Raw genomic sequence first — 270,811 nt, forward strand, 5'->3', positions numbered from 1 at the left:
TGGAGGGAGCCACAAAAGCCAGGGCCCGTGGGCAGCCCTCCAGGGCAGGGGCAGCGCCGTTCCCCCTCCCTCTCCCGCCCCCGCAGCGAGGCGCGCGGTCGGCGGGAGGCGCAGGTGTCCAGTGACTCCCATGCGTCCCCATCCCTTGCGGCCTTGGCCGAGGGCCCGGCTCCCTTCTGCCGTCCGCCCCGCGTCCTCCCCTAACCTCGGGTCTGGACTGGCGAGCAGCGGGGCCGGGAAAGTTTGAGTCACAGTGAGGGGAGCGGAGGAGGCGGGGCCCGTGACCCTGAACGGGGTGGGCTCTAAGACCGCCTCGGTCTCCCAGCAGGGGGACCCCGCCGCAAACCCACGTCCCGCGCGCACCGGCCGCGGTCCGACGGAGCGAGGCGCCGCGCCGCGCTGCAGCCGTGCGTCGGGTGGCCGCTGGGCGCACCAGGGCGGTCGCGCTCTCAAGGCCCCGCGAGCCTCCACCGCGGCAGCCGCAGCCCCTCGGCCGCGCTCAGCAAGGATGCCCCGGGCGCCGCTCCTGCGGCTGCTGCTGGCGGTCTCGGCGGCAGCGGCGGTGGCCGGCGAGCCCGGGACGGCGCTGCCCCCTACCACGGGGGACGCCACCCTGGCCATCGTCTTAGACGTTACCGGCTCCATGTGGGACGACCTGATGCAGGTGATGCACGGCGCCTCGCGCATTCTGGAGCGCAGCCTGAGCCGTGGCAGCCAGGCCATCGGCAACTACGCGCTGGTGCCCTTCCGTGATCCAGGTAGCGTCCCCCCGCGCCCCCGGCGGCGTCCGCCGCGCCCTGGCCCGGCGCCCTGGCGCGGTGTGCTCTCCCGCCCGCATTGCGCCCCGGGCGCACTGGACGCCCGCAGGCTGCACCGCGGCCCGGCGGGGGCGCCTTCTCGACGCCTTCACTCTGCCCGAGCCCGGGCACCTGGGGCAGGCCTTGCAGCCGCCGGGTCCTTTCCCCGGGAACCTGCTCTCCCCTTCTCCCGCGCCTCCCGGCTTGCGTCGTCAGGCCAGTGACGGAGAGGCGGGGGCACTGCGTTCAAAGGCCGCGCAGCCACCTCCTGGCTCTGCGACTTGAGCAAGTGACCTCACCTTCCGGAGCCTCACCTTCCCCCTTTAGGAAACGGGGCGAGAACTGCCTCCCAAAGTTGCTGAGATGTTGAAATGGGTCCTTCGTGTCCAGGGCCTGGCACGCATGAGCCTCCGCAAGGTTTGCGGATTTGCCTTTGTTAATTCTTCAAATTCGCTCCCGTCGTGGGCTTCGGGGGCCAGAAGAGCCACCCAGGCAGGAGAACTTCGCGTCTTGTCCCTCACCTGTTCTCGCGAGAAAAACAGCAGCCAGGTCGCCTCTACCCGCAGTATTCTCACTGCCAGGTCCCCCCACCTAACCCCTTCTACCCTGCAGACAGCCCCACCTTCCCTGCAGCCCCCTGTCTTTCAGCTCGGTGTTAGGGGCATGCCCTAGAAAAGACCCCTGGGAGACCCCACTGTGGGGAGTTTCAGGGAAAACAGCTGTGGCGCGTGCTTAGACTCCCAACTTTCTGAGTGGCAGGACTGCTTTTTCTCCAACATTTTTAATGAAAAACTTCAGACTTACAGCAAAATGGGGGTGGGAAATACATAAACACCTGTCTGCCCACCGCCCAGATCCTGTGATTAATTTTACTCTGTTTTATCACGTTTCTCTCTATTAGTCACCTCTCTAGCAGGATAGCTTTATAAAGCCAAAAAATAAAATAAAAATGGCAGATTCCTTGCAGAATTGCTCTGCAAAGTGTTCTTGTGCTGAAAAAATACACAATGGCCCAAGGCTATATGAGCTAGTAAGCCCTTTCAGAAGAATTTTTCTTTATTAATCACAGCATCATTACAGATATTTGAAAAATGGGCCGCAGTCGGTGTACATAATCCCACGCAGCCCTCAGGCTGAGTGTGGAGTCCCTCTGCTTCCAGGAGTTCTGGGCTCTGCAGCTCAAGGCACAGAAGTCAGAGGTCTAGAAAAAGTTTCCTGGGAACATCAGAAGGACAGCTCCCACCTGGGGGTCAGGGGGCAGCAAGGTTGGTGGAATTGTGAAGACGTGGGGTGTGAGGTGTGTCCTGGGGGTTTCAGCTTTGACGCAGTTCACCCTCTACCCCCCTAACTTTCTCGCTCCCTTTCTGGGTCATTCTTGGGCTTCCAAAGATATTGCATTGAGAGAGCTTAGGGATCATTTAATCCAACGCTTCTCTTACAATTGGAGAAACTGAGGCTCAGGACACGGATGGGAATTATGCAAGGCCACCTGCCAGGCTGATGTAATTTCTGATTCATAACCCGTATTTGTCCCTAAAATGCTTGGCTGCAGTTGTAGGGCAGGAGAGCAGCCTGTTGGAACCAGACATAGTGTCCCGGGACCCATAGTGTCCTCACTGCCCCCTCTCTGGCCATCATCTTCATGAAGCCCTCGTGCCATCTCCAACCTCTCCTCCCTGGGTGCCGAGCGCGTGCCTGACTCTCCAGCCTTCACTCCATCTTCTATGAAACAAAAAATCCCATCCTTCTCCCCGCCCCTGCTCCCCAAACCATACTCCCTAGAGACACCCCAGGTCCAGTGGAGGGGGACCTCAGCGTTTATTGAGCCTCTGCTGTGTGCACAATCTTGTGAGGCTTCCAGTGTGAAGGGGGCAGGGTTCACACCAAGGAGCTGGCAGTCTGCTGGCGACAAGCCAGGCAGAGGGTGGAAGGTGTCACTCCTGACAGCTCCTGACTATCGGCTAGCAAGGGAAAGGACAAACCAAAGGCTCTCTGAGGAAGCATCATTGGAGCAGGACTTGAAGAAGATGAAGGGAAATTTATCAGCTTTGGACCATTTGGCAGTGCTAGCTGCCAGGGATGCAGTGGGACGGAGGTCTCCCTGAGCACATGAAACTCCCTGGGTGGTGGCGGACATGTAGGGGCAGGTGTGTGTGGGTGTGGAGCCAGGGCGTAGGAGGGGTGAAATGGGAAAGCGGGGAGAGGCGAGATTGGTCCTGGCTGTGACCGTGGAACTGAGGACTCGGAGCACTTAGATTTCCTTCTATGGGCTGTGAGCAGCCACTGAGGGCTTCTGAGCAGGGATTGGATCTGTGGTTTAGGTTAGGCTGTGTCTTTTGAATCAACCAATGGAATTCCCTTTGGTGGAAGAGGAGCTGAGAGTCAGGGGTTTTAGCTGACAGTTCAGGCCCCCCAGGGCTGCGTCCTGGGGGGGGCCTTCTTAAAGGAACCCCCTACCTTCCACCCCAAAGACCACGCTTTGCAGGGCAGGTTTCAGTGGTTCTGGACTGCACATGCTTGGAGATAAACCAGAACCTGTGCTTTGGAAATATTTTTTAAAGTTTTTAAATGAAAAAAAGTGGTATGTTCCCAAACTGCAAAGTTAGACTTTTGCTAATGGTTTTATTTTGGCTGAAATTTAGGTTGTTTTCAGGTTTTCTCTATTAAAATGTTGCAAAAAAGCACTCTGGTGTGTAAATCTTTGTCTGCATCTTTGATTGGTTTTTTCATTGGATTAAGTTTTTGGAAGTGGAATTCCTAGGTCGATATAAACACACTGAGTGGGTAGGCAACTCTTCAAATTGTTTTCCAATGTTTTGGGAGTTTAAACTTCTACCAGAGGCATTTGAGGGGACCGTTTCAGAGCAGCTGCCCCCAACCCTAGGGATTAGGGTAACATTTTTTTTCCTAATTCAAAAGATGGAAAATGATATCTTCTTATTTTAATTGCTAGTGAGGTTCAGTAAGTTCTCAAGTGTTAACTAGATGTTTTTGTGTGTGAATTTCTTCTTTTGTAAATTGTCAGTTCCTTTACTCATTTTTCCATTCCGGATTTTTAGTGGTTTTCTTATCAGTCAGTATGAGGACTTTATATTGATGATATTAGTTGTTTTTTGTTACGTGGTTAGCATTTTTCCTAGTCATTTGTCTTTTAATATTTGTGATTCCTGATGTTTTGAAGTTTTAGATGTTTATGTAGCAAGATCTATTGCCTTTTTCCCTTTGTAATTTCTTCACTTTCATTCTCAGAAAGATTTTTTTCTATCACAAAATCAGTTAGGTACATGTTCTAGGTTTTTTCATTTGTTTTCTTTTTTTTCTCTTCATATTTAATTTTTTAACCTGGAATTTAAAAAAAATTGGCACTGGTATTAAAAATAATTTGATGTAATTCTTCTTGAACAGGATAATTGATGGTACAGTTACATTTTATCAAATAATCCTTTTTCATTCATTTAGATCCTGCCTTTATCCAAAATTACTTTATATCCATTAATTTACCTGGGCTTTCCATTCTGTCCCATTGTATGACAGTTCTTGTGCCAGGAGCACCTTGTATTTGGCTTTATAATATTTGGCCTTATAGTAGGGTAAATCCTTCCTCCTATTCTTAAAAAAAAAATTTACCACCAGCCTTATTGAAATACAATGGACACATAATATTGGGTTAGTTTAAGATGTCCAATGTATTGATTTGATACATTTATATATTGCAAAATGATTACCACCATAGCAGTTAGCTAATGCCTCCATCATGTCACATAATTACCATTTCTTTTTTTGTGGTGAGAACATTTAGGATCTACTTTCTTGGCAATATTCAAGTACATAATACAGTATTATTAGTGATAATTACTATGCTGTACATTCGATTCCCAGAACTTATTCATCTTATAACTCTAAGTTTGTACCCTGTGACTAACATCTCCCCATTTCTCCCACTCCCTGATTCCTGGAAACCACCACTCTACTCTCTGTTTCTCTGAGTTTCACTTTTTTTTTTTTTTTAGATTCCACATATAAATGAGATCATACAGTGTTTGTCTTTCTCTGTCTGACTCATTTCACTTAGCATAATGCCCTCAAGGTCCATCCAAGTTGTCCCAAACAGCAGGATTTCCTTCTTTCTCATGGCTGACTAGTACTCCATTGTGTATATAAGCTGTATCTTCTTTATCTTTTCATTGGCTGACAGTTTTAAAATTTTAATAAACTTTTATTTTTAGAACAGTTTTTTTTTTTTTTTTTTAATAAATTTATCTTTGGCTGCTTTGGGTCTTCGCTGCTGTGTGCGGGCTTTCTCTAGTTGCAGCAAGCTGGGGCTACTCTTTGTTGTGGCGCGCGGGCTTCTCATTGCAGTGGCTTCTCTTGTTGCGGAGCATGGGCTCTAGGCGCGTGGGCTTCAGTAGTTGTGGCTCTTGGGCTCTGGAGTGCAGGCTGAGTAGTTGTGGCACACGGGCTTAGTTACTCCGTGGCATGTGGGATCTTCTCACACCAGGGCTCGAGCCCGTGTCCCCTGCATTGGCAGGCGGATTCTTAACCACTGTGCCACCAGGGAAGCCCTAAAACAGTTTTAAATTTACAGAATTATTGCAAAGAAGTTCCCATATACCCAACACCCAGTTTTCCCTTTTATTAACATCTTATATTACAATGGTACATTTATCACAATTAACAAACCGTACTGATATGTTATTTTTTTTTTAAGATTTTTTTTGATATGGACCAATTTTAAAGTCTTTATTGAATTTGTTACAATATTGCTTCTGTTTTATGTTTTGGTTTTTTGGCCTTGAGGCATGTGGGATCTTAGGGATCCCGACCAGGGATCGAACCCGCACCCCTGACATCGGAAGGTGAAGTCTTAACCACTGGACCGCCAGGGAAGTCCCCATATGTTATTATTAACTAAAGTCCGTTACTTTTTTTTTTTTGGCTGCATTCTGTCTTCGTTGCTGCGCACGGGCTTTGTCTCTAGTTGCGGTGAGCTGGGGCTACTCTTCGTTGTGGTGCGCAAGCTTCTAATTGCGGTGGCTGCTCTTGTTGCAGAGCGCGGGCTCTAAGCACACAGGCTTCAGTAGTTGTGTCGCGCAGGCTTCAGTAGTTGTGTCGCGCAGGCTTCAGTAGTTGTGGCTCACGGGCTCTAGAGTGCAGGCTCAGTAGTTGTGGCAGACGGGCTTAGTTGCTCCGCGACATGTGGGATCTTCCCAGACCAGGGCTTGAACCCATGTCCCCTGCATTGGCAGGTGGATTCTTAACCACTGCACCACCAGGGAAGTCCTAAAGTCCATTCTTTATTCAGATTTCCTCAATTTTCCCCTAACATTTGTTCCAGGAGCCCATCCAGGATCCCGTTTAGTTGTCATGTCCCTTAAGTCTTCTTTTGGTTGTGATGGTTTTTCAAACTTTGTTTTTGATGACCTTGACAGTTTTGACGAGTATTGCCCAGATGTTTTGTCCCTCAGTCATGATTTGCCTGATGTTTTTCTCCGGTTAGACCGGGTGATGGGAGGAAGACCACAGAGGAACAATGCCATTCTCATTATATCATGTCAAGGGTACATGCTATCATTATGACTTATCACTGTTGACGCTGACCTCGATCACCTGGTTGAGGTTGTCAGGTGTCTTCACTGTAAGTGTACTCTTTTCTTTCTCCTTTTCTGTACTGTCCTCTTTGGAAGAAAGTCACTTACACGCAGCCCACACTTAAGAAGTAGGGAGCTGTGATCCACCTTCTTGAACATGGGGTATTTACATAAATTGTTTGGAAATCTTCTGCGTGAGAGAGTTGATTCTTTTCCATTTATTTGTTTATTCAATCATTTATATATATCAGTATGGACTCATCATAGTTTTTTTTTTTTTTAATATTTATTTATTTATTTATTTATTTATTTATTTATTTATTTATGGCTGTGTTGGGTCTTCGTTTCTGTGCGAGGGCTTTCTCTAGTTGTGGCAAGTGGGGGCCATCATAGTTTTATACTTTGGGTTATAATCCAATTCTACTTTATTTTGTTGCTCAAATGTTTCCAACTTCAGTCATTGGGAGCTCTTTCATTTGGCCTCTGTGTGCCTTTGACATACCCCTATTGTTGTGAATTTTTTTAAAGCACTTTCTTACTTTCTGGCACTACAGGATATTTCAGACTCATCTTATGTATTTCCTTCCCCAGTCCTAGAATTAGTCATTTCTCCAAGGAGCCCTGGTTCCATTGATTAAAAAGTGGTATTAGACACCAGCATCTGAGTACTAGGTGTGCTTGTTGCTACTGGGGTGTCACCGCTTCTGCATCTTTAGCTGACAGAGCAAGGAGATACATGTTTTATAGGTAACCTTTGTGTATACCCATATCTATAAATATTTCTCTGTTTAACTGTTTGGATCTGTATTAAGCTGAACATGAGTTCATTCTGATGTCTCCAACTCTCATTGATTACCACATGGATCCTTCTAGCCTCCTATTCTTGCTTATCTATAACCTCCCACTCTGACAGTGACTAACCTGGCCCTCACCATTCACCACTCACTCGTCATTTACTTAATTTTCAGTTCCAGTCTACATTTATAGTGCTTTTAGCATTGCTAAATTGCACCCCGTGGAAAACAACTTTGTTAATAGAGTACAGTTCTTTTGCCTTTAGTCTTATAGATGCAACTCATTTCCAGAGTTACTTAGCCCTGCAGCTTCTTCATGTTCTTTTTATTCATCTTCTTCGTTTTCAAAATATTCTTGAACATGTTTTCTTTTCAGATGAAAAGTAGAAAACGTAGTCAACTTCCAAAAAAAATTCCTACTGTGAATTTGCTCAGAATTGTGTTAAATCTTGATTTGGGGAAGAATTATCATTTTAAAAAATTTAATTGTTTTCCTCTCGGAGACCTCTTCCTTTTTTTTTTTTTCTTTTTACGTATTTATTTCTTTTTCTAAAAAACTTACAGGTTTTTTTTTTCCTTATAGGTTCCACCCATTTCTTTTTAAGATAATTTCTAAATGTTTTGGGTTTTGTATGACTATTTTGACCAGGAATTTTTTTCATTACATTTTTTTTAAAAACCTTTATTTATTTATTTATTTATTTATTTATTTATGGCTGTGTTGGGTCTTCGTTTCTGCGCGAGAGCTTCCTCTAGTTGCAGCAAGTGGGGGCCACTCTTCATCGCGGTGTGCGGGCCTCTCACTATCGCAGCCTCTCTTGTTGAGGAGCACAGGCTCCAGACGCACAGGCTCAGTAGTTGTGGCTCACGGGCCTAGTCGCTCCGCGGCATGTGGGATCCTCCCAGACCAGGGCTCGAACCCGTGTCCCCCGCATTGGCAGGCAGATTCTCAACCACTGCGCCACCAGGGAAGCCCTCATTACATTTTTTGCAAATGAGTATTGCTAGTATGTTGGAAAGCAATTTATTTTCATATATTTATTTTGTTTCCAACTTTCTTACTGAAGACTTTGTAAAAAAAACTAGTTCTAATTTTTTGGGGGGTAATGTCTTGAGTTTTCTAGGTTGACAATCACAGCCTGTCCAAATTGTAATATTGTCTCCTCTTTTCCAATCAAATTTTTTGCTTGTTTGGAATGTTTTGTGGTATTTAGCACAGTGTTAAGTAATGGTGGTAGCTGAAGTCGGTCTTGTCTTGCTTCTGATTGTATAACATTGTATGATATTGGTTCTTGGTTTGAGGTTTTCTTCATCAGGTGAAGGAAGATACTTTCATTCTTAATTTTCTAAAGGTAGAAAAAAACACCCCTAAAACAAAAATTCCAAATGGAGATGGTGCTGAATTTTAGCCAGTGACTTTCTGGCTTTGTTGAGATATTTGTAAGATCTTTCTCCTGTTGACCTCTGGATGTGATTCCTTCATTTTAAACCATTTCCACATTCCTTGCATAAGCCCTGCTCAGTCATTGTGGATTATTCTTTAATATACAGCTGGATTCTGTTTGCCAGTGTCTTCTTTAGGAGTTTTCCATTTATTTCAATATGTATGATCAGTAAATGATATTCTTTCTTTGTGCTCTTCGTCAAGTTTGGCATCAGGGCTTAGCTCTTTCAGTGAATAACTGACATTATTAAGTTTCCTCAAAAAATTACAAATTTAATACGTGCTTGTTAAATGTTCTAATAACACAACTCTCAAGAGACGCAAACACTTTTAATCATTTTGTGTGCTTCCAGACCGTGTGTGCGTGTCATTCATTTGTATACATATATACACTTAGTTTTTTTATTATATAAAAAACGGGATTATACTATGCATACTGTTTTGCAACTTGCTTTTTCTCCCCCACATGCTATATCATGGATCTCTTTTTACGTTAGGAAATATCGATCCACCGCATTGTTTTAATGACTACAGAAGGTGTTACAGGAGGGATCTTAATTTATCTTACCTCGATTTATCCAACCATTCCGACATTATGAAAAATAGTTAGCTTTCAGTTTCCTTACAATATACACACACATTTGCAAAAACATGTCTATAGGAACGGGACTTCCCTGGTGTTCCCAGTGGGTAAGACTCTGTGCTCCCGATGCAGGGGGCCCGGGTTCGATCCCTGGTCGGGGAATTAGATCCTGCATGCATGCTGCAACTAAGATTTTGCATGCCGCAACTAAAGATCCCGCATGCCGCAACCAAGACCCGGTGCAGCCAAAATAAATAAATATTAAAAAACCACAACATATCTATAGGATAGATTCTCAGACCTGCAATTGGTTCGTTGTTAAAGCATATGAACATTTTTTAAAATTATAATTGGTATCAGCAAACCGTCCTCCAAAAATGCTCTACCATCTAACCCTCCTACCAAGAGAGTGTGAGACTGCTTTTTTCCCAAACCCTTGCTGGCATCTGGGGACGTCACTCTTCCCTTTTTTGCTAATTTGATAGGTGACAAATGGTGACCTGTTTTAATTTGCATTTGTCTGATAGAGAGTGAGTTTAAGCATCTTCTCTGGGTCGCCAGGTGTGCTGTCAGCTTTCCCCAGGGAAGAGGTGGTTTTAGGGACTTCCCTAGTGGCGCAGTGGTTAAGAATCTGCCTGCCAATGCAGGGGACACGGGTTCAAGCCCTGGTCTGGGAAGATCCCACATGCCGCGGAGCAACTAAGCCCATGCGCCACAACTGCTGAGCCTGTGCTCTAGAGCCCACGAGCCACAACTACTGAGCCCGTGCTCTGCAGCAAGAGAAGCCACTGCAGTGAGAAGCCCCCACACCGCAATGAAGAGTAGCCCCTGCTCGCTGCAGCTAGAGATAAAGCCTGTGCAGCAACAAAGACCCAAAGCAGCCCAAAATAAAAATAAATAAATAAATTTAAAAAAATAATAAAGTATGTTCTGTTATTAAAAAAATGTTTATAAAAAAGAAAAGAAAAGAAACGGGAAGACTGAGTCCTGGAGAGGGGACACAATTTGCCCACAATGGTGGCAGATGGTGAGACCCTGCTTGGGGCCCCTGCAGCGGGAGGAGGGGGTATGTGCACACCCAGAGTGGCCCCAGGGTTCAAGCCCTGCTTTCAAGGAGGTGGGAAAGGCAGGCTCGGGGACGAGTCCTGGACGTGAGGTCTTTCTGAGACTGGCTCTGTAGCGCCTGGCTGTGACCGTGACCTCTGGGACACACAGACTGGGGGAGGGACTGTAGGATCACCCACGTGAAGGGCTGGGTGGTTCTTCTCGTGCGTGATCCTCATGTGTCCTAGAGGCTCCACGCCCTCGTCTTATGGAGTGGAAAGTATTTCCCTATGGAGAGATGGTTCTGGGCCAAGCTTCTGGGGCTCATATGCTCAAGGGCAGCACAAGGGGAGACAAGGTCATGGGTTTAATCATCCCTGCACCTGGCAAGCCCTGCTCAGAGGGAACCCACGCCACATCTGTCCGGCTGTTTGGCAGGTGCCCACCTTCAGTCATGAACGTCCCGCCCCCTCCAGGAACAGGAACGAGGGGCTGGGGAACAAGTGCCATATGTCTGCAGCTTCATGCATGGTTGAGAGCTTGGACCTGGGGTCAGACGGACCCAGGTTTGAATCCTATCTCTGATGCTTCCTCATTGTAAGACCTTGGGCAGTTTGCTCTACCTCGCTAGCCCTCAAATTCTCACCTATACAATGGAGATAGTGAATAGGAGACTTCATAGGTTTCTGTAACGTTTTTCTGAGTGAATGTGTGTCAAGTGCATAGAACAGAATCTGGTGCTTAATAAATATTAAAACAATGGTAGCTGTCATCATCACCATCATCATCACCCTCATTTTTGGAGGCAGTATAGCCAGTGGCAAATAGAACAGGCTTTGGAGCCAAATATGTGGATTTGGACATTATTCTAGATTGAACAGTGTCGTCACAGAATTCCTGCCTTTCCTAGAACCTCAGAATGTGACCTTTTTTGGAAATAGGGTAATTGAAGATGTAATTAGTTAAGATGAAGTCATACTGAAGTAGAGTGAACCCTTAATCCAACGTGACTGGTGTCCTTATAAGGAGAGAAGAGACACAGGGAGAAGGATTGGAGTGATGATGTGTTTACAAGTCAAGGAATACCAAGGATTGCTAGTATCACGAGAAGTGAAGAGGAGGAAGGCATGGAGCAGATTCTCCCCAAGAGCCTTCAGAGAAAGCATGGGCTGCTGACACCTTGATTTTGGACTTCTAGCCTCCAGGACTGTGAGAGAATGTATTTCCATTGTTTAAAGCCACCGGGTTTGTGATATTTTATTACGGTGACCACAGGAAACTAGTACAATTATTGACTACCACTTGCTAGCTGTATATGACCTTCAGCAAGGTCTTGGCATCCTCAATTCTAACAGGGAGCTGTTAATAGGACTGAACTAAACTCTGTACAATAATAAGTACTCGATGCATTGAAGCTGCTGTTAGTATCGTCACCCACTTCTACCTCCACCACCACCATCATCATCATCACATCATCATCACCATCATCATCACCATCATCATCACCATCATCATCACCATCATTATCATCATCACATCATCATCACCATCATCATCACCATCATCATCATCATCACATCATCGTCACCATCATCATCACCATCATCATCATCATCACCATCATCATCACCATCATCATCACCATCACATCATCATCACCATCATCATCACCATCATCATCCACATCAACATCATGCTAAGAAGGGCTTTTTATCCAGATCCAGTCCTTCCTGGACCGGCTGAAGGAGGGAGATGGAGAGGGGCTCAAGCAACCCCTCTCAGTGGGCAAACTCACATGGGGACATGCCAGGTGTCCTGCCCTGTCCTGGTACCTCACTCTGTCCTGCTGGAAGACAGGTCTTGAAATGGTTACCCTGCTGAAAACACCCTGTCCTGGGGAGCTTTGGCATGATGAGTGATGATGGTGCGGTAGGTCCCAGGAATGACAAATGAAGCCGTGGACCAGCATTAATTAACGACAAGAAGGCATCTATCTCTGTCTCACTGCCTGGAGCTGTAGATGGATGGGTGGGCAGGTGGACAGTCGGGCAGCAAGGAAGACAGGTGGAGAGAAGACCTCCGTGCCTCCAGCCCCGTCTGGGCATCTTGAAAGCTGGTCCAGCCCTGGAATGATGGGACTGGTCAGTAGCAACCAGCGCCCAGAGCTGGTTTGGGGATTATCTGTTCAGTAAAAGGAAGAAATCAGACTAGTTTTTGCACATCAGTGCATCTGTGTATCTAAGTGTGCTCTCCCCTGAGAGACTTCTTTGTTCAGAGCTTGGGGCAGAGCTTTTAAAATGCCCTGCCCTCTAACTCAAGAGGAATCACAAACACTTTTGTCCATCTGGCCAGCTCTCCCTTAATATGGCCAACCCCTCTGCATGCCCCAAATGACCACATTTGGTTTCCTGCCTCATCTTGGATCTGTTTCTCTGAGTGATGGGCAGCAGCGTGCTGTGGTGGGAGGGCCTGGGGATCAGGCAGGCTTGGCATTCAGAAATATTTGCTGGGTGTTGATTGTATGCCTGGCATTGTGCTGGGCACAGGATATAAAGATAAAGGGTCCTGGACTTACCTGGTGGCGCAGTGGTTAAGAATCCTCCTGCCAATGCAGGGGACATGGGTTCGAGCCCCGGTCTGGGAAGATCCCACATGCTGCGGAGCAGCTAAGCCTGTGTGCCACAACTAGTGAAGTCCACGCACCTAGAGCCCATGCTCCGCAACAAGAGAAGCCACCATAGTGAGAAGCCCGTGTGCCACAATGAAGAGCAGCCCCGCTCACCACAACTAGAGAAAGCCCGCGCGCAGCAACAAAAGACCCCACGCAGCCAAAAACAAATAAATAAAAATTAAAAAAAAAAAAAAAGATAAAGGGTCCTGACTTGGAGCTGCTCAAACAGTATACTCAAACAGTATTTGTTATGAGTAAATGAATGTTATTCATTTACTCCTGTGAACAGTATTTATTAAGCACTTACCATGTGCCAGACGTTGAGGTTGGCAGGAGGTCTATGATGATGAACAAGAGAAGGGGTCACTGTTGGTGTGATGTAGCCAATCAACCCTAGTGCCAAATCTTCCCACCTGACCTTGAAGGACTCTCTTCCCCTCTCTGGCCTCAGTTTCCCCATCTTTTTAAAAGTGGGGGTCTTCGGATCTCTTCATTCTCCACATTGTTATATTTGGCACATAGGTTTGTAGTCAAATCATTTTTTTTCCCAAGCGCATTCCTTTTTTTTTTACCTTTTATTTTATATTGGAGTACAGTTGATTAACAATGTTGTGTTAGTTTCAGGTGTACAACAAAGTGATTCAGTTATACATATACATGTATCTATTCTTTTTCAAATTCTTTTCCCAATTAGGTTGTTACAGAATACTGAGCAGAGTTTACTGTGCTATGAAGTAGGTCCTTGCTGGTTATCCATTTAAAATATAACAGTGTGTACATATCAATCCCAATCTCCCTAACTATCCCTCCTTCCACCCTTCCCCCCTGGAAACCATAAGTTTGCTAAGTCTGTGAGTCTGTTTCTGTTTTGTAAATAAGCTCATTTGTATCATTTTTTTTTTTAGATTCCGTATATAAGCGAGATCATACGATATTTCTCTTTCTCTGTCTGACTTACTTCACTTAGTATGACAATGTCTAGGTCCATCCTGGTCAATTAATCTATGACAAAGGAGGCAAGACTATACGATGGAAGAAAGACCGCCTCTTCAATAAACGGTGCTGGGAAAACTGGACAGCTACATGTAAAAAAAAGGAAATTAGAACATTCTTTAACACCATACACAAAAATAAACTCAAAATGGATTAAATACCTAAATGTGAGACTGGACACTATAAAACTCTTAGAGGAAAACATAGGCAGAATACTCTCTGACATAATAAATCACAGCAGTATCTTTTTTGATCCGTCTCCCAGAGTAATGGAAATAAAAACAAAAATGAACAAATGGGACTTAACTAAACTCAAAAGCTTTTGCACAGCAAAGGGAACCATAAACAAAACAAAAAGACAACCCACAGAATGGGAGAAAATATTTACAAATGATGTGACTGACAAGGGATTAGTCTCCAAAATTTATAAACAGCTCATGCAGCTTAATATCAAAACAAACAACCCAATCACAAAATGGGCAGAAGACCTAAATAGACATTTCTCCAAAGAAGACATACAGGTGGCTAAGAGGCACATGAAAAGATGCCCATTCCTTTTTTAAAAATTTATTTTATGGAAGTATGGTTGATTTATGATGTTGTGTTAATTTCTTTGATACAGCAAAGTGATTCGTGTGTGTGTGTGTGTGTGTGTGTGTGTGTGTGTAGGACCTTGTTTTTTACCCACTCTGTATATAATAGTTTGCATCTGCTAATCCCAAACTCCCAGTCCTTCCCTCCCCCCTGCCCCCGGCAACCACAAGTCTGTTCTCTATGTCTGTGCGTCTGTTTCTGTTTCATGGATAAGTTCATTTGTGTTGTATTTTAGATTTCACATATAAGTATATCATATGGTATTTGTCTTTCTCTTTCTGACTTACTTCACTTAGTATGATAATCTCTAGGTCCATCCATGTTGCTGCAAATGGCATTATTTCATTCTTTTTTATGGCTGAGTAGTATTCCATTGTATATATGTACCACATCTTCTTTATCCATTCCTCTGTCGATGGACATTTAGGTTGTTTCCATGTCTTGGCTATTGTGAATAGTGCTGCTATGAACATAGGGATCTAAGCCCATTCTTGAAGGAGACAGGATGGTGGAGGCTATGATAGGCAGGAAAATGCCCCCCCCCACCCCTGCAGATGTCCATAGAACCTGTAAATCTCATACTTGACATGGCAAAAAGGACTTCGCAGAAGTGATTAAGTTAGGAATCTTGAGATGGAGAGATGATCCTGGATTGTCTAGTTGGGCCCATTGTGATCACAAGTGTCCTTTTAAGAGGGAGGCAGGAGGATCAGAGTCAGAGAAGGAGATGTGATGACAGAGGCGGAGAGAGAGGGCGATATTTAAAGATGCTACATTACTGGCTTTGAAGATGGAGGAAAAGGACCATGATCAAGGAATGAAGGAAGCTTCCAAAAGCTGGAAAAGACAAAGAAATGGATTCTCCCCTAGAGCCTCTGGAAGGAACGCAGCCCTGCCGACACCTTGATTTTAGGGCTTCTGACCTCCAGAAATGAATGTGTGTTGTCTTAAGACACTGAGTCTGTAGTAATCTGTCACAGCAGTAATAGGAAACTAAGACAGAGTCCTTAAAGTCCTTTCCAGGGATCTCCAGCCCAGGGGCTCCTCCAGGGCTTCTGGAATTTCCTGCGTCCTGTGTTTGCATACAATCCCTAGTCCTCAGGTGTGCTGGCCGAGTGCTTAGGATACCAGGAGGTTGCGTGAGGCGGTAACTGTTGAGGAGCATTGCTGAGAGGTGTGCGGGAGTTGGAATTGGGCAGTTTCCCAAAAGAATCTTCCTCCCTCTCAAAGCACAGAATATCTCAGAACGGCCTTGGCAATGGAAGGTCAGACCTTAGATGCTACGTCTGGCATTCTCCCCACATTCCACCACAGGGCTGCTCATTTTGGGTTTCTCAACCCAATAAAGTCATTTTTTTTAAAAGCTAAAAGAAAAGAAAAGGGGGGGCAAAAAGCCCAGAGGGAGCTGACATAGGTGACCAACATTTTAACACCATACACAAAAATTGTAACACCATACACATAACATTTTAACTTGTGAAGCCCGCTCTTCATAACTAGAGAAAGCCCGTAGAACCACGAAGAGAATCAACTCCCTTTGGCTATTATTGTTCTTCCATGAAAGAAGGAGTGATCGTCAACTCCCCAAGCAGGAAGCAGATGGACCGAAGAATAAAGGGTGGTCCTTCCAATTGGAGCACATTTAATTTGTGATAACCCACTTTACCAACTTAATTTTTCTCATGTTGCTGTGAATGGGAGAGAATGTGGTCAGCCTAGCGCTGGTCCAGCCTTGGGAACTGTTGGGTAGTCTGACACCTGTGATAGATTGTGATGGGAGAGGGCAGGGCCACCCAGATTCAGAACTGGCGCAGAGGCTTCTCTCAGTTTCCAGGCAAGGAGAAGTTGCTGTCGATTTTTGAGCAGGGGTGATGTGAGCAAAACTGGCCCCAAGGGCGGCTTCTCTGGCAACGACAGGTGGCTGGATCAGAGGCAGGAACGTCTGGGGATGAGAAGGGCAGTTATGAGGTTACTGAATTTGCATCCAAAGTCTTTACAAATGCCCTTACCTTTGGCCCAGCAATTCTGCTTACGGGCGTGTATCCCAAGGAAACAATGGAACTAGTGGTTGAATGTAGTGGATATAAAGATGTTCTTAAAAACATCGTTCATTATAAAAATTGGAAACAAAACAATATGGGCAAGACCATTATTGGACATTTATACAAAGGAAATACTTTGTAGCCATTAAAAATGATTTTGAACTGAGTATTTGACCTTCTGGAAGGATGCTTACAATATGTTGTTCAGTGAAAAGAGTCAAATTAAAAATAGTACATTATTTATACTTAAATAGAAATTCTGCTTCAAATAGTGTACACTTATATAAGATTTACAAATATGCATGAAAGTTTTGAAGGTTATATATAAAAATAAGAGTATCTCTGGTTGGTAGAATTCCCTTCTTTTTCTGCATGTCAGGAATTTCTATGTACAGTTCACAGTTGTCAAGAGCTCAGATTCTGGGACTTCCCTGGTGGCGCAGTGGTTAAGAATCCGCCTGCCAGTGCAGGGGACACAGGTTCGAGCCCTGGTTCGGGAAGATCCCACATGCCGCGGAACAACTAAGCCCGTGCACCACAACTACGTGCACCACAACTACTGAGCCCGTGTGCCACAATTACTGAAGCCTGCGTGCCTAGAGCGCATGCTCCACAACAAGAGAAACCACAACAATGAGAAGCCCGCTCTTTGCAACTAGAGAAAGCCCGTGTGCAGCAACAAAGACCCAGTGCAGCCAAAATTAATTAATTAATTAATTAAAAAAAGAAAAAGAAGAGCTCAGATTCTGGAGTTGTACAGACCTAAGCTAATATTCTAGCTCTGCTGCTTACTGACTGTGTGTCTTTGGGCAAGTTACTTAGCCTCTCTGAGCTTTCATTTCTCCTCTGTAATATGTGGGTAAGAGTTGGACTTACCAGGTAGGAGGGAGGATTCAGTGAGCTAATACGCAGGAAGCATCTCAACACATAGGCTGGTACATAGTAAGTGCTTAGGAAATGTCAGAATCATTAATGTCATATATTTTTTAATGAATGTATATTATTATGTAATAAAGAAATAACCAATGTTGAGTAAAATTATTACTCTCCTCAGTCAAACTAGAATTTGAGGACCTCATTGGAGCAAGACGGCCTTTGCCTGTCTGCCTCATGTGAGATTGCCCAGCAATTGTGTGTTCAACCAGCCAGAATGGCCATCATTGAAGTCTACAAATAACAAATGCTGGAGGGGGTGCGGAGAAAAGGGAACCCTCCTACACTGTTAGTGGGAATGTAAATTGGTGCAGCCACTATGGAAAACAGTATGGAGGTTCCTCAAAAAACTAAAAATAGAGTTGCCATATGATCCAGCAATCCCACTCCTGGGCATATATCCAGACAAAACTATAATTCAAAAAGATACATGCACCCCTGTGTTCATAGCAGCACTATTCATAATAGCCAAGATATGGAAACAACCTAAATGTCCATCAACAGACGAATGGATAAAGAAGATGTGATATATATATATATATATACACAGTGGAATACTACTCAGCCATAAAATAGAATGAAATAATACCATTTGTAGCAACATGGATGGACCTAGAGATTATCATACTAAGTGAAGTAAGTCAGAAAGAGAAAGACAAATACCGTGTAATATCACTTATATGTGGACTCTAAAATATGACACAAATGAACATATCTACGAAACAGAAACAGAATCACAGACATAGAGAACAGACTTGTAGTTGCCAAGGGGGAGGGGGGATGGGAGAGGGAAGGATTGGGAGTTTGGGATTAGCAGATGCAAACTAGTATATATTGGATGGATAAACAACAAGGACCTACTGTATAGCCCAGGGAACTATATTCAATATCCTGTGATAAACCATAATGGAAAAGAATATATATATGTATAACTGAATCACTTTGCTGTATAGCAGAAATTAACACAACATTGTAAATCAACTATACTTAAATGAAATTTAAAAATAGAAAAGAAAAAAAAAAGAATTGTATGTTCAGATCAGCAGGGCCAGCTCCTGTTTGCTGAGCCTTTGCTCTAACCCAAGCGAGGCGTTTATCTCCCTGCGTTTACTGGATTCTCACAATGATGGTTCTCAGCTAGGAGAAATGCATCATTTTACAGATGGGGAAACTGAGGCTTGGGACGGTGAAGTAAGCTCTGAGAAGCCGCAAGACTGATGAAGGGTGGAGCCAGGATTCCAGTCAGCTCTGCCTGAGGTCAAAGGTGAGGGTTCGGCTGAATTAGTCACTGCAGAGTTCAGGAGGAAGGCAGAGGAGAAGGCTTGGTGAAGGCCAGAGCAGGTGTGGAAGGGGCCGTTGGGTGTGGGAATAAATACAGAGCAGAAAGGCAGGGCCCTCCAGGTGGTGATTCTGAAAGTATACAGCAGAAGAGCTGGTGTCCAGACCCTTCCTTGGTAATGGTGGATGAATGCCAGATAATGCCATGTGCTTCCTTTTCTAAGAAGGACTAAGGTCTGTTGATGAGTTGCCAAGTATGGGAATTTTTTTTAGGGTGACTGGAATTAAGAATTTTTGAACTAAAAATTGTCACCAAGGACTCAAATGAAATATTTCCTGAAGAAATCTGATGTCCACATCATCTTGCAAAACCTGCACTGTGCACACGTCCACATGGCGAGTTGGAATTCTGGCCGTGTTCTCAGTGCACTGGTAGCCTTGTCTTATGTTAGCTGTGGCTTTCAATTACTGCTCTTTAATAAAAAACTATTTATTAGGGAAAATTTCAAGTATATACAAAGTAAGCAGAATAGTATAATGAATCCCTATATCCCTATCACCCAGCATCACCAAATATTCAAAAAAATCTGCCATTCTTGTTTCATCTATATCTCCTCCCACCCTCCACTCCCCCACTCAACGATGATCATTTTTTATGTTTCTTTTTTTGTGAGGTAAAATTAACATACATTGAAATGGGCAAATCTTCGCTTTACACTTTTGACAAACAGATACACCTGTGGAACCCACATTCCATCACAATATAGAGCGTTTCTGCCTGCCCAGACAGTTCCTTGGATCTCCCTATCCCACAGACAACCTCCGTTTTGACTTTTTTCACCTTTGATTAATTCTGCCAGTTCAGAGCTTTCTGTAAATGGAACCATATAGTAGGCACTCTTCTGTGTCTGGCTTCTTTCGTGCAGGATTATGTCTGCGAGATTCATCCATCTGGTTGCCTGTATTGGTAGCTCGTTCCGTTTTCTGGCTGAGTGGTATTTGATTATACGAATGTACCTCAGTTTGTTTATTCATTCACCAGTTGATGGACATCTGGCTTGTTTCCAGTTCTGGGCTATTGTGAAAACAGCTGCTATGAACATTTGAGTACAAGTCTTGGTGTGGACATATGTTTTCATTTGTCTTGGGTAAATACCTAGGAGTGGAAAGACTGGATCCTATGGTAGGTGCACGTTTAACTTTGTAGAAACTTCCATTTGTTTTCCAAAGCGGTTGAACCGTTTTTGCATTCCCACCAGCAGTGCGTGAAAGTTTCAGTTGCTCCATATCCTCTCCAACATTTGGGATCCGCCCTTGTAATTAATCCTGCTCTTTTCAAGTGAGCTAATATATGGATGGAGTTTCTGGAAGGTTTAGCTTTTGTTGGTCAGTCTGGTGTCGGCCAGTTGGTCTGTGGTCCAAAACTTTATTTGCTCAATTCTCTGTTTCTTTGTCTTCCCAGAATGCCCTTCCCGCTGATGCAGGGGGTGGGTGGGCTGGTAGAGGGGAGGTTTCTAGGGGAGTCATAGTCACAAAAGATCGGGAACTGTGGGTCTGGGGGCGGGACTGGAGTTTTGCCCCCTGCTCCATCTCTGTGCTCCCCTGGAACTCTGGGTCCAGTTTGGAGCAGGCAGGGGGCCAAGTGGCCTGACCTCCCTTCCAGATCTGACCCTGGCAGCCCTGGAGGCTGCTCCCCTACCACTTCCCCATTTGTGGAGGTCTCTGAGGTCCAGGCCTCAGCTCCTCTCCCCTCTGATGGTGGCACATCATGCAGTTGCTGCCCCAGCCCACGGGGGCTATGCGTCTGGGGGTCCAAGCCCACCTGGTCCTCTCTCTCTTCCCTGCAGATATTGGCCCGGTGACCCTCACGGCCGACCCAGCGGTGTTTCAGAGGGAGCTGAGAGAACTCTACGTGCAGGTAGGCTGCCCCGCCCCTGGCTGCTGGCCCTCTGTGTCCTTCTGCCCAGTCCATGCCAGAGGCCAAGGTCTTTGCCCCACCTGGGGGCCAAGGTGGTGCTTCCTGCAACCGCTATGACCTGCCTCCCAGCTCTGCCTGGGGCTGCCCCCCAGCTTGAGGGTCCTGAAGATTTTGTATTTTGGGCGTTTCCTTCCTTTATTCAGTGAACCAAGTACCTACAGGACTCCCTGTGCCTGGCATGTAGAAGGTGGTTATTATTTACTGCATGGATGCAGGCTTGGAAGGAGGGGGTATGTGGTAGCTGAGGGAGGATTCAAGAGGGGTCAGTTCAGACCCCCAAAACCTGGCCCGAGACTAGGTCAGACGTCCCATGGCCTCCTCGGCTTTTGGGCCACACTGAACACCCTGGTTCAGCATATGTCTCCCCGACCCAGCTTCCTGAAGGCAGGGATCCCACAGATCGGTCTAGCTCACCGCCAAGTCCCCCAGGGCCCAGAACAGGGCCCGGCACACGGAAGGGATGAGTGAACCAAAGAGAGAAGCGTTTACTGAAGTTACCACGTGCACACCCTGCTTCCGGTGCTGGGTGTGCGAACCTGGGGGGGCAGAGAGCTCCTGGCTGGTGGGCGGGGAGGGGAGGGCTGTGTGTTTATTCGGAATCGGTTCCAGGGCGGGTTACAGAGAGGATCTGAGGAGGCGGCTTTGAATGTTTTCCTCTGCCCATCCCTCACCTCTCCTTCTCCTGGCGACCCCTCTACCCCTCTATCCTCCAAGCCTTGGCTAACACGTGGCTCCTTTGGCGTATCTGTTAGATGTCCCGGTGGCTCCCATCCCTCCTATCCCACTGGTAGCACTCCTCACAATGGTAACTAAATGCTCGTGTTGTGCTTGTTAGTGTAAAGTCAGCCTCCCATCCAGACTCTGTAGGAGGGACTGTGTCGCTCGGGCATGGGTGAGTGAGTGAGTGAATGAATGAGTGAATGAATGAATGAAGGAATGAAGGAATGAGTGAGTGAATGAAGGAATGAAGGAATGAGTGAATAAATGAGAGATGAAGCGGATTGGATGCTACACTGTGTCTCAGGGAAGGGAGTGGCTGGGGCCCTGGCCTGACCCTGGACGGGCGGGACAGAGGCCACTGGAGGGGACCCCCACCTCCCTGGGTGGTCCCCACGGCGAGGAGGTGGGCGGCAGCTGCTGACCTGCCCTGTCCTGCAGGGAGGCGGGGACTGCCCAGAGATGAGCATGGGGGCCATCAAGGCTGCCATGGAGGTCGCCAACCCCGGCTCCTTCATCTACGTTTTCTCGGACGCCCGCGCCAAGGACTACCACAAGAAAGACGAGGTGCTGCAGCTGCTGCAGCTTAAACAGTCACAGGTGAGCCACCACGAGGGGGTGCTGGGGAAGCTGGGGTCTCCGAGGGCCGCCCCAAGCCCCCCACCCCGCGCCGGTGAGCTGAGCTGGTGCTTCTCTGGGTCCGGCCTCCGCCAGCAGTGCCGACCAGCCCGCTGACCGAGCTGGGCTGTGAAGTCCAAGTGTGTTCTCATGCTCCCGCCCCGTCCGCCAGGCCGCATGCCTCCCTGGCGAGACCCATTTTTGATAAAGACCACACCACCCTGCTCCCTTCACACCCCGCCAGAGTCTGGGCAATCCATCTTCCTCCTGGCGTTGCGCTCCCCGCCATTCTTCTTCCGTTGTCTAAGGGTCTGGAAGATGTGCTGGGGCTTTTGCTTCTTGCTTTCACAGAGAGAGGTTGGGAAGGAGATGTGTGCAGGGAAGGGAGGAGGGCCCGCCCGCTGGAATCCTTGGGAAAGACCTCACGGGCTGGGACGCCTCTCTGCTCTCCCCTCTAGAAGGAACTCGGGTTCTCCAAGGTTCTTCTAGCTCTGCGGCCTCCAGGGGCCACTTGGAGCAGAGTCGATTTCCATTCCCTTCCTCGTAGATTTGATAACGGCTCCCATTTATCGAGCACCTACTGTATTCCTGGCCCTGTGATGAACACGTGACCTGCATCAGTCCTGACCCCCACGGGGTGGGAACTCTTATCATTCCCATTTTACAGATGCATTGCCTGAGCCCAGAGAGAGGAAGGGGCTTTCTCCAGGTCACTCCTCCCTGGTTCTGGCCCTGCTACTCACACCTGTAGAAGGTGGCAGAGGAGCCATGAGCCATGAGGCTGCCTGTCTCTCCTCTAGGTGGTCTTCGTGCTGACGGGCGACTGTGGTGACCGTACTCATCCTGGCTACCTGGCCTACGAGGAGATTGCTGCCGCCAGCTCCGGGCAGGTGTTCCACTTGGACAGGGGGCGGGTGACCGAGGTGAGCTGGCCCTGACATGCTGCATCTCTGGGCGGCTCGGCCCATGGGTTGCTTGCCATCAGGGACGAGCAGTGCTGAGCGCTCACGCCACAGCAGGAAGCGCAGGAAGCCCGGTGCTCAGGGATTTTTGGCATCATCTGGCCCAACCCTCTCACTCACCCCAAAAGCAGGTGCTGCGGGTTTCTCAGTTTTGCCGGTAAAAAGATTGGGGCTTGAAGGAGCGCCCTGGGTTTTAGCCCGGGTCCCCCAGGAGGTCCAGGCTGGTAGGATAGATCTAACAAAGGTTGGCAGAGTGGGGGTGTAGGGGGAGCTTCTCCCCAGGGTCGAGGAGCCCAGGAGTGGATGGAGGAGCATGGGGGGTGGGCATCAGATACGGACTGTGTTGCTGAGACAGGAAGTCGAGCTTGGGGACTTGGCAGGGAGAGGCTTGCTTGGCCCTGAAGCCTGATGTGCAGGGCTGCTGATGCCCCAGCGCTGACCAGGTGTCTGCATCCTCATCTCGGTCTTGGACCAGGCGCCTGCCCTTCCTCCCCTCCAGGCTCCATCAGTGGCTCAGGTCTCTCCCCGCTTTCCCTCTGCCCAGCACGTCCATTCCTCCCCAGGAGCCAGAGGGATCCTTCCAGTGGCATGTTGGTAAATGTTTCACAACCATCTCTCTCTGGAAGGAACAAGAATGCCCGCTTCCATGGTGTAAATACTCCTACTTTGGCTGGTTTCAAGCTGCCGTCACGAAGTCGCAGAGCATGGGAAGTGACACTCATAATCGGCATTCTTGAGCCTGTATGAGCCGGCTCCTGCATCCCACTGGATCCTCTAAAACAAATCTGACCAACAGGTCCCACCCCATTGTCCCCTGGAACAGATCCAGACCCTTATCTGAGCTCCGCCTCTCTGAGCCTATCGCCTGTGTTCTCCCCCTTGCCCGCTGCTGCCGCCCTGCTGGCCTCTCTGCTCTTTCTTCAATGCCCCGTGTCTTTCCTCCCCCAGGGCCTTTGCTCGTGTGGCTTGTTTTTCCAGCTTCTCCTCCCCTGGCTCCTCATCTTCCCAGTCTTAGCTGAAATGCACCTTCCTCGATTTCGCATCAAGATTAAGTCTCCTTTCATACCCTCTCCCAGCTCTCTGTACTGCTTTATATAATCGTAATTTTGCAGCTGTGCGATTATTTAATGCCATTAGGCTGTGAGCTCCCTGAGGGCAGGGCCCTTAAGCTCCTGTTTGCTACTGTATCTCCAGCGCCTGGTACAGCCGCCAGCATGGAGCAGGTGTTTGGTAAGTAGCTGGTGAATGGATGACACGGAGTCCGTTGTGCGTGAGGAAGAGACAGATGAGAGGAACAGCACCTCTGAGGCCACCGTGGCCTCGAGCCAGCCCTCCTCTTGCCTCCGGGAGAGGGTATGGTATGTTGTATATTTATGATCTCCAGGGCCATGTTTAGGTTAGCGCCTTTGCTCCCTGTTTGAAAGATGGCGTTTGTGGTTCTCTGCTACACATTAGGATTTATTTCTGTTGGCATGTCAGCTTGCTCTGGCACTAAGCCGCCCAGGCAAGGGTGGGAGGCATTTCAGAGTGGAATGATGGCTTGGTCCTTGTTTTGGGGGTGTCGTATCTGGGAAGTTGCTCGGGAACTGGGTTCCTGCTGGGGCAAATCAGATGTCAGGCATCTGGGTGGGTCGGTGGAGGACCGCTTGCTCAGGCGTGGGGCTGGACTCTCCTAGCCTCTCCCTCGAGCCATGGAACCTGGGGCGAGCCCCTGGCTCCTGGCCGTGGTGCCAGCCTTCTGCCGTGGCAGCCTGGCCGGGCAGGACATGTCTGATGTGGTAGGACATCCGATGGCCAGGATTGGCTGCCCCTGGCTAGGGACCTGGATCTCTCTCCTCCCTGAATAGAGCTCTGTCATTCGTTAGCTTCATGCCTTGTACCTGGCCCCTTCCAGATGTCCCCAGACATTTGGCAAGCTTGGGAAAGTAGCCGGGGCAGCCAGGGCTGTGGTCATCCCCCCAGGAGAGGGAACAGTGCCTTTGCCCAAGCCAAGGGGGCTCCGGCTAGAAGAAGTTGCAAAAGTCCCCCAAACCCTGCCTGTGTAGTCAGTTTTTTGACCATTTCAAAGTATGTCCAGCATGGCAGGAACGACACATTTTGCGTTCTCTTTTCCCTTCATTTATCGAGCACCTACTCTGCGCTGGTGCAGCTTTAGGTGCTGGGCGCCGAGAGATAATCCATCAAGCTTAGGTCTCTGTGCTTTCGGGCGTTTAGCTTTTTCCACCTTTGAGATTCCAGAGTAACTAAAGGAAGGTGAAGATCCTCTCCCCCTGGGAGGGGTAATCTGTAGCTTTTGCCATCCTTCAACGGACAGGGGAGGCAGGCAGTGTGACCCCTTGGGCCTGTCCCAGAGGTGTGCATTTTTTTTTTTTTTGGCCATGCTGCGGAGCATGTGGGGTCTTAGTTCGACCTGGGATCGAAACCGTGCCCCCTGCATTGGAAGCATGGAGTCTTAACCCTTGGACCACCAGGAAGGTCCCCAGAGGTGTGCATTTTTAATTAGGACTTAGCTAGGTCAAGAGCCTCCTTGCCCTAGCACATCTTTCCCACAGGCTTCCCCCCAGCTCAGACCCAGCTCCGCGTCCTGTCCCCAGCTCCAACAGAATGGTCAGAATTTCTGGGAAAACCCATCATCCTGAAGCCCTCTGGGCTCCTGGGAAGTCCCATTCTGGGGGCTCGGACCCTTTCCCTGTCCAGCACCAGCAGGTACAAATATGACAAATTGCTCAGAATCTGGGCATTAACCAGGGGAAAGGTGAACTACCCTCTAAGACAGTAAGGGGGAGGGGAGGTCAGATAAACAGGTGGTTTGGATGAACAGATCAGGAGACACAGGCCCTGGAGATGACCTCATCCTGGACCCTTCCCAGGGGAGGTGGGGTGGTGGGGGGTTAAGGTCACATGCTGTCTTCAGACCCCAGCTCTGCCACCTGTCTGCTGTGTGACCTTGAGCACAGCACTTAACCTCTCTGGGCCTCTGTTTCCTCAGGTGCACAGTTGGGTTATGAGGGCTACTGCCTGGAGAGATGGTGACAAGGGTAGGAGGAAGACCTCTGCATGAGGCCAGGCACCAGGGAGCCCTGGGTGAGGGTTAGTGGTGGCCATACCTCCAGCCCCTGTGCTTCTGTGTGGAGCGCAGAATACACACACCCCAGCTCTAGCGAAGCCCCCTCAAGGGTAAGAGCTTTCTCTGGAAAACGGTCTCAGGAAGGTAGAGCCTGGGCCCAGGGCCCCGTGGTGCCCAGTTGTCAAAGGCCCTCAGTTTTCTGATCTGTGGTTCTTGAGGCCCATTTGGCGCCCCCGTCCCCAGCTTCCCCTCTCGGCTTCCTCACCCTGACTGTCAGATGCTTTGGGAGGAGCCTCGGGGAATGATTTATCTGCTGTGAACGGCTGAGCGGCAACCATCTGGCCGGGGTAGCAGCGCCAGATTCTCTCATTCCTTCCCCATCAGCCACAGAGATGAGCCCCAGTGCATCGCTGGCTCCCAGGCCCCCCCGTCCCGCTAGCATCTGGAAGCCATTACCTTCGCAAATAAACATTAAGCTTGCTTGATGAAGGCTCTCTGCTCAGAAGTTTCCCTCGATTCCTCTCTGAGTCCCCGGGCCATCGCCAGGTCCAGAAGGCTTTGCCCCCAGGCCTGGGCCTGCAGCCGTCTGGCCTTGCTGTGGGCAAGAGGGTCAGCACCCCCAGCTCCCGAGTGGTGATGTGCTTATAGGGCAGCCCTCATGGGCGGGCCGCCTCCTGATGGGGTCGCTGGCTTCCTGTCCCATCTCAGCCCTCTCCGTGCAGTAGCTTGAGCTCTTGGGCATCTTCTCTCCATCAAAAAATCCTAGAAAGAGCTTGTAATGACAGTTGCAACACAGTAGCGGGTGTGACTCGTCTGGGTAATTGTCAACTGGTGCTGCCACCACCTCCTGGCAGCTTTGCTCATTTCTGATTTCCTCCTGACCCCTGACAACGCCTGGCTCCGGGGGAGGAGGACAGTGGTCACAGAGCTGTTGCTTTGCTGTCGGGGAGCTGCCTCACTTACTTCGCCAGCTTCTGTCTGCCTTTCTAGCTGGGAGCCTTGGCTGCTGCTTCTGGTCTACCTCCGCGTGGACAAAGAGCCTTGTCCTCATTTCTTAACCAAAATAGGTGGGAGTTTTTCAAGAGAAACATCACTTAGAAAGTTAGGCAAAAACAGAAGAATGAAGTAGCTCCAAATATAAAAACAGAGGAGTTTTCAGAACACAGAATTCTTGTCCAGTGATAACTGAAATCTAGCTGTAAAATCTAGGCGCATATGTTCCAGCTCAGTCTGACCAAAATATATTCATTTTCCAAATCTCGAGCAATTCTTCCAATTCCCTTCTGTTCCCTTTCCCTTCCATGGAAGATCACATGGTAGGCAGAGCTGGAGGACTGTCATTTAGAGCGAGGATGGCCAATGTGTAGCACGCCAGACACCACGTTCTAATTCCAGATCCATGGCAGACATTGCTAATCAATCACAGACCTTTTCCTAATTGAGGCTGAATGTGGCTTCACATTTCTCCGAACAGTATTCCAGGAAGTCACTTCCTGTTGATTAGAACTGGGAAGCGACAGGATACCCCTATGGTTGCTCTGGTATATTCTAAAGTCATGCTTGTAAAGGCATACTTGTTCCTTTTAATTGATTTTTGCTTAAAAATTTTCTATGAGAAGTGTCAAAGATATAGAAAAGTAAAAACAGGGACTTCCCTGGTGGCGCGGTGGTTAAGAATCTGCCTGCCGATGCAGGGGACACGGCTTCGAGCCCTGGTCCGGGAAGATCCCACAAGCCACAGAGCAACTAAGCCCATGTGCCACAACTACTGAGCCTGCGCTCTAGAGCCCGTGAGCCACAACTGCTGAGCCCAAGTGCTACAACTACTGAAGCCCACTCGCCTAGAGCCCGTGCTCCGCAACAAGAGAAGCCACCGCAGTGAGAAGCCCTTACACTGCAACGAAGAGTAGCCCCTGCTCGCCGCAACTAGAGACAAAGCCCGCGCGCAGCAACGAAGACCCAATGCAGCCAAAAATAAATTAAAAAAAAAAAAGATAGACTTCAGCGTAACCCACAATATCACCTGATAAAATGACTAGTACTTTGCTAGTATCAGCTGATGCCAAGCCCATATTCAACTTTCCCTATTTGTCCTCAAAATGTCAAATCAGGATTTAATCAAGGGCTGTGCATTTCATTGGGTTCTTATGTCTGTTAAGTTTCCTTAAATCTGGAGTAGTACACCCTTTTTTCATGCCACTAACTTGTTGGAGAGGCATTGATTATACAATGTCCCGTGTTGCGGATTCACCTGATTGCTTCCTTGTTCAGGAGAATAAGTGGTATGGTATTTTGGAGAGAGAGTTACCTGTTTCCTGATTTTCAATGGGACCTGTCTGAAAGAGTAAGATTTTAGAATGAATAAGCAGTTGTAGAAACAAAGGATATAAGATTTCTCAGTGTTGTGATAAGGGTCAGGAGGAGACTATCTTTGCTGTCTGCTTAGAGACATGGTCCTGCTTAGAGAGCATGGTGTCCAGGTGAGGGTGTGGTCTGAGGCCCCTTGGGCAGGGGATGGTGAACCACATTGCTCTGGGAGAGATTCCGGATCTCCAGAGTTCATCAGTGTGTAGGAGGCATCAGGAGGGCTTCCTGGAGGAAGTGATGGGTGTCACAGAAGTTGGCCATGTGAAGAAGGAGGGAAGTCTTCCCAGCAGAGGGCACCCTTTGCTCCTTCTGTCCCAGCTGAGTCCTCTGGATGCCTTCATTCAGGTGTCACAGTCCTGAGCCCACAGGCCAAGAGGGTAGTGACGTGTGAATCGGGCCTAGTATAGGGCAGTGGGGAGTGGGGTGGCCTCAGGTGACTTGGAAAGCCTGTATGCTGCCTAAAACCCACTGGGGGACCAGATTTTGCACACAGCTGGCAGCGTGTTAGGGACCCACCTCCTGTGGGCCAGACACAAGCAAGACATCACGGGCACCTGCTAGTGTCAGCTTCTCATATCTGCCTTCCAGGTGCTGAAGTGGGTGGAGTCAGCAATCCAGGCCTCCAAGGTGCACCTGCTGTCCACGGACCACGAGGAAGGCGGCGAGCACACGTGGAAGATCCCCTTTGACCCCAGCCTGAAGGAGGTCACCATCTCCCTGAGTGGCCCGGGGCCCGAGATCGAAGTCCAAGACCCGCTGGGTACGTGCGACCCAGGGCTGGCCTCCACCTTGGCCCTGAGACTGAGCTGGGAGTCCAGAATGGGACAGAGAGAGAGGCCCTGGGGTGATGGGGGGTTTGGACACAAGGCTCCAGGAGCAAGGAGGGTAGGGGGGATGCCAAGTGAAGGGCAGAGAGGGTACCCGTGGTAGGTGAGGAAGCAGGAAGGCCATTAGCAGCCCAGCTAGGGGAATTAAAATAATGACAGTCCCTGGGCTTCAAGGATCACATGGCATCTTCCCCGTGTTCTCTCAGTGGAACTCTTCAGTGGCCTGGAGAGTCAGTGGGGGCAAGAATTAGTGGCACATCGTAGAGATGGGAAGCTGGGGCTCTGGGAGGTGGAGTGACTTGTCGGGTCTCCCAGGGTCAGTGTGATTTGGACCCGGTCTCCTGGCCCCATGGTGCTCTGAGGATGTCCTGAGTATTCAGGTCCAGAGGCCAGGGGTACAGCCGGCACCTGGGGAGGGATGAGGATGGAGATCAGGATAAGGTAGAGGCCCGGGTACCACCAAAGGCCTCTTGTCAGTTCCTCTAGGAAGCCCGGGGCTGGTGTTTGGAGCGCTGTGGGTTCCAGGGGACGGGCTGGGCCGCTGTCACCCCCAGGAAATGGTTGGGGACTAAGCAGTCCTTGGGGCTTCCACAGGGAGGATCCTGCAGAGGGACGAGGGCCTCAACGTGCTCCTCAACATCCCTGACTCGGCCAAGGTTGTGGCCTTTAAGCCTGAGCATCCTGGGCTGTGGTCCATCAAGGTAGGGGGCCTTGGGTTCCTGGGGTTGGGGAGACCAGCTTCACCGGCCTGAGATACCACTTCCCTCTTGCCTGGCCCCAGGGAGCCTGGGGCCCTGCGAAGCTGAGAGCTGGAGCGTGGATAGTGATGTGGGCATATCAATAGAAGTAAAGGGTCAAGAACAGAGGAGGAGTATTCTGCCTTGCATCAGTGAGAGGAAGTGGAGTGGTTTGGGGTTAGTTAGGGAACTTCTAAGAAGGGCTTATAGAAACCACTTGAGTGTCCGGAGGTGGGTGACTGAGCTGGCCCGTGGTTCAGAACCCTGTCCTGTGAAGAGTGCACAGAAACATCAAGGGTGACCTTGGGCTCAGAGGGGCAGGACTGGCAGGGGAGCAGGGTCTGCTCTGATCTGCAAGGCGCTGGGGGTGGGCTGGGCTCCTGACAAAGTACCCTGGGATGGGGCAGGCTGCTGCTTCAGGAGGATATGCCCCTTGCTGATCAGGCAAACATGCATGGAGCCCCTACTGGGCGCCAGGCACGGTGCTGTGTGCTGCAGGCACCGCTATCCTTCAAACTCAGCACCTTTGAGCCAAGAGCTCTCATGCCAGTGGGGAAGGCAAGGCAGGGGTTAGACGTGCAGGGGGACAGACCAGACCCGCGGGTGTTGGGGGCGGTGGTAGTGGGAAAGGCAGGGCAGCTTCGAAAGTGCCGCTCAGGACAGTGCTCTAGCTGGGTTTCTTCCACTTCATTTGGGGGGCATCGTGCTGGGCCCCCAGGGAGCAGGTAAGTTGCCCACCTGTATGCAACGGCGGGAGAATTCCAGCTGCCGATTCCAGGCCGGGTCAGGTCGCCCGCCTCCTGCCTGGAGCTGGGGTGCTGGGTTCGGATGCCCCGGTGACGTGGGCCTGGGCCTGTGCTAGGTCTATAGCAGCGGCCGCCATTCGGTCAGGATCACGGGCATCAGCAACATCGACTTCCGAGCTGGCTTCTCCACTCAGCCCTCCCTGGACCTCAACCACACCATCGAGTGGCCCCTGCAAGGTACGGTGCTCCTGGCCCCAGGGCGATTCAGGGCCGCCTTCCGCGGAGGTGGGGCTCGCCTTTGGGAAGTGGGGGGAGCTCTGGGGGGAGCCGTGAGTGTGTGACTATGGAACGGGCCTGCAGAGGCTGGGTCCAGCCTCTCTGTCACATCACAGTGAACTGCGCCCAGGGCCAGCACTCCCTCTGTCGGCTCCAGCCCAGGTGACTGTGGGACCATTTACCTTTAGAACTTCCTCCCTGCCCCCCGAGGCCTCCAGGACCTCACGCAGTCCCCCTTGCTACTCCTTCCCCTTGCTCTTTGTCGAGATTTGTCTGTCCAGAGCCCCACTTCTTCCAGTGAACATCAGGCTGGTGCAATACATTCAGAGGTGCTTGAGTGGACACCTTCCCCGAAAGGGGGACCAGTGTCTCACTCCAAGGGAACGAGTGTCCTGGTGGACATCCAGATGCCCCTGGAGGCTGATAGCCTTGGGGGGACGTTGGAGGCGCAGGATGAGTTTTCCACTGAGAAGCCGCCCACTGGGTTCTGAGGTTGCCTACATACCCCATCATGGCTCCACCTGGAGAAGGCTGGGCCCCCGAGCAGGCAGAGGCTTCTGGCTCAGGGTTCCAGAGCTTCATGCCAGAAAATGCCATCTGGTAGCCAGACCAGGGTCCCAATTATAGTTTGGAAAATATGGTGTCTTGCCACGGGTCCATCCAGAGGATTTTGCTAGGACCAGCTGAGCAGAGATGGGGGGGACTAGACCAGGTCAGGCTAACTTTGGACCACAGAATAGTGACCCAAAATGGTGTGTGCTAGATCCTTGGGGCTTTCTTTCTAGTCTGTATCTCCTCTAATGTCTGTCATTCTTGTCAGCCCTTGTAGGTTTCTTTGCCAGGACCAGCAGTAATATCTTCAAAATGAAAAGGGGTCTGTTTGCTCATGTCGTGTTTGTTTTTGCCAGTAGGAGGGAGGGCGCGAGGCAGAGAAACTTAGTTCCTATTCTAAAGCCAAGAGAGAAAAGAAATCCTACATGAAGTGCTACAGTGGGGATTGAAAACTGGCCAGTCTCCAGTGGAAGAGGGTGAAGGGGGCCATCTGTGACCCTCTTTGGTTTCTGCTTTTGATAAAGATGTAGGTCCCAGACATCCAAAAGGGACAGAGAAACAGCAGGGCAATTGCAAATGATAAATAGCGATTGGTCTCAGTGCCAGGGGCACCAGGGAGTGGGCGAGGCTGTGGCTAACTGGACAGTGGGGGTCTGGGCCACAGGAACAGCTGCTACACGCCGTTGGCTGCTTGTTGCAACGTGGGAATGGTGCCCAGCACTAACACGCTTGATTTTTCAAAGGAATCTGGACTTCTAGATTTGTATATGCCCCTTCCAGATTGTTTGATATTTTTTCAAAAATTTGAAGGCACTTCCTGGACCACATCCTCTGGTCCCCGGTTTATGATCAGTGAGAGGAGAAAAAACAATGAAGAGCCATCTGCAAAGGGAGCGACCTGACCGTTCCCACATCAACTTAGGAGACTGTAAAACCCAAGTCCAGTTCTGTCTGTCCTGGGATAGTGTGGAAAGTACATTTCAACAAGATAGAAAAGGAAACCAAAGGAAAGATGAGCATGGGGAAAGGATGGGCAGGAGTCAGCATTCCCAAACCAGGGCATGTGTCTCACCTCGGCCAGTCCCAGAGCCTGCCTGACGGCAGCCAGCACCAGAGTTAGTGGCGGGGCAGGGGTGGGGGTACCCGGGGTGGGGGTACCCCTTCCCAGTTCTGCTCAATGAGCACCCCAGTCTGCACAGTGGAGGGGATGTAGCCATGGGAAGCCGTGGGTTGGAGGGACACTGGTGTTTCAGGACCACGGACAGTAGCAAGCCCCCGCTTCTCTGCTTATCCCACCCAGCATTAGTTAGCCCAGGGAAGAGAAGGTGAGGGGGCCAGTGACGGCCGGCCAAGCAGGCTGGTCTCTGACTGTGGTCCTAGAGCCCCTGCTTGGGGAGGATCGTGGAGCCCAGCACAGATGGCAGCATCTCCTTCCTCGCCCTTCCCTCTGCAGGGGTGCCCATCTCCCTGGTGATCAACTCCACAGGCCTGCAGGCGCCCGGCCGCCTGGACTCGATGGAGCTCTCACACAGCTCAGGGCGGTCCCTCCTGACTTTGCCCACGCGGCTCCTCTCCAACGGATCCACGCACCAGCTGTGGGGCGGGCCGTCCTTCCGCACCCCCCAGGAGCGCTTCTACCTCAAGGTGAAGGGCAAGGACCATGAGGGAAACCCCCTCCTCCGTGTCTCTGGAGTTTCCTACGGTGGGGTGGCCCCAGGTGAGTCATTGGCTCTTACCACCCCCAGCTCCCTGGTTCCCTTGGAGGCTCATTTCTTTCCGGAAGGCTTTCCTGATTAGATTAGATTGGATTAGATTAGGAAATATGTTTTCATTAAACTTCTCTGGGCAGCAGGCTCTGCAAGGCATTATGCCAAATACTGAGATGCTTCAGATGTAGCTTTCAGCTGAAGGATTTGCTGCAAAGTCATCCATCCATCCATGCATCCATCCGTCTGTCTGTCCATCCATCCACCTGTGCATTCAACATTCATTTTGTGTCGGTCATGGTACTAGGCACTGTAGACACAGCAGTGGGCAGGGCAGTGGGTACGGGTATGCCCTTCCCTAATCATAATTACTATCATAGTCAAAATCATGGTAATACTAATCTAGTCACCATTTTGAACACTTTCCGTGGGACAGTCCTGGGCCAAGCACTTGCCATGCGTTAGCTCATTGAATGCTTACACCAGTTCTGAGATGTGTCCCCATTTTATAGCTGGGGAAGCCGAGGTCACCCATTTTATAGGGTTGCTCGAAGGGTTCCATAAGCTAATGCACATAACAAGACGGCTCTTGGGTACTCAAGAGGCTGCACACAGGACGTGGGAACCGTGGACCGGGGCCCTCCACACGGCTGCTGTTACTGTGACGTCATTGTAGGTCATGTTGTGTTGGTTCCCATGTGTGTGGCTTTTGCTGGTTTCCCGTGTGTCCCTGAGGTCTCACCATCCGGGTTGGAAGCTCCCAGAGGTCAGGGCAAAGTCTTTGGCTTTCCAGATCTGCCTCTGGTCCTGGGGTGGGGTGGGGTCTGAGTTCACTGGCCATCGGCCTCCTTATTGGGCTTCGTTCCCTCTTCCAGCCCACTCCCCCCTCCCCTGGCAGTGAGCGGGGAGGAGTTCAGAGGTGATGACACTGGCATTCCATCATCAACTTTGCTGGGGGTCATCCCACTTCATTTAAGGATGCAGGGAGGGTGCCAATGTGCTGGTGGCGAGGTGGAGGACTTGGAGGACCCGAGTGGGGCAGGGCAGGGTCGGGGGCCTTGGGACCCCTTCTTTCAGTCTCCTGGCCTCCACTCCCCTGCTGCGGCCCCTGGGCTTCTCCTCCCTTGGCCTTTACAGTTTTGAGGAGGAATTTTCAGGAAGCAATTTCAGCAGCCTCCGTTTCTCTCTCCTGTTCTTTCAGATGGCTCCCAGAGTTTTGAGTTTAGCGCTGGCTTTTGGTCTCCATGTCAGCTGTAGATTCAAGTGTGGAGGTGGGGTTGCGGGGGGGGATGTGCCTCCCCTACTTTCCGGGTCTGGGAGGCTGGGAGTTTGACTGAGAGCAGGAGGCTCTGGGTTTGGAGACATGGGGGTGGGGAGGGCGGGGCCTCAGGTCCCTGGGCTCTTTGAGCTCAAGAAAGAAGGAGCCGGAGCTGGCGCGGCAGAGGCTTCCAGTGCGTGGGGGTGAGTGGTGGTTGCTGTGCACGCAGCTGAGGACGTGGCTGGATGGCCCAACGCCCCTCTCCCCTGGGAGGTGGCAGGGAGCCTGTAGCATGATGTCACCCGCCGCCCTCCCACCTCCAGCTCTATGCTCAGAGGAGGTCTGGCACATTGCCTCAGCCTCGGAGCATTTCTGGTGGGGATGGGGGAAGAGGGCAGTGCGAGGGTTGAGCACACGTCCGTGATCGCCCAGTGAGGCACTGACAGTCCAAGACTGACCCTGGGGGACAGTTCTCAGACTTTTCCACTGAAGTAATTCCAAGAGCCAAGGAAAGAATATGTATCACCCCAAGGCCAGGGTCAGGCGAGGGGGGCAGTGGCATCTGATGGGGTTCCCAAGAGGCTCATCCCAAGCTGTGAGATTTCATGGAAGTCTCTTATTTTATCTCAAAAATGCGTGTGAATTTTGTATTCACAGCCATGCTCCAAGTATGCTTATTTTTCAATAAAAAAGGTTTCCCTCCCACAACTTTGGGTAAAACTGACCCTCCAGCCAGACAAGCAGACTCACAGCCCTACCCACACCCCTGGAGAGTCCTGTCTGGGTAGCACTTCGTCAGATTTCAGGGCTGGTTTGACTTCTCTGCCCCACAGAATTGCTAAAATGGTGGCACAGGCTGGTCCGTCCTGGCCAGGCTTCTCACAAACCATAAAAACCCCATGAGTTTTCATTGACGGAGCCGGTCCTGCCACGTGCATGTGCCAGGTGCTTTCCACACCCCATCTCTCACCAACTCCTCACAGCAACACGATGAGGTCAGTAACCCAATTAACCCCATTTTACAGAGGTGGAAACTGAGGCTTCAGGAGGCGACGCGACCTGCTCTTGGTGACCACTGGATGGTGGTGCCAGAGATTGTATCCCGGCCTTCTCTCCCCGGGCTCATCCCTGTGGGTCTCTGTGTCACTGGAGGAATCCTGAGTGCTGGTCCTTGCCCACAGGTGCCCCCCTGGTCAGCATGCCCCCCAGGATCCACGGCTACCTGCACCAGCCCCTGGTGATCTCCTGCTCTGTGCACAGCGCCCTCCCCTTCTGGCTACAGCTGCGGCGGGATGGAGCCAGACTGGGCGAGGAGAGGCACTTTCAGTGAGTGGCTGAGGGCCGCCCGTTGTTCCCAGCCCCAGGGCTCCTGGGGGCCTGATGCCCTGGAGGGATCTAAGGGGAGTGGGTGGCAGGAGTGGGACCTTGGTCTCAGTCATATTGTCCTCCTGGGCACCTCCCAGCTTGGCCAGGGATGGGGGAGGGTGGTTCCCTGAGGCTCCCACTGCTGCTGGGCCATCCTCATGGGATGGGCCTTCCTCAGCTTCTGAAGACTCAACCCATGCAGGCCAGCTCTGTGCTGGTCAGGGCAGGAAGGACCCTCTTGAGACCCTCCCCGCTATGGTTGGAAGTCCAGGGCTCAGAGAGGGGAAGGCACTTAGAGTCACATAGCATATCATGGGATTGGCATGTCCTTGGCCGTCTGCCTCTTCTTACCAAGTCTCCAGGAGGATATGTGACTTCCCTTCTGGGCAAGATTCAGGGGACCAAGCCCCCCAGTGTCTGGACGAGGCTGGGGGCCGTGCGACTGTGTGTCTCCAGCTGTTCTTTGTCCACAGGGGGTCAGGGAACAGCAGTTGGGAGATCCCACGGGCCTCCAAGGCTGAGGAAGGCACATATGAATGCACAGCGGTCAGCAGGGCTGGGGCCGGACGAGCAAAGGCCCAGATTGTCGTCACAGGTCTGTCTCTTTGGTCCTGTCCGCGTATCCCCTCCCCACCCCCTTCCTGATTTTTCCCTCTAGGATTTCCTCCCAGGGTTTCTCCATCTGTGGGCAAGCATGCCAGCCAGCTGCTGGGGCCTGTCCGTCATCCAGAGTCTGATGCCCACACTGCACCTGCTTGCTGGCTCCCCGCACCCCCTCCTCGTTTGGGCTGTTTCACCCATGAATGGCCTGTGAGTCTCAGCTGCAGCTCGGGCTGTGTCCCCCGCCACCAGCCTCAATCCCACCCCTGACCTCTTGGCCATCCCTCAGGCCCTCACAGGGGCCGCCGTCCATCCCGTCGTTCCCAACCCTTAATGCTTCCAGGTCCTGCCGCCATGGCACCATTGAGCTCAGGGAGGCTGGCAATGCCACAGACCCTCCTAAAATGAATGGGCTTTATTTTTAAAATAATGAACCTAAGCTGTCTTGAAGAGAAGAAAAGGGGCCCAAAGAACAGGGAGAGATCAGCCACTCTAAGTTGTCCTAAACTCACACAAAATCACGCATGCTCCCTGTAGGAAGACTGGAAAATATAAACCAGCAGAAAAGATCGGAATGACCTGTGATCCCTCTGTTCTATCAAAATGATAGCATTTTGATTTACTTTCTTTCAGACCTTTATCTATGTGTGCATTTTAACAAAAATGGGATAGTATTATACGTACTTAAAACAACCTGATTTGTTGTCATCTAACACTGTAGTGGGTCAGCAAATATTTTACTATAAATGGTAAGTACAGAAAAGTAGAACAGTATAAGGAAATTTGCACGTGCATTTATTAGACTTAATGATTGCTAATCTTTTGCCATATTTGCCTTTTCATTTTATGGCCAAACTATTTTATTTTAAATTTTAATTTTATTGGAATGTAGTAGATTTACAACGTTGAGTTAGTTTCAGGTGTACAGCAAAGTGATTCAGTTATACATATAACTGAATATATTCTTTATATACATATAACTGAATATATGTATATTCAGTTATACATATATTCATTCTTTTTTTAGATTCTTTTCTCCTGTAGGTTATCACAGATATGGCTAAACTATTTTAAACTAAATTGTAGGCATCCTGACATTTCAGTATGTATCTCTTTTAAAAACATAGATTTTCCCATATAATAAAGATTCTATGATTACACCTAATAAAATGAATAGTAAGTAATGCCTTAATACTACTTATATTTTGTCCGGAGTCAAATTTCCCCATTCGTATACTTGCACATCATGGTCATTGACATGTGGATCCAGCTTTTTTCCTGCAGGTCCTGCAGACTGTCCCTGGATAGACGGTCTCTGACCTGCCACTTCTTACGACCTTTTCTTGTTGAGAGTGTGGGTTTCTTAGCTCTTCCCTCCTTTGGGGCAGTGGCCTTCCTTAGTTCCACATTTGGCTGCTACTTGTACAGAGAATCGCTCTGTACTTGTTACTCTTTTCCTCTTGAGGGTGATTTCCGAGGCTTTATCCCCCAGGGTGGAATTATTGGCTCAAAGGGTGTGAAGAGTGGTGTAGCTCTTGCTAAATATCGCAGTTGGGTGTTGTGTGGAAGGTAGGCGTGCACGCGCATGCGCAGACGCACGCATGCGCACATGCACGCAGCCCCCTCGACGGGTGTGTGATGGCCGTGGGGTGGCGCCGTCCGGGCATGGTGAGCAGATGCTGGTGAACTGCTCTGCTGGCTGATGTGTTCTGAGGAGTGCGGTGGGCTCCGGGGTCTGGACACCACCAGGGCCTGCAGGATGGCCCCCTCCCTGTGTCAACCCCTCAGTGCCTCCTGTACTCCTGTTCCTGCAGACCCCCCGCCGCAGGTGGTCCCTGTCCCCAACGTGACCGTGTCCTCTGGAGAGACCGCCGTTCTGTCCTGCCGGGTCCTGGGCGAGGCCCCCTACAACCTGACGTGGGTCCGGGACTGGCGAGTCCTGTCGGCCTCGACGGGCAGAGTCACCCAGCTGGCCAACCTGTCTCTGGAGGTCAGGGACATAACCCCCAGTGACGACGGGCGGTACCAGTGCATGGCCAGCAACTCCAACGGGGTCACGAGGGCGTCCGTCTGGCTCCTGGTGCGAGGTGAGGCTGCTGTCCTCCCAATTCAACACAATACTTAGCATTTCCCTCCATAGTCCATCAATCCATCCCTCTGCCCAGACGTCACCTCTGGCAGGCAATGTCAGCCCTTTCAGTGTTTTCTCAACCTTCAGAGGAAGAGGATTCTGTAGCCTTCCAGCCTAAGTGTAGTGGTTCTCACTGTTGGGAAGTTCATCCTCATATCTGACCTAAATTTCTACTGCTGTAGGCCAAGCCAATTTCACTGAGTCCTGTCCTCTTCCCCTGCCATTGAACACCTCCATTACCTACCCTTCTCAATATGCAGGACAGAGATGGAACAGTGGAAACTTCCGAAAGCCCAGAGATCAGACGTCCTTGGTAGGGGTTGGGTAGCACCGACCAGATGGGGGTGGAGGAGGCAGTGGGAAGAACCCACGTCGGGAGTGTTGGTGCCTGGATTAGGTATAACCTAGGATTTAGGTCCACCGAGGATTTAGACAGATCCTCCTCCCTGGGGTGCTATCTCCCCAAGTGTAAAAGTGAGTGTGTTGGAACAAGTTTTCTCCCTTATGCTAGTGACTGTTGATTGCCTAGAGTGTGTTGAGAAGGATTCTGAGGCCATATCTAGGCCGCTGGTATGGGAGGGGCGTGTTTGCCGTGTCTAGATGAGATGGCCCACGATGTCTGTTTGAGCGTGACAAGTCCGCTGCACTGTGAGCTTTCCGAGGGCCAAGATAGAACCTACGTTTGCAGCAAATACTTGGGCAGACCTCCACTCAGGTCTCCAGCCCTGGCATCTCGACAGCTCCCTAAGCCTCTTCAGGGTGCTCAGCTCAGAGCAGAAATCCAGGGAGCTCAAGCCTCCCACTGGGGGTTATTGGGAATTCAGGTCCCCGTGTGGCCTGGGGATGTGCCTGGGAGGGTGCCTGGCAACATTCCCCAGTTCCCCAGCAAGCCGCTCCCAAGGATCCAGGCCCCCTGGGACCTTTGCTTCCTTTGTCTACACCGTCTGTGGCTGCCGGGAGGGGCCGGGGGCCCAGGGCTGGGTGCCTGGGACAGCACAACTGCTCTGACAAGCTCCTCCCCACCTGTCCACTCTCTGAACTACAGAGGCCCCACAGGTCAGCATCCACACCAGGTCACAGCGCTTTTCCCAGGGCATGGAGATGAGGGTCAGCTGCTCGGCCTCTGGATACCCTGCACCCCACATTTCCTGGAGCCATGAGGGTCATGCCCTGCAAGAGGACAGCAGGTGAGGGCTCAGGGCTTGGAGGTCTGGGACTGGGAACAGGTGGACTCCCAGGGGACCTCTCTGAGCCTCAGTCTTCTTAACTATTAATATAAATGGGGGAGTAGCATTTGCCCTGCCCTCTTCCTGGGATGATTTGAGGCTGAGGAGACAGATCACTTGGGAAACATAACAGTGTGAGCTCAGGGGTCAGGAGCTACAGCTGCAGAATCCAACAGACCTGTACTTGAATTCTGCCTCTGCCATTCAGGCTGTGTGACCTTGGGCAAGTCACCATACCTTTCTGAGCCCCATGAATGAAAAAAGAACATACGTAAAGTGCTGAACACACAGCCTGGCACAGAGCAAGCGGTCAGTGTAGAATGGTGTCACCAGTGATGTTGTTAGTTAATTTGTTATTAAAAATGACTGGGGCAACCCCATGTGACCCGACCTAACCAGCCCCTTGCTGTTGAACACGTTTCATGGCACGACTCCAGAGTCCGCGTGGATGCCCAGGGAACCCTGATCATTCAGGGAGTGGCCCCAGAGGATGCTGGGAATTACAGCTGCCAGGCTGCTAATGACGTTGGCACAGACGAGAAGACGGTCACCCTCTACTATGCAGGTACTGGGGTCAAGGGTATCTGCAGGAGAAGGATCTCCAGCCCACCCTCCCTCCCTCCCTCCCATCCCCAGATACTTATTGAGCATCTACCGTGTGGCAGGCACTGGGGCTACAGCAGTGAACACAGGGTCCCCATCCGGGTGGAGCTTATATTCTAATGGGGAGGCACAAAGCAAACATGCAAACAGATAAATAAGGTGCTTTCAGATGGTGAAGGTACTAGAACGAGCGCAGAGCAGGGTGGTGTGATGGAGTGACGTGCCCCGGGCAGAGAGGGAGACGGCTAGTACACACAGGACCAGACCCTTGCCGCAGATGGGAACGGGAGCAGCGTTCCAAGCAGAGGGATCGGGTGGGGCAAAAGCCTGGAGGTGGGAATGAGTCCGGGCTGCCCAAGGGGCTGCAAGGAGGCTGGCTGGAGTGAGGGGGCGGGGGAGGGGGCAGGCAGCCCCTGTAGGGCCTTTTAGAACCTTGTAGGATTTCGGCTTTTATCTCAAGATCAATGAGGAACAAAAGCGGGTTTGGTCCCGGGAGTAACTGGCTTTTTAGAAACCAGCCGAGGCTACATCTTTCTGGGGTGACTGTCCCGGTTGGTGGGGGATGGGGAGGAGGCAGGCGCTCAGCCCCACCTTGTCCCCGCCGCCCCTCCCCCAGCTGCATTCTCTCTCTAGAGAGTCTGCGGGTTGGTCCCCAATTCCCCATCTGCTCCCCACACAGACCCACCGTCCATCTCCGCCATGAATGCGGTGGTGCTGGCCGCCGTCGGGGAGGAAGTGGTGCTGGCGTGTGAGGCGTCCGGGGTGCCTCCGCCCCGGGTCATCTGGTATCGAGGTACACTGGGTGGGGGGAGGGGCCCTGGAGGGTCAGCTTTTCAGGACGGTCGTGGGGGGCACTCCGAATTGGGTGTCTGGAGAGAGAGGACCGTTTCTGGCAGCCCCACTCCCATCCCCAGGCCGGCGTCCACGCAGCTAATGCAGGTTGGCTCCGTGGTTAGGAGCAGGATGTAGAATAGACCTCGATTTGAATTCTGGCTCCCCTGGGTGACCTCAGGCAAGTGACTTGGTATCTCTGAGCCTGCTTCCTTAGCTGGAAAGTCAAAGATAGGTGGTTGTATGAGGATTAAATGAGTCCATATGTGCAAATTGTTTAGAACGAGCCTGGCACACGGGCAGGGCTCAGTGTTCTTAATGATGGTGACGATGGCGATGTGGTTATCTGAGAGCTAGCAGTAATGGTAAGAGGGCTGTTCTGAGGCTCTCCTGAGTTAACGAGTGTAGAGGGTTTTGTTTGTGCCAGACGCGGAGCTGGAGTTTGAATGACAGGAGCTGCTCTTGCGCCCGCACCAGTGGACCTGGGTCCTGGGGCTCCTGCCTCAGACTTCCCAGGGGCAGAACACTGGACTCCTTCTCAAGCACAGGCATCTCCCACCTGGATGCACTCCAGCCTTTGCAACACCTGTCTGTGATCTTGTCAGAGCCTCACCTTGACATTGACAGGCAGAGTTAGCTCAGAGTTTGAGCATTTTGTCCACAGTCACCAGCTAGTGGTGGCAGAGGCCTCAGGACTCCTTACTCTGTGCTCAGGTCACTGCCTGTGGTGGCTGAGAGCTCTACCAGCCCAGCCCGGGAGCCCCTTTATAAAGGGGGATCTCTCAATGGAATGTTGCTCAGCCTTAAAAAGGAATGAAATTCAAGTTGTACAATGATGAAAATACAGTTGCCACTTAAAAATGGTTACGATAATAAATTTTATGTTTTATTTAAAATTAAATTCAAATTCTTTCTTAATTTGACTCCTATGGCAAAGAAAAAAAAAGAATGAAAAAAAGCAAAAAAAAAAAGGAAAATAAATCAGGCTCATAGCAGCTGCTGTGTAGAAATTTCCCCCTACTTCTAATTTGCTGAATGGAGAAAAAAATCTTTTATTTATATTTTCAGAGACATTTGCTCTAGTATGGTGTATTTAAGTAGTAAAAAAGTAAAAGAAAAAAATTTTTTCTTAATTTGGAAAAAAGGAATGAAGTTTTGACACAACATAGATGAACCTTGAAAACATTATGCTAAGTGAAATAAACCAGACACAGAAGGACAAGTATTAAATGATTCCAGTTATTTGAGTGGAATCTCATATATGAGATGCCTAGAATATGCAAATTTATAGAGACCGAAAGGAGAATGGTGGTTGCCAGGGGCTGGGGGATGGGGAAATGGGGAGTTAGTGTTTAATAAGCAGGGTTTCAGTTTAAGAAGATGAAAAAGTTTTGTGGATGGGTGGTGGGAATGGTTGCGTGACAATGTGAATGAACTTAATGCCACTGAATTGGACACTCCAAATGCTTAAAATGGTAAAATTTTGTGTTATGTATATGTATGTACCACAATTTTAAGTGTAAAATATTAAGTTGTAAAAAGAGTTCAGAATCAGGGTGGTCCCTCAGGCCTCCGGAGGGGGAGGCCTGGAGTTGGGGTAGGGGAACAGTGCACAAGGGAAATGAGAATAAGGCCTCAAAGAGGCAGAACTGGGGGGAGAGTGATTGTCTCCGTGACCCTGGGCTCCTCCCAGAGCTGATCCAAGCCTCAGTCTGCACCTGAGCAGAGGGTGGGGAGCCAGGAGGGAGGCCCAGGCAAGGAGTTCTTGGGTGATGAACCTGCCGCATGCAAGGGAACAGGCTGAGACTCACTCGTGGTCAACAAAGGGGCTCAGGGAACTGGACCCAAGGGTGCTGACTTTAAAATTGTGACAAAATTCGCCTAACATAACATTTACCATCTTAACCATTTTTAGGTATACAGTTCAGTAGCATTAAGTATATTTACATTGTTGTACAACCATCACCACCATCCATCTCCAGAACCCTTTACATTTAGCAAAACTAAAAATCTGTACTCATTAAACAATAGGGGTCCTGATTCTGGGGGAAATCTTTCCCTCACCCACACCGCTCGAAAGTCCCTGCTTTGTGGAGTTGCAGGAACCCAGGGTCAGGAAGGCAGCCTGATCCCCTGGCCTCCTGTGGTAACCATGGATACCTCCCTGCCTGATGTTTTCTCATCTTTGGTCCAGAGGGTCTTGAAATGATTCTGACCTCTGAGGGCTCCAGCTCTGGGATGCTGCGAATCCCGGTGGCCCGGGAGAGGGATGCTGGCGTCTATACCTGCCGAGCTGTCAATGAGTTTGGCGATGCCTCTGCAGAAATCCGGCTGGAGGTTGGACGTGAGTGTACACCTTGTCCCCACTTGCCCTGCCCCTCCTGCCTTCCCCCTTCCCCGTCCCCCACCACCTGCCCTATTTCTGAGCAGGGAGGAGAGAGTGGTACCATGTAGCCTGCCAGTGGGGTATTTGCATCATTTGGATCCAGAGCACGTGGGATAGGGATTTTAGAGGGAGATGGTGTATGTGTTACCTCTTGCTGTGTAACAAATTGCCTTAAAACTATGTGGCTTAAAACAATAAGCATCTATTGTCTCATGGTTCTGTGATTCTGGGAGTGGCTTTGCTGGGTGGTTCTAGCTCCAGGTCTCTCATGGGATGGCAGTTAATACCTTGGCCGGGGATGTGGTCATCTGAAGGCTTGACTGGGGCTGGAGAATCCACCCTAAGTTCACTCATGTGGCTGTTGGCAGGAGGCCTCTGTCCCTTACCCAGATAGGCTTCTCCAGAAGGCTTCTTGGGACATGGGTTTTCCCAGAGAAAGTGAGTCAAGAGGGATAGAGATAGAGATAACATCCGAGATGGAAGCTGCAGTCTTTATAACCAGTCGCAGTCTTGGAAGTGACATACCATCACTTCTACTATATTCTATTGGTCACACAGACCAACACTGGTATGTGGTGAGTGGGAGGGACCACTCAAGTGTGAGAATCCCAAGAGGCAGGGGTCACTGCCCATCACAGAGATAGTTTGGTTCCAGCATGGGTGTCGTCATCCCTGAGACCTGAGTTCCAGTCTTGTCTTCATCACTTACCATCTATGTGCTTTGGTCAAATCATTGACCCTCAGTTTCCCCATCTGTAAAATGGAGCTGACCACACTACTTCCTTTGTTGGGTGGCTGTGAGGCTTCAATGAAATCAGACACACAATGCTTAGCACAGGGTTTGGCCCATTGTGAGTGCTTAATAAAGGGAGAAGCTATTATCCCCTTTTTACAGATGGGAAGTTTGAATTCTTCTGTGGCTGGTACATGGCCTTGGCTGTGATTGTCATGATGTCTAAGTCCCTGGCCTGGATCCTGGGCACTGGGAATTGCTCGGAAGTTGTGGGCACAGCTCCTTGGCGTGCTGAGCCGGAGCGGATTGTGCTCTGAGGGTTGACTGCGGCCATGATGGGAGAGACAGGTGCTGGGAGTTCTAGGGAAGTGCAGAGAATAGAGAATGGACTTGACTGGGCCGGGTGGGATGGCCAAGGGGCTCCCCAGTGAGGCTCAGTCAGGAGGGTCTGGCCCTGGGGGAGATAGTGCCAACTCAGGCTTGGGGATCCTCCCCATCTGTTCCATCATCTATTCCTCCAACATGTGGTCACCTGATAGCCAGGCCCTGTGCCCCAGACCCTGTGTTGGGGCTACAATGGCATCTGCCTTTGTGTTGTTCTTGGTGTCCAGAAGAGAGATGGTAAACAGACCATTAGAACACTCAGTGTACTGAGAATTTGGAAGTGGCATCCTTGGGTCCTGTGCCCAGAGAAGGGGGCTAAGCCAACACTGGAGGCCAGGAAGGCTTCTTGGAGGAGGTGATGTCTAAGCTGAACCCAGAAACAGTCAGGTGACGAGCTGGGGAACAGTGTTCCAGGCAGAGGGAACAGTGTTCCAGGCAGAGGGAACAGCATGTGCCGATCTCCCCATGGCAAGAGAAGCAAGGCAGCAAGTGAGGCATAGAGAGGGTGGGGAGGGGAGGCCGGGGCAGCTGCCCAGTTTTGGGTCACTCCCGGCCTTGGGCTAGGGAGCCTGGTGGAGTTTGGGCTTTGTTCTGTGGAGGCGGTGAGAGTTTTCTAAGGAGGAGATTGATGTGCTCAGACTTTCCCTATCGAGAGTGCAGTGTGTTGCTGAGCTCTTGGGTGGGGTGGGGTGGATATGGAAAGCCATAGGCCTAGAGCCTGATAATAAAAATATAATAAGGCTTCCATGGAATCTGCTACATGCCAGGGCCAGCTCTAAGCACATTTCATGTACTAACATATAATCCTCGTAACAACCTTTTGAGATGGGTTCTACATTATCCCTTTTATAGATGGAGAAAACGAGGCACAGAGAGGTTAAGTGCCTTGCCCAAAGTCACACAGCTGGTGAGTGGCAGAGCTGAGATCTGAACCCAGGGTCGGGGCCTTTAGCCCCTGGACTTGATCCTGATGCTCCCAGCAAGGTGGGCTTGGATGTTGCTTCCCTACTGTGAGCCTCGGGCTCCTCACCTGCAAGATATTTCTGGATGTTGTGTGAGTGAGAGATAAGAAAGGCCTCGGACACAATGGGCTCTGACAAATGTCACTGTCATTGTGATTAGTCGGTAGGTTCTGGGTGAGCAGAGAGGGTGCTCCAGGGAGGGCTGCCCTTGGCATGGTTACAAGCAGTCATCCTTTGCTCTGTGTCTAATTTCTGTCCAGCAAAACCTTATTTCTTTGGGGCCCAGGCTGACATGCCTGTTCCTTCACCTGTTAGCCATTGGTCTTGGGGCCATTTCCCCAGGTGAGAGGTGGGGGGGATGGCTGACATCCCAGAGGCAGGCTTCTGGGGCACGGGGCCACTGGTGGCCTCTGGCCTTGAGGTCAGGGACGGCATGGACAGTGGCCCAACACCTGTGTGTCTGGGGTGAGCTGGCCTGGCAGCAGTGGTGGGAAATTCAATTTCCTGCCCATCTGGGTGGCAGCTGTGGTGCAACCTTCCTGGCCAGGCTGGCAGAGCCTGTCAGGGCTGAGAACGGGTGGGCACTGTGCCCACTTCCTGCTGTTCAGCTGGGAACTGGCATCCTGGTGGTATTTGGGGCACAGGGAGGACGGCAGCCTCCTCCTGTATTGCCAGCAGGTGCCTGTATTTGTGTACCAAGCCTGCGAGGTGATTTTGCATCCCCTCTGGACCTGGCATTTGGCTGATAAGAGTCCTGGATCAATGTCCTGGTCCTGCTGCTTGTTTGGCCAAGTTATTTACCTTTCTGAGCCTCACTTTCGTCATCTGTAAAATGGGGATGATACTGATAGAGGCTGTTCACAAGGTCCTTGAGAGATTTAACGAGATAATGTGCTTCACTCAGGGCTTGAATAGGATACATAATCAATACACGGCCTGTGGGCTGGACCAGGCTGACAAGGGCCTGGTGAGGCAGAGTGAGGCGGAGTGATTATCACACAGCTGGTGACTGGTCTCCATGGTTGGCACCTGCTCCTGGAGCTCAGTGCTCTTTCTATTACTTTTGTTTGTTTTTTTTTTTTGGCCACGCCACTCGGCATTCGGGATCTTAGTTCCCTGACCAGGGATCGAACCCATGCCCCCTTCAGTGGAAGTACAGACTGAGTCGTAACCACTGGACCGCCAGGGAAGTCCCACTCTTTCTATTACTTTAACACTGCCCTGAGCTAAGTTCCCTTTGCCCTGCTGGATTTCTCTCTAAGTGGCTGTTCACTCAGCCCTCTTTCTATCCTCTCATTTTAGTCTCTGCTTCTTATTCCCAACTCGGAAGCCCCTGATTGCTGGGTGAGTGAGCAGGGGAGCAGGGGGTGTGCTTTTGTGGGAGCAAAGACCCCCTGGCCAGCCTGGGGGAGCAGGAGAGAAGCAGAGCTGGGCTCTGTGGCCAGTGTGGTCAGTATCTGGGTGGCTTCTCTATCAGGCACAACAGGCAAGGGCCCAGGGCCCGTGATACTTTTAGGGCTGCTGGACGGGGCTCTGATTTTATTGCCATCAGAAGAAAAAAGTGAAGAATAATAAATAGATTAAAAACGAGTCCGGATTGTGTTTGTCTTTATAAACAGTCATAAAATATCATTTAAAATATTTTTTTAGGGAGGAAAGTCATCCTGCAGCCCTGGCCAATGGGGCTGTGGCTCCAGGCTCGACTGAACGATCTTTCTATGGGGAAAGGAGTCTTCCCGGGAGGCGGATTCGGAGGCCATCCCCAGCATTGTCTCATTCACAGATGCCCTGGAATTCCCTCTAAGTGCAGGGCAGGGGCTGAGGCCAGCCTCTCCCGTGGCCACCCTGCCTGTCTAGACAGTCTTTGGGCCTGAGACCCCCTCCCTCTTCTGACCGAACTGAGTCAGGACTGATTGGAGCTCTCCTTCCTGAGCTGGTGCATCCCCACCAGCTCTGCCCCAGGGCTCTGAGCCACGGGAACTGGGGGGATGGTGGAGGAGGCTGGGGGGCTACAGGGTCTCCAGACAATGATAAAGAGTCCTGGAACTTTAAGGTACTGGAATCAGGGTAAAAATAGTTACCTCTTTCTGGATGGGGAACTGAGGCTCAGAGTGGTGAAGGGGTTCATCCACGGGTGTCCAGTGGGGCAGGGGCAGCAGGGGGGGCCCTGCCCAGGCTTCAGGCCTTCAGGCTGGTGTCCCTTGCCCTGGGGCCCAAGTAAGAGGAAGGGATCACCTCTGTCAATTTCACTTCGCTGGGAAGTCCCTGGGGGTGAAGGGAGTGGCCCAGCAGTGCTGTTAAAGGAAGTCTCAGCTTTGGCCACACACTCCTGTCCTGCCCCCTCCCAGCCTGGTGGCTGGCATCCTTGGTGGGGCTGTTCTGTCTTCTGTGGTGTTCCCGGTTCCCCCGCACAGAGCTGCGTCCCCGCAAAAGCGCCGCAGCTGTCAGGTGATGAGACCTGGGCCTCTCCAGGGAGCCCGGCAGCTGCTGTGATGTCTAGCTGTCTCTGGGCACTCGCAGCTCCTGACCCGGAAACCTGCCCAAGGTCAAGGCAGAAAGGGCTGTCCGTGGGGAAATCTGGTGGCTGTGGAGCCAGCTCACGATCCCTCCCTGCCGAAGGTCCCCTGAGAGTCTGTGAGGAGGGGTCTTCGAGCCTGAAAGCAGAGGTGGCTGAGCCTCGCGATGGGACCCTGGAAAGGGCATGGGGCTGGGAACCCGTCCCCACACCCGACATGCTGCAGGATCAGGGTGGGCCCCGCCCCGACATGCTGCAGGATCAGGGTGGGCCCCGCCCCGCCCCACCCCGCCCCGCCCCTCCCCTCCCTCGGACTTCAGTCTCCCATCTGCACAATGAGGAGACCAGAGGACCTGCAGCTCTGGTGTACAGGGTTCTGAGGTCCCGCCTTATTTGGGGGACTTCAATGAGGAGCAGGGGGATGGCTGCACAGGAGATAGAGTCACAGTTTTCTGGGCAGGATGTGAGTCGGGATTCACCTCTGAAAGAAGACGGAAGAGATGCCAGGTTACCCCTGAGTACTAGGGGGTACGGGGGTGTGGTGGCTGAGAGCCTGGGTCTTAGCAGCAGCCAGACCTGGGCTCTGATCCCAGCTCTGCCACTGACTTTGAGCTGCACCTGGGGCAGGTTCCTTAATCTCTCTGATCCTCAGTTTCCCCATCTGTAAAATGGGGTTGTGATAATACCCACTTCATCAGTTTATCGAGGCCACGAATGAACTCTAAAAGCACCATCACCATGCCTGTCACTTAGTAGGTTTTCCAAATGCTACCCTTTGTACATGTTATTTGCTTACTATTATAATTCAGCTGTCCTCTCTCAGGGGAGGAATTCAGGGCGAGGCCTGCCTGGAGGAGGGAGGTTTGAGCTGGGCCCTGTCGTGGGCTGGGCAGAGCCGGGCAGGCAGGCTCTGGGGGTACCTGGCCCTGGAGCTGAGCCACGGCTCTGCTCAGGATGGGAAGAGGGGAATAGCAAAGCTCTGCTCCCGGGGCCAAGGCTCTGCAGGACCCGTGACGCCATCTGAGGCACCTGGATGGAAGACTTTCTTGGATTCTGAGCCGAGGCAGCTGCCAGGCCCCAAATGAGGAAGAAAAGCAACGTGCGGGTGGTGTCTGAGGTTGGGTCCAAGACTGTCTTCCTCCTTGCAGTGATTTTCCAAGTTGTGCTTCTATCTCCTTGGAACTTCCCTACTCCCTGAGGCCAAGAGGGAAATTTGATGTCATGATTTGGATGGATGGGGGAGATTTCTGGAGAGAGACAGCAAGAACAAAAGAGGTGGAGGTTTTTCCACAATGCTGGACGCCATGGGTTCAAAAGAGGCCGAGGACCTTCCTGGTTGTGGGTCTGGGGACAGGGACCTGATGACAGTGCCCAGAAGCTGCAGGGAACAGGGCCTGGACCTGTCTGGCGTTGGACCTGCTTCTGGCCGCAGAAAGGTGGAAAGGATCATGAGCTTCTGTTTTGGGAAATAACTTATTTCCATGTGCACCCCCCCCCCCCCAATCATAAAAGTAAGACAATGCTTAGAAAAAAGTTTGGAAGAAGCACTACAAACCATTAACAGTGGTTACCTTGTGGAAGGGCATGGGATTTAGAGTGTGTGGAGCAAAAGTTAAGGAAATAAATCCTCGTGTGTTGCTTGGATGTTTTATAACTCAGGTGAGCAGGGCTGCCCTTGTTTGCATCTGTTATCCTGGTGTAATTATTAATATGGCTCTTTTCACTCTTAAGTGTCCCATTTGGACCATAAAGTATAAGGTCAAGTTATTAATAGGATTGTTTTGATTTTGTAGTAGAGATTTATGTGCTTATTACAAAACGTTCAACAGCAGAGAAGGATGAAGCAAGGTAAAGATGAGCTAGAATCTCCCCACGAAGTTGGCTGTTTGGGAAATGGTTGCCGGAGTCTAGGAGACCCGTGAAAGGAAGCTCCCGTGGCCCAGGAAGAGGGCAAGGGAGGTGACGCTCAGAGCTGGTGGGGCTCCTGTGGCTGAGGGTGACTTGCAGCCCCTCTGAGGTGGGCTTCCCAGGCAGTGTAACCAGCAGAAACAGGAATGTTGCTCCCCTGTCTGGCTGGGCAAAGCGGGGTCCCTGAGACCCCATGTAGGGTATGAGGACTTCACCCTGCCAAAGGGCACTTGCTCTGCCTCATCATCCTCAGGAGCTCTTCAGGGTGGACCCTGCCAAACTCAAGTTGGCCCCGGGAGCCCTGGATATGAGTCAGGTTCATGAGGGCGCGGCTGGAAGAGGGAAAAAACCCCCAGCGATGGGCGGGGAGGCAGTGCCCTGGGGGCTGGGCGGGTCCAGCCGCTGGGCGAGGCTGACTGCTCACCTCCCTGCAGATGCGCCCCAGCTGACCGAGCTGCCCCAGGATGTCACCGTGGAACTGGGGAGGAGCGCTCTCCTGGCGTGCCGGGCCACGGGCCACCCACCGCCTGCGGTCACCTGGCGCCGTGGAGATGGCCAGCCGCTGGGGCCCGGGCAGGGCAGCAGGAGTGGGCGGCCCGATTCAGGAGTGCTGTTCTTTGAAAGTAAGAGATTGGGGCTGAGGGAGGGTGGGCAGGGGAGACAGAATGGCTTCCGACACCCTCAGCCCCCAGACTGGGTGGCCGGGAGCAGGGCCCTGACCCCCAGTGCTGACCATAGGTCGGGCTGTTGCAGGGTCATATTTCAGTTGGGTGACTCTGGTCACGTCATCCCACTACTCTGAACTGGTCACAATAGTGATAATGACAATACCTACCACCTGGGTTTAGTAACAGGCCACCTTAAGGAGCTATTGCGTGAATAATACACGTAAATCCCTTAGCACAGTTCCTGACACATATTAAGTGTCATATGTGGTAACCATCATCATCATCATCACCATCCTCACCACCACCACCACCATCATCACCATCATCATCACCATCCTCACCATCACCACCACCACCACCATCATCACCATCCTCACCATCACCACCACCATCATCACCATCATCACCATCACCACCACCATCATCACCATCATCACCACCACCACCATCATCACCATCCTCACCATCACCACCATCATCACCATCCTCACCATCACCACCACCATCATCACCATCATCACCATCACCACCACCATCATCACCATCATCACCATCCTCACCATCACCACCACCATCATCACCATCATCACCACCACCACCATCACCATCATCACCATCCTCACCATCACCACCATCATCATCACCATCCTCACCATCCTCACCATCACCACCACCACCACCATCATCACCATCCTCACCATCACCACCACCATCATCACCATCATCACCATCACCACCACCATCATCACCATCATCACCACCACCACCATCATCACCATCCTCACCATCACCACCACCATCATCACCATCCTCACCATCACCACCACCATCATCACCATCACCACCACCATCATCACCATCATCACCATCCTCACCATCACCACCACCATCATCACCATCATCACCACCACCACCATCATCACCATCATCACCATCCTCACCATCACCACCATCATCATCACCATCATCATCACCATCACCACCATCATCCTCACCATCCTCACCATCCTCACCATCACCACCATCATTATCACCATCATCATCACCATCACCACCATCATCATCACCATCCTCACCATCCTCACCATCACCACCATCATTATCACCATCATCATCATCGTCACTACTACTGCTTCTATTTACTGTGTGCCAGGCCGGATGCTGAGCACTGTATTTGCATTATCTATTGACCCCTCCCAATCACACTACAGGGTGCAGTTATTGATAAATTATCCCCATGCTACACATGAACAAGCTGAGGCCGTCTCACCCTTCCAAGGCCTGGCTGTATCCCCCATCCCTCTCCTCCCTGCCATCCCAGCCCTCCTACCTAACCTCCGCAGGGCCAGACTGTGACAAGGGCGCGTCTGCACCTGGGGAGCTGGAGCCTGTGGGGGCTGGAGCCGTGATGTGCTCTGACAGTCAGGCCTGCCTCTTTCCTGCCCCTCAGGTGTGATTCCCGAAGACCAGGCCCCGTATGTCTGTGAAGCTCAAAACGTCTTCGGGAAGGTCCAGGCAGAGGCCCACCTCCTTGTGACTGGACATGGTTCGCTGGTGGATCTGGAGAGGAGGGTTTGGGGGGGACACCAGGCACCCCCAGAGACACCCCCCCATGACTGCCCATCCTTTGGGACAGGTGTGTCCACAGCTAGGTTCTCCAGGAGGAGCATCTGGACCCCTACTTCCTGGGCAGTGTGCCCCAAGAAGTGCGCCCTTTGACCCTTTAGGGTCCCCAGTCCTGATGCTTCCCCTGGTTCCCTGGGGAGGAGACAGTGGGGAGTGGGGCCCTCTGTCCCCCAGACGCCCACCCACAGGAGTCTCGTGTACCCACACTGTCTCCTCTCCCTATAGCACCTCCACAGATCGCCAGCAGCGCCTCCACCGTCCGGGTGCTGGAGAGGCAGCCCGTGTCCCTGCCCTGCATCATCCTGGCTGGGAGGCCCCGCCCCGAGAGGCGCTGGCTCAAGGCCGGCCGGCCCGTGAGTGCAGGGCCCCTCTGGGTGCAGGGGACGAGCGCGCTGTCACGTTCACACCTCGGTCTTTGCGGTTCCCCTGTTTTGGAACGTCCTCTTCCTTCCTGCTTCTTTCCAGAACCTTCTCTGATAACACACTGATAGCATCCTTCACCCTCTAGAGTCCTTGGCCGGAGGAGCTTGTGCATCATTAGTGCTGTGGGCGGGGGCACAGACGCAATGCATTCGTCACCCCCGTTCGGATGATTCCAGGGCAGAGACGTGACCCGAGCGGCTGAACATCTGCCCCAGCTGCCTGGCACACTGCTGGGTGCACAGGGGCTGCTTCGTCCGTTCCCATCCATTTGGTTTTCTTTATTCCCCTCTATCTCCTGTCTGCCATTCACTCCTTCTTTGCCTCTCCCTTTTCCTCCATCCTTCTGGCCTATCCTCAGACATCCCGCGGTCCTTGTGCCCTGGAAGCTATAAAAGAGGTGCCCTCGCCCCAGCAGACAGCAGACGCTGGACACCCAGAGAGGCAGTGACTGTGTGACCAGATGGCTGCCCTGGTCCCGGCCCCGTTGTTCCAGTCCCTGATGCAGTGCAGACAGGGTCCAGCTCCCGGAGCAGGGAGGCTTTGCCGAGGCTGCTCGAGTGGGTGGCTCCTTCCGCAGCCGGTGTAATTAGATGTGACCCCGAGGAGGACCCTGCCTGGGCGCGTAGGCTGGGGCGGTGAGGCGCCTTCCTCAGTAGAATCCGATGGGCATGCGGGGAGGGGTGGCCCTGGGCCTCGTCCACACCAGGATAGGAAGTGGCTCTAGACACAGAGCTTGTTTAGTTCAGCGGGGACGCTGGGTGGACCTGCGCCCCCCCAGCTGCCGAGTGCGAGGAGCAGAGCCCCCCGTCAAGCTCACTCAGCCTGAAAGGAGCCTCTCCCGGAACCGGCGTGCAGAATGTGCAATCTGGTCACGGGACAGGGACACAGACAGGGAGGCTGAAAGCGGGCTCAGGCCTGGTGGAAGCGGGCTCGGGCCCCTCACCAACGATGGACTGGCTGGACATCTTTTTTTTTTTTTTTTTTAAATAAATTTATTTATTTCTTTTTGGCTGCGTTAGGTCTTCGTTGCTGCTCACGGGCTTTCTCTAGTTGCGGCGAGCGGGGGCTACTCTTCGTTGCGGTGCGCGGGCTTCTCATGTGGCAGATCACGGGCTCTAGGCGCGTGGGCTTCAGTAGTTGTGGCACGCGGGCTCAGTAGTTGTGGCGCACGGGCTTAGTTGCTCCGCGGCATGTGGGATCTTCCCGGACCAGGGCTCGAACCCATATCCCCTGCGTTGGCAGGCGGATTCTTAACCACTGCACCACCAGGGAAGCCCCTGGACATCTTTATAGAGGTTGCCCCAGGCCCCATTCTGGACCAGCGCCACCTGCCCCACCCCGGTCCTGATGGGGACAGACCTGGGCAGCCGCCAGGAGTTGCTTCCTCTGCTTCTCTCTCTGGGGCCACACCTGATGCGGCCACACCTCTGCTCCGCTCTGCACGGCTCTTTTCTCTCCCCGCAGAGGGGCTGTCCCTCCTCTCTGTGGCCTCGGTGTGGACGGGCCTTGGAGCTTCAGCCCCGACTCAGTAAAGGCTCTGGCTCCAGCCCTGCACTCCTGGGACAGGCTCCCATCAGCCCCCTTGGGTCAGGTGTCTTGCCCTGGACCAGTTGGCCCTGGGAGAGTGGGGTCAGCGGCGGGCGGGGGGTCAGGCCCACCTGGCCCTCAGGGTCTGTGTGTGTGGGGGGGTGGATGGATATCAGGGAAGGGGTAGGAGCATCAAGCCCCCCCCAGATTCCCCCACCCTCTCCAAACCCCTGGCCTCTCTGTCCAGGCTGCTCTCTGCTGGCCTGGTGGGCAGTGAGGTTTCTGGAGTGCTCTCTCTTGGCTGGCTCTGAGCGGGGCCCTCGGCCCAAGCTGGTGCTTCCTCGCCCTCACCAGCTCCCACCGGGCAGCCAGCATTCCGTCCGAGCGGATGGCAGCCTCCACCTTGACCAGGCGCTGTTGGAGGACGCAGGGAGGTACACCTGTTTGGTCAGCAACTCGGCCGGCTCTCAGCACAGGGACGTGGAGCTGGTTGTCCAGGGTGAGTCCTGGGGTGGTGGGGGACACGATGCGATGGGGGAAGGCCCCCGGGGGCGAGCTTGATCTTGAACATCTTCGTTTAGACAAATTGCACAAATAGTACATATTCACTGTAGGAAATTTAGAGATTGGACAAACCACCCCCCCCCAAAAAAAACCCCCAAAAACCCAAAACCAAAACCAAACAAACAAAAAGAAACCTCCCTTAATACCAGTAGCTAAGAAGAACCAGAATAATTTTACATTTTGGTGTGTATCTTTCATACTTTATACACACATGAGTTTGCACATGACATACACACACACTGTATATATATATAATATATATACATTATATATATTCTTTAGATATGTTGTATATAAATTATTTTTGCATGATATATATCCTTTATATAAATTAGGTATAAATCCTTTGTGTACACATACATAGAAATATTTAGAAACCAACTGGAACCAGGTAATATTTCTGTCTTGCAACCTGAGTGTTTCTTGTGACAGTATTTTATGACTCTTTTCTGTCAGTAATACTCAGAAGCAGTGGTTTAAGACCGCATGTCCCCTGTTTGGATGAGCCAGGAGTACCTAACCTGTCCCCTCGTGTCCTGTTTCTCACCAGCGTGAACACCTGGGGATAAACATCCTCATGCCCCACCTTTGCCCATGTGACCAATTCTTTCCCTAGGATAAACTATTGTTGTGGAATTGAGTTTTGACTCACAGAGATTGCACATTTTTAGGGCTTTTCGTGTATTTTGCCCAATTACTTTCCCACCCACAGCGTTGGAGAGTCCCTGTTTCCCTTCACCCACCCAGCCGGGTACCACCGTTCTTTTTAACGTAAAACAAGAAGTTTAAACTAAGTCTGGTTATGTTTTGTCATTTACCGCATATGTTAATATCCTCTTTTTGTTTGTTTGTTTCACTTGCTTTATTAAAACCCCGAGGGATGAGCGGGAAGCACTCATCATTCCCCATTTTGTAGAGGAAAACTGAGGTTCAGAAGGAGGCTGGGTTTAGAACCCAGCTGTCCTGTCTCCTCATAATTCCAATTAAGAAGAGTGATCAAAGGTTGGGCATGTGTCATGTGCCAGACCTCTGAGAGGCTGTGTGCAGGTTTCACTTAATTTTCCGAACTGCTCCAAGAGGTGGGTTTAAAAGACTCCACGCTTCTTTGAAATTAAGGAAGCTGAGGTTCCGAGATGGAGGTAACTCACGAAGTCACAGGATCAGCAAAGGCTGCCTCTGTAGAAAGCCTCACCCCCCGACTTCCCACCCTGCCGAACAGCCTTCTCTGTGCGGTGGCGATCAAGCCCGTCTCTCTTGGCTAATTTCATTTCCATTCAACAAATGCTAATCGACTTGCTGGCTTTGGCCACCTGGGAAAATCCAGAAGGGCATTTCCCGCCCTAAAGTAACTGAGTGTTACCGTCAGAGCCCTTGGCTTCTGACTTTCCCTCCTGGTTCTGATTTTTCCATGCCCGTTTCCCCCTCCCCTGCTCCTCTTGGAGACATCCCCCCCTCCCGCCCTGTTTTAATGCCTGCAGATCTGGATGGTGCCCAGGACGGATTTTGCACTTGTTTTCAAGTTCACTGTGTCCTGTGAACACTATTTTCTGCCGTTTCTCATCCGTCCATCCCCAGAGAGTGAGCAGGGAATTAGGGTTAATTTAGCTTTTTAGCTGATCAAGGAATACGGGTACCAAAAGATTAAGTGGTTTATCCAAAGTCCCACAGTTAAGAAACGGCACAGCTGGTTCCTAAACACAGGCTGCCCTATGTGGGGGGCATGAATTTACAGCAGTGGTGGCTGTCTTCTTCTGTTAAAATTGTTTTTTTTTTTTTTAAATCATGATAAAATAGGGACTTCCCTGGCAGTCCAGTGGTTAAGACTCTGTGCTTCCACTGCAGGGGGCACGGGTTCGATCCCTGGTCGGGGAACTAAGATCCCACATGCCATGTGGCACGGCCAAAAAATAAAAAAATTTTAAAAACCATGATAAAATATACATAATATAAAACTTACCATTTTAACCATTTTAAAGCCTACAGTTTAGTGGCATAAATTAAGTGGCATAAGTGGCATTCACATTGTTGTGCCACCAGGTTCGTTTGCCCAATGCACAGCAAGCCAAAAGGCTTGCAGTGGAGAAAGGATGTATTCACAAGGCAGCCAAGCAAGGAGACAGGAGAACAAGCCTCAGGTCCACCTCCCCAAAGGCCAGGGGCTCGGAATATTTATGGGATAAGGAAGCAGGGTGGTCTTAGGCGTGGGGAAGGGTGATTGCAGGTAGGGAAAAGGTGAGGTAGTCAGTGTCCTGTGCAGGTGTATCTGGGTTACATGCTTCTTCATGGGATGCATGTTCAAAAATGGAGGCGCCTAGCATGATCTGACGGTGGGGTTTTTGGCCCTCTGGTGTCAAAAGGTCATTCACCAGATACCTGTGCAGGCCCAGTTTTAGGGTCCGTGGTCCCAACCAGTCTTAGCTGGCTTGAGCTCAAACTAGACACAGCTGACTCCAAGTTCCTGGAAAACAACTCAGACAAACATCTTATTGTTTAGGCTACATGAAGCTTGGAGGGTCTGCAATTTGCAACGAAACAATTAAGCGAGCTTGCTCAGTGAAGGCGGGCTCAAGCCAGAGGGGTTTTTAGCAAGCTGTAAGACAAGCCAAGAATTTCTGTTAACACAGTTTCAGGATGGGTTTTTTTAACCGTATGGGTTACAGTTTCACAACCATCACCACCATCCATCTCCAGAACTTTTTCACCTTCCCAAACTGAAACTCTGTACCCACCAATTCCCCATTTCCCCCTCCCCTAGCCACTGGCCAGCACCATTCTGCTTCCTGTCTCTATGAATTTGCCTGTTCTAGGTATCTCGTGTAAGTGGAATCATACAGTATTTGTCCTTCTGTGTCTGGTTTATTTCGCTTAGCATAATATTTTCAAGGTTCCTCCATGGTGTAACACGTATCACATGTTTATTCCTTTTTAAGGCTGGAAAATATTCCATATGTACACATCACATTCTGTTTATCCATCACCCTCTGTTTGGATTGTTTCCACCTTTTGGCTGTTGTGAATAATGCTGCTATGAACTTTGGTTTATGAAATTGGTTTGTTTTTAAAAGTGCCACCTAGAATCCAGCCCACTGCCACCCACCATATCACCAATGAAGGCGTTCCAGCCTCTCTCCCCTGTGTAGCCTCAGGAGTGCCCACCCCTACCGTCACCTGGACCAAGGTAGGTGAAGCCTGTTACCATAGAGGTAACCAGAGAGGTAGGCCCAGTGCATCATGGGGAGAGGAATGATGCAAATCGCCGTGGGGTGTGGGCTCTGCTGATGTCACCTGTGACTCTACCACAGGAAACCAATGCCCTGGCCTCCAGGGATCCCCACTACAATGTGAGCAAGGATGGTACCCTGGTCATCGCCCGGCCATCTGCCCAGGATGCAGGGGCCTATGTCTGCACAGCCACCAACGCCGTGGGCTTCTCCAGCCAGGAGATGCAGCTTTCTGTCAACAGTGAGTGATGGCCGCCCCTGTCCTGGGAGAGGGGCTTGGCAGGCTTCGAGGCAGGGGCATGGACAATTTGACCTCACCTGCATCTTCCTTGCATCTCGTCAACACTGCCTCTAGATTCCTCACGTCTGAAGGGCATGTACACCAAAGCTGTCCTCCAGAGCACTGTCCCCCGTAGTGTGGGCATGCTCTAAGAGTGGTTCCAACTCAGCCCTTTGTCACCGGATGGGGGGGGAAGTGTCACATTAACAAGCCTTGGAAAGACACAAGGCCCTACACTGGACCCCCTCCCATCATGGCAGCCCCTTCGCCCACCTTTCTCCCCAGCTCTTTGTGCCCAGACCCTTTGGCCTCCTTTCAATTTCTTAAATGATCCATCCTGCCTCAGGGCCTTTGCATGTGCAGTTCCTTCTGTTGGAATGCCCTTCCCTTACCTGGTCCAGCCTACTTCTCCTGTCAGTCAGATCTCAGTTATCTCTGATCTCTGAAGCTGAGTCCAATCACCTTGCTGTGAACTCTCTGGAATGTCCCTTTCTTAGTGCCCGTCACAACTGTGATTAAATAATTAACTGTGTGTTGAACTGTTTGGAACCAGTGTTTCCCTGGGGCCCTTGGCACAGAGGGAAACTGGGCATCATCTGATGGTTAATCCCATTTATTCCTGAGAATAAATGGGATAATCAAGGGCGAGAAGGGAGAGAGAGGAGAGGGAGGACAGAACCTGCCAGAATGTCCCCAGGGAAGGGAAGCAGGATGGAGAGAAGCAAGAGGAGGACACTGGGGCAGGAGGGACCATGTCAGGGTCATCAAAGCAAGACGAGCTTCCAGCGGGAGGATGGGGTAGACAGGTAGGATGGGGTATGACTGGGGGAAACCATGGGATCTGAGCCCACCCTGAAACCTACACTCTGCCATTATAATAGAGCCCACCCACCTTCTGCATCTCTGGGGTGGCAGTACCACCTGAGCTTCCTGGGGGAGCCGCGCTGGGCCCCTCTGGGCCGCAGCCCCTGGCTTCCTGCTCTGCTCACACTTGCTGCATGATTCTCCCAACAGCCAAGCCCAGGATCCTTGTGAATGGGTCATGTGACGCAGACAAGCCTCTGAGGGTCACAGCCAAGGCCAGTGATGAGGTGACCCTGGACTGCGAGGCCCAGGGCTCTCCGCCCCCACTGGTCACCTGGGCCAAGGACTCCCTCCCTGTGCCACCCGTCACCGACAGGTAACCCCAATCGCGGGGCCTTGGGTCTGGGGATGGACAGAGCTTGGGGTTTGAGGAAACCGACCTCCAGGTGCCCAGTGACCCGGCCAGTGTGTGGGACCCTGCGGACACCCCCAGGGGCATGCCGTCCGATGACACACACTGCACTTTTGGCCACTGGCCTCCGAGGGAGCGTGGACGCCCTTCAGAGGGGGAAGGCCTCCGACATGACACGCGCCCGGTGCTGCACGCACGGCCGAGGGGCGCTGCGTGCAGGATCGCCTTCAGTCCGCCCAGCAGAGCAGAACTGAGCGGAACTCAGTTTTCTGAGCGGAACTGAGGCTCAGCGAGGTGGGCTGAGCAGCTCGTGGTCACTCGGCGAGGAAAGAATAATGCCACGGTCGAGACAGCCTCCTGAACGAGACACGTGCTCCGCCCTTGCCTGCTCCGCGGGCCAGGTGTCTGGCAGCCGGGATTTCAGGGATCCTGAGAGTGGGCGGAGAGGGAGGTGGCGGCTTGGGCATCCTTCAAAGCCTGGCTGTACCTCCCCAGGCAGGGGTGTCGGGCGGGGTGGTTCCAGACAAGAAGGCCTCAAACTCCTGGGACCCTTGACCCTCGAGGAGTGGGGCTGTGGCGAGGGGGCAGCTCTGGCCGGTGACATCAGCCCTGGCGGGGCCTTTGAGAAGTTCCAGATGGAGGAGGTCTCGGAGCAGCCTTCTGTGCAAGCTCCCACTCCTGACCCCCACACATGGGTCTCTACCTCTCAGGACATGTGTTTGGTGCGCCCTCCCGTCCTTGAAGCCTGCACACCTGAACGCGGCTGGGGTCCTGGGGCCGGGCTGGCGCTGTGCTGCCCCCATCCGCGCGCCCTTTGGTGTCTCTGCAGCCCAGGTCGTAGGTGAGGGTGGGAGTGGTCGTCTGGGGAGCCTGCGTCTCTCCGCAGAAAGCCTGGTCCTGGCTCCTTGGCTGGGCAGCCGCCTGGCAGGTGCTTGTTTATTTATGGTTTGTTACTGAAATGGCACACCGCATTTCCCATTGGTTCACCCCTCCTTGTTGTGATGCGTTAATAGATCAGCCGGGAGCCATAAATCTGTGAGAGCTGCTTTTGCAATGCTGGAGTTTTGTTCTGTTCCTTCTCCCCTGGCCCCCTCCACTTCGTGCTGGCTTACGGCTTTCTCTTGAGATTTATGAGATTCCAGGAGTTCACCTACATGAGGTGGGAAAATATGCCTGGAGGGTGGGGCTGGGGTGAAGGACTCAGACCCTGGAGTTCATCAGACCTGAGTGCGGATCCCGGCTGGTTCTGTATTAGTCATGTGGCCTCAGGTGGCCACTGGCTCCTCTTGGACCGTTTCTCCATCTGTAAAGTAGACAAGGTTTAAACCCTCTTCTCGAGATACAGTGATGGATGTGCGATGCTTAGGACATTGTCAGTGGTGGAAAATCACTCCCTTTGATAGCATTTTCCTGCTGCTGCTATAAACTAAAGCATCATTTCCAGCTTTCAAAAATTATCATCATCCTATCTGTTATTTAATTCTCACCAGCTTTTTTCAATGGAAAAACTTTATTGAGATATAACTCACATGCTTTCCAATTCTGTGTTTTTTAGTAAATTCTGAGTTGTGCAACCATCACCACAATTAACTTTAGAACATTTCCAGCACCGTCCTCCACAAAAAAACCCCCACACTCACTGGCAGCCACTTCCCATCCCTGCCCGACCCCAGCCCAGCCCTCGGCAACCACTCATCTGCTTTCTGTCTTTGGATTGATCTCTTCGGGACGTCTCATGTAAATGGAATCATGCGCTATGTGGCTTTTTGTGTCTGGCTGCTTTCACTTAGCATCATGTTTTTGAGGTTCTTGCATGTTGTAGCAGGTGTCAGGACTTTGGTCCTCTTTATGGCTGAATAATATTCCGTTGCCTGGGTAGAGCACCTTTTGTCGATTTATTCACCAGTTGATGGACACTTGCGCTGTTTCCACTTGCTGGCGATTGTGAATGACCTCATAGACCTTTGATTGTATTGACACTTCATTTGCGGGCTCTGGGTCCCCGTGGTTCTTTGGGCCTCGCTGTGGCATCTGACAACTTCCCCACGCAGAACAAAGCTCCCTTTTCTGCCAGACACACAGTTCCCCTTAGTCCCACAGCCATTCAGACAGAAGATGCAGGTTTAAAAAAACCCATAGGAAACACACAGGGAGCAGTGGTGGTGCGGGGGGTGGCTTTGCTGTCGGTCTGCTCCCCTTCCCCTCTACCTCCTCCACCTCTTCCTCTTCCTTCTCCGAGGGACCCCCAAGGCTCAGCTTCAAAGCTGCCGTTCTGGAAGCTTGAGAACTTATTCTGATGAGTCATGGGTATTCGTCTACCTCCAGATTCTGTGCTCCTTCTGCCTGGCTGAGCTGCCCCATCTTCTGTGGTGGCCCCCTTCTCTGTCCTTGGATGGGGGAAGGCCTGAACCTACTCGGGTTGCCCGGGGCCTCTCTTTCCTGAACCTGTGCCAACCTTGGCCAAGGGCTGCGGTCAGGGTCACCAACAGACCTCCAGCGCTGGTGCTTCTTCAAAGCTCCTTGGTAACTCTGGTGCAATCAGTGTTGAGAACCACAACGTGGCCGAGCCTCTGAGGCCTCCTGCATCTCTGTTTGGGCGGGGCGGGGCCCTCTTCTCCGGCTGGCCATCCTGGAGGTGGGTGGGGTGAGCGCCATTATGCCCAGTGCCTTGAGGGGGAAACAAGCCATGGGGTGTGGGGAACTGGGATCCTGATCTTCCCACTTCCCGGGCTGGGCCCTAACGTGCACACCCACACACCCACAGACACACATAGACATGCACAGACATATACAGACATGCATGGACACATATAGACATGAATACACATGGACAGGCACACAGACAGACACAGACACACACAGACACACAGCCACGCAGACTGACACAAACACAGATACAAACACATGTGGACATGCACACAGACACACCAGAGATGCAGACATGAGAACACGTGGACACACACATATCAGGCTTCTGGGCCAAGGTCGGGCAGGCCACTGCTTTTTCTGGAGATTCTAGAGAATATTCTGAACTCAGGGAGCCTTGACCTCCTGCGTCAGAAAGTCCTAATGGAAAGAAAACATAGTAGGAGCTTGAGTACCCATGAAACTCTAGACCACCCACCCACCCACCTGTGTCCACGACCCCTTCCAGTGTGTTCTTGTAGATGCTTCTAGAGAATTAAATTTAGTGCATCTTCCATTCCGCCCTTATCATTGATATTTTTCCACATTTACCCATTTTCTAGATTCATCCTGGCCCACGTCATTGCTTTTCATTTAAAGGGCAAGATAACATTCCAGGGCGTTCAGCTCTCATCGTTGCTAAGCTCTTTCTCTGTTTGGGGCAGATGCTCCGTTGCCAGTTTTTGGCGGTAATAAATGGGGCTGTTGAAACATTTTTGCACAAATGCTTCTCTTTATCTCCTGGGTCATTTCCTTGGGGTATAGCCCTGAAAGCCAATGGCTGAGTCCAAGGCTGGGAATGGTTATCGGGTGCCTCTTACCCTGTGGGACTGCTGTTTGTGAAAAGACCATTTGAGTTGTGAATTCAGAATTGAAGTCCGCAGGATTTATTGAGCAGCTCATGTGCCCAGGACTGTGCCGAAACTGTCTAGGAGAGAGAAGACATGGGCTCCGGCTGTGTGTGACATCAGGTAGCAAAAGACCTAGGGTCCCATCCCAGCCTTGCCCCCAACTATCTGAATGAACCTGAGCAAGACCCTTCCCCTCTGTGGGCCTCAGTCTTCCCGTCTGAGAAATGAAAGGGTTGGACAGGCGATGGTGGCCAGAGAAGTGCCTAGTGGCTCTGGTCCCATGATTCAGCCCAGGGATGCTGGGGTGAGGTGGTGTTGCTAGGCAACAGTGTTTGTTTGTGGTTCTGATGTGTAGCTGGGACAGCTGCGAGTGCTCCTGGCTTCAGCACTGGCTCCCGGGGGCAGCCGGCCAGGGTCCCACACGGGGCCAAACCAGCCGCCTCCGGGGGAGGGGAGGGGACAGGGAGAGGATGGAGCCCCGAGGATGCCGCAGGGCAGTTGGCACGCCCAGTGCCTCTCATGGCCCAGTGGAGAGGTGGGGGGCTGCAGCTGGGGTCTGATGATCCAGGAGAAAAGCTGCTTCCTCCTTGGAGGCCGGTGGCGTGTCATGGACTGGCCAGGGGCCCCTCATGGGGTCTTTAACCTTGGTGGATCTTCAGAGCTCATCTGATTCCTGGCCTGGTGGCTGGGTGACCATGGACAGCGGGACTTCATCTCTCTGGGGCTCTGCAAAAGGGGTGATGAGAGTAGGATCTGCCGCCTGCCTTGCAAGTTTGGCTGTTGAGAGTTTCAGGTGACGGCGTGCGCGAAGTGCTTAGCTGTGCGGTGGCGCGTAGGAAGCGCTCAAGTGTAGACAGGCGTCACCTGTTAGCATCTCTGGGTTTCTGTTGCACGGGCCCAGAGGATGTGCATTCTCCCCCTCGCTCATATATTGTGCTTGGCCCTTTCGTTGGTATCAGGCCCCTCTTTCTAAACTGCTCCAACTTGGGGTTTCCGTTTGGGGCTTCCTTATAAGGGTCTACCGTGTGGGTCAGGGTCAGAGTGGCCACTGGTGGTTGAAGGTGCTGTCCAGGCTGACGGGTGCTGGTGGGGCGGGGGGGGGGGCACGGGCAATCCCTGCTGCAGGCTCAGACCCCACCCTGGCCCAGCAGACAAGCGCCCAGCATGTATTTGCATGTGGTGGGCGTCTGTTGAGCGCGGTTCGACTGCATGCTGTGGGTGAGGGTCAGCCCCTGGTGGGCTCGGTTCTGCAGGGGGTACTGTTCATTCATACGACAGCCTCCGCCCAGGAGGCTCTGCTCACACAGTGAGGTTGGACGGGCCCTTCAGAAACGGGGGCAGCAGGATGAGCGTGGGACACAGCAAGAGGGACTGGACGCAGGCCAACCACCCAGATTCTGAGCCGCCTGAGGGCGGGGAGCATGTCCTTCACCCCAGCGGCAGCCGGCCCACCTTGAACCCAGCGGCTCTTTGTCATACGAGTGAATGAATGAATGTACGAGAAACTGGCTGACCTCGGCTCCATGGGACTCAGAGCGGGGGAAGTGTAACCTGCCTGCACTCGTCAGGGAAGGGTTCACGGAGGAGCTAGAGGCTGTGCTGCCTTGAAGGGGGTCTGGGGGCAGGAGAGCAGCATCGAGACAGGGTGGGGTGTGGGAAACAGTGTGAGCGAAGGTGGGAAGGGGTGCGTGTGTGGACACGGACAGCTGGGATTTGCCATCAGATATTTATCGAGCACCTGTTGTGGGCCAGCACCTGTGCTAAGCGCTGGGAACACGGCAGGAACCACCTGGGCAACCTGGCCGCTCCCTTCACGGAGCCATCAGACAGCGACAGGTGATTACAGGTGTGTTAAATGCCATAAAGCCTCCAGGAGTGTGTAAGTGAGAACAGGGGTCCAGCAGGGGCAGTTTCCCTGAGCCACAGAGGAGCTGGAGAGGGGACCCCAAGCTGGGTTGCAGCGACGGTGTGGCCTGGGATTTGCACTTTCTATCAGATGCGCTTTGGTCTCTCCAGGCGGATACATCCCCCTTGGAGCTCATAGGACCAGGGGGACACGGCAGGGTAGGTGGATCTCCCTCCCCGTCCCCCATGATCTGCATGGCTGTGTGATCCTCACAGCCGACACCGAAGCCTCGAGCGCAGTGGATGTCATAAACAGGAAATTCCCCTCGAACCTCTCCACGTTTTCATCTGGGCGCCACACGGAGCCATCTGGCTGCTCTCGCCTTGGCGGGGAGGCTGCTGCTAATTACACCACAGGCACAGGGCACACGGCAGCGCTCTCCCCGCTTCCTCCCACCTCCCCCCTGCCCCTGACACCCCTCCCGGGGCTGCAGCCCCCAAACCCCAAGGAGCCTTGGGAATGTGGAGAGAGAGCGCCCGGGGCGTGGGGCGGGAGCGGTGCAGAAGGGCTGCCCTGGAACCCCTAGACCTCTAGGTCCTGTTTGGTCCACCCCAGGCCCGATACCTTTTTCCTATATCTGGTCCGAGTGGGGTTTGCTCTGTGCCAGGTCTGGGCTAGGTTCTGGGGATACAAAGGCAAATAAGATGGCTGGGGATGTGTCCTCTTAGGGCCCACAGGTGACAGGTGGTCACAAGCCGGTGCGGTGAGGGTTGTGATGGGGAGGGCTCTGCAGGCCTCAGCTTGACCATTTATAAGATGGAATTTCCATTCTTTCCATTTTCTCCTTTGTGGTATAGCGAGCAGCCTTCCCTTTCTAGGAAATGACCTGGGGGTCATCATGAGAAAGACAAGATGCCTACATTTATTGTTGAGAATTGTTTCCACTTTTGGAAGTTTCTTTCATTATTTTTTTTATCCCAGAAGCTCCCACTTCCTATCCTTTTAAGGGCTTGGTGAGGGAGGAAGCAACTTCTCTAAAGTTCTTAGAAGAACTAGAAGGCAACCTCTGAGATAAAGGAGTCTAAGATAAAGAGCAGCCTTTTCAAATATGAAGAAATTGGGGTTCAGAGACATTGTCTGCCCTGCCTGGGCTTGCTCAGCATGTCTATAGCAGAATTGGACCTCAGATCCAGAACTCTGGTGCTCAGCCTAGACCTCTTTTTGCAGACCCATGCGTCCCTGCTTGGCTAGTTGAGGTTTGCAGCAAAGTCCCCTGAAGGAACCGTGTCCCTGCACCAAGTGTGACTCAGTGTGTATGTTTCAGCCTCAAACTGATTTGGCTCGTGTTTGGTGGATGTCAACGTTATTTAACTTAAAAAAAAAAACTGTTGGTGAGAAAAGCCAAGCCAGGGGAGGGGAGCCACACAGGGGAAATGTTTACTTGTCACTGAGACAAAAAAAGCATCTGTGTTGTGTTTTTTCCTTTTTTCTTCCACTTTGGAAGATTAAGGGACCTACTTAGGGCTGCCCAGCTGATTGGGGGCTGGGGGACGAAGCACCAGACATGCTGAGGGGGGCGTGGTTTTTACTAGCAGCAGGGCTGTTTATCGAGCACTTACTATGTCCCAGGGACCATGGGCTTTATGTGCATCATGTCACTCCGTATGTGCCGTCTCCTGTGATCCCAGGTGAAGACACCGAGGCTCAGGGAGACGGAGTCCTTGGCCCAAGGTCAGCCTTCAAGAGGCCGAATGGTGGTGGACGCGGGGGCCACTTGCTGTCAAAGCCCTGTTCCCATCTACTCCACCGGGCTGCTTCTCAGGGCAGGGGCACTTCCCTGTGTCCTGGGGCAGTGCTCCCAAGGGGTGGTCCCCTCTGAGAACCTTGGTAAAACCCCGATTCCAGCCTCCCCCCACAGATCAGAGTCTCTGGGTGGGTCCTGGGAATCTGTATGTTTCACATATAGCTGGAAGATTCTGATAAGAAGCCCTGCTCTACAAGGGGGAATGATGGACTCTACCTGTGAGAGCTGATGGTGTGTGAGGCTGTGGCGCACGAGTCCTGCTCCTGTGCGTGGGGACACGTACATCAGTGTGCAGAGAACTCTGGTGGTGAAAGAAAGAAAGAACGAATGAAGGAAAGAAGAGAGGGAGGGAGGAAAGAAAAACCTAAATGTTTAAATGCCCACCAAAAGGAGAACAAATTAATCCAATTGTGGTACAATCACACAACAGGCTACTATACAACAGTGAAAAATGAATGAATTAGACCCACACACATACACGTGATGCCATTTATATAAGAGTTTTAAACGATGCAAAACTGCATTGCGTATTGTTATGGATGCACTGTCATCACCATGACAACAGCTGACCTTTGTTGAATACTCCTCTGTTCCAGGCACTGTGCTGTGAATTAGGTCTTTCAGTACTCTGGACAACCCTATGAGGGATAAGTACCACTGTTGTCTCTTTTTTCCAAAAGGAGACAACTGAGGCACAGAAAGGTTAAGTGACTTGCCCAGCCTCACACAGCAAGCACATGGCAGAACAGCGTCGGACCTAGTTGTCCCAGCCCAGTGCCTGGGCTCTAGAGACCACTGCCTGGTGTATCATTCACAACTGTCCTCAGAGAACTTGCCCCAGGTGCCTGCTGGTGGCTCAGGGCAAACTGGACAAAGGGTTTGCTGGGTAGGGGGATTACAAGCCCACTTTACAGATGGGGAGACAGAAGACCAGCAGGGAAAAGCTAGTCACCCGTGGTTGTCCAGAGAGTCAATTGCCAGCAATATTGACCTGTTTAATAAGTGCATGTCCAGCACTTGGCTTGCACCGGCTTGGGAGGTGGGGGCTATTGTCATCCCCGTTTGGCAGAGGAGGAATCTGAGACTCAGCAGAGAGGGGAGTGGAGACCAGGACTGGAGCCCAGCTGTACCCTGATGAGCATAGACGGGGGAGGGGCTGGCCCTTGGAGGTTACCACCCCCACTCCCCGCCCCCGTGCCAGCTGCTTGCACTTGGGGCCCTGCTGTGGCCAGTGGCCGCAGCTGCCCACCCAGTTCTATGGGGGCAGGGGCTGCACAGAGCCAGCACATGTGGGCTGGTGACATCATATCTGCAGGGGCCCCCTGGGGTCCAGCCCAGCTGCAGGAGCCTGGCTGGGGGTCCCAGATCCCTGTGGGATGGGGGCCAGGTGACTTCAGCAAGGTGGGCCAGGTTGGGGAACGCAGCGATGGGGGACCTCTACAGCTTCCTCCTGAGGGCCCAATACAGCGCCGGACAACAGGACACTGAAAAGCCCTGGATTCAGAGCCTGGCCAGACCTGGCACTTAGATGCAGAGGGCCTCTGGGCTGCAGCTTCTCCCTGGAAGCTGTGGGGGGGGCCTCCAAATGAGGCCTCATCCCCCCTCTCACGGCAGAGTCAAGAACGGTAGGCGTGTGCATTAGAGGAGGGGGAGTTATTGGCGACTAGGTACCAGGCCCTGGGCTGAGCCCACGTGGAATCTGTTCACCAGCCTCAGCCACAGAACTTCTTAATATGCCCATTTTACAGATGAGGAAATGGAGGCTCCGAGAGGTGAAGGGACTTGCTTCACCCAGCTGGGAAGGGTTCAAAGTTAAACCCAGCCAGCGGACTCCTAGCCTAGTGCTCTTTGTCTGCTATGCCAGTTGGAGGGGACCTGGCCTTGGCCTGGTGGTTTGGGGGAGGCAGGGCAGGGGGAGGAGTGAAGGGTGGGTGGCGGACACTGCCTCAGTCCTGGCAGGCTTCCTGGAGGAGGCAGCTGGTTCAAGTTGGGTCTTGAGGCCTTTCCAGCAGAGGTGGGGTCGGTTGGGGTCTTACCAGTGCCCCTCACTCCCACAGGCATCGCCTCCTCCCATCGGGCTCCCTGCATCTGGCCCAGGCCCAGGTGAGTGACAGCGGCCTCTACGAATGCACAGCCAGTAACCCTGCGGGTTCCGCTGCTCGGTACTACATCCTCAGGGTGCAAGGTAAGGCCCTGGCTGGCAGCCTCTGTGTCACACCGCTCCCCCAAACCCCCATCTTTCTTAGGCCTCTCGTGCCCCTCCCCTATCTCCACGCCAGGCTCTGTCACCTCTTCATGGCCCTCCAGTGTTTCTTCCATCAACTCTATTTCCTGTCTTTTTCAAGCCTTTATCTCTCCTTCTCCTCACCCCCCTTCTTCCCCTCTCCTGCACCCCTTGGTTGAGCCCGGAGAGGCTGTTCAGAGGCCCCCTGAGAGCAGAGGGCAGGGCCCTGTGGCGATGGGGACTTGGGCGTTGGGAGGGGGACCCACGGAGGGGGTTCTGGTTCCTGGCTCGGGTGGGGGCCCAGGAGTGCGTGTTCACCTGGGTGTCCAGGTTGCATTCACAGAAGCCACCCAGTGGAGTCACTCCACCAAAGAGGCGGGGACCTTGTCATCTGCAGGAGCGCGGGGATGAGTTGTCTGAGACAGGGGTCCTCTGACTGCAGCCCTCAGCCACTACTGACCTACGTGCCGTTTTCATGTGGCCCACGAGTGAAGAATGATGTCTACGTTTTTAAATGATTGGGGGAAGAAAGACAAATAATGTGACATATGAAAATTATATGGAATTCAGGTTTCAGTGTCCATAAATACAAACTTTATTGGAGTGCCACCACACGCGTTCAGTTACGTAGCGTCTGTGGCTGCTTTCATGCCGTGATGGCAGAGTTGAGTAGTTGAGACAGAGACCATCTGGTCTGCAAAGCCTTTTCAGAAAAAGCCCTTTCCAGAAAAAGCCAACCCCTGATCTAAGCTGACTCCCCATTTTACAGGTGGACAGGCTGAGGTTCAGAGAGGGAGGGGCTCAAAGCTTCGCTATGAGTTTGCATGAGCGTGGGAGAGAAACAGAGAAGCAGGAAGCAGGGCGATGAGCAGGGCCTCAGAGTCGGCAGAGCTGGGTTTGAATGCTGACTCTGCCACGGACTGGCTGTGTGACCTTAGGCCAGCTGCTTGGCTTCTCTGAGCCTTGGATTCTTCTTCTATAGAGTGGAGGCAATAATGCCTATCCCATAGTTGTCAGAAAGGGTATCGATGACATCAGGCACTCAGCACGGTGGAAACTGCTGTTGTTTTTAGCAAGTGTTTTTAGGGGGGTGGCGGGCAGGGCATGTACACCCTCGTGCTCCTGGACAGCAAGGCTCTGGGCTCCGGGTGGGGGAGCTGATCTCTGCCCAGGGGCCAGCTTCCATAGATGGTCTTATCTTCGGGCTCCTACTCTGAAGCTGGGAAGGGAGTGGGTGTCCTCAGCTTCCCCCGAGGGCCCAGGACACTTGTTCTCGTCTTCGAGAATTCTCCTGGGCTCAGCCTTGGGGCCGGTCCAGCTCCTATGAGCTGACGCAGTGGGTGACTCTGGTCAAGTCACACAACCTTTCTGAGCCTCAGTTTCTTCATCTGCAAAATGGACATAGCATCACCCACCCCGTAGGAGGGACCAGCTGGGATGGAGGATGGGAAAGTGGCTTGAAAAACACAAATGTGGAAGAAACAATACCCACTATCCTCCCCAAGCCAGGAAAGGGAAAGAGCGAGCCGGGAACCCTGAGAGTGAGTCTAGCCGCAATGTTTTAGGCCCCACTGTGGAGCAGGCTCTATGCTGGCTGCTCTAGTGCTGCATCTCATTTCATCCCAGGGCTTCTTTGCGAGGAGGGGAAACCGAGGCTCCAGCCAGTGCGGGGTCCTGTGGCCGAGAGGGGCAGGGCTGGGATTTGAACCTCCCCTTCTGTGCATGCTGCCCCCTGGGCTGAGTCAGTCCCGCCGCCCCCTGGGCCTCAATGTCCCCATCCGGCACTGAGCTGGTGTTTCCCAGCTGGTGGTTCTCAAATGGTGCTGGGTGCAAGCCTGGGGGTAGGGATGGGGGTGGGGGCGGGGGGAGTAAGCTGAGCACGGAGGAGCGAGTTTTTGATGGCAACACGTGTGTTCAAGGGAAAGGCTGATTCTACTCTTGCGGGGTGGGGGGGTCCACACGGGATGTCCTACTGTCAGTCGTCCCCCACAATGACGATTTCTGCTGGCTGGTGACGTCCAGGGGTGTGGGGAGCCCTGCAGCAGGCCAGGCCCTCTCTGTAAGTCTAGGCTCTGTGACTCCCTCCACCCGGGGCCCCTGCCTTGACACCCCTCCCCGTGGCCCTGTCAGTGCCCCCCCAGGTGCAGCAGGGCCCGCGGGTCCTGAAGGCACTGGTGGGAGAGGCTCTGGACCTGAACTGCGTGGCCGAGGGCAACCCGGAGCCCCAGCTGACCTGGTCCAAGGATGGGGTGGCCCTGCAGGGCGGGGGGCCCGAGGGCTCCGTCCACTTCATGGCCATCCGAACCTCGGACGCTGGGACGTACCGCTGTGAGGCCTCCAGCAGCGCTGGGCTGGATGCGTGGGAGCTGGAGCTCAGGGTGCTGGGTGAGTCTCCCCCGAACCCCCAGAGCTCACCTCCCCACTCCTTCCCCAGCAGCAGCCTGGGCTTCTGAGCTGCTGGAGCCCTTCCTTCCTCCCAGCCCCCGAAGCCGTGTCGGGCCGCTTTCACCAGCCCTGGGGGGGCTCCGTCCTCGGGGTGGGGTGCAGGCGCCGTGAGGTGGTGATTGAAGAGCAGCGGGCCAGCTTCTCCCGCTTTCCAGCTGGACAACCATCGGCCAGTCATTTGCACTGTCTGACCCTGTAACATGGGTCCAGTAACATGTGAGGGGTCAGTGAGAGAATGTGTGTGAAGTGCCTGGTGCATAGAAAGTCCTGGATCCCTGGTGCTAGCATTTTCACTATGATGAATTTGAAACACACTCAGAGGAGGCAGGGCAGGACGATCCTGAGCTCAGCCCCCTGAGCCCGCGGGGTCGTGCGTGGCACTGGGGGCTGTTCCAGGGACCACCCTGCAGGGGGTGAGCTGGAGCCATGGCCCTGACTCTCCCTGAGGCTGAGGGCTGGAACGCGGGGCTTGTACCCCCTTATTCCAGCTGGGGTTCTGGATGGGAATGCCCCCTCCACCAGCCCTGGGCTCCTGGTGGGGGGAGCATCAGGCTTTGGGTTTGGGCGTGTGAGTGTGGCCGCATTACCTTCCACCAGAGCCGCCATACTGGGGGGCCGATGAGACCAGTGGCCTGCTGGAGAGGGTAGCAGGAGAGAACGCCAGCTTGCCGTGCCCTGCCAGAGGTGAGGCTGGGCCCTGGGCGGGCTGGGAGGGGGAGAAAACCCACCCAAGTTTCAGCGCCCTGGGTCACTGTGGGCAGTGCGCGTGGGTATGGAGGCTTATGGGGTCCCCACTCCTGCCCAGGACCATGCCAGGCACTTCATCCCATCAACAGCCCTATAGGATGGGTATTAGCATTAGCCCTTTTTTTTTTTTTTTTAATTAGGGGCAATTTAAGCCCAGAGCGGTTAAGAGGGTTGCCTGAGGTCACAGCCAGAAGGTGACTCACGGAGTATAATCTGCTTTAACCCCAGCCCCGAGCAGTGCCCGTTAAACCCTGGGCCCCTCTGCGACTGGAGATTGTAACAGCTGGGGCTGAGGAAGGCCCCAGGGTCCTAGGATCGGTGCTGGTGGCCCCTGCCTCTCCCCGAGCCCCAGGCTTTCTCACAGGACGTGGATTCATGCCGTGCTGGGCAAACCAGTCCTTTGGGACCCCCTTTGGACTACAGCACAGTGTGGGGTCGAGATAGCCACCCCTGGGTCAATTGCCCGGTGCCGGGCAGTTCACACCTCCTTTCTGAGCCTCAGTTTTCTCAGCTGTCCAGTGGGGTCACACCTGTCCCTCCACACAGGGCTGCTGTGAAGGCCCAGTGGACAACAGAAAGTTTAGGTCCCAGCACCATGCCTGGCACACAGTAGGAGCTTGGGGAGATGTGTTGAATGGATTCTACTTTTCTGTAAAATCTCCCTGCGGCACCCAGTGGATCCCACTGGCTGCCAGAGTTGCTTCTGGCTTTGGGTCAAAATGGCCAAAATGTCTCCCCTGTGCATGAATGGTGCTGTCTAGAAGGGCAGGTGTCTGGGTGTCTAAGAAGCAAGTGGTAGCTTACAAAAAGCCTGGCAGGAGCCAGGAGAGCTGGTTCTAGTCTGCACTGCACCTCCTCATGCCACGGGACCCAGAAGGCCTTGGAATGGGACAGAGGGAGGGCCAGGTAGGAGGCAGGTGGGAGCAGACCACCTGGAGGGGCCATCGTCCCGCTCTTGACCAGGGCGCCACCTTGTGTCAGTATCTGGTAACAGCAAGGAACCTGTAGAGCCCTCCCGGGACATGGGAGGTGGGAGGTGGGACCACCAGCCCCGGCCTCCTGCCCTGATACCCCACAGTCACTCACAACCCCTGCATCATCCCTGGTCAGCTAGGGGCCTGTCCTCTGGGCCTGACTTCAGCCAAGTCAGCATAAGCCAAGTCCTCTCCATCAAAACTGCCTGTCCCCGCCCCGCGCCACACCCCACCCCCCTTGGCCTTCTCTCTTTCAAGCAGGTGGCTGCCCGGTGGGCAGTGTTGGGCGCTGGTATTCACCAGCCATGTGACCTTGGGCTCGGAGGGCTCTGAGGGAGAAAGGAGAAAGCCTGGAGCACCAGAGGGCGTGACCCATGGGAGCCCTGGTACCTGCAGTGGGTGGCACCATCCGCCTCCTCCTCGTGGGGTGGGACAGAGGCCAGGAGCCTGGCCACCAACTTGCTGGTGATTTTGGACATTGCTCCTCTCTTGGTCCCTGTAAAATGGGAGTGGAGGCAAGATGAGTGATTTTTCAGCGGCAGCCCTGAGTCCCTGGAGTCTTCCCGTCACAGAGCAGTGGTGCAGTTCTGTGTGGTTAGAGCTCGTTTAGGGGTTAGATGTTTGCATTTAAAAAAAAAAAAAAAAAAGCTTCCGGGGTTCAAAACTCAATACTCCTCAAGGCCGGCAGCTCTGAAGTCCTGGTCTCTGGGTGGTGGGAGGATGGGCTGGGGCCTTCGGGAAAAGATGAGGAGCTGGGAGGGGCATGTGTGTGTCTGTGGGGTGTATGTGTGTATGTTGTGTGTATGTGTTCACACATGTGTCTCCATGGTGGGGAGCAGCTGGGACACTCCAGCAGGCATCCTGGGCAGGCACAGAGGAAACGGCAGAGGGTTCTATGAGAAAACAGACACAGAGGATTAAGTAGCCCAAAGATCGCAGAGCATGGGTGGCCCTCCTTTTCCCTCAGGGCCAGCGGGCAGAGTCCCCAGCACTTAAGCAGGAGCAGTCAGTACCGGGTGGGGTGGGGCAGGGGCCCTCCCGATCGAGACGACACCCAGGATGCCTTGGAGGTGCCCCATCTTGATCGCAGCCCCATTCCCCCCAGATGGGGTGTCTCACCCGTCCCTCCGAAGGTGAGGATAAAAGAGCAAGTGAGGCAGAGAGAATGTGCTTCCAAAGAGCCCCGAGCTGCCAGGGGAGTCGGCAGATCAAGTGGGGGTGTGGTGCATGATAACTGGTATCTAGCAACGATTATGAGCCCGATGGGGGGTGACGGAGGGGCTGCAGGCTGCCCTCCTACTCGGTGCTAGCAGAGGTAGGAAGGCAGGTGAGGGCCCAGCAGGCAGGGCAGTGGGTAAGGGCTGCCCTTGTCCTGAGATCACTCAGCAAGTCTGCAGAGTTGGGGCTCACGTGACCCAGGCCCAGCTGCGACCACTGGGCGCCATGCCTCATGGGCACGTGTGCTGCTTGGAATGCTGGATCATTCCTTCAACACCGACCTGAGGACCTACCGTGTGCCCTGGCCCAGTGGGGCAGCCGTTCATCCCGCACCCACTGTGCGCCGGGCCGTGTGAGCCGACAGGCTGGTGGCAGAGCCAGACGCTGCACAGTCCGACGTGAGGAGTGTCGGAGAAGGGCCTCCAGGGGGACTGCGGCGCTCACGGTGGGGCTAGGGGTGTGTGGCCAGCGGTGCCCGCCTCGTGCCTGTGAGGGGAAGCACAGCCCGGTCCACCTGGGGCCTCCACCGTTTATGCGCGGATCCGATGGGACAATATGGGTACTGAGCACGGCGGGCTCATTCATTCATGTAGCACCTACTGTGTGCCAGGCGCTGGGCTTGCAGCTGGGGGTGCAGCAGGGAACAAAGCAAAGACTTCGGACCTTGTGGGGGGAGACAGACAATAGACCAAAAAAAAAAAAAAAAAAGGTCCAAAGAAGTGCATCTTATGTACGTTAGAAAGTTGGAGATGGCAGGCAAAAGGCGAAACACAGGGCGGGCGGGTGAGGGGGCTGGGAGTGCAGATGAGGTGGGGCCTCTGCGAAGGGAACCAGAAAAGGCTCTGGCCCCTGTGCCTGTGGCCCGCGGGCCGCTGGGAGGCCGTGTGGACGCCAGCACCGGGTGAGGAGGTGGCAGGTGTGTGAGCATCTGATTCTCCAGGGGCTGCTCCTCCAGCCTGGGGGGCAGGGAGGTACCTGAGACCCGCCCCCGGGAGGGTCAGCAACACGGGGGTGGGGGCAGCGTGGGTGTGGACAGGGTTTCGCGCTGATGACTCTGTGCCCTGCCAGGGACGCCCAAGCCGCAGGTCACGTGGCGGAGGGGCCCGTCCTCAGAGCCCCTGCGTGGCCGGCCGGGCCTGGCAGTGCTGGAGGAAGGCTCTCTGTTTCTGGCCTCCGTCTCTCCCACGGACGGTGGAGACTACGAGTGTCAGGCCACCAACGAGGCGGGCTCCGCATCCAGGAGAGCCAAGCTGGTAGTCCGTGGTGAGCAGGGGCCCCGGAGCTGGGGAACGGCTTGTACACACCTCCCGGTGGTACCCATGGATGCCGGGGTAGGGCAGCGCCAGCTCCCCAGCCCGAGCGCTCACCGCAGGGGCAGGGTCTTGCCCTCCCCCACCGCGTGCTTGTTGGGGAGGGCTTGGGGGTGTTAGGAAAGTGGCAGGTTGAATGGACATCCCCTTCCCCAGAGAGAGCCCCACGGAGACAGTGTAAGGAGAAGAACCTGAAACTCCATAAATGGCTTTAAAATGGTCTAGTAGTGAATTTATTTTAGAAGGCTCACTGATGGCAAAGGAGAGTCCCAAAGCCCACCTCCCGCTGAAGCTGCTGAAACTACCCAAGGCTCCTGTTCTTCCCTGCAGCAGGAAGAGCTTCCCACAGCTCCCGCCCCGTACCCCTCCCCCCGCCCCTGGTGCTGTGTGCAGGGGGAGGGGGGCCCGTCTCCTTCACACGGGCTCATGGAGGGGGTCTTATGGTTCCTAGGGAGCACCTTCCGCCTCCCTGGAACCAGCCACCCCAGCTTGCCGTGAAATGACCTGCCCGGGAAGTTTGTTTCAAAGACATACCTAGGCCCCATCTTCAGAGATTCTGACTCGGGGCGGGGAAGGGTACCCCCCTACGTGACCATGACAGCAGTTTGGGTGTAGAGCCAGATGGATCCCGGGGCTCCCGCATCTTACAAAGCTGAATGTCAGAGCCCGTAGACAGTTCCTGGGCACGACCAGCGCGAGGTCCCAGGGCGAGGCCGCTGTGGCCATTCCCAGGTCCACATGGCTCCTGATGGCCACATCAGGGGCTGGGGCGGGCATCCTGGAACCCCAGAATCTGGGGAAGGCCGGGAGTTGGGGCTGCCCGTCCAGGTGGGGAAGAATGGCCCATAAGGGGTCTGGGTGGCCGTGGCTGTCTTGGGGAGGGGGCAGCTCCTCTGCTTCTCCTTGCTCCAAGTGCCCCCCAGCATCCGGGAGAACGGGCACAGGGCCAACGTGTCAGGCATGGCCGGGCAGTCCCTGACGCTGGAGTGTGATGCAAATGGCTTTCCTGCCCCCGAGATCACGTGGCTCAAGGATGGGCAGCAGGTGGGTGTCCCCTGGGGTGGATGGGCTGTGGGTGGGATTTGGATAGGGTACAGACCTTCTGAACGGGTTCCTGCATGTGCCAGGTGTGGCGGGGAGGTGTGACAAGTGGCAGGTGTCTTTGGGGATGCACTGGGGCTCAGGGCCACGGAAGACCGTGGGCCCACGATGAAGCCTGAGGGGCTGCGTGGTGGAGAGGGCATGGCACCGTTCTGGGAATCAGAAGCCCTGGGTTGCGGTCACCAACCAGCTCCCTGGGCCTCAGTTTCCTCATTGCTGATGGGGGTTGGGGGTGGCCAGACCCCGCTCACCAGCTCCCTCTGGCCTCTTCTGCCCAGATCCCCGAGGTGGACGGGGCCCGGGCCCTCCACTTTCCCAGGATCCAGGAGGGCGATTCTGGCCTCTACTCCTGCAGGGCCGAGAACCAGGCTGGGACTGCGCAGAGGGACTTCGATCTCCTCGTGCTCAGTGAGTGAGGCTGAGCCCTCCCAGCTCCCAAGTGTGTCTGGCCCTGCAGCCCCTCCCCTTTTAGGTGGGGCGGGGGAGGGAAACTGCCTGCTGGGAGCGAGGGGCATAGAGGGGCGCATGGCAGACCTGGTCCCTGTCTTCACAGAGCTATGGGGGCAGACATTAGACAATCGCATCATTAGCCTTGTAATTACATTATGCGTCATGTATGTGCATTATGTGCTACGAAAGAGCAGTGCCGGCAGCTGAGGACGCACAGAGCAGGGGCCGATCCAGCCAGGGGTTTGGGGGAGCTTCCCATGAGGGCCGCGTAGGAGAAGGGAAGGGTGACCAGGCAGGGGTCCTGCACATGCAAAGGCCCTGCAGCAGGCGGGGCTTGCAGGGGTTAAGGATTTTTCTCCCCCCACCCTTTCTCGCCCCCAGTCCCACCTTCCGTGCTTGGAGCCGAGGCCGCTCAGGAGGTGCTGGGCCTGGCTGGTGTAGGGGTGGAGCTGGAGTGCCAGACCTCGGGGGTCCCCACGCCCCAGATGGAATGGACCAAGGATGGGCAGTGAGTGACCCCCGACGGGGAGTGTGAGGGTGGAGCCTCGGCCGGGGCTGGGGGAGAGGGCCTCTGGGGAGATGGAACTCTGCAGGGTTGGAGCTTGACAGGCATTGCCCGAGCCAGCCAGGGCCCAGGCAGAGGGCGGTGTGAGGCACACCTACCCCCCAGCCTGAGATCACCCAGGTGAGACCCCGCTTTCAAATGGCAGGGTTTTCTCATCACTTAGCCAGCCTTCCTTTCATTTTTTAAACTTTTTTTTTTTTTTTAAGCATGAAGTACCAAGATTCACAGCTCTTTTTAAAATATTTTATTTATTTATTTATTTATTTATTTATTTATTTATTTATTTATTTATTTATTTATTTTTGGCTGTGTTGGGTCTTCGTTTCTGTGTGAGGGCTTTCTCTAGTTGCGCAAGTGGGGGCCACTCTTCATCGCGGTGCGCGGGCCTCTCACTATCGTGGCCTCTCTTGTTGCGGAGCACAGGCTCCAGACGCGCAGGCTCAGCAATTGTGACTCACGGGCCTAATCGCTCTGCGGCATGTGGGGTCCTCCCAGACCAGGGCCCGAACCCGTGTACCCTGCATTGGCAGGCAGATTCTCAACCACTGCGCCACCAGGGAAGCCCCTAAACTTTTTAAAAGGTGTTTTTTAAGGTATTTTAAATTTTAAGGAATCAATATGATGTTTACCATTCCAAAGTGCACAATTCAGTACACTGTGTTCAGTACTAAATACAAGTACATCCACAGTGTTGCATATCCGTCAGCTCTGTCTGGTTCCAGAACATTTCATCACCCCCAAAGGAGGCCTTATACCCATTAGCAGTCACTGCCCTGTTCCTCCCCCGCCCCAGCCCCTGGCAACCACTAACCTCTGTCTCTGTGAATTTCCCTATATTTCATATAAATTTCATGCAGTCATACATATGTAGTCTTTCGTGTCTGGCTTCTTTCACCTAGCGCACAGTTTTCGAGGTTTTTTCATGTTGTAGCAGGTTTCAGCACTTCATTCCTTTTAATGGCTGAACAATATTCCATTGTAGGGATGGACCACTTTTTGCTTATCTGTATCCATTGGTGGGCACTTGGATTGTTGGTACCTTTCAGCGACTGTGAATCTTCCAGGCTTCCTTTTCCCAAGCAGCAAGCTCCCCTCTGTGTAGCCCGCCCCTGCCAGCTGGCCTTACTGACAGTCTTCTCTTGACCATCTTTCCAGACCTGTCCTTCCGGGGGACCCTCGCATCCAGCTGCAGGAGGAAGGCCAGGTTCTCAGAATCACCACCAGTCACCTGGGGGATGAAGGGCGGTACCAGTGCGTGGCCTTCAGCCCAGCCGGCCAGCAGGCCAAGGACTTTCAGCTCAGAATCCACTGTGAGCCCAGCCCCTTCCCGGCCCCCACCATGGGCTGCCCACTGCATGGAGGGAAGACAAGGGCAGAAACGGGGGCCTATGAGGAGGGAGCCCCCCATCCAGTAAAGCTGGGGGGGCGGGGGGGTGGGATGGACCGGGAAGAACAGAGGGACTCTGGCCCAATGTTTCCCAAATCCCACTGTCCCCATCTGAGCTTCACAAGTTTTCCTATTCCTGATACCACTCAGGATGATGGTTTGTTTAAATCAAGTCACTTTTCTTTACACTGAAACTCATTTATGTAAAAGGATGTTTAATACATCAAAGGGAAGTGGGAACCAGGGCTGCTTGGCCTTCGTGGGAGGAAGCTGTGACAACAAATGCAACCAAAGAGGGATTTTGGAAGCCCTTAGGCGTGAGCTGCCTGCATGTGGTAAAAAGGGCAGAGTAGAAAGTTCTAGAAAGGTTACCAACATAGTCGCACCAAACGGCCTTTTCCTTTGTCGTAATCAGGCAGGAAGGAGATTTGGGGAGGGTGTAGCTGTTCTGTTACGAGCTGCATGCCCACGTGCCCTGAGGATCAGCTTAGGTACCACCCAAGGTGTGTGACCTGCCCCATAGGAACCCTGGATCCAGTTCGGCCCCTCGTTTTACAGATGGGGAGACTGAGCCCCCAGAGAGGGGAAGTGACCTATGCGGGTCATACAGTGAGTCAGAGGCAAAGTGGGGTCCAGAGCCTGACCTGTGGCCCCTCCCCCGCTTTCTGTGCCTCTTGTGATGGCCGGGCTTGCCCCCCACATCAGCATGTCCCTGGCGGGTATCTCCTGTCTGTCCCCAGAGCCCCCCGCCCCTCCTCCCACCCCTGCAGTAGAAACCTGTGACATGTGCGGGGCTTGTGGCCCACAGACAGGTGCATGGGGCTGCAAGGGATGGGACACCAGCCACCTCGGTGCTGGGCAGGCTCCCTGTGATTGCCCCCCGCCCCCCCATTGTCCTCAGCACCTCCCACCATCTGGGGCTCCAACGAGACAAGTGAGGTGGCCGTCATGGAGGGCCACCCCATGCGGTTCCTGTGTGAAGCCCGAGGAGTGCCCACGCCTGACATCACCTGGTTCAAGGATGGGGACCCCCTGCTCCCTAGTGCCGGGGCCGTCTACACCAGGGGCGGCCGGCAGCTGCAGCTGGAGAGGGCCCAGGGCTCGGACACTGGCATCTACACCTGCAGGGCCAGCAACCCCGTGGGGGTCATGGAGAAGGCCACCCGGCTGGAGGTTTTCGGTGAGCGGCCCGGGGTCGCAGCAGGAGCAGTGGTCAGCTGGGGCGAGCGGTGGGAGGGACTCTGGGCCGGGGTGGCCTCCGTCTGGCTCTAAAGGTGGGTGAGGTGAGCAGCCAGAGGCCCAGGAAAATGAGAATGAGGGGTTACCCAGGGAGAAGGGTCATCTCAGCTCGTCCAGCCTTCCTCAGGCGGGTGAGGAAACCGACGCCAGGGGAAGGGCCTGTCTCGGGGCCCCAGCGGAGCCGAGTCGAGAATCCAGGTCTCCCCCTCGTGGTTTAGGGCTTCTCAGGAAATCGCGCCCACACCCCCATGACCACAGCTAATAACTGACTGCTCTTAACTAGCGTCTGTGGTCCAGACGCCCTGGGGCTCGTCACAGTGCTAGCTAATTTAATCACGGCACAGGGACTAGGGCCCTGGTCCCCCCACTCATGGGTGAGCGTGGTGGGCTATGGGGCTGGCCCAGGTCACCCCGCTGGGAGGTGAGAGGACCCGGTTCCTACCTCGAGGGTCTGACTTGTGCTCTGTTAACCTCAGCGTTGGCCTGCCTGGAGGGGCTTGGCTCTGAGGACATGTGAAGAACTCAGAGGACAGGGTGTGTGTAGGAGGGCAGGGATGGGTCTGAGCAGATGAAGTCTGAGAAGGCAGAATGCAGCCTGGTGGGGACATTCTGGTCCCTCTCGAGGAATCAGCTCCGGAGCTCTGGTCCCCAAAGATACAAAGGGCTTGGATGCTAGAGTCCTGGGGACCCCAAAGGGAAGTTGGGGTGTGTGGGGTCTACGGGCAGCCTCTGAGGTTGAGCCCAGCAGCCAACTCCGGGATTCTTATTCAGGGATCTGAGAACCTCCTGGAAATTGATGGAAAATGCACGTGTGTGTTTTCATTATATTTTCAGTGGGGCTAGTGACCCAGGCAATGTTGAGAAGCCCATCCCGTTCCCTCATCGCCCCATGTCTCCTGGCAACGACTCTGTGGGCTTAGCAACTTGGGGGCCCTCCCCAAGGGGAAGAGAGAAGCCCCCCTCTGGCTACCTGCTTGGCCATCACTGGCTGAGTTAGGAGCCCCCAGAGGCTGGGCCGTCTGGGCTAGGGGCTGCTCGCTTCCTCAGGCCAGGGAGGGGACCAGTAGGAGGAGCAGAGGCTCTGGTCTTGGGCCCTGGGGAGCCCATCACTTTGGGTTCGGCGGATCTTGAGACCTACTGTGTGCAGATACCGAAGACGCACAGAGACAAGTGTTGTTCTGCTCAGGCTGAGCTCACGGGGGTAGCAGGGTGTGGAGAGAGGATGCAGGCAGTGTAGGGGGTGTGGGGATGGCACCAAGGGGCAGAGGAGCCAGGGTGGGGGAGGCTTCCAGCCAGGGTGCTGGGGGAGGCTCCCCGGAGGAGGTGATGTCTGAACAGGGGTTCCAGCTAGCGGAGGGGAGGAGAAGGCATTTCACATGGGTTGGGGTCTGTGAGGGACTTAACCAGGCTGCTGGTCCCTGAGCACCCCCTGCCTCTTCCCTAGTCCCGCCCACCATCGAGGGCGCTGGCGGAGGGCCCCGTGTGGTGAAGGCCGTGGCCGGGAGGCCCTTGGCGCTGGAGTGTGTGGCCAGAGGCCACCCACCCCCGACCCTCTCCTGGCACCACGAGGGGCTGCCCGTGGCGGAGAGCAATGGGACGTGGCTGGAGGCGGGCGGCGGCGTGCTGAGCCTGGAGAGCCTGGGGGAGGCGTCTGGAGGCCTGTACAGCTGCGTGGCCAGCAGCCCCGCCGGGGAGGCCGTGCTGCAGTACTCCGTGGAGGTGCAGGGTGAGCCCAGGCCTGCCCCACCCGAGTCACCTGGGCCGTGGACCCCTCCTCCCACGCCTAGTGTGTGCAGAGGGAATAGAAGTGACCAGTGTCCTGGATTGCATGAGACAGATAAGGGGACAGATGAGGACACTGCGACCTGGGCTGGGGCCCCTCAGGGATACAGGGTGGGCAGGGTTGATTCCCGGGATCAAGGGTCCCTGCTCCTGCCCATGACCCTGGGCCAGGTCATCCAGGGTGAAGGACACCGCTCTGCCTTCCAGGAGATGCTCCCAGTCAATGGGATGGACATTTATACCCTGAGGCCCAAAGCTGGGTGGTGGGCGCTGGTCCCGGGGATGGGTGGGTGGACCCTTCGCCTGCTTCTTCCATTTCACAGACACTTCACAGCCATTAACTCTGGATAAGGCAGGGAACAGGCAGACGGGACTCCTGAGCCCTGGGTCTGGTGGGAAGACACTGAATAAACAGACCAATCCTGTGGGGAGGCTGAACTTGGGTGGTCCTAGAAGGCCTTCTGGACGAGGGGCCGTTTATGGGAGTGCTTGAAGGGTGAGGTGAGGCTTGGGCCTGGCTCTGGCGGCACTGGGCCTTGGGAGGGCTGTAGGCAGGGATTTCCTCAGCTCCAGACACCCAATGGTGGCTTCTGCCCACAGTGCCCCCGCAGCTCCTGTTGGCTGAAGGCTTGGGCCCGGTGACCACCCTCGTGGGACAGCCCCTGGACCTTCCCTGCCAGGCCTCAGGCTCCCCAGTGCCCACGATCCAGTGCGTATGGGGTGGTGGAGGCCAGAAGTGGGGGGCTGGGGGACAGGCAGAGAGCATGCTTTGGGGGTGGGTGGGGACGGGAGATGCTTCCCCCCGCAGGAGCATGAAAGAGGCCATGGAGCCAGGGACGTGGGAACGGGAGAGAGATGCTGCCTGGCCTCTTGGCCTGTCCTGTTGCCCCTACCTTCCCTAGCCTCAGGCTGACCTGTTCCCCTCCCCACACACCTTAGGTGGCTGCAGAATGGCCGCCCAGCCGAGGAGCTGGCCGGGGTGCAGCTGACCTCGCAGGGGACCACACTGCACATCGACCACGTGGAGCTGGACCACGCGGGCCTCTTCGCCTGCCAGGCCACCAATGAAGCGGGCACTGCAGGGGCTGAAGTGGAGTTGTCTGTGCACGGTGAGGGCGGCCTGGGGTTCTGGGGCAATGAGAGCCCAAGGATGCCGGGGTGGGTGAAGCAAGCCTGACAGACATGGGAAGGGCATGGAGCTGGCCTTCTCTGGACAGCATTTCTGGTCTGGACTTCCCAGTTCCCCAAGACACAGGTGTGAGAGGGTAGTCTCAGCTGCTCACCACACTTGTCTACAGGCTTTCGATCCCCTCCCCAGCCTCCCCCCGACCCCGGCTTGCTCTCTTTATGCTGACCACGCTGAACTTCATTCAACTGTACGTTGGCTTTCTTACCTCCAGTCCTGCAAATGCTGTTCCCTCTGCCTGGAACATTCTTCCTCTTTGCCTGATTAGCTCCTCCCTATCTTTCAGGTCTGTCCTAAAAAACACCCCTTCCTCCAGGAAGCCCTCCTTGATTCCACCATGGTTATAATCTGCACTGCCCAGCCTCTCGTGGCCATGGCCCCCCACCTACTGTATTGGGATTTCTTGTTTGGCTGTTCATCTCCACTGCCCAGCTTGGGAGCTCTGAGGGCAGCACAGAACTTTCTCTGCTGTGTTCCTGTGCATAGTGCAGTGTGGGACACAGAGTAGATGCTCAGTGCACATATGGATGGATAATGGGTGGATGAATGATGGATGGATGGATGATGGATGGATGGATGATGAATGGGAGAATTTTAAAGGGAAAGACTAGCTCTGCCAGCTCTCAGTCTGGTGCTCTTTCCCCTAAGGCCAGGTGTCTGGAGGGTTGAGTGGGGGGAAGCTAGAGGCCAGCCCTGCAAGGCCACTCCCTCCCTCCCCAGGCATTGAAGAGGTTTCTGGGTGCCCACTGCACCCCTCCTGACCCTGACTGAGCCTCCCTGCCTTTCCCTCTGTCCAGAGCTCCCATCGGTGGTCATAGTTGGGGGTGAGAACATCACAGCCCCTTTCCTGCAGCCTGTGACCCTCCAATGTGCAGGGACTGGGGTCCCTACCCCAAGCCTCCGCTGGTGGAAGGATGGTGTGGCCCTGGCAGCCTCGGGGGGGAACCTGCAGGTACGTGCAAGGGCCCCAGGGCTGGCAGGCCAACCTTGCACAGGTGGAGGGGCTGCTTTTTAGTGGCCCCGGGGAGCCCAAGCGGAGCTCTGGCAGCCTGGGGGCAGGACAAACAGAGTCCACTAACCCTAGAAATGCTCAGTGGACCTTGGGGTGCTGGGTCTGAAGAAGGAAGGGAGCCCTAAGCCTACTCCAGGTCCCTGGAGTTTGAGCTCCCAGAGGGAGAAAATGGGGGGAGGGGAGTATCCCCTTGACCAGAGGATCCCCTGGATTCCAAATGTGTGGCTCAGAGCTCCACCCGGAACCAAGCTTGTGCCCATGCCTCACGTCTCCTGCGCTGGGGTCAGCAGCAGCCTGGCCACTTGCCATGTCCCAGGGTTGCTCTGACCCCAGGCCCCACCCACATCCTGGCACACACCTGCCCTTCCTCCTCTCCACCAGATCGAGAAGGTGGACCTGAGGGACGAAGGCATCTACACTTGTGCTGCCACTAACCTGGCTGGGGAGAGCAGGAGGGACGTGGCGCTCAAGGTGTTGGGTGAGGATGTGGGTGGAGGCGGAGCCCGGGCCTGGGGTGGTGGGTGATTGAGGGCCCGCAGGGCTGCCGTGGGGGGTTGGGGACGGCTGGGGGTTCTAAAATTAATGTCACATACTTAACTTTAGAAGTAGAAAATCATTTGCTCCGGGGCCACTTTTGGTTGTTTTCTGCCGGATTTTCAGTGGACAGCCTTGTTCTCATTCATATTTATCTTTGTTTGTTCTATTCATTTGGGGGCTCATTTAGGTCCTTGTGTATATGGGCAAATCCTTGCCCTTGTCACTCCTCATGACTGCCTGGGGTCCACCTCCCCGGTGTGCCTGATGCTGGCTGTTCCTGGGGGGTCAGGCGCCAGGGTTGTCCTTGTTGCCCAGCCCACCTTGGGAAGGCTGGGTAGGGGCACTGAGTGACAAGGGGCACTTGTCACTCCTCGTGACTGCCTGGGGTCCACCTCCCCAGTGTGCCTGATGCTGGCTGTTCCTGGGGGGTCGGGCGCCAGGGTTGTCCTTGTTGCCCAGCCCACCTTGGGAAGGCTGGGGAGGGGCACTGGGGAGGCTGAGATGAGCCACCCAGAGCCTGTACCCCCGCCAAGCCAGGGCTCTCCTCGTCTCCCCTAGTGCCCCCCAGTATCGAGCCGGGCCTGGTCAAAAAGGCAGTGCTGGAAAATGCCTCCGTAAACTTGGAGTGTCTGGCTTCAGGCGTACCCCCTCCTGGTAAGTAAGACCCCTCCTCTTGGCTGAAAGCCACCTCCAGCCAACCCCAGTTCCCCATCCAAAGAGGTGGGGCAGTGCCGCAGGCACCACTCTGGCTGTGGACAAAGCAGGATGAGATCAGCAGGCCTTCCCCTTCCCTCCCCAGCGTTCCCCTCTTCCTTCTCAACAGCTGTTTATCCAATGCCCATTACATGCCAGTCACTGCCAGGGCCCAGAGCCTTTGCACTGGTGTCTGAAACAAACCTGCCGGGTTTCTGCTGAGTTTGTGGCTTCACGGGGCTGCCCCGGGGCTGGCGGTGAGAAACAGGACCTCCATCTGGGCCTCTTCTCTAGACCAGCAGTTGAGCAAAGGTCTGGGAGCTAGGGCTAGGTGTGGGTGCCCGGCAGACAGGATGGGCCCAGGAAGGGGGTCCGTTTCCTGTCCCCCATCTGAACCAGGTCAACCCTGCTTTGCCTGGGGTGGTGAGCCCTGGAGGTGTTTGCCCTCTGCCATGGGGAAACCCTCTTCTGGGATGGACCCTGGCAGGCGGTAAGGAAGTTGAAGATACAATCGGTCGTTACTAATTTATTTATTATCTCTTTATTAACTTTATTTTTTAAATATATTTTTAAATTGAAGTATATTGGTTTACAATGTTGTGTTAATTTCTGCTGTACAGCAAAGTGATTCAGTTATACATATATATATATACATTCTTTTTCTATATGCTTTTCCATTATGGTTTATCATAGGATATTGAATATAGTTCTCTGTGTTATACAGTAGGACCTTGTTGTTTATCCATTCTATATATGATAGCTTACATCTGCTGACCCCAACCTCCCACTCCATCCCTCCCCCAACCCCCTTTCCCTTGGCAGCCACCAGTCTGTTCTCTATGTCCATGAGTCTGTTTTGTAGATAGGTTCGTTTGTGTCATATTTTAGATTCCACATATAAGTGATATCATATGGTATTTGTCTTTCTCTTTCTTACTTCACTTAGTATGATAATCTCTGGTTCCATCCATGTTGCTGCAAATGGCATTATTTTGTTCTTTTTTTATGGCTGAGTAATATTCCATTGTATATATGTGCCACATCTTCTTTATCCATTCATCTGTTGATGGACATTTAGGTTGTTTCCATGTCTTGACTATTGTGAATAGTGCTGCTATGAACATGGGGGTGCATGTAGCTTTTTATAATTGGTCCATATTTATGAGGCTGCTGTTTTGGGGTATACCATGTTCTCCTCTAAAGATCTCCCTCATGGGTGGTCTCCTGGCAGAGGGGAGGACGTGAGGGGCTGGGCTGACTTTGACTCTCCTTGCTCCTGGCTGCCCCAGCCTGCATCCCTCTCTGCCTTCGGTTCCATCTCAGACAACGCTGCCCTGTTCTGCCCCGCCCCCCTTCCTGGAGAACACTGGCTTTCTCCAGTGCCTGAAATAAAGGCACACCATGTGGCCACCCAGGAAGCCTCTCCTGGATGCCCATGACACAGGGCACAGTCTGAAGGGCTGGCAGGGACCCTTTCATCTCTCTTCTCTTCACCAGATATCTCCTGGTTCAAGGGCCACCAGCCTGTCTCTGCCCAGAAGGGAGTGACGGTGTCAGCTGATGGGAGAGTTCTCCTCATTGAACGAGCCCAATTTTCTGATGCTGGGATCTACCGCTGTGTGGCATCCAATGTGGCAGGCAGCACAGAGCTGCAGTATGGCCTACGGGTCAATGGTGAGCTGCCCTGTGACTAAAGGGATCCTTGTCCCAAAAGTTGTCTTCCATCCATTTGTCCCTCAGTCTCTTCATCCATCTGTCATCCATCCATCCATCCTTCCATCCATCATCCATTCATCCATCCTTCCTTTCATTCATCTTTCCTTCCTTCCATCCATTTATAATGTATCCATCCATTCATTCATCTATCCATTCTTCTATCCATGCATGGAAACACCCAACTGTTCTTCCACTGATCCAACCATCCATCCAATCCTCTGCCTATCCGTCCATCCACCCATCTACCCATCCAGCTGTCCATCCCCCCAACCATCCATTTATTCAAACATCAATTCCTCCATCTATTGAGTACAGGCGAACCTCAGAGATACTGCAGTTTCATTCAGTTCCAGACCACCACAATAAAGCGAATATCAAAATAAAGCAAGTCACATGAATGTTTTGGTTTCCCATTGCATAGAAAAGTTCTGTTTACACTATACTGTAGTCTAGTAACTGTGCAGTAGCATTATGTCTAAAGAAAGTACAGACCTTAATTAAAAAGTACTTTATTGCTAAAAAATGCTAACCATCATCTGAGCCTTTGGTGAGTCGTAGTAGTAACATCAAAGGTCACTGTTCACAGATCGCTATAACAAATAGAACAGTAAGGGAAAAGTTTGAAATATTGCGAGGATTACCAAAATGTGACACAGAGACCAGAAGTGAGCCAATGCTGTTGGAAAAATGGCACCGATAGACTTGCTCAAGGCAGGGTTGCCACAAACCTTCAGTTTGTAAAAAACACAACATCTGCAAAGTGCAGTGAGGTGAAGCACAGTAAAACGAGGCGTGCCTGTACGTGCTCTGGGCAGACCCTGGGGCTGCAGCCCTGAACAAGACGGACCCAGGAGCTTTCAGTCTAGTGGAGGATATAGTAATTGGATACTTACCCAAAGTACTGTTTCATGACAATTGTGATAAGAGCTAGGAAAAGTGAGGTACAATTGAATGCCTGGAACTGGGGCGCTGACCTGGCCTGGGGGGTCCCAGGAGGCATCTTTGAGAGCTGGATGCCTAAACGGAGACCATGTGCCAAATGCTAAGGCTATAGAGAATTTGAGAAACTGAAAGGAGGCTGGGGGCTTGGAGCTTGCAGAACAGTGAGAGGAGGGGCCAGGGTGGTGCTGGGGACCAGATGGAGGCTGGAAACATTGGGTCTTTATCTTAAGAGCAGGGGGTAGGTAGCTGGACAGGAGGCTGGGACCCTGGGTGTCATGGCTCATGCCTCCCAGATACAACTGAATCTTCTGACCGCTTTCTGCCCACGAGGGGCTGTCTGTAGGCTGATACCTCTGAGCTGGAAAGCAAAACCTGCCCAGGGATTCTCAACCCGGGTTACCCCTATACCATCCCCATGATAATGACCTCATGCTGACCAGAAAGCCCAAGTTCAGGTGCTGCTTCTGCCACTTCCTAGCTGGTCAGCCTCGGGCAGGTGACCTCCCTCTCTGAGCCTCAGTTTCCCGTCTGTGGAAGCCGCGTGGTGGAGCTGGAGGGATGAGATGAGCCACCTCAAGGACTGTGCAGTGCTGCGCCCGTGTTGGGAGTGGCTGTCCCTAAGGTTTTGTTTGTGGCCGTGTGCTCCTGTGTGGGTACCCAGCCCGGGGCCCTGCCTGCTTCACCCCCAGCGGGGCTCAGCCGGTGCCCTGTGCCGCCCTCACCCCGCAGTGCCTCCGCACATCACTCTGCCACCCAGCCTGCCGGGCCCCGTGCTGCTTCACACCCCGGTTCGGCTGACCTGTAACGCCACGGGAGCCCCCAGCCCCATGCTGATGTGGCTGAAGGATGGAAACCCCGTGTCCACGGCAGGGACCTCTGGCCTCCAGGTCAGTGGGGCTGGGTGGCCCTGACTCACCTCCCGGGTGCCTCAGTAGGTGCTGGGAGCAGAGGTCAGGGCCTGGGAGTGCCGAGGGGAGAGGGAGACAATGATGGCCCAGGATGGTCGGCTGGAGGGAGGAAGGGGAGCTGCTGAACGGAGTCTAGAGCCAGGTGGTCTGCAGAAACAATGCGCACCACCAAGGTGAACCGAATATGTAATTTAAAAATTTCTAGTAGCTGCATTAGGATGAATAAAAAGAAACAGGTGAAACCAATTTTAATAATGCATTTTTAAGGAATTCCCTGGTGGTGCAGTGGTTAGGACTCCTTGCTTCCACTGCAGGGGCCACGGGTTCGATCCCTGGTCGGGGAACTAAGATCCCGAAAGCCTCACAGTGCGGCATAAATAAATAAAGTGTCCTTTGGCTACTTTATTTATTTATTTATAAATAAATAAAAAGTGAATATTAAAAAAAACCTGCTGTATAAAAAAATACATTTTAGTTTACCCAGTGTATCCAAAAAGTATCATTGCATCACGTGATCATTATAAAAAATCATTAACCAGACATTTTACATTCTCCTTTTTGTACAAACTCTTTGAAATCAGTTGTGCATCTTACACTTGGGGACCAGCCCTATTTCAAGGGCTCCCTAGCCATAGCCCTACTCCACGGGACTCTTTCTTAGGACCGATGTTATTCCCCACCAGCCAGCAGAGGTCCTGAGGTCTGGGTAGAGCTCGAGGTTCCTCTGCATTGTGGCGGGCCCCGGGGGTCTGGGGCAAGCTGCCCGCTGTGCCTGCCAGCAGGGCCTGACCTCATGTGGACTTCCTTCTGGGCCACAGGTCTTCCCTGGGGGCCGGGTCCTCACGCTGGCCAGTGCCCGGGCTTCCGACTCCGGCAGCTACTCCTGCGTGGCCGTGAATGCAGTGGGCGAGGACCGCCGGGACACCATCCTGCACGTCCACAGTGAGTGTCAGGCCCTGGACTCTGCCGGGGGCAGGCCGGCGGCTCAAGACGGCGGGGCTGGGGCATCCCCGGGGGTTGGATGTGGGAGGTCTGGCCTGAGACTGTGTCTGCCTTCACGTAGGGGTCAGTTGGACCCCCAGAGCCCTCTCCTAGAGTGTGAACTCCCCTGTTGTGGACAGGTGGCCGGGTGGGCCCTTTCCTCAGTGGTAACATCTGGTACAACTAAAGTACAAAATCATATTCAGGATATTGATGTTGTTATAATGCACCATCCTCTTCAGGTTTGGGGGCCTCCTCTAAAGGTCATCAAGGGGAGGGCAAGAGGGCTGCAGCTCAGGGGGTGGGCCCTCATGCTAATGGTGACTTCCCATCCCTGGTGTTTGCTCCTGGCTGCTGAGACAGCCCCTGCCCCGCCCCCTCCCGCAGTGCCCCCAAGCATCCTTGGAGAAGAGCTGAATGTGTCCGTCGTGGCCAACGAGTCAGTGGCCCTGGAGTGCCAGAGCCACGCTGTGCCCCCTCCCGTGCTGAGCTGGCGGAAGGACGGCCGCCCCCTGGAGCCCCGGCCTGGCATCCGCTTCTCCGCAGACAAGGCTTTGCTGGAGGTGTGCGGCCTCCCAGGCCACCAAGGGGACCCCCACTGTGAGCAGAGCTGAGCCCCGAACAGGGCGGGCTGAGGTGCCCCCGTGAGCATCAGTTCAGCTCACTGTGACCCGCAGGCCCCTCCAGTCCAAGGACCCATCAGAGCTGCTTCCAGCCAAACAGGGATGGAGAGCGAAGCCCCAGGACTGAGCCCTCAGTTGGTGGGGGGACTTCCCTCAGGACCCCCACGAGTTTTTCACTCCTTGTTCAAAAGCCTCCTTGCCTTTGGGCATTTAAGGCCCTTCATCTGGCCCAGCAAGGCAGGGGTTAGTTAAGGTCAGGGACTCTGGAGTCAGCCTGGATTTAAATTTTAGCTCCACCTCCTCCCGACTACTGCACCGTTGGGTGGGTCGTGTTCTGACCACACTGGCCTCCCGTCTCTCACCTGTGAGCACCTGGTGCCTTTCTTCTGGGGTGGCTGGGAGAGTTCTAGAGAATGCCTGTGAGGTCCCACCTGCCCCAGAGAAGAGCTCATCCATGTCAGCTGGGGGAGGGGAAGTACCTCTCCAAGGTGCTGGGAGAACGCTCCACTCCAGCCTGCCCCTCCTTCTCCCACCCCTCTACATCTTGTGATATGATCATTCCCAACTCTGAGCCCCCTTGTTTGGTTTCCTCTGCCTGGAATACCGCCCCCTCCTTCCCTTCATTCTGCAAAGCCACAGCCTAGCTCCATCACCCGCCTAGGTCAGGATCTGACCCCTGAGGACAGGGTCCCCTCCGCCTCCTCCTCAGAACAGGAAGTGGGGTGAGGCTGGCAGGGCCGCCATTTGTGCCCAGTCCGTGTCAGGCCACCAAGGCCCTGGCTTCCAGAAACTTCCCGGTACAAGAGGCGCAGCAGGTGCCACCACTGCTCCCTGGTTCCAGGTGGGAGGGGGGACTCAGCAACGTAAAGTGACATGCCCAAGGTCACACAGTCTGTCCGGGGGTAATCCCATCTGCGCTGCCCCCGCTGATGGGTTGTTTTTGCTCTCGGCCAGGTGGACAGAGCCGGGGTGGCGGACGCAGGCCGCTATACCTGCGAGGCGCTGAACCAGGCAGGCCGATCGGAGAAACACTACAACCTAAACGTCTGGGGTGAGGGTCTCCCGGGCTGGGCTGGGGTCCCTCCCCCTGCCCCTGTTAGGGCTGGCTCTCAAGCCCTGGGGTTGGGGCTGCCTTGAGTGCGTTCTAGGATACAGCCCTCCTCCACCCCACCCTCTCCCCCCCGGGTCCCTTTCTTATCCCAGCCCACAACTTCCTGCCCACCTCACCTCCTCTCTTTTACTCAGTCCCTCCAGTGTTCCCCTCACCAGAGCCTCGCACCCTGACTGTGACTGAGGGGCACCCCGCCAGGCTGTCCTGCGAATGTCGGGGCGTCCCCTTCCCCAAGATCTCCTGGAGGAAGGACGGTAGGATGGCTGACCTCGCCCAGCCCTACCCTCATTGCCCCACCCAAGGAGGCTGCTCCCTGCCCTCGCTGGGTGCCCCCACTCTAGCTGAGTTGGAGGTGGGTGGGCTTACAGCCCTAGGGGGTGTGGGTGCTGGTTACAGAAGGCCCTTCAGCCCCTTCTCAGCCAATGAGAGCTGGATTGATCCTCAGGCCTCACTTCAGATGTCTCTTCTTCCAGGAAGCCCTCCCTGACCTCCAGCCCAGTCTAGGCCTCCTTGACGCCACCCCTGTATGTTAGCTTGTCATATTACCCACCTTAGTCCTTCAATGTCTGCTCCTCTGTGAGCCCGTGAGCCCTGGGAGGCACTGTCTGGGAATTCAGCAGTGGCTAAGACAGTGCCCGGTACAAAACAGGTGCTCGATAAATATTTGGAATTCATTCATTTAACCAGTATTCGTTGAGAGCCTCTCGGTGGCAGGCCCCATTCTAGGTGCTGGACATACAGCAGTGGATTGACGCAGTCAGATAATAAATGCGAAGTTAGTACAGGCATACCTCGTTTTATTGTGCTTTGCTTTACTGAGTTTCGCAGATGTCTTGTTTTTCATAAATTGAAGGTTTATGGCAACCCTGCCTCCAGCAAGTCTATTGGTACCATTTTCCCAACATTTTCCAGCATTTGCTCACTTTGGGTCTCTGTCACATTTTGATAATTCTCCCAATATTTATAACTTTTTCATTATTATAATTATGTTTGTCATGGTGGTCTGTGATTAGTGATCTTTGATATTACTATTGAAAAAAGATTATGGCTTGCTGAAGGCTCAGATGATGGTTAGCATTTTAAAGTATTTTTCATTAAGTTATGTACATTGTTTTTTTAAACATAATAGTGCACACTTAATAGACTAAACATAATTTTTGTATGTACTGGGAAACCAAAAAAAATCACGTGACTCGCTTTATTTCGATATTTGCTTTTTGCGGTGGTCTGGAACTGAACCTATGATATCTCTGAGGTATGCCTGTAAATGACTTAATACCTGACATGATAAGTGCTATGGAGAGAAATAAAAGCCAGGAAAGGGGAGAAGTTGTGAGGGGGGAGGGAGGTGGGATTTGCAATTTTAAGTTGGGTGGCCAGGGACCTTTGACCAAGCAGATGTGAAGAAGGTGAGGGATGAGCATGAGGATATTGTAGGGAAAAGCATTCCAGGCAGAGGTGATGGCAGGTGCAAAGGCCCTGGGGCAGGGATGAGCCAGGCATGTTTGAAGAACAGCAAAGAGGCCAGTGGGGCTGGAGCAGATTCAGCAAGGGGACGGTAGCAGGAGATGGTCACCTGAGCGATGGGGGTGGATCAAAGGCTGTAAGGATCTCAACTTTTACCTTGAGTGAGATGGGGCTTCTGTAGGGGTCTGGTTTGTACTCTAGATGGTTCCTGCCAGCATGATGAGAATAGAGCATTGGGAGCAAGGGTGGGAGCAGGGTGGCCAGTGAGGGGGCTCCTGCAGGGACTCTGGGCAAGAGATGCTGCCACTTGGACTAGGTGGGTATCAATGAGGTGTTGGAAGGGGGCCATAGTCTGGATGCATTTCAAAGGTGGTGCTGGCCGGATTTTCTGACGGCTGGGATGGGGGCTAAGAAGAAGGAGGAGTCGGGGAATGACTTTTGACCTGGTAGTCGGGAGAGTGATTCTGCCATCACCGAGATGGAGAGGCTGCAAGGGCAGGTTTGGGGGAGCAGATAGGGAGTTTGGGGCATTTAATTTTGAGATCTGTTAGACACCCAACAAGTTGTCAAGTGGGCAGTCAGACATAGGTGTCTGGAGCTCAGAAGAGAGGTCTGGACTAAGAATAAATCCAAAAGTGACAAGACAAGTCGAGGTCACCGGGGGAGAGAGCATGGACAGAGAATAGAATGTAAGAGCGAGGAAGAATGTCATGTGGCCACCTAGTCTCCTCCCCCTGCTGGGACACATGCTGATGGATGGCCAGAGCCCAGAGGGCTGCTCTGCTGTGAACAGGTGCAGGATGTTGGAAGTTAGTGTTTAATTCAGTGCCTCTTGTTTTACAAAATCCTTCCCTGCATCGGGTCTCTTTGCTGCCAGGTGTGCCAGCTGCTTGGTCTCCCTCGCCCATCTCTGTAGCCAGCTGGATGGGTCATTCATTCGATAGCCTTCACTGAGCGCTATTATATGCCAGGCCCCAGAGAGCCTCTAAGGATCCCAGGGGGAAAGTGAGGCAGGGTCTGCCCTCCAGGACAGCCTACGCCAGGGCAGGATTCGGACGTGCCACCTGCAGGCTTATCTGTGTTGGGCAGAGGCTCAGTGTTATGGGAGATCAGAGTGGGTTCCGGGATCAGATTTGGTGCTCAGGGAAGGCTTCTTGGTGGAGGTGACATCTAAGTGGGCACCTGACGCCTGAGCAGGAGCTGGCCAGGATGGATGGGAGGACAAGTGTTCGAGGTGGAAGGACCAAGGACCAGGGGCTTCTTTCTCATGCCTTCAGGTCAGCCTCTGCCCATGGATGGGGCCGGCCTTGGGCAGGTGTCAGCTGTGGGGCGGCTGCTGTATCTAGCACAGGCCCAGCCAGCCCAGGAGGGAACGTACACCTGTGAGTGCAGCAACGTGGCCGGAAATAGCAGCCAGGACCAGCATCTGGAGGTGCATGGTGAGTCAGGCTGGGATGACCTGAACCAGGCAGAAGGGGCCAGAAGGGGCCCAAAGGGTGGGCAGCCAGGTGCCCTGGCAGGACAGACGTCACCCCAAAACCCAAGCAAAGACAAAACAGGGCTGATGAGAGCACTTTCCTGTTACCCCTTAGCTCTCTGGCATTTCAACTGCCCCCTACCCCCAGGCAGCTTCTTACAGCTCCTGACCTCAGCATGAGAGAGGGGGCAGCGTGATCCCAAGAAGCCCCCAGTGGTCCAGAGGGGGAAAAAAACACAGCTTGAAACAGTTGGAAACTAAAGAAATGTAAAATTGATATGAAGCTCCTATATGTGATGGAAACATAAGTCTCCATCTACTTGTCCTGCCGGGATGAAATTAAATATCTCAACCTTGTAAAAATCATTCTAGAAAATAAAACCAAGAAAAATGCTGTTCAGCATCTTGGGGAGAACCCCACCTGTGGAATAATCCCCCGCCCTCGGCCAGTCCTAACAGCTGTTTACGTTCTGGGAAGCCTCTGGTTTCTAAGGAAGAAAACCTCTCTCACAAATCTTCAGGGCTGTTCTGTGAGCTCATTGTCCAAACGGCAGGCCTTCCTGTGATTCACAGGGTGTGAGAGAGGGGGCCATGGGGTACTTTTCTAACCCCATTATAGAGATGCACAGTGGAGGCCCAGAGAGGCGAGGTCACCTGACTGAGGTCACACAGCCAGTGAGGGACATGGAGGAACACAGGCCAAATGGAGGCGAGCCCAGAGCCTGGCATGTGGCGCGTGTTTGGTGCCCGGCGGCCCACTTTCCCTGACGTGCTTTCTCCCCATGCCAGTTCCCCCTCAGATCGCGGGCCCCCGGGAGCCCCACACACAGGTGTCCGTGGTCCAGGACGAGGAGGCCACTCTGGAATGCAATGCCACAGGGAAACCTCCGCCCAGGGTGACGTGGGAGCGGGATGGCGAGCCGGCGGGGGCCGAGCCTGGCCTGCGGCTGCAGAGCCAGGGTCAGAGGCTGCACGTGCAGCGGGCTCGGGCTGTCCACGCCGGGCGCTACAGCTGCGTGGCCGAGAACGTGGCCGGGAGGGCCGAGAGGAGATTTTCGCTCTCTGTGCTGGGTGAGGACTGGCGGCCTGCTGGAGGAGGGCAGGAAGGGGACCAGACTGCAGAAGGCAAGGCTGCTTCTGTCCCCAAGCTGTGCTCCTGGGGCCACCCCCTTGTTCTGCCAGGAGTCAGACCCCTCTGGGTAGGGCTCCTGTTGGAAGAAGCTGCAAACGCTGCTCTCAAAATCAGGATTGGCTCCAAATAGCCCTCATTTCCCTCCTTCCCTGTCTCCCGTGTTTGCTGCTCCCCTTCTCTGTTTCGGGCATTCTTTATCCTGCATGACTCGTATGTGATGGGGGAATTCGGGGGTTCCCCGAGAGATCAGGAAGATCCTGACCGCTGTCCTGGGAAGTCAGGGCAGCTTCCTGTAGGAAGTGACCTTTTAGCTGAAATGCAAAGGCTGAGTAGCGGTTCATCGGGAGCCGGGGTGAGAGGAAGAGTGCCAGGCAGAGGGAACAGACTCTGCGGAGGGCTGGAGCATGTTCACGGTGGCTAGAAGAGCCTTGTGATTCCAGTCTCTTACTGAGCTCCTACTGCATGCCTCAGGGTGGAGGCGGGGAGTGGAGAGAGACAAGGAGGGAGAGGTGGGCAGGGGTCCTTTAGGGAGGACCCTCTCATGTCTCCATCATTGCTGGGATTCCCCAGCCTCGCCCACCTATCCCTGCCTGATAGAGTGTGGCTTTCTTTCTGAATGGAACTCTGCTCTGTGGATTTAGGGACCCATCTGGTGTTCCCCTTTGCTCTAATTCCCGTCTCGTTTGCTCAGTCTTTGCTCCTTGCCAGGCTCTGTGCTAAGCGCTCTACACACGTCCTTGTCGAATTCTCCTGGCATTCCAACGAGGGGTCGGGGAAACTGGGGCCCAAGCCTGATGCCAAAGCCCAGCCCGTGGCCATCACTCACGCCCTTCAGTGGGAGCAGCTCTGATCTTGTCGCTTCTGCTCCTCAGGCTGACCTAACTGGGGGACGGGGGTCCTCGGGGAGGGCATTGGTGGGGAGGCAAGCAGGAGCGTACAGCCCCCGTCTGCATCCTGAATGCGGCTTCTTCTCCGTGTCTAGTGCCCCCAGAGCTCATTGGAGACTTGGACCCACTGACCAACGTCACAGCTACCTTGCACAGCCCCTTGACGCTGCTCTGTCAAGCCACAGGTGTCCCACCTCCAGGGGTCCTCTGGTTCCGAGGGGAGGAACCCGTCAGCCCTGGGGAGGACACCTACCTCTTGGCAGGTAAGGTGCCAGTCAGCGGAGTATCTGGTTATCGGGTCTGGCCCTCCACCTCTGTCCATCACATGCCTGTGACCTCTGGTCCTGCACTGCCAGGCTTGGTTGGGATAACCGTTTTAGCTGTTGGTCCCCATGAACACTGGTCAGGTGAGGTGCTCCAGGAAAAAAAAATCAGATTTAAATAAGTTTGGAAGAGGCTTCCTGTTCTGCTCTCCTGGAGGCTCACAGTGACCATCTGTATAGTCAAGGTTCTGATAAGTCCTGCAGAAAAAAATTCTCACGGCACCTATGAAACAGCATGGAACCGTAACCAACTTTGGGAAATGCTCATCTAAGCACTTTCTCCTTTGAATATCCATCTTCCTCACAAAGTTGGTTTGTGATGGTTCTTGCTGGAGTACAAATGGGGTAACTGAGGCCCAAGAGGCAATATCCCATCAGAATCTTGCAGGGACTTCCAGGCCCCCTGAAGCTCAGCCTCAATGACCCCTCAGTTGTTCCATGCAGCCAAAGCTGGGATGGTAAATAAGTTTCCCCTTGTGCACCACTTCTGAGCACTTGGTGGAGGCCGCCAGATTCAGTGTGATGGTATGAATTCAGAGACTGCATCTGGGCCCAGCAGAAAGGAGAGTGGCGATCAATTAGTGATGTCTGCCCTGGGTGCAAGAATAGCAGTGATGATGTGTATCTGCCTTCCTTGGGCTGGTCTTAGGAGATCCTTGCATTCCTCTGAGAGGAGCTGGTTCACCTCTGAGAGGTCCTTGGGAGAAGGTGGCCTTTTACAAGGTCCATCAGAGTCGAATGAGGGTTCTGATCTGAGCCAGGACTACATAAACCATTGCTGTCCTTTTAGCCCCAGCCAACCCACAGAAGAGAGGGTAGCCAGGTGACAGATCCTTCTTACTAGAACAAGGTCCTCAAGTTTACCCTGGTGTAGGTCTAATGTCCAGGGGGCTCCATCTATCTGTTTACCCTCCTGGGCCTCAGTTTACCCGTCTGAGGAATGGAACACTGTGGGAGGCAGACACCTATACCTCTAAATATAATGCCTGGCATGCTCCTCTTCCTGGTGGGCAGCCTGAGCTCAGCTTGGGACAGAAGGCTACTCATAGCTGTGCTTGGAGCCCACTCCCCCCTTCCCCAGGTGGCTGGATGCTGAAGATGACCCGGGCCCAGGAGCGAGACAGAGGCTTCTACTCGTGCCTGGCAAGCAACGAGGCTGGGGAGGTGCGGAGGAACTTCAGCGTGGAGGTCCTGGGTGTGTCACCGCCCCATTCTCATGGGCACCCACCCATCCTTTCCCTCCGGCCTGGGAGCTTCTGGGGGTGGGGTCTGGCACCGGCAGGAGGGAGAAGCCAAGCCTTGTTTTCTTTGCCTCATCAGCAACCTCTTCTCTGAGGCTGCCATAGAACTTTCCAGAAACAGCTGGAACTAACCCCAGATGAAAGGGGGAAAAGATTTTCAATACCACCCAACTGCCTTCCTCTGATCAGGGCCTTCTCCCAGAGGCACTGGTACTTCCCTCAGCCGGCTGCTGAGGGTTAGGGTTGGGGTTAGGGTTAAGGTTTATTAAACTCACAGCCCCGTGGCGGCAGGCGTGAGGGGATGGGGAAATGGAAGAGAGGTGCCATGGGCTCTTAGCTTCCTGCTCCGTGGTTGTTCGGCATGGTCAGTTAGCATCTGTCTTCCCTGCTTCTCCCAGTTCCTCCCAGTATCGAGAACGAGGACCTGGAGGAGGCAATCAAGGTTCCCGAGGGGCAGACGGCTCACCTGACGTGCAATGTCACAGGTAAGGGACACACGCAGTGAGCTGGAAGAAGGGTGAGAGGCAGCTGCGAGAAGGAGGGGGTCCCCGGAGATCTGGGCTGCCTGCCCCCAGCCCTACTGCTCCCCACGGAGGGTCTCTCACCATCTTGGCCTTTGCACTCTCTGTGCCTCTGCCCCAAACACTCTTGCCTACTCCTCATCTGACTACAGAGCTCAGCTTCCAGGACCCTCCACAAGGAGTCCTTGGCTGACCCTTTGGGCCCATGGGCTCCTACAGGTCCCAGTGCTCCCCTATCCCAGCACTGACCACACTGGACCATAGTGGCCTTGTGACATCTGTGTACCCCAGCCAGGCTCTGAGCTCCATCTTGGCCTTTGCACTCTCTGTGCCTCTGCCCCAAACACTCTTGCCTACTCCTCATCTGACTACAGAGCTCAGCTTCCAGGACCCTCCACAAGGAGTCCTTGGCTGACCCTTTGGGCCCATGGGCTCCTACAGGTCCCAGTGTTCCCCTATCCCAGCACTGACCACACGGGGCCATAGTGGCCTTGTGACATCTGTGTACCCCAGCCAGGCTCTGAGCTCCTTGAGGACCAAGGGCTACCTTGTCACCATGATTCCCCCAGTGCCCAGCAGAGTAGGCTCCCATTAATGCTTGTGGGCTGGGAGAGATGGATGGATGGATGGATGGATGCATGGATGGATGGGTGGAAGGGATAACTTGCCTTTCTGTCCTGCCTGTCTGTACCAAGCCATTCCTGCCCACAACCTGGGTAAGGAAAAGGCAATCAAAGCACACAGGAAAGGGCCCAGGCCAGGCTTGGTGGCTGCTTCTGTGTCTTGCCCTGCTGCATGGGCCTCTGGACTAGGATGGAGAATTGACGTCCCCTGCCCCATCTTGCAGCAGCCTCTGACCTCTTGTTTGACCTGGTCGAAACCTGCTGAAGCATTTCACTTGCCTCTCCCCTCTGCATACAGGCCACCCACAGCCCAAGGTCACATGGTTCAAAGATGGCAGGCCCCTGGCTGGCGGAGGTGCCCACCGCATCTCTCCAGATGGAGCCCTCCTGCAGGTCCTCCAGGCCAACCTGTCTAGCGCAGGCCACTACTCCTGTATTGCGGCCAACGCCATAGGAGAGAAGACCAAACATTTCCAGCTTAGCGTCCTGGGTAAGTGCTAAGCATCTTCTGGCCACCCTAGGTGCCGGCATGAGGGAGACCAAGGTGACCAGCTCCTTACAGACAGCTTCCCACAAAGCACTTTACTATTTTTTCTTCCATGTCAACAACAACAAAAATAATAATAACAGCTCTATTGGCTGAACATCTACCATGGGCCAGGCATTTGGACAGGCCTGATTAGTTGAATCTTTTCAACAGCCCTAGGAGGTGGGAGATGTGCTTGTCCCCATGTCACCAATGAAGCCCTGAGGCTTAGAGAGGTGACAAGACTCCAGGCCCCAGGGTTGGGGCTCACACCCAGGCAGTCAGTCTTCCAAGGGCCGTCAGCATGAACTGTCTCGTTAGGAGAAACAGGGGTCTAGAAGTTGAGAGGAGCACAGATCTGTTTCTTAAAATGCTGTTGGTAAAAGGGAGGGTCCCCAGCGAGAGCTGAAAGAGAAAATTTGGGGACCAATGAAAGCAGAGCTATCCTACCCAGCAGGGAGTAAAACTCCATCCCCACCTCTGCTCAGAGAGTGGTAAAAATTGGAATCACAAACAGAATTGAGAAGGCTCTGGTTAAATTAGTAGATTCTGGATGTTAAGAGACTATTGGGGAAATTGAGGCACAACTGACCTATAGGATTGCTTAGTGATGGAGAGCCTGGGCTCTGGGTCACCCAGGCCTGAGTTCAAGTGTGGGCACATGGTGCGTGGTTCCTCTGAGCTTCAGTTTCCCCTCTGTGCGACGCCAGTAGCAAAAGCACCGAAGCCAAGCACCAGGGTCTGAGGCTTTTCTGGGTCCTTGGGCCCAGGGTGGGGGACCTCCGTTAACGAGCACGCTCCCTGCCCCACCGCAGTGGTTCCCACCATCCTGGGAATGAGCAAGGACAGTGCGGACGAGGAGGTGACCGTGACCATCAACAACCCCATCTCTCTGATCTGCGAGGCTCTGGCCTTTCCCTCCCCCACCATCACCTGGATGAAGGATGGGGCCCCGTTGGAGGGCTTGAACAACATCCAGCTGCTCCCAGGTGATGCCCTCGGGGCGGGGAGGAGGGAGAGAGGGGGCAGGTGACGCGGGCTGGGTCAGAGGAAGGGAGCCTAAGTGAATGCCTGGGGGTGACCCTGGCCGCTGCCCCCCGCCCCCCAAGCAGGCACCCACGGGCTGCAGATCCTGAATGCCCAGAAGGAAGACGCGGGCCAGTACACCTGCGTGGTCACCAATGAGCTTGGCGAGGCCATGAAGAACTACCACGTGGAAGTCCTCAGTGAGTCAGGGACCCTCCAGGGCACCAGTCGGGTGGGCAGGAGGCGGCCCGGGAACCCTAGGGCTGCTTTTGACACCCCAGATGCCTTCACATGGCTTGTCTCCTCTGATGGTCAGTGGCCAGCCAGGGCCGGCTCAGTCATTTTAGGGCCAAGGACCTAGGAGGAGGGAACCAGTGAGCTAGGACTTGGGCCACGTGGACGCCCAGAGCCACACCAGTCCTGGCTTCCTTCTGCCACTCACACTGTGGTGCAGCCAGAGACCCCACAACTTGAGACCTGGTACCCCCAAGAGGGCTCCCAGAGGTCACCCCAGGAATCCCCCCACCTCGGACCTGACCTGTCCTGTAACCATCTCTCCCCAGGAGCGGGTGGGTTTCCAGAGTCCCTGTTCCTCCACTCTCAGAGAGCCAACACCCCGTTTCTGGGACAGAGCCGGGACCAGGGGGAGCGCAGGGTCTCAGCATGTCTTCTGCTGACCGGCTCCTCAGACTGCTTTGTGGTTTTCAGTCCCCCCTTCCATCTCCAAAGCTGACCCCTCCCGGGAGGTCGGCGTGAAGGAAGTGAAGACCAAGGTCGATAGTACCTTGACCCTGGAGTGCGAGTGCTGGGCCATGCCCCCACCCACCATCAGCTGGTACAAAGACGGACAGGTGAGCCCGGGACCCCCTGGGGGCCTCAGGCTCTCAGTCTGGTCCCCCTCATCTGCTTGGAAGCTTCCAGAAAAGGCAGTCAAGGCATCAGGTCCCAGAGCTGGCCTGGGCCCTGCCCCGCCCTTTGTATTTTAATAAGAAATTCAACTCTTTATAGGAAACAAGTCTCACAAACATTAAACCCTATATGCACCCACTGAATTCTCTTCTAATTTTTTTTTTAATTAATTAATTTATTTTTATTTTATGGCTGTGTTGGGTCTTCGTTTCTGTGCAAGGGCCTTCTCCAGTTGTGGCGAGCGGGGGCCACTCTTCATCGCGGTGCGCGGGCCTCTCACTGTCGAGGAGCACAGGCTCCAGACGCGCAGGCTCAGTAGTTGTGGCTCACGGGCCCAGTTGCTCCGCGGCATGTGGGATCTTCCCAGACCAGGGCTCGAACCTGTGTCGCCTGCATTGGCAGGCAGATTCTCAACCACTGCGCCACCAGGGAAGCCCCTCTTCTAATTTTTAAGTTGTATGGATTTGGTGTTACAAAACTGTCGGGGTGTTCTTATCACTTTATGTTGTATTCTAAAAATTGTGTGAAAATAGAAGTACACTCGTCTGGGGGCTTTCTGCCCCGCATTTCTGATGTCTGTTTCCCCTCTTTCCACCCTCAGCCCGTGACCGCCAACCAGCGTGTCCACATCCTTGGTGAAGGGCAGCTACTCCAGATCCAGCCCACGCAGGTCTCAGATTCCGGGCGATACGTGTGCGTGGCCACCAATGTGGTTGGCGAGGATGACCAGGACTTCAACGTGCTCATCCAGGGTGTGTAGGGCCACAGGGAGGGGTGGAGCGTGGGCCAGTAGGACCGGAAGGCCGCATAGCTGGGGGTCGGGAGTATCAGTGCTTCTGGGGTGGTCTGGCGGGAGGGCTCTGGTCTCATCGCTGTCTGCATGTCTGGCCCCCACGCCCCTGGCCTGGGCTCTTTCATGAACTGACCTTGTGACAAGGCCATCGTTGCCCCCCAGGCCTTGGTTTTACCTTTGTAAAATGTGGGTGATCAAATCAGGTGACCTTGAGGGCCCCCCTAGTTCAAAAAGCCAGTGATGGGGGGCCTCCGTGCTTCAAGGCATACACTCTGGCTAACGCTTAGTATCTGGCATTCTCCTCTGAGAAATACCAGCGTGTCATAAGACTGAGTCCATTAGACACGAGCTCCAGAGAGAGGAAACTTATCCTAGTGCCCTGCATAGTAGTTGCTCAGTAAACACTGGTTGAAGGAGTGAGTGAATTTAAAAACTGCCTTGACTGAAGGGATTGGCTCAAACGGTGGAATTTCTGTGCCTGGGGGAGGCTGGGACGGGAATCTCTTTGAGAAGAGAATCTCTGTCCCTCGGCTGTGGGTCCTAATGTCTTTGTCCCCCACTCCCCAGTACCCCCTGTGTTCCAGAAGGTGGGAGATGCCAGTGCAGCCTTTGAGACCCTGTCCCGGGAGGAAGAGGCCCGGGGTGGGGTGACGGAATACCGGGAGATCGTGGAGAACAACCCCGCCTACCTGTACTGTGACACCAACGCGGTCCCATCCCCGGAGCTCACCTGGTACAGGGAAGACCAGCCCCTCTCGGCCACAGATGGGGTGTCTGTTCTGCAAGGTAGGCCAGGGCTGCACACAGAAGCAGGGCATTTGCAGGCAGGCACCAGGGTCACGCCCACATCCGAGCTGGTCTCCTCTGCCTTTCTGTAAGTCCTTGAGCTCTCCTGTGCGCTGCTTGCTGTGTGACCCCGGGCAGGGCACGTGACCACTCTGGACCTTAGCTGCCTTTTGTAAACTGGGGCTAGAAGTTCTTTACCGGTTTGAAGGCAAGAGTGGGGTCCCCTTCTGCCTCTGGTTTTTAGAACAGAGGTTCTCATCTCGGCCGTGCCCTCCTCTGGGCTTCAACATCTGTAATGTCCTGGCCCCTTTCTCTGGAGGTGTGGCCGGTTCCGTTATTAAGATCTCGTGACCCCAGATGCTGAAGAATCTCTCACTGGGCTCTGATGACCACCTAGAGTCCAAGTTCATGGCTTATGTGACCTTTTAAATTTCTTCTTACAACTTTAAATATTCCTTTAAGGTTATTTAATTTTTGTAAGCAACTGCTTTATTTCAGAATAGTTTTTTGTGGATGACTTTGAATTAAAAGGCTCCGGGGATGGGACTTAGAAATGCCTGGCTTCCCTAGGGTGGCCCAGAACTGGGAGGTATTTAAGACGCAGAGCCCGGATGGGGTCCTGCCGGGTCCTGCCAGGCTTGGGCCAGTTGTGGCGCTGTCCAGCAGAGGGGGATGACGTGGGCTGCAGGATGAACAGGGTCATTCCAGGGTTGGTACTTTGGTACTTGCAGAAGAAGGTGGCCCCTTGGAGATCTGGGAGAGGCAATGCTTACTGAAAGCTCGATTGACCTCTTAACCTGGCACTGCCCTCTGATCTGGGGACACAGTGAGCTCAGTCACATGCTGATTGGCCTCTGGCCCTGGCCACTGACCCCTAATCCTGGGTACACAGTGGTCACAGTCACAGCTGACTTTAATTCTGGCCGTGATCACAGATTACCCTCATGTATCGAGTGATCCCTCCCCCAGCCATGGCCACTGCCTCCCCAAATCCCGGGTACTGTCTCCTGGCTCCGCACATAATGAGCCCCTGGTTCTAACCCTGCTCACAGCCCACCACATCCTGGGTCAGAGATCCCCCAACCCAGAGTCCTGAGCACACAGCGACCCTAGCCCAGCTTCCACTAGAGACCAGCTCCAGCCCCACAGATGCCAGGGTCTGGCCCTGGCTGGCTCTTGTGCACAGAGGGTCCCAGGTGATGCCCCCCAATTGCCCCCACGCCCAACCACCACCGCCTCCTGAGAGCCTCTGCCGACATTTGCCAAGCTTTCTGCCCCTTCCCTCTGCCTTCAATGAGGAGCTGGGCTCAGCACTGCTGGGCACTCTTTGGGAGCCTCAGTTTTTCCATCTGTAAGATGGGAGTAGTAACAGCACACGGAGTCAGAGGCCAGGGAAATGCTCAGCCCAGGGCCTGGCACAGAGTAAGCTGCTACTGTGCTTCATTTGATCCCCTTGACCCGTGACCTGAGCAGAGCAGGCGATTCTCTGCGTTTCACACATGAGGTCGGGGAATGGGAGTGGCGGGGGTGGGGAAGTGATGTGTCCCAGGTCCCCTCCAGGGGGAAGAGCGGGTTTCCTTGCCCTGGCTCAGGCCTCTGTCTCCATGTCTCCGCAGGAGGCCGGGTCCTGCAGATCCCCCTAGTACGTGCGGAAGATGCTGGCAGGTACTCTTGCAAGGCCTCCAATGAGGTGGGCGAGGACTGGCTTCACTACCAGCTGCTGGTGCTGAGTGAGTGGCCCGGCCTTGGGGCGGGGGGGGGGGGGGGGCGTGGTCTCATGTCTACAGGTCCCATGAGAGGCCCCCTCCCGAAGTGGGTCCAAGTAGAGAGCATGTTCAGTCCTACTGTACTCAGAGGTTGGTGAGGTAGGGGTTACGAGCTTGGGCTCTAAAACCAGACAGGACTGGATTCAAATTGCAAGTGAGCTGCTTCCTAGCTGTGTGACCTTGAGCAAATCACAGCCCTCTCTGTGCCCCAGATTCCTTAGCTGCGGCAGGGCCTGGGAGGGCTTGGTGGGCAGGGTTCAAGGAGCCCCAGCCAGTGCCCGGCACCAAGTGGTGTTCTTGCCTCCACGCCCGCCTCCCCCCGGGACCTTTCCCAGGGGGGCTGCCCGCTCCTCACCCTCTTCTCCCCTCACCCAGCCCCACCTGTGATCCTGGGTGACACAGAGGAGCTGGTGGAGGAGGTGACTGTCAACGCCAGCAGCACCGTCAGCCTGCAGTGCCCAGCCCTGGGCAACCCTGTGCCCACCATCTTGTGGTTCCAGAACGGGCTGCCTCTCTCCCCAAGCCCGTGGCTGCAGGTCCTGGAGGACGGGCGAGTCTTGCAGGTCAGGGCGACCCCCTGCTCGGGCTGAAGGCAGCGACTGCTGTGACTCAGTGCTGCTTGTCTGAGGACCAATGAGCTAACCACTCTCTGTGCCAAATGAGGCTCTTTGCCTGAAGCCATGTTGGAGCCCCTGGGATTTAATTCAGCCCACCAGATAATCGTACGTGAGCAGACTTGCTGGGCTACGCATGGCATCAGAAAAGGACGCACAGGCATGCCACACTTGGAGCCTGGCACGGCACAAGGCAGCCTTCCTCGGGAATGCCGTTGGACGCTTACAGAGCTGTGCCCAGCACCTAGGACCTCAGGCAGCTCCTCGGCCACCCAGTGTCCAGACACAGCCCCACGGGACCCCTGGAGTCCAACACCGCACAGAGCACCCTCCTTAGGGCTGGGGGAGGGGACTGTTGTCACCATCTGGTTTGCTACAGGGAATCATCCCTCAGCTTCACATCCCCCCAGATGTCACAGAAAGCCCTAGATGGCTGTGGGGTGACCCCCTAAGCTCCATGTAGGCAAAGGTGGTCTTCTGAGGGAGCTCCTGCTGGTCCCTGCCGTGCCTGGAATGGGTGGGAGGGAACCCTCACACTAGTTCCTGGTGGGACCCAGAGCCATCCGGCCGGTGGCGTGCACCCACAGGTGTCCACGGCAGAGGTGTCTGACGCTGCCAGCTACACGTGTGTGGCCCAGAACCCGGCGGGCTCCGCGGAGAAGCTCTTCACCCTCAGGGTGCAAGGTGAGCTGGGCTGAGCAGGAAGCCCCCTGGGTTCCCCAGGTGAGGAGGGGCTGGTGCTCTGGGTCTGCCCCACACGCTCCGAGGACTCACCGTGCGGGCAGACACAGCGCCTCTGTCCTTCCAGTGTCCTGGGCTCTGGGCCTGTGCCAGCTGTACCCCAGGAGCGCAGCTGGGGGACCCTGATCACTAGATAATTTTAAGCAGCTTCGGAGGCTGCCGGAAGAATGGCTCTTCTGAGGCCTTACAGCACCATGATTGTGCATTTACTGTGTACCTGGCGTGGGGCTGAGTGCTTTCCCCGGACTCAAAGCTGAGCGGTTAGCCCAATTTTAGGGCTGTGGAAACAGACTCAGAGAAGTCACCCGGTGGGGGTCTCCCCGCCCTGGAGTCGGCCCTCTCAATCTCTGCATTCTTGTGACACATATACATCTCAGTGGCCATGAGCTCTGCCTCCAGATGTGGGGCAGCTGTGGCCTCAGGGGCGGAGGGATGTTGGTGTTACTCAAGGTCTAGGACTCAAACCTGAATTGATATTCTGGCTCTGCCACTGAGCAGCTGAGTGACCTTGGAAAAGTGACTCTCCCTCTCTGATCTCTAAGCCCCAGTGTTCGCAGCTGTAAGATGGTTATGACAAATAGGAGCTGCTGCACAGTGAGGTTTGAAGCGCCAACAGCTCGTGAAGGCCCTGTGTTTCACTCTGTGGCTGTCCGCTCCTTGCCGATATGCATTGTCATGTGTTTTCTTTATCCTGGTGGCCGCGGGGACAGTCCCACCACGAATCGCGGGTCTGAACTTGGAGCAGGTCACCGCCATCCTCGACAGCAGCGTCTCCTTACCATGCGAGGTCCACGCTCACCCAAGCCCCGAAGTCACGTGGTACAAGGACAGCCGGGCCCTCTCCCTGGGAGAAGAAGTCTTCCTCCTGCCTGGTGAGTAAACTGAGGCTGGGGACCCAGCTCTGAGGCTCTGTGGGAAAGCAGAGCTGCCTCCCCAAACCTGGCACCGGACTGGATGTCTGGGAGGGCTTTAGGACTGTGGGCGTGGGGACTGGGGGCTGGGGCCTGTTCGCTGGTGCCAGGGTCTATCTCCCCCACCCCTGGCAGGCACCCACACGCTGCAGCTGGCTCGGGCACAGCCATCGGACTCTGGAATGTACACGTGTGAGGCCCTCAATGCCGCCGGCCGAGACCAAAAGCTGGTGCAGCTTAGCGTGCTGGGTATGTCCTGTCTGTCCCCCAACCTGTGCTGCCCCGACTCCTTCACTCAGCCCTCACGCCCCCAGGCAGGAGAGGGGCAGCCGGCCCTGGGGGAGCCTGGGATGCCCTGTGCCCTCTGCTGCAGTGGTATCTGGGGGGCATGGTGGTTAAGATCCTAGTTTTTAGAGTTTGGACATGCTTGGGTTTGAAACTCAGCTGTGCACTTATTTGATCTGTGACCTTGGGTAAGTCACTTCCCCTCCCTGAGCCTTGGGTCTCTTATCTGTAAGGTGATGGTTGGTATAAGGGTAAGATGATGGTATGTGAGCCCTTAGCCCAGTGCCTGGTGCCCCGTGAGCTGTGAAGCTGAGGAGGGGACAGCAGGATAACAGCCAGAGCTGGCCCAGGAAGGGCCCTTCCCAAGCCTGATTGATCACGAAGTTCTCTGCATGGAACGTTTTTGGGGGCGTCTGGTCTTCAGAATCCTCTTGGGGAAAAGCTGGCCCAGGATGTCACAAGCCAGCACTCCCTGGAGGGTTCTTTCAAGCCCTGGGGCAAGTTCATTCGTTTGTGCCTGTTCACCTACTGTGCGCCCAGCACCGTGCCAGGTCTTGTGGGCTCACAGCTGGGGTGGGAGCTTCTACATTGGTTTGCTGGAGGGCCATGGGCCCGTGGACCCCCATGGAGGGCCCTCACCTAGCTGGGGCCTGTCCTGTATAGGAAAGAGCCTAGGAGGGTTGTCATAGCATCTCCCCCAACTGGGAGGCTGAACCCAGAGAGGGCAAGAGGCTTTTCCCAGGTCACCCAGCAGGCCCTTGGCATGCTGGCCTGGATTCTCTTCTTCCAGCTCCCTGGGTCTGTGCCATCCCCTGCGGCGGGGTCCACTGCATGACCTTGTCTCTCCATAGGCTGTTAGCCTACGGCTGGGGCCAGGGAGGACACGGGGAAGGCCACACCCCTCACTCAGCTCATCTCCTTCCCCAGTTCCCCCAACCTTCAGGCAGGCTCCCAGCGGCCCCCAGGATGTGGTCCTGGTGAAGGCGGGGGACAAGGCCGTCCTGAGCTGCGAGACAGACTCACTTCCCGAGCCAGCTGTGACCTGGCACAAGGACGGGCAGCCCCTGGTCCTGGCACAGAGGACTCAAGCTCTGCTGGGTGGGCAGAGGCTGGAGATCCAGGACACCCAGGTGAGATGTCTGGTGGTGCGGGCAGCCGTGGGCAGCCCTGGGAATGTCGCCTTCTGGTCCTGGTGAGCCGAGGGTGGGCGTGGGGGACAGCTGCGTGGCAAGATGGGGGGGGCTGCTGCCTCCTTGGCCTGCAGGACCCCAATCCAAGGTGATTAGCAGCGTCCGGGGTGGGAGACGTGGGAAGAGCACAGGGCCCCAGATCCGGCTCCACACTGACTCACAGAATGACTTTGAGCGGATCCGCCTGCCTGTTGCCCCAGAATCCAGAAGCCTTTCCAGGCCCCTCTGGTTATGACTCCCTGGGAGTCTGTTCCACCTGCCCACGCCTCTCCCTGGTATGGATTAGACACTCACAAGTGTTCTTTGGATGAACGTTTGCTGCTCCTCTGGAAACGCACCCGGGCTCCGTCTCCTGACTCAGCGCCATCCCCACAGTGAGGGAACTTTCTCCTCCAGGCTCCACTGACAGACATGCAGCCCCAGGGAAGGGTGGGGTCTGGATCCTGTGCACTCACCTTCCATCGGCCCTCCTGCATCTTAAGGCTCTTGGGAAAGGCCAGAGGGTCCCATCTCCCCTTTGGCTTCCCAGGCAGGACCAGCATATTTGGGGAGTCCCTGCTGTGGAAGGTTCTGGGACCTGGATGTTTTGGGGGAGCCGTAGGTATCCCCACTGCAGCCGCACACTGTCATCATGTGCTCTCTCTGTCCCAGGTGTCGGATAAAGGTTTATACAGCTGTAGAGTCAACAATACAGCCGGGGAGGCCGTGCGGGCCTTCATCCTCACGGTCCAGGGTAAGCTGGAGACCAGGCTGCGAGCGTCGCTGTGGTACCCGTAGCAGCACAGGGAGTTGCCAAGGATGGGAAGGGCCGTAGCTGGAAAGGGAAGGTGTGGCTGAGTGTTTAGGGCCCAAGATCTGGAATTGAAAAGACCAGGATCCGAATAGGACTCTGCCAATGACTTGCTCTGTGGGACTCAGTAGAGTGACTTTATCCCTTTGAACCTCAGATTTATCTTCGGTAAAAGGAGCTAAAAGTAGTACCTGCCTGTTTGGCACACAGGAAGTGCTCCATCTGTGGTCTGCCATGACTGTGTCTAGAAAGTGCTGGGCACGGGGCCCGGCGTGGAAGCACTGGGACAGGAGCCCTAAGAGATCAGACCCTCGGAGTGCAGGGGCCATGTCACCCCCGCCTGAGCCCTGAGGTGCCTGCCCCAGCAGCCCAAGAACGGAACACAGATGGCATTTCATTGGGTGTAGCTCAAGCTGGGGGTGAGGGAGAGCCTGTTGGAGCTGCCTAGGGAAGCAAGGGATGAAAGCTTGGCCAGATTTTCTCAGGATCAGCTATTGTGTGGGTTAGGGAATAGACTCAGCTGGGTAACAAAAAGACCCCAAAATACAGTGCATCAAGTAAGAGAGAAGTTTACCTCTCTCATCCAAAAGCCCAGAGGTGAGTGTCTAGGCTGGAGGGTAGATCTGTACCTACCAAGTGGTAATTTAGGGACCAGGATCCTTCCATCCTGTTGATCTCCCGTCCCCTGGGGGTTGTCCCTGTCCATGTCGCATCCTGTCCCAGCCCACGAAGCAGAAATGAGCAGACGTAGAGGGCAAGCATTTTTATTTTAAGTGGGTGATGCAGAAGTTGCATCTGTCCCCTGTGCTTGTATCCCATGAGTGAGAACTTTGACAGCTGGCCACAGCAGGCTGCAGGGGAGACTGGGAAATGTAGTTTCTACCTGAGTGACCCCGTGCAAGATGGGATGGACAGTCTGGGGGGACACCAGCTGTCTGCTGCACATGCCAAACCCTGTAGCCTCCCCAAAAGGGGGACAGTGGATGGATTCAACCCTGAGCCATATTGAGTACCAGTGTTGAAAATTATTGACACCCGGTCTGCTGCTCAAAGCTCATAGCTCCTTCTCCTGATGGCCACCTTATGAACAGTGGGAAGGGAGGAATGTCTGGTCCTTGAGGGAGAAGACGTTTCATCCTGAGCACAGCTATCTCTTTTCTACTGGTAGTGGCTACCTGGGATGCATGACTTCATGCTGGCTGAGCAGGGGAGAGTGTTGGGATCAATTAGTGATGTCTGCCCTGGCATAGGCTAAGGTCTGCTGGTGCAATAGCCATGTATTTACCATCCATGGGCTAAGTGGTCCCCGCCTGGGCTCTGCTTTGTAAATGTTTTGAAATAGCCAGCTGCTGGTTGTATTTACATTTGCGAATAAAACAACTCATATCACCATCAATGGCAAGGCATAAAATGTCAACTCCTAACCACAGGGAAGGGCTTCTTGGGCATCCCTGATCTGCCTGAGAGGAAGAAAGTAGGGGGCAGAGTCTTAGGATTCTGGGAATCTGGCTTCTCTCCTGCAGTGCCCCCAACGTTTGAGAACCCCAAGACGGAGACCGTGAGTCAGGTGGCTGGAAGTCCCCTGGTCCTGAGCTGTGACGTGACTGCGGTCCCTGCACCTAGTGTTACTTGGCTGAAAGACAGAATGCCTGTTGGTGAGTGCATTCGTCCTTATCTTTTTGGTGCCAAGTAGTCCTTTATTTAATGAAATGGCAATGAAAGCAGAAGGGGTAGTTGGTTGTTAACGGTTCTCACTCGGCAAAATCAAAAGCTGGCAGCGCCCTGTTGGTCCCATCCCCCCCAATTTGTCTTTCAACCCTGTTGGCCTTGAAATCCCAACACTGAGGACCATTTGAGTGGGGGCTCAGTGGCTCGTTGTGTTTGTATCCATAGTCAGCTCCCACGGGACAGAAATGCAGAGTGGGTGCTCAGGGTCTAGCTGGCCCGACCCTGGGCTTGGCATTGGCCCCCAAAGCTGCTCCTTCTCCAGTAACTCAGCTCCATTCGGCCCAGCTGTTGGTCACCCCCATCCAGGCCTTCAACCTTGCCTCGCTCTCTTCTTCTCCCCCGACCCACCCACCCATCAGTCAGTAGACACCTCGTCTTGTCAACATAAATGCCTCCGGTGCCAGCCCTGCCCTCTGTCCATAGCCTTTCCCGTTCCGGCCACCACTGTCCACACCCCTGGGTGACGGCAGCAGCCCCTACGCTCGTCTCTTGGGTCTACTCCATCCCTCCAATGCAGGCTCCACCGGGGCAGAAGGGATCACAAAGTGCAGCTCTGAGTGGGTCAGTTGTCTGCTGAAACTGAAAATCCTTTCGTGGCTGGAGTCCTCAGAACCACAGCCCGGGAGGCCCTTCGGGGCTGGGGCCAGCCCCCCTCTCCCTGCCCTGCTGCGTGCTCCAGACCGACCCAGCTGCTCTTGACTCCTTGCATATGCCTATGTCTGTCTGTCTGTCTGTTTGTCTCTATCTCTCTCTCAATAACAGCCTTATTGAGATGTAATTCACATACTCTACAATTTACTCAATGAAAGCATATAAATCAATTCTTTTCTGTATAATCACAGACCATCCCCACAATCAATTTTGGAGCATTTTTTGTCCAACTGTATATTTTATTTTTTTCTTTTTTAAAAAATTGAAATATAGTTGATTTACAATGTTGTGTTAATTTCTGCTGTACAGCAAAGTGATTCAGCTTTACATATATACATTCTTTTTATATTCTTTTCCATAATGGTTTATCATAGGATATTGAATATAGTTCCCTGTGCTATACAGTAGAACCTAATTTTGGGATATTTTTATCACCCCAAGGGAAATCCCTTACCCATCGCCTTCACTCCCAGCCGCCCCAGCCTTAGGCAGCCACTAACCTACTTTCTGTCTCCATAGACTTGCCTGTTGTGGACAATTCATGTAACACGTGGAATCATACAACACGTCACCTCTTGTGACTGGCTTCTTCCACTTAGCATCGTGTCTTCAAGGTTCATCCATGTTGTAGCATGTGTCAATTCTTCATTCCTTTTTTAAGTTAATTTTTTTCTTTCTTTTTTATGGCTGAACATTCCACTGTGTAGCTATATCATGTTCTGTTTATCCATCCACTAGTTGATGGACATTTGTGTTGTTTCCACCTTTTGGCTATGATGGATAGGGTGCTGTGAATGTTCGTGTACGAGTGTTTGTGTGGCATGTGCCGTCCTTCCTCTTTGATGTATACCTGGGAGTGGAATATGCTGTGGACCCTGTTCTCTCTTGGCTCCAGCTCTTGGCACGCGCTGTTTCCTCCCTGAAATACTCATCCCAGGCTCCCCGGACCACCTCCGCTTTCACCTGGCTGATTCAGACTCACCTTCAGGTCTCAGCTGAGACTCACCTCCTCCAGAAGTCTGGCCTGGTCTCTCCATGCTCCATCAGGGTGTCACAGGGCTGGGCCCACAGGATTGTACCTGCGTCACTGTCTCTGATGTATTTTGAACTCCTTGAGGACAGGGACCATGTTTCGTTCATCTTTGATTCCCGAGCTCTCTCGCTGTTGGACATGTAGTAGTTGCTCAATACATTTTGTGTTGAAAGACTGGCTGGACAGATGAGGATCTGGGGGAGGGCAGACCAGCCTGGACTGGTGCAGTTAGAGAAGGCTTTAGGGCAGAGGTGCTGCTGGAGAACATGAGGGGGAGGCATTCTAGGCTGGGGGAGGGGTGCAGCCTGAGCAGAGGCCCAGGGGAAGCCCCTCACTGGACTCATGTTGGAGTCAGTGAGTGGCTGGTCCACCTTGATCAGTGCAGGGAGGGAAAGGTTGGAAGGAGGGCGGGAGATGAGGACTGGGCCTGAGAGTCAACAGGAAGAGGAGCAAGTCCCGGACTCTAAAGGGATGGGAGGACTTCCCTGACTGTCCAGTGGTTAAGACACCGAGCTCCCAATGCAGGAAGCACGGGTTCGATCCCTGGTCGGGGAACTAGGATCCCGCCTGCCACACGGCGTGGCCAGAAAAATAAATAAAAATAAAAAAAATTGAGGGAGTGGGGTCCCTTGGGAAGAAATGTCCCCAGTGAAGGAAGTAGGGAGGGGTTGGTTGTAAGGACCAGAGCAATCAGAGGAGTCCAGGCTGGGGAAGGCCGTGACGTAAATGGCTAGAGGCCCTGCCCGTGTCTGGGCCTCAGTTTCCCTGTGAGCATAAGAAAGGGGTGGGTGATTCAAGGGTTCCCAGGGTCTTTCCAGCCTTGTGAGTGTGGGGGTCAGGCGCCCTCTGAGGGAGTCACGAGACTTCTCTGGGCCCAGTGGTGGCACCTGGGGCGCTGGGTCTGAGCAGGTGAAGTCCTGCCACACCCCTCCGTCCCACAGAAAGCAGCGTGGCACGTGGTGTGGTCTCCCGGGGGGGCCGCCTCCAGCTGAGTCACCTGCGGCCAGGCCAGGCTGGCACCTACACGTGTGTGGCCAAGAACGCCCAGGCGGAGGCCCGCAAGGACTTCGTGGTGGCCGTGCTGGGTACGTCTGCGCCCCGCGCCCCCCGCGCCCCCCCGTGCCGGCCGCAGCCACTGCCCCGGGCCTCACCACGCCCCCTCTGCCACAGTGGCCCCCCGGATCCGCAGCTCGGGCGCCACGCGGGAGCACAGCGTCCTGGAGGGGCAGGAGGCGCGGCTGGACTGCGGGGCTGATGGGCAGCCACTGCCCGACGTGGCCTGGCTGAAGGACGGTCGCCCGCTGGGCCAGGGCGCCGGCCCCCACCTCCGGTAAGACCCAGCCTGTGACATCCCCGCCCCAGGAGGCAAGCCTGCAGGCCCTCACGCGCCTGCTCCCGGCTCTCCCGCCCCGGGGCAGGTTCTACCTGGACGGCAGCTCCCTGGTGCTGAAGGGCCTGAGGGCCTCGGACTCGGGGGCCTACACCTGCGTGGCCCACAACGCGGCCGGTGAGGACGCCAGGCTGCACACCGTGAACGTGCTGGGTGAGCAGCTGAGGGGCGAGGAGAGCGAGGCCGCCCCACCGTCCCAGGGCGGCAGCAGCCTGGCCGCCGTGGGGCCTCCACTGGGGCACCTGGAGGGTGGTGCCAGGGCCCGGATACGGGAGCCCTGGTGAAGCCCCACTCCTCTGTGAGCCAGGCCAGTCTGACCTCTCCGGGCCTCTGCCCCGTCCTCAGACCAGGGGCACAACCGCTCCAGCCCAGGGGCGCAGTGGGGGGAGTCGGGATAAAGGAGAGACCCACGCCCCCAGGCAGCGGGCTTCATCCTCACCTGGGTTGGGCACGGGTCTAAGACCCACGTGATGATTGCCACACGGTGGCTGCACGTGGCAGAAGTCGAGGTGTCGGCGCCACCTCCGGGGACTTCCCTGAGAGGAGCCCACCTCCCCGCCCAGACCCCCTCACTGCCCCCCGTTTTTCCTCTCTGCCCACCCACCAGTGCCTCCCACCATCGAGCAGGGGGCAGAGGGCACGGGGACCCTGGTGAGCAGGCCTGGGGAGCTGGTGACCATGGCGTGCCCTGTCCGGGGCTCCCCGCGCATCCACGTGAGCTGGCTCAAGGATGGCCTGCCCCTTGCGCTCTCCCAGCGCACCCACCTCCACGGCTCGGGCCGCACCCTCAGGTAAGGGAGTGGCTCCTCTGCCCGCCAGCCAGCGGATGGCAGGCCCCAGATGCACTCCTCAGGCAGCTTGGGCTTAAAAGCACGTCTGAATGGTTTTAGACTAAAAATAACATAAACATACAGAGGTTTTTGATGGGGAGAGTGAGAGGACCCCCACCCCCGAAAGGGAACTTCAGAGATGAAAGGGGCTTCTGCCCTCAGGCTTTCACAGCCCAGTGGGGGAGGTACAGATCTGGGTGATGACATCTGGTGGCACCTGACTCAGCCTGGCCCCAGGTAGAAGAAATCTGGGAAGGCTTCCTGGAAGAAAGTGCCTGAGCAACGTCTTCATGCCTTCAGCAGCACTTAATGGAGTGCTTGCTGTTCCAGGTGTAGTTCCAGGTACTGGGATGGAGCAGTGAGCAAGATGAAGCCTTTGCTCCTGCAGCTTTGGGGAGGGAGGGGAATGGAAAATAAACAGATATAAAAGTGACATGTCACAAGGGATGTGTGCTCAGAAGAATAAAGTAGGGTGAGGGGATGGGAGGTGGCAGTGGAGGGTGCTGTTTTAGGGTGGCCAGCAGTAGGCACTCAGATGAGGTGACAGTTGAGCAGAGATGGAAGGCGATGAGAAGGGGAGGTGTGTGGATTCCATGGCAGGAAGAATTCCATTCCTTCCAGGCAGGAAGAGCAGGTTCAAAGGCCCTGCGGTGGGCGTGTGGCTGTGTGTTCTAGAAACAGAGTTGGAGGGTCGGTCATGAAGGGGGCAGTCAGGTGACATAGGGCCTCGTAAGTCCTTCAAAAGACTTGGGCTTTCCTAAGGAGAGAAGGGAAGCCCTGAGAGGGTTTTAAGCAGAGAAGCATCATGATGTGACTTAAATTTTGTGTATGTGGTAAAATACACATATTAGAAAATTTACCATTTTAACCATTTTTAAGTGTACTGTTCAGTGGCATTAAGTACATTCACATTGTTGTGCAACCATCACCACCATCCATCTCCAGACCTTTTCATCTCCCCAAACTGAAACTCTGCCCCATTAAACGCTAATTCCCCATCCCCCTCCCCAGCCCCTGGCACCCAGCACTGTACTTGCTGTCTATGAACCTGCCTTATTCTGAGCACCTCATATAAGTGGAATCATGCAATCGTTGTCCTTCTGTGACTGGTTTATTTCACTTAGCATCATGTTTTCATCCATGTTGTAGCACGTGTCAAATTTTCCATCCTAATTTTTAAGGCTGAATAATATCACCTGGTATGTGTAGAACACATTTTGTTTATCCATTCACCCATCCATGGACACTTGGATCGCTTCCACATTTTAGCAGTTGTGAATAATGCTGCTGTGAACATGGGTGTTCGCTTATCTGTTTGAGCTTCTACTTTCATCTCTTTGGGGTTGTGACTTAGGTTTTTAGACGATCCTTCTGGCCGCAGTGTGGACAGCAGACTGTAGGGCCAAGGGCAGAGTGGGAGGGCATTTTAGGGCTGCGGCCACAAGCCAGGTGAGACGTGGTGGGGCCTGGATCAGAGCCACGTGGTGGAGGTGGTGGAGGTGCTCCGGCTGGCGGTGTTTGCGGAGAGACGGGGAGGGGTTGAGCATGGCTCTGGGGTCTCTATCTGGGAACCCGGAAGGCTGAAGTCCCGTTTTCTGAGATGGGTCCACAGTGGGAGGGGCAAGCTGAGGGGCGAGACCGGTGTTCTGTTCCAACCTGTTGGTTGGAGAGGTTCTTGGACATACAGGGAAGATGGAAACCAGGCATTTGATACTCCTGTCGGGAGTTTAGGAGGTAGATGTTTGGGGATTGTCAGTGAACAGGTGGTGTTGGAAGCCAGGATGGGCTGCAGGCCCCGGGAAGCGAGGGTGGACTGAGCCTGGGCTGCCAGCGTTAGGGTGGGTATAACAGACGTTTCAGGGTCACTGGGGACGTTGACAAGGGCGGCTCGGGAGGAGTGGTCGGGGCAAAAGGGGGTTTGAGAGACAGTGAGGGTTCAGGCAGTGGAGACAGTGAGTGGAGACGAGTCTGGCGAGTCCTGAAGGCTGAGAGGAATTGTCTAGAAGAAAGGGGTGGGAGTAGCAGGCTGTCCGGGGGTGGGCCAGTGGAGCTTCCAGAATTTGGGAAGCAGTAAGTCTGGCTGTAGAGTGGGCAGAGAAGGCAGCAGGGGCGGGGGGTGAGGTGGGGAGTCTCCCTCTCCCTCTCTCTCCCTCCCTCTCTCCCACCCTCTCTCTCTCCCTCCCTCTCTCCCACCCTCTCTCTCTCTCTCTCTCCCTCTCTCTCTCTCTCCCTCTCTCTCCCTCTCTCTCTCTCTCTCATCCCCCCCTTTGCTCGTGGGCTTCAGGATTTCCCAGGTGCAGCTGGCAGATTCCGGCGTCTTCACCTGTGTGGCTTCGAGCCCAGCGGGCGTGGCCGACAGGAACTTTACCTTGCAGGTGCACGGTACGGAGCAGGGGAGTGGGTTAGCGGGTCCTTTGGCCTTAGGGGCGAGAATCAAGGCTCTTGTCCCCTCCCCTCTGCCCATCTGGGTGAAACCAAGGGTTGGCCCTCAGGAATGTCAAGGCAGGGCAAATACTCAGTCTCTGATTCATTCGGTCACTCATTCATTGATCTCACAAGTAGCTGTTGGACACTAGTGTGCCAGGGCCTTGCCAGGCACTGGAATATGGCAGTGAGCAGAGGTAGCCCTGACACCAGGAAGTCGGTGAGGGAAACAGCTGTGTAAAATTAAAATTCCACACAACTAGTGATACCAGGGTAAGGAGAGGGTGCCACAGGAGCACAGAGGAGGGCACCTCACCTGACCTCGGGGGTTCAGGGAAGGCTTCCTGGAGGAGGTGAGGTCTAAGCTGAGGACTGGAGATGAGAAGGAATAGTCCAGGAGAAGGGCATTCTGACCAATAGTTACAGTCTGTGCAAAGGTCCAGGGCCGAGGGCCACCTGGCGTTGAATAAATTGGCTCGTGCCCACTCTTTTGCCCTGTGCAGTTCCCCCTGTCCTGGAGCCGGTCGAGTTCCAGAATGACGTGGCGGTGGTCCGTGGCTCCCCGGTGGTCCTCCCCTGTGAAGCCCGGGGCAGCCCCCTGCCCCTCGTGTTGTGGATGAAGGATGGGGAACCCTTTTTGCCCCAGAGCCTGGAACAGGGGCCTGGCCTACAGCTGGAGACAGCGGGAGTTGGCGACTCAGGGACCTACTCCTGCGTGGCCGTGAGCGAGGCAGGGGAAGCGAGGAGGCATTTCCAGCTGACGGTGATGGGTGGGTCACCTGCCCCCAGCGCCAGCTTCTCTGGGCCAGGGACGGGACAGGGGCCCTCTGGGGGCAATGGAGGCGGTGAGAGAGGTGAGCACCCTGGAGGCTTGGGGCTTAGGGAACAGGCCTCGCTGACCTGGCTGCAGGGGCTGGGGGCCAGGACGCTTCATTCTCCTGGGGCTGTGCCCCTCTGTCTTGTCCTCGGAACCTTGTAAAGCAGGAACAAAGCCACCGAAATCTTGGGGCTCTGAGTCTCAAGCACAAGATTTTGCAAGTGTTGTGCCCTATTGGAAAGATGTGTTTCCCTCCATACTGTATCCTTGTTGGTTTTTAAGCGCAAATCATTGTCCCAGGCAGATGGGCCCATGGTCTGACGTTTTTAGGCCCCTCCAACACAATCACCACCCGCCTGTTTGCAGGCCCATGTGCTGTCGGCATCTGGATGGTGGGGGAGGGGGATGAACCCCAGCTCCTAGTGCTCTGGGCACGGCCCCCATGGCTGACCCAGGGCGGGGTGTCTTGCAGATCCCCCCCACATCGAGGACTCAGGCCAGCCTGCAGAGCTGTTGCTGACCCCCGGCACCCCCTTGGAGCTCCTCTGTGATGCCCGGGGCACTCCCCAACCCAACATCACCTGGCACAAGGATGGGCAGGCCCTGAACAGGCCGAAGGAGAGGAAGAGGGCCGGGAGGGTGCTCCGGGTGGAGGGTGTGCAGGTGCTGCTTCCCCGCCTGCTGTGGGATGAAGCTGGGGATGGGAGGGGAGGGACCCAGTGGCACTTGGCAAGGTTTGCCCAAGCTCCACTTTTATTTGGGGTGTAAGGATGTGAAGAGGACCCCCCACCCCGGCCCCGGGCCATGCCCTTGGGAGCTCCCAGTCAGGTCAGACCCAAGGCTGATGCAGAAACCAGATAAATCCCTAACCCCACCAGAAAAGAACTGGTACAGTCAAGGGGGACTTCCTGGAGGAGGCAGACTCTGCCCTGGCCCTAAAGCAAGGGTGAGACAGTAATAGGGAAGAAACATCCCAGAGAGGAGAAGGGGTTGGTGGGAAAGGCAGGATGGCTGACTCAGCAGGCCTGAGTCTAAATCCTGGGTCCTCAGCTGTGTAGGAGGGAAATCAGATCAGGAGGTGGGCAGGGCGGGGCCAGAGGTAGCTGCTCACCCTGCTCCATCCCCAGGTGAGTGATGCTGGGCTGTACACTTGCCTGGCCCACAGCCCTGCTGGTGAAATCGAGAAGAGCTTCCGGGTCAGAGTTCAAGGTAGGGGGGTGCCAGAGTGGGGGCAGGAGAGGGAGGCAGGATGGGACCTGCAGGGGTGGGTCCATTTCTCATGTCCTCTACCCACCTCACCAGCCCCCCCAAATGTCATTGGGCCCCAAGGCCCCCGCTTTGTGGTTGGCCTGGCCCCGGGACAGCTGGTTCTAGAGTGCTCGGTGGAGGCAGATCCAGCACCGGAGATTGAGTGGCACCGTGATGGCATCCTGCTGCAGGTGGGTGCCAGGCTGAGGACCCAGGGGCACCGCCTTCTGTCCCTCTCAGGCCCCAGACCCTGACCAGACTGGATACCAGGTGCCGAGGGCCTATTCTGTGCTGGCACTTTGCATACCTGCTCTCCTGATGTTTTCCACCCCTGTTACTATTGTCACCCCCATACTGTGGTTGGGGACACTGAGGAAGGCTAAGATTTGCACCCCAGGGCTTCTGATGCATATCTGTGCTGTACCTTTGAGCTATGCTTAGTGGCTGTGTGGCCTGGGGCCAGTTACTGAGGTTCTCTGTGCTCACCCCTGAAATGCGGTCAATTTGCTGCTGTGGACCCAAGGATTGTAGATCTGGTGGAAGCTCCAGCTCCTAGTGTGAGCATGAGTCCCCCCTGCAACATGCCCGACAGGCAGAGCTCCAGGGAAGATGCTCTTTCCCTCCCAAAGGAGCCTATTTCCCCAGAAAGTCCTCAGCTGGGCATCAGTTCAGGGGTTGCAGACGGGCCCAGAATGAATGGGGCAGAGACCACTGTCCGGTCCAGCTGGTTCCTTGGTCCTGGTGCGTGGGGGGCTGGCCTGGCCCAGCCCAGCACTGATGAGGGTCTCTCCACCCTGGGGGTCTCTACAGGCAGATGCCCACACCCAGTTCCCAGAGCAGGGCAGGTTCCTCCAGCTGCAGGCCCTGAGCACGGCCGACAGTGGCAACTACAGCTGCACAGCCCGCAATGCTGCAGGCAGCACCAGCGTGGCCTTCCACGTGGAGGTCCACAGTGAGTGGCCCCACCCCACCCGCCCTGCCCACCCCCCTGAGAGCGACAGGGTCCCAGCACCCGCTCCCTCTGTGCCTCTCCTCCAGCGGTGCCCACCATCCGGCCGGGACCACCTGCAGTGAACGCCTCCGTGAACCAGACGGCTCTGCTGCCCTGCAAGGCTGACGGTGCCCCCCCGCCCCTTGTGAACTGGCGGAAGGACGGCATCCCTCTGGATCCTGAGAGCCCCAGGTGGGAGCTGGTAGGGGAGGGCATCAGGGAGGGGCTCAGGTACCTCTTTACAGGTTGTAAACGGAGGCCCACCTGGGCAGTTGGAGCAGAAAGGACATGGGTCTTCTCAGAACCCAAGGACATACATGCCCATTCCTTAAGGGCGTGAGAACCCCTGGTGGCTGGCTGTCTGCCTGACTAGTTTTGACTCTTGGTTGCTAATCTCTGTTTCTGTGTGGGGGGGCTTCATGCCTCTCTCCCTCTCAGACCAATTTTCTACACCTTCTTTCTCTAAGAACATGGGAACATGGCAGAACGGCTCCCTCCACACACCTCCCCCCCGCCCCCCCACCCCCGGCCAAGTTATAGCTGCTCTGTTCACACAACCTGCAGACCCCAGTGAGCTTGTCTGTGAATCCCAGTTCCAAATTCCCAGGGCAGAGAATTCCATTGGCTCAGACTGCATGATGTGTTCATCCCCCGTCCAACCGGCTGTGGCCAGGGGCGGGGTCACACAGTACAGACATGGCCCCTGGGAAAGGGCAGTTTTCCGACCTTATCGAGGGGCTGTTCTCAGAAAGGGTTGGGATACCACTGCCCTCTGGCTCTTGGGGGGGGGGCTGGGCCCAGGTGGGAGCACGGGAGGCCCAAAGCAGCCCCTCTCACCCTTTCTGATGCTGGGTTGTGGTGCAGGTTGCTGCCCAAGGCTGTGGCCCCATGCCCCCACCCCCCCACCGACCTTGGCCTCACAGATGCAGGACTCCTGAGTTAGCATCCTCTTGCTCCGAAAGCCAGAGACCAAGGGGAGGGTCTTGCTGGAGACACCACCAGGGGTCCAGCTCCTCCGTAGGGACTTGCTGGTCTGCCGGTATCCATGGCAACCCCTCCCTGTGTTCCAGATTTCAGGTTCTGCCTGAGGGTTCCCTGAGGATCCAGCCAGTCCTCGCCCAGGATGCCGGCCACTACCTCTGCCTGGCGTCCAACCCTGCAGGTTCCGATCGGCAGGGCCGTGACCTCCGGGTCTTCGGTAGGTAGAGGAGGAAAGGTGTGTTTTTTTGCCTTCAGCATCCACCCCCTTGTCTGGGCCGGGTCCTGCTTAGTTTCTGGGTCATCTTAGCCGTCAGGAGCCAAGAACAACGATCTCCAAATGTTTTTGACCATGAATCCTATTAATAAAAAGTTTTGAGCATGTACACTCAAAGATGCATATTTATCTTTATGCATACATTATACACACTTACTACTATACTATTATATTCAATGACAAAACGTGCACAAGCTGTAAAACACTCAGAATCACTGAGCCAGGTGCTCTAATCTGCTCTTCAATCCCATTGATCACCTGGGTGGAGGCTGCGCTGCTGGGCCCTAGCCTCGGGTGGGGCCGCTGGGGAGTTGCGCCCTGGAGGCCCCATTCCAGGAGATGTAGTTACGGGGATGCCAGCCTCAGGGGTGGTGGTCAAAGGCCCCATCGCCCCAGCTTTGGGAGCCCGTTGGAAGATCCGCTCGGGGAGTTTCTCCTGCCTCCTCGCCCCTGCTTCCTCGGGGATGGGCTGAAGGTGGTTGGAGTGCCTCCTGCTCCTGGGCTTCCCCTTAGAGACCCCCGCCCTGCCCCATCCCGCAGCCCGTCTCCTGATCACTGTACTCTCCCCAGAGCCTCCAGCCATCACCCCCGGCCCCTCCAACCTGACCCTGACTGCTGACACCGCCGCCTCACTGCCCTGTGAGGCCAGAGGCTCACCCAAGCCCCGTGTGGTCTGGTGGAAGGATGGACAGAAGCTAGACTTCCGCCTGCAGCAGGGAACCTACCGGTACTGAGCTCGTCCTTCTGGGAACGCCATGAGATGCCCGGGGTGGGGAAGGGCGTGCCCGTCTCAGAGAAGGGGAGCCGGGTCAGAACCGAGGCAGGGGCGCGCTCGGGTCTCACCAAAGCCAGCACCAGAACTTGTGTCCTGACTTCAAGGGCCCAGGAGGGTCTTTACACTAAGATACCTGGTCGGAGGTGGGGGCATTGGGGACATACAGCCAAATGGAAAATGTGTGGCCTTTGCAAGCACTTTAGTCACTATTGAAGAACCCACGTAGAAGCCCAAGTTCATGCCGGTTGAGCCTGGACCCATGGCTCCTGCAGGAGCCTCGGTCTCCGCGTTTCTCAAAGGCAGCTGATCCTGAAATGATCCCTGGGAGTATTAAGGGGTCAGTTCACCAATTAATTCACCAAATATTTGTTGTGTTAGGTGCCAGATCATCGTGGAGCTTTGTGACTAAGCAGGTGTTCAGTGAACGCAAGCAGTTCTGATCAGGGCTTTGGATATGGTTACTATCACAGAAGTTATCATAGGTGGTGACTGTAGAAAATTTTTAGGATTATGGAGAAACCCGGAGGCAAACATTAAAATTGCCCACAAACTGAACAGGTAGATCTTGGGAGGTAGAAAATTCTAGGAGAAACTTCTAGAGTCGAGGCTGGGGGCCGGTTACAGGAAGGGAAAATAGTCATGAAACACATCCCTCGCCTCCAAATTCCCCGGGTAGGGAGGCCACGGCTGGCTGGTTTCAGGTCAGCCCGGCCAGTCACTTAGCAGACAACCGTCCGTCTGTCTGTCCAGGCTCCTGCCCTCCAACGCCTTGCTCCTCACAGCCCCCAGCCCCCAGGATTCAGCCCAGTTTGAGTGTGTGGCGAGCAATGAAGTGGGCGAGGCCCACAGGCTCTACTGGGTGACGGTTCACGGTGAGTTCACGGTCAGGAGTGACTGTTCACAGCGAGGGCATATGAGGAAGCCGGGATGGGGACAGTGCCTCCCTCTCCTGGGCACTCTCTCTGCCTCCAGGGACCTGCACGGGTTCCCTCTGAGCCTTTCTGTGCTTCCCGGGTCACCGCTTCCAGGAAGCCCTCTCTGATCCTGCCCTCCCACACTGACATAACCCAACTCCAGCACAGTTCCTGGCCTGTGGGAGCTTGTAGGCGAGGCCTCTCCCCAGTCCAGAATGTTCTGAACCCAAATCTGACCTTGTCATCACCCCAGTTAAAATCCCTCCCACCATGGCTGCCCACTGCCCTCAGGATAGAATGCATGGTGTCACCTGGGCCCAGAAGGTCAGCCCTGCTGACCCCCCAGGTTCAGCTCACCCCATGGCCTCCCTCACTCTGGGATGCAGTCACGTCTCTCAGCTTTTTGTTCCTTACCTCAGGGCCTTTGCATATGCTGTTCCCTCTGCTGAACACTTCTGCCTTCACCCAGGCAATATCTGCTCTTCCTTCAGATCTCAGGTTAAATACCGCATGCCCCAGAGGCCTTCTCTGGCCTCCCTCACTCTGTGCCCCCACCAAGCTCCCTTGTCTTGTGAAACGCTCCCTGAGATACCTGGCTGGTATCTATAGAAAGCAGTTCATAACTCTCCCACACGCCCAGCAAAACACATCTGAGTGAGGAAATGTGACTGCTGCACCTCCCTCCCTGGAGCTTCGTCACTGATGTCACCTTGTGTCTTAGTCTGTTTATCCTTCTCGTCCACCTGGCCCCATGGCTGTGTGTTCCCCAGGGGACCTCAGCAGGGCCTCAAGCCTTGACTTGCGTTTCAGTGCCTCCCACCATTGCCGACGACCAGACAGACTTCACCGTGACCATGATGGCGCCCGTGGTCCTCACGTGCCACAGCACAGGGGTGCCAGCCCCAGTTGTGTCCTGGAGCAAAGCAGGCACCCAGCTGGGGTTGCGGGGGAACGGCTACCGTGTGTCACCTTCGGGTAAGTAAGGGTGAGCCACGTGGACCTGCTGCTGAGGGGACACTAAGGGCCATTGGGCAGAGGCTGTGAAAGCAGCCCGTTGGGGCCTGGTGGTTGAGAAGATGGAAAGTCCTGGCCTGGCTCTGCCATTCCCTCACTGTGTGACCTGGGAGAACCCCCTCACCCCCCCGGGCCTCAGTATCCCCATCCACGCACTAGAGTATTGATATCCAGCAGTCAGTCCCTGATGCTAGTTGGTAAATTGGTGCTCCTTATGGCAGAATGAGAAAAATAATAGCTACATGAGAGTTTTCATAAAGCTAGTTTTAGCTCATTAGAAGGATTGTCCTTTATTCTGAAATAATGCTTTTCTTAATAATTTGGTGTTGAAAGTGCCTTTCTTTTATGAAATTAAGGTGATAGTACATGGTAATTTTTTAAGTGTCTCTGCTTATTAAAATAAAAAGCTGGCAACTTTATGGGGATTCTCTAAATTAAATGTATTTTTTAGTTGGTTGGTTAGTGAAATCCTAAAGTCTGTGAACCACTGGCCAGATCTGTGGTTTTCAAACTCTTCCAAAGCAATAGAACACTTCCTTCTGACAAGTGGTTATGGGGAAGCCCAACACGTGAGAGAAGCTAGGTTCTGGTTCCATTTGGGGCTGGGATGGGGGCTGTGGGGTGGTCCAGAGTCAGGTGGGCCTCGCTCCCTTTGCCCCCTCAGCAGGCCCTTAGGGGTCCACAGGGGATGGTTTAGAAACCACCTTACCTGACTGTTGCAGCCTGTGGTCTGGGAAGGTTAAAATGGTATTCATTGAGCAGCCAAGGCTGAGGGAGAGAGGGCAAAGGGAGGACAGAGGAGGCAGCAATCCGGGGAGGCTTCCTGGAAGAGGCAAGTTTTGCGCAGAGTGCAGCAAGGATAGCAGGGTGAGGGCCCATGGAACTAGGCGCGGGCGGTCCAGGGATTCCAGGCCGGGTAGTGGCAGATCCCGGCACATCACAGCCAGAAGGGTCTAGAGATCATCCTGTCTGATTCCTCATTGTACACCTGGCCCAGAGACTAGAAGTACCAGAGAGTAGAAGAGACTTGCCTACAGTAAAGGCCTGAGCAGGGAGCAGAGGCAGGCCCAGGTTCCCCCGAGCTGCTTACAAATGGGCAGGGAGGCAGACTGAGTGGCCTGTAACAGAGACACCAGCGTTGGGTGTTTAAGAGCCCTGCCGGCTCCACCCCTGGGACATCTGTCCCAGGCCCCCTCACCCCTCTCTGTGCCCTATTCCCGCCTACAGGTGCCCTGGAGATCGGGCAGGCCCTCCCCATCCATGCCAGCCGATACACCTGCACGGCCCGCAGCTCCGCGGGCGTGGCCCACAAGCACGTGGTCCTCACCGTGCAAGGTAAGCGTCCCCCAGGCCAGACAGCCATGGCTCTTGGGGCAGGGAAGCCGGTGGAGGGCCAGAGGATTCTTCGGGAGAAGAGAAATAGCCCGCCCGTGTCCTCCTTTCCGACGTTTCCGGAACCCCTTGTTCCCTTTAGCAGCCTCTCTCTCCGGTGCTCAGACGGCCCCTGGTTGGAGAGGCCTGGGTGTTAACGGTGTCCCCAGGGACCTCTGCAGCCCCGTTCCTTTGCAGCCTCCCCCGTGGTAAAGCCACTACCCAGTGTGGTCCGGGCGGTGGCAGAGGAGGAGGTGCTGCTGCCCTGCGAGGCCTCGGGCATCCCCCGGCCGAGCATCCGCTGGCAGAAGGAGGGGCTCAGCGTGCCTGCAGGTGAGTCTCCTTGGCAGCCAGCGTGGGTGGGAGGAAGACAGTACGAACCTGCGGTCCTCCTTCCTGCCCCCGCTTCACCTCCCGCCCTCCCGTCTCCCCTCACCACCCCAGAGCCCTGGATTCTGCCTGAGCACTCGGTGGCTGGGTTGGGAGGTTGGGTCCGGCTTCCGTGCTCGCTCTGCTCCCTCGTCACCCTGTGGCCACAGCAGGTCACTTGTCTGGTCAGACAGAACAGCCCAAGCAGCCTTCCTGCCCTCCTCGGGGGTCCTGTCGCCCCAGCGACCGGCCCCCAATTCCTTCCCGCCAAATCCAGGGGTGAGTACCCAGGTCCTAACCAGTGGACAGCTGCGGATTATCCATGTCAGCCCAGAGGATGCCGGGAACTATTTCTGCATCGCCCAGAACAGCGCAGGCAGTGCCCTGGGGAAGACTCGGCTGGTGGTGCAAGGTGGGCCCCGGGGGTGTGCGTGGGGCTGAAGTGGACCCCAATGAGCTAGGGCCTTTGAGGCTCCTGAGAGCCCCTCCCTTCTCTGCCCAGCCCTGGTCCCTGGCGGGGCATGTCCCCGCGTCCACCCCTACCCCAGCACGGCTTGTGGTTCTAGAAGGAATTCAAGAAAAAAACGGCTCCCATTTTGCACCCAAGGTCTGGCTCCAGACAGTAACTCCAGAGTCCCCTCTGCCTCCTCTGGCCCCTCCTGGGAAACTAGTCTGGTCATTCTTCGTTCATTTTGGCTTTCCAGTAGCAATAGCCATTTCTGTCCCTTTAGTCACTGTGTGTGCATGTGGGTGAATGGGTCACTCTGTCACAGCTTCACCAAACTCGAGAGAGTCCCCAGATTATCCAGACCACGGGGCCTATGACCAGGGGCCAGTGGGGGCAGCAGACAGGGGTGGAGGAAGGGGCTGAGGATGTGTCTAGTGCCAAGGGCACTGGGGCAGGTATGGCCCACCCCAGCCTACCCCAGCCCAGCCCCGTCACCGAGGGGACCTCCCTCTCCCCACAGTCCCGCCTGTGATCGAGACTGGCCTTCCGGACCTGTCCGCCACCGAAGGCTCCCACGCCCTCTTGCCCTGTATGGCCAGCGGCAGTCCTGAGCCCGACATCACCTGGGAAAAGGACGGCCAGCCTGTGTCTGGAGCTGAGGGGAAGTTCACCATCCAGCCTTCCGGGGAGCTGCTGGTGAAGAACTCAGAGGTGAGGGCCTGGCCCCAGGGAGCAGAGGGGAATAGTAGTAACAGCCGGAGCAGCAAACACCTGCTGAGCACCCCGCTGTGTGTCATGCTCTGTGCTGAATGCTGTGCAGTTTCTTAATCCTGGAACCTGGGGAAGTAGGTGTTATCACCCTAGCTACAGATGAGGAAACCGAGGTTCAGAGTGTACCCAGGTTTTGAAGACATGCTATTGCCAAGAGGCAGAACCAAGATTTGAATCAGGACCTCTATGGCTCGTCCCTGGGGGAGGGAAGGAGCCCTGGAAGAGAGGGAGGGGGGAGCGTGGCGATGACTTTGTGTCCCCAAACTGCCCCAGATGTTCTCATCTTGAGCTACAGGCGTGGGTGGGACCCCGGCTCCCTTCCCCCATCAGTACTCATCATGTCCTGTAATTACAAAAGAAGCCGCTGTCCAGATGGATGGGTGGGCACATCTCGAGGGGGCCGTGGGGGTGGGGATCCTGCCACACAGCGAGCCAGATGTGCAGGGGTGAGCCCACCAGCCCTGCTGGGATGCACCACAGAACTTCTCCTCTCGGAGAAGGCACCGAACGCAGGACCCGCCTCAGGGATGATGGATGAGGTGAGCACAGGTGAGCGGAGTGCAGGTTCCGTTCTGAGCACACAGGAGGTGCTTAGTAAATGGTGACTGTTACAAACGTGTGGTCAGGCTTAGATTATGAAGGCTGAAAATTCAATTAACAATCAAATTAAGAAGGAAAAAAAGGGAAGTTTTTGGAGCCAAACTGAGGATTATAACCGGGGAGACCTGTTAGAAGTAAAGGCACGGTCACGTACATTTTCAAGACGAAGAATCATACATCAGAATGACATACTCGTATTTTACATAAAGTTCGCCAAAGACACATAGTCCGGGTAAGCAGGTACAGAGTGAACAGCGAGTCACCATGAGCCCTTACAGAGCTGGGAAAGAACGCTATTCTTTTAAGAAGTTACATTGCTAGTGTCAGAGGAAAGGAAAAAAAAAATGATCTTTACAGCTGAGCAGGCACACCCATCCTTGAGGAGCTCTGGTTAATGTGTAATGCAGATACACACTGCACATTAGGGATGGAAGGAGGAGGCCCAAAAAGACAGAGAATTTTATGTTTAATTTTTCTTGTCCTGCCTTAAAATATAAATTGTATTTCATCAGAGCGCATAGCCATATGAAGGCTGCAGGGAGGTGCAGTGGTGAAGCCGAGCTGTTTGCTAGCTGTGTGACCTTGGGCAAGTCACTTTGCCTCTCTGGGCTGGATGGTCCATGGGAACCTGCCAGGGAGCAGGTCCCCGGGGGCATTCTGGCCCATGTTGGGGTGGGGGCAGTTCTCAGGCTGACCCCTCCCTTTGCCCACAGAGCCAGGACGCTGGCACCTACACCTGCACTGCCGAGAATGCCGTGGGCCGCGCCCGCCGCCGCGTGCACCTCGCCATCTTGGCACCGCCTGTCTTCACCACCCTGCCTGGGGACCACAGCCTGAACCTTGGGGACAGGCTGTGGCTTCGCTGTGTGGCCCGGGGCAGCCCTACACCCCGAATAGGCTGGACTGTCAACAACCAGCCAGTCACAGGTCTGGGCCTGCTGGGGGCGGGTGGGACAGGGACCCAGGACCCTGGGAGGTTGAAGAGGATGGGCGGGGGTGGGGATGACCCAACCTGGTGAAGAGGAAGAGGGTACCAGTCAGCCTGTGGGTTCTGGGTCTCCAGACTTGGCCCTGCATTGGGGCACAGGGCAAACACACATGTGGCCCTATGTGACCAGTCACATGTCAGACCCAGCAAGAAGCCAGCTGTGAAAAAGACTCAACCCTGGAGACCTCAGGGCCAGGAGAGGGGCCTGTGCTCCAGCCCAGCGCTGCTGCTCCCACTGTGGGCCCCTCAACAAACTCCATTCATGGGGGACTCTTTCCTCTCACCTGGGTCCCCGGTGATGTTTAGGGAGGTCCAAGGCCTGCGCAGGCCCTGTGGTGTATATAGTAGGTACTCAATAAATGTCTGCCGAATGGATGAATTGCTAAGTCTCCTCCACTGCAAAGTGATATTTTCATACCCTCCTATACCCAAGTCCAGGTGCTGGGAAACGTGTGTGGCTCACCTTTGCACACCTGTGCAGAAGGCTTTGCCTCAACCTCACTGCTTCCTGGGCGGAGAGATCAGGAGAGAGATTCAGCCTCTCTGAGCCCAGCTCTTTGTCTTGAAATAGAGATAACAGGCGTCCTGAGGGCGGAATGATTTAATGCAGGAGGCTCACTTGGCAGGGCCTCGCCCAGAGTAAATGCCCCATCCCTGTAGCACTTGTCCTTATTCCTGGTGTAGGGGCAGTGTCTAAGGATTACAGGGAAAACAAAGGCTGTTAATAGCATCCATCTAGGGACTTCCCTGGAGGTCCAGTGGTTAAGACTCTGCGCTTCCACTGCAGGGGGGCACGGGTTCGATTCCTGGTCAGGGAAATAAGATCCCACGTGCGGTGTGGTACAGCCCCCCCCAAAAAAATTAATTAAAAAAAATAGCATCCATCTATATGTAACTCATGACAATATCTCTATAAGTGGCACATGTTAATAGGCCCCCGAAGACCTACCCTTGGCCACTTATCATACTCGCGGTGTGGACTTGAAAATGAGAAAAGGCAGGTCTTCAACATCATCTTCATCATCCGATCCTGTGCCTGCCACGATCGGATCCCACTTGCTTAGGCTTCCAGCAGGGAGGGGACACTTTGTGCCTTTATGAAGCACCTGCTGGATACCGAGGCCTGAGTTAAGTGTTCAGGACAGGAGGTCCCTGGCACCCCGAGCTCAGAGCCCCCTGGGGCGTCTCTTTCTCTGCCACAGAGGGGGTGTCCGAGCAGGACGGGGGCAGCACACTGCAGCGGATGGCAGTCACCAGAGAGGACAGCGGGACCTACGTCTGCTGGGCCAAGAACAGAGTGGGCCGAGTGCAGGCGGTCAGCTTCGTCCACGTGAAGGGTAGGGAGTGACCACGTGCTCTTTCTCCAGACCTCTGCTGACCCAACCTAGTGGTTTTTCTAAGAAACTGGCCTCCTGATCTCTGAACTAGTACCTCTCCACCCTGGCTGGGCATAAGGATCTCCTGGGGGACTTTATAAAATACCAAGGCCCAGGTTCTACCCTCGACTCAGTAAAGGTGAGGCCTCGACATCAGTATTTTTTACCCTCCCCAGATGACCGGCTGTAGGCAGAACTGAGATCTGACTCATCAGCCTGAAGCACTACCCTCAGCTGGATGGTGTCAATGTGGGAGGGGGATGGGGGCCAAGGTACCCTGGCAAATGATGCGTGAATCTCGCCAGCCTGCCGGTTGCTCCCCACAGCCCTGCACAGTAACCCTCATGGCACTGTGACTTGTATGTCCAACTTTAGGATGGGAGGGTGGGGCTCGATGGAGGGGAATGAGCTGCCCAAGGCACCAGGATTCAACTGTACTGTTGGTAGATTCAACCTCAGGAAACCGGCAAGGATGAAAACCAGCACAGGGCATCCAAGAGCGGTTTAAGAGTTGCATGAAATGAGAATCAGGGACGTCTTAGTGTTGCTATGTCCAACAGAGGTGTCCTAATGATTGTGTAGTCCTTGTTTTCCAAAGTACCCTGCCGCTGGGCTAATCCATCTCTGAGCTCGAGTGTATGGCACTCATACACTTTCTCCCCTCCTGTGCCTGTCTCAGGCATCACTAATCAATCATAGCACTATTCCCACTCAACTTCAAATCCTTCTCAGCACAGTGTTCCTGGCAGCCACTGCCAGTCTAGTTCACTTGACCTGTGACACGGAAGCTGTATGCCATCCCAGATGTATTGACTCTACACAGCCGCGCTGAGCCAGCAGGAGCCTCCATAGGTTCCTGGGGTCTGTCTGGCAGGCTTTTGGGGATGGATTTATGGGAATTTTAGCCTGAAGGAAACCTCCTTTCTCTCTCCTTGTCCACTGTCACCTTGTGCAGAGGCTCCTGTCCTACAAGGGGAGGCTTTTTCCTACCTGGTGGAACCCGTTGGGGGCAGCGTCCGGCTGGACTGTGTGGTCCGTGGAGACCCAGCACCCAACATCCACTGGATCAAAGATGGCCTTCTGCTGCAGGACAGCCGGCTCCGGCACTGGCTGCAGAATGGCTCGTTGACCATCCGTAGGACCGAGGCAAGGCGGGGCCTGGGCTGGGGCCACCTGGGACAACCCTCCACTTTGTCTGATTATCCAAGACGGTTCTTTAGGTTGGCACCACCCTCTACAGCCTACAAAGCACTTTCCTGTCTGTACCCAGAGATTCTCGCCTGACTAGCTAGGGTGACCTCCAGCCAGTGGCTTAACTTCTCTGTGCCTCAATTACCTCATCCATTCAATGGGGCTAATAATTGTTCTACCTCATAGATTTATAGCGAGGAATCAGTGAGATGACCCACACCAGGTAGTTAAGAGTGACTGGTCCCTCAGTAATGCCAATATATGTTACTAATAACAACCCCATGGAGCAGAGTAAGCGGATAAGAATGCCTCATTTTACAGATGAAGACACTGAGGGTCAGAGAGGCCCACAGCCAGTACGCACCCGAGGCAGGACCCCAGCCCAGGCCTCCTGATTCCTACTCCACGCCATTTCCAAAGCCTTGAGCTCGGGGGCAGCCCCTGCTTACCTTCCCTTCTGTGTCCCAAGTCCCAGTGGTCCTGCAGAATTCCACAGTTCGATGATGTCAAGGACTCATCTTAGGGGTCCTTGATCTTGCCCATCTGGGAGCCTGTCTCAGACTGGTAAAGGCAGCAGCAGCAGCAGCAGCAGTAAGGGTTGCCGTGACCTGAGTATTTGCTGTGGACCAGGCACCGTGCCTCGCATTTAGGGAGCATGATTTCATTTGATGCTTACAACAATCTTATCGGTTATTATCCCCATTTTAGAGATGGGGAAACTGAGGCTCCAGAGACATGGTGAACAGTGGAGCCCGGATTCGGTCCCATGTTGGACTGATGCCCAAATCTATACTCTTAATTGCATGCCGTGCTGCCCGCTGACAGTCCCTTGGGAGTGGCCTCCGGGATATTATCTTCTGGGCGTGGACAGTGGCCTCAGGCTGCCCCAGCTCCATCTCATGGTGGTGCTGCCACTCGGAAGCGAATCTGAGCCAGCATTCTTCCTGAGTTGCATCACTGCCATGGTCGTGGATATCCCGGGAAGAAACTTCCCTATCACCAAGGCCAGGAAGTGGTGCAAACCCTCCCCCTCTGGAAGACTCGCAGTGCGCACAATAAAAGCCCCCGGGAGCCTGCAGTGCTGAAACCTCTTCTTGTCTAACTCAGTGTTTCCCAAACTTGCTCAAACACAAAACCCGTTTTTTAAGGAATTCCTAATAATGTGCCGTGGAGTCATAATACTTTAACGTGCACAATTTGGAAGAGGTGGATCTAAATCATGCTTCTGCAGCATATAGCTCCCCTTAGAGCAATGAGTTGTCACCACCCCAAGTTCCAGGGGTGAAAGGGGCTGGATTCTCTTTGGATTCTCTTGACAAGCAGCCATGGAAGCCCCCTTGGTGGAATCTGCGGGCCCCTGGCTGGTTGATGCTCTAAGCTCCTCCTGGTTAGATGGGTCTTGCTCCAGGTGCCCCTGTCTGTGCCCAGCTGTCCCCAGATGCTCCCCGCCCCCTCGTCCTCCTCTCCTGAATGCCACGCCCCCGCTCCCGTGCCCACCCACAGAAGGACGACGCGGGACAATACCAGTGCCTGGCGGAGAATGAGCTGGGCGCGGTGGAGAAAGTGGTGGTCCTCGTGCTGCAGAGTGAGTCTCAGCCCCACCTTCCCTGGGCCCTGGGTGGGGACCGGGTGAGGTGGGCACCCAGTGAGGTGGGCACCCAGGGGGCAGCTGTGCTGAGGCTGTGGCTGCCGCCGCCCGGGCTGTCTGATGGGAACGGAGGGCCATTCTGAATATTTATTCAGAACACACAGTTGAAGTCCCATGAACTGTCTCCCCAGTATGGAATGGGAATTAGGGGCTGGTGAGTACTGGGGACCCAACAGCCAGGCCTGGGGGACCTGTTTATTCAGAACTCAAAAACTGTCATTGAGATCATAGTGACAGCTCCTGTGTTTGCCAAGCAGGTTATAGCTAACAAAGCACTATGTGAGCCTCAAAGTAACCCTGTGAAATAGTCTAAATAGGGATTTTTAAAAAAAATTTTATTGGAGTATCATTGATTTACAATGTTGTTAGTTTCTGCTGTACAGCAAAGTGAATCAGTTATACATATATATATACATATCCACTCTTTTTTAGATTCTTTTCCCATATAGGTCATTCCAGAGTATTGAGTTCCCTGTGCTACACAGTAGGTCCTTATTAGTTATCTATTTTATATATAGTAGTGTGTATATGTCAGTCCCAGTCTCCCAATTTATCCCTCCCCCGCCAGAATGAAATAGTGCCATTTGCAGCAACATGGATGAACCTAGAGATTGTCATACTGAGTTAAGTAAGTTAGACAGAGAAAGACAAATATCATATGATATCGCTTATATGTGGAATCTAAAAAAAATGATACAAATGAACTTATTTACAAAACAGGAATAAATAAGGATTTTTAATGAAACTTTTCATTGAAGATTAACACACAAGGAGGAGGGCACGTGTCACAAGAGTACAGCTCAATGAATTTTCATAACATGAACCTACCCACGTAACCTGCACCCAGATCCAAAAATAGAACAGTAACGGTTCCCAGACCCGCCCCCCCCCATCATGCCCCCTTCCAGTCTCTACCCCCTCTCAAGGGAATCACCGTCCAGAATTTTGCCTTTTCAAAAAATAGCTTTATTGAGACATAATGTACATACCATAAAATTCACGCATTTGTATTATTCACCCTTAAAAAAGAAGGAAACTCTGTCACATGCTACAACATGGATGAACCTTGAGGACGTTATGTTAAGTGAAATTAGCCAGTCACAAAAAGACAAATACTGTATAATTCTAATTGTATGAGGTCCCTAGAGTAGTCGAATTCTCAGAGACAGGCAGCAGAATGCTGGTTGCCAGGGGCTGGGGGAAGGGGAATGGGAATTAGTGTTTAATGGATATAGTTTCAGTTTGGCAAGATGAAAAAGTTCTGGAGATGGATGGGGGTGATGGTTGCACAACAATGTGAATACATTTAACACTGCTGAACTGTACACTTAAAAACGAGTAAGATGGTAAATTTTATGTTATATGTTTTTTTACCACAATTTTTAAGTGAAAAAATCCATCCATTATAAGTATACAGTTTGGTGATTCTTAGTAAATGTATAGCATTGTACAACCCATTTTTAGAATATTTCCAAGTTCCCTCTGCCCATTCGTAGTCAATCTCCATTCCCACCTCCAGCCCCAGGCAACTGCTGATCTGCCTTCTGTCCCTATAGATGTACCTTTTCTGGTAATTTCACATACATGGAATCATATGCAGTTTTTCGTTCCGACTTCTCTCACTTATCGATGTTTTGGGGGTTCATCCATGTTATAGCATATGTCAGTACGTCATTCCCTTTTATTGCTTGATAGTATTCCATTGTCTGGATTGACCACATTATGTTTATCCATTCCCCAGTTACTAGACATTTAGATTGTTTCTAGTTTTTGGCTCTTATGAATAATGCTGCTGTGAACATCTGTGTATATGTCTTTGTGTGGATATATGTTCTTTCTCTTGAGATTCCTGGGAGTCTAATTGCTGGGTGACCTGATCACTGTATCGGTCACTTTTTAAGAAATCACCAAACTAGCTGTACTGTTTTACTTTCCTTCCAGTAGTGTATGAGGTTTTGGTTTCTCCACATCCTTGTCAACACTTGGTAATGTCAGTCTTTTAAATTTTAGCCGTCCTTGTGGTTACAAAGTAGTATCTCACTGTGGTTTTAATTTGCATTTCCCTAATAACTAATGATATTGAGCATCTTTTCATGTGTTTATTACTCTTTCGTATGACTTCTTTGGCTAAGTGTCTATTTAGGTCTTTTGCTCATTTTTAAATTGGATTGTCTTATTAATGAGTTCTAAGAGTCGTTTACATAGTCTGGATACAAGTCCTTTATCAGATAGATGATTTGCAAATATTTTCTCCCAGTCTGTGGCCTGTATTTGCATTTCCTGTATTTTGCCTTTGAAGAGCAAAAGTGTTAAAATTTGGTGAAGTCCAATAATATTTTATGGATTGTGTTATATTTTAAAAATCTTTGTTTAACCTAAGGTCACATTGTCTTCTGTAATTTTTACAGTTTTTGTTCTTATATTTAGGCCAAATCCATTTAAGTTAATGTTTGTGTGAGATAAGGATCTAAATTCCTTTTTTTTTTTTTTTTGGCATATGGATATCCAGTTGTTTTATACCATTTATTTAGATCTTTTCCATTTCTCTCAGTGATATTTTGAAGTTTTCGGGGTACAAGTCTTGTACTTTTGTTAAATTGATTACTAAGTTTTGCATGATTTTTGACGCTATTGTAAGTGGAATTCTTCTCTTAGTTTGATTTTTTGGATTTTTCATTGCTAATATATAGAAATACAATTGATTTTTGTTATCTCGATCTTAAATCCTGCAACCTTGCTAAATTAGTATTTGGTTCTAGTAATTTTTTGGCAGATTCCTTAGGATTTTCTACATGTCCTCTATGAGTAGAGTGGTTTTACCTCTTCCTTTCCCCTCTGGATACCTTTAATTTCTCTATGTTGCCTATGGCATTGATTAGACCCTCTGACACAAGGTTGAATAGGAGTGGCCAGAGCAGGTAGCCTAGCCTTGTTGCCAGCTTTAGGAAGAGAGCATTCAGTCTTACACTATTGAGTATGATGGGTTTTTATAGATGCCCTATGGGTTTTTATAGATGCTATGGGTTTTTATAGATGCCCTTTATCAGGTTGAGGAAATTCCCTTTTATACCTAGTTTGTTGAGAGTTTTTGTCGTGGATGGGGGTGAGGGAGGGAGGTTTCTGGTTCCAGACAAGATGGCATTAGAGGCACTTATGCTTATTCCTCTTGCTAAGGACAGCTTAAAAACTCTAGACTTTATACAGAAAACAAACACTGTAAGACTCTGAAAGGTAGAGAAAAGAAGGATGGGCCAAGGATCTTGGGACCTATGGGATGATATGGCAGCAAAATCCCTAGTTTTTCTTTTTGCCTCATATATCCTGGGCAGGATGCTTGAGAAGCCGGCAACCTGGAAATACCGATGGGCTCAGACAAAAAAAAAAAAAATGAGGGCCCCCCGCAAAAGTCTGCTGTCTCTTGCTAATGGACCAGAAAAAGGACAGCATATCAAGCTAGAAAACTTAGGTAATAACACCCTATTCCAGCCAAACACTATGAAAAACTGCAGCCTCACCCCAAACCCCATCAACAAAGACCAAGCGGGAAGCCTACACTTCTGCCTTTTCCTTGCTGTCCCGAGGCACCCCTCTCCCCACACCGCGGGGTGGGCAGGGGGTAATGGTTTCAGATGAGGCCAAGTGGGGGCAATAACCCTCCCAGCCAGGTCTGATATCCGTGGAGGCCTAGTGTGAACTCTGAACTCCGTGCCTGCCCAGTGATGGTAAAGCACCCCTTCTTGTTCTGGGGTGTCAGTGGAGGCCAGCTGGGGAAGCGGGGTTTCTACCTTCACCTGGAAATAATGAGGCCACACCTCCTTCCTGTGGCAGCGTCAGAGGCAGCCTGTTAAAATGAAAGAACTAGAACTAGAGTCTTTCAACTCAGAATGTTCAGTATACACTTGAAACTCATTCATCATACCAAGAACAAGGAAAATCTCAACTCAACAAGGACTTTAAAGTGGCCATGAGCAACTGTGAACATGCTTAAACGTGAAAAAGTAGATCTCAGCAAGGAAATTGATATAAAGAAGAACCAAATTAGCACTAAATTTATAATAAACAAAATTAAAAACTCAGTGGTTGGGTGTAATAGTACAAAGAGGACAGAGGAAAGAATTAGCAAATTTGAAGATATAACAGTAGAATTTAACTAGTCTGAGCAACAGAGAGAAAATAGACTGGGGAAAAAAATGAACAGGGCCTCAGCGATCTGTGGGACTACCCCCAAAAGATCTCACATTCGTTCATTAGAGCCTCAGAAGAAAAGGAGAAAGACAGGTGAGAAGTAGTCAAAGAAACAAGAGCTGAAATTCCCCAAAATTTCACCAGATACATAAACCTACAAATTCAAGGAGCTGAGGAAAACTCAAAACAGGATAAACTCAAAGATGTCTGCACTGAGACACATCGCTATCAAACCTCTGAAAATTAAAGGCAAACTTCTGAAAATTAAAATAAAACTCCCATCTTCCATCAATGAAGTGGAGCATGGTTGTGGAGTAATTCAAAGTTCAGGCAATTTTGAGGGTGATCAGGAAAGACCTCTTTTTAATTTTTTTTTTTATATTTTAAAATTTAATTTGAGATCTGAATGATGAGAAGGAGGCATCCATCCATGTGACAGTGTAGGAGAAATTGCTTTAAGCAGAAAGAATAGCAAGTGCAAGGGCCCTGAGGCAGGAATAGGTCATTCTTGCTTCAATCCTAGTGGTTGAGAGGGCAGGTTCTGGACTCAGTCCACTCGGAATTGTTATTGGTTCGCCCATCTGCTCTGTGACCTTAGGCAAATCATTTAATTTCTCTGTAGTTAAGTTTTCTTATCTTTAAAATAAGGATAATAATAGAACAGGTCTCATAAGTAGTGTGAAGTTTAAATGGAATAATGCATGTAAAGTGCTTAGAACAGTGCCTGGCACACAGTAAGTAATTAACAAATGCCACCTAGTATTACTATTGTTTTCAAACTTTTGATATTTATTGATTTGTTTTTCAAACCACTTTATTGAGATCTAATTGACATTAAAAAAAAAAAAGTTCAGGCAGCTTTCAAGTCAGCCCTGGCTCTGACTCTCCCCTGGCCCTTTTGGGTCCCCCTGCCTAGGTGCATATTTCCCACATCAGCCAGGGGTGTGTGGAGAGCAAATCCAGCGTCTCTGGGGCTCCCTTATTCCCAGGTTCTCCTTATTGTATTGCTGGCTGGTCCCTGGTTTCCTCAACCAGGGCCACGACTGCAGGCCAGCAGAGGTGCCAGGTCCCCACTTGCTTTCTAGAGTTCTGCTCCTGTCCCTGATGACACCCCCATTTCTCAGAGTCTGCCTCCATCCTCTGCTGCAAATCAAGTCAGCCCCTGGTTTCTCCGCCAGCCCTGCCCTCATAAAACTAGTGTGATGATGGGGTGGGTTGGGGCTGGGAGATGGGAGCAGCCCCAGGCAGGAAGGCCACACCCTTACCCTGTTTGTGCCCAGAGTTCTAGAAGCTTTTCAGAAGTAAACAATTCTCAATTTGTTGTTTGCCCTTAGTCGATTTCTAGAGCCCTGGAATATTTGGTTTTGACAATTTTGTCAAGTTTTGTACTTGTTTATTGGGGGACCAACTTGCTGACCGTTTTGCTCGGCCATAGCCAAAGTCCCGCTCTTGCTTGTTTTTGACCTTTGTTGAAGTGGAATCATGTCGCGTGTACTCTGTGTCAGGCTTCTTGCGCCTTCCCAGTGTGTGAGATTGCACACGGGATGAGTTTATTCCTTCTCATGGCTGTGTGGTTTCCACTCTGTGGCTACACCACAGTTGATTCATGCATTCGGCGTAGGTTAGTCTCCAGCTGGGGGCAAATGTCAACAGTGCCGCTGCGAAGTCCTTAGGCACGCCTTTCCGTGAACATAGGGGGATTCCAAGAGCGGAATTCCAAGAGCGGAATTCCAAGAGCGGAATTGCTGAGTCATACAGGACACACCCGGTTCAGCTTTAGGACATACTGGCTGTGGGAGGCTATAAAGGGCTCCCAAAGATATGACCATGTTCTAGTCTCCAGGACCTGTGAATTCTTTTTTTAATTTAATTTTTATTTTATATTGGAGTATAGTTGATTTACAATGTTGTGTTAGTTTCAGGTATACAGCAAAGTGATTCAGTTATACATATATCTATTCTTTTTTAGATTCTTTTCCCATATAATGTTATCTTACTTGGAAAAAGGATCCTTTTTTTTTTTAATAAATTTTTTTTTTAATTTTTGGCTGCGTTGGGTCTTTGTTGCGGTGTGCGGGCTTCTCATTGCGGTGGCTTCTCTTGTTAGGGAGCACAGGCTTTAGGCATGTGGACTCAGTAGTTGTGGCTCACGGGCCCAGTTGCTCCGTGGCATGTGGGATCTTCCCAGACCAGGGCTCGTACCCGTGTCCCCCGCATTGGCAGGCAAATTCTTAATCAGTGAGCCACCAGGGAAGTCCCGGAAAAAGGATCTTTGCAGATGCAATTAAGTTAAAGATCTTGAGAAAAGGAGGTTGTCTTGAATTGTCTTGGTGGGCTCTAAATGCTATCACAAGTGTTCTTTTGTTTGTTTGTTTGTTTTATTTTTTGGCTGCGCCTCGCAGCATGTGGGATCTTAGTTCCCTGACCAGTGATTGAACCCACTCTCCCTGCATTGGAAGCATGGAGTCTTAACCACTGGACCTCCAGGGAAGTCCCACAAGTGTTCTTATAAGAGAGAAGCAGAGGGAGATTAGAGAGAGACACAGAGACACAGAGAGAGGGAGAGAGAGGAGGGAAGACCATGTTAAGTTGAGGCAGAGAATGCAGTGATTCAACCACGGAATTCAAGCCGCAAAATGCTAGAAGCCACCAAAAGCCATAAGAGGCAAGGAACATCTCCTCCCGTGGAGCCTCTGGAAGGAGCACAGCACCTTGACTTTAGCCTTGAGAAATGATTGATCTTGGACTTCTGGCCTCCAGAACTGTGAGAGAAAAAATTTTTGCTGTTTTAAAACCACCAAGTTTGTGGCCGTTTGTTACAGCACCCATGGGAAACTGATACACTGGCAAACGTTTTCCACAGTGGTTGTACACTTCTGCCCGCAGCGTGAGAGTTCTGCTGGCCCTGCATCCTCACCAGCGCTGGGCATTTTCCATCCTTTTCATTTTAGCCATTCTGGAGGGTCCATAGTAGTAAGTGGGCAGGAAGTATCATCTTTCAGATGAGAAACCTGAGGATCAGGGAGTGACTTGAGAATCACTCACCAGTAAGTGACAGAGCCCAGGTCTGCCATGTCATCTGGCATCAAGTAGAGGCAATTCTGGCAAATGTCACCCCGTCACTGGAAACAAGCTAAATGTCCTATAATAGGGACCTGGTTAAGCAAATCATAACAGATCCAAACAATGGAATACCAAGTAGACACTAAAAACAAATATTTAATGCCATGAAAGGTAGTTATGATCTATTATAGAATTAAGGAAGAAGAAAGAGAGAGAGAGAAAGAAAGAAAGAAAGGGAGGGAGGGAGGAAGGAAGGAAGAAAGAAAGGGTAATATGTTCACATTCTCATAAGGAAACAGTGTCTAGAAGGAAATACTCAGGAATGGTAAGTGGGTGGGAGGATCATTTGCCTCTGTATTTTCTAATCTGTCTGAATGAATATGTACCACTTGAATAGAGGCACACCTCGTTTTATTGTGCTTCACTTTATTGCATTTTGCAAATATTGCATTTTTTATAGACTGAAGGTTTGTGGCAACCCTGCATCGGGCAAGTCTGCTGGCACCATTTTCCCAACAACATTGGCTCACTTTGTATCTCTGTGTCACATTTTGGTAATTCTCGAAATATTTCAAACCCTCCCAGCAAAAAGATTGTGACTCACTAAAGGCTCAGATGATGGTTAGCATTTTCTAGCAATCAGTTATTATTATTTTTTAAATGATTGATAGTTTCTTTTAAATTTATTTATTTATTTATTTATGGCTGTGTTGGGTCTTCGCTTCTGTGCGAGTGCTTTCTCTAGTTGCGGCAAGCGGGGGCCACTCTTCATCGCGGTGCACGGGCCTCTCACTATCGCGGCCTCTCGTTGCGGAGCACAGGCTCCAGACGCGCAGGCTCAGTAATTGTGGCTCACGGGCCCAGTTGCTCCGCGGCATGTGGGATCTTCCCAGACCAGGGCTCGAACCCGTGTCCCCTGCATTGGCAGGCAGATTCTCAACCACTGCGCCACCAGGGAAGCCCAGCAATCAGTTATTTTTAAATTAAGACATATAGGTTGTATTTTTAGACATAATGCTATTGCACACGTAATAGACTACAGTATAGTGTAAACATACTTTTTATATGCTCTAGGAAACCAAAAAATTCATGTGATTCACTTTATCGTGATATTTGCTCTATTGCGTTGGTCTGGAACTGAACGCACAGTATCTCCAAGGTGTGCCTGTATGCAAAAATAATAAGATGTTTCTAAAAGCTGCCCCGGGCCTCCCACAGGTGCCCCGGTGTTCCAGGTGAAGCCCCAAGATGTGACAGTGAGATCTGGGGATGCCGTGGCCCTGCGGTGCCAGGCCTCTGGAGAGCCGGTGCCCACGGTGGAGTGGCTGCGAGCGGGCCAGCCCTTGCGGGCCAGCCGGCGGCTCAGGACCCTAAAGGACGGGAGCCTGTGGCTGGAGCGAGTGGAGGCTGGGGATGCGGGCGCATATCAGTGCGTTGCTCACAACCTCCTGGGCTCTGCCGCAGCCCAGGCGTTCCTGACCGTGAGAGGTACGGAGCCTCCCTGCCCAGACCTTTGTGGACAGGGGTGGGATTCCCTGCCCAACAGGACCTAAAACAACAGAAGTGTATGATCTTGCAGTTCTGGAGGGTGAAAATCTAAGATCAAGGTGTCAGCAGGGTTGGTTGCTTCTGAGATATGTGATAGAGAATCTATTCCGGGCCCCTCCCTTAGCTTCTGGTAGTTTGCTGGAGTTCTTTGATTGTAGAAGCGTCACCCCTCTCTCTGCCTTCATGATCACGTGGCATCCTCCCTGCGCTCGTGTCTGTCTCTAAATTTCCCCTTTATATAAGGACACCAGTCATATTAGGTTAGGGCCCACCCTCATGACCTCATGCTAACATGGTTACCTCTGTACAGGCCCTACATTCAAATCAGGTCACGTGCTCAGGTCCCGAGGGTTAGGACTTCAGCACATCCTTTTAGGAGGACACAATTCAACCCATAACAGCATCCTTACTTTTTTAATGGAAACAACTAATTTGTACCTTGTATATGTTAACTGTAGAAAGGCCAGATAATTTTTTAAAAATGTGTGAAGAAAAAAGTCATGATCAGTTATCTCCCATAATTCACTTAGAAATAGCTCAGGTAATGATTTGGGGGTATATATTTCTACACTTTCTCTCTGAATGTAAAGAGATACACTTTTTTCTTTTTACAAATGAGGTCAAATGTACAAGCTGTGTTTACAACCTGCCATATTTTCTTACTCTATCATGGACAGTAGCCCACGACAATAAGCCTAGCCCACACCTTCTGTAATGATTTCATACCATTCCGTAGGAACATGTTTTAAACTTAATTGCTGTTGGCTTCATTAAATAAACAACAGGTTTGTGGGTTTTTTTTTTTCCAGTTTCCCCTCCAGAAACCATCCTGTGGTGCACATCTTTGTGCGCTGGACCGAATATCTCTATAGGATAAATTCCTTCAAGGGACGTTGCTATATAAAAGATATTTGAAGGCGTCGAGGCCCCCTAACTCTCTCCCTCCTTTCCCATAAGTCTGGGGAGGGGCACCCTGGCCTTGTGGGGGAACAAGAGGCTGCTGAGTCACCTCATGTCTGAGAAGGTTGCCAGCGGCTTGTCATTCCTGGTCTCCAATTTCCTGTCCCCTTCTAAAACTGCCAGGGTCATGCTGCTGCCTTCTTATCTGCCGTTCCCAGCTCCTCCTTACCCCCTTATTACAAGGCCAGGGGAAGGTTCATGGCCTTTTCCTGTCCCCCCCATAAATCCCAGAGCTGCGGATATTGACGAGAGACATCCCAGATGGGCATCAAATCTCATCAAACCCCAGCTAAGGGCTGCAGGAAATGGCATTGCTTCCTGGAATCCAAAATTAACCAGCCCCCTGATCTATCCACTTAGGATCTTGGCAGTTGAGTGTTGTATGTTATTTTTTTGACAGATCATTGGCAGTTTGTTGTCAATTTCCCCCGAGGGCTGATGAGTGGAGAGTCAGGCTAGCTTCTGTCTCTTGCCATCTGTCCAAATGAGACAGCTGGCCCATTAGCCAGAGGAAGCATCCCCCTGTGCCTGTACAATCCATTTGATTAGTGCTGAAGAGCATCTGCTAGCAGACTGCCTGACGGCTGCTAGAAATTCAGCCCACCCCAGCTGGGCCAGCGGCAGGGCAGCCGGAGCCAGGGCCACTGACGGAATGGGAGGTGTTCAGGTGGCAGCATTCATTTCCTGGCCCGGTGCCCTGCCTCTCCTCCCTGGCTCCTCCAGTGTGCCAGGCCCCCTGCCCCCATCACTTGGCATTTTAGAACCCAACAGGTCTTTGGTGCATCTGTGGTCCTACCTCCTCATTTTATAGATAAGCCAACTCAAGTGTGGCTTGGGGGCCGGACTTGCCCAGGTTTTCAAGAAGGTGATGGCAGAGCCAGAATTAGAAGCTTGCACCATCCCTGTGTGTGGGGCTCCTCTTAAATGTCTCCCTTCTCTCTCGAAGCCAGGATCTCCTGAGTGTTGAGTTCATCACCCATTAGCTGTGTGTCCTTGGGCAAGTTACTGCCCCTCTCTGAGCCTCAGTTTACGCCTTCATGAAATGGAAAACAGTACCTGCATATCCCTGAGGGCACAGAGGTGGATAGTGTCCCTCTTGTTCTCTTCCTTCCTCACAGGGGAGCCCCGGGGGAGCCGGGGCAGCATGATTGGGGTGATCAATGGGCAGAAATTTGGCATAGCTGTCCTCAACACCAGCGTGCAACAGGAGGCACGTTCTGGGGTCACCACCCTCTGCAGCAGCATCAGCCACATCCCTGCGAGTGTGGGTAAGTGGGGGCCAGAGCATCTCCTGCATCTGGGGACCCTCCGACCCAGCGTGCAACAGGAGGCACGTTCTGGGGTCACCACCCTCTGCAGCAGCATCAGCCACATCCCTGCGAGTGTGGGTAAGTGGGGGCCAGAGCATCTCCTGCATCTGGGGACCCTCCGACCTGAGCTGAGTCTGAGCCAACGTGGATCGAGGTGTAGGCCACTTCCTCTCCACCCCACAGCCCGCAACCAAACAAAAAAACTGCATTTAAGATCAGCCCGAGAGCGTGAAATTACCAGTATTATGTGAATGCAGGGTCAGATTGTGACTTTTGAAACCACTGATTGCTATGTGAGGTTTTTTTCCCACTGTTAAGGCAAGAGCTGCTACCGAAGTGAAGGGATCACTAGTAAGGAGTAAGGGATATGGGCTGCAGGGGACAGAAAAGGGGAAGGAAACGTGGAGAATAAAATTAGCTAGAAGGCCCAGAGAACCAAGAAATGTCCACTTTCAAACAGATTCATAAAATAGTGTGTCCTAAGCAAATGGAATGTTCTGGAGAGACATTACAGATGCTGCTGTAATGGACTCTGCCGTCTCACCCTGCCCAGGGGGTCCTGCATCCCCTCATGGGGGTCCAGGGCAGGGAGAGGGCAGTGTTGACAGGGCCTTTGCTAAAAGCCGCCCCTCCAGAGCTGCCCTTGACCACAGACTCTGTGAGCAGTGGGGGGTCAGGGGACTCTGGCTTGGGGGGGGTCACTCCGGGCTGGCTGTCGGCAGAGAGGGAGTGAAGTGAGACGCTGCCCAGGTGTGGCTGCTTCTTCCAGCTTCAGGAGCAGGAGCCATGGAGAAGCATCTGGCTCCAGGCCAGGCGTGCCTGGCTCTGTTTAGTGGAAGCAGAGGCACAGAGAGGCCGAGAAGTTTCTGCTCCCAGGGACAGGGACCCAGCTGGCTCCTGTGAACATCAGCCCTCTTGTACCTCTTCTGAGCCAGCAGTTTGGCTGAGAAGCTGGACCATCCCTGGCCCCAAGCAAACAGCGTTCCCCCTTCCCCAGTCCCAGACCCCACCTGCCCTGAGAGGAGGGCCGGGCATCGTGGGAAGGTCTGAGAATCCGTGTCCAGGGCACCTTTGGGCTCTTTTTTCCAAGTCAGTGGTTTAGAACGATCCTCCCTCTCCCAGGCTCTTCTGGAAGGTGTCTGCAAGTTAGGAGACAGTTGATTTTCTTCTTGGTCCGGCATGCATGTAGTGACGGTCGATGCAGTCCCATGCTGTGTGGTGACCCAGTAGCCCTCAATATTTATTGAATTCAGTTGAATATTAAAGGCACTTCTTTGTATAAATACATTTTGCTCATTTTCACAGCTACTCCACGAAGTAGTTTTCACCACTTCCCACCTTCTGATCTGATTACCGGCCCAGGCAATCACGGGCTAGGCCTGGGTAGGGAGGGAAGGGGCTGAGCTCTCCTGCGGGCAGTAGGGAGCTGCAGAGGGATCTTGAGCAGGAGAGCGGCTGCCCTCGGGGTCTGGCTCTAGCCTAGCCTCTGTGTCCACCCCGTCCAGGGCCTCTGATGCGCGTGCTTGTGGTCACCATCGCCCCCATCTACTGGGCTCTGGCCAGAGAGAGTGGCGATGCCCTGAACGGCCATTCCCTGACGGGCGGCCGCTTCCAGCAGGAGTCGCATGTGGAGTTTGCCACAGGTGAGCGGGGGTTTCCCCAAGGTGGGCCAGGTGGGGCTGAGGTCTGAGCCCAGGGCCTCTCCCTCGAGGTGACTCCAGGCTGGGTGGGGATGGATTGCAGGGGAACTGCTCACGATGACCCAGCTGGCCCGGGGCCTGGATCCCGATGGCCTCCTGCTCCTCGACGTGGTGGTCAATGGCATCGTCCCCGAGAGCCTGGCGGACGCAGATCTGCAAGTGCAGGTGGGGGGAGAGCCCTGGGGTGTGCAGATGGGGAGCGCGAGAGAGAGTGGCGTGTCCTGCCCCAACCCTCCCCGGGCAGCCGGGCCCACTTTCCTTCCTGACTCCCCAGCGGGGTCTGGGGCGTGGCCTGGCTGGGCCGCGGGGAGGACGAACCCCGCAGCAGGAGGAGGCTGTGGCCCAGCTTCGCAGACAGCTCGAGGGTGCCCAGCTGGTTGGAAGAAGAGCCGAAAGGCCCACCAGGCCCACACCCCAGCATCCGCACTGGGGGCTGAGGGCCCCTCGGCCCTTGCAAGTGGATATCGTGATGTCCTCCTCCCCACCCGCCTCTTCCAGGACTTCCAGGAGCAGTACGTGCAGACGGGGCCCGGCCGGCTCTTTGTGGGCTCCACGCAGAACTTCCGGCAGGAGAGCCTCCGCTCGTTCCTGCGCTGCAACCACAGTATCCGGTACGACGTGGCCCGGGGCCCCCAGCCCCAGCTGGTGCAGCACCTGCGGGCCTCCGCTATCAGCTCGGCCTTCGACCCCGAGGCCAAGGCCCTGCGCTTCCAGCTCTCCACGGCCCTGCAAGCTGGTGAGGCCCCCGTCCCGTCTCCACCCCCCACTGCCCCAGCCAGACCCTGCCAGGGCCCCCAGATGGGCCTGGGCTCTCTATCCCCGGGCACCTTGGGCACTGGGGCCCTCGTGTCCTCAGGGTCTGTCCCCTTTGCCTAGCAGAAGAGAATGAAGTCGGCTGCCCAGAGGGCTTTGAGCTGGACGCCCAGGGAGAGTTTTGCTTGGGTGAGCACGCCTCCCCACCCCGGCAGGGACGAGGGAGGCCTCCGCCTGGGAGGGACTGAGGGCTGGAGGGCCTGTGAGCGCAGACCACCGGACCTCTGCCCACCCTGCAGACAGGGACGAGTGCTCGGGCAGTCCCAGCCCCTGCGCCCACTCCTGCCGCAATGTGCCCGGCCGCTTCTCCTGCTCCTGCCCAGCTGGCTTCACCCTGGCCAGGGACGAAAGGACCTGCAGAGGTGAGTGGGCCCCAGGTGGAGAGGCTCGTCTTGGACCTGGCCCAGGTGTACTCAGGGAGATTCCGGGGCTGGGACCCTGGCCAGGGGGCACATCCCTCAGGGGATGTGAGCCCTGTTCCCACTGAGAACTTCTTATTTTGAGGGCCACAGAGGGGAGAGGCTCAAGTACTGAGGGGCGATGGGGCTCTCTAAAGACATGCATGTGGCCACCGCGTGCTCACGGCACGCACACCCGCTGAGCCTGGACATGGCCTCAGAAGCTTTCCCAGCCCTCGGCGGGCATCTCCAGTCCACCGGGCTTGGAAGTGAGCTGATACCATCTGGCCCTCTTGCCCTGCTTGCCCCCGTAACGAGGTTGCTGGACGATAAATCTGACCCTGAGCCGCTGTCTGGACTCTGATCCCGCACCTGTGTCCCTCCATCCCACCAGTGGGGCCTGGCGTGGCCAAGTCTCTTTGGGGCACCCAAAGGGCATTGTCTGCAGCCTCACTTCAGATGCTACAGGCCAGGCCCGCCGGGTCCCTCAGAGGAGGCTCTGTGTTTCTGGGGGTGCCGAGATGATGGACAGAGCTAGCAGGAGGGGTGGGGACCTTCCTGCCAGGGGCTTCTGGGCCTAAGGACAAAGCCTGTGTGGGTAGGCTGGGCCTGGGGACAAGTGTTCATGCAGCCCCTGCCCCCGTCCCCCCCACAGATGTGGACGAGTGTGCGTGGGAGGCCGATCCTTGCCGAGAGGGGCAGCGCTGCGTGAACCTGCTGGGGTCCTACCGCTGCCTCCCTAACTGCGGGCCTGGCTTCCGGGTGGCCACTGATGGAGCCGGTTGTGAAGGTGACGGGGGCATGGTGCCGGGCTGTCCCGACTCCTGGGAACCCAGTGGTTGCCAGGGTTCAGCAGAGGGCACGCTGTGTGTCACTGGGACGCTGGGCCTTCAGGGAAACCGGAACTCTCTTGGCAGAAGGAGTCGAGTGAGGCCGGGGAGAAAGCCTGAGCTGGGCTCAGGAGGTCTGAGTCCTGACCCAGCCTGGCTGCTGGTGACTTGAGTCCCTTTGGCAAGTGTCTTTTCCTTTCTGGGTCTCAGGTTTCTCATCTGTCTGATGAAGGGGGACCAGGTCAGGGATGCCAAACATATGCTACATCTACTGCCACTTCCCCTCTCTCCCCTCGTGGATCATGGTCCAGCCCACAGGCAGTCTCTGAATCCTTCTCAACACACCTTCTCCAGCTACAGTGGCTACTATGAATCAGTTGCAGTGGGCCTTTGAGACAAAACCTAGGTGCCACCCCTGGATGGGTGACCTCTAGGGTCCTTCCTGTTCTAGAATTCTAGGCTTTCATGACTGTGGGTCCTCCTGGTTTCCCCAAGAGAGGCCGTCAGTGGAGGGGGAGAGCGTGGTGAACTTGGACTCAGAAGAGGCAGTCATCCCATTTCATCCCATTTCTAGGACTCCTCCTGCCTTCCTCCCGCCCTCCCTCCCTTCCTTCTCACCAGTTTTTGAGCTCGGCCCATATACCAGGGTCCTAAGCCCTTCATGTGCATCATCCAGTTTTCTCCCCATGATCCCATGAAGGAGTCCTATCGTGACCCCTTTTTACAGATGAGGAAATTGAGGCTCAGAGAGGGAGAGTTACTGGCTCAAGGATCAAGAGGCATGGCAGAGCTGAGTCCAAACCCAGGACTCTGCCTCCAAAGCCCACCTTTTAAGCCCCTTCCTTCTTTTGAACCCAGAACCTTCTTACCCTCCAAAGCTGGTATAATTAGGAAGGGTGGTTGCAAACGCTGGCATTCCTCCTGGTGGCACTGAAGTTGGAGATGGGGACGGGGATGAGGCCCAGATGCAGAGACGCATGGTATGTCCTAGGGGGAGGGACTGTGGGCTCAGCGCCCCCCCGCCCTTGCCCCTGCCTTTCCAGATGTGGACGAGTGTCTGGAGCAGACGGACGAGTGTCACTACAACCAGATCTGTGAGAACACCCCAGGCGGGCACCGCTGTGGCTGCCCCAGGGGGTACCGGGTCCAGGGCCCCGGCCTGCCCTGCCTAGGTATGGGGAGAGCCACCCTGTCCCTGGGACCCGGGTCAGCGCTCACAGCTCACGGGCGGGGATCGGTTATGACAGGGGTGACACTGAGTCCTGTGAATAGCACAGCAGCCGACACCGATTGCGTGCCCACCATGTGCCTGATCCGTGCTTTGCCTGCTGTTTCCCACCGAAACCTCACCCCCTGCCCGGCAAGGTCGCCTTCCCTGGGAGCCCAGGAGGAGGAGGCGGGTGGAGAGAAGTGGGTGGGTCTCAGAGAGGCTTTGCAGGTGGAATGGACTTCACCAGGAGGCTGAAGGGAGGGGTGCTGAGGGACATTGGGGTCTGGAGCTCGGAGCTGGGGGAGGGTGGGGCCTCTCTGAGCAGTAGAGGCTGGAGCGGGAGAGGAGGCTGGGGGTGGTCCAGGAGCGGGAGGGCTTGGAGGCAGGCCTGTGTGCAGCGGGTGAGGCAGCTGGATTCTGGGAAGGGCCGGAGAGCAACAGAGGTGGCTGGAGCCCGGTGGGGCGGCTGCAGCGTGCCCTGAACCACCTTGGCACCTGCCTGGGCCTGCTCCTCTCCAGATATCGACGAGTGCCAGCAGCTGCCCCGGAGCTGTGCCTACCAGTGCCACAACCTCCAGGGCGGCTACCGCTGCCTGTGCCCGCCAGGCCAGACCCTCCTCCGAGACGGCAAGACTTGCACCCCGCTGGAGCGCAGTGGACCAAACGTGACCACCGTCAGCCACCGGGACCGCTTGGTGGCCTGGCTGCGACCCCGCGCCCCCATCCCCAGTGGGTCCTACCGCGCCTGGGTCTCCCTCCGACCGGGCCCCAGAGCCCTGAGCGTGGGCCGGGCCTGGTGCCCGCCTGGCTTCATCCGGCAGAACGGTGTCTGCACGGGTAAGACCGGGCCCCAGGCGTGCCCACCGGGGACACACCCCGCTATGTTGTCTTAGGCTCCTGGGCTGGGCGTGTGGGCACCGCGCCCGTGTTCAGAAACCCAGGGTTCACAGGGAGATCAGCTCTGTGCTTTGTGACCACCTAGAGGGGTGGGATAGGGAGGGTGGGAGGGAGGGAGATGCAAGAAGGAAGAGATATGGGAACATATGTATATGTATAACTGATTCACTTTATTATAAAGCAGAAACTAACACACCATTGTAAAGCAATTATACTCCAATAAAGATGTTAAAAAAAAAAAAAAAGAAACCCCGGGTTCACAGGCAAGCGGGGTAGGCGGCGCAGGCAGACAGAAGCCTCCTCGCTACAAGGTTTCTTGGAGTCCTGGCTGTGCTCACTGGCAAGGGGCTTCCAAAGCGGGTGGAGTCCTTTCCAAACCATTTGACTTCAGGACGCTTTACCCAGAGGGAGGGCAGATGTTCCCAGGAACCCACTTTGAGAACATTCCTCTTGGTGTGCAGAGGTGAAGCAGTCAGGGAGGGAAGAAGTATGTTCCAGGTTGACGTGAGAACGTGAACAGGGACTGGGGGTGCTACAGGGGCAGGGGGTGTCGAGGAGAGCCCCTGGGCCCCGCGGAGACTGGCGCCGGGCTGCAGAGAGGCGAAGGGGGAGGGTAGCCTGGAGGGCGGGTGTGCTTCAGCGTTGCCACCTGGGCAGCGGGGTCTGTCCTGGGAGCCCTGTCTCCACCCCCCATGCCTTGCTGCGCATCAAGCCCAGGGACTCTCCTGACCTCGCAATCCAGGGTTGGGTGGGGCAGGGCAGGGAGAAGGCCCGGGTGCCTAAGGCAGGGACTTCCCTGGCTTGTCCTGAGCCCTGCGGTTAGTCGTGTGGCCACCTGGGCACCTGTGACTCAGTGTTTCTCCGCCCCCATCCCCCCACCCCACCCCCATGCCCCGGGCCAGACCTGGACGAGTGCCGGGTGAGGAACCTGTGCCAGCACGCCTGCCGAAACACGGAGGGCAGCTACCAGTGCCTCTGCCCCGCTGGCTACCGCCTCCTCCCCAGCGGGAAGAACTGCCAGGGTGAGCAGGAAGGGGCTTCTCTCACCCAGTCTGCTCTCTCCAGCCCCTTCCCAACCATCTCATGTGAGGGAGGGGCAGGGAGGGGGTAAGTGCCACCCCCAGGTGGCCAGAGCCAGGCCGGGACCCATACTCCAAGCAGGAGCTAAGAAACTGCATGCGCAGGCTCTGAAACCAGCCCTGGGGGTCGACTGCTGCTCTGCTGTGTGTCACTGGGCAACTGACTTCACCTCTCTGTGCCTCAGTCTCCTGGTGAGATGGGGCTAACAGAGCCCTCCCCTAAATGTTGGGCAGAGACGTGTGGAGGGCGGGCACAGAGCCGGTGCTCGCAGCAAGGCAGCTGCTGCTGGGAGTAGCAGGGAACTCCTCCAACGCCCAGGCCAGTGCATTTTCCCTAACTAAGGTGCTCTGGGGTCCGGCCAGTCATGCTGCTTCTTCCCTGTAAAGCAGGAATCATGTCTGCCTTGCCAGTCTCCATCCCTCCCTCTCTGTCACGGGGGTCAGTGAATGTCCTCTGAGAGGGTGGGGCTCCTACAGGGAGCAGAGAAGGATCATGGGCAGTGGCTCCTCTGGGTCCGAGGGCAGCCCTCATCTTCCCCAGCCTCTCCACCCCAGCTCTAGGCTCAGGAGGTCCCCAGAGTGCCCTCCTGGGGAATGGGGAGGTGCTAGGAGACTGCCACCTGGGCTGTCATGGGTCAGGCTGGCTGGGGACTGGGGAAGGGGCCGTGCACCTCGCTGCCCTCTGAAGGCATCTCTCTCCCACTTAACCCTCCCCCCACGCCTTCCCTGGCTCTTCCTTGGGCCCCTCCCCCCTTTGCTCCATCTTTTCACCCCCCATCTCTTCACCTACCTCCCTGCCCAGACATCAACGAGTGTGAGGAGGACAGCATCGAGTGTGGGCCCAGCCAGATGTGCTTCAACACCCGCGGGAGCTACCAGTGTGTGAACACGCCATGTCCTGCCACCTTCCGGCAGGGCTCCAGCCCTGGGTAAGGGCTGAGTTGGCTGGGGGCTGAATGGGGAGGATTCCCTGCCAGGATCTGGGCAGCCAACTCTCTGGCTCCTGTATAGCCAGAAGGAGGAAGGAGGGCCTCCAGGAAGGCCCTGTCTCAGGCAGAGACCCTCTTAGGGTCAGTGGGTCAACCCTGCCAGGACTCCTGGGTGGGGCCCCTGAGCTCACGGGGCAGTGTGCCCTCAAGCACTTTCCTGCAGCCACTTGGGGTGTGAGCTCACCTGGACAGTATCATTTCCTGCACAGTGATGCTTGGGCCATGCATGGAGCACAGGGGGCTGGGAGACGCCGGAGTTGGGAGAGAACCGGAGGGAGGGGTGCTGGGAGATGGACACACAGGGACACATGGGAACACATGAATACATTCAGGAAACTCTGGACACAGGAACACACGTGCAGGTGCATAAACCCCACCCAGAATCCCACACAAAACCCCAGGGCTCAGACACGTGCAGCTACACAAACACAAAATACATTTCTCTCACTGTGGCTACAGACACTCCTAAACACGCACAGACATGGGGACCTTGGCTGGCACCAGCTGCAGCTGTTAGGGAAAGGATCCTGGGGTGGCGACTTGCCCCGGACTCTACTAACCAGGAAGCCTAGGCTGAGGTGGTGGGTGAGAGGGAGTGGGAGCCCTTGGCAAGGCTGAGCACGAGTCTTTGAGCACAACCCCACCCCCCCAAATCCAGAGCCCGTGACTCAGCTCTGGGGCTCCGGGGGACCTGGAGGGCTGTAAATTTTATCACCTATGGGGGACCTGCTCGGATGGGAAAGGGCACATCTCTGGCTTCCTGGGGCCTCAGTTTGCCGCTCTCTAAAATGGGCTAACAGTGGCGCTTGTAGAGAGGCACGGGGCGCGTGGGGTCGGGGGTCGGCGCATGGCTGAACTGCGGGGGTCGGGGGTGAGATCTGGTTTATGCGACCGGGCACGCTCAGATGGCAACCCAGAGTCCGTCGGTCTGTCCCGCCCGCAGGACGTGCTTCCGGCGCTGCTCGCAGGACTGCAGCGCGGGCGGCCCCTCCACGCTGCAGTACAAGCTGCTGCCGCTGCCCCTGGGTGTGCGCGCCCTCCAAGACGTGGCCCGCCTGGCCGCCCTCTCCGAGGCCGGCGTCCCCGCCAACCGCACGGAGCTCAGCGTGCTCGATCCCGACCCGCGCAGCCCCTTCGCCCTGCGCCCGCTGCGCGCCGGCCGCGGCGCGGTCTACACCCGCCGCGCGCTCACCCGCGCGGGCCTCTACCGGCTCACCGTGCACGCCGTGGCGCCGCGCCACCAAAGCGTCTTCGTTCTGCTCATCGCCGTGTCCCCCTACCCCTACTGAGGGCCGCGGTCATGGGCAGCGGCTTTGGGGCCAGCGACCTCCGGGGATGGGGGATGGAGAGGCCCCGGCCGCACCGCCCAGGTGGCCCTTGCCCACGCCACCTGCTGTGGCAAGCGACGTCATCTTCTCCCGTCCCCGTGCGTCAGCGAGACCTGCAGCAAACACGACCCTGCGCGCAGCCTTGACCCCGGGACAGCGAGAACCTGAGCTCCCCCTAGTCCCTCACCCCCCCGTGGGGGTGGAGCCCGGCAGGCAGGTGACAAAGGCTGCCCTTAGGTGGCAAAGGGCAAAGGGTTGGGGTGAAGCCTGACCAGCTTCTCCAGGCTTGCCCCAAGCCCCAGGGGAACCTGGGCCGGGACACAGGGCACCAAGACACCCGAGGGGAGGGGCAGACCCTACCCTGTGGGGATGGCAGCAACTGTCACCCGCCCATACCTGGCACTGTCATCCTGAACCCGGTGTGTGTATATATACTATAAAAACGTTTGTTTTTACCAATTCGATTTCTTCATCCAGTTATTTTGCTTTGGTAAGGAGGGGCTTTGGCTGGGAGGGAGACCACCACCCTTCTGGTCCAGGAGCACCAGAGGAGGAGTCCAGGAGCCTCTGCGCTTTATTCGTAGGGTGGCTCTGGCACCTTTCTGGGCTCAGTTTACTCATCCAAAAATGTGAAAATACGACAGTGTCCCCACCCCCAGGGCTGTGGGGACAATTAAATGAGAAGGAAATTGACCACACAGACAGCAGCTATCCATGGTAGCAAAAAGTAATGCTTAATTAAGAATAATTCCTAATTATATTTAATGAATTAATTAAAGTTAATCATTCCATCATCCACCAAAGATTCATTAGGTCCTACTCATGTGCCAGGCAGTGAACGTAAAAATCCCTGTGCTTGTGAGCTTACGTTCTTCGAGGCGAAGTGTTTATAAACAGCAAGGAAATGAAGAGTGAAGTGTGTACTTGTCCGTTAGTGAGGGTGCTGGGGAGAAAACCTAAGTTGGGAAGTGCGGGTTAGGGGGCAGTTTTTAATAGGCCGTCAGCGTGGGCCTCTCTGAGAAGGCGACATCAGAGCAGAGACCTGAGGAAGGTGAGGGAGACAGCCGTGCAGACATCTGCAGGAAGGGTGTTCTGGCAGAGGGAACAGCAAATACCAGGGCCCTCTGGCAGGAGGATGCTAGGGTTTGAAGGTCTGGCAAGGAGGTTGTGGGGGGGGTAGCTGGAGCTGGGGGTCAGTGGGGGGAAGGAAGAGGGAGGTGTGATTAGAAAGGTAAGCGGGTTGGGGCAGATCCCGGGAGCCTCTGGGCCTCTGTAGGGCTCTTGGCTTTGACAGGGTGAGCCGGGGAGGGACACGATTAGAATGTCTATGTATGTATGGACGTGTCTGCAGTGTGCTGGGACAGGACTCCTGAGAAGCCCAGCGTGGCTGCTCTTCTCACTCCCCCCGACCCTGTCCGTGCCCTCCCGCCTGGGCTGCCCGCAGCCCCTGCCGGCTGTCCCTCAACACAGCCTCTGGCAGAAAGAGGCTGTCTCTCTTGCACGTGGTTCCGGAGAGGAGGGATCCTTTCTTCCGGCTGCCTTTGGTCAGTGTGACTCTGTCACCTACCCATTAGCATCCCCAGTCTCTCCTCTGGGCAACAAGGAAAGCTGAGTTATTTCCCACTAAGGTATGAATGACCATCAGACTTCCTAAACGGAGCCTTCCAGCAATGCTGGGGTGAACAGAGAAGGAATCTCTGTGTGCATTTTACAGATGGAGAAAAGGACGCCCAGAGGGAACATGGCCCAGTCACTTGCTTGATAGGTGACGGGTTAATGGTTAGACGGGGACTCCTGACTCCCACCAACAGCCCCAGCTGAATCTTCCCCGGGGCACTCCCACTTTCAAAGCTGGTTTCTTTTGAATCAGAGGTCTGCAAACATCTTCTGTGAAGGACCAGATAGTGAATCTTTTTGGCTTTGGGGAACGTATTAAACGACTCCCCTGGCCATTGCAGCGCAAAAGCAGCCACAGTCGACACACAAAGGAGGAGCGTGGCTGAGATCCAGTAACGCTTTGTTTGTGAACTCTGACTTTGAATTCATATAATTTTCATGTGTCGTGGAAGTCTTTTTTTGATTTTTTTTTCAACCATTTACAAATGCAAAAACCATTCTTAGCTTGCAAGCTTTACAAAACCAGTTAGGGACCATAGTTTGCCAATCCCTGGTTTAAAGCACAGAAGTTACCAATGGTGAAATTTCAGGCTGGGTGGGGAGAGATTCCAGGAAGGAGGGAAGCAGGGAGGGAGGGAGGGCCTTCCCAGTTCCCCCTCATACTCCGTTTGTCCAGGGCCCACCTGTAGAGACTTGACTTGGACTGAACTACCCTCTTTGTGCAGCCCTAGGGGCCATGGGTCACAACTTGACCCCTGCCGTTTGCGGGGCTGTTAATATTTTTTGGAGCCAGGGACTTTGCAGCCCGTGAAAGTGTCAGCCCTGGGGCTGTGGCATTGAGCGCTGAGAACTGCTGCTCTCTCCTGCCTCCTGCACCCCAGACTCACCCTGGCCCTTCGTGTTTGTCAAAATACCATTTGTTGACTGTTCAATGCCCTATAGACCTGAGTTTATTGAATTCTTCCGGGAACTCCAGAGGCAAAGAATATTATGTCCATTTCACAGATGAGCAATGGGGGCTCAGAGAAGGTGAGCCACTTGTCCAAGCTCACACAGCATGGGGGGGAGGGGAAGAGAAGGACTCGATGCAGGCCCATCTGACTCTGCAGCCCAGGCCTCCAGCCTCCGGGCTCCCCTGCCTCCATTCTCTGAGGTAGGAAGATGGGGAGGAGAGGAAGGTCCAGGAGCGGGATGAAAAGGAGGGACATCAGCAACTCAAGACCGGAGGAGCTGCCGAGGGAGTGTGTGTTCTGTCGGCCTCCCTTCTCTCCCACCTTCTCTTAAATTTCCCATTTGAGGCTCTGAAACAGAGGCAAGTGAGAAGGAGTGATTGCTCAAAGTCCTACAGCAAGCCAGGCTGTGATTGCAAGTCTTGTGCTCCCCACTCCACCCACATCCACAGGATGGTTGCCGAGGAGAGGAGGTGCCTCCCAAGGGAGCTCAGCCGGCTCCAAAGGGGTGTTTTCCACTCTGCTTTTCCAGCTGCTGCCACCATTGGCCAGGGCCCCATCCAGCTGCCCGGCCTCCTGGTGCTGTCTGACCTCTGAGGCTGCTCTGAGCCATCAGGGGTGGAAAACAGCCCTGCAGGTCACTCATTAAACTCCCTGATGCAGCTTTTCCAAGAACCCACACTGGACTCTGTGTTCCCTCTGGGCGGGGACTGGTAACCTGGGGTCCAGCCCAGAGGACACTCTTTGTTCCTGGGGCCAGTGCCCAGGCCCGGACAGCAGCAAAGTGGCTTCTGGTGCCAACCATGAGATGGTTGCAGGGCGAGGTGCTTGGGGTCGCTACACACCCAGGCACCTCCACGACCTGCAAGTGCAGAGCCCTTGAGTGGCAGAGGAGAGAGGGAGGATAAGAGGGACCTACTCCACGGTTAGGTACACAGGCTGCATCTATGTTTTTAGGTCGCCAGGGGATTTAACAAGGTCACGTCCATTGAGTGTGCCCTTCAGTTCAGACAAGTTGACCCTACAGTCAGAGCTGACCCTTGGAAAAGGCACCCTGGCTGCAGTGTGGAGGGTGCATCATAGCAGACGGGAAGACAGGTGAGGTGTCTCCTGCGGAGGTGCGGGTGAGAGGTGATGGTGATCTAAGACCACAGCAGTGAGGGGAATTCCCTGGTGGTCCAGTGGTTAGGACTTGACACTTCCACTGCCGTAGGCCCAAGTTCAATCCCTGCTTGGGGAACTAGGATCCCGCAGGCTGCATGGCACAGCCAAAAATAAATAAATAAATAAATAAAATAAAAACGGGGAAAAAAAAAAGAAAGACAACAGCAGTGGGGAGAGGGGGGAAAAAAAAGAAATTTTGTCTAACAGCAGTGGGGAGAGGGGGAAGGGACCAGAGCCCTCATTTTCATCTGTTTTGTTGCCGGAGATTTCAGGCAGCTACTGTGTGCCAGCATGAGGGACAGCATATGACAAGGGACCAATCTGGTGGGAGGAGGAGAAGGGGTCAGAGAAGCATCCCCAAGGAATAGTATGTGCAAAGACCGTAAGACAAGGAAGAGGTTGGCACATTGAAGAAATTGCAAGCAGGCCAGTGCAGCTGGAGTGCAGTGGGTGAGGGCAGAAGAGGAAGTACAGGGTTCTAGATTTTATCCTAAGAATGATGGGGGACCATCAAAGTCTTCACAGAAATCATTTCAATTCATTAATATTTCAGAATATATCACTAAACTTTAAAAAATCTTTTAAAAAAAGATATCTACAATACCATTATCATACTTTAAAAAATCAACAATAATTCCTTGCTATCATCAAGCATCCTGTCAGTGTTCAAACTTCCAATTGCTCATAAAGATGGTATTTCTTTTTTGCTTAAAAAAAAAAAACCCAGGATCCAAATAAAGTCTACATGTTATGATTGATTACGTCCTCTGTGTGTCTTTTAACTCAAGTTCCCCTGTCTCTTTTTTTTTTTTCTTAAAAACAAACTTTATTGAGATAGAATTAGTCTGGGAACGCAAGGTTGGTTCAACACCTGAAAATCAAGCAATGTAATTTACCACATTTACAGAATAAAGAGAAAATCATATCATCTCAATAGATGCAGAAAAAAACATTTGACAAAATTCAGCCCCTACTCATGACAAAAACATAAAAGTGAACTTCTTCACCTGTGAAAAACATCTAATAAAAACCTACAACTAACATCATACTTAATGGTGAAAGACTGAATGAATGATCCTCTAACATCATGAACAAACCAAGGATATCCACTCTCACCAATTCTAGTCAACATTGTACTGGGGTCCTCACCATTGGAATAAGGCAAGAAAAAAGGCACAAAGATAATACAGGGAAAGAGTAAAACTGTCTCTATTCACAGTCAACGTTATTGTCTATATAGAAAACCCTAAGGTATTTACAAAAATCTACTAGAATTAATCAGCAAATTTAGCAAGTGCAGAAGACAAGGCCAGTAAACAAAAATCAGTTGTATTTCTATATATTAGCAACAAGTGATTGGAAAATAAAATTTAAAATATTGTTTACAATAGTATCAAAAAACTTAAAATACTTAGAAATAAATTTGATGAAAGATAAGCAAGACCTGTACACTGAAAACTATAAAACATTGCTTAGACATCTGAGTCAAGATGGATCTTTCGGCACTCCTATTGAAAATGAGGACATTTGTACCACCCATCAGAGATGCCCCACATGCCAGGTCTTCGTCTTCTCTAAATAAAAGACTTGGGCATTTGCCTGAGAATAGGCTTCCACCTGGCAAGTCATCCAAGGTGTCCAATAAAATATCCATCTCAAAGCTGGGCTCTGGAGCAGCCATACCTGTGACCCCAAGAAGCCCTATCTCTTCTAGCACAAGAGGTGACCTGTTCACACTGATGCCACAGATCCCAGCCCTTTCCCATAATAGCCACACATTCTTTCCCAAATAGAGCACGTCTACTCTCGCCTAGTCCATTTACAACCGCTGATCACCAGCAGGGACCTTTTTTTTTTTTTAATTAATTTTTATTGGAGTATAGTTGCTTTACAATGTTGTGTTAGTTTCTGCTGTGCAGCAAAGTGAATCAGCTATACATATACATACATCCACTCTTTCTTAGATTTCCTTCCCATTTAGGTCACCACAGAGCATTAAGTAGAGTTCCCCGTGCTATTCGGTAGGTTTTCATTAGTTACCTATTTTATACATAGTAGTGTATATATGTCAATCCCAATCTCCCAATTCATCCCACCTCTCCTTCCCCCCTTGGTAACCATAAGTTTCTTTCTCTACATCTGTGACTCTATTTCTGCTTTGCAAATAAGTTCATCTGTACCATTTTTCTAGATTCCACATATAAACGGTATTATGTGATATTTGTTTTTCTCTTTCTGACTTACTTCACTCTGAATGACAATCTCTAGATCCATCCATGTCTCTACAAATGCCATTATTTCATTCCTTTTTATGGTTGAGTAATATTCCATTGTATATATGTACCACATCTTTATCTATTCCTCTTCAATAGACATTTAGGTTGCTTCCGTGTCCTGGCTATTGTAAATAGTGCTGCAATGAACATCGGGGTGCATGCATACTTTCGAATTCCGGTTTTCTCCAGATATATGCCTAGAAGTGGAATTGCTGGGTCATATGGTAGCTCTGTTTTTAGTTTTTTTTAAGGACCCTCCATAATGTTCTCCATAGTGGCTGTACCAATTTACATTCCCGACAACAGTGTAGGAGGGTTCCCTTTTCTCCACACCCTCTCCAGCATTTATTGTTTGTAGGTTTTTTGACGATGGCCATTCTGACCGGTGTGAGGTGATACTTCATTGTAGTTTTGATTTACAGAAATGTAGATCAATGGAACAGGATAGAAAGTCCAGAGATAAACCCACGCACCTATGGCCAGCTAATCTATGACCAAGGAGGCAAGAATATACAATGGAGAAAAGACAGTCTCTTCAATAAGTGGTGCTGGGAAAACTGGATAGCCACATGTAAAAGAATGAAGTTAGAACACTCCCTGACACCATACACAAAAATAAACTCAAAATGGATTAAAGACCTAAATGTAAGGCCGGATACTATAAAACTCTTAGAGGAAAATAGAGGCAGAACACTCTTTGACATAAATCACAGCAAGATCTTTTTTGATCCACCACTACAGTAATGAAAATAAAAACAAAAATAAACAAATGGGACCTAATTAAACTTAAAAGCTTTTGCACAGCAAAGGAAACCATAAACAAAAGGAAAAGACAACCCTCAGAAGAGGAGAAAATATTTACAAATGAAGCAACTGACAAGGGACTGATTTCCAAAATATACAAACAGCTCATGCAGCTCAGTATCAAAAAAACAAACAACCTAATCAAAAAAAGGGGTGGAAGACCTAAATAGACATTTTCCTCAAGAAGACATACAGATGGCCAACAAACACATGAAAAGATGCTCAGCAGGGACCTTTTGGTTTTTTAAAAAATAAATTTATTTATTTTTATTTTTGGCTGCGTTGGGTCTCTGTTGCTGCGCGCAGGCTTTTCTGTAGTTGCGGCGAGCGGGGCTACTCTTCGTTGCGGTGCACAGGCTTCTCACTGGGTGGCTTCTCTTGTTGCAGTTGTGGCACTCGGGCTCAGTAGTTGTGACTCGCGGGCTCTAGAGCGCAGGCTCAGTAGTTGTGGAGCACGGGCTTAGTTGCTCTGCGGCATGTGGGATCTTCTCAGACCAGGGATCGAACCCATGTCCCCTGCATTGGCAGGCGGATTCTTAAGCACTGTGCCACCAGGGAAGCCCTCAGCAGGGACCTTTGAAACTCTAGCTCTTGTAGCTCTGGGTCCTGCTGGTCTATATCCTTAAAAGAGTCTCACCTGAGATTTCATGTCAAATAAAGAGCTGTTTTGTGACACTTGCTATATTTCAACATTCTCTCAGAGATACACTTCTGATCTAAAGCACAAATTGAATTCACCACAAATGAAGACCATCTCAAGATGTAGACTGACCTGAGTTTCTTTCTCATTGCTCATATAAACAGCAATTAATACTTTTGAATAAACAGTTTTAAGTTTTGGTATTTTTTAATGTTGGGAAATTTATGAAGATATAAATAAATGGAGAGATATACCATGATCATGGATTGAAAAACTCAATATTGTTAAGATGTCCATTCTCCCCTAGCTGATATATAGGTTTATTGCAATCCCCAATCAAAATCCCAGCAGGCTTTTTATATAAACAGACAAGCTGTTTCTACTATTTGTGTGGAAATGCAAAGGACCTGGAATAGCTAAAATAGTTTTGAAACAGAACAAAGTTGGAAGATCTATACCATCTGACTTTGAGCCTTACCGTAAAGCTATAGCAATCAAGATGGTGTGGTATTGGCATTGGGATAAATAAATAGTAGAACAGAAGAGGGAATCCAGAAATCGACCAACACTTACATGATCAATTAATTTTCAACAAAGGTGCCAACACAGCTCAATGGGGAGAGAAAAGTCTCCAACTAATGTTGCTAGAACAATGGGGAACCGATATGGGAAAAAAATGAACCATCCAAGTTCAGTCTCTTGTCACCTTGATCTGTGCCCCTGGGCAACTATCCACCCTGGTGCCCAGTGGGCAGGGCCCCTGCTGGCAGTTGGGCCTGTTTTCCTCTCAGGAGAGCTGTGACCTCACTGCTCCTCACGTACCCAGTGCCTATGCATCGGGAAGGGACAGTCCTCTGGGCTGGAGCCATTTCTGCAGCAGGGAGTAAAGGTCCCCACAGCCTGTGGCCCTGGGACTGAGGCTCTGGCTCCTCCACCAATTCAATTTAAGCCTGAGCTAGAGCAGAGGGTTTGGGCCAGAGCTCCAGACCCTGGGTTCTAGTCCTACTCTGCCACTTACATGCTGTATGGCCTTGGGGAAGATACACCCTCTCTCTGAGCTGCAGGTTCCTGTCTGTAAAATGGGGATGACAATAATAGCGACTTCATATAGGGTAGTCGTGAAAATCAAATGAACGGAAGCATAAAAGAATGTTTAGTGATAACCGTGAGGGTTGTGGTTATGGCCCAGATCCAACCAGACATCCTAGGGAATGCTGACCTTACCTCTTCTTCCACCCCATGCCCCCCACCCATCCATCCTAGACTGGAGGGGCTCAGCCCTCACCCTACCCTCTTCCTAAGGTCTGGGTAACGGGGATTCTCTCTGGGGCCACCATGACTTTGGGGAGCTTGGGAGAACATTAGGTCTTCCTGCCCCAGTTTCCCTCTCCACTTCCTCTGCAGTAAGTCCAAGGAGGTGGCCCCTCTCCATCCATGCCTTCTCCAACTTTCTCGAAGGGCAGTGACATCTTAGAGGAAGAAACGAGGACAGAGCACAAAGTCAGGGGATGGAGACTTAAAGACAGGGCAGAGGGGATTCCCTGGTGGTCCAGTGGTTAGGACTCCGGGCTTCCACTGCAGGGGGCATGGGCTCGATCCCTGGTCAGGGACCCTTGAGGGCGTGTTGTTTTGTGGCTGCACCTCACTCGCCCGCGGCTAGTGTGGAAGGCCAGGGGCGGCTCTGCGAGGCCCCGAGGTGGCCCAGTGAGGGGGCTAAGGGGGTTCAGCCATCATCCCAACCTCCTGCGGGAAAGTGACTCAAGTCACCACAGTCACCCAGCTCCACTGGGCTCACAGGGGCCCCCTTGCCATCACAGCCACTTCTGGGGCTTGGGTGCCAGAGGTTGGGGGGCTCACAGGAAGCTGTGGCTTTGCTTTTAAGTTGGTTTGATGCTTTCTCCCTCCTGAAGGACTCACAGCTACTCATCTGGCCGAGGTGCTTGAGTGACTGGACGGGAGTGTGGGGCAGTGGGACAGGGGACAGGGCAGCAGAAGGACTAAGAGTGACTAGACCAGCAGCCTTCACCCCTCTCTGCAGAGGCTCCCTTTCTCTGGCTGCTTCTTGGTTGCAGGAAGGGGCCTGGGACAGGGCTGCCTCCTTACCGTGACCTACACCCCTACGTCTTTTCCATGATGGCTGGATGGCTAACCTGGCAGGGCTGCCTCAGGGCTCCCACCTCCAGGGCGGGTTCAGGGCTGGGAGGATTTGGGAAGCTTCCCTCTGGGGGTCAGTCCTAACCAAGGCATTGCCTTGGATAGGTTGGGACCAGCTGTTTTACTGGGTTGTGGTTGCAGTGATTGGTGCTTTGGGGCCTATAAACCAGGCTGGAAAACTCCTGACACAGAAACTTCTGGAGGCCAGACTGGGGACACAACTCCCCGTTTATTTTGTAAACCTCAATTTTCCCTGCTGTTCAATGGGTTAGCAGTGGGCCAGTCTTCTATTCACTATTTACTGGGTGCCCTCGGGAGTTTGGTCAGGTGCCAGGCTCTGGGGAGACAGCCAGGAACCAGCCCTGGACTGAGGGATGAAACCCCGACCTTCTAGGGCCACCTCCACCTCAGTTTTCTCACCAATACAATGGGCTCCGGCTCACGGGGACTAGAGAGGGGGGAAGGGAGGGGCTTTGAGGTCTGTAGAAAGGCCACCACAAGACAAAAATGGACATGAAACTCACGAGCCTGAGGGACTTTTATTCCACTCCCACGGCGAAGTGCTTGAGCGTTCCCCACGGGCCAGGCGGCAAGTCTGGCAGGAGGGCTTGTCACCCTGTCAGTCGCGAGGATTCCAGCCACTACCGCGCCCAGGGGAGCCGCCAGACCCTGCGGCCAGGGCGGGGGACCGGCCGGGAGGGTGTGTCGGCAGCTGGGTGGGCAGGAGGGAAGGAGGGAAAGGGGAGGGGCGAGGAGGGAGGGAAAGGCCTGGCCCCGACGCCCCCGCCGGTGGCCGCGAACGCCGAGCCGCTCCGCGAGGGGGGCCGGGCCCGGGGGCGGGGTCTGCTGCTCTCTTCCTCCGACTTGTCCCCGGGCCCCGGCCCTGCCCTCTGCCCCGTGCTTATAACCCGGGATGCGCGCCGCCACCAGCCTTGCTCCGCCGCCTGCCGCCGCCGCCTGCCTCCCGGTAAGGCGTCCCCTTCCCACTCCCCGGCCTAGGTCGCCCTCTGCCCGGACCCCACCGCGAACGAGCCGAGGAGGCGGAGGGCACAGCGCGCCCCGGGCTCGGACCTGGACGGGCGGGCAGGGGGCCGACGCCCGGCCTCCTGTTGCTCAAACGCTTGGCGGCCGGATTCCTGGCTCCCTTGGGCCGCGGAGAGGGGCCGGGGTGCGAGGCCGGTGGTCTGAGGGATAGGTCGGGTTACTTGTCGCCTTTGCAGGCCGAGGTCCTTTCTGGATTTTCCTTCTCCGATCCAATTTCCCTTATGCCGCGAGCCCCACAGATGGAGACCTTGGGAACCCGGAGGGTGGGAGGATTCCCGATTCTCTCGGCCCCTCTCTGGCCCTGGCCTCTGTCTCCGCCTCTTTTCCTCTGCTCGCAACCAGAGGTCCAGCCTCACCGCTGCGCCTCGCGCGCCCCCGGGGCTTGGGCATCTCGGCCCCTCCCACAGCCCCAGCCTCAGTTTCCCCCGGGCGGGTCGCTCCGGGCTCCGGGCGGCCCACCCCGGTGCCTTGGGTGTGGCTGGGCTCCCTCCCCTGCAGGGGGCGTCAGTCGCGCGGCTCTGCCTTCTGGAAGGGCACTGCGTTCTCTGGCCGGTGGGGCGGGGGCCTCGCCTGGCCGCAGTGCCCGGTTTCCGGCTGGCACTGGCCTGGGGGAGGGACCGCTCGTCAGGAAATGTCAGCCGTCCTGATGCCTGTTGCCTTTGGCCCCTGGGGCGGCCTCGCCCTCCAGGGAAGGAGAGTCTCTGTGAAATGCAGGAAGCTCCTCTCCCATCCCGCCAGGGCTCTTCCTGAGGAGGTCCCGTGACCCGGCCGCCTCAGTGCTCCTCTCTGCGAAGTGGGGCGTCTCCTCCCGAGAGCAGTGCGGTCTGACTGCACATCCCGGGCAGGAGCAAACCTCTCCTTTCCCCAGGGATGGATCAAATCGGCCCTGGGCTTTGATCCCTCCCCGCCACGCCCAGGCTGGTGACAGAAGAGGGCAGACCCCAGCCCGGAAGGCAGGCACAAGTCCACAACTGGGTGAGCCTTCGGGCCAGCCTCCCAGAGTCCTAAGCCTCAGTTTCTCCATTCGTCATGGCTGGCACAGGCTCAGGGCTCAGGAAACAGTAAGGGGATGTATACTGTTGAGAAGGGTGCCTGGGTCCGTTCACTCCCTGTGTCTGGGGAGTGACTCACCGGGTGCTACCGTGCTGGGCGTTCGGAACAGGAGACGGGGTCCCTGCCCTCCTGACTTAGGTTCTGGCGGGGGAGGGAGACAGTAGAGGCAGAAACAGCCACAAAGGGCGTGGGAACTGGATAGGAGCTGGAGGAGTCTCCGTTCTACACTCCCTCCCCCCCGCCCATCCCCGGCTCAGAGCCAGGGCAGGGGGTCCGGTCCCGGTGGAGCCACCTGTGCGTTATGCTGAGAAGTAACTCTGGCTCTGCTGAGTGCTCGTGAATGAGTGGTGAATGCTTCCGGCTGAGCGCCTAGACCCCAGGCCAGGCACAGGATGGGGTGGAGGGAGGCCCCCACTCAGCACAGTCTGAGCCCCCCTGAGTACCCACAGGTGCCCCCATCAGCTGCCTGCCTCCCCTGGGCTTGTGTGGTCAGTTGGCTCTGATGGTAACCGTTTCCCTGGCCCAGGACCCAGGAGCCTGACTTTCGGGGGGCCAGGCCCAGACTCACCTGCTGTGCAAGCACTTTCCCATGCCCCATCTCGTCTTCGTCCCGTGGGTCCTGGGAGGCAAGCCAAGACAGCCAGTTGCCTTCATCCGAAAGCTGAGCGCACAGCCTCTGAAGCGAGCGCCTGGCCTGTGGGCATCCATGTGGAGAGAGATAACCTCTGGAATTCAAGGTCTAAGGCTCTGATTTCGGGCAAAGTTGATCCACCGGGCCTTGGCTCCTTCCTGTGGGGCAGACGCCCTCCCCAGACTTGGGATAGGCCAGGCATCCACAGGCATTTCAATGTAGTAAACAAATGAATGAACTCGTGCTTTCTTCCATAACCAAATGCTCTGGAAAGGGTTTAAGTGCCTGTCACTGGGGCGTGGTGAGGTCCACTTAGTCTTCCTACCTCCTACCTCGGGACATTCTCGTCGAAACTGGAGACCCAATCTTCCTAAGCCAAGGCACTCCCAAAGGACCCCTCCTACCCTGGGCAGAGGAAGTTTGCTGGAGTGCTGGTGTCCCCAAGAGAGCCTGGCATTCCTGATTTGAATCTCAGGCCCCAGGAATTTGCAGCGGAGAGCCAGCTCAGTATGTAGCCTAGAGCACCCCTACTGCCCTCAGCTTTCTCATCAGACGCAGAAATCCTTCCTCTGTGTCTCGCCAAGTATGCAGATGAAATGAGCTGAGTGTGTCAGGCAAACAAATGTTCAGGCTGAATCCTGACACTTTGACCTCCTGGTCAAAGTGTGGAATTGCAGCCTAGCTCTATCAGACACCAATGAGGGCAGCAAAAGGATAAGAGTTGCAGTCCTAAAATGAGCAAACCCCTAAGTCAGGGAGAATTCTATGGCCTTGGTGGAGCTAGGCTTTTTAGAAACTATAATGAACTCAGCTTGACTGAGTTAGAATGGGAGGGGAGGGGTTCCAGGGGAACATTCGTGTTGCTGCAGCACAGAGAAATAGCATACTGACTGGTGATGGTTCGTTGAGGATTTTGTCTTCTGGCAGACAAGTAATGGGAGGGGGAGACAGTCTGTGGTCTCCCAGAGACCAGAGAGTGTCGGGCAGAGAGCAGTAAAGAACAGGTGGTCTGCAGTCAGCCTGGGTTTCTATCCCAGCACTGCCATCCGCTTGCTTGAGACCTGGGCAAGTCACTAACTTTTCTGAGCCTCGGGTTCACCATCTGTAAATAGGTGGCAATAATAGTCCCCGCCTTGAAATGATGCACGTGTGGCACTAAACATAGCACCTGCTCTTGTCATCCTTCTAGCTTTGACGTTTTAGAGCCGCATGAATTTTCTTAGTGCTGAGCAACTGCCCAGGCTGGCCTGGCACGTTCACTGGGAGCTGGCCGGATGGCTCTGGCGGAGGCACTGGAGAATGCCCCCTGCCTTGCCAACTAAGGCCAGGCTGGCAGGCATCTTGGCATGAGGCCCTCTTCTTCCCTTCCCAGGTGTCCCTCTTCTGGAGCAGGATGTCTGGGCTGGCCCCGGGAGCTGGGGGCATGAATGTTCTTGGCAGTGGTCATGTGCCTGGGAGCTGGGGCACCTGCCCTGCGCCCTTCATGGAGGGTGGGGTGGCGGCCAGGCTGGGGCTGGGGGAGGCCGAGACTCAGGAGCCCCAGAGCCCCAGGAGTCCAGCCCCCCTGGGCTGGGGGAGGCCGAGTCCTCAGGCAGGAAGCCCAGTGTCCTGGGGTGTCAGAACCAGAAGGGCTTTCAGGCTTTCAGGTTCTTGTGCAGACAGCGATATTGAGGCCTAGAGAGTGAGGGGCTTGCCCAAGGCCAGCCAGGACCCAGTGGTAAGGAGAGTTTGGTGGGCACAGGTGTGGTACCCAGCTCTGGGCTCCTCCTGGAATCTCACGGAACCCACGGTCGCCCTGTGGAGGGATGGGCTTTTCTTGCTCGCGTTTTGCAGGTGAGCAGCTTAAGCTGCTTGAACCCAGGTCTGGAGGACCCAGCCACTGTGCTCTGCCCCTAGTCTCTTCCATTGTCCCTCCCTCTCCCCCAGATTGAGGCCTCAGCTTCCTTTAGTTTCTGCCCCACATAGTCTGCCAGGACCTCACTGGCAGGGACCTCACTGGCTGAGGGAGGAGGGAGCTTCGCCAGGAAGGGCGGAGCAATGCCAGTGTCAGATTATATCATTGTCTCAGCCCACCTGCCCAGCTAATCTCTGGACGTGCACATGCAGACTCAAACGCCACCCACCCACACACACACACACACACACGTATGTGTGTGTGTGTGTGTGTGTGTGTGGGTGTGCGCAGACACAGGTGAATGCATGCAGTCTCAGGTACATTCTCCCCAAGAAATGCAGGCACACATGTGCACGCGCGCACACACACACACACACACACACACACACCCCTGCGCTCAGGCACATTCTCCTGGGTGCACCCATTGCATCACGTGTCTCAGACCCAGAGGCTGAGGCCCTCTGTAGCCGTGCGTGCACATGGCCTGGCAAGCAGGAGGGGCTCACAAGTTTACGGATGGGAACGTGCATGGGATTCCAGACTTGGGGGGGATTGTAACCCTCTCTCTCTATAGGTGAGGAGCTGACCTCCAAGTCAGTTCCTTCCTCAGGCCGCAGAATCAGCAGCCTTGCTCTGAGTGCCTGCCATGTGCCAGGCGCTGAGAGATGGTCCTGTCCCCACAGAGCTCACAGTGGGCAGCGGGGGCAGTTAGAATACATTGTGACAGTGCTGTGATGGGCCATGCATCAGGCTCAGGGGGATCACTGAGGCAGAACAGGGCAGGCCCCGGAGGTCTGTTTCCATGGAGCTGCCCCTCCCCCACTCCGGTGCCCATCCTCTGGCTCCAGGGCCTTTGGGAGGTGGCACAGCAGGGGTGACTCTTGGGCCCGCATCATCTCTCCCTGTCACTCCAGGGTATCTGAGCCACCTGTGGCTTCCCAGACCACACCTTGTCCCAGGGATCCCCTTCCTTGCACCTCCCAGAGAGGGGAAGCCTTGTACTTATGAGTCTAGCTGATCTGGGTTTGAATCCTGGCTCTGCCACTCACCAGCCAAGCAAGGCCTTGAGCAAGTTCCTTAACCTGAGCCTCAGTTTCCCTGTCTCTAAACTGGGGATAACACAAATGGAGGACTCCGCTTATAATGGATACCTTCATTATCTTGATTGTGGTGATGATTTCCTGGCTGTAGACACATGTCGAAACTTACTAAATTGTACGCTTTAGATATATGCAGTTTATTGCGTGTCAATTATATCTCAATAGAGCTTCACAAATATGCAACATTACACCCCCCACCTGACCACACCACCAGCCCCTTCGCACAGGAACACACGGCTGGGAGCGCGCACACTGCAGCAGGGTGCTGGACGGGGCTCTGGGGCTCCTGAGTCTTCCCACCCAGCGAGGCTGCCCAAACGGGAGTCCAGGGGCTGGGTAGGCTGGGTTCACGGCCTCTGGTGTCACCCAGCTGCTGTGCCAGGCAGCCGAGTGGCCCTTGCATTTGCAGGGTGGTTCTCTGAGCCATCAAGACAGATTCTGGAAGCCGCAACCCACACCTTCAGCCCCAGGCACTTCCTACCTTGAGTGCTTCCTGCCTCCCTCCCACCTCCTCCCCTCCATCCTGGATGGCCTGTTGCCTGGCTGCGGTTGCCATGGGCATGTCTGCTGGCCCTGGCTGGCCTGGGACAGCCTGGCAGGTGGCCGAATGCCCACTGAAGGGGGGAATTGTGGACATCCGTCCCTCAGAACCGCCCCCAAACTCACTGTTCCATGAGGTGTTTCCCCTTCCAAGTCCAAAGGGCAGTAAAGACATGTGAGCCCTGGGATTGGCTGGCAGGTGTCCTGGTGAGATGCCGGGGACAGCACATAGGATGTGTTCTTGTCCCTCAGTTGGGCTGGGTGACCACTTTGCCTCTAAACCTCCAGGCACACGAGAAGCCTTCAGTATACAGGAGCCTGCGTCCTTGGGGAGAGGCCCTTCTGGATGAGGCCCACGTGGATCTGTGCAGTGATGCCCACAGCCTTTCCCCATAGATTCTATTAAGGACCCTGACTTCGGTCAGTCTCCAGTGCAAATGCTCCCGCCAGACACAAGCACACACCCAGGAAATGCAGGAGGCTGGGGCCATGTCCATGGAGGCTGGAGAGAGATGGACTGGATCCAAATCTGGCCCCGCCACCTGCTGACCATAGGACCTCAAGCAAGTGACCTCGCCTCTCTGACCCTCGGTCTCCTCTTCAGCAAAGAGGGCACATAACAGCATCTACTCTCAGGGCCATGTGGAGAGTGGGGGGGAGGCAGGGCCTGGTGCAGCCCGAGGGTTCAGGGAGAGCCTTCTGGGCAGAAGGAACAGTGGCTGCAAAGGCAAGGAGTGAGGAGGCCCTGGTGCCTTCTGGAAGCGTCAGTGTAGCTGAAGAGAGGGAGGGATAGCGTGGGACACATCTGTCCTGCTGCAGAAGGACGGATCTACCATCTGTACGTCCTGGCTACCTTCCTCCTCCGGGCCTCAGTTTCCCCCTCTGCACATAGGGAAGTTGGTCTCTGAGCTCCTCCCAACTAATCATTTTGGAGCTGAGTTCATTGAGGTGTTTGGGGTCTCTTGTGTTTCCCCTCTCAGAGGTACTTGCTTTTAAAAAGAGCCTAAAGTCCCATTGTGTGAAGGTTCACTGGGGCCCAGGGGGGAGAGGTCCAGGGAGGCATCCTATTACCTGTAGAGCTGGCAGGCAGCTCTGCATGCTGGGAAGAACCCAGGTTCTGGAGCCAGACAGACACAGGCACGTGCTCTGTGACCTCAAGCTGGCCACTGACCTCTCTGAGCCCCAGTCTCTGCTGCCCCGACATGCATGACAGCTCCTACCTCATGCGGTCATAGTCGGGGTGCAGGGTGATCTATACGAGGCCCCCAGGGCCATGCCTCACTCGCACTGGCCCAGCCTAGCAAGGAGCAGTTCTGACTGGAGATGTGTGGGCTGCCCGAGCCTCAGGGCCACGGCCTCTCCCAAGTCTCCTGATGCTGTGCACCCTTCGCGTCTTGACCTTGACCCTGTCGTCTTCTCTAGCTGGTGGGGAACTGGCTCTAAGACATGCCTCCACCTGCCAGGCCCCAGCGTGGTGTGTGTGGGTCCCCTGAGAGGGTGTCGGGGGTGGAAGGCGTGAGGCTGCAGGAAGGAGCAGCTCAGCTGGTCCTGATGACAGACGAACATCCTGTTTCACACCTCACGGTGGCGGCCTGTCCAGGGGATAAGACTGCCCAAGGCCGAGGTCGGGGCTGGGCGACAGGCCAGAAGGGAGCTGTCGGGAGGGGCTGGCAGATGGGGAGGGGGCAGGGCTGGCTCTGGGTCACTCACATTCTTCCTCGTCTCCTCCCTCCAGACGAGATGTCCGGCAAAGGCTCCGTGGTTCTGGCCTACAGCGGGGGCCTGGACACCTCCTGCATCCTTGTGTGGCTGAAGGAGCAGGGCTATGACGTCATTGCCTACCTGGTGAGGGGGCGCCTGGCATGTGTGTCTTTCTACTGCCGGCCTTGCTGTCCATGCAACCTGCCCACCTGCCCACTGTCGCTCATCCAAGCCCAGCTCCCCCTCTCTAAGCCTGTCTTGAACTGTAGGAAAATGCTTCTCACTTACTGCCTCTTTCTCTTCATCTGTCGAGTGAACACCTTGGAAGTCCCCCAGGTCTGAGATGCCCCCCCAGGTCACAGAGGAGGCCAAGTCTCCATGCGAGTAACTGGACGGGGGGCACAGGAGTGCGCCTGGCAGAGCTGCTGGGCCAGCCTGCCTGGAGAGGGACCAAGGGCTTGGATCTGCTGAAGGCCACGAGAAGGCATACAATCTTCCCCTTTCCCAAAGCCCTCAATAATTCAGCAAAGAGTGTAGGATCCTACACTGGCTAAACTAGACGAGCCCTTGGAGATCACCTAATTCTGGGATAGCAAATAGGTCACGGGCCATAGGTTATGTATGATGCCATCCCCCATCCAGGGTCCATAGCAGACATCCCTAATTAAACCAGCTCAACTTCTGATAAACCTGGACATAACCTCTGAATCTTTCTCCATATGACTGTGCAAATTCTAGAAACCCAGCTTAAGCCAAATAAAACCAAAAATAAACAAAGAAAACCAAAATAATACAGTTCTTCATGTAACTGAGAAGGCCAGGGGTATAATGGCTTCAGGCAAGGCTGGATCCAGGTGCTTATCCAGATCTGCCTCCATCTCTGCTTGGCTTCATTCTTGGCCTCTCCACAGGGCAGGCAAGGCTCACATCATCACACCCAAGTTTTCCCAGAGAAAGGAGAGCTTCCTGCAGAAGCTCTGACAGAAGGGCCAGGGGGGACTCTCATTGACTGGCCTGAGTCCCTGCCCACCATGCATTTGTCAGTATGGTTGTGTCTCGGAGGGCTCGTCCCTACAGTGAGCAGGTGACGTGATGTGCTGTCACCCATCCCTGTGGAAAGAGGTCCCAGGAGAGAAGGTTCTCTTTACAGAGGAAGTGAGGATGGCACTCTGGACAGGAAAAGTTCAGCTGTTGTCAAGAACCATTTGTTTGCAGTTGAAGTCAATCTACCGTCCTAACAGTGCTGACCCCGTGTCCCTCAGGTGGGGGAGGGGAAGTGCCTGGCTCACAGTTGCCTGCTGAGAGAGAGCCAGGGGTCTGAGCGGATGCAGAGAGCCTGGGGTGTGTGCACGCTGTCATCAGCAGCAGCGGTGGGCCGTCCAGATCCCGGGCTCCCCCCAGGCGGATTTAAAAGCTGAGTGACCTCAGAAAAGCACCTGCAGCTGGACTCTGGGAAGATTCCAGAGTCTGTTGAGCAGAAGCCAGGGCCAACGTCTAGGCAGGAGGCCAGAGTGCAGCCAGCAGAAAAAAATGCCCGTGTCTAGATGGGGATGTCGGAACCGGAGGCTGGGCTCCAGCAGGGGGACAGCTGGGTGCCCAGAGCCCAGGCCTCAGCCTCGAGCTGGCTCAGGCGCCCTGGGACAGTCAAGTTGCCGTACTTGGCTGGGGAAGTGAGCTGAGTCAGGCAGCTGCTGACTATTCAACCTTTGTACTGACTTTGGGGGAATTGGGGGAAGAAGAGTTCAAGGGAAGCCTTAGACCTTCAAGGCAGTGACAGCAAATGTTGCAACCTAGCAGCCTGGGTGCACAGGGCCAGGCTCGGCCCGTCCTTCAACCAAGTATTAGCTCTGGAGAGTGTTACAGCTTCTCCAGACCCTGGTTCGAGCCCTTTCTCCTTCTTACTTTGACCTCAGCGATCCAGTTGAAACTACCACCACCTGAGGGCGGTTGTGTGTGAAACGCACTTGCCCAGGGCTCACCCCAGGGGAGGGGAGGGGCCGGGGGGGACATTCTTCTCAGCTCTTCTTTCTGCCCCTGGGTTGATGGGTCCTCTCTGCTGCTCCTCAGGCCAACGTCGGCCAGAAGGAAGACTTTGAGGAAGCCAGGAAGAAGGCGCTGAAGCTTGGGGCTAAAAAGGTACCAAGCGGAAGGCAGGGTTTGGGGCTGGAAATGGGATTTGACCTGGTGGAGGCAGCTGTGGGGGGGTCCTGTCCCAAAGCTCCTTGTCTCCTCCACGCCTTCCAACGGGTCCTCTTGCTTCCAGGAGTATAAGGTCAATTCCTTCTGCTTTTGGTGTGCAAAGGGCATCATCTTCTGGTCTCCCCCAGCCACTCTTCTACCCAGTCACCTCCCCAGCCCACCTCCCCATCCATCTGTCTCTTCCTCATCCATCCATCCACCTGCCCATCCCTCTTTTATCTCACTGTCCATTCACACATCCACTCACTCATCCATCCCTCATCCATCTAACTGTCCATCCCTCCTAGCTCTCATCCACCCATCCTTCCATCCATTCAACAGAATCAGTGCATTGATTGTGCATCTAATCATGTGGTGAGCAGGCCCGTAAGGTGAACGTGGCCAGCCTGGTCCCTGCTCACATAGGCTAACAGTACAAAAGAAACGCAATATCTGCGAAGCACCATAAAACGCAATAAAACTCACATCAGAAGTATTAGGAAGCTGCCAAGTTCACGGTGTCAGATACAAGTTTTCCATAATTCTAACTTTTACTGGAAAGCTTGAGTTTTATCATTGGCAACAAATTCTCAGTTTTCCTTGAAGCGATAGGGTCACTTCATTCTTATGAAAATGTTGGCCAAAAACCCAAGTCTGCATTGACCCTGACTTGTCTGTCGGTCCTTTGTTCAAGAACAATGTTCTATGAGAAAAGGAGCTAGTTGAGCTAATAATTCACTTGTGAATGCAGCAGATATGCTTCGCGTATGTTTCACATTTTGTACTCAAGTCGAGATATAACAAAAGTTAATCATTTTTTACTGCATTTTCAAGACCACTCTTAAGAGAAATCTGCACTGCGAGAGCAAGGCGTGAGGAACGCCATGTCTCTGAGGAGTGTGGTGCCTCTGCCCTGATTTGTGCTAAGTGCCAGCCCCTTCCCCCATCATCACTTTTGCATATTCAATGTGAATGTCAACAGAGGGAAAAAGGCAAATATCAACTGAGTATCATAAAAAATGTTTTCAGTCTCCTTGAAAGGGTCTGGGGAACTCTAGGGGGTCTACATTTTGAGAATAATTCCTCTAGATTAGGGTTTCTCAACCTCGACACTGTTGACATGTGGCTGGCTGTCCTGTGTATTGTAGGATGTTTCGCAGCATCACTGGCCTTTACCCACTAGAGGCCAGAATGACCCCCACAACCCATCAGTTATGACAACCAAAAATACTTCCAGATATTGCCAGCTGCCACCTGCGGGACAAAATAATCCCTGGCTTTTGTGGATTACATCTAGATTTAGATCTTGGATTTAGATCTTGTTTCATCTCAGGCCCAGAATGCTATGTTGGGAGAGATTTAAGGACCACATCCAGTTTCACCTGGATGGTAGATCAGGATCGATTAGTAATGTCTGCCATGAGTGCTGGAGGGAGAGTAACTACAATGTATGCTGGATTGATTTATGATGTCTACTACAGATGCAGAAGGAAAAGTGGAGGTACAGCTTGCCCTGGGATCCATTAACAGCGTCTGCCTTAGATGCAGGCCACTTGAGGCCCCTGGGACTCTGCTTTCTGACTGCATCCCGTCCCTGCCGAGGCTCCCTCTCATGGGCTCCTCTCCCCATAGGTGTTCATCGAGGACGTCAGCAAGGAGTTTGTGGAGGAGTTCGTCTGGCCCGCCATCCAGTCCAGCGCACTGTATGAGGACCGCTACCTCCTGGGTACCTCTCTCGCCAGGCCCTGCATTGCCCGCAAACAGGTGGAGATCGCCCAGCAGGAGGGAGCCAAGTACGTGTCACACGGCGCCACAGGAAAGGTGAGGCCAGGATGGACGGCTGGGGACGGAGAAGGAGGCAGGGGGCCTGCGAGGGGCACACAGGCAGCCAGGCAATGGACGGTCCTCAAGCAGTTGTAGGTTCTCCCCCAGCACAGTCAGGTATGCAGTGGACGGACTGGCCCGTCCAGTCTGAATAAGAGGAATGTTTTTAGTAGCGAGTTAGGGACGGCTCTGCCCTGTACCCCGAGTGTGTGAGTCCCGTGTGCCTGTTCCACATGCGGTTTGAGCAGTGTCACCCCGTTTTGCAAACTTGCTGCTGAGGCGCAGGGACCAAGGTCACCGTGGGAGTCTCCGTGCAATGCAGTAGGCAGGGTCAGAGACCACGAGGTAGCAACGGGCTTGAATCCCAGCTGTGTGGCTTTGGGCGAGGCCCTTGCCCTTCCTGAGCTCAGCTTCTTCACTTGCAAAACGGGGATGAGGCCTCGTCTTAGTCTCCCGGGGCAACAACACCACAGACTGGGCGGCGTAAACACCAGGAACAGATTCTCTCACAGTTCTGGAGGTTTCGGAAGTCCAAAATCAAGGTGTTGGCTGCCATGCTCCCCCTGAAGGCGCTAGGGAAGGGCCGCTTCCGGGCTCTCCCCTGGCTTTGGATAACTCAGGTGTCCTTGGCTTGTGGGTGCATCACTCCAGGCCTCCATCTTCACGTGGCCGTCTCCTCGGGGCATCTTCACATTGCCTGCCCTCTGCACGTGTCTCGTTCTGTGTCCAAATTTCTCCTTTTTATCAGGACACCGGTCATACTGGATTAGGGCCTGCCCTAATGACCTCATCTTAACTTGTTTACTTCCGTAAAGGTTCTATCTCCAAATAAGGTCACATTCTGAAGTACGGGGGGGGGGGGGGGGTGGGTGGGTTAGAGCTTCAACTTATCTTTTGTGGGAGACACAGTTCAACCCATAACACACCCGCTACTTCTGGCCCTTGTGTGCAGGAGTGCAGACTGAAGGACGACCCTGGGGGTAGAAGGCAGGAAAGCCCTCAGCCCCTGTCCCGCAGGTGGCAGAGCTCAAGAAACAAGATTCCTAACGATGTAGGCGACTGTAGGCAGTGTTACTCTGGAGTCATGAGCTCGCAGTTAGCGGACACGCCGCCAACGGCTTGCTCCAGATGGGTGGGAAGGGGGCCTACCTCTCAGCACGTGTGTCCTGACCTGACCCAGGCCCGCCCCCCCGCAAGGCTGGTTGAGGCAGTCAGGAGTCGGGGAGCGGGCCCTGGCTCAGGGTGACGTAGGGACACTCACAGCTCAGACTGTGACGGAGGAGGTGTGATTTGGGGGTGGCCTTGCAGACAGTCGCCCCACCAGGTGGTAGTGGTGTCTTTGGAAGCTCACTCATTTGCTTGGTGCTCGGTCAGCCAGCTTGTACTGGCGTCTGTACAGGGCTGAGTGTGTGCTGGACACCGGAACAGTGTTGAACTTCGCGGGCCCTTTTTCCTGCCCTCAGGGGGCCTGTGTCCTAGCGAGGGAGAGAATGGATGCAGGAGAGGGTGGCCATGGGGTCGGTGCCAGGGGAGCCGAGGGGGAACCATGGGGGCAGCAGGCAGGGGCCGAGGGAAGGCCGTCCTGCAGAGCACGGCCCTGAGGGAGGAGGAATGGGCACAGGAAGAGTGCCAGGCGGAGGGAACAGCCTGAGCAAAAGCCTGGAGACGAGGGTCCTGAACACGTAGTGGGAGCTGTAGCCTTGGGAGAAGCAGCAGGGCCAGGGCTGGGCCGGGGCCACGCTGCGGGGTTTGGCGTCAAACCCCCAGGCTGGACGGGGGTGGCCAGTGACCCTCCCCGACCCCCATGGTATGTAGGGGATTGTTCTGGACTGAAACCATGGGCTCCTGTAAAAGAAGCGGACTGGTGAGCGTGGCCCTAGTTTTCACTAACACCCTAGTCGTGAGCACATTTTTTTTTTTTTTTTTAAACATCTTCACTGGAGCACAATTGCCCCATAATGGTGTGCTAGCCTCTGCTCTACAACAAAGTGAATCAGCCATACATATACACACGCTCCCACATCTCTTCCCTCTTGCATCTTCCCGCCTCCCACCCCTCTAGGTGGTCACAAAGCACCGAGCTGATCTCCCTGTGCTTTGCGGCTGGTTAGCACATTTTGAGCGGGGTGGTGGGAATCATAGGCGGAGCGGTGGGTGGACCGGGCCGTTTGGGCAGAGACCTGCGTGCTGCCTTCCACTCGGCGGTAGGAGAGAGTACAGAGGAACCCAGAGGTTCAGGACTTGGGACTTTGGGGCCAGTACAGCTGGGTTCAGATCCTGGCTCCCCTGCTTTCACACTGTGTGACTTCACCCCATGAGTCTCAGTTTCCTTATCTGTAAAATGGGAATAAAATAGAACCCGCTCATGGGGCAGTTGGGAGCAGTGAGTAGGATCATTCCAATAAAGAGCTCAGCCTAGACCTGGCACGTCGTAAACACTCAATGAGAGGGAAGTGCCCTGATCGCACGATCATCAGACCTGTACTGGGGCTTGGAGAACAAACATCAGTGCAGAATGAACCTCTGAGACATCTCACCTGTCCGTGATGAAATGAGCTGGGCAGTGAGATCCCTGTTCCAGGAGGTATTCAAGCTGAGGCCAGGAAGTGAGGATTATGGAAGGGCTCCTGCCTGGAGAAGGTCCCTCCAGAAGTACCATCAGGACTGAGGAAGGGTGGCTTTCAGGGCTAGTGGAGTGAATGTGTGTGTGGTGCGTCTGCCCCTGGCCTGGGAGGCTCTTGGGGTCCAGGGAGAGACCCCCACCCCCACCCCTCACTAGACTAGCTCACATGCAGCTGGGAATAGCTGCCAGCGGCTGTGTGCCCTGCTCCATTTGGCCACAAGAGGGCACCAGAGGTTTGGGTTTGAGGCCTCCAGAGGCTGACCCTGCAGGGAAGCGGCTGGAGGAGGTCCTGGCCACCCAGGGTCCTGTTTCCCACTCTGGTTCTTCGGGGCTTCGGTTCTGAGAAGAACACCCTCTGCGGCGGTTCTGTAGCCTCTTGAGATTCGGGGACATCCCTGCAGTTCATGCTCAGTGTCCACAATAGGGACAGTAAGACTTGAAACAGCACTGGGGGGCCTCCGAGACCAGCAGCGGGAAGGCCACAGGGGATGGTGGGGCCCGGTGCCCCCCCACCCCAAAATATCCCATCATTTCTGGGGGTTGATGGGCAAGGCGCACTCCTGTGCCTCAGTTTCCCCTTATTTAATAGGACCTGGGGAAGCCCCCAACAGCCTCTGCAGACAGTTTCCTAGAAGAGGGGGGTGTGAGTGAGGAGGGGCAGGAGGGCCTGGAGTGGGGCCCAGAGGGATGCCAGGCTTGAGGCGGGGGGTGGTGGGGAGGGAGGGGCCAGCTACCTGCAGGGGCTGGTGGTCTGCTTGGCTCGGGGGGGAGGGGGGCTGGGGGGGGGCGCATCAGTGACTTCACACGTCAGGAGATAGGTATCCAGAGTGAGTGAGTGTGGCCTGCAGGAGGCTGGCACCCAGAGGCAGATCTGGGCGGGACACTTGGCTGAACTTTCTGCAAGGGGTTCACAGTGAAGAGAAAGAGCTGGGTGTAAGCAGACTGCAGGGGGGCTTCCCCAGATGGGGAGATTCTAGCATGCACCGTCCTGAGCCCCCGGCCTCTCCCAGCTTCTGGCTCCCGAGTCGGGCGATGGAGAGACCCAGGGCCTCCAGGCCCTTGTTCCAGCCCCGCCGATGTCGCCTTCATGCATTGGCTCACTGAATCCCCCACTGAATACCTACCCATCCCTGGCTGTCCTCCACACACTGGGACACCCATACAGGGGACTTGGGAGCCCTGACCCAGCAGGGGGTAACGGTGATGCCGAGACATCCAGGGGAGCAAGAGTTAGCCAGTGACGCCAAGGAGGAAGGGCATCCCGGGCCGCAGGAACAGCTTGTGCAAAGGCCTGGAGGCCAGAGGCAGCTTCTCACCCAGGGCCCAGCCCAGGCGGCACCTGGTGCAGAGAGAGCTGGGGTCCACCCCTTCACACCCCTCGGAGACCCTGAATCCTCCCCACCAGAGAGCCGCACAGAAGCTGGGATGGCCCTTCGAGGGCCCCCTTCCTCCCCCCTGTTTTGGAAGAGGGGCCTGGAAATAGGAGCCTGAGACTCGGGAAGGGGTGTGGGCAGCAGGGGTTTTGTAAATGGCGCCATCTGTATGGCGAGGCCAGGAGCAGATGGGAGAGTCCCCGAGGGTGCGGCACCCGCACTTACACATGTATATCAGCACGTGGACACACACGGGGTGTGTGGGACCTGCTACACCTCCTCCCCGGCCCCCGGGGAACCTGACAGGGCCACCCTGGGGCTGGGGCTCCTGGGGTCAGGGAGGGAAGGACCGGACAGGCCTTGGCTCTTGTCTGGGACAGAGTTTCAACCTGGGGAGCCTGTTTGGCTTCTGCGAGGGTCTCTGGCTTGGGAACAGATGGGTGTCCCCATGGCGATCCTGATGGCAGACCCCAGCCCGGTATGCCCGTCCAAGGAGGCACAAGCTGCCATTGTGCTGGGGGAAACTTGAAGCCCTGGAGAAAAAAATCACCAGGATATGCAACAGTAGACCATATGCTTTACGAATCTAAAATAAGTCTGCTTTTTATTGTAGACACCATTGCTCCAGGAACTGTGCTGGTCACTGGCCCTTGGGCAAGTATTACCGCCTGTGCCTCAGTTTCCCCATCCATGAGATGGGGAGAATAATAGAACCCACCTCAGGGGCTGCCGTAAGGGTTCAATGAGTTATGCGTGGAGCTCAGACCCGTAACCTGACTGTGAGCTATTAGGATGGGAGTGGTGCCTGCTGGCTGTGTGTCCCTGGGCAAGTGACTCCACCTCTCTGAGCCTGAATTGCCTCATCTATAAAACAGGGTTAAAAATCCCACTGGTGCCAGGTGGCTCTCCCGTGTGACAACCAGCGCATGGTAGGCACTCACTGAAGGGATGGGATGGAGGGTGAGTGGGGTGGCTGGTCCGGCACAGCTTGTGGCCCCGGGAGATACCAAGAGAGGAGCGGCCTTGGCCCCTTAGCTTCTGGCTCCAAGCAGAGGGGCTGAAACCTGTATTTCCGCGTTGCCTGACAAGACTCTGGAAAATAACATGTTATTCCCGCCGCTGCCTCGCTGCGCCTGTGCAGTTTTCACAGTAGGCGAGAGGTCCCTCTGTTATTTCCACAGCGCTTAAGCCTCCCTCCAGGCTGCCGAGCTGATGGGAAGCGGGCGGGCGGCTGGCAGCCATTGTCTCTGAGGACAGGACGCAGGCACAGGGAGGCAGGGCCGCCTGCCCAAGGCTGGTGGGGGCCGTGGGGGCCCAGTGCCTGAGGCTTGGGCCAGGCTCCGTGCCCTTGGACTTGTCCCTGCTACCTCTGGGCCTGTTTCCCTCTCTGTGCAGAGGCGCTGAGGAGCCCTTGGTGGTCACCTGGATCCACCCCTCCCCCAGCCAGCCACTGTCTAGACAGGGAAACTGAGGCTCCCAGAGGAGACAGGATTCCCGGTTTTCTGGACAAAGCACTGTGGAACTATGGGAGTGGGGCAGTTGGGAGGCCCTCAGGAAGAGGCTGACGTGTGGGCAGCTCGGGGGCTGCCTGGAGTCTCAGCGGGGCCAGGCCTCCGGGCCTGCATGCGTGTGCACCCCCTGAAGTGCAGACACACGTGATGATCTGTGCACACGCCCCCTCACACGCCAGTGCGCACAAGGTCACGACCATCACAGCTCAGCACACAATGGGCACGTGGGCATCTTGCGGACGCATAGACACACGTCCTGCACACCTGAGTGCCCGCACAGCTCAGCTGTGTACTCGGGGAGTCCTGGGTTCAAGTCCAGAGCAGAAAGCCCTCTCCAGTCTTCATCTTTCAAACAGGCTCGTAGGATCCACCTCAGAAGGCTGTGAGGTTGGGAGTGAGCACATGCGGAGAAGGGAACCACCCTGGGGGTCCGCCCTGAGTGGCCCTCGGGTGCATCGTTGAAGGTCACGCGACATTGCCCCCCCCACCCCCGCAACTGGTCCCTGTCCTGTGGCTCCTGACCATCCCGTTCCACGTTTCAGGGGAACGACCAGATCCGGTTTGAGCTCACCTGCTACTCGCTGGCCCCCCAGATTAAGGTAAGACGTTGCTCCTCCCCCTAGAGGGTGGGCGCTGGGGGCTGAGGCCCCTGGGGGTGTGGGGCACGGGGTTCTGGGAGGTTCTCCAGACAGGGACCTTGTGGTGGGTGGCGCCCTTCTTTCCCACGGAGAGCTCCCTTCACTCACGCCAACTGCAGGGGGACAGCACTCTGTCCCTGACCATTTGTCCTTCCCGAGACACCGCCCAGGTGCCTGGGTGGGTCAGGCACTGGACGGAAAGATGAGGCGGCCCGTCCGCCAGGGTCCTCGCAATGCCGGGTCTGGCTTCCCGGCTGCAGATTGGAACCATTCTGAGACACGGTTGGCCAATATCTGGGCTGCTCACAGCCCTCTCGGCCCCAGTGGGGGCCACCCAGCTAAGGCCCTCCTCCTCCCGGCTGCCTGAGCCCTGACCCCCGGGGTCTTGGATTCTTTCCTGGGGTGGAATCAGCAGGGTCAGGCCTCTGGACATCCAGTGCACAAGGCCGAGCCATAGAAACACCCTAAATGCCACGAACACAAGGCCCACGGGTGATTTCAGTTTTTCTAGTGGCTACGTAAAAAAAAAAAAAAAAAAAAAAAAACAACCAAGATAAAAAGCAACAGGTGACATCATTTTACTATGGTTTATTGAACCCTATGTATCCAAAATGGTACCATTCAACATGTTATCGATGTAAAAAAATTATTGAGATGTTTTACGTTCTTTTGGTACTAACCCTTTGAGACCCACTGTGTGCTCTACACTTAGCTGGGACCGGCTACGATTCGGGCCTTGGTGGTCACACGTGGCACCCGGGTGCCATCTTGGACGGCACAGGCAGGCGTGGGTCCAGCTCCTTTGAGGCCACTTCGGGCTAAAGCTACAGAAAACGTGCCTCTCCCAAGCCCACAAGGGTCCCTAAGGGATTTCATTTTTTTTTCTTTTAAGTGGAACATCTTTCTCTGTCCCTTTAACCAGCCAGCAGCTGCTTGAGGGGTGAGAGTGGCCTGGAGGTGAGCGGTAATGAACTCTAATGATCTGTTTTGACCCCAAACACCAGGCGGCAGAGAAGCCCCCGGAAAGTAGCTGCCTGTTGATGCTGTAGGCGGGTGGGCGTGAGGCCCTCCCCCGACCCCCATTCTCTGTTCCCCCAGCAGCTTGGGGGGCCAGGGTGTCCGGTTTCTGGGTCTTTGTCTGCAGAGGCCAAGGCCAGGGGTGGGATGGGGCTGGGGACAGGGCCCCAGGCTGGTCTCCGGGAACTAGGATGAGGCCAGAGGGTGCTCCGCGCCCAGGCACTGCTCATTCCAGGCCTGGGGGACCCCACTCACGCCACTCTCATCAGCTTCCCAGCCCAGAAGTCACACCGGCTTCTCCGTCTAGATCACACCTCCACCCCAATTAGGCTGCTGTCGGCAGAGGCAGGGCCCTGGCTGGTTCCACAGCTGAGCGGTAGCTTTTGTTGGGGACTTGTCCCCGACCCCCCAGGCTGGTGGGATGAATTTGGTCCCTTCAGTCAGGCTCCAACTTCCCTCCTTTCCCCAGCCAGAGCAGCCCCGGGGGAGGGGGAAGGGAGGGAAGCAAGAGGAGTGGGTCAGGGGACGTTGCATGTCGTATGGCCCTCACTGCCCCACAGCAGGGCCAGGCTGGGCAGCTGCAGCAATGTGAACCCCTCCTTAGTCACCAGGGGTGCAGTGTCCTGGCCCTCTGGACAGGGGTGCCATCAAGAGACTTGAGGCCTATCTAGTTCAAACCCTCAAGTCTCAGTTGGAGAGGCTGAAGCCCAGAGGGGCAGGGACCCGCCTGGGGACGCACGGCCATTCTGCCACAGAGCTCGGGCCTCTCCAAAGCCACCCTCTAGGGCGGCAGGCCGTGTCATTCCCCTGCCCAACGGGGTCCCCCTGCCCACACCCCGTGTGCTACATAGAGCCCGCACCCAGGTGCCCAGTGGAGCCTCAGGCCCTTTACCAGAGCGGCCAGCTCTGCAGCTTAAAGCCAGGGGAGGCTGCCCGGGCCTGACGCCTTGCCCCGTGTCCAGGTCATCGCTCCTTGGAGGATGCCCGAGTTCTACAACCGGTTCCAGGGCCGCAACGATCTGATGGAGTACGCGAAGGTATGGCCAGACCCCACCATCACCCCGACCCTGGCCCAGTGCCCTCCAGGCACAGCCCTCCAAGGGGGTTGTCTGGGCCAGAGGCACGAGGCTGGGACTGATACCCACGCCTGGAGACTGAACCTCTGCCCTGGCTACTACCCTCCGCCCCGTAACACCTGTTCCCTGGGCCGGCTCCGCAGAGGTGTGGTCACTGCCAGGGGCAACTCCCAAGGGAGCCCCCAGTCCGCCAAGCAGGAGGGCGACGGGCCCCCTCTGCTTCCTGTTCCAGCTGCCACCTCTGCGGTGTGTGTCACTCAGGGGACGGGCGGACGGGGGGCTGGGCGCAGCTGTTCTGTGCCCCTCCGTTACCTAATTGTCCCCAGTGCTTTCCCAGGGACAGGTAGGTGCTCCGAGGGGCAGAGGCAGACAAAGACTTTTGTCGCACCAGCCCTTTTGAAGTACAAGTTGCAGTAAAACATATTAGAAGTTTTGCATCAAGATCCTTAGCCACTCTCCAGGGTACCTTTCTTTTTAGCGACTCGATGGCAGCCCTTGACAAACAGCCTCAATCAGTCAGACAGGGGAAAGCAACCCCGTGCATACACCAGAAAATTGCTCGGGGTTTTAAACAGCAGTCACCAGGGCTGCCTGTGAGCTCTTGCCGCGGCCAAGGGGCCGCGTGGTAGGGGACACGGCGGTGACGCAGCCCTGCCCCTACCGCCAGCATCCCATTAAGACCTGGAGAGCTCGGAGGAAAGATCTCCTCTACCATCTGTTGTTTTATTATTAAAAGGGGAGTTTACAAGAGCAAGCCCATATGTTGCCAAACAAATTTTCAAATAGCAGAGCTATTAAGAGAACAAGGTTAGAGGCTTTTTTCCCCTCCTTGGTCTCCTTGAGGATATAGAACACGAAGCACGTTTTATCTTTAAGAGCAATGAATTGAGACCCCTGCCCATCTACATTCTTACGCCTGCGGTTGTGGTTCAAGAGAGGGCTGACCCATACGCTGCCCTTCATTTCCGTGAAGCTCCCAAACAAAAGCGACTCCTGGTTTTTCCAGAAAAGATGAATTTCAGGAGTATTGTTGTCCCTCCTTCCCAGATTTTGGGGAGAAGGCCCTTGGCTCAGCTTCTGTCTCAAATAACCTTTTAAACAGGAAAGTTTGCCCCGGAGAAATGAGTCTGTGTCCCCGGCCACCGACCCTCCCTCGGAGGCTGGGGTCAGAATTGAGCTCTCGGCAATCTGACCACATTCTAGGATGGAGGCAGTGTCCCTGCACCCGGGGAGTGACCAGAATGACTGAGCAGCAAGCAGACTCTGTCCAAAATTCAGAGCCAGGCAGCTGCTTCGGCTGAGACGAAAATCAATGGGGCTTTGAAAAGCCCTGCTTTCAAGATGCGTAAGTCGCCAAGGCCACAAGGTGCTGTTAGGAGACTCATCAAAAACATGCATTTGCATCACTTTCCACCTCCCTGCAAATCCATCATCCAAGGAAAAACAAGGAAAAACACTCAGAATCACCCCATCCTTATCCCTGTCACCATAATTCTTTTAAAGCCAGGGTGCAAGGTCGGGGGCTGGAAAGCAGGGCAGTCTCCTGTGTACATGCTGAAGATGGTTTTGTTTTCTGTTCTCAACTGCATCCAGAATTTCCAGTGTGTGTGTGTTGGCGGGGAGCTCAGGATGGAGAGGGGAGGGGAAACAAATCTCTTTGGTTGAGGGACTACGTTTGGCATTTGTATATATCTCCCTGCCAAGGAAGGGCTGCCCATCCTGTTCTTCCTCCTCCGCCCCTTACCTCCCGTTCTCCTCTCCTCGCTCGGATGGAGCCCCAGTGGGAAAGAGGAAAGGCAAGAGTGTTTCCAAACCACCCCCCAGAAGAAAGGCTCCAGGGAATTCGCCTGCTGGTTTTCTCAGCCCCCAGCCCGGGGAGTCCTCTCTGAGGGGATTTCAGCCCATCCCCTGGTCCCCACACCTGGCCACTCTACCTGGAGACGGCACAGGGCAAGCGTGTGGATTTGACTCTGGGCAGCTTCATGGGGGACAAGGAGCCCCCTGACATTGATCAGCCTCTAAATGGGGTGTTCCGTTTGCCCATGTGGTTTACATTGAAGAGTATGCAAATTTTAGGGTGGGTGTGGGCTGTTTCTTTTAAAACAAGCCTCTGGGTAAAGCTTGACAAACATCAAGAGGGGATAACCTAATTTATTTTGAAATTTTAAGGTGCTGATGAAGGAAACAGCGGCTCCCTGGAGGGAAGCCTCTAGAATCTTAGTCGTGGGCATGAGCTGAGCCTGGGCGGAGAGAGCCATTAAGAGAGACAGGGCGATGCTGGTGGAGGCTGTGGGACCCTGGGCTGGCCAGGTTGGGGGACCCACCCAGGGGGCGAGGTGCCTGGGAGGCGGAGCGGACAGTCTTACTGACTTAAAGGGGGCCGGGCTGGACCACTCAGCTTTTGTGCCCGGTAAGCCAGGGAGGGGAAGCAGGATGTAATGCACGTGCTGGATCCAACCAGGTGTCAGCCAGGGCAGCACGGGGCAGCTCAGGAAGCCAGCCACATCTTTAATCCAAAAGGCCTTCCAAGTGTCACCAACAGCCTTTCAGGCCCAGGGTCTCTGGAGGGAAAACTTTTCTCCTTGGACCGAGGCATGAATCATCTGGGAAGCAAAGCATAATCAGAACCAACAGGGAGGATGGGGGCTATTCCTTTCCAGGGCTGCAGAGTGATGTGTGTGGTGCCTGCTGGGCAGTGGGGAGAAGGGGCCCCGGGAAGCGCCCGGCCACGCCCCGTAAACAAGCGTCCTGAACGAGCAGCTCTCATGGGCGCCTCTCGCTTCCTTGGGTGAACGGTAAGCACCCCTGTGGGTGCAGATGCCTTGGTTGAGATCCATATTGGAAGTTGGGTCCATCCCAGCTCCCGGCTCACAGGGCCACGATGGGGGTCAGCCGGTGGTGCTGGGAGACCCTCGGCACACTGCCTGGCACACTCTTAAGTGCTTCGGGGGGCACTTGAAGTATAGACTCAGAATCTTCTGGAAGAAACCTCCAAGGCCAGCATCCACTCCACAGCATCTCAGACACAGGGTCTTATAGTTCCTGCCTGGGCATGTCTGGAAATGGGGCCCTCGCTCCCTCCCTGAGCAGCCTGGGGGAGGGGAAGGAAACCAGGGGTGCGTCCAGGGCCTTGCCTACATGGGAGCCAGAGTTTGGGGATGTCTTTGACCTTGAAAGAAAACCAAGGCAGCTGGGCCTGACCTTTGTGTCTACTTCAAGCTGCCTCACGCCAACGCGGTGTTGCCTCTTCCCTGCAGCAACATGGAATTCCCGTCCCAGTCACCCCCAAGAACCCGTGGAGCATGGACGAGAACCTGATGCACATCAGGTAAGACGCCGCCCACCTGCCCGATGCTCTGCTCAGCGTCAGTGCACGCCTGTCTGCGTCGGGCCAGGACGTAGTGGTGGCCCACGCGACACATGGTCCCTGCCCTTACGGAGCCCGGGGGCCTCGAGGAGGACAGGCCACCTCATTCCCAGCTCTTGCTGCAGTTCTGCTGAGTGCCAGCCGTAGATAAAGGGCACCTGGCCTCGGCTGGGGTGTCAGGGAGGGCTTCTCTGAGCAAGTGGCATTTGAGGTTAAAACCTTAAGGATGAGGAGGGACCGGCTGGGGCTCAGGGAAGGGCATCGAAAGCAGAGGGAACAGCATCTGGGAACAGCCCTCTGAGAAGGCCCCCTGGATCTGGCGCCCTGAAGACTGAGGGAAGTGTCCCAGGCCCTTGCTTGTAGCCTGCAGCTCCCACGGCCAGCTGTGGTGGGCCCAGAATGTTCCAGGCGGGCTTGGCAGCAGTTGCTTTGGCAGAGATAAAAGGACAGACTGGACTTAACGTTGGGGGTAAGGGTGTCAAGGCTGTGTCCCTCTGCCCCCCTCCACTGACCCCCATCTTTCTTCTCCCCTACAGCTACGAGGCTGGAATCCTGGAGAACCCCAAGGTAAGTCCCCATTTCCCCAAGCCGGCTGTCTAGCAGTGGCTGCTCCGTGCCGACACTGTCTGGTGTGTTTGTAGCCTAATTTGAAATTTCACGGGGGGCCGGGCGTGGGGCTGGGGCCGAGTCCTGCCTGTGTTCCCCGACCCTCCCCACCGGGCGCCCCGCTGCCTGGCCACTCCACGCTGCGTTTTAAGATCCACCCCCCTCTCTGGTGCTCTTTTTCTAATTGCTGTCGGGATGAATAGGAGAAGGAAATATTTCAGGGCAGCACAGAGCCAGAGTGTGATTGTGAGACAATAAAGAAGCAATTAGGCAGATGAGACACTTGTGGGAGGGCCCAGCCTGTGCCCTCTCAGGCCGCGCTGCTGCCATCGGGGGAGGTGGCACAGATCAGAGCCTCAGGACCCATTCGTCTGGGCCTGTGCCCACCTGCGTCAGGCCGCCCTGATGCCCCTGTCCCCAGCCTCCCAGGCTGGGCCTCGGCTGTGTTTGAACTTTAGGATTTCTCTCCCTGGGGGGGGTTTTCCTTTGTATCTCCCCCCGCCCCCCGTGGGAGATGGGGCGAGATCTACCCTGGGAAGAGAAAAGTCTCTTTGTCCCTGAGGGACTGTGTCTCCATTGCCTGGCTCAGCGCCCCCACCACGCTGGGCGGGCGGCTGCTTTGGGGGTGCGGTGCTCGTCTGATGTTAGGGGAGAAGTGTGCTGGGGGGCCGGGCCTGGGGGGTCCAGGAAGACCAGCTGGAGTGGAGGAGGCCCCGGGTGGTTCCGGGGGGGCGTGGGGTGAGCTGGAGCCCTGCCCAGCCCCGGGGTGGTTCCCCGCAGGCACCAGGCCTCTTGGTCGGAGTTGGCAATAATATAACACGTACCAGTGACCATTTCTGGAGCCAGGCCTGGCATTCGCATTTTCCCGGCTCGCTTTCCTCGGCTCCTGCCTCTGAGCCTCCTGGTTGCGTGGGTGAGGAAACTTGAGGCCCAGAGAAGTGACTCGCCCCGGGGCACCAGCTGCCCAGCAAGGGAGCAGGCCCGGTGCCCGTGTCGCCCCGTCGCAGGAGTGGCCCTCCGGCCTCTGTGGTTCCCCAGTGACCCGCACCTCCCTTCCCCACCCAGCTCAGCCCAGCTGTGTCACTCAGGAGAGTCTGTGCCTTCGCCCCCTGGGGGCTGATGGCCCCACGGGGCTGCTGCCTGCCGGCCCAGGCTTTTCCAGCTCATGCTCTGCCCACCCCACAGCACTCAGGCCAGCCAGCCCTAATCAGCCAGTCAGCCAGCGCCCAGGGAGGCGGAGGGGGCTGAGCGCAGCAGCGCGGCTTCGAGGGGGTGTCCACCAGGCTCCAGGCCCCCTGGGCAACCATCCCACCCCTTCTGTAGCGGCCTGTGGCACTCTCACCTCAGGACTGGGGGAGCAGAGCCAAGGCCAGAGGGGAAATCGCCCCTCAGGCAGTGCTGGGCAGTGAAGGTCCCCTCCCCTCTCAGGCCTCCTTTCTAATGAGGGCAGTGGATGGGTAAGTAAGTGTTAAAGAGTGCATTTTTCAGGATTCTACCACCCTGTCAAGGTGGGAAAGTTAGTGCTTGGCTCGCAGAGATCTGAAACCTGGGTCTGAATCCTGACTCTGCTTCTATTGCTGTGCAACCTTGGGCAAGTTACCCAACCTCTCTGAACCTCTGACTCTTTATGCAAACAGTGGGAAATCACAACACCTCTCTCCTGGGGCATCGAAAGCACTTGGCCTGTTCCTAGCACATGGAGGCAGGGGTCCTGCCCTCCCTCCTCAGGCCGGCTAAGATTATTTGGGGAGGAAGGAGCCAAGGTTCTCTCAGGACCCCTCTCATCAGGCAGGAAAGGCTGGGCTGCGTGTGAGTCGAGGGGGAGACAACATTCCCGCTGAGAAGTGTAGGGCCAGGCCGAGGGACCCAGGGTCTGGCCACCCGGGCCCTGCTTTCCCAGGCAGCTCCGCTGCAGGGTGCGGGCCAGGGGAGCCTGTTGTCCTCCCATTGCCACCAGTAGATCCCCGGAACGAGGGGGCAGCCGCTAGGGGCCCGGGGGCACTACTCTCCACGGTGGAGGAACGCTGTGTGCCGGGCAGCCCCGGGCCCCTTGGGAGGCGCTGGGGAGACGGAGCTTCAGGGAACCGGTGCCCCCTCCCCCTCTCCAAAAAGAGCCCGAGACCTGCCGAGGGGAGGGTTTGAAGGCAGATGGCGGAGCCATTTTCTGCCTCTGTGAGGGCTGATTGAAGGGCAATGAGGCAGCTAATGCGAAGAAAGATAGAAATTTACTTGCTTTAACTTCATACGGCCCACAGTGAAAGAGTGCATTCAGTTGCCGGCCCGCCATATCTGATGGATGAATAAACCATTTGCAGCATCGATCATGCCTGTACATCATGGTTTAGTTCATGGGCCATTTGCTTTCAATTTCTCCTTCTCGGCCCTGTTTCATGCTTTCTTTCGCCCTCTCCCCATCACCCCCCCAACTCTCTCTCTCTCTTTTTTTTCTTCACTCTCTTCCCTCCCCCAACACCCCCCCACAAGATGACATTGGAAGTGAGCCCTCCCGCTGGGATGGATAAATAGATGTTATTGATACTCAGCAACAAACTATTTGTCATTTGAACTGGGCTTTTAGGAGGGAGAGTAAAAAGAAGGCAGGCGTGAGCCACCTTGGAATGCAAAGCAAATGTCACTTTATTTCTATTTAGTTATTTTATTTAATCGGTGCTGTCAGGGTGTCAGAAGCCTCCTACTTCCCACTGCAGAGAGCTGGGATGCTGGTCCCTCGAGGGCTTCCCACCTCCTCTCTCCTTCCAGTGCAGACATTCTCATCCTGTTTGTGGCTCCGTTAAGTGTTTGGGAACTGATGGGCCAGCAGGGGCAGAACAGGTGGAGGTGGGAGGGAGGCGGCCTCAGGTGGAGGCGCCGGGACTCTCAGCGCTAGTACCTGCTTTGAGTTCAGGCTGGGCTGGACAGCCAGTGAGTGGCCCTGGGCAGGTGGGAAAGGAGCTCTGGAGTCCTGTTGGTCACCCAGAGGTCCCAAGCCCTGGTTCACTTTGCCTTATGGGCAAGGATGGCCCTCGGGCCTGTCTGTTCCCAACAAATGTGGCAGTCGGCAGGACCCAGTAGGGCCTGGGGAGCTGGGCATTTCTCTGAAACCAGCCTGATGCCCGAGCTGTCTCTGGCCACATCCCTGGTGCTGTTTGGCCACATCCCTGGTACTGTTTGGCCACATCCCTGGTGCTGTTTCTCAGGAGAGCAGCTGGGAAACAGCATGGGGTGATGGAAAGAGCACAGGATAGGGATTCTAGGGTCCTCGGGGCTGACTCCCATGCCGATGGGGTGGGGTGGTATGATTTGGACAAGCAGCTTCTTTGGCTTTAGTTTTCCAACTGGTCCATGGAGGCATCAGGCTGGAGGTCCTTAAGGACCCTCCTCCTCCTTGGGTCTGTCTTGGAGGTCCGTTCTGGGTTCTTGTTCCTGCCCCACAAATGGAAACAGATGAAGGTATGCAGCTGGCCTCAAGCCACACAGCCCTTTGGAGGCGTGAGGGCTTCATCACCGGCCCCATCTGAGCTCAGAAGTAAAGCTAGAAGGATCAACTGTCCCTGTTTGCCCAGGACTGGGGGGTTTCTCAGGGTATGGGAACCAGCATGGTTGGTCACCCTGACATAGAGCCAACAAGCAAAGTGACCACAGATGAGGGATCTGAGACACTCCTGGTGGCCCCACCTCTCCTGGAGCAGCTTTTCTCGGAGGGTGGCATCACCAGGAGGCTGTTCCATCAGTCCTGTCGCCTGCAGGGCAGGTTACAGCTTGTACCAGGCCCTCTCTGGCATCTTCTTGGGTGATTTTCATGTCCAGTAAAAAAATATAAAAATTGTCTGTATATTTAAATTGTAAGGCAGTCAAAGGCAGGTATCGTTTCCCCCCATTTTACAGATGAGAAAACCGAGGCTCAAACTGATGAAGCAACTTGCCCAAGGCCCCACAGCCTGAGGTTTTGAATCCCGGCTTTGGGGGTATTTTCCACCACTCTGAAATCCAACACATCATTGTTGAGGGCCTCGTGGGCTTCCTGCCCTGGGCCATGTGGCCCCCACCTCCGCACAGCATACAGGGTTGCACCTACAGTCCCCCTCTGCCTCTAGTTCTTCCTCCATAGGTGGGGTAACAGTACTTGACCTTCTTACCAAACGGGGGGCTGCAGAGAACACAAAGGAAGCTGCAGATGCAAAGTGGCATGGGAATGTTTGCAAGGTTTTGAAAGGCAAGATTTAAGGGACTGCACTTCCCAGGATGTCAGCAGGTGGATAACAGCGCTGGGCCCTGGCATGCCCCCCCGGGGACGGACTTGAGCAGTCAGGCCCAAAGGGACCCCACTGTGGCAAGTGTCCAAGCCACAGCCTGGGGAGGGGGGTGGGGGCGGGGCGGGTCAGGGCCTCGGGAGTGGGAGGCAGGAGGGACCTGGAGAGTTCCAGGCAACCAGCGGCCCCTCCGAGCTGCATCAAGACGAGGGAGAGGCCCATTTTCCAACACGCCCAAGAAAAAAATATACATAAAGGTTGATGTGTTTTCAAATGGGTTTTTGCTTTGCTCTTCTCTTTTCTCCCTGTGAGTATTAACCTCGGGGACCCCGGGGACGGCTCTGCTCGCCAGAGCACCTGCTGGGGTCACGCGCAGTCATTAGCTTTGCGGTCAGTGCAGAATAAACCCCAATTCCCGGTGCCGGGGAGAGCGTGTGCGCCTGAGCCCGCTCCCGCTCCCGGGAAGCCCGCCTAGCGCCTCGCTCCCCCAAAGTCACGCTTTTCCTGCCTGACTGGCTCCTCCTGCTATATTCTACCTCCAGCTGCGGGGGCGTCAAAGAAAAAGATGAGATCAAGTTGAGGGGAAAAATTGTCTGATTTCTTGAGCCCTTTGTTTCCCAGGCCCCTGGCAAGCGGGGCTGGCTCCGGGTGGGGGGCTGGGAGGCCTGCTGGACTGGCCAGCCGATGGCAAGTGCCAGCAGCGCCCTGGTTCTGGAGAGGGGCGCAGGAGGCGGCATGCAGGGTGTCCAGGGACTGGCATGGCACGGTTTGGCTCTGGCACACCGCCCTCCAACCTCTTTCTGTCTTTTGTCAGAACCAAGCGCCTCCAGGCCTCTACACAAAGACCCAGGACCCGGCCAAAGCCCCCAACAGCCCAGACATCCTTGAGATCGAGTTCAAGAAAGGTAGGTGCTCGCCTGTCGGGACTCCAAGGCGTGGACTCTTGGGGCCCTGGCTCTTTTGCCCTCCTTGCCTGGGAGCCTGGGCACGAGCCCTCTGCATCCCTCCTGTGTTCCTGGAAGCCAGGGTCCAGGCTGGGGCTTCAGATGTTCCCAACTGCCCCCTCCCCAGATGGTGTGATCTGTGGAAGCCTCCAGGCTTGGGATGAAATCACCCTCTGCTGATGTCCATCAGTTCGTGGGCACCAGGTCTGGAGGGAGCGTTCTAGTCCCTGAGCAACCACTTGCCAACTGCTTTGGCCCTTTGGGGAAGTCACTCCACTTTCCTGGCCTCAGTTTCCTCATCTGTAAACTGGGGATAAAAGAGTATCCACTGCCTCGTGTTTTCATGGTGTAGAATAAGATCTGGACGAGGTGTATCCAGCGCAGGGCCCTGCACCACAGAGGTGCTCAGCCAGTATGAGTCTTACAGAGCCAGCCTCGGGGGCCCCCCTGACCCCATAGCTAGTCCTAAGTTAGCTGCTTGATGCGTCTCCCTACCCCCCATCCTGGGTTCAAAGCTGCTGCCACTCTTGCTTGTGTCCTGATCTCCTCATCTTGTCTGCTACCATCAAGAAGTGTTTGCTGGCCTGAACTGAGTGCCCAGCCTCGAGCCTGGCACCAGGGACAACCCCCTTGCCCTGAAAGATGGAGGGAAAGCAAGGCATGCTGGGTAATGGAAGGAGCAGGACCAGGTTCAAGGTGAGGGCTCAGAGTGTCCAAGGAGAGGACTTTTCCAGGAGGCTGCAGAAATCGGAGAGGCAGAGATGGAGGAACCAAGAGGGGGCGTGAGGGCATCCCAAGCCCAGGCAGGGAGGCTGGCCCTTCTGTGCACAAGGCAGCTGCAGGGAGGGAGCCGAGGGAGGGGGCTCTGCAGAGAGGCCTTTCCCAAGGCACCTCGGAGACGGAGGATGGGGAGGGGCAAGCAGGGGCCCAGATAGATGCCCTGCTCTCCTCTGCCAGTGTGACCTTGACAACCAGCTTCACCTTTCTGGGCCTCAGGCTCACTCGCCTATAAAATGGGCCACAGAAATGGATGCTCGCAGGTGCCAAGCACGGGGTATGGAGTGAGGCGCTGGGAAAAAAGCCTGTTGATACTTTAATAATCTGCCTCCTCCCGGCCTTTCCCAAGAGCCTGGCCAAGTCAATGGGCATTTTCATCGCTCCCCCCCAACCCCGCCCCGCCGCTATCAGTTCAAACCCTTGAATTTCATGCCCCCTGGGACCAAAAGGCCCTTAGTCTAAGGCCCCTAAAGGTAGCTGGAGCACTAAGTCCATCTTAGGCCCACTCTCTCTGACCCAGGGCTGTGCTGGCGTGGGGCCTCTTTGGGCATCATCTCTGAGAAGATGGTGAGATGAACCCAGGCAGCACACCCCACCCCAGGTCCCCCGGAAAACTGGGAGGGCGGTGAGCGTGGGAGGTGAGCAGGAGGCAGCAGAGGGTCCTGAACACAGGCTCTGACCCCCTTTCCTCCAGGAATAGGGCAGCTCTGAGGGCTGAGCCCGAGAAGAAACGTGATCCATTTTAATGATTTGCGGACTGTCTGGAAAAAAAAAAAAAAAAAAAGTAGACGGGAGGAACCCTCCTCGGCTACTTCCCATTCACTCTCTAGTTAATTTATTTGAAGTTTTAATCTAATTATTAACTATTTTAAAGGCTAAGAGGCTTTCTCTGGCAGCAGCACCAACAATGTCAGTTCCTCTCTGGGGCAGGCCCCATCCAAGGCCCCGCGAGGGCCATAATAGGACCGGGAGGGAGAGAAAGGGAGAGGGGAGAGGCGGGGGGTGGCGAGAGGGGCTTAAGGTTCATTATTGGGCAGACTTACATTTAATAGCAATTTACAACCAAGTTATAAAACCCCTGGAAATGGGGGTTAAGAATGGCGAGGCTGACAGCCCCTGAGCGAAGCCCCTCCAAGCGGCGCCTGGCTTAATAAAGACTCGAAAGCCGCTATTGAGGCCTGATTGGCACCCGATGGCTGACTACATGGTAATGAGCTGGGCAGATGGGTGGGGGATTAGCCGCCAACTTTGAACAGCTTTTCTTTGTCACTGTTACAGCTCTCTTGTTAGTCCTCTAATACATTTATTGCTCATTTCACACCGCTCGAGAAAGTGCCCCTTGCTATTCAAAGTCAACCCCGAACCCACACACTGCCCCCCTCCAGCCACCACCCCCCGCCCCGACTTGGCCCTTCCCTCCCCGAGCGGCTGCCTCCCTCCTGCCCTCCTGCCACCCCAGACCCAACTTCTCAGAATGCAGACGCCTCCAGCACCTCGCCTGCTGGCGCGGGCATCATTTCACCCCCATCAATCAGATGGCTGTGTGCGGGTCTGGGGTACAGGGTTGGGGCTCGGGGGTCCGCCTGACAGACGTGGCCGGGGGCCGTGTGTGTGTGTGCGTGTGTGTGTGTGTGTGTGTGTGTGTGTGTGTGTGAGCTCAGCCGCACCTCAGCCAGGCGCTCCCCCCGCCCCGTAACTGGTGGGACAGAAGGTAGTCCCGGTACTCCCTCCTAAGACAATGGTGGAGCGTGAAATTCAATTAGTTCAGGGCCTGGTTCCAATTTCACAGCCCCTAAATGCAAAAGGGGCAAAGAGAATGGGAAGGGTGGGGGAGAGGTTTTTATTGCATTTTCCCTTTCATTCTGGGGGGCTTTCTCGCCCCTTCTCTCTCCCCAGCAGGCCTCAACCTGCACAGGGCTTTTCAAGGAGTCATTTGGAGTCCATATCTGTCACATCCATTTAAGGCGTTTCGGGCGGAGGGAAGGGGCGGGGTTGCAGGCACAGGCTCGTCCGCTGAGCTCCAGCCACGGGCCCACTGCCCTCTCCTCCCGCCCTAGGGGTCCCTGTGAAGGTGACCAACGTCAGGGATGGCACCACCCACAGCACGGCCTTGGAGCTCTTCCTGCACCTGAATGAAGTCGCGTGAGTGCCCGCAGGCCTGCCCGGCCTCCTGGGAAACCACCATCTTGGGCAAGCACCAGCCCGGACCACTGGGGCTGATGGTCCCAGCCTGAGGCTGAGGGGCCAGGGAGGACAGGCCAGTGTCCTGCAGTCAGCCTCGGCACAGCCCCATAGCCATGGGGTCCTCTGGTTCCGTGGGAGAGTCCTGGTGGCCCTCAGCCTTGGAAGGTAACAACCCCAGGGGTCTACTGCCCCCTAGGGATGGTCCGGAACTTCCAAGCTCTCTACTGGATCTGAGACCAGGGTAGAAGGAAAGATGAGCAGTGGATAGGGCTGGGTGCCACGTGAGGCCCAGGACAGAGATAAAGGAAGTTGCACGTTGAACTCGCTGTGCGTCCTAGGATAGCCCTTCCCTCCTTGGGCCTCAGTTTCCCCACCTGTCCAATGGGTGGTTGGACCAGGGGGCCTGGCTCAGATGTCCTCTAAGTCTTGGATCCCGAGACGGTGCCTGACGCCCTGCCTGTGACCCCGAGTGACCGGTTCTCCCCCCAGGGGCAAGCATGGCGTGGGCCGCATCGACATCGTGGAGAACCGCTTCATCGGGATGAAGTCCCGGGGTAAGTCTGCTCGCCACCCTCAGGGGCATGCCTCGGCTCCTAGCGGCCCCTAACGCCCCAGTCACATGCGGGTGTTGCTCCTCCCAGGCTGACTTTGGGCGAGTCCTTTCACCCCGCCAGACTGTTTCCCTCCTGTGAAGGGGGGATGGGGGGCCCTTGGCCACTGATGTCTGAAGGCATCACGAGAAGAGCTGCCCCAGGAGCAGGGAGAGGCTCAGAGGACAGAGGAGACGCGGGCCAGGCCTGGAGGTCAGGCTCTCCTGTGGCCCTGGGGCGGGTCGGCCAGGCTTAGAGGCAAACCATGCAGGGCTGATTTCGTGGTCATTAAGGCTGCGTTGACGAGGCCAGCTGGCCTGGTGGGGTGGGAATCCCGCCAGGGGTGGGCGCTGTGAGCCAGCCAGGGCCTGAGGGCCTGTTCCAGGGTCTGGCATGGCATGGGGGCGGGGCTCTGCCTTGGTGCTGAGCGGCTGCCACCTTGGCTAAGCTGCCCGGCCCATATCCACCTCGGGCTGGGCCTGGAGGGAGGATAGGCTGGTCCCCAAGCAGGGGCTCTGTCTTCTCTTAGTAAGCAGAGCCCCATGGTTCCCTATCAGTCACTCATCGTGTTGTCTGGGCCACACCCTCCCCCCGTCCATATGAGGGGATCTCCTGTTCCCCGGTGGTAAAGCAACGCTGCGTGCTTCCGGACTTCAGGATGGGGGGGCAAGCTTTCAAGCAGTCAGAGTCCCTGGGTTGGGCACTCGAGTCTTTAAGCACCGGGGGTGGGGTTGAGGCCTCTTGTGTGGGCAGGTGTTTAACTCGCTTTGCTTAGGGTCAATTTAAAAGGATGACACAGCCAAATAAAACCAGGCCAGGGTATAGCCATTGCCCTTTGTCTTTCAGGGTGTTTTTACTAAGATTCTAAAATCCAAAGAGAGCCGACGGCTGGATTTCAGCGGTTAGAAAGGGCACTGGTCCAGAGGCAGGATGCTGGGGCTTTCATGCCAGGTTCGCCGTGCCTTGCTAGATGACCTTGGACTTGTTATCTCTGGGCCTCAGTTTCCCCAGGTGTAATGCGGTAGGCATGGGGATGGGAGTTGGATCATTCTGGCTCTGACCTGTTTGAATTTATCTCAAAAGGGGAGGAAGGAAGGAAAGTGGCTTTGCCTCTTTCGTGTGTTTTTTCCTCTTCGACACACATACACTCTGTGAGAAACAACCTAATTGAAACTCTCTCGGGAAGGCCTTGTGGAGAACAATATTACTATGGAGAACAATATTACTAATTAGCTGCTCCCTTTTATCCTCACTTACCTTTGTATCTTACCTATATTAACATCTGATTAAATGTCCCTTTGTCTCAGTCTGCCCTTGGGAGCCAGCACAACGCAAACTATCCAAGGCAGATCCCGGGGGGACCTTGGGGAGCCAGAGACCAGCACCCTCATCTTACAGGCAGGGAAACCAAGGCTCAAATTCACAGGCACCAGGACCAGGACTGATGTCCAGACACAGAGAGGCATGGAGTGGAGGGCTGAGAGCTTGAACTCTGCTAGATCCGGGTTCTAGCCCATGTGTAATAGCAGGAAGTGGCCCAGTGGAGGAACTTCATAAATGGCAGCAGCTCCACAGGGATGCTGAAAGGGCAAAGGCAGCCTATGCCCTCTGGGTACCGTCTGAGTGGCTCAGAGATGCCCACTCTGCATCTACTGTCACGTCCCTCCCATGCCCAAGGCAGGCATCACTAATTGATTGTGGATGTAGATCAGTGCTGCTGACAATGGAAAGATAAGTACTGGCCTGAGGTCACTCTGTGAAATGGCACGCAAGTGAACTTGAACGGAAGGAGGTAGTCATAAAGGCGCGAACTGGGCTAATCTGGGAAGACATCCTGAAAGAGGTGGCAGGAGAATAGGCTTCAACTGGTAGAATGTGGAATAGAGTGGAGTGGGAGCCTTCTGGCGGGAAAGGTAGAGAAGGTAGGAGGAGCCCCAAGTGGCCAGCTGGGTGGTGGGTTGGGTCTGAGGCTGACTGACCCCCTGGAGACCTTGGGGAGGCACACTGAAGGGCTGGTGTCAGGGGCCAGGCCCTGTTTACCACACTTGACTCCCCATCCTGCCTCTTGACTCCCCATCTTGGCTCCCCACACTTGACTCCCCACCGTTGGGAAAGCAACATAGCCTCTCTGAGCCTCAACTTCTTCATCTGTGAAATGGGTTGTGGTGCAGATCAGAGACCTGTTGACCCATAGCAGGAGCTGTGCCTGGATGGTAGACTTCCTACCTTTTCCCCAGAACTGGGGGCGTCATCACCACTGAAGGTGGGAGTCATGAGATTAGCACTCAGTTCCAACTCCCTTGGCTTCTGACCACCCACCTGAGGAAAAGATTCCTGGAACACAGCCCTCACTCTGCCCAGGTACTGTGTGTGTACCTGTGGGGGGCTGTCCCTAAAAGCATAGAATTTAGCCTGAGAGTGGTACAGTCTTTGGGGAAGACAACCAGGGTTCTAAGTCCCAAGAACTTGCTGTGTGACCTTAGGCAAGTTGCCTTCCCTCTCTACTACTCTCACCAACAAAGGTGGGCACACTAGGTGATCTCACCATCTCCCTCTGGAAGTTCTAACTTGCCTATTTTCTGACTTGGGTTGGGGGGGGTGAGAAAAGAAACTTGCTTCATAATTTTAGGGGGAGGTCTTGTTTTTTATTTCTCCACTCCCAATAATTCACTGTGAGAAAGAAAGGCAGGGGGTGGGGGCAATAAATGAGGACGATGTGGATTCACCCACAGGTCTATGTCAGGGGAGAAGCTGTTAATTGTCAATTATATTGAGGGCACAGCAGGAAAATGCTATTGTTTGTACCTTGGTATACAAGGGGAAAATGTCATTTGTATTGATTTTACAAAGCTCGCAATTGAAATTCGTTAAGGGCTTGGGGTTTTTTGGGGTGGGGGTGGGTGGCGGTGGATGGGTAGGAAGTTGGGCAGTGCTAGTGCCCTGGGTGTGGGGTGGCCGTGTCGGCAGCACTCGGCGCCACGGGGTCAGCGGGCCATGGGGTCAGCGGGCCGGGGGCTGGGGAAGCTGCAGATGGAGTAGCTTTTGCTGTATTGTGGCTGCTCACATCGTCATTATCACATTATCTTTTTAACTCTGGAGGGGGGCTAATTAAGTGAAGTAAATGTAATCAGTGGGGAGGAGAAGGGGGGCAAGGAAGGCAGGAGGGAAGCAGGGAAGGAGCCAGCACTGGTCCTTCCCTCACCTCCTCTCCGGCTGGTTCCTCTCCTCCCAGCCCTGCCCTGTGGGGCTCACCTCTGCCTGCTGCCACTGCTTCCTTCTGCCGACTCCCTCCGCCCCCTCCTCTCTGCCTGCTTTCTCTTCTTCCCTCCACTCCTCCTTTCCACTCCCTCCTTTCCTCCACCCTTCCCATCTCTCTCCCACTCTCCCGTCCTCCCTCACTTCCTCCTTACTCCTCCACTTTCTGGCTAAGAAGGAACAAGGGTTGCCACCCACCTGTCCAGGCCTCCCAGAGGCTCCACTCAGATGGAATGTTCCAGAGTGGAGGGAGACCTGTGAAGCAAAGGTGTTTGCATTCCCAGAAGCCTGGAATGGCCAGACTCAGAGGCCTGCCCTGATTCCCAGGATGGGGCCTGCGGGGTACCAGGAGCATAGAGGATAGCTAGAGCCCCACCAGGACTTGCCTCCTCCTCACCATGGCAACCGCCTCTATCCTTGGCCCTGGTACCCAAGAGGGGAGCCCTTGGGCTCCAGCCAAGCTCCCTGCCCCTGGCCTTTCCAAATCCCTCCCTCTGGATACTGCTTTCCCAAAGGATCAGAGGCTCTGGTCCAGGTGCCCTAGCCCCCAGCCCCACCCCCGCCCCCCAGCCGAGTTGGCGGGTCCCACTCCATTCTGCCAAATTGCTCAATCTGGGCTAACCTGGCAGCCTCAGGAACAGATGAGAAGGATTTAAGCGGCGGCAGCTGTTTTGGTCCCCTCCTCTTCCTCTTTGGTCCACTCTCCCCCAACCTCGGCCACCCCCCAGCTCTTCGCCCTTCTTCCCCACCCGCTCCTTGGCAGTAATTATGGTGTGATTGAAGCTGCTCCACGGAGAACCGCTGACACCTCTGTCTTTTTCCTGTAAACACGGAGAGATGAAAATAGACACTTGAATCCGCTGCGCATGTCACTCCGAAGATGTCTGCTGTCTCTTCCACAGCGACACCGAGACTCACCTGTCATTTCCTCCTTCTTTTTGCGCAGTGGTTTGTATGCCGACTGTCAGAAGCCCCAAATCCATCGTCTTTTAGCATCAGGTTTCTGTCACTGGTTTTTTTAAAGTCATTTTTTTTTTCCAGAAGAAATACACAGAAATCATCTGTACCCCCTACTCCCATGGAGAGGAGAGGGAAGATCTTTAAGAGACACACACACACACACACACACACACACACACACACACATGACAGCAGCAACCTGAAAACAAGCTTTTTGATCAGTCACAATTAACTTTAACACCTTCTAAGAAAAGGAACAGGAATATTAACTGTGCTGGTGTGTTTCACGGCTGCGGCTTTTCTTCTTGCCTATGACTCTTCCTGCGGCAGCCTTGGAGGGTTGACCGCTATGAGGCTGGTTCTAAGGGCTCAAGAATGGGTGACTCTGCCCGCCAGGCGCTCTCTGCTCTTTTCCTGGGGAGCCTCTAAGGTGGGGCGATAGCGGGGGGCCCTAGGGCAAGCATAGCTCTTCCTCGATGGAAAGCATGGGTGTCCTCTCGCCCTGCAAACCACCGGTGCTGTTCCCTCTCTGGACTGCGGGGAAGTGATGCTGGGAAATGGCTACAGTGTTCCAGAGACACACCCACCAGTACACACTGGGGGACCGTGTCTGCGTGCTCACCTTCAGGCAGGTCTCGGCGGAAGTTAGAAGGAAAAGCAGCAGACACTTGCCACCTTCTCCTTTTCCAGACAGGTGGCCGGGGCCTCAGAGGGGAATGAGGTGGGCCAAGGTCACATAGCTGTGCACTCTCCGTAAAAGTGTAAGTTGCGAGGGACTTCTGGTCTACAGCTCCGGCCCTACAAATACAGCTTGCACCCTGCCCACAGCTGGCCAGATGAGGACAGGAGAGCAGGGAGACAGCTAGGTTCTCCAGGAGCTGAAAATGAGGAGGGCCCCTGCTATTGGCCTGCCGTTGTGTGTGTGTGTGCCAGCATAAGGAAGGCTTTGGAAGTTTCTGAGTTTTTCCAAAATGCGGCAAAAGTAATAATGAGGAATCAGAAGGCCCATTTCTAGTCCAACATTTATTGAGTTCTTAGTATATACTAGGATGAGAAGACAAATAGGGCTTTGTTCTTGTCTTGCTTTTGGTGACTCTTGGTGATAAAGTTTATGGGATAATTGAAAACTTGCTCCTTTCACATTGCGGTCATTTCTGCCATTTTGGGGAGGCAGATATTTCCAAAAGTTCTGCACATCTCTATCTTTGGAAACAGACTGCTGAACCATCAGGCCTTTCTCAGTGACCTGGGGCCATTGGGAGCCACTTGTTTGTGGCACCATACTGTCCCCACAAGGAGCAGCCCCAAATCCTGCGCTGAATTCTTGTCTGCTTTTCATAGGTTTTTCTGTGTCCCCGCACCCCCCCTCTTATGCTGTCATTTTCTTGGCCACCCATCTGACTCCAACCCCATCAACCTTTCTAAGCCCTTTCTGGGTTGTGTCTCTGAGCCATTTTGCAGAAGTGGATGACGGAGCCCGTCTGAACCATGTTTATAAGGGTAACGACGAGGCCTAGTGAGGGCCTGAGGAACTCCCCAGAGAATCGAGGGCTTGGGCCTGGTGCATAAACTTGGGGATGTGGGTGTTTTCCTACTGGGGAGGCATTTACTCCCACAACTGATTCAGGACAGCAGAGGTGGCCCAAGAGCTGCGGCCACACAAGTGAAACAGGACAGGCACATTGTAATCACATCAGCTCCTGGTCTCTTTGATGTGCATGTCCCCCGAGACCAGGATATCAGGGGTTTGCAGATGAGAGACTCACCCCCGCCCCTGCCAAGAGGCTCTTTTCCACTAGGGAACACCTCGGAGCCTTGGGAACAGCCCAGGGTCTTCCTCGGCCACAGCACCTCAGACTTGGGTGTCCTTTTCATGCCTGGTGAGCACTGGATCACTTGGCAAAGGCCCTAAGAGGCAACCTGGAGCAGAGATGGAAAACCTAGATGCAGGTTCCATTCCCCCTGGGTAAGTCATGTCCCTCCCCCGGGCCTTTGTCTTCCCATCTGTGCAATTGGTGTGTTGGACCAGATCAGCGTTTTAAGGACTGCTTGGTGGAGCCCAGGGTTTGCAGAGGGGCCTCTGCCCCCCTCAGTGGGACATTGTTTTCGATTATATATGCTGAGCTTCCACCTAAGACTGTTCGAATTCAGCATTTGCAGCTAAGTTAGGAGAACACAGGTGATCCTCAAGGGCCCTGACATTCCTGTGGTTCCCAGACTTAAAGATTAAAGACTAGAGAAGTTCTCTAAGGCGAAAGTTTCTGGCTACTCACATCAGACACAGCCTTGCCCATGTCCCCTTTGGACTTCAGAGTTGAAACAATCTCCTTTCTGGTTTTGGGGGTTTTTAAAGCATTTTTCTAAATTGTGGTAAAACATAGAAAACATAAAGCTTACCATTGTAACTGTTTTGAGTGTACAGTTCAGTGGCCTTAAGTACAACATTCACGTTGCTGTGTAACCATCCCCACCCCCCATCTCCAGAACTTCTTCATCTTCCCAAAGTGAAGCCCTGTTAAGCACTAACTCCCCATTTCCCCTCCTCAGCCCCTGGCACCCAGCATCCTACTTAGTTCCTATGAACTGGACTCTTCTAGGAACCTCACGTAAGTGGGATCACACAGTATTTGTCTTTTGGTGACTGGTTTATTTCACTGAGCGTCCTGTCCTCAGGGTTCATCCATGGTGTAGCGTGTGTCAGAACGTCCTTCCTTTTTTTTTTTTTTTTTTTTAATTAATTTATTTATTTTTGGCTGTGTTGGGTCTTCGTTTCTGTGCGAGGGCTTTCTCTAGTTGCGGCGAGCGGGGGCCACTCCTCATCGCGGTGCGCGGGCCTCTCACTGTCGCGGTCTCTCTTGTTGCGGAGCACAGGCTCCAGACGTGCAGGCTCAGTAGTTGTGGCTCACGGGCCCAGTTGCTCCATGGCATGTGGGATCTTCCCAGACCAGGACTCGAACCCGTGTCCCCTGCATTGGCAGGCAGATTCTCAACCACTGCGCCACCAGGGAAGCCCCGACGTCCTTCCTTTTTAAGGCTGAACATTTCATTGTATGTAGTGATCTCACTTTGTTTATCCACTCATCTGTTGATGGGCATTTTGGTTGCTTCCACCTTTTGGCTCTTGTGAATAATGCTGCCATGAACCTGGGCGTACAAATCCTTTCTGTGGAAAGACGATGGCGGTAAATTTTGAGGAGAACTGAAAACTTGCCCCTTTAACGCTGTTAACGTTATGTGGTGGGAAGAAAGGGACTTTGGGGGGCGGCATTTGTGGGGATGGGGCGGTATTCCCCCTCCATCAGGACAGCGGACACGGGGCCGGTTTATCCAGGGTGCTCACCCGAACTTCATTCACGAGGCTGCACTGCTGGGAAGAGGGAGCCCGGCCATGTGCCCGGGGGCCATCCTGCCTCCTGGAACCTTAGTGCCCCCAAATCTGGGGTGGTGCTACTTATAAGACCTTCCTCTCAGGGCTACACTCAGCCAGGGCCAGGCGCCCCTTGTCACTTGGAGACCATGATGTTCAAGCAGATTGTTTAGCAAATGGAGGATTTGGGCCTGAGGTGATGGGGAGGGGACCTAGCAAGACCGTCTTCCCGTGACCTTTTGGGTTTGGCCCCCATCACCTGCTGGTCCACAGGGCAGCAGACAGCGCTGCTCAGGGGCCTAGATTCAGTTCCCAGCTCCACTTCAGCCAAGTCCCTTCTCCTCCGGAGCTCAGTTTCCCCGGCTGTACAGTGGGGTCAGCACAGGTGACCAAGGCGGTCAGGATTCCTCTGCAGAGACACAGCTGCAGGGGAGCCGCCGGCTGAAGGTGGCATGTGTGGGCACACGTCCACGCGCGTGCATGCGTGTGCACAGCCGTCCCCTCCCCTGGCTCCCTGGTGGAAGGCAGGAAGGGACATCCGGGGCCCTGGGCTCGACCAGACTCGGCTTAATTACAGGTTTTCAGCTGCGGGCCGGTGGGCACGAGTTGGGAAGGAGGGGGGGAGCAGCTCTGAAACCCTGTCATTTTCCAACGTCTGAGGGCCTCTTCAAAGGGGGGCATCTAGACATTTTCTCCACAAGCTGCAGAGTGGACTGTCGTGGCCCCAGCATGAATATAATGACGGATGCATTTTGCAGCAAGCTGGGAGTGAATGGGTCCGACTGGCTTGTCTCCTGTCAGACGAGTCATTATTATTTTTTTTCTTTTTGTCATTTGCTGACAGTTTGGGTTTCATGCGTTTCTCTCTTTTTTCTTCTTCTCCCCCTGCCTGGAAAAATGGCTAGGTATCTACGAGACCCCAGCGGGGACGATCCTTTACCACGCTCATTTAGACATCGAGGCCTTCACCATGGATCGGGAAGTGCGAAAAATCAAACAAGGCCTGGGCTTGAAATTCGCCGAGCTGGTGTACACGGGTGCGTAGACCCTGCAGCTGCTCCCCTCCCCTCCCTCACCCAGGGGCACCCTCCTCCCGTCCCGCCTTGCCCGCTGCCACTTGCTCGAGAGCCCGGAAGATGCAGGGTGAAGGGGGTGGAGAGAGGGCAGGGGACGAGGAAGCGAGGAGGGGACGTCGGGACCTGCCTTGTTCACACGGTGTGGAGGGAAATGCACCGGTTCCCCGGGCTGTCCCGCTGCCTCCGCCACCTGCGACCCGCATGACGGCCGCAGGGCCAGGCAAGCATCTTGTGTCATGCCTATGGCTGCCAAGTTCTATCCAGCACGTGCTGGGTACCTGGCGCTGTGTGGGAACACAAGTCATCCTAGGGGGCTTCCCAAGTTTCCTAAGAGAGCTGCGGCCAGAAACTGAGGCTCCGAGCAAAAGGAGCTTATATAAAGTTACACAACTGGACATGGCCTAGCTGGGTTTGAGCCCAGGTCAGCCTGTTTCCAGGCAGAACCCGGAGGTGCTACATGAACTGCCTCAAGCAAGGGAAAGCCTACCTTGACCGAGAACGGGGCCCCAGGCCTGGGCATTGCCTGGGCCAGATCCCCACTGGGAAGCCACCGGGACGGCCGAATGCCCAGCCCATGTGTGGAGTGTGGGCTGGGCTCCATTCTACGGGTGAGGAGACTGAGTTTCCGTGCCTTACCTGCTGTCACAGAGTAGAAATCCAGTCCTCCCGACTCCAAATCCATCCCACACGTTATAACAGGGGTGACCAAATCCAGCCCGTTGCCTGTTTTTGTTCAGCCCATGAGCTAAGACTAGTTTTTACATTCTTCAATGGTTGGGGAAATTTTTTAAAAAATTATACTATTTCATGGCATGTGAAAATTATAGGAAATTCAAATTTCAGTGTCCATAAGTAGTTTTTTGGGCACCGCCTTGCTCATTCGCGTCCATGTTGCCTGTGGCTACTTCAGAGCTACACTGGCAGAGCAGAGTAGTTGCTAGAGGGGCCACGTGGCCTGCAGAGCCTAAAATATTTACTATCTGGCCCTTTCCAGAAAGGGCTGACTCTATTCTATGACATTAACATCTCCCTAATTTGAGAAATCACATCAGACAGCCCCTCTGAGCTGTTGGGGGGGACAGGCTGCCGTCTATGGGGGCCTGGATGTCAGAGGGACCCCAGGAAAGTTCATAGTAATAGTAACTGCCTGGTAGAAGCCTCCACCGCCCTCACCTCTTCCCCTCGTCCCCCACTCGGAGGTTTTGTTTCCTCTGAAACCTTCTAATCGCTGAAACTCATCTCAGGATTTCAAGGGGACATGGTGGTTATTGGCTAGCATTATTTTTCCCTCCCATTGTTCCCAGGAGCTTTGAAGCCCAGTTCCCCCCTTCCCAGGTACAGACAGGTGTTTAAATAACATTGTCTCCTGCGGGCTCTCTTGCTCAGCGGGGTTTCCACACTGAAAGGTGGATTTTGGTTACAAAGTGGGAGAGTCATTGAGACGCTGCAGGCTGCGATGGGGGGGACAGCACCTGGCCAGGGGGCATCCGTGGAGGCCGAGCAGGGGCCGGGCCGCCAGCCTCCCTCCCCACACTAGATCAGCTGCCACCTCTCTTGCTGCCCAGCCCTGAGCTGGGCACTGACGGGTATTATCTAATCTTAGCTGCACAGAGGGGAGATGAAGACGCTTGCCCAAGGTTTCACAGCTGCTGAGCAGTGGCTTGGAGCCCAGGACAGGCCGGCTCAGAGGCCAAGTTCTCGGCCACTCCAGCAGATCCGAGGTGGGTAGGAAGCTGGGCTGGGGCCATTAGCAAGGGGTGATCAAGGGGCGCAGTGGTGTGTACAGGGCAGCCCTGGGTGTCAGGAGCACAGCTTGGCCCTTGGTGTGGGGCTGGCATCCCTGGACCAGGCTGCCTGGGTTGAGTCCTTGCTGTCACCCACCGAGCCCTCTAAATCCCCAAATGTTACAGTGATTAGGTTTAAAAGGAAATAAAATCTCAGAGTGGAGGCTCCTCCCAGGTAGTTGTTATTAACATGAACTTCGCCCAGGTGCCCCTGACGTCCAGGCCCCCCACAGGTGTGAAGGTCGGCCTCTGGCAGCAGCCTGTCCCCACCCCCCAACAGCTCAGAGGGTCTGTTTGAGGGGATTTCTCACATTTGGGATGCATAAAGGTTAGAGAGCAGGGATTAGCTTGAGCAACTTACTTGACCTCCCTGTGCCTTGCTTTCCTCATCTGAAGAATGGGGATAATTCTGCCTGTCTTACAGTGAGGACTCAATGCATGGATATTTGCAAAGCCTCCAGGACAGTGCCTGGCATGGTCTCTGAGCGTGGACGCAGGAGAATGGGGCCTTGCCTCTGGCTAGCTTTATGATCTTGAGTAGGTCTGTCTCCTCCCCGAGCCTCAGTTTCCCCTCCTGTAAAATAAAGGGCACGGGCCCAGGTCCCCTCTCCATTCTGCCTAGCTCCCCAGTTATAGAGCCACCACTGTGCTATGGCACTCAGCTTCCTCGGAGCCCCTGTGGTCTCGGGGCCAAGGGAGACTGAGGCCCGGGGAAGCCCTTCTGCCTCGGTCCCACTCCTAGCTGCCCTGACTACTGTGACCACTGTCTCCCCCTCCTCTCACGCCATGCCCAAATTTCCTGATCTGCCTGTATGAGGTTTATACAGACCCCCTCCCTCCAGGAGCACACTGGCCTCACCCCACAGGGTCATTCTGGCAGGACCCCAGCTTCAAGAGCCATCTCATTTAGGGGGTATAGCTCACTTCTCCCCTCACCTCAGTTTCTTCGGCAGGAAAATGGGTATAATGCACAGAGGGTTGTCGGCCTGATTAGTACAGAATTTGGCCCAGCTCCAGGCCCCACCCACTGTGCATCCCCCAGCCTGGGACACGCAGGCTCTCCCCAGTGCAGCACTCAGGACTCACTGCCCTCCACCCCAGATTGGGACTGCTGGGAAGAGAAATCTGAGCACAAGGCCCCCATGGCGGGAGGGGAGAGATCCTGAGATAAAGCCCAGGCCAGGCACTCCCACAGGGGTCTCTGCCCCCGTATCTCTGGCTCCATCTCCCACCTCTCTTCCCGCCTGGGAACCTAATGGTCTAATTATCCTGACTTAGAAAGATGGCTGAGCCACTGGGGCATGGTGGGGGGTGGCCATCAGTGTCCCCTCCCACGGGGCTCTGGGCTAGAGTCAGGAGCACTCTGGATCTCGCTGTGTGGCTTTGGAAAGGTTCTTTCCCTCTCTGGGTGTCTGTCTCCCTGTATACAGTGAGGGCTGGCAGAGGCCATGTTCAAATCTTGAAAGCAAAAACTCTCACTGAATCCACACAACCCCCCCCCCCCCCGGAGAATGGTTAGTATTACCTCCTTGTGCAAATGAGGAAACTGAGGCACAAAGAGATCACGTGGCTTGTCAAGGTGGAACCAGAGGTGAACTCAAAAGGCAGGACATCGGAGATTGAGGACGCAACCCCTTCTCTCCCTGCCCGTCCCTCCCCCACGTCTGGAAGCCACCAGACCCATCGTGGAGAAGGCCTGCTCCCCTTTCCCACGGAGGGCCTCAGCAGGTGCCTCTGGAGGCCAGGGCTTCCAACAATAGCCACAGAGCCGGGGCTGACCCAGCCCTTTATCAGGGCAGGAGATCGCGCACCATCTGGCCTCACAGCTGCCCAGGTGGGCTCACCTTCCCGGCTCCGGCTCCGTTTCAGAGAAACCCTACCCCTCTCGCTGTCCCTCCCCCAACCCTGGCCACGGCCCCCCTGCCCTCGGCAGAAACTGAGAGGAGCCACCGTCCAGACCCTGGGCAGACGGGGGACTGAGCACGCGGCCCTCTTTGGCCCGAGGGATCTGGGGGACAGATATGGGTAACGGGGGATGGGGGCAGCGCATTTCTCAGGCAGCTCGGGGATGTCGCAGCTGTAGACGGGAAAGCTTCAAAATGATCATATGAAGCACAGTTGTTAGAACTCGGGCCGACTGAGGTCAGGTCCAGGCCCCCCACTACAGCCTGTGTGATCGTGGAAGAGTCTCTCAAATTCCCTGAGCCTGACTTCCTCACGCAGAAAAGAAAGAGGCTAAGAGAGGTTTTTCTCCTGCGACTGGGAGGATTCAAAGAGCTGGTCCAGGTAAAGAATTAGCATGGTGCCTGTGCTTCATCTGCAGAAATCTTTGCGTGTGAAAATATTAGCAGTATTTTAAAGACAGGTCACTTGTTTCCAAGGGGTCTGCCCATCCTGAGGGGTGGGGCTCTTCCCAGCACCGTTCGCAGCAGCCCCTGAGCCCGGGGCCTCCACGCACAATAAGCCTGCTAGTCCTGGGAGGGCGAGGCTGTGTCATCCCCACTCAACAGATGGGGAAACAGAGGCACAGAGAGGTGAAGGCCCCACACACCTGGTCTTTCTGACCCCAAACCCACCACCCAGCTGGGCACCCCCATCGCTCGGCCCCGGTAACATATGTCTGAGTCTTGCTTGAGGTCTCCTGCCCAACTGTCTGCTGCCCTGATAAGGCTGAGCCCCCTGTGGGCAAAGGATGGGGTCCCTTCACCACTGAATGTCTGTGGTGTGAAGCAGCAGGTTAGATCCCCTCCTCCTGACCCTTAGGGGGTGACTGCATTGCAGGGTGTTGAGGATGCCTCCTTACCCCCAGGAGCCCTACAAGGTCACAGGACAGGGGCAGGCGGGCTTGGTCCTCACTGTTGCCATTTACAAGTGCATGTCGTGCCAGAACTCCACAGTGAACAAGGCAGATGCGGGACTGCCCTCCCAGGCTCACGTCTGCCATGACGGGGTGAGGCGCAGGGTGCCTTTCCTGGACCCCAGTCCTCCCCACGTCCTGGCCCGAGGCAGGCACACGGTGGGCCTCCCCAGCACCCTCGCTTCTTCCTCCCTGCAGGTTTCTGGCACAGCCCCGAGTGTGAATTTGTCCGCCACTGCATCGCCAAGTCCCAGGAGCACGTGGAAGGGAAAGTGCGGGTGTCCGTCTTCAAGGGCCAGGTGTACATCCTCGGCCGGGAGTCCCCACTGTCCCTCTACAACGAGGAGCTGGTGAGGTAGGCGCCCCACCCCTGCCCCCAGCTGGGCACAGACCCTCATGTCCAGTATCTCCTCCGACTGGCTTTCTCAGCAAAGATATGCCCAAGCACGTGTAGGGTATGGGGGAGACAGTCCTGAAGATTATCCGCACCACCTCTGCCCTCATGGAATGTACAGGCTAGATGGGGAGAAAGGCCCCAATCAAAGGATCACCCAAGTGCAGGATTAGGGAAGGAGGTGCCGGGCTGTGGGGAGATACAGGATACTTGGCCTGGGTATAATAACGGGGGTGTGGGGAAGTTTCCCCATAGAAGTCATTTCTGAGCTGGTCTCCAAAAGAAAGGAGTGAACCAGGTGGAGAGGGGGCAGGAGAGTTTCCGGAGAGACTGTCCTGTGTGAAGGTTCTGAGCCTTGGAAGAACCCAGAACATCCCAGGCACTACAAGAACTCCAGAGTGTGAGGGTCCTGGAGCCAGATCTTAAAAGGAAGGACACATCAGACCTGTGGGTTTTTGAGGCCCCTCTTGCTGCTCTGGATTTGAGGGAGGTGGGACCTGGCAAGGGTGGACACAAGGGCTCCCCGTGGGACACGCTGGTGGCTTGGACCAGGCTGCTGGTTCTGGGAATAGAGAGCAGCAGATGGCTTTGGCACATATTTAGGAGGTGGGATTGAAAGGGCTTGGATGGGGAGGGAGATGGAAAAGTTCAGAACCACCCTGGGTTTTCTGGCACGAGCCGCTGGGTACACTTTGGTGGCAATGACTGAGTTGAGGGAATGGGGGGCGGGGAAATCATGCATTTGGATTTGGACATCTGCAGGATGAGTTTTCTCTGAGATAGGCCAGGAGAACTATAGTCGGCCACTGGACACACAGGGCTAGAGTTGAGGAGAAACGTGGTCTGAGGACACTGGTTGATGGGGCCAAGAGGAGACAGCCCAGGGGAGCGGCAGAGTTGGATGAGAGGGAGCCAGGAGGGAACCTTGAGGAGCTGCCTCCCGATGGGCCAGGCTGAGCGCGCTGAAAGGACGCGGGAGAGGCTGGGGAGACCTGGCGGGCTAGGTCCAAGGTAGCAGTTGCCTATTAGCTGCACCTGTGTTTGCATCCTGAATGATAGACTGGCCTTGACCGCGGAGCAAGGTGTTCCCTCTGGAGTCCACCTGGCCAAACAAGAGGTGGGAACAGGCAGCCCCACCTGATACAAGTCCCAGGTCCAGCTTGGCTCAGGCTGAGGCCAGCTCACCCCTCCCGGAAGACGGTCAGGAATTACAGTACGAGTTTTGTTTAGCGGTCAATATTATTTTCCTCTCTCCCTTCTCTTTGCCGTGTTGCGTTTCTCTCCCCCCTTCAATCTTCCTAAACACTTTAGAAGCCATAAATATAACCGAATCAGTTTAGATCAGTCGGGGTAAATGTCAAATTATCTTCTCTCTTTCTCTCTCTGGCTCTTTCTTCCCTCCCCCTCCAAATCAACAGCCTCTAATAATCTGTCCAACCCTTCATTAAGCCTTACAGTCTCACTCAGGGAGATTAAATGAATAAAGTAAAAAGGGAAAGGGGAAAAAAAGAGAGAAAAGCAGGAGCATTTATTCTCACTGTGTCTCCGACCATTTCCCTTTTCTTTCTGATTTCTACATCGCTGACTTGAAAGCCCTTGAGTGACAGCGTCACAGGGACCAGCGAGGAAACCGCGAGAGGTAGCAGAACTGGAAATGCCGCGGCACAGTAGGTAGAAAGTACCGTAATTATAGAGCAGGTCAGAGCCACTCGAATGAACAAAAATAAAAGCACAGAGGTTTTCTGTAGACTGTCAGGGGAGGTAAAAAAAAAAAAAAAAATCATTGTAAACTCTTTTTCCACCGGTACCCCCTACCCCCCAAAACCACAGATTTTAAAAGAGGTTTTTTGGTTCCCGAGAAACACCTCTGGGAATACTTCAGCAGTCCCGTGGGACAAGTTTGTCCCTGGATGTGGGCCTCTCTTTGCAGGGGCTGCTGGGGTGGTCTGAAGGGCCTGTTTGGGGGCAAGGGGGTGGCAGAGTTTGTTTCGACTCGTGAGAGACGGAGGTGAAAGGACGGATGCACACGGGGGGCAGGAAGGGGATCCAAGCCCTGCTTTCTCCCTGGGCTGAGCGCAGGGGCCCTTCCAAAGGGGACGAGCGCCTCAGACAGCGGGAGCGAGGCCAGGTGTCCGAAGCCCGTGCGATGGTTTGGGATGGGGGTGTGGAGGCACAGGGCGGGGTCACGTGAAGCTTCGTTTATCACCCCAGCAAGGTCTGTAGAAGCTATTCGAGGAGGCTGACGCTTTAGGTGGGTCCAGCCTTTCCCCTGCCTGGTGAGGGGTGCCGAGCTCAGCCCCTCGGATGTCTGACATCTTCTCCCTTCACGGGGAGCTTGCTAGTCGATTCCTGGTGGCTTCAGCCACCTGAGCCCTGGAGGGACCAGTGGAGGTGAAAAGGAGGGAGCACTGAGAGCGTGGGAGTTCCCGCCTCAAGGTCCCCTGAAGGTCAGGGTGAGGGCGTGGCAGGGGGAGGCACAGAGCCCAAGTCCCGACAAGCTGCAGGGCAGCCGGGCGCAGAGACCCCGTTTGCTGTACAAAGCCCACAGCCCACAAAGAGCCAGTCAGAGGCACAGCCTCAGGGTCTCAGAAAAATGGCAGAACCCCTCTGCCCTCCTCCTCCCCGATCTCACCTCTCTGGAGAAGGCTCCTGAGGGGACAGGCCACCTCCTTGTCATCGAACCTTGAGACTGCTTTGTCCTGAGGCTGGAGTTCTGCAGACATGAAGACAAGGGGCTGATTCAGGGCAGGACGCAACAAGGGGCCCGTGGGAAACGGGAGGGACCCCCTTCCCCCAGGGGGCTCAGAGGGTGGCCTCGTGGAGTCAGATCTGAGACCACAGCGCCCTGAACTTGTCCTCAAAGAGCATATCACAGTCGTAATTGTCGAAGGCAGATGGATGATTGATTGCTGATGTCTGCACTCGCCGCCCCACCACCACCTGCCCCCCACGTGGGTGCTGTTCTTGTTTTGTTCTTGTTTCCTCAGCACCTGGCACAGTGCCTGGCAGGTAGTAGGTGCTTAATAAACACCTGAGTAAATGAATGAGTGACTGAATGATGTTAGTAAAACTGAGTGCTTACCTGGTGCCAGGTGGCAGCTACATCATTTCACGTGGAGCCAGTGATAAGGCTGAGAGCCCCATCTCACAAGTGAAAGACTGAAGCTCAAAGAGCAAGAATATTTGCCCTAAGGTCTATGGCAGGGGTGGAGACAGGATGTTCACCCAGGCGGCTGGACCTGACTGACTGGTTGGGAAGGGTTCCAAAGCGCAGCTAAGTGAGAACACCCAAAAGATGAAGGCTGTCGAATCTGGGAGATGGAAACTGCAGATGGGGGAAAAAAAAATCTGTTCCACTGAGTATAGCAGGGGTTGACTGGGCACTTTTCAGAGCCAGCTGGCATGGGGTGGGTGCCCATGTTTGAGGATGGATTAGACTCGGTCTCACTCAGTGGGCAAACAAGGTGAAAAAGACTTCGCGGACAGATCTTAACTGCTGGGGCCTCTCTGCAGCTTGAGGGATGCCGTCACGCATATCTGAGGCTGTTTGGTGTGTGTAACTCCTGGCCTCCCAGGCCTTCAGGCCACTGGGCATCACCAGCTGTTCCTGGGCACTCGTCGAAGCCCTCCACAGCCCGAGGGCAGAGCCGGCTCCAGTGCATGTCCTGAGGTTACAGATGCAGCGCTCTGGTTCGTGCGAGGAGTTCACTGGGCTGGCGCTGGCTGGACCAGGACCCAACCTGCCCATTTGCGTAGCAGGGATGTGGCTCCCTGCTCTCCAGCCCCGGCGTGATCCCCGGCCCAGGGTAGGGCTCCCTGAATTGGAAGGAATGGCATGAAAAGCCAAAGTGCAGGGAGTATTGGATCAACACTGAGGAAATGCCTGAGTGTCTGTGAGGCTGAGGTCCCTTGGATGCCAAGGCCAAGGCCCGGGGGATGCTGACGAGCTCCTACTCTTTTGCAGCATGAATGTGCAGGGAGATTACGAGCCAGTTGATGCCACTGGTTTCATCAACATCAACTCCCTCAGGTGAGAAGCTCTGGGCCCTGATGGGTCCTCAGACCCTCCAGGTGTGGGGAGCAGGCTCTGCTGGGACCTCAATGCTCTGACCACTGCTCTGCCCTAGACAAGCCCCACCCTCCTGTCCTCCACCCACCACATCCTCAGCGCCTGCTTTGGACCCAGCCTGCTCCCATCCTCTGCGGGGCCAGAAGGCACACTTGTGACAGCCAAGAGCAACAGAGGGTCCTGGGCACCTGAGTTCCGGGTTTCTGGGTTCTGCTCTCTGCCTCTGACACTCACTCCCACCCCCTCCAGCCACCAGGAGCCCCTTTCCTGGGCAGGTTAGCAAGGGAAATGGCCGAGGGGTAGAAAGAAGCCACAGAAGGTCACCTGGCTTGCTCCTGCCTTCATATCCACATACATGAGCTTCAGGTCTAACTGGAACCATGGATCTCCATGGCCCAGTGGGGTGATACACACCATCTGAAGCCACTCAGACCTGGGTTCGAATCCTGCCTCTGCAGTTTGGTCTCAGAACCCTTCTGAACTTCTGGAAATCATAGGATGTTAACCATACCTGCCTCACAGGTGCAGGGAAAGTTTGATCTGAGTCCGTGGAAATCAAGCACTCTGCCCAGACCCTGGCACCCAGGAAGGGCACAGTGCCTAGCAACAAGTGCTCAGTGGGGCTGAGTCCAGAAGGCCTGTCTGTCCAGCTCTGGGTTCTTAATCCCCAGCTTCCTTCTCCTGGGGCTTGGGGTCAGGAAGAAGGCATGAGTTTCTCTCCTCTCGCTGATAACATGCCCCCAGCACAAAACCATTTTCTCTGAGAGCCAGCCTCCTGTCCCTGGAACCGAAGACTGGGAGAGACATGGATTCCAGCCCGACAGTCACCTCCACCTCCCCGCCTCCTTCACCCTGTTTGTGTTTTATGACTCTATAAACCCTTTTAAATGGCTCCGAACACACCGGGTTTTCATAATGGCCTCTTCATTTCTCCCATTGCCAGTTTAACGCTTTGTCTTAAACAATGGCAAGCAGTGTTTTCCCCCTAAGATAAATTAATTACATTATCCTGATTGGAGGGCAGGAGGGGCCAGGGCAGGAGAGGGAGAGAGGGAGAAAAAAAGACAACTCCACACACATCTTAACAAACAGCTGCCCCGCCAGCGCAGCTCTGCCTGAATTAATTGAACTGAGTGCATGTTGTTATTGTTAATTTACATTTTTCTTTGTTTTGAATCTGGTTTACAGGCTGAAGGAATATCATCGCCTCCAGAGCAAGGTCACCGCCAAATAAACCGGCTGACAATGGGGAGCTGGGCCTCCTCGCTTTGCCCATCTCCCAAGTACGGCCGCTAATTGTTGTGATAATTTGTAGTTGTGACTTGTCCTCCAGGGCTGGCAGTGCAGTGCGGGTGCCAGGCCCCGGCTTTGTTCCCTGGTCCCCTGGAGCCTGCAGAAGTGGTCAGCAAACGGAAGGGGCGGGGGGCCGGCTGCAGTCAGGAGCTGTAAAATGATGATTAAAAAAAAAATGATACATTGGTCTTTTGTTTATTTCTGCAGAGAGAGGAGTAAGAGAGTGTGGGTGTGTGGGTGTGTGGGTGTGGTGAATCATGCTTTTCTTAGACCAACCTTTGTGTTGTCTGACTTATGCACTGCCGAAGGCCACCTTTTGCCAGAGAACCTGTTTATCTGGAAGAATCGACCCCTCTCTCCAGCAAAAAGCGTGGAATCCAGAAGCACCCCCCCGCGTCAGACCCTAGCCCAGCAGCCTGGCATTTTGTTACCAGCTGTGCCCCTGTGGCACGTGCCAGGGAAACCGAGGAGAGTTTAGGTGACAAACTTGGGAGCAGTCGTGCCCACAGCCTGCAGTGAACTCCCGGGAACGGTGGCCACGACTGACCACACCAGGCTTCCCCACCGTGGCTGGGTGGCCTTAAGTGTCCTCCATCAAGGAGGAGAAAGAACCCAAGTAAGAAGAGCAGCCTGAGCACAGAGGACAGAAGCACAGACATAATTTGGTGGTGGTGGCGGTGGTGGTGGGGAGTGTCTACCTGGCTTACAAGGGTCCCTCCATCCTTCCTCCACAAACCACGGCCCAAAGCCGCCATGTTTGTACTTGACTCCGCCCCTTTGGTCATATCTGATTGGACCACGGCTGGGCACCTGACTAGAGCTGGGCCAATCAGAATCTCAGTCCCAGCAATGGGGCCCAGGGAACCGGCCAGAAGCGAGGACAAGGGAATTTAGGCGTGGTGGGATGCCCTGTGGCTGGAAAAGCAGAGACGGAAAAGGGAGTGATGGGAAGAGTGTGTGTCCGGTTTAGAATCCCAGTTCCCATCCTGGTAGGCCTCATGGAAGCTGGCGGCATTTCTTAACGTGGATTCTCTGAGACACTGGTGTTCTCATAACCAATTACCATTTAGAGCTTGATTAAGCTGGTGAGAGAGTTTGTGGTATTTGCAGACAGAAGCACTGTTACCCGGAAGACTTGAGGCTGGTTGCTCTGGACCCTTCCCTGGTTCTGACCTCCACTCCATTGCCTTCGTTAATGAGGGTTTCTTTCAAAAGAAATTTTGTTTTTAAAACTTGTTTTCCTCTTATTGTGAAGGTTACAAGTAAATTATTCAGTGAATCTTAACTTTGTGCCAGACACTTTGCTACACACTTTATTCACATTATCTCTTTGAATCTTCAAAATGACACTGAGGTAGATGCTTTTATTTCCGTTTGGTGGAGGAGGCCACTGAGATGCAGAGGAATTGCTTTGCCAGCTTTCAGTCAGCTAGCAAGTGACAGAGCCAAGAACCAGACTCTGGCCTGGCTGACCCCCCAAATCTTGTGTGTTTATGTCCTTAACCATCATTGGGCTGCATCTTATTAAAAAACAAAACAAAACAAAACACAATCTTATAGAAATAACTATCACCCATCATCTCACCACCCAATTATAAACACTGCTTATACTTAGTGAATTTCTTCTCAGTCAAATATTTCTATGCTTATAAATATTTTTACAGAGTTATTTAGGATGAAGTATTCTTTTTTCTTTTTGGCCGTGCCACGTAGCATGCAGGATCTTAATTCCCCCACCAGGGATCGAACCCATGCCCCCTGTAGTGGAAGTGGGGAGCCTTAACCACGGGATGGCCAGGGAAGTCCCTAAAGTATTTTAAAAACAAGTGTTTTGCCCTGCTTTTAAATTAACATTACATCATAAACAGTTTTCTTCATCAAAAACTCTTAAACACTTTCAACAACTATGTAATATTCTATTATATTGATGGCTGTTAACCTTTCCCCATTTATAGATTTAGTTTTTCACTCTAAACTATTTTCCTGCCTTTTGTTGGATTTAATTGAGTATTCTGAGTAGTTGGTTTATTAGCTATGCTTTTTGTCTTTTCAGTGGTTTCTCTAGGGTCTACAGTATCCATATATCTTTAGTTTACAACGGGCTACGTTCATTAATGTTGTACCGTCTCATGTGTAATATAAGAATCTTACAACCATACAATCTTAGAACATTTCAGTTTGTGCTTTTGTTGTCATATATATTGCTTCTACAAAAACCCACAGTATGTTGCTATTTTTTCTTTAGGTAGTCAAATATCGTTTTTAAAAGATTAAAAATAAGAAAGGTATGTGTTTTATATTTATCCTGTGTAGGATTGGTAATGTTTCTTTCATAAGTATCTGATAGAATTCACTAGTGAAACCATCTGGGCCTAGAATTTTCTTGGCGGATGCTTTTAAGGTATAAATTCAGTTTCTTTTATTTATATTGGGTTATTCATGTTGTTCATTTCCTCTTGGGTCAACTTTGGGTAATTTGTGTCTTTTGAGGAATTTGCCCATTCCATTTAGATTGTCAATTTTATTGGCATAAAGCTTTTCATATTTTCTTATTATCCTTAACTGTTTGCAGGATTGATAGCAATGTCCCTGTTTCATTACTTACCTTGGTGATTTGTGTCCTCCCATATTCTCTTTTTTCCCCCCCCCCAGGGATTGCTGAGACATGCAGAGATTTTTTTTTTTGGCCATGCCACGTGGTTTGTGGGATCTTAGTTCCCCAACCAGGGATCGAACCCAGGCCCTAGGCAGTGAGAGCACAGAGTCCTAACCACTGGACTGCCAGGGAATTCTGAGAATTTATATTTATCACATATGTTACTACTTATTTTTACTTGTAGAACAGAGTCACAGATAGAAGAGCAGGCTGTTAATAGGTATTAGTAGAGCTCAGGGATCTAGCATAGCATCTAGTACATAGTAGGTTGTCCTCCCTTATTCTTTTTTTTTTTTTTTAACATCTTTATTGGAGTATAATTGCTTTACAATGGTGTGTTAGTTTCTGCTTTATAACAAAGTGAATCAGCTATACATCTACAAATGTCCCCATACCTCTTCCCTCTTGCATCTCCCTCCCTCCCACCCTCCCTGTCCCACCCCTCTAGGTGGTCACAAAGCACCAAGCTGATCTCCCTGTGCTATGCAGCTGCTTCCCACTAGCTATCGGTTTTACATTTGGTAGTGTATATATGTCCATGCCACTCTCTCACTTTGTCCCAGCTTACCCTTCCCCCTCCCCGTGTCCTCAAGTCCATTCTCTAGTAGGTCTGCGTCTTTATTCCCGCCCGTCCTGCCCCTAGGTTCTTCATGACCATTTTTTTTTTTTTTAGATTCCATATATACGTGTAAGCATACGGTATTTGTTTTTCTCTTTCTGACTTATTTCACTCTGTATGACAGACTCTAGGTCCATCCACCTCGCTACAAATAACTCAATTTCGTTTCTTTTTATGGCTGAGTAATATTCCATTGTATATATGTGCCACATCTTCTTTATCCATTCATCTGTCGATGGACACTTAGGTTGCTTCCATGTCCTGGCTATTGTAAATAGAGCTGCAATGAACATTGTGGTACATGACTCTTTTTGAATTATGGTTTTCTCAGGGTATATGCCCAGTAGTGGGATTGCTGGGTTGTATGGTAGTTCTATTTTTAGTTTTTTAAGGAACCTCCATACTGTTCTTCATAGTGGCTGTATCAATCTCCCTTATTCTTGATCAAAGTAACTAAAAGCTTTTGTTGTTGTTCCTCTATATGTAATGTGTCTTTTTTCTGCCTGCTTTTCAGACTTTCTCTTTATTGCTGATCTTCAGCAATCTGATTATGATGTGCCTTGTTATGGTTTTCTTATGTTTATTCTACTTGACATTCATTGAGCTTGAACCTGTGGATTTTTATCAAATTTGAACATTTGCGGGAATTTTTTCCTCAAATTTGTTTGTCTACCCTCCTCTCCTTTCTGGCACTCTAATTATACATATCATAGACCATTTGAATCGTTCCATAAGTCGCTGAGACTCAGTTCATTCTTCTTTGTTTAGTCTATTTTCTCTCTGAGCTTCATTTTTTAAATAGTTTTCTGGTACCTTTTTTTTAATATTTATTTATTTATTTTTGGCTGTGTCGGGTCTCAATTGCGGTGCTCGGACTTAGTTGCCCGGAGGCATGTGGGATCTTAGTTCCCCAGCCAGGGATTGAACCCTAGTCCCCTGCATTAGAAGGCAGATTCTTAACCACTAGACCACCAGGGAAGTTCCTGAGCTTCATTTTGTACAGTATCTGTTGCTATGTGTTCAACTTCATTGACCTTCGACACTATCAAATCTGCTATTAATCTCATCAAGTGTATTTTTCATTTCAGGTATTTTTTTCATCACTATATGAGTCATTTTTATATATCCAGTTACATGGTTATGTTTTCCTTTACATCCTTGAGCATATGGAACATATTCATAATGGCTGCTTTAATGTCCTTTTCTGTTAATTCTATCGTCCCCATTACTGCTTGGTCTGCTCCTATTGACTGATTTTTCTCTTAACTATGGGATTTTTTCCTACTTCTTTGTATAGCTCATAATTTAAAAACTTTGACCCTGGGCATTGTAACAATACATGGTTGGGTTTTCTTGTATTTCCTTAAAGAGTATTGGACTTCTTTAGAGAAGGTAGTTTAGTTACTTATAGATTAGTTTGATCCTTTAAAGATTTGTTTTTAAGCTCTTTTAGAGCAGCTCTAGTTTTTATTCTAGGGATAATTTAGCTCTACTTCTAAGGTGTAGCCTTTCTGGTGTTCTTACTTGATGACTTGTAGTCAATGAGGTCTCTCTCCTCTAGCTGGAGGACTCTTAAACAATTCCCAGTCCTGTATGAGATTCCTAGTAATTTTTCTTTCCTTGAAAATTGTTCTTGTGTATGCTCATGGAATTTTGCTTGAAGAGAGTGGCACCTGCCAAAGTCTCAACTGGACACTATGCAGATGACTGGAGTTCTTTCTCTTAGTAACTCCCTCCTCTCTGGTCATCAGTCCCATCAATTCCAGCTGCCTTGGTCTCCCCAAATCCCATCTGTCTTCTTAGCTCAGTAAGATCACTGGACTTTTTTGTCTTGCCTTTTCCATTCTGCATTTTGGGAACTATCTCCAGGCAGGAAGGTAGACAATAGTAGGACTCATCTTGTTTTTCTTTTTTCACAGTCCTGTGCTGCCTGTTGTTGAATGTCTGAAAATAGTTGTTCCTTGTGTTTTGTCCAGTTTCTATTGTTTACAATGGGAGTATAATTCTAGACCACCTTACTGCTTCGTGGACAGAAGTGGAAGTTGATTTTTTTTTTCAGTTTAACAATAATACAATGCAAATACCCATAGGCCACCCTGGCCTGGGGTCACATTTACTATTTCATTAACGTAAGTCACATAATTTCTCATCCTTGTTGAACCAACACCCACCCACCATGGCTTCTGTCTCACTCAGCATAAAACCCAAAGTCCTTACTGTAGCCAGCACCAACTCCCTGACATGGAAGTGAATGGGAACCTCCAGGCACAGGCAAGCCATAAGATGACAGTAGCTGCTTAAATGATCCCACATGAGACCAGCAGAAGAACCACCAGACTGACAACCTATAGGTACATGAGAATGAATAAATAAAGTACTGCTCTATTGCACTAAGTTTGCATTATTTATTTTGCTGCAACAGATAATTGATACACTTACTATGACCTTCAAATTCCTTCATGATCTGGCTCGCTACCCCCTCTCTTCCTCACCTCCCTTCACTCTCCCTCTCACTCTGCTCCAGCCCACTGTGTTACTTGCTGTTCCTCAAACAGGCCAAGCTCTGCCTGGAACCTCCTTCTCCCTCCCCCAGATAGCCACGAGGCTCACTTGTTATAGAGCCTAAACCTGGCATTTGCTATACCCTTTACCCTGCCTTTCTCTTCTCCATAGCACATATCAGCACCTGACATTATGCACTGATTTGCTTTGTGTGTCTAATAATTTTTTATTGGGTGCTGGGCATTGTTGAATATCTCTCCCACTAGACAGGAAACTCCATGTGGGAAGAGACTGGCTCTGTCTGGTTCACAGCTGTGTCTTAAGTGCCAAAACCATGTCTGGTCCATAACATTTACTCAATAAATATTTCTTGAATGAATGACTATCAATCCAACCTTTACTAGCTCAGAAGCCACATCCAAAGAACTTGAGGAACACACACTCCCTCCCCCCACTTCAGGGCTTTCTCTGTTCTAGAAGCCCAAGGAGTGGTGCGTAGGTGCTCAGGAACCATTCCAATCCAGTCCTCATGCCACAGCCCAGGACCTGCCCCTCCTGTCACTCCACTTCAGCCCCTCCCCATGCCACTCGCTGCTGCCCCAGCTCTCAAGACCATTAACCCCAGCTCCACTGAGAAGTGGGTAGGAAACCACCACTTTAGGGGATCTGGAGTAGGGTTGTTTGGACACCGAGATGTTAGAACTCTTACTTTTTCGTGTACACAGCCGCTCTCCACCTGAGCATGCAGGTGTCGCCAAATGGTTTGGATTGGCAGTAGTTTTAGTCAATACCCCCCAGCTGCCACTAGAACCACCTCATCCCCCAGCTAGCAGATCCTATCGCAGGGGTTAGCTGGTCTGGACTGATTCTGCCTTCTCAGGGTAGATTCTGCCCTTGGGAGACCCTAGATCTCCCCACCCCTGGCTATAAGGCTTTTATGGAGTTGCCCCCCAGACCATTACAGAAGGCTGAGTATGTCTGAATCAGGTCACTTCCAACGCTGGAGATCTTTTTCTAGGCATGTTCTTAGCTCGACTCAATCAGGAAATGCAAATAGATATTGGGGTATAGATGGGGGTGTTGGAATCTCACACCATTTTTTACCGGGTCTCAGCCAGAGTGTCCTAGTAGAATAATATCGAAAATTACAGAAACTAAGGGAAACCATTAGGAAAAAATTTCATTTCTGAATCCAACATGATAACCAAAACGTTTTGGTTAATATTTTTATGAGTTTCCTGCTAGTCATTTTGCACGTGCAAAATGTTTTCATGCAGGTAACGTAATTTGTTTACATTGTGTACCTGCACATTTGCTTCATTTTCTCCGTTTTTACCATAATAGTGCAATTAATTTTCCACATTGTTAATAGGCTTCTTAACAAGCTTAAATTGTATACTTAAAATGGGTGAATCTTGTATGAGATATAAATTGCATCTCAATAAAGCTGTTAAAAATAAATAAATTTTTAAAGATAAGGGGTAGGGGGAAGATGGCCAGTGTTAAAGAAAGGAATAGAAAAGAGGATGGGCCAGGAAAGCGCTGGGCTGGAGCAAACCTCTGAGAAGTACAGAGAAGGTGTTCGGCCAGAGTGGAGCACCGGATCCTCGAAAGGCAACTGTGGGCAAGCAGGTAGGGTGGCAGGGCAGTGGGGGGGATGGATCCCCAGCTCAGGGACCAGACTTAGGCTAGACTCACGCTAAATCCTGGCTACTCCCCTCCATTGTGAGAACTTGGGCAAGGACTTCACTCCCCCTGAGCCTCAGTTTCTCCGTTTGTAGGATGGGACCTTAAGGGGCCCTTCCTCCTGGGATATTGGAGGCCCCACTGAGGCACCCAGCGGGACATCAGAGACAGAGCCTGGTCTCAGTCACCACTCCACATACAGGCACAGAAGCATTACAAAATCTGGTCAAGGCAAATAAAAGCTGCCCTTCATGTGTGCCCTGGGTGGACAGTTCAGAAGATCCTTTCTTTCTTTTTTTTTTTTAAGATTTTATTTATTTATTTATTTATTTATTTATTTATTTATTTATTTATTTATTTATTTATTTATTTTATTGGCTGCGTTGGGTCTTCCGTTGCTGTGCGCTGGTGTTCTCTAGTTGCAGAGAGCGGGGGTTACTCTTCGTTGTGGTGCGAGGGCTTTTCATTGCAGTGGCTTCTCTTGTTGTGGAGCACAGGCTCTAGGCGCGCGGGCTTCAGTAGTTGTGGCTCACTGGCTCAAGAGCGCAGGCTCAGTAGTTGTGGCACACGGGCTTAGTTGCTCCGTGGCATGTGGGATCTTCCTGGACCAGGGCTCGAACCCGTGTTCCCTGCATTGGCAGGCGGATTCTTAACCACTGCGCCACCAGGGAAGCCCGTGAGAAGATCCTTTCTTTTTCTCCTTTATGCCATGGAAAACCATCATGGTGAGGGAAGCGGGGAGAGGAATCCCCACTTTACAGGCGAGGCCGCACAGACCTGAGTTCAAATCTTGCCTCTGCCACTTGCTAACTGGGGACCTGGGGTGACTCCTTCAATATTTCTGAGGGCCCTCAGTGTCCTTGGCTATAAAAACAGGATAACAATAGTGCCCACCCTGCAGGAGCACTTTTTTATTCAGCAGCTGTGGGTCTCAGGGCTCCTGGCTCCTAACCACGGTGTGCCAGCCCGTGCAGCACGCTTACAGGGAGCAGGAGCTGTCAGTGCGAGCTTGGCCTGTGTGACCATTCAATTTTTTGTTATAAAGTCACAACATGGCAGTTGGGTGCACTTTGTTTATTGGTGGCTGCTGCCTCTGAGCTGGTGAGCCTGGGCCCCGACAAGGGCGACCTTCTTGGCCTTTGAGGTTAAAAACCACATCTTCCAGCTTTCCTTAAATGCCCAGCCCTGGACATTCCTGGGATGGATTCCATTTCCTTGCAGGCTGCAGGCAACCCTGGGAGCAGTGACCATGTCTGCTGTGCCCACCACTGTATCACCTGGCACTCAGCACAGGGCTTAGCAGGTAAGAGGCTCTCAGTGAAATTGTATTGAATGAATGATGGGATTCTCCCATCCCCTCTTGGTTATCATTTTATTATTTTCTTTACTGTTTGTAAATCCCCCCACTCCTGCCTCTAGCTCCTGGCTGGGCAATGGGGGGTTTCTCATGTCTGGGGGAATCCTGAGAAGTCAGGTGCTGGGAGGCTGGGCTTCAGCAGGGTGGGTCAAGCAAGGACCCCAGGCCCCCTCACCTTCTGTGGCTGGGGAGCTGAGGAGGGGTCCAGGCCACCGGCCAGCCAAACCCACCTTCCAGGCCCCTCCTGCTTCCCTGGAAAAAGCAAAACATTCCTGTTCAGGGCTTCCCTGGTGGCGCAGTGGTTGAGAATCTGCCTGCCAATGCAGGGGACACGGGTTCGAGCCCTGGTCTGGGAAGATCCCACATGCCGCGGAGCAATTAGGCCCGTGAGCCACAACTACTGAGCCTGCGCATCTGGAGCCTGTGCTCCGCAACAAGAGAGGCCGCGACAGTGAGAGGCCCGCGCACCGCGATGAAGAGTGGCCCCCACTTGCCGCAACTAGAGAAAGCCCTCGCACAGAAACGAAGACCAAACACAGCCATAAATAAATAAATAAAATTTAAAAATAATAATAATTTAAAAATAAATAAATAAAATACAATAAAAAAACATTCCTGTTCAAAGGCGGAAGATAGAGTTGGTTTTTGTTGAGGTAAAATATACATACACAGACACGTGCATATAAACATGTACACATATACACATACACGTGTACACGTACACGTGCATACACTTGCATAGACACGTACACACACAGAAAAGTGCATACGTCTGAGGTGGACAGCTTGATACATTTTCCCTGTGTATCCACCTGTGTAACCACCACCCAGGTGAAGCTACGGAAACTTTCCAGTGCCCAGAAGGCTCCTTGGTGCCATGGTGAGACTGGTGGAAATCACAGGGTTAAAAAAAGAAAAGGAGAATGCCTTTCTTCTTTTAAAAAATGTACGGGGGTGTGCTGGGCAAATAAGAAAGCTTCAAGCCATCTGGGCTGCCGCCGTCACAGTGCCCATGGATGGCCCGGGCCAGCGACAGCATCTTGCTTGTGGGAGAAGAGCTCTGAGCTCTGATTGGTTCCTGCCCTGCAGGAGTCCACAGATGAGTGAATGGGTGAAGGAGGCTGCACCTGCCTCTGACGCTCAGCTGATTTCTACTAAGACATTCCACCTCTCACGTGGCCAATGCGCCCAGCCCCGTGCCATGGTGGGGGCGGTGTGGCGGGGTGGGCAGGGCGGGGCAGACACAGCCTCTGCCCTCAGGGAGCCTACCTCCAGGACCCAGGCCCGTGGGCATCCCCTTTCCATTTCCCGTGCTCCAGTGCCTGAACCGAGGGAGAAGGAACAGACCTTAGGAGCTGCCAGCAGGCCAGGCTGCCTGGAGAGGAGGCTGGATTCTCAAGGGGCAAAGGTGGAGTTGAGGTCGTGTCACCTCCTGTCCCAAAGTTTGCACTGCCCGCCCAAATGGTGGCATCAGGCCGTCCTCCCCCGCCTGCAGCCTGGCCTCCTGCTTCTCCCTCTCCCAGGGGCCCAGACAGACCTCACTCTCGAGGTTCTCCACTGACTGTCCTTTCCCACCTTCTCACCTTTGATCATGTGAACTGCCCCCTCCCCATCTCCCTCTTGAAAGCAAAGAACCTGCAGAGCCCAGGCCTTGGCCAACCCAGATCAGCGCACCTGGCGGGGCTGCTGTCAGCTTCCCCTGGATCCTGAGCACACGGGGGCGGGGAGCTGAGGATAGGGGGCGGGGGGCTGCGGATAGGAGTCGGCAGGGCCCCGGCAGCCTCCGGCCGGGTGCAGAGCTGATCTGCACGCCTCTCAGGCTGGGGAAAGGGCTCACCTGGGGTCAGTGCAATCGATATCTCATCTGCAGCTCTCCTAGCGGAAGTGATGGCTATTGGAACATGGTAATGGGTGTTGTCTAGTGGAAGAGACTAATCTTCCCAGCTGTGGCGGGCTCCGCAGGTGGCCCGCACCGCTAGCTGCTGCCACTGGGGCTGTCCAGGCACTTTTAAAGCCACAGCAGCCTCGCTGCATGCTGGTGTCCGTCCTGGTTTCCCGGCAGCTTCCTGGCACAGAGCCTCAGAGGTGACCATGACCCAGTCCTTCTGGGCATGGTTGAGGAGACTGAAGCCGGTGATTCACCCAGTGTCACTCAGTCAGCCAAGGACCAGAAATAAATTCTGGTCTTCAGACTCCTGATCCAGTACTACACAGCATGCTGGCCATGGCAAACCCATGGCCATGGGCCGTACTTGGCCTTTAGGTATGTCAGTGTTTTCCGTTGTCTGGCTCGATGCTTCTTGAAAAACACTAGGATTCAAAGGCCATCACTGTTGGCCGCAGTCCCTACCTCTCCCTAATGTCTCACACTCCACCTGCTTCATACATTAAGTTCCCTGTCTGACCTGGGATCAGTGAAACTGAGGTCTTGGCATAGAGGGGTGAGGAGAAGGAAGAGAATCAGCCTCCTCCCCTGGAAAAGAGGAGCCACTGCCTAATCTTCCTTACCCTGGCTCACAGGCCACGGAGGCCTGACTGGCTGTGAGCCCCGTAACAGCAAGGGCTGCGTCTGTTTTGCCCACTGCTGTGGATGATGTTCAGTGCATATTTCTAAAATATTAACTGAGCAATTTCTATATTCCAGGCCCCTTGCCAGGCTGGAACACATCAGCCCAGCTAACACAAAGCCCTTTATTTTAATGGCTTCATGTGCACCTGAGAGAACATGTCAGTAAGTACTAGCCCTCCAGGGATGGAACCCCAGACACCTGTTGCCCCAGGCAGCTTGACATCGTGGAAAATTGTTGAAATGACTCTACCACTAACGTGCTGTGTGGCCTTAGGTAGGTCCCTTAACTTTAGGGACCTTAGTTTCCCCAAATGTAAAACAAAGGGCTTAGATTTCACGACCTCTAGGTTCCCTTTCTTTTCAAATGTTCTTTTTACAGCTTGTGAGGCTGTGAAAGCCACTCCAGCATCCTCCCCGTGAATCTCCACAGTCCCAGCTGGTGACAGCCTGGAGAGCTCAGTGAGGACAAGTCAGAATTTTAGATGTGGTTCCAGCCCACTTGTCTGCGTTCTGGACAAGCTCAGGGAGGCCAATGAGACAGCACTCTGGGCTCATTTCCTTTGTGACTTCTGAAATGGTGGAGCTGTGTTTTGCCACTGGTGGTGCGATGTTTCTTGATAAACAGGCAGATTCCTGAGTTGGGCCCTTCTTGTCTGTTTAACAAGCTACCTGTGTGATTCTGATGCTCACTGAAACTTGAAAAACATAGGCCTGGAGAGATGGTGGCTGATTGCATCCACCGAGGGGGAGGCCTGATAAATGTGTTCTGTGATGGTTCCTCTTTACCCATCTCGCCTCCATAGGATCTAGGTGGGGCCAAATACCTGTGTGTTTAACCAGGACTGTGCAGACTCAGCCGGCACTGGCCATGTTCACCAGCCTCCCTGGGGAAGAGGGCCAGAGCTGCCAGGGCCTCTGAGGGCTCCCTGCAGAGCCACGGTAACAATGGAGAGCACAGTGGCTGCAAACTCCAGTTAGAACTCAGGTGGACCTGGATTTGGAGCCGATCACTTCATCTCTCTGAGTCTCAGTTTCCTCATCTGTAAAATGGGTCCAATAATAGTACTGACCTTTTGAGGCTGGCCTGAGGAATAAATAACGCACTTAAAGAGCTTAAACCAGGCCAGGCCCCCTGGTAACTGTCCAAGAAACGGGAACTGTTGTTCTATTATTATTAATGATCACAACTCCACCAGCACCCCACACACTTGCTTCTGCCCCCCCCGCCCCACACCCTGACCCTGAGGGTGGTCGCAGGCACCAACTGTGACTAATCACGACGTTAGTCACCTCCACTGGGGCTCCTAGGGACCCAGCCGGCCACTCAGTTAAGATGGTAATGAAGCGGCTGTGACACAGGATGCCTTCCCATCTGGGACCCCGGCTGACCCGACTCCTGCCTGAGGTTTGAGAAATCACCGTGTGGACTCCAAACCCCCCCAGCCCGGCTGTTTATGCCTGGTGTGATCATTTATTTACGTCCGTGTTACACAGGCACGGGCCCGGTTCCCACCTCCCATTTGTCTTTGCTGGTCTTCCCCTGGGCCTCGCCCTGCCCCTGCCAGGCCCCAATCATGAAGACAGATGTCCCGGCCATGGCTGTGGAGAGGCAGCCCCCAGCCCTTCAGCACCACTCAGAGGACGGGGTGGGTGATGAGACAGAGGTAGGGGTACAGGGACCTCTCCCCTTTCCTGGGGTGGGAGTGGCCCAAGGGCGACACTCTACAGCTGTGGGTGGGAGATTGTGAGGCCCTAGAAAAGCTTTGGGATAAACACGGGCAGGCTCCAGACCCTGGCCACTGCTTCCACTCGCTGGGTGACACCCCCTCGGGGAAGAGGACTGCTTCTTTTTTTCTTTTTTAATTTTTGTATTGAAGTATAGTTGATTTACAATGCTGCGTTAGTTTCTGCTGCACAGCAAAGTGACTCAGTTATACACATATATACATTCTTTTTTATATTCTTTTTCATGATGGTTTATCCCAGGGTGTTAAATATAGTTCCCTGTGCTCTACAGCAGGACCCTGCCGTTTATCCCTTCTATACGTAATAGTTTGCATCTACTAAACCCAAACTCTCAGTCCATCCCTCCCCCTTGGCAACCACAAGCGTTTTCTCCATGTCTGTGAGTCTGTTTCTGTTTCGTAGGTAGGTTCATTTGTGCCATATTTTAGATTCCACATATACGTGATGTCATATGGTAAGTGACGTAAGTCAGAAACGGGGCTGCTTCTTTTATTCGACAATTATGTACTGCCCATGTCCTAGGTGCTTGGCTGTTCTAGATTCTTCACTGTTGTAGGTGAAGAAAACAAGCTGCCCCGCCTCCACTGTGCCCTGGAGGGACGTTAGAGGGGGAATAAATGGGATCTGAGGTGGGGGCGGGGTTGGACAGGGGAGCCGGGGAGGCCTCCGAGGGCGCTGAGCAGGAGGCAGCCATGTGAGAAGGGCTGGGAAGGGCATTCCAGGCAGAGGGAACAGCACGTTCCAAGACCTGAGGTTCAAGCATCCGAAAGGACTGAGTGGGTTCAGGAGAGAGAGAGAATGAGGGCCTGAGGTGGTGGGCTCAGCCGGGTCACCCACAGCCTCATGGGCCTTGGGTTTGCTCTAAGAGCATCCAGGGTAACAGGTGGCTTATGTGGTTGAGAAGAGCACCCCCAAATCCAGGAGCCCTGCTCTCAGGGATCCAGGCCCCTTAGTCCCACCCTCTCTGCTCTCCTGCGCCCAGGACTCAGTGAGGCCGATGCCCTGCCCCTGGGAGCAGCTGGCCCCATGCACCCTGGAGAGACCCTAAGGGGAAGGGTCTCACCGGAGCGGTTGGCGGGGCGGGGGGGGGGGGTCCCTGCTCTCTCTGAACCCTCCCAACAAGGCGGCTTTGTCTGCCAGCTCCAAGGACCCCAGGACTCCTCCCCGGCCCCCTGCAGCGGCCTGAACGAAGCTCTGAAAGGCGGCTTTATGTGTTTATGTGTGTCTCGGGGCAGATCGCTGGGAAGCGGACGGCCGGGGCTGGCACATGGGCCAGGCGGCAGCCTCAGCCTTGACTCCTGAGGCCGCAGATGCAGAAAGAGGCTGGGGAAAAACGAGTGCCCTGGGGGGCAGCCTGTCAAAGCTGTCTCCCACCACAGAGGGGGAAAAGAGAACTACACAGGCACCCTCTTGCAATCTGGTCACTCCATCGCACTGGTCAGTGACATGGCCCTTTGTGCAGCCCCTGGCCTTTGGGAGAAGGGAGACAGGTGAGGCTGAGCCGCCTGTAACCAGATCTCCCGGGCCTGCTCCCCACTCCCTTTCTCTGGTCCTGGGAAGCGTCAGGGTGGGAACAACCGACAAGGAGGGCAGTCTTCCAAATGAAAAGGAGCCTCAAGAAAGACCTATGCCCTAAGCCACCATCAGGCAGTCTGGAGATGAGGACGGGAACCAGAAAGAGATGCCTTCCAGCTGTATCTGTCACCCCTGCTTAGCCCTGGTTAATGCTGACCATGGCAGCCGTCGTGTCCATGACGTGCCTCCTCGGAGATTACCTCTGAGGTCCACAAGACCCTCTGTGGCAGGGGATGGCAGCCCTGTTTCACAGGTGTGGATACAGCAGCCGAGAGGTTAGACCCTCTGCCTAAAGCCACCCAGCTGGGGAGAAGCAGAGTCAGTGTTCGAACCCAGGACTGTCAGAGGCCAGAGCCCAGGCCCTGAGCGCCGGGCCTCCTGACTGAGCTGGGTCTGCCCACCAGCCAACTTACTTCACTCCATACGACAACCTCTAGGTCCACCCATGTTGCTGTAAGTGGCATTATTTCATTCTTTTTAATGGCTGAGTAGTATTCCATTGTCTATATGTTTAGTGCCTGCTGCAGGTGTGTGCAGAAGCCCCACATCAGCTCCATCCGTGGACACAGCAGGTGTAAGAATTGGGAGGACACCTGGTCATCCTGCTGCAGGGGACCAACTTACTGCTATTATCTACTTACTTGCCCTTATTTCTTTAAGGGACTCTGCTCTCTCTGATAAAAGGTGAGATTATTAGCACTACAGAACTGTACACTTAATGGTTAAATGGTAAATTTTATGTTATGTGTATTTTACCACATTTTTAAAAACAATTTTTAATGTTCAAACATTTTTTTAATTTTTAATTTTAAAAAAATTATTATTTTTTTTAGGCTGTGTTGGGTCTTTGTTGCTGCGCGTGGGCTTTCTCTAGTTGTGGTGGGCGGGGGCTACTCTTCGTTGCGGTGCGCGGGCTTCTCATTGCGGTGGCTTCTCTTGTTGCAGAGCACGGGCTCTAGGCGCCTGGGCTTCAGGAGTTGTGACTCGCAGGCTCTGGAGCACAGGCTCAGTAGTTGTGGTGCACGGGCTTAGTTGCTCCAAGGCATGTGGGATCTTCCTGGACCAGGGCTCGAACCCGTGTCCCCTGCATTGGCAGGCGGATTCTTACCACTGCACCACCAGGGAAGCCCCAAACATTTTTTAAAAGTGAGATTAGCAAGGATTAAAAAGGCACTAAACAGGGGGCTTCCCTGGTGGCGCAGTGGTTGAGCATCTGCCTGCCAATGCCGGGGACACGGGTTCGAGCCCTGGTCTGGGAAGATCCCACATTCCGCAGAGCAGCTGGACCGGTGAGCCACAACTACTGAGTCTGCGCGTCTGGAGCCTGTGCTCCGCAATGGGAGAGGCCGCGGCAGTGAGAGGCCCGCGCACCGCGATGAAGAGTGGCCCCCGCTCGCCGCAACTAGAGAAAGCCCTCACACAGAAACGAAGACCCAACACAGCCAAAAATAAATAAATAAATAAATTTATTTAAAAAAAAAAAAAAAAAGGCACTAAACATATACACAATGGAATATTACTCAGCCATTAAAAAGAATGAAATAATGCCATTTGCAGCAACATGGATGGACCTAGAGGTTGTCATATGGAGTGAAGTAAGTCAGACAGAGAAAGAGAAATATGACCTCGTTTATGTGTGGAACCTAAAAGGAAATGATGCAAATGAACTTATTTACAGAACGGAAACAGACTCACAGACTTAGAGAACGAACTTATGGTTACCAGGGAGGAAGGGTAGAGGGAAGGGATGCTTAGGGGATTTGAGATTTCCATGTCCACACTGCTATCTTTAAAATGGATTACCAACAAGGACCTACTATATAGCACAGGGAACCCTGCTCAATATTATGTAACAACTGAAATTGGAAAAGAATTTGAAAAAGAATAGATACATGTATAACTGAATCACTTTGCTGTACACCTGAAACTAACACAACATTGTTAATCAACTACACTCCAATATAAAATTAAAAGTTTTTTTAAAAAGCCACTAAAGACAAATCAACACCAACCCAAGTCTCCCTGACATAATGAGAAGGGTTGGAAGAGAATTGAAAGGACAGTATATTTATCACAACAGGGTCCGATGTTATTACATGCAAAATCCTAGCTCAGCTTGTGGGCCGCCAGCTGTGCCTGTTGTTTTGGGGAAACACCAGTCATCATACAAATGGGGAGACTGAGGCCCAAAGAGAAGATGCAGTGCAGGGCCAGTTGTAGCAAAGTCTAGGCTGGAACCTGGGCCCACTGGCGTCTGGATGAACCTCACCCGGAGGGCTGGAGGGTCCAGCAAGGACAGTTAGTGCCCCCAGGAGGCAGATGCCCAGTCTTCTGCATTGCATCTGTGCCCTCAGCCCACCGTGTTGGGCACCAGGGACCTGCAGGTGTGATGTCTTTACCTCCGGAGGCCCCCTTGGAGGGCAGCTAGAGAAGTCCAAGGCCAGGAACATTGAGTCATCCGGGGGAGGGATGCTGAGGTCGAGGAAAGGGGAAATGGGATATAAAGACAGCAGCCATACTCACTTCTCCACCCCAGGCGCTGCTAAACCGTTCACACTCGTACAGGTAAGTTTGGGGAAACGGAGGCTCAGGAAGGCGAAGTCCCTTGCCCACATCCACGCAGCAAGTCGGGGGCAGAGATGGAACTCAGGTCTGTCCGGGAACTGTGGGGTGATTGCCTGGGAAGATGGTGGGGTCCAGGAGTGGTGCTGGGAGGGAAGTTTAAACCCCATCATCCATCAGCAGCCCCAGGATGCCCACGGGAGCCTTCGCCACACCCACGCCCTGCGAGCATTCCAGAGCAGTAATCTCATCATGCCGTGCCCCTCCCCACCCTGAGCTGGCATCCTCCTGTGGCTCCTTAAAGAGTGAAGCTGGTCTCTGGCCACCTCTGGGGCCTCACCCCCACTTGTCTGGACCTCCTTGTATTTTGTCCCCCAGCCAAAGTGGCCCTTTTGCAGTTCCTCAAAAGCTCTGCCACCAGCAAGCTGAGCCAAGTCTGTGCCCAGTTTCCCCACTGTCAGAGGAGGCCACGAACCCCACCCCCTCGGAGTCTGCTGCCACAAGGACAGGGCGTGGAGAGTTCCATGCAAACTGTAAAATGCTGTGACCCGGGCTTCCCTGGTGGCACAGTGGTTGAGAATCTGCCTGCCAATGCAGGGGACACGGGTTCGAGCCCTGGTCTGGGAGGATCCCACATGCCGCGGAGCAACTAGGCCCGTGAGCCACAACTACTGAGCCTGCGCGTCTGGAGCCTGTGCTCCGCAACAAGAGAGGCCGCGGCAGTGAGAGGCGCCCACGCAGTGTGATGAAGAGTGGCCCCCACTTGCCGCAACTAGAGAAAGCCCACGCACAGAAACGAAGACCCAACACAGCCATAAAATAAAAATAAATAAATAAATAAATAAGCAAATATGGTTAAGAAAAATATTTAAAAAATAATAATAATAAATGCTGTGACCCCATTCGATGATGACAAAGGAGAGCAGACAAACCCAGGCTACCCAGGGATGCTGGGCATCTAGCCACTTGGGCCATTGTCTGTCACTGCCCTGGCATCTCCTGCCTCACCTCCCCCTTGCCCCTGTCCCCACAGCCCCCACTGCCCCCAGGGGAGGTAGATCCACTCCCAGATTTACTAGGGCATGTTAAGAACATGGTTTGAAGCCATCTCTGAGGTCATGAGGTCATGGCAGTTTCCCATTGATCTATTTGTCCCTCCCTTGGCTGGAGCCCTTTGCCCCTGTCAGCCCCCAGAGCCATATCAAACTTCAGCAGCCTCGCTGCTCCCAAGCTAAGCCCCAAGGAGGCAAAACACAGGGCAGGGCTTTAAAACACTGCCCCTGGGCGATTTACCAGCTGGGCTGCCCAACCCCTGACCTCGGGAGGAGATGTAATGCATCTCCCTGGTTTAGCTGGGTCAGCGGTGCTGTGAAAAACAGCCCCAAGTCGGCCAGTTAGGACAGCAGAGAAGGACCCCTTCCCCCAGAAACCCCACTGTGGCGGCCACTGAGCTGAGGTCTGCGTGCGTGCGTGGGCGCAGGACGGCTCCAGGCTTGTCCACCAAAGTGTCTCAGGCACGAGCCCGCAAGAGCTGGAGATTACTGAGCCCAGACACCTGGGTTTCAGATGGGGAAACTGAGGCTGAGGGAGCTCCTCAAGGTCACAGAGCAAGTTCAAGGAGGTTTCTGGTTTTTCCTCTCCCTGCTCAGCACTTCTGCCTTTTCCTGTGGGCAAGGGTGGCAGTCCTGGTATTTGGGGTGTCACTGGCACCTTGGAAGGCCAAGCTTGTCTCTCCCACAGCCTTCAAATCGGACCTCAGTGGATCCAACGTGCCACCAGGATGGAGCTCCCTGCCCTTGACTCCACGTGTAGAAACCAGACCTCAGGACAGTCTTCTGTCTCAGCTGAAACATCCCACCGAGGGCAGAGGCCAGAGGCACCGAGCCTCCCTGTGTTCAGACCCTCTCAGTCCCCAGAGAGGACAGTGGCCTTTATTTAGGGAGGAAGTTTACCAAAAGCTGGAGGGCCTTGAGTCCAAATTTTCCTCAGTCATCATGTGACTTGCCACCCTCACCAGTGGGGCCAGCAGGAAGAGGGGGTGGTGCTCCGATCTCCTACACCAAGCAGGGTCCATGGACCAAAGGGGTCACTTGGAAACTTACTAGAAAAGCAGAATCAGGGGCCCATTTCCCTAGGATGTACTGATCAGAATCTGTATTTTAGCAAGGTCCTCAACTGATTCACATACATGTTAAGGAATGAGAGGTGCTGGTCTCATAAAGTTAAATAAGTAGGCGTGTGTGTGGAGGGGGCATGTGTACATATTAAGATCTTTACCCTAAAGAAAGAGCCTAAAGATGAAGAAAGAAAGAAGAGAGGGAAGAAGGGGGCTGGGGGGAGGATACTCTTTTGCGTCCAAAAGTATTTGATGTAACTTCAGAACAGTACATGGCAACTCACTTGAAGAAAAACAAAATAGGGAATTCCCTGGCTGTCCAGTGGTTAGGACTCGGTGCTTTCACTGCTGGGGCCCCAGGTTTGATCCCTGGTCGGGGAACTAAGATCGCATAAGCCGTGCGGTGTGGCCAAAGAAACAAAAAAGAAAAACAAAATAGATCCCACCTGAACAAAGCAGAGAGAGGTGGGGTGGCTGAGACAGGGGTGGTCCCAGATAGGCGGTAGTTTGGGCAGGACCCTAATCACTCAGAGTCTCGGGCCACTGGAGGATTTTGGATAGGGGTGACAGGTTTTGATTTAAATTTTTGGAAAGATGGTCACCTGAAAAGGGCTACCCCCTCTGCTCTCTAAGTGCTGCCCAAGTAAGTGAGATTTTCTGCAAGTGATGACTAATAGGGAAAGAGGAGAGAGGATGTCTGACACTTGGAGGGAGGCCTTGGTGGTCCTGAGGGCCTGGATAGATAAGAGAAGATGGTGGGTGGGAGAGGGAGGGAGGGATAGAAAACCAGGGCTGGCCATCCACTGTGTTCGCCAATGGAAAAAAACATTTTTTTAAAATTTAGGTATAAGTTACATACGATAAATTACACAAATCTTAAGTGTACTTGATGAATTTTTACTACTTAATACACCTACATAACCACCACCCAGATCCAGATATGAACATTTCCAGCATCCTGGAAGCCCCCTTATACCCTCTCCCAGTCAGTCTCCTTCCAAGGGTGTATTAGGTACCTATCACAGCACAACAAACGATCACAAACTTAGCAGCTTGAAACAACATCCATTTATGATCACAGTCTCCGTGGGTCAGGAGTCTGGGCACAGCTTTGTGGTCCTCCGCTCAGGATCTCCCACGGCTGCAGTCAAGGTGTCGGCCAGGCCACGTCCCTTTCTGGGGCCCAGAACTGTCTTCCGAGACCTCATGGCTGTTCGCCGCATCAAGGTCCTTGCAGCAGTAGGACTGAGGTCTCTGCTTTCCTGCTGGCTGTCAGCTGCAGCTGCTTTTGCCATGTGGCCCTCACACAGGCAGTTCCCACCACAGAAGCTTGCTTAAAAAGGAGAATCTCTCTTTTTAAGGCTTTTGCCTTATTAAGTCCAGCCCACCCTTTGGGTGAACTCAAAATCCAACTGATTTGGGACCTTAATGACATCCACAAAACTCCTTCCCCTTTGTCACAGTCTATTGGCTAAAAGCAAATCACTGGTCCCGCCCACAGTTAAGAGAAGAGGATTATACAGGATGTAGACACCAGGAATTATGGGGCTCATCGTAGGATCTGTCTCCCACAGATGGTGATGACTATCCTGACGTCTATCATCATCAATTTGAACTTCACATTAAAGGAATCAGTGTCTCTTTGTGTAAGGCTCCTTTCACTCAACATTGTGTCTATGGTATCTATCCATGTTGTTGCCTATATAGCAATTTGTTTCTTTTCACTGTTACATAGTATTTCATTACCTGAATGTACCATGATTTATTCACCCATCCTCTGTTGATGGATATTTCAGTTGTTCCTAGTTTCTGGCTAGTCAAATCGAGCTGCTAGCACTTGGGATTCTGGTTTGGATTCTAGAACAGTAAAAGGACATTAATGGAAAAACTGGTAAAATCAGATCTAAGTCTGATTTAATAATATTGGACCAATGTTAGTTTCTGAGTTTTGACAAATGTGCCATGGTTACATATGAGGTGTTAACTGCACGGGAAACTGGGTGAAGCATATGGAGACGCTCTCTGTACTATCTTTGCAACTTTTCTATAGAGCTAAAATTATCCCAAAATAAACATTTTACTTAAGAAGCAAATGAATAATGCTGCTAGCAACCATCTGCTACTGGCCATGGTGGAGTAATAGGTACCAACTAACTCTCCCACTATAAACATCCATAAAACTGGATCAAATATATGAGGCAGTTATTTTCAGGAAGTACAAGACTGCAGTCCCTGGGAGAAGGGAAACCTGTGAGGTGAGCTCCGCACTCACCTGGCCCTCTGCCTGGGGCCAGTGCCCCAACCACAGATCAGAGAGCTGGGGTCCAAGCTGAATACAGTCATCCCACTGAGCTGGGGAGGCAGAGGTCAGAGTTTGGAGCTGCTAAAACAGCTGGAATCTGTGGGGCTGGAGAAGAAGTTGCTGCACAGCAATGGGTTTCTAAGCAAGTCCTTGGTCCAGATCTGGGCTGTATGTGCTCAGGACAAGACCCCTTGGGTCTTCCCAGAGACCAGCTGCTATAGGGTGGGGAGTGGAACAGAGATACTGAAATCAAGCAATGCTGGGGGATGTTGGCATTCTGGTCCAGCCAGAGAGGAGAGACCTCATTAACCTCGTGGGCCTCCAGCTCTGATATCAGAAGAGTCTCCCCTTAGGAATGAGGACTGTGCCCTACAGTAAGGTCTACACGTCCTAATAACAAAAAAACAAGCCCTGACAAGATCCACAGGGGAAGCAAAATTAAGAGTTTCAGACCTGCCAAGTTAGAGGGATTTGAGAAATACCTTGGGCTCTCTACAGATCTGCTCTAACAAGGTACAAAACCAAGCATGCATGAGCCCAAGGTGATCAGCTAGCAATGAAACTGCCTGCTCCAATAAGACCCAATAGTCTTCCTAAGAAGATTACAGAATCCACAGTCTCTACAATGCATCATTACAATATCCAGTATAGAATCAAAAATTACTAGAGGCACAGGTGTAAAGCTCCTTTGAACATTCTTGTACATTAGTTTCATAGGCACTCATCTATTATTACTCAGAAGTGGAATTGCTGGGTCTCACTGTTGTTTTGCTAAAATTATTCATTCAGCTGCTTGAGAGGTTAAGAGGAAGGAACCCCAAACCCAGCCTGTCCCCTAGTCTTCAGACTATTTTAATGTGTCTACGAGGGGCCATCGGTACCCAACTCTGGGCTCCATAGCTTGTGAGTTTTTACCAGGAGAATGCTGGGCAGGGCCCTTGAAGGCCTCCATCTCCCTGACGTCTCTTGTCTCTCCCTCAGTGTGGGCTGGAGTTGGCGCCCTCAGATGAAACCCAACATTTTTGTCATTGTTGTTCTAAATCTCTCCTGCACCGCCAGAGTCAGGCCAAGGAGAAGGAAAATAAAATCACACCTGATTCATTTGGACAAACTATCCTTAGAAAAATAAAACCTGTGTTCCCTGACCCGCAAGCTCTGCAAGTGTCCATCCCCCTCTACCCACCGCCTTGCTTCCTTATCTCACTCACACTGGATGATAGCAAGGAACCCATCACAGCCAGGCTCATCTCAGAAGCCAGGGTGGCAGAGACCAACGGGAGGGAGTTCAGTTGTGGCACAAGGCACTGCACACAGTGGGTACTGATGGGCTGTGCGCCAGCTGTTGGGCTAACCCTGGGGGGAACCAGAAGGGACAGAAACGAACAAGATCTTGTCCTGATCCTAAAGGAGAGGACAACTGGGGCAGAGCAGGAGTTAATAAACATGCACTGAATAAATGAATGAAAGAACGAACGAACGAGGCTGGAGAAGCCACCCCCTTTCCTGCTCTGACGGCCAGGATGGAGAAGGAGGGAAAGGAAGGTGGTGGAAGGTCAGCGTTTGGTCCAGCCACAGTCATTCTGTGAACTTCCACTCCATCAGGCATTGAGGATGCCCTGGTTGGCAAACCAAGTTTTTATGCCCATGGGGCCCACACTCAAGGCGCAGGGGAGCAGATCACAGACTTGGAAACAAATAGCATAAAATGTCAGATGATGATGAGGGCTAGTAAGATACACAAGGCAGAGCAAAGAGGTGGAGAGTGATGGTAAGGGACTATTTTTTTTTCTTTCATTGAGACTTGCTCTATTATAATTAGCTCCATGGCAGTGAATGCTGGCATTGCTCTCTCCCTTAGAGCCATTACATTACTTGGTAATTGAAAATAGCATTTAAACCATCCATTTGTTTCCACGTTAGAGTCCCAAAGAATGAAAATATCTGCTCATAGGTTAGACGCTGCATTTCAGGTATTTATACCTCCTATGAGTTCTACCCATGGGAGTACCATCTGCTGTATTTGCATACCTGATTGAATTCTTATTTTTAATTGTGGTAAATACATATAATGTAAAATTTACCGTCTTAGCATCTTTAAGTGTACAGTTCAGTGGCATTAAATACATTCACGTTGTCATGCAGCCATCACCACCATCATCTCCAGAACAGTTTTCACCTTGTTAAACTGAAACTCTGTGCCCATTAAACAGTAACTCTCCATTTCCCTCTCCCCTCAGCCCGGGAAGGGGTTATTTTAAACAAGGCAGTGAGGGAAGCCTTTCTGAAGTGGTGACATTTGGGGAGCAACCTGAGCTAGCCCGCCAGATGGGGGGTGGGGGAGGGATGGTCAAAGTAGCAGGTGCAAAGGCCCTGAGGCGAGAGTGGGGTCATGGGTTTAAAGAGCAGCAAGGAAGCTGCTAGTGGGGAAGGGGGTGGGTAGAGGGCAGAAGGGGAGAAAGAATAGGGAGGAAGGCAGGGAGAGAAGAGGAGAGAGATGGAGGGCAGATCATATAGTGTCTTGTGGGTAGAAAAGAGGACTTTGACTTTTTTTTTTTTTTTTTTTTGGCTGCGTTGGGTCTTCGTTGCTGTGCGCGGGCTTCCTCTAGTTGGGGCGAGAGGGAGCTACTCTTCATTGCAGTGCACGGGCTTTTCACTGCAGTGGCTTCTCGTTGCGGAGCATGGGCTCTAGGCGTGCGGGCTTCAGTAGTTGTGACTCGCGGGCTCTAGAGCGCAGGCTCAGTAGTTGCAGCACACAGGCTTAGTTGCTCCGCGGCATGTGGGATCTTCCCAGACCAGGGCTCGAACCCGTGTCCTCTGCCTTGGCAGGCAGATTCTTAACCACTGTGCCACCAGGGAAGTCCCAGGACTTTGACTTTTGCTCTGAGTGAGACAAAAGGCACCAGAGGCTCTTAGGCAGAGATGTGTCATGGTCCCTTGCTGTTCCCCCGCCACAATGGCATGGTCTCCACTGGCTGCTGAGTGGAGAGCCTGAAGCAGGAGCTCAGTCTGGAGACCACTAGGAAGCTACTGCCAGGTCTAGAAGACCCATGATGGGGGCTTGGGCCAGGCGATAGGGTGGCAGTGGTAGAGCCAGGGTTGGAGTCAGGATTGATTCTGAAGGTGGAGCCAACAGGATTAGCTGATGGACTGGACATGGGGGTGGGAGAAAAGGGGGCCCCAAGGTTTCTGGTCTGTTGAGTTCTGTGACTTTTGACCTTTTCTTTCAGCAAATACCTGTTACTATTGTAATGAGAAAGAAAAAAGAAAGTACATCTTTTACTGAAGGGAGAAAAAAGCATCCTCTTCGTTGAAAGCAATCCTGAGGGGAGCGCATTACAGGAGGCGCCATCTTTCCCAGGTGCCCCTTGAAGATGGTTTATCCAACTTAGGGAACTTTGAGCAGGGCGGATCCGAACCTGCCTGCTACACACGTCGGTCTCTTATTGTCCTTGTTCATTCTATGCCCTTCCTGTCCTCCAGCCTCTGACCAAGGCCCGCAGGGATGCACAGAGCAGAGGAAGGTCCAGAACAGAGGACTGGGGGTGGGGTGAGGAACAGGGGCAGCGAGAAGGTTTTGGTGAGTTGAATGAAATTCTTGCTTTTGATAAAAAGAGCATCCTTCTCCTCCATTAGCTAGATTCCCAGCCCAGACTGGGTTCTCCTCCAAGGCCAGTTCCTCCTGGGCAAGGACTATCCTTGGCATCTCCCTTCATCCGCCCCTCTGTCACTGCCAGTGTTTACCATTGAAACTTGGAGAACAGAGACCCATCCTGGTCTCACCCCTGTGCCCAGGCTCACGTGGGCTCACTGGCCCTCAGTGTGTCCCCTCCCACTCCTCAGGGCTCTGTCCCTCCTCAGAGCCTTCTCACTACCCTTCTGCTGCCCAGATGTCTCCTTTCCTTCCCTCTCTGCCCACCTGAGGCTCTCAGTGTCCCCCATCCCCCTCCTCCTGCCCCACTTCCCAGCACCACCCCCCCCCCAAGGTCTCTTCCTCCAGGCAGTCTTCCTGACCCTCCACCAAGGTGCCCTACAGGTTTGTGCAGCTTCTCCACAGAGTACACATCACGACTATAATTAATGATTATCTCTGGGATTTCTAATTATCATCTGTCCCTCTGCTAGCCTGTGAGCTTCTCATTCACTCTGTATTCCCAGCCCCTAGCAGAATGCCTGGCCCATAATCCGGGCTCAAAAAATACTTATTAAATGATCTATAACTCAAATAGAGATGAGTGAATCTGAAAAAGAGCCACCCAGGAGCTAACATGCAAAATGGACTTTGAAAGTAGATAAAATGTCAATCAACAAAGGTGGAAAGATGGGGGTTTCCAGGGAGAGAGCTCACCATGAAAAAGGAATGATAGTAGGAAAGTGTATGTCAGCCTCAGTACTCAAAGCTGTATGTACAGCAAAATAAAATATTTTTAACCTTTATTGAACAATAGTGCTTGTTAAATGAATGACTGTCCATCTGGATGGATGAATAATTGAGTGGATGGATGGATGGACAATGGGTTAAATCAAGTCCTCTCCTCTTAAGAAACAAGACCTGGGAGAAAAGAAGATTAATAAAGATGGCTGCATTGAATTGAGGTTAAGGAAAACTGCTTTAACTCCAGACCATATCCCACTGTCTATGTACCCTTGTGTCAACTGCCTGTCTGCCACACTCCTTCCTGCTCCCAGGACCCCTGCCCCCGACTCCAGCATCCCCTCACAAGTAGCTACTTCCTTGCTCACTACTTCTTACCAAACCTAGAGCAGAAGCCCTGGGCATGAGGGTGGCCAGGAGATGGACCCTTTGTCCAAGCCTCAACCCAGGTAGGGGGGCTCCCTCCTTCCCACTCCCTCTGCCATCTCTCGGTGACTTTTGTCCTTGGATCGTCTGCGTGACCAGAAGAGGTTTCATTCTCTGGCAACTGGGCGGCCATTAGGAAGAGGCGGACGCATTACCCTCTCACTGCACAATGGTTGGCTAATTCAGTTATTCTGTTTCACCTGAAGACTGTCTTTGCTGCCTGAGCCTCTCCTTCGGAGCAGGGCAGGCCCCATCTGTCGGACAGTTCGCTCCAATGTCTCCGGCCATTATGCCTCCACTCGGAGGACGGGTGCGTGTGCAAGCGAGCGAGCGTGCCTGTCTGTCTGCACTCTCTCCCTCTTGTCTCTTTATCATTCTCCCAGGGCTAAAGAGAACTTGTTTCAAAGAGTGCTGTCAGATGTGTGCAAAACAGACCGATAAAACCTAATGCATTTGCTCGCCTTTGTCTGCCTGACTCTCCTACTGAACATTTCCCACTCAGAAAGCCACTTAAAACACATCAGCAGTAACTCCACAAAACAGCCACTTGTTGGCTAATTGTGCTAAGCAGCTGCTGGCAGGGCTGGGGGAGGGGTGAGGAGGGGACCTCTGCGAGAAGCCCCTTTGCTCCCAGCCCAGCTCCGAGGGAAGGGTCCCAGCCCAGGCATCGCCTCCCTCTCCTGCCTCTGCACTGGGAGGCTCTCGCTAGGTGAGAAGAGACAGGGTTCACTGGGTGGGGGGCAGAGAAGAATACAGGCCTGGGTGGGGGGGACAGGATTCTCTCCTAGCACCCCACCAACTTGCGACGGTACCCTGGGAGGGGGAGGGGTCACTGCCCAACTCTAGGACTCAGTTTCCGCTTACATCCCTGGAGGGTTTTGGACTGTGGCGTCTAAGGTCTCTCCCAGCTCCCAAAGCCTGCCTGGTGTAGTGCCCCAGAGCCTCGGACAGACCCGGGTTCAAATCTTCACTCTGCTCCAGACAGGCCATGTGACCTGTAGCCCCAGCCTCTCAGAGCGTCACTTTCCTGGTGGGGAAAACAGGATAGTTGCAATGTCAGCCCTCACGGATGCTACGAGGATTCACTGAGGTGGTGCCTGTTTGGATCTTGGAGCCGTGAGCACAGGCCCTCCCCAGCTCTCAAAGAATCACAGTCTGAAGGATGGGGGCTGCTGGGGACCATTATAGGGCACCCTGACCCAATCTCAGGAATCAGGCAGGTTAAGCTGAGACCTGAAGGTTAAGAGCTGAGCCTGCACACCGTGTGGGCAGAGGTGAAGTGGAGCAGGATCGCAGTTGGAAGGAACGGTATATGCAAAGGTCCTGAGGCAGGGCTGAACTGGAGGACCGGAAGGGAGCCCAGGGGAAAGGCTGGTGAAGTGACGAGAACCTGGCCAGAAGGACCCTGCAGGATACAGTAAGGAGCTTGGCTTTATCTTGAGGGCAATAGGGAGCCACGGAAGGGATGAGAACAGCAAGGTGTTCTCACGAAATTTCTCTTTTTCAAAGACCCCTACTGGCTTCCAGGTGGAGAAGGAGTTGGGAGGCAGGGGTTGAGAGCAGAGGCAGGAAGCTCTCCCTCCGCTGCTCCAACAGCCCAAGCAGGCGCTGGCTGGGTGGCAGAAGTGAAGGGTCCTCCCTGGGATGGGAAGAGGGAGGAGCCAATGTTCCCTGCTCTGGATCCGCAGGACCCCCAGCTCGCTGGCCCTGCTGGTGTGGCCGCTGCCCAGTCTGGAGAGGCAGGGGTTAAGCGCCGCAGCCTTGCAGAAATCAGAGGATTACAGGGTTGCGGGTGACCTGTCTCTTCTGTCAGACAGGTGCGACACACCCTGCTATCTCTGGGCTCAACTGTCACCGCTGTGCACTGTATCAGGACCCCATTTAGGGGGCCCAGGCGCTGGCTGGCAGCTGTCAGGCCAGGGGTCTTGAGGACGGCAAGTCCTTACCCCACTGCACCTGAATGTGAAGATAGCCCTGTCCGCTGGTCTACGCTGCAGCCTCCCCAGAGGCAGGAGAGCCATGGGTGCAGGCAGCACGTGTGGGCTTGGGTCTGAGCAGCCCCAGTTTGAAGCCTGCCTCTGCAGCCCCAGTTTGAAGCCTGCCTCTGCAGCTCCTGGACCTCGGATATGATGCTCAGTTCCGTTCCCTGAGCTTCGGCTCTCTCATCTGCAGGCGAAAATGGTGATGGCAGCCTCCCCAGGAGGCCACGGAGGGGTCTCAACAAGGCCCTAGGCTTCAAGGAAGTGCCCGGCACACCGGAGCTACTATCATATTCGTTACTTCTGTCGCCTGCCTTTCTACATTGCGAGGTGCTGGTTATTATTATCACCCGGTCTTTCGCTTCTGCCAGTTTCCCTTTTGGCCTTGTCTTTGGAAGCTCAAAGTCAAAGTGAACCGTTGGTCAAAATAACTCACTCTTCCCAGGTTCCTGGTATAATTATCACCCTCTTCATCATTGCTTCTGATGCCTCCTTTATTTTTGCTTTGCAAACTTTAACCGTCCTTGGTGCGTGTGATTTCAGAGGCACCACACACACACACACAAATCTTGCAAATGAGAATAGCTTAATTGCCTCCCTGCCCTTGACTGTGGGCGGTCACTTCCAATCCTGGGATGTGGGCCCTGGAGGCTGCCCAGGATGCCTGTGCTGGGGGCAGCATTAGGGGTCCTTCCTCTTGGCCTCCTGCTCTGCCTCTGGGGGTCCATCTTCTCTCACAGCAACTACAAGAGGAGCCCCAGTTCCATCCTCATCTCCCGCTGTAGAGTCACTCACACCGGCATCTACGGATTTTGTGGCCTTTCCTGGAGATGGTTGGGCTAGGGGGTCCCAGAGAGGCCCGTGCTCCCCCCACACCTCTGCTCCTCACCCCCAGCCCCAAAGACCCCCAATTCTTCTCCCTCTGCTCTGCAGGGCACCTCCCGACACCCCTGATGTCTTGGGCCCCTCCTGGAACTCTCATCCAGCCCCAGCTTGAGAAAGCTGCCGCGTGGTTTGGCACGGAGTTCCAGTAAGTCTGCCCCTGAGGCACATTGTTTTGCAACACTGATGCTGGATTAAGCTGCGCGGTAACCCACATGGGGTACCACGACTGGGGAAGTGTGCTCCCCTCTGGAGGAGCCTCTCTGCTTCTCAGCGCTGCCGCCTCTACAAAGTATGTCGTCGTGGGCGCTTTTATGGACTATTCTCTCCGCACAGGGAGCTCATTGATCTTTCCCAGGTTGTTCACATCTTTCTTTTTTAAGGGGAAAATAATTCTTTAAATGCTAGTAGAATGCTCATTTTCCTGTTCCCCAGATATGTCAAGTTTATATACAGTCAATAAGCCTGTTAACAACTGCCCATCTTCATTTCTCATAAAAAAATATCCCCTATGTTTATGTTACAGCTCACTTTTGCAGTACATGGGTGAGAAGAGGAGGCCAGGAGAGAGTGACTTCTGCAATTTTTCATTGATTCGTTAATTCGGCAAATATTGTCGAGTTCCTGTTGTGTGCCAGGCAGGCCCTGTGTTACGGTCTCAGGATATAACTTTGGAAAGGGCAAACAAAGGCCCTGACCTTGGGAACTCACAGGCTAGTAGAGGGATTAGCCAGTTAGTATAACAACCTCAGGGAAAGGAGGAGAGCATCCCTGAGGAGGTTAGGTCTGGCTGGGACCTGGAGGAGAAGGAATATTAACCAGACCAAGAGGAGGGGAAGGGTGTTCTGGGTAGAGGGAACAGCACTTGCAAAGGCTAGGAGGTCAGAGAGCCATAGACCTGTCTGGGGACCTGACAGATCCGTGTGGCTGGAGGGAAGTACCCAGCCAGGGTGAAGGGGCTCAAGGGGGACAGGAGAGACTTGAGGGAGAAGATGAAGGCAGGGGTCAGGTCTTGCTGGACCCTTGGGCCGAGTTCAGGAGTATGGAGGCCATAGAGGAGGATTATGCAAGGGAGTGGCCCAATCGGATGCATGATTAGTGGAAGAATGTTCAGGATCTGGCTTCAGAAGGGTTTGAATTCAAATCTCAATTCTGACACTAACCATTGACCTCAGACAAATTGCTCAAGCTCTGAGCCTCAGTTTCTCCAGCTATAAAATGGGGACAGTCATAGGTTCTACCACCAAGAGATGTGGAGAGGAGTCACGGAGACACTGTGTGAAGCCATCAGCCCAGGACCCACATGCAGTGGGCGCTCCATGGACGGTATCTTCTGTGGGCAGGCTTTTTGCTTGATTTGCTCACTGCTGCATCTTCACACCCGGAAATAATAGACATGCAGTAAATACATGTCAAGTGAATGGAGAAGTAGACAGTGGACTGGAGAGGCAAGCAGGGATCAACCAGGGATCCCTCTTGATTACGGAAGACAAGAGGATAAGAAAATAAGAAATAAAGCTAATTCAATAATTAAAATGCTATAAGCCGGCACAAAAGGTTAAGTAACTTACACACAATAGCATTTTCCCTGCCCATTTACAGGTGAGAGCACAGAGGCTCAATCAATTGCCCAAGGCCACCCAGAGAGAGAGAGAGCTCTGAGGCTGGAATTTGCATCCAGGCCCTTTGACCCTGAACCTTTGAAGAACAACTATGATGTCATGGGTCCTACCCATGTCCTGTTCCACTTGATTTACTTACCTTTTGGCTGCCCACACGTGGCTAAGCTACATGCAGGCATAAGAGGGGACCGGTGGACACAGAAATCAGTGGTCCCCAGAAAGAACCTTGTCCCAAAGGCCTTTCAGTCCATCAACAGCTTTTTTTTTTTTTTAATTTTAAAAAAATTTTTGACCATGCCGTGCGGCATGTGGGATCCTAGTTCCCCGACCAGGGATCGAACCCGCACCCCTGCGTTAGAAGGGTGGAGTCTTAACCACTGGACCGCCAGGGAAGTCCCCATCAACAGCTATTTATCCAGCACCTGTGCTGTGCACTGCCCTGTAGGTACAACAGGGAGCACGGTCCGTCCGCACGGGGTTTACAGCTCGTGGAGGTGATGGACATCAAACCAAGAATGACCAGTGGGTGGAGAGCCGCGTTGGACAGGGACAGGCAAGCTGATGTTCACTGGCAGGGACGGTGGTTGAACTACGGCGATGTGTCTGTGTCCATTTCCGTCCCCTGGGACCCACCGCACATGCCTCACCAGGCCCACTAACTAAAGAGTTAAAGCCTGCCCACCTGGGGGTCTCCAGGCCCCTGCTGCAGGGCTGCAGTCAGAGCCCATTGTGATTGGCTGTACCTGGTCCATGCAGCCATTCAGGATTTTGTGTGGTACCCCCAGGGGCAGAGGCTACAGAGAGCTTTAAGGGCCCGCCCTGACAGCGGAGAGGAGTGAGCTGGGAAGGCTGCTTGAGGAGGGGACATTTCAGGGATACCTGAGGCTGAGTGAGAGTTAGGTGGGTGAAGAGAGACAAGCAGAGGGAAAGCCAGGAGGAAGGAGACACAGCTGCAAAGGCCCAGGGTGGGAAGGTGCTGGGAGGGGATGGAGAGAGACTCCATGATGAAGCTGGAAGGAAGGAGGCCCTTGGGGGGTGGGAGTGGGGGGAGGTTTGGTTTTTATCCCAAAACCAGGCCAATGAAGGGTTTATCCCAAGGTCAAAGAACCAGAAGAGGTTCAAGGAAAGAGAGGGTCCTGGCTTGGTGGGAGGGGCCAGAAGGGGGCAGGGAGATGGGTGGAAGGGGAGGCTGGGGCCGTGGTGAGGATGGCCCGGAAGAAGGGCAGGAAAGTGGGCTGGAGAGGGAGGCACAGGCCCCAGTCAAGCGAGAGGTCAAATGAGAGGTAAAATCCCCCATATAGCCCACCCACCAGGGTCCTGGAGCTTGATGCTCAGACATCATTCCTTGGACCCCCAGAGCCCCAAAGGGAGCTTTCTGGAACCGGAGGCAGTTTCCAAGTCTCAGAGCAGGCAGGTGTGAGCGCTGCAGCGTCCAGGCCCGGCTCCCTGGAGCACCAATTCTGAAAATGACAAATGGAGACCCAGTAAGAAGGTTGGAAAATGGGCACCTTGGCGCCTCCCTGTGTCTATTGCAGGGTTTGGAAATAGCTGAGATGAAAAGAGAGCCACAAGGCGGGGGTGCCCACTGGGCAGCTGGGAGGCCACAGGGAACTGCTGCCACTGGTGCAGAGCAGGAGGCCGAGGAGGGAAAGGAGGCACAGGGAGGATAATGGAACAGCACGATCGGAAGATGGAAAGGACAAACGTCAAAATGGACACGCACACAAAGACCAGTTGTGGTGTGGCCTAAGATTGTGGTGTGTGTGTGTGTGTGTGTGTGTGTGTGTGCGCGTGCGACGCGGGCTTGGAGGAGCAATTTCAAAAGCCTCCAGCCCCTTAGCCCATCTGAGCACCCCCCTACTGTCTTCACTCCTGACCACAAAAAAAAAAAAAAAGCAGAGAGAGAGAGAGCACGAGAGAAAGAAGGAAAACAAAATATCTACAGTTGTCGAGACAAGAGGAGAAAAATAGAGGCAAACATCCGTAATTTTCTCTGTGGGGCTTTGAGGTAATTGAGCCATTTGGATAAAAATAAAGGCAGCAGGCCCCTTAGGTAAGAAGAGCTTTTGCAATCTAAGAAGCTTGAATTATGCGTCTTGTGTCACTTGAAATCCCCCCATCTCCCCCTTCCCCGGGCAGCCCAATCCACTTTCCCTTTTCTTATTATTTTTTTTAAGTACCCTGTCAAATGTCGTCTGCAGAGCAGAGAATTTCAGCTGTCACAACTAATTTCAATTTTTCCATGTGCTTTTCCCCCCTCGGTGTCCCGGGGGAGGGGCCGGGCTGAGCCCATGTTCCCTCCCTCTTGCATCCGCTCACTCTTTTTATTTATCATTATTGTTATTATTTCAAGACCAGATTTACATCATAAATGTGTTTGGGGAGTGTTTAAGGACGGTGGTTTGCTTCTTTGGGAAACTGGGCCTGGCCTTGTAGGTTTCCAGCTTCCCCCACCTCCCCCATGCACACCCCCAGGTCCACCACCTTGAGCCCTCAAGGACTCCCACCACTCTCTTCTCGCCACCCACCCCGACCCCAACCATCCACCAGAGAAAACCCAGACCCCAAACACAACACTGATGCTTGAGGTTCTATCAGAAGCGTGGGAACCACTCACGTCTCCCCTGGTAGAGGGAGGGCCAGCGGGCACAAGTGACATTGATTTGGCCCACTCTTCCCCATTTCTCTCATCTTTTCTCTCATCTTTCTTTCCTTCTTAATTTATGCATTAACTCAAGGGGCATTGAGCCAGGGCCGCCTCCTACGTGCCCATCCTGCCAGGGTGCTGGACACATGAAGGTCAGCAGGCACAATCCTTACCCTTGAGGAAATGACAATCTGGTAGAGTCAGGAGGGCAGACAGATTGGTACAAAGCATTTGGTGTGCTGGCCGGTGGCTGTGCAAGGACAGTGGGGTACAGTGGCGGCTAGGTCACAGTAGCTCAGCTTCTATGAAGACTTTGCCAAGGAGCGGTGCTTGAGCTGACATTTGGAAGCAAATGGAAGCTTGCCTGCCAGACAAGTAAGGGAAGGGAGTTCCACACAGAGGGAACAGCATGGGCAAAGCCTAGTGTTATGAGTTGAATTGTAACCCCCAAATTCATATGCCAAAGTCCTAACCCCCAGCACCTCAGAATATGACCTTTTTGGAAATAGGATCCTGACAGATGTAATTAGTTAAGATAAGGTCACACAGGAGTAGGAGGGGACCCTAATCCAACATGACACAGACAGACACACAGGGAGAGAAGGCCACGTGAAGATGAAGGCAGAGATTAGAATGACGCTTCTACAAGCCCAAGAGTACCAACGATAGCCAGCAAACCACCAGAAGCTGGGTTCTGCCTCACAGCCCTCAGAAGGAACCAACCCTGTGGACACCTTGATCTCAGACTTCTAGACTCCAGATCTGAGAGACAGTAAATGCTGCTGTTGAAGCCAAGCAGTTTGTGGTGCTTTATGACAGCAGCCCCAGTAAACTAATATGCCTGGAGTGCATGAAACAACATGTTCTGAGAAGTGCGTGTGATTCAGCAAGGTGGGTGCTGGGAGTTTGAAAAGGGTGGGGCTGGAATACAGCAGGGCCAGATCCTGCAAAATTGGAGACATTATCTGGAGAGCAGGGTGGGGGCGGGGGCATGCGGGGAGGGCATGAGAGCATTTTAAGCAGAAAGGGGGTGGGATGGGATGAACATTGTTTTCTTTCAATTTTTTTAATTGAAGTATAGTTGATTTACAGTGTTGTGTTAATTTCCGCTGTACAGCAAAGTGATTCAGTTATACATGTATATATACATATTCTTTTTTTTTTTAAGATTTTTAAAAAATTTATTATTTATTTTATTTTTGGCCGTGTCAGGTCTTCGTTGGGGTATGCGGGGTCTTCATTGAGACATGCTGGACCTTTCGTTGAGGCACGGGCTCTTCGTTGTGGCACGCGGGCTTCTCTCTAGTTGTGGTGTGTGGGTTTTCTCTCTGTAGTTGCGGTGCACAGGCTCCAGAGCGCACGGGCTCTGTACTTTGCATCACGTGGGCTCTAGTTGAGGCGCACGAGCTCAGTAGTTGTGGCGCATGGGCTCAGTTGCCCTGTGGTATGTGGGATCTTAGTTCCCTGACCAGGATCGAACCCACATCCCCTGCATTGTAGGGCAGATTTTTTACCACTGGACCACCAGGGAAGTCCCTCTTTTTTTAAAATATTCTTTTCCATTATGGTTTATCACAGGTATTGAATATAGTTCTCTGTGCTATACAGTAGGACTTTGTTGTTTATCCATTCTGTATATAAAAGCCTACATCTGCTGACCCCAACCTCTCACTCCCTCCCTCCCCCAACCCTCTCCCCCTTGGCAGCCACCAGTCTGTTCTCTATGTCCATGATTCTGTTTCTGTTTTGTAGATAGGTTCATTTGTGTCATATTTTAGGTTCCACATATAAGTGATATCATATGTTATTTGTCTTTCTCTTTCTGACTTACTTCACTTCGTTTGGTAATCTCTAGTTGCATCCATGTTGCTGCAAATGGCATTATTTCCTTTTTCGTGGCTGAGTAGTATTCCATTGTATATATGTACCACATCTTCTTTATCCATTCAACAGTCGATGGACATTTATGTTGTTTCCATGTCTTGGCTATTGTAAATAGTGCTACTATAAACATTGGGATGCATGTATCTCTTTGAATTATAGTTTTGTCAGATACGTGCCCAGAAGTGGGGATTGCTGGATCATACAGTAATTCTATTTTTAGTTTTCTGAGGAACCTCCATATTGTTTTCCACAGTGGCTGCACCAACTTACATTCCCGCTAACAGGGTAGAAGGTTTCCTTTTTCTCCACACCCTCTCCAGCATTTGTTATTTGTGGATTTTTTCATGGTGGCCATTCTGACTGTGTGAGGTGGTACCTCATTGTAGTTTTGATTTGCATTTCGGGATGAGCTTTGTTAAATGCACACCCTGGTTACAAAGAAAGCACTGGGGGTGAGACGTCTTTTTTCTCCCACTCCCTTACTTTCTCTTCCCCTTCAGCGCGTGCTCCAGAGCCAGGCCTGGTTTACTCACCAGTGGGTTCTGGGGCTCATGATGCAGGCTGTCCCTCATGGGCCCCCACCAGAGTCTGTCGAGAGAAGACACAGGTCAGCTAGCTCCTGGTTCCCCAGCTCTTCCCCCATTGCCTCCTCGGTTAATGGCCCTCACAGAGCACCTGGTGTACAGAACACTGTTTAGCTGAGGGGGCTGAGTGACAATATATCCACTCTGGGACACATCCCACCGTGCAGCTGGTGTGTCAGCACAGAGGCTGCAGAGAAGTGGCCACCTTGGGACCAGAGTCACCAAATGAGGATGGACGTGGATGAGGTGGAAGGCCAGCCCCTACTTCTCAATCCCCTCTCTTCCTCCTTGGTCCACCCAGGCTCTTAGTGTGAGCTGCTTGGTTTTCTCCTGTGTTGTCCTGCTTTCCTCTCTTGTCCTGCTGTCCCTGGGAGAGAACAGAGAAGGGCCTAGAAAAGGCCAGGGCCCTTCCCCAGGACCTGAGACACAGAGAGGTTACATGACCTGCCCAAAATCACACAGCTGGTAAGAGGTGGAATCGGGGAATTGAACCCAGGAAGTTTGGGACAGAGCCCTCACTCTCAACACACACGGCCCCCCACAAGACCCATTTGTTTAACTCAGCACTCACTTCCAGAAAGGCAGTGTACCTGGTGATTAGGGCATGCTCTCTGGAGTCAGGCTGCCCACAGCCGAATGTCGGCTCCATCCCCTCCCAGCTGAGCCACGGGACCACTCCGAGCGCTGGTCTCCTCAATGCAAAATTGGAACACTAATGGCTCCTACTAGTGGCAAATACTGGCTGCTGTCCGCCAAGCTGTTTCCCTTTTCCTCCCAGGCACACCCAGCCAGACTACGTTTCCCAGGCTCCCCTGCAGGCACCATGTGACAGAGTTCTGGCCAATGGAATGTAGGAGGAAGTGACATCACAACTCCTAGGCCTGGCTCCTAAAACGTGCTGCACCATTCTTCCCACTCTCTACCCTGGGCCCATGAATGACCGCGTGGAACAGAGTCCCCACCCAACACCCTTGCCCCACATTGGACTATGAAATGAGTAGGAAATGAGCTCTTATTGTGGGGTTATTTGTTAAGATAGTTAGCCTGCTCTTATGAACACCCTCCCCATCTAGCTCTCGTGAGGACTGAAGGGCGAATCTCTTCAAAGTGCTCAGCACAGCGCTTGGTGCTTATGAAGTTCTGGCTAATGAGTTACCATCATTGTTCCACAGCTCCGTCCTGCTGGAGTGTGAGCTCCAAGGGCCCGGCACATAGCGGATGGTCATAAATACACATCAGATGCCGTGTGTACCTGTGTCCAGCATTTGGGTCAGTGTTCCCTTCCCAGGTCTCCAGTCTCTAAGAGCTGGGCTCCCTGTCATTCTGTCAGGGATACCTCAATCTGGTGGCTCCTGGCCTCAGTAGACTCAGCCCTGCCTCCACTCACGATGTGAGAAAGATGTGCCAACATCCACTGCAGGATTCCCCAAACTATGGCCATGCCTCAGAACCCAGGCTCAGAGTTCCTATGCAGGGGTCTAAGGAACCTTCCCAGGATTTGGCTTCAGAGGCCCTGAGAACCCCCTGAGTCAGATGCCATAAACTGGGCAGTGTTACCCTACCTCCTCTCTCTAAATGTCTGTATGAGGGGTGCCAATACCACAAAGGACCACACCTGCTAGCCAGCCCTGCCTTCCCACCATTTAGGAGCTCCTCGGGGGAACTTTGTGATCTTGGATGTGCACCTTAACCTCTCCGAGCCTCAGTTTCCTGATTTGCTGCTCCTAGGGCCAGGCTGCTGGTTATGGTGCCCAGAGTAAGTGCTCAACCAATGCCTGGGGTCAAGGCTCTGCCCACCATTCTCATCCCAACAGAAACTGGGAGGGTGAATCTTGAGTGCTGAGATGATGTCTCCACAGGCAGCATCAGAGAAGACCCAGGAAGCCAAGCCCCATGCTCTGTATTGGGGCTGGAAGCCATGTGGCTGGGAAATCACTTGTCCACAAGCCCAAGTCTAGTCACGGAGTTGTGGTACCACGAGGGAAATTGCCCTAAATGTGAGTCCACGTGCAAGCCTGGGGAAAGTGGCTCTGATGCGTGTGAGCAGATAGCGGCAGTCCTTAGTGCACAGTGTTTTCAGCTTGTCTGCCTTCCAATCGCTCCTAAATAATATGTTTTATTTGCTGTGACTGCTCAGAGGGGCCCTGCTCCACGCAGCAATGGCAGTCAAAGCATAACGTTTAAAGTCTCATCTGCTTTTCATTTGTAATGAAATGGGTTTCAGACTCCCTCAGCCGGCTTGCCCAGTGCTGAGAAGCAGCTCTCCCCAGGATACATTTGGGCCAGGCCCATCACTGAGCAGACACCAGCATGGCCCGGAAGGATGGATAAGAGAGGCCAGTTGGCTGGGAAGCAGCATTTCCTGCGGCAGTTCTGGGTCCAAACCTTGAGTTCTCCGCTTCCTGGCTGTGTGGCTTCAGTAACGTTGCTTGTCCCCTCTGAGCCTCAATTCTTCATCTGTGGAAGAAATGATGAGGTCTTTGCCACCCAGGGGTTCCCCTAATTCTGATTTCTCCAGCAAGAAACCAGCAGGGGGAGTTCTTGGTTTTCCGCCCACCACCCGCCACGACAAAGGCTTCAAAATTCAACTTCTATATTTGCACACCCATGTTCATAGCAGCATTATTCACAGCAGCCAAAAGGTAGAAACAACCCAAGTGCCCACTGACACATGAATGGGTAAACAGAATGTGGTATACGTACAGTGGGATATTATTCAGCCTTAAAACGGACGGAAATTCTGACACATGCTACAAAATGGATGAATCTTGAGGACATTATGCTAAGTGAAATAAGCCAGACAGAAAAAGACAAATATTGTATGATTCCACTTATATGAGGTATCTAAAGAAGTTGAATATTAATATAGACAGAAAGTAGAATGGTGGTTGCCAGAGGCTGAGGGGAAAGAAGAATGGGGAATTAATGTTTAATGGGTCAGAGTTTCAGTTTTGCAAGATGAAAAAAACTCTAGAGATGGATGGTGGTGATGGTTGTATAACAATATGAATGTACTTAATGCCACTGAACTGTGCACTTAAGAATGGTTACAATGGTAAATGTTATGTATATTTCACTACAATGTAAAAGTTTTTTGTACATTGAAAGAAAACTCAGCTTCATTAAAAAAAAAACTAAAAAGGAAGAAAAGAGAAAAACAACAAATATAAACATTAGGAATGGGCAAGGGAATACAATGATGGAGGAGATTTCAAAAATGAATAGAGGATTCCATGTATAGATTTGGCTAGTAAAATTGAAAATCTGGATGGAATGAATGATTTACAGTTTCCAAGACATTATAAAATTACTAAAATTGACTTTAAAAGAAGTGGAAAACCAAATAATACATTAACTATGGACGAGGTAGACCATTTTCTCCAAGAATTCCCTCCCCAAAGAAAGTATCCGGGCCCTGATAGTTTTATGTCTGGATTATTTCAGACATCCATGGAATAAGTAATCCCAAGATTCAGACTCTTCCATAGCAAAGAAAAGAATGGATGCCTCCCAACTTATCTTATGAAATTTGCATAACTTCATTGCCAAATGGTAACACAGCACAGAAAAAGAAAATCACAGACTATGTGTCTTACAAATACAGATGCAAAAGTCATGAATTAAATTCTGGCAATTTTAATCCATCCATATATCACTGTCACAGAATCAGGATTTGGCAACGGCCATTTCTACCTTTCCTTTAATAACTTGCTATGTGTGTAAATCAGGAATTCATCTTCAAAAGTTTTTAAATTAATTTTTATCGGAGTATAGCTGATTAACAATGTTGTGTTAGTTTCTGCTGTACAGCAAAGTGATTCAGTTATACATATACATATATCAACTCTTTTTTAGATTCTATTCCCATGTATTGTAGTCATTACAGAGTATTGAGTAGAGTTCCCTGTGCTATACAGTAGGTCCTTGTTGATTATCTATTTTATATATAGTAGTGTGTATATGTCAATCTCAATCTCCTAATTTATCCCTCCCCCTCCCTTTCCCCCTTGGTAACCGTAAGTTTGTTTTCTACATCTGTGACTCTATTTCTGTTTTGCAAATAGGTTCATTTGTACAAAAAAAAATTTTTTTTGAATGTTCAGTGCTTTTATGTAGAAAGCATGGGAGGGATATAAAAATGTGAACTATAAAGTTCGTGTGATAGCTCAGCTCCTGTAGACACAGGCGCTACTGGGAACCCCTTACTGCTTAGAGATAAAACCAAGGCTGCAAAGATAAACCAGAAAGACTTAGAGACGTGCCTTTTTGTGGGTGTTAAATGCTGAGACCTCCCGAGAGAAGGGGGAGGCTGTGGGGACTGGGCTGTCGCAGAGAAGTCTTCACTTATATACTCATACATTTATTTATTCACACGGGAAACATAATTGAGTGCCCACCCTTCTTGTTCCACTAAAAATAATCCCTGAGTATTTACTGTGCGCTGGACACTGTTCCAGGCACACGGCTTCAGTGCAAACTAGAGAGGCAGAGTCCCCGCCCTCAAGCTCCCATTCTCAGAACCCTCAGGCAACAGAGGCAGGCCTGGTAGGGATGGGAGTACCTTCCTGCTGCTGTGCTACAGGCCCCGTCCTCCTTGGTCTCTGCTACAGAGTGGAAGTGCGCACAGTTCGGTGGCTCGGTGCTTGCTTAGGACCCAGCCCACAGCCTCATCGGTGATGCCAATCCTAATAACGGGCACTTCCGAGCACCCTCTTGCCATCGTCTGCTGGAGTGCTCTGCGTGCATCCCATGTGCACTCCTAGAGCAGCCTTGGGACATGGCTATTTTCCAGGCGAGATCGCTCGGCTCAGTCAGAGACTTAAGGGACTTGCTCAAGGTGACTTAGTTACAAAGTGGCAGAGCTGGGATTGGGGCCGGGTCTGACTCCAGAACCTGTGCTCCTAGCCACTGGGCAACGCTGCCTCAGCCCAAGTGTGGCACCTGGTGGAAGTTTCCAACCAGCTCAGGACCCTCGGGATTCTTTTTTTTTTTTTTTTTTTATAGCTACTTTATTTATTTATTTATTTATTTATTTATTTATTTATTTTTGGCTGTGTTGGGTCTTCAGTTCGTGCGAGGGCTTTCTCTAGTTGCGGCAAGCGGGGGCCACTCTTCATCGCCGTGCGGGGACCGCTCTTCATCGCGGTGCGCGGGCCTCTCACTATCGCGGCCCCTCCCATTGCGGGGCACAGGCTCCAGACGCGCAGGCTCAGTAGTTGTGGCTCACGGGCCCAGTTGCTCCGCGGCATGTGGGATCTTCCCAGACCAGGGCTCGAACCCGTGTCCCCTGCATTAGCAGGCAGATTCTCAACCACTGCGCCACCAGGGAAGCCCCCTCGGGATTCTTGAGGCTTCACCCCACAGGGCTCCCAGCACCTCTTTTCTCTGCCCTGTCTCTCTTTCTCTTCCTTCTTCTTCCTCTCTCCCCAACTCCCATCGCTCTCCTAACATTCTTAGAAGATAAGGGAGTCTGAGTAGCAGGGGAAATTTTTTACCAGATGGTGTAACATTGTAGTTAAAATTTGAGGCTGTGAAGTCCAGCAGACATGGCCTTGAAATCTAGCTCTGCAATGTACTAAGCCCTTCAGCTCTCTGAGTCTCAGGTTCCTCATCTGTAACACGGGAATAATTAACAGTACCCAACTCATAGGTCATAAAACTTGAATTAGATAAAGCTGCCCCTAGTTCAATAAACTTGACATCATCATCACCACCGTCGCCATTGTCACTTGTTATGATGAGGGGCAAACGACAGGCAAATGTTCATTCCTATCCTTCCTTTATCTGACCTACAATATAATTTTTAACCCGGTTAGATATTCTCACTATGCACTAAAGAATAAGATCTTTTTTCAAAATTGATTTTTAATTGGGAACTATATTCAATGTCTTGTAATAACCTATAATAGAAAAGTATCTGAAAAAGAATATATATATAATATTCAGTTATATATACATAAAATGGAATCACTTTGCTGTACACCTGAAACTAACACAACCTTGTAAATCAACTATACTTCAATTAAAAAATAAAGGAAAAAATTTTAATTGACTGTTAATTATATGAGCAATGCACAAATACTATTTGTTTTTAAAAAACTACCATTATAGGTAAGACTAAAGTCTCTTTTTTTTTTCATCTTTATTGGAGTATAATTGCTTTACATTGTTGTGTTAGTTTCTGCTGTACAACGAAGTGAATCAGCTATATGTATACATATATCCCCATATCCCCTCCCTCTTGAGCCTGCCTCCCACCCTCCCTATCCCACCCCTGTAGGTCGTCACAAAGCACCGAGCTGATCTCCTTGTGCTATGCGGCTGCTTCCCACTAGCTATCTATTTTACGTTTGGTAGTGTATATATGTCCATGCCACTCTCTCACCTCGTCCCAGCTTCCCCTTCCCCCACTGGGTCCTCAAGTCTGTTCTCTACGTCTGCATCTTTATTCCTGCCCTGCCACTAGGTTCATCAGTACTGTTTTTTTTTTTTAGATTCCATATATATGCGTTAGCATACAGTATTTGTTTCTCTCTTTCTGACTTACTTCACTCTGTATGACAGACTCTATGTCCATCCACTTCACTACAAATAACTCAATTTCGTTCCTTTTCATGGTTGAGTAATATTCCATTGTATATATACGTGCCACATCTTCTAGGTAAGACTAAAGTCTCTTTGGAGTGCCTGTCCTATAGGCTCCGCCATCTTCTCATCCCTTCCCTCCCCACCCCATCCTTCCCCATCATTCTCCAAAGGTAATCTCTATTATCATTTGCTGCCTCTGCTTCAGGTGGTTTTTTTTCCTGTGCATTTGCCAGCACATGAATTTATGTGTGTGCAGTACATTTGACTTGCTTTTTACATAAAGGGATCAGACCAATCATATCTTTCTACTATTTGCTTTTTTTACTCAATAACACCTCTTTCGATTTACTAATGTCAGTGAGAAAGGAAGAAGGAGGGGCATCCTAAGTCTGGAAACTTCAGGACCAAAGACTGCAACTCACAGACTAGTCATTCCACTGCGGCACTTGAATTTGCTGGGCTCACCTTTGCTCTCCTTGTGACTTATCTGTTTTATCTTTGCAAACAAACCACAGTTGTTCTCTGTCTGAATCACCTGCAAGCCTCAGGTTCTAAAACATGAAAACATCTTTCTCTCCATTCACTCGGGCCAGAGTATCCATCAAACCCAGCCAGTGGGAGGGAGGCTTTCTTTACAAGATTATGAAAAGACAGCTCAGGGTCTGCGGCTACGAGGCCCAGGCCTGTTGTCAAGGCCTCTTTTCTTGAGCCCCAAGTTTTTGGAAGCTGTGATCATCAACAAGAAAAACCAGAAAGACATGTGTCACTGCGAAGCATGGAAAACACACCCGAATGTTACAAAAGCAGCCTGTGATTTGACCCTGGAATCAGACCTTGTCCCAGGCATTGGAGTGAGAAAGGATAACCCACCACCTGGCCTTTAAGACTTTTTGACCCTTGAGGCAATCCCAGCCACTGATTTTGTCTTAGGGATGAAAGGCCCTTAACCAAGAGTGACATTTTGTTGAAAATGCAGCCAGGTTACTTCCTGCTTCCACATGGCGTAGAATTTTCTTTGGAAGCATCACATTTTTCCTGCTTCATGGCAGCCTGGTTCTAGTGAAGTAGCCATTGTTTTTCCCCCTGGCCTCCAGGTCCAGAGCTGAGTCAAGCACCAAGCCACAGATAAAATAGACAACTAATGAGCACCTACTGTATAGGACAGGGAACTCTACTTGATGCACTGTGGTGACCTAAGGGGGAAGGAAATCCAAAAAAGAGGGGATATATGTATAGCTGATTCATTTTGCTTATAGTAGAAACTAACACAACATTGCAAAGCAACTATACTTCAATAAAAATTAATTTAAAAAATAAAAAATAAAAATAAATAAAAAACAAACAACAACAAAGAGTTAAAAAAAACAAAAACAAAAAACCAAGCCGCAGAGCAGAAAACTGGTGTTCCTAAATGGACATAGAATAGAAGCAAGACACCTATGTGACTGGGAGAGAGAAGCCTGCCTACCTGCCTCTCTCTTTTCCAGATACTTCCAGGCTCAACCAGATTCAACACACACACACACACACACACACGTGCGCGCGTGCACACACACACTTTTAACTCTATCCCGAATTTGTGGGACCAAAAGGCTTGAGAATCTCTAGAAATCTCTGTGTAACAAATAGAACGTATGTTCTGATAGAAACTGTTCTTTTCCTTTATAACAAGCAACTCAGCCTCCGCGCCTAGTTTATTCTTTGCAGTGTTCGTCACTGCTACCACCACCACTCCAGTCCATTTCTGTCTGCTGACTCATGTCTCTTTACCGTCACAGATATCAATTGCAGGCTTTCTTTATGGTTTGGTTATTATCTTGTGTTCCTTGCAACTCCTTCCTGGATTTCATTTCCAGCCCCCGTCCTAGCTATCTTTTTCCTGATATCATGCCATCTTGGTGAGGATGATTATTGAAGACAAGGGCCTTTCAGAGACCATACCTCAATAATCCATCCACAGGAAGAGCCTTTGTTGGATGGATGGATGGATGGTGGATAGACTGATGGATGGTGGATGGATGGATGGATGGATGGTTGTATGGATAGAGGGTGATAGATGGATGGATGGATGGTGGGTGGATGGGTGGATGGATGCTGGGTGGATGGATGGATGGATGGATAGAGGGTGGATGGATGGATGGATGGTGGATGGATGGGTGGATGGATGGATGGATGGATGGACAGGTGGATGGATAGATGGTTAGATGGATGGATGGAAGGGAGAAAGTTTAATGTAATAATCCCTGGCAGTCATTATTTACTCCCTATGCAGAAGGAAAAGAAGCAGTTTCATAGGCAATCAAATGATTTTGTGTTGGTCTAGCCAGGAAAGAAGTCCATCCAAGTCTTAGCTAAGGATGAGGGAGGATGGATGTGACCAGCAGGGCACATATAATTTACTGAAGTATAGTTGATTTACAATGTTGTGTTAATTTCTGCTGTACAGCAAAGTGACTCCCATATATATATATATTCTTTTTCATATTCTTTTCCATTATGGTTTATCACAAGATATTGAATATAGTTCCCTGAGGGCACATATATTTTTGAATGCTGTCTGAGCATAACCCATTTGAATGCATCCTCTTTCAACCAAATCTGTTTCTTCTCCCACACTCTCAAACTGGTTTTGCGTCACCATTTTTAGTGGACAAGAGTTGTTTATTTCCATTGTATCCACTTTTCTTCTGGTAACAGTTATATTTTCCTCCATCCCTTCATTCCCTCTCAATATCTATGGCTCTGAGATCTCTGAGCTCTCAGAACTCTATGGCTGAGATCCATGACTCAACTTCCTCCCCCCAAGATGGCTTATGTAATCTTTTTTCCAACATATTATTATGAAATTTTCAAACAGAGCAAAATTGAAAGAATTCAATAGTGAATACCCATTAACCCACCCCCTAGTTTCTACTACGAACATTTCACTACATTTGCTTTATCTCATGTCTATCCATCTATCTGCCCCTCCGTCAAGCAATTAATCCATCTTATTTTTGTTGCATTTCAAAGTAACTTGCAGACATCAGTACATTTCCTCCTAAATGTGTATCATTGACTAGAGTACAATATTTGTCCGCATGTTTTTTCTTTCATTATAAAGTTTACATACAATAAAATATACAAATCTTGACATATGCTTGATTTTGTATATACTGTGTAACCCAAATTCCTATCAATATGTAGAACGTTCCCTCATGCTCCTTTCCACTCAATCTCCATCCTCAACTTTCAGAGGCAACTACTGTTCTGATCTTTCCAGTTGGGCTGTTTCTAGTTTTAGGCTATTATGAAGCTGCTATGATAATTACCGTACAACTTTTTTTATGGACACATGTTTTCATTTCTCTTCGGTAAATATGTAGGAGTGGAATTGCTGGGTTAAAGAGTGGGTATATTTTTAGTTTATTAAGAAGCTTCCACTCTTTTTTTCCAAGTGGCTGTACCATTTTACACTCCTAAGAACCATGTGTTAGCATTCCAGTTGTTCCATACCTTGTCAACATTTGATATCTTTTCAGTTTTAGTTTTAGCCATTCTGGTGGGTGTGTAGCGGTTTTAGCTTGCATTTGCTTAATGATTAATAATGTTAAGCACATTTTCTTGTGCTTATTGACCATTTATTCATCTTCCTTTGGAATGTGTCTGAATTTTTTGCCCATTCGAAAAGGTACATGCACCCCAATTTTCATTGCAGCACTATATACAGCCAAGACATGGAAACAACCTAAATGTCCACTGACAGATGAATGAATAAAGAAGATGTATATTTATACAATGGAATATTACTCAGCCATAAAAAAGAATGAAATAATGCCATTTGCAGCAACGTGGATGGACCTAGAGATTATCATACTAAGTGAAGTAAGTCAGAAAGAGAAAGACAAATATCATATGATATCACTTATACGTGGAATCTAAAAAAAAAATGATACAAATGAATTTATATACAAAACAGAAATAGAAGGACTTCCCTGGTGGCTCAGTGGTTAAGAATCTGCCTGCCAATGCAGGGGACACGGATTTGATCCCTGGTCTGGGAAGATCCCACATGCCGTGGAGCAACTAAGCCCATGCGCCACAACTACTGAGCCTGTGCTCTAGAGCCCGCACACCACAACTACTGAGCCTGCATGCCACAACTACTGAAGCCTGCACACCTAGAGCCCGTGCTCCGCAACAAGAGAAGCCACTGCAATGAGAAGCCCACGCACTGCAATGAAGAGTAGCCCCCACTCTCTGCAACTAGAGAAAGTCCGTGAGCAGCAACAAAGGCCCAACACAGCCATAAATAAATAAATAAATAAATAAATGTATTAAAAAAGAAAAAAAGACCCAATCAAGGCGCATGAACTGTATCTGATTGTTATGCCTCTTTGGTCTCCTTTAAAAACAAAAACAAAAACAGAAATAGACCCACAGACATAGAAAACAAACTTACGGTTACCAAAGGGGAAGGGGAAGAGGGATAAATTAGGAGTTTGGGATTAACATATACACACTATTATACATAAAATAGATAACCAACAAGGACCTACTGTAGAGCACAGGTAACTGTACTCAATATTTTATAATAACAAGGGAAAGGAATCTGAAAAATGGAAAAGAATCTGAAAAAAATAGATATAAGGGAAAAGAATCTGAAAAAAGGAAAAGAATCTGAAAAAAAGGGATAAGAATCTGAAAAGGAAGGGAAAAGAATCTGAAAAAACTAGATATATATTTATATATAACTGAATCACTTTGCTGTACACCAGAAACTAACACAGCATTGTAAATCAACTATACTTCAATAAAAAAAATTTTTTTAAGGAAGGAAATTCTGACACATGATACAACATGGATGAAACTTTAAGACATTATGCTAAGAGAAATAAGCCAGTTACAAAAGGACAAATACTGTATGATTTCACTTACATGAGGTACCTAGAGTAGCCAAATTCATAGAGACAGAAAATAAAGTGGAGGTATCCAGAGCCTGGGAGAGGGGAAAACAGGGAATTCATGTTTAAGGGGTACAGAGTCTCAGTTTGAGAAGATGAGAGAAGTTCTGGAGGTGGATGGTGGTGATGGTTGCACGGCAATGTGAATGTACTTAATGTCACTGAGCTGTACACTTAACAACAGTTTAAACGGTAATATATGTATATATTCACAATATAACAATTAAAATTTAAATATTTATTTTTAAAATTTAACTCATTAGATTTCAAAAAATAAAAATTGTGGTATTAACAAGTGTCAGCCAGGATGAGGAGTAACAAGAACTCATCTGCAGCTGGTGGGATGTATGTCCCACTCTGGAGATATTTTGTCCACATTGGAGAGCAACTGGGCTTTCTCTAGCAAAGCTGAGGTGGCATATTCCCTACCACCTTCCCCCACCCCCAGCATCTTCACGCCTGGGTGTATATCCTAGAGAATCTGCCAAACACTGCATAAGGAGACAAGTTCAAGAAAGCTTACTGCAACATCATTTTGTGGCAGAGAAAAAATGGAAACAATTTAAATGGTGATCCACAGGAGAAAGAATACATAATTTCTAGTTTATTCATATAGTGGAATAACAGGGAAAGTAACTGAAGTACGGCTACATGGGTGAACTTGGATAAACCTCAGAAATACACGTGGGGTCAAAAAATAAAAAAAGACACAAATGACAGAAGGATACATAGGGCGTGATACCATTTATATCAGTGTAATGTTTAAAAGCATTAGACACACACACAGACACACACAAGAATACAGCATCCATTAGAATGTAGATTACCAAGTTCAGGAAGGCAGTTACCACTGGAGAGGGAAGGAACAGACTAGGATCGTGGAGGGTTAAACAGGGCTCTTCACTAGTAACTGCAGTGCTGACTTCCTTTGTTGACATTGGGTACATGGTTCTTCATTACATTATTCTATGTACTTGTTTGCTTGAAATATTTCATAATAAAAAACAATAAATCAAAGATTAAAAGAATATGATGGGACATTGCCAAAAGGGTCTAGGCATTAATTTATAGAAATCATTGTTCATTGAACACATACCATGGGCTCAATGCTGGAGACACAATGGCAAACAACATGGATACAGTGCTGCTGTCTCTGAAGCTGATGATCTTGTGGGGGAGACAAGTTTTAATCAGATAATCAGGTGAATGAATGTATAACTTAAACTAAAATAGGTGCTCTGACTTCCAGGAAGGAGACTGGGAGTTTTCTATGGAGGGGTTTAACTGGTCCAAGAGAAACAACTTAAAGATGCTGACATTGGGAGATGCCCAACAAACAGCCCAGCTGGACCATTCTACGTTGAAACCCACAGTCAACAATCCTCACCCACCCAGAAGCATGAACAGGCCACCATGTATTCCCAAACATCTGAGGAAAGTCTGTAACATGAAAAATAGGGACCATAAAGCCTACCTACTTAGATACATACATACATACATAAAACAACTGAGATCAGTGCAACGTGAACTGTGCAGGGAGAAAAATCTTTTATTAAAAAACTATGTTTATCATCCTCAGAGAGATAAGGGAAGGTATTCCATCCACAAAACAAGAACGGAAGGCTATTTTTTAAAGAAAGGACTGTTGGGAGAGCAAAGGAGATCTCTTAGGAATTAAAAACATGACAGCATAAATGAAAAACTCTACAGAAAGACTGGAAGATCAAATTGAGGGAATACTCTTTTTTTCTCCAGAAAGAAAAGCAAAAGACAAAGAGATGGGAAACAGAAAAGATAGGACAATTAGAGGACCAGTAAAGGAGGTCCAGTATCCAAATAATAGAAGCTCTAGAGAGATAAATAGAGAAAATCATGGAGGAAATCCTCAATTAAATAGTTCAGGATAATATCCCAGAATTGAGGGACATTAATTTACACATCAAAAGGGTAACTGAGTGGCCAGCATAATGGATGAAAAAAGATCCACTTCAAGACACAACACCATGGAATTTCAGAACATTGGAGAAAAAAAGAAGAGTCTATTAGATTTCCAAAGAAAAGGGGAAAAAAGTCCAAAAGGATAATATATCAGAATGGCATCAGGCTTCTCAACAGCAACAATGCTTGCTAGAAGATAATGAAGGAATGCCTTGGAAATTATTGCCTCAATCTAAAATTCTATACCCAGCCAATCTATGCATCAACAGTGAGAGTGATCAGTAACGATCTAGAGTAATTTTCCTACTGTCAGCAAGGAGTGGGACTGATTCTACTACTTAAATTCTAGCAGATCATCTGAGGGAAATTGTATCCAAGTGATAATATGCTGGGATTTGATAAACTGGGATTCATCCGCTCAACATAATTTAGTGTCTCTGTGGACCAGATACTTGGTGTTGGGAATACAAACATACAACACAGTGTAGTTTCTATCAGGAATCTGGATATGTCACTTGACTTCACTATGTCCTTACTTTCTCCACTACTAGAATGGATCGGATGCTCACCTACTTTGTCTCACAAAGATGATGGAAAAGACAAGAGTATGAGAGAGAGAGTAATTTCAGCTCCTCAAAAGGAAAATATGAACAAATATGAATCCAGTTCTTTCTCTGCTTAGCTCTGTTATCAGCACTGACTTTTGTTTGCCCAGCAAACATCTCCAGGCACACAGTGCATTTGGAGAGCAGGGTGCCTCCCTTCCACTCCAACTCTGAAGTTGATGGGGAATTCCACTCCTGGCAACAGCCGATTGGTTTAGGGTGGACACCCAACCTTTCTGAGCCAATCAGAATCTTGCCCTGGAATTCTTTTTATATATATATATATAAATTTATTGTATTTATTTATTTTGGCTGCATTGGGTCTTCGTTGCTGCACGCGGGCTTTCTCTAGCTGTGGCGAGCGCGAGCTACTCTTCGTTGCTGTCCACGGGCTTCTCATTGCGGTGGCTTCTCTTGTTGTGGAGCATGGGCTCTAGGCACATGGGCTTCAGTAGTTGCAGCATGTGGGCTCAGTAGTTGTGGCTCGTGGGCTCTAGAGCACAGGCTCAGTAGTTGTGGTACACGGGCTCAGTTGCTCCACGGCATGTGGGATCTTCCCGGACCAGGGATTGAACCCGTGTCCCCTGCATTGGCAGGCGGATTCTTAACCACTGCGCCACCCGGGAAGCCCCGCCCTGGAATTCTTAAACTGGAATGGAGATAAAGAAGTCAGTTTCTCTTCAGGTGGCTGGCAATGATGTTGTGTAAACTCCAGTGCTGTTTGCTTCGATATTCCATCTTCCAGTCTGAGGAGCAGAAAGAGCAAGCTGGCCACAAGAAAGGATGAAGCCCCAAAAGGCACAAGACAGTTACCAAGGTGAGAGATGAAAAGAGAACCCTTCCTGACTTGGCAGCCTTGCTCCATTGCCAAACCCATTCCTTTCATGGCCTGCATTTCACAAGCTTCCCACAGCAGCACTCCAACAGATCCCCCCTTTTTTGACACCTCAGTATTTTATTTCCTAGGGTGATTAAATTTTTTATTGTAGTAAAATATATATATAACATAAAATTTACCATTTTAACCATTTTAAGTGCACAATTCAATGGCATTAAGAACGTTCACAATGTTGTGCAACCATCACCACCATCCATTTCCAGAACTTTTTCATCATTCCAAACTGAAACAGTACCCATTAAACACTAACTCATCATAAATGTACACTTACCATGTGATCCAGCCATGCCTAGGTATTTACCCAAGAGAAATAATAGTATATGTTCATAATAAGACTGATATTCAACTTTATTTATAACAGCCCCAAATTGGAAGCTGTCCAAATATCCACCAACAAGTAAATGGATAAACAAATTGTGGTATACTCATTCAATTGAACACTATTCAGCAATCAAAAGGAATGAGCTACTGATACACAGCCCCACATGGATGAATATCAAAATAATTATGTTGCGTGAAAGAACTCTGACAAACGAGTACATACCGTGTGCTTTTATTTATATAAAATTCCAGAAAACACAAACTAATCTATAGTGACAGAAAATAGATTGGTGGTTATTTGTGGATGAGGAGGCCAAAGGCGGGGAGGCTGGAGAACGGGGAGAGGTGGGATCGAAAAATTACAAGAGGGCATGAGGAAACTTTGCGGGGTGTGCATGTTCATGACTTTGATAGTAATGATGGTTTCTTGGGTGTATATGTAAAACAGTGTCAAAGTATACACATTAAATATGTGCAGTTTATTGTATATCAAAATTTTTTGTTCTTTATTATATATCAAATTTTATCAATAAAACTGTTGTAAAAATAATACTGGATGTTAGAAGACAATGAATGATGACTTCAGTGTCCTAGAGGAGAATTATTTGCAATACCAACTTCTACAACTATCTAAATTGTTAATTGAGACAGCAGAATAAAGATTGTTTTGGACAAGCATGGCCCCAAAATATTTACTGCATGTACCGTCATAGGAGCTTACTTGAGGATGTAGCACTACTCTGTGAAGAGTAGGGTAGTATGAGGGCAAGACTGGTACTCTTACTCTGATGGTAAGACACAGGGTACCTGTGTCTTAACATTGCTCTAAGGAATGTCCTTATTCCTCATCAGTGCTGGAGATTCTTAGTAACTCTCCTTTATTTTTAGATTTGATGCTGACATGCTCTTTAGTCTGCATTTGAAATTCCAGTGGATGTTTGACAATGGAGAAGGGGGTCTATGAAAACCTCTAAATGGAGAACACCCCACTCACAAAGAGTTACTGCTATGAATTCGTTCTACCTCAGAGAGAAAGAAAAACAGTGCAGATCCTGCAATAGGAATGCAAGCCTTCCCCAAATTACAAATGACCAGATGTCAAGGATCCTTAGCATAATGAATACTGGAAATACCCATACTATATCCTTTAGGGTAAGGGTCTACTATACAACATTCTCCATATATATTTTGTTCCTCTTAATTTCTTTAGAAAATCATATCACTGTTCAGAAATATTCATCTTTTCTCCCTGGAGGTGGATTATATTTCTCTGCCATTTGGCCAATTCTTGACCACTGGCTTGTTTTGGTCAATGAAGTGTGAGCAAATGTAATGCATAGCATTTCTGAGGTGAGGCAGAAGCTTTAATAGACAGTCCGAGCTTTACCACACTTTCTTTTCCCTTTGCCTCAATGACGTTTAATGTTTGAGACAGGCTGTTCTACCAGCTTTGGTTGAAGAGTGAAGGCAATGTGTAGCAGAGGCACAACCTACCAGCAATGTTCATCATGTAGTATGAACGCTCATGTTCATGTGAAAAATAACCTTTCTTGTTATTAGCCACTGATATTTTGAGGTTTGTTACTGAAGCATAACCTAGACTCTTACAGATAAAATTTCATTTTAGAGTGGCTTCTAGTTGGTAATATCTAAGGAAGCATTTCAATGTCATCAGTAATGTACCTCTAAATCCCAGGGTGGGATGGCTTATTTAGGTGACAGTCTCATATGCAAAGCAAGTCACAACCAGAGTATGTGGATTTTTTTTTAACCTCTGAGAATCTTTTCCTATCCAGTTTGGGCAAAATCATTCTCATTCATTCATTTCAGAAATATTGAGAGCCAACAAAATGCCAGGCATTTTGTTACGTACTGGGAAGAGCAATGAACAAGGCAAGTGCGGTCCCTGTCTCAACAGAGGTTTTATTCTAGTGGAAAAGACAGACAATAAACAAATAATTACACAGTGATTTAAAAACAGTCGCGATAAATGCTAAGATGATGAAGTCTATGGTGTTAGTAGAACATAGAACACTGGACCTGACTGGGTCTGGGTCATCCTCCTCTTTGGTGCCCCCAGAAATAAGTGAGTTGCCCAAAGTTACTCAACAACTAAAAGGGGGAAGAACAAGAACCTCATCCTCTTACTTAGGCATTCTGTGATCTTTGGACCAAACCTTGAACTGTGCCTTATTATTTGGGCCAATAACCCTGTTTTCACTCATAGGGAGAGCCAGCTGGAATTTGGATGAATCAACCTACTTACCTCAGATTTTTAAAAGTATTCAAAACTCAAGTATCACTGATACTGGGTCAGCAGAACCATCCCTGTTTGGGAAGGTTGATGCCATATCCTTGATTTTTACAAGGATAGCAAATTAACACTCAACACACCCAAGCTGGACCACAAATAGATATGTTGGCATGTGTTGGTCCTGCCTCACAATAGCACTTCAACAACAGCAACACCGCCAACTATGTGCTTTCCTACATGGCTTGAAACATTTTGTCCAAAAGTGATACTCTCCAATATTGCAATTTTGCCAAATTCTTTTATTTTACCATAATCTAGGAATTAATCCGATTTGGCTTTATTCAATTCAAAATAAGTTTCCTAAGCACCTAGGGATACAGGGAAAAATAAGACTCAGTCTCTGCTCTAAAGGAACTCACAGTCTAGTAGTGAAGTCATTAACAAATGAAGAACTGCTCTTTGATTATTGGCCATTTATTGCTCATATTACTTTCCAAAATCTAAAGTTCTCCTATCATGCTGACACAAGAGCTCAAGAGAAGTCACATTGGATTTTACTTCTTTATTTCCCCTTTCTTAGTGCTCATCTTCCTTCATAACTTCAAGATGGGCATAAAATAGTTGACAACATGACTCTCCATTAAATTCGATTCCTTGGCACCATAGAGCTTGGAAATATTAATCATGAGGGCAATCTTGTTAATCCAAAGAGGGGCACCTCTATTTGGACCTGCCACTGACAAAATGTGTCAAGCCCCCAAGTCTTGTTTCTTGGTGGGGGCGGGGGGGTAGCTGTTTGCTCATTTGTAAAATCCACCTCAAAAGCTCAAGTGTGTTCCAGCGTTAAGATTCCTTCCCTTGCTTTGAAATATCTATATCTAGTTACCATCATTTCAAAAAGTTACTTAAGCATTCCAAGAAGCCCTCTTGCAATACTGTTTTGACTCAGCAGGCAGGGAAGCAATGATGGTCCTGTGGTATTTCCTGTATCCCCAGAGTCCCAGAGTTCGTGAAGGAATGTGTAAGAGGACACCACGCTGTCTTTCCAGTAGAAGTTCCCTTCCTAAACTGTGTCGCTAGGCAACCCCAGGTGTGGCATTAGCCCATCCTCGAGGAAACTGATTACGATGCAAGAACTCGGGCCCAGGACTCTGCAAACGTGGGGCACTATTTTGTGGTGCTGTTCCTTGCCCTCCAGCCTCCCTCTGGGTCCTCACGGTGCCATTTCAAAGCGCTCAGTCCCAGTATTCCTAATCGATGGTCATTCCTGAGAGGGGCAGCCAGGGTGCCGTCTAGGGAAAGCCAGGTCACTCCTCTCTGGGTTTCCAAACGGTCGACAGCCGGACACCTCGGGAGACACACACACACA

The 270,811-nt window shown here is 53.0% G+C and overlaps 2 protein-coding genes across 3 annotated transcripts; both read left to right on the top strand.

Moving 5' to 3' along the window:
- The first annotated feature begins 508 nt into the window (after nucleotides 1-508).
- HMCN2 (hemicentin 2) lies at nucleotides 509-154,650 on the top strand. Its single transcript, XM_059925832.1, has 98 exons — nucleotides 509-758; nucleotides 20,609-20,679; nucleotides 21,898-22,056; nucleotides 22,875-22,997; nucleotides 29,059-29,230; nucleotides 29,892-29,998; nucleotides 30,897-31,017; nucleotides 33,062-33,325; nucleotides 35,754-35,898; nucleotides 36,411-36,532; nucleotides 38,352-38,624; nucleotides 39,714-39,855; nucleotides 40,332-40,459; nucleotides 41,177-41,290; nucleotides 43,523-43,672; nucleotides 50,651-50,839; nucleotides 52,335-52,430; nucleotides 52,736-52,863; nucleotides 54,815-54,959; nucleotides 58,090-58,202; nucleotides 58,327-58,486; nucleotides 59,540-59,705; nucleotides 68,985-69,112; nucleotides 71,282-71,536; nucleotides 72,194-72,280; nucleotides 75,604-75,798; nucleotides 76,759-76,889; nucleotides 77,225-77,354; nucleotides 77,778-77,904; nucleotides 79,117-79,271; nucleotides 80,250-80,528; nucleotides 82,032-82,313; nucleotides 82,970-83,078; nucleotides 83,309-83,478; nucleotides 84,353-84,507; nucleotides 84,949-85,045; nucleotides 85,663-85,758; nucleotides 87,295-87,471; nucleotides 89,185-89,342; nucleotides 90,182-90,305; nucleotides 90,732-90,907; nucleotides 91,922-92,018; nucleotides 92,213-92,332; nucleotides 94,823-94,984; nucleotides 95,812-96,093; nucleotides 97,137-97,304; nucleotides 98,446-98,559; nucleotides 99,004-99,090; nucleotides 100,048-100,239; nucleotides 101,091-101,264; nucleotides 101,388-101,501; nucleotides 102,010-102,152; nucleotides 102,812-102,962; nucleotides 103,571-103,789; nucleotides 105,406-105,519; nucleotides 105,931-106,118; nucleotides 106,757-106,853; nucleotides 107,621-107,782; nucleotides 107,957-108,070; nucleotides 109,034-109,236; nucleotides 109,948-110,029; nucleotides 111,610-111,741; nucleotides 114,440-114,583; nucleotides 114,669-114,828; nucleotides 114,917-115,041; nucleotides 115,496-115,679; nucleotides 118,003-118,100; nucleotides 118,646-118,912; nucleotides 119,432-119,622; nucleotides 120,087-120,168; nucleotides 120,262-120,398; nucleotides 121,018-121,159; nucleotides 121,246-121,390; nucleotides 122,269-122,396; nucleotides 123,024-123,180; nucleotides 123,979-124,100; nucleotides 124,953-125,117; nucleotides 126,384-126,491; nucleotides 126,726-126,860; nucleotides 127,174-127,308; nucleotides 127,865-128,055; nucleotides 129,429-129,642; nucleotides 130,906-131,040; nucleotides 132,035-132,225; nucleotides 133,774-133,855; nucleotides 142,385-142,654; nucleotides 144,793-144,942; nucleotides 146,490-146,627; nucleotides 146,728-146,849; nucleotides 147,183-147,420; nucleotides 147,564-147,626; nucleotides 147,737-147,859; nucleotides 148,551-148,685; nucleotides 149,769-149,897; nucleotides 150,455-150,772; nucleotides 151,735-151,854; nucleotides 152,714-152,840; nucleotides 153,844-154,650. Exons 1-98 carry the CDS (start codon nucleotides 509-511, stop codon nucleotides 154,187-154,189), a joined length of 15,201 nt encoding a protein of 5,066 aa, XP_059781815.1. The 3' UTR covers nucleotides 154,190-154,650.
- A 9,969-nt stretch (nucleotides 154,651-164,619) lies between these two features.
- On the top strand, nucleotides 164,620-215,990 carry ASS1 (argininosuccinate synthase 1). 2 transcript variants are annotated; one of them, XM_059925833.1, is made up of 15 exons: nucleotides 164,621-164,800; nucleotides 171,831-171,940; nucleotides 173,864-173,932; nucleotides 175,607-175,795; nucleotides 181,848-181,904; nucleotides 183,923-183,997; nucleotides 187,294-187,364; nucleotides 187,940-187,970; nucleotides 193,074-193,164; nucleotides 196,038-196,122; nucleotides 196,654-196,718; nucleotides 205,242-205,373; nucleotides 210,252-210,408; nucleotides 214,412-214,477; nucleotides 215,705-215,990. In XM_059925833.1, the coding sequence occupies exons 2-15, from the start codon at nucleotides 171,836-171,838 to the stop codon at nucleotides 215,748-215,750; spliced, it is 1,239 nt and encodes a 412-aa protein (XP_059781816.1). In that variant the 5' UTR covers nucleotides 164,621-164,800; nucleotides 171,831-171,835; the 3' UTR covers nucleotides 215,751-215,990. The 2 variants fall into 2 exon arrangements, with proteins under 2 accessions (XP_059781817.1, XP_059781816.1); XM_059925834.1 differs by lacking the exon at nucleotides 171,831-171,940 and having other exon boundaries at nucleotides 164,620-164,800.
- The last annotated feature ends 54,821 nt before the right edge of the window (nucleotides 215,991-270,811 follow it).

Source organism: Balaenoptera ricei, chromosome 6 (genome assembly GCF_028023285.1).
Source record: "Balaenoptera ricei isolate mBalRic1 chromosome 6, mBalRic1.hap2, whole genome shotgun sequence".
NCBI classification, from domain to species: Eukaryota; Metazoa; Chordata; class Mammalia; order Artiodactyla; family Balaenopteridae; genus Balaenoptera; species Balaenoptera ricei.

What these genes read in the sequence shown, in the direction of transcription:
- HMCN2 (XM_059925832.1), top strand. Translation starts at nt 509, where the DNA reads ATGCCCCGGGCGCCGCTCCTGCGGCTGCTGCTGGCGGTCTCGGCGGCA. An exon ending in CACCCGGCTGGAGGTTTTCG is followed by an intron (nt 80,529 to 82,031) that starts GTGAGCGGCCCG and finishes CCTCTTCCCTAG; the next exon opens with TCCCGCCCACCATCGAGGGC. An exon ending in TTCAGGCGTACCCCCTCCTG is followed by an intron (nt 85,759 to 87,294) that starts GTAAGTAAGACC and finishes TCTCTTCACCAG; the next exon opens with ATATCTCCTGGTTCAAGGGC.
- ASS1 (XM_059925833.1), top strand. Translation starts at nt 171,836, where the DNA reads ATGTCCGGCAAAGGCTCCGTGGTTCTGGCCTACAGCGGGGGCCTGGAC. An exon ending in CGCTGGCCCCCCAGATTAAG is followed by an intron (nt 181,905 to 183,922) that starts GTAAGACGTTGC and finishes CCCCGTGTCCAG; the next exon opens with GTCATCGCTCCTTGGAGGAT. An exon ending in CGCCGAGCTGGTGTACACGG is followed by an intron (nt 205,374 to 210,251) that starts GTGCGTAGACCC and finishes TCCTCCCTGCAG; the next exon opens with GTTTCTGGCACAGCCCCGAG.